The 288,358-nt window shown below is 36.1% G+C and overlaps 8 protein-coding genes across 10 annotated transcripts in view; 5 read left to right on the top strand and 3 right to left on the bottom strand.

The window, feature by feature from the left end:
- The first annotated feature begins 20,559 nt into the window (after nucleotides 1-20,559).
- Nucleotides 20,560-32,241, top strand: LOC128986729 (uncharacterized). Its single transcript, XM_054407235.1, has 2 exons — nucleotides 20,560-20,789; nucleotides 28,705-32,241. The coding sequence occupies exon 2, from the start codon at nucleotides 29,465-29,467 to the stop codon at nucleotides 30,266-30,268; it is 804 nt and encodes a 267-aa protein (XP_054263210.1). The 5' UTR covers nucleotides 20,560-20,789; nucleotides 28,705-29,464; the 3' UTR covers nucleotides 30,269-32,241.
- A 6,258-nt stretch (nucleotides 32,242-38,499) lies between these two features.
- On the bottom strand, nucleotides 38,500-53,489 carry LOC128982968 (iron-sulfur cluster assembly 2 homolog, mitochondrial). Its single transcript, XM_054402078.1, has 3 exons — nucleotides 53,180-53,489; nucleotides 43,716-43,904; nucleotides 38,500-38,761 (listed from the first exon to the last, which is right to left on the bottom strand). The coding sequence occupies exons 1-3, from the start codon at nucleotides 53,230-53,232 to the stop codon at nucleotides 38,584-38,586; spliced, it is 420 nt and encodes a 139-aa protein (XP_054258053.1). The 5' UTR covers nucleotides 53,233-53,489; the 3' UTR covers nucleotides 38,500-38,583.
- A 5,505-nt stretch (nucleotides 53,490-58,994) lies between these two features.
- LOC128986716 (calcium-independent protein kinase C) lies at nucleotides 58,995-92,696 on the top strand. Of its 2 annotated transcripts, XM_054407214.1 has the most exons (14): nucleotides 58,995-59,487; nucleotides 64,849-64,909; nucleotides 67,071-67,230; nucleotides 68,406-68,437; nucleotides 69,747-69,817; nucleotides 70,673-70,811; nucleotides 71,361-71,479; nucleotides 74,011-74,152; nucleotides 78,290-78,417; nucleotides 81,912-82,192; nucleotides 82,788-82,926; nucleotides 83,366-83,554; nucleotides 84,388-84,534; nucleotides 86,240-92,696. In XM_054407214.1, exons 1-14 carry the CDS (start codon nucleotides 59,146-59,148, stop codon nucleotides 86,423-86,425), a joined length of 2,136 nt encoding a protein of 711 aa, XP_054263189.1. In that variant the 5' UTR covers nucleotides 58,995-59,145; the 3' UTR covers nucleotides 86,426-92,696. The 2 variants fall into 2 exon arrangements, with proteins under 2 accessions (XP_054263189.1, XP_054263197.1); XM_054407222.1 differs by lacking the exon at nucleotides 64,849-64,909 and having other exon boundaries at nucleotides 59,385-59,487.
- An 8,547-nt stretch (nucleotides 92,697-101,243) lies between these two features.
- LOC128986707 (copine-8-like) lies at nucleotides 101,244-145,602 on the top strand. Its single transcript, XM_054407203.1, has 16 exons — nucleotides 101,244-101,659; nucleotides 105,878-106,019; nucleotides 106,675-106,800; nucleotides 108,672-108,823; nucleotides 109,712-109,917; nucleotides 110,449-110,531; nucleotides 113,849-113,978; nucleotides 116,649-116,749; nucleotides 117,816-117,942; nucleotides 119,270-119,448; nucleotides 120,114-120,218; nucleotides 137,317-137,418; nucleotides 138,815-138,951; nucleotides 140,180-140,268; nucleotides 142,029-142,133; nucleotides 145,345-145,602. The coding sequence occupies exons 1-16, from the start codon at nucleotides 101,589-101,591 to the stop codon at nucleotides 145,578-145,580; spliced, it is 2,091 nt and encodes a 696-aa protein (XP_054263178.1). The 5' UTR covers nucleotides 101,244-101,588; the 3' UTR covers nucleotides 145,581-145,602.
- Nucleotides 145,603-147,399: 1,797 nt separating this feature from the next.
- Nucleotides 147,400-159,764, top strand: LOC129001334 (uncharacterized). Its single transcript, XM_054428608.1, has 7 exons — nucleotides 147,400-147,540; nucleotides 153,756-153,812; nucleotides 154,227-154,337; nucleotides 156,375-156,511; nucleotides 158,134-158,234; nucleotides 158,686-158,790; nucleotides 159,295-159,764. The coding sequence occupies exons 1-7, from the start codon at nucleotides 147,400-147,402 to the stop codon at nucleotides 159,705-159,707; spliced, it is 1,065 nt and encodes a 354-aa protein (XP_054284583.1). The 3' UTR covers nucleotides 159,708-159,764.
- Nucleotides 159,765-163,264: 3,500 nt separating this feature from the next.
- Nucleotides 163,265-174,009, bottom strand: LOC128983233 (apolipoprotein D-like). 2 transcript variants are annotated; one of them, XM_054402461.1, is made up of 6 exons: nucleotides 173,918-174,009; nucleotides 171,482-171,603; nucleotides 169,887-170,017; nucleotides 167,569-167,657; nucleotides 164,082-164,174; nucleotides 163,265-163,482 (listed from the first exon to the last, which is right to left on the bottom strand). In XM_054402461.1, exons 2-6 carry the CDS (start codon nucleotides 171,593-171,595, stop codon nucleotides 163,328-163,330), a joined length of 582 nt encoding a protein of 193 aa, XP_054258436.1. In that variant the 5' UTR covers nucleotides 171,596-171,603; nucleotides 173,918-174,009; the 3' UTR covers nucleotides 163,265-163,327. The 2 variants fall into 2 exon arrangements, with proteins under 2 accessions (XP_054258436.1, XP_054258437.1); XM_054402462.1 differs by having other exon boundaries at nucleotides 171,482-171,596; nucleotides 173,918-174,004.
- A 19,654-nt stretch (nucleotides 174,010-193,663) lies between these two features.
- On the bottom strand, nucleotides 193,664-218,512 carry LOC128986699 (calphotin-like). Its single transcript, XM_054407193.1, has 5 exons — nucleotides 218,419-218,512; nucleotides 199,003-199,332; nucleotides 196,167-196,301; nucleotides 195,052-195,918; nucleotides 193,664-194,389 (listed from the first exon to the last, which is right to left on the bottom strand). Exons 1-5 carry the CDS (start codon nucleotides 218,428-218,430, stop codon nucleotides 194,222-194,224), a joined length of 1,512 nt encoding a protein of 503 aa, XP_054263168.1. The 5' UTR covers nucleotides 218,431-218,512; the 3' UTR covers nucleotides 193,664-194,221.
- A 66,689-nt stretch (nucleotides 218,513-285,201) lies between these two features.
- The window catches only part of LOC128986689 (uncharacterized), a 5,840-nt gene continuing 2,683 nt past the window's right edge, over nucleotides 285,202-288,358 (top strand). Inside the window, exon 1 of the mRNA XM_054407181.1 lies at nucleotides 285,202-285,312. Coding sequence (XP_054263156.1) covers nucleotides 285,301-285,312 — 12 coding nt within the window. The 5' untranslated portion in view covers nucleotides 285,202-285,300. The remainder of the gene's footprint in view (nucleotides 285,313-288,358) is intronic.

The following is a 288,358-nucleotide window of genomic DNA, read 5'->3' as shown; positions in this document are numbered from 1 at the left end:
ATGAGGCCAGGGAACAATCAGCTCGGCTGCAGGAGGAAGTTACATTAGTATCTTGGTTAACTGTTGAATGTCACTGTTGTGTTGACAGACTGCTGCATTGGTACGCAGACTAGAGGCCAGTGTGTCCAGTGGCTTCAGGTAGAGGTGCTCTATATGAGGTCCGGAAACAATCAGCTCGGCTGCAGGAGGAAGTTACCTTAGTATCTTGGTTAACTGTTGAATGTCACTGTTGTGTTGACAGACTGCTGCATTGGTACGCAGACTAGAGGCCAGTGTGTCCAGTGGCTTCAGGTAGAGGTGCTCTATATGAGGTCAGGAAACAATCAGCTCGGCTGCAGGAGGAAGTTACCTTAGTATCTTGGTTAACTGTTGAATGTCACTGTTGTGTTGACAGACTGCTGCATTGGTAAGCAGACTAGAGGCCAGTGTGTCCAGTGGCCTCAGGTTAGAGCCTGCTCTATATGAGGCCAGGGAACAATCAGCTCGGCTGCAGGAGGAAGTTACATTAGTATCTTGGTTAACTGTTGAATGTCACTGTTGTGTTGACAGACTGCTGCATTGGTACGCAGACTAGAGGCCAATGTGTCCAGTGGCTTCAGGTAGAGGTGCTCTATATGAGGTCAGGAAACAATCAGCTCGGCTGCAGGAGGAAGTTACATTAGTATATTGGTTAACTGTTGAATGTCACTGTTGTGTTGACAGACTGCTGCATTGGTACGCAGACTAGAGGCCAGTGTGTCCAGTGGCTTCAGGTTAGAGGCTGCTCTATATGAGGCCAGGGAACAATCAGCTCGGCTGCAGGAGGAAGTTACCTTAGTATCTTGGTTAACTGTTGAATGTCACTGTTGTGTTGACAGACTGCTGCATTGGTACGCAGACTAGAGGCCAGTGTGTCCAGTGGCCTCAGGTTAGAGGCTGCTCTATATGAGGCCAGGGAACAATCAGCTCGGCTGCAGGAGGAAGTTACCTTAGTTTTTTTGTTAACTGTTGAATGTCACTGTTGTGTTGACAGACTGCTGCATTGGTACGCAGACTAGAGGCCAGTGTGTCCAGTGGCCTCAGGTTAGAGGCTGCTCTATATGAGGCCACGGAACAATCAGCTCGGCTGCAGGAGGAAGTTACATTAGTATCTTGGTTAACTGTTGAATGTCACTGTTGTGTTGACAGACTGCTGCATTGGTACGCAGACTAGAGGCCAGTGTGTCCAGTGGCTTCAGGTAGAGGTGCTCTATATGAGGTCAGGAAACAAAAAGCTCGGCTGCAGGAGGAAGTTACCTTAGTATCTTGGTTAACTGTTGAATGTCACTGTTGTGTTGACAGACTACTGCATTGGTACGCAGACTAGAGGCCAGTGTGTCCAGTGGCCTCAGGTTAGAGGCTGCTCAATATGAGGCCAGGAAACAATCAGCTCGGCTGCAGGAGGAAGTTACCTTAGTATCTTGGTTAACTGTTGAATGTCACTGTTGTGTTGACAGACTGCTGCATTGGTATGCAGACTAGAGGCCAGTGTGTCCAGTGGCCTCAGGTTAGAGGCTGCTCTATATGAGGCCAGGGAACAATCAGCTCGGCCGCAGGAGGAAGTTACATTAGTATCTTGGTTAACTGTTGAATGTCACTGTTGTGTTGACAGACTGCTGTATTGGTACGCAGACTAGAGGCCAGTGTGTCCAGTGGCTTCAGGTAGAGGTGCTCTATATGAGGTCAGGAAACAATCAGCTCGGCTGCAGGAGGAAGTTACCTTAGTATCTTGGTTAACTGTTGAATGTCACTGTTGTGTTGACAGACTGCTGCATTGGTACGCAGACTAGAGGCCAGTGTGTCCAGTGGCTTCAGGTAGAGGTGCTCTATATGAGGTCAGGAAACAATCAGCTCGGCTGCAGGAGGAAGTTACCTTAGTATCTTGGTTACCTGTTGAATGTCACTGTTGTGTTGACAGACTGCTGCATTGGTACGCAGACTAGAGGCCAGTGTGTCCAGTGGCCTCAGGTTAGAGGCTGCTCTATATGAGGTCAGGAAACAATCAGCTCGGCTGCAGGAGGAAGTTACCTTAGTATCTTGGTTAACTGTTGAATGTCACTGTTGTGTTGACAGACTGCTGCATTGGTACACAGACTAGAGGCCAGTGTGTCCAGTGGCTTCAGGTAGAGGTGCTCTATATGAGGTCAGGAAACAATCAGCTCGGCTGCAGGAGGAAGTTACCTTAGTATCTTGGTTAACTGTTGAATGTCACTGTTGTGTTGACAGACTGCTGCATTGGTACGCAGACTAGAGGCCAGTGTGTCCAGTGGCCTCTGGTTAGAGGCTGCTCTATATGAGGTCAGGAAACAATCAGCTCGGCTGCAGGAGGAAGTTACCTTAGTATCTTGGTTAACTGTTGAATGTCACTGTTGTGTTGACAGACTGCTGCATTGGTACGCAGACTAGAGGCCAGTGTGTCCAGTGGCCTCAGGTTAGAGGCTGCTCTATATGAGGCCAGGGAACAATCAGCTCAGCTCCAGGAGGAAGTTACCTTAGTATCTTGGCTAACTGTTGAATGTCACTGTTGTGTTGACAGACTGCTGCATTGGTACGCAGACTAGAGGCCAGTGTGTCCAGTGGCTTCAGGTAGAGGTGCTCTATATGAGGTCAGGAAACAATCAGCTCGGCTGCAGGAGGAAGTTACCTTAGTATCTTGGTTAACTGTTGAATGTCACTGTTGTGTTGACAGACTGCTGCATTGGTACGCAGACTAGAGGCCAGTGTGTCCAGTAGCTTCAGGTTAGAGGCTGCTCTATATGAGGCCAGGAAACAATCAGCTCGGCTGCAGGAGGAAGTTACCTTAGTATCTTGGTTAACTGTTGAATGTCACTAATGTGTTGACAGACTGCTGCATTGGTACGCAGACTAGAGGCCAGTGTGTCCAGTGGCCTCAGGTTAGAGGCTGCTCTATATGAGGCCAGGGAACAATCAGCTCGGCTGCAGGAGGAAGTTACCTTAGTTTTTTTGTTAACTGTTTAATGTCACTGTTGTGTTGACAGACTGCATTGGTACGCAGACTAGAGGCCAGTGTGTCCAGTGGCCTCAGGTTAGAGGCTGCTCTATATGAGGCCACGGAACAATCAGCTCGGCTGCAGGAGGAAGTTACATTAGTATCTTGGTTAACTGTTGAATGTCACTGTTGTGTTGACAGACTGCTGCATTGGTACGCAGACTAGAGGCCAGGGTGTCCAGTGGCTTCAGGTAGAGGTGCTCTATATGAGGTCAGGAAACAAAAAGCTCGGCTGCAGGAGGAAGTTACCTTAGTATCTTGGTTAACTGTTGAATGTCACTGTTGTGTTGACAGACTACTGCATTGGTACGCAGACTAGAGGCCAGTGTGTCCAGTGGCCTCAGGTTAGAGGCTGCTCTATATGAGGCCAGGGAACAATCAGCTCAGCTGCAGGAGGAAGTTACCTTAGTATCTTGGCTAACTGTTGAATGTCACTGTTGTGTTGACAGACTGCTGCATTGGTACGCAAACTAGAGGCCAGTGTGTCCAGTGGCTTCAGGTAGAGGTGCTCTATATGAGGCCAGGAAACAATCAGCTCGGCTGCAGGAGGAAGTTACCTTAGTATCTTGGTTAACTGTTGAATGTCACTAATGTGTTGACAGACTGCTGCATTGGTACGCAGACTAGAGGCCAGTGTGTCCAGTGGCTTCAGGTAGAGGTGCTCTATATGAGGTCAGGAAACAATCAGCTCGGCTGCAGGAGGAAGTTACCTTAGTATCTTGGTTAACTGTTGAATGTCACTGTTGTGTTGACAGACTGCTGCATTGGTAAGCAGACTAGAGGCCAGTGTGTCCAGTGGCCTCAGGTTAGAGCCTGCTCTATATGAGGCCAGGGAACAATCAGCTCGGCTGCAGGAGGAAGTTACATTAGTATCTTGGTTAACTGTTGAATGTCACTGTTGTGTTGACAGACTGCTGCATTGGTACGCAGACTAGAGGCCAATGTGTCCAGTGGCTTCAGGTAGAGGTGCTCTATATGAGGTCAGGAAACAATCAGCTCGGCTGCAGGAGGAAGTTACATTAGTATATTGGTTAACTGTTGAATGTCACTGTTGTGTTGACAGACTGCTGCATTGGTACGCAGACTAGAGGCCAGTGTGTCCAGTGGCTTCAGGTTAGAGGCTGCTCTATATGAGGCCAGGGAACAATCAGCTCGGCTGCAGGAGGAAGTTACCTTAGTATCTTGGTTAACTGTTGAATGTCACTGTTGTGTTGACAGACTGCTGCATTGGTACGCAGACTAGAGGCCAGTGTGTCCAGTGGCCTCAGGTTAGAGGCTGCTCTATATGAGGCCAGGGAACAATCAGCTCGGCTGCAGGAGGAAGTTACCTTAGTTTTTTTGTTAACTGTTGAATGTCACTGTTGTGTTGACAGACTGCTGCATTGGTACGCAGACTAGAGGCCAGTGTGTCCAGTGGCCTCAGGTTAGAGGCTGCTCTATATGAGGCCACGGAACAATCAGCTCGGCTGCAGGAGGAAGTTACATTAGTATCTTGGTTAACTGTTGAATGTCACTGTTGTGTTGACAGACTGCTGCATTGGTACGCAGACTAGAGGCCAGTGTGTCCAGTGGCTTCAGGTAGAGGTGCTCTATATGAGGTCAGGAAACAAAAAGCTCGGCTGCAGGAGGAAGTTACCTTAGTATCTTGGTTAACTGTTGAATGTCACTGTTGTGTTGACAGACTACTGCATTGGTACGCAGACTAGAGGCCAGTGTGTCCAGTGGCCTCAGGTTAGAGGCTGCTCTATATGAGGCCAGGGAACAATCAGCTCAGCTGCAGGAGGAAGTTACCTTAGTATCTTGGCTAACTGTTGAATGTCACTGTTGTGTTGACAGACTGCTGCATTGGTACGCAGACTAGAGGCCAGTGTGTCCAGTGGCTTCAGGTAGAGGTGCTCTATATGAGGTCAGGAAACAATCAGCTCGGCTGCAGGAGGAAGTTACCTTAGTATCTTGGTTAACTGTTGAATGTCACTGTTGTGTTGACAGACTGCTGCATTGGTACGCAGACTAGAGGCCAGTGTGTCCAGTGGCTTCAGGTTAGAGGCTGCTCTATATGAGGCCAGGAAACAATCAGCTCGGCTGCAGGAGGAAGTTACCTTAGTATCTTGGTTAACTGTTGAATGTCACTGTTGTGTTGACAGACTGCTGCATTGGTATGCAGACTAGAGGCCAGTGTGTCCAGTGGCCTCAGGTTAGAGGCTGCTCTATATGAGGCCAGGGAACAATCAGCTCGGCCGCAGGAGGAAGTTACATTAGTATCTTGGTTAACTGTTGAATGTCACTGTTGTGTTGACAGACTGCTGTATTGGTACGCAGACTAGAGGCCAGTGTGTCCAGTGGCTTCAGGTAGAGGTAGCTCGGCTGCAGGAGGAAGTTACCTTAGTATCTTGGTTAACTGTTGAATGTCACTGTTGTGTTGACAGACTGCTGCATTGGTACGCAGACTAGAGGCCAGTGTGTCCAGTGGCCTCAGGTTAGAGGCTGCTCTATATGAGGCCACGGAACAATCAGCTCGGCTGCAGGAGGAAGTTACATTAGTATCTTGGTTAACTGTTGAATGTCACTGTTGTGTTGACAGACTGCTGCATTGGTACGCAGACTAGAGGCCAGGGTGTCCAGTGGCTTCAGGTAGAGGTGCTCTATATGAGGTCAGGAAACAAAAAGCTCGGCTGCAGGAGGAAGTTACCTTAGTATCTTGGTTAACTGTTGAATGTCACTGTTGTGTTGACAGACTACTGCATTGGTACGCAGACTAGAGGCCAGTGTGTCCAGTGGCCTCAGGTTAGAGGCTGCTCTATATGAGGCCAGGGAACAATCAGCTCGGCTGCAGGAGGAAGTTACCTTAGTATCTTGGTTAACTGTTGAATGTCACTGTTGTGTTGACAGACTGCTGCATTGGTACACAGACTAGAGGCCAGTGTGTCCAGTGGCTTCAGGTAGAGGTGCTCTATATGAGGTCAGGAAACAATCAGCTCGGCTGCAGGAGGAAGTTACCTTAGTATCTTGGTTAACTGTTGAATGTCACTGTTGTGTTGACAGACTGCTGCATTGGTACGCAGACTAGAGGCCAGTGTGTCCAGTGGCCTCTGGTTAGAGGCTGCTCTATATGAGGTCAGGAAACAATCAGCTCGGCTGCAGGAGGAAGTTACCTTAGTATCTTGGTTAACTGTTGAATGTCACTGTTGTGTTGACAGACTGCTGCATTGGTACGCAGACTAGAGGCCAGTGTGTCCAGTGGCCTCAGGTTAGAGGCTGCTCTATATGAGGCCAGGGAACAATCAGCTCAGCTCCAGGAGGAAGTTACCTTAGTATCTTGGCTAACTGTTGAATGTCACTGTTGTGTTGACAGACTGCTGCATTGGTACGCAGACTAGAGGCCAGTGTGTCCAGTGGCTTCAGGTAGAGGTGCTCTATATGAGGTCAGGAAACAATCAGCTCGGCTGCAGGAGGAAGTTACCTTAGTATCTTGGTTAACTGTTGAATGTCACTGTTGTGTTGACAGACTGCTGCATTGGTACGCAGACTAGAGGCCAGTGTGTCCAGTAGCTTCAGGTTAGAGGCTGCTCTATATGAGGCCAGGAAACAATCAGCTCGGCTGCAGGAGGAAGTTACCTTAGTATCTTGGTTAACTGTTGAATGTCACTAATGTGTTGACAGACTGCTGCATTGGTACGCAGACTAGAGGCCAGTGTGTCCAGTGGCCTCAGGTTAGAGGCTGCTCTATATGAGGCCAGGGAACAATCAGCTCGGCTGCAGGAGGAAGTTACCTTAGTTTTTTTGTTAACTGTTTAATGTCACTGTTGTGTTGACAGACTGCATTGGTACGCAGACTAGAGGCCAGTGTGTCCAGTGGCCTCAGGTTAGAGGCTGCTCTATATGAGGCCACGGAACAATCAGCTCGGCTGCAGGAGGAAGTTACATTAGTATCTTGGTTAACTGTTGAATGTCACTGTTGTGTTGACAGACTGCTGCATTGGTACGCAGACTAGAGGCCAGGGTGTCCAGTGGCTTCAGGTAGAGGTGCTCTATATGAGGTCAGGAAACAAAAAGCTCGGCTGCAGGAGGAAGTTACCTTAGTATCTTGGTTAACTGTTGAATGTCACTGTTGTGTTGACAGACTACTGCATTGGTACGCAGACTAGAGGCCAGTGTGTCCAGTGGCCTCAGGTTAGAGGCTGCTCTATATGAGGCCAGGGAACAATCAGCTCAGCTGCAGGAGGAAGTTACCTTAGTATCTTGGCTAACTGTTGAATGTCACTGTTGTGTTGACAGACTGCTGCATTGGTACGCAAACTAGAGGCCAGTGTGTCCAGTGGCTTCAGGTAGAGGTGCTCTATATGAGGCCAGGAAACAATCAGCTCGGCTGCAGGAGGAAGTTACCTTAGTATCTTGGTTAACTGTTGAATGTCACTAATGTGTTGACAGACTGCTGCATTGGTACGCAGACTAGAGGCTAGTGTGTCCAGTGGCTTCAGGTTAGAGGCTGCTCTATATGAGGCCAGGAAACAATCAGCTCAGCTGCAGGAGGAAGTAACCTTAGTATCTTGGTTAACTGTTGAATGTCACTGTTGTGTTGACAGACTGCTGCATTGGTACGCAGACTAGAGGCCAGTGTGTCCAGTGGCTTCAGGTAGAGGTGCTCTATATGAGGCCAGGAAACAATCAGCTCGGCTGCAGGAGGAAGTTACCTTAGTATCTTGGTTAACTGTTGAATGTCACTAATGTGTTGACAGACTGCTGCATTGGTACGCAGACTAGAGGCTAGTGTGTCCAGTGGCTTCAGGTTAGAGGCTGCTCTATATGAGGCCAGGAAACAATCAGCTCAGCTGCAGGAGGAAGTAACCTTAGTATCTTGGTTAACTGTTGAATGTCACTGTTGTGTTGACAGACTGCTGCATTGGTATGCAGACTAGAGGCCAGTGTGTCCAGTGGCCTCAGGTTAGAGGCTGCTCTATATGAGGCCAGGGAACAATCAGCTCGGCCGCAGGAGGAAGTTACATTAGTATCTTGGTTAACTGTTGAATGTCACTGTTGTGTTGACAGACTGCTGTATTGGTACGCAGACTAGAGGCCAGTGTGTCCAGTGGCTTCAGGTAGAGGTGCTCTATATGAGGTCAGGAAACAATCAGCTCGGCTGCAGGAGGAAGTTACCTTAGTATCTTAGTTAACTGTTGAATGTCACTGTTGTGTTGACAGACTGCTGCATTGGTACGCAGACTAGAGGCCAGTGTGTCCAGTGGCCTCAGGTTAGAGGCTGCTCTATATGAGGCCAGGGAACAATCAGCTCGGCTGCAGGAGGAAGTTACATTAGTATCTTGGTTAACTGTTGAATGTCACTGTTGTGTTGACAGACTGCTGCATTGGTACGCAGACTAGAGGCCAGTGTGTCCAGTGGCTTCAGGTAGAGGTGCTCTATATGAGGTCCGGAAACAATCAGCTCGGCTGCAGGAGGAAGTTACCTTAGTATCTTGGTTAACTGTTGAATGTCACTGTTGTGTTGACAGACTGCTGCATTGGTACGCAGACTAGAGGCCAGTGTGTCCAGTGGCTTCAGGTAGAGGTGCTCTATATGAGGTCAGGAAACAATCAGCTCGGCTGCAGGAGGAAGTTACCTTAGTATCTTGGTTAACTGTTGAATGTCACTGTTGTGTTGACAGACTGCTGCATTGGTAAGCAGACTAGAGGCCAGTGTGTCCAGTGGCCTCAGGTTAGAGCCTGCTCTATATGAGGCCAGGGAACAATCAGCTCGGCTGCAGGAGGAAGTTACATTAGTATCTTGGTTAACTGTTGAATGTCACTGTTGTGTTGACAGACTGCTGCATTGGTACGCAGACTAGAGGCCAATGTGTCCAGTGGCTTCAGGTAGAGGTGCTCTATATGAGGTCAGGAAACAATCAGCTTGGCTGCAGGAGGAAGTTACATTAGTATATTGGTTAACTGTTGAATGTCACTGTTGTGTTGACAGACTGCTGCATTGGTACGCAGACTAGAGGCCAGTGTGTCCAGTGGCTTCAGGTTAGAGGCTGCTCTATATGAGGCCAGGGAACAATCAGCTCGGCTGCAGGAGGAAGTTACCTTAGTATCTTGGTTAACTGTTGAATGTCACTGTTGTGTTGACAGACTGCTGCATTGGTACGCAGACTAGAGGCCAGTGTGTCCAGTGGCCTCAGGTTAGAGGCTGCTCTATATGAGGCCAGGGAACAATCAGCTCGGCTGCAGGAGGAAGTTACCTTAGTTTTTTTGTTAACTGTTGAATGTCACTGTTGTGTTGACAGACTGCTGCATTGGTACGCAGACTAGAGGCCAGTGTGTCCAGTGGCCTCAGGTTAGAGGCTGCTCTATATGAGGCCACGGAACAATCAGCTCGGCTGCAGGAGGAAGTTACATTAGTATCTTGGTTAACTGTTGAATGTCACTGTTGTGTTGACAGACTGCTGCATTGGTACGCAGACTAGAGGCCAGTGTGTCCAGTGGCTTCAGGTAGAGGTGCTCTATATGAGGTCAGGAAACAAAAAGCTCGGCTGCAGGAGGAAGTTACCTTAGTATCTTGGTTAACTGTTGAATGTCACTGTTGTGTTGACAGACTACTGCATTGGTACGCAGACTAGAGGCCAGTGTGTCCAGTGGCCTCAGGTTAGAGGCTGCTCTATATGAGGCCAGGGAACAATCAGCTCAGCTGCAGGAGGAAGTTACCTTAGTATCTTGGCTAACTGTTGAATTTCACTGTTGTGTTGACAGACTGCTGCATTGGTACGCAGACTAGAGGCCAGTGTGTCCAGTGGCTTCAGGTAGAGGTGCTCTATATGAGGTCAGGAAACAATCAGCTCGGCTGCAGGAGGAAGTTACCTTAGTATCTTGGTTAACTGTTGAATGTCACTGTTGTGTTGACAGACTGCTGCATTGGTACGCAGACTAGAGGCCAGTGTGTCCAGTGGCTTCAGGTTAGAGGCTGCTCTATATGAGGCCAGGAAACAATCAGCTCGGCTGCAGGAGGAAGTTACCTTAGTATCTTGGTTAACTGTTGAATGTCACTGTTGTGTTGACAGACTGCTGCATTGGTACGCAGACTAGAGGCCAGTGTGTCCAGTGGCCTCAGGTTAGAGGCTGCTCTATATGAGGCCAGGGAACAATCAGCTCGGCCGCAGGAGGAAGTTACATTAGTATCTTGGTTAACTGTTGAATGTCACTGTTGTGTTGACAGACTGCTGTATTGGTACGCAGACTAGAGGCCAGTGTGTCCAGTGGCTTCAGGTAGAGGTGCTCTATATGAGGTCAGGAAACAATCAGCTCGGCTGCAGGAGGAAGTTACCTTAGTATCTTGGTTAACTGTTGAATGTCACTGTTGTGTTGACAGACTGCTGCATTGGTACGCAGACTAGAGGCCAGTGTGTCCAGTGGCCTCAGGTTAGAGGCTGCTCTATATGAGGCCAGGGAACAATCAGCTCGGCTGCAGGAGGAAGTTACATTAGTATCTTGGTTAACTGTTGAATGTCACTGTTGTGTTGACAGACTGCTGCATTGGTACGCAGACTAGAGGCCAGTGTGTCCAGTGGCTTCAGGTAGAGGTGCTCTATATGAGGTCAGGAAACAATCAGCTCGGCTGCAGGAGGAAGTTACCTTAGTATCTTGGTTACCTGTTGAATGTCACTGTTGTGTTGACAGACTGCTGCATTGGTACGCAGACTAGAGGCCAGTGTGTCCAGTGGCCTCAGGTTAGAGGCTGCTCTATATGAGGTCAGGAAACAATCAGCTCGGCTGCAGGAGGAAGTTACCTTAGTATCTTGGTTAACTGTTGAATGTCACTGTTGTGTTGACAGACTGCTGCATTGGTACACAGACTAGAGGCCAGTGTGTCCAGTGGCTTCAGGTAGAGGTGCTCTATATGAGGTCAGGAAACAATCAGCTCGGCTGCAGGAGGAAGTTACCTTAGTATCTTGGTTAACTGTTGAATGTCACTGTTGTGTTGACAGACTGCTGCATTGGTACGCAGACTAGAGGCCAGTGTGTCCAGTGGCCTCTGGTTAGAGGCTGCTCTATATGAGGTCAGGAAACAATCAGCTCGGCTGCAGGAGGAAGTTACCTTAGTATCTTGGTTAACTGTTGAATGTCACTGTTGTGTTGACAGACTGCTGCATTGGTACGCAGACTAGAGGCCAGTGTGTCCAGTGGCCTCAGGTTAGAGGCTGCTCTATATGAGGCCAGGGAACAATCAGCTCAGCTCCAGGAGGAAGTTACCTTAGTATCTTGGCTAACTGTTGAATGTCACTGTTGTGTTGACAGACTGCTGCATTGGTACGCAGACTAGAGGCCAGTGTGTCCAGTGGCTTCAGGTAGAGGTGCTCTATATGAGGTCAGGAAACAATCAGCTCGGCTGCAGGAGGAAGTTACCTTAGTATCTTGGTTAACTGTTGAATGTCACTGTTGTGTTGACAGACTGCTGCATTGGTACGCAGACTAGAGGCCAGTGTGTCCAGTAGCTTCAGGTTAGAGGCTGCTCTATATGAGGCCAGGAAACAATCAGCTCGGCTGCAGGAGGAAGTTACCTTAGTATCTTGGTTAACTGTTGAATGTCACTAATGTGTTGACAGACTGCTGCATTGGTACGCAGACTAGAGGCCAGTGTGTCCAGTGGCCTCAGGTTAGAGGCTGCTCTATATGAGGCCAGGGAACAATCAGCTCGGCTGCAGGAGGAAGTTACCTTAGTTTTTTTGTTAACTGTTTAATGTCACTGTTGTGTTGACAGACTGCTGCATTGGTACGCAGACTAGAGGCCAGTGTGTCCAGTGGCCTCAGGTTAGAGGCTGCTCTATATGAGGCCACGGAACAATCAGCTCGGCTGCAGGAGGAAGTTACATTAGTATCTTGGTTAACTGTTGAATGTCACTGTTGTGTTGACAGACTGCTGCATTGGTACGCAGACTAGAGGCCAGGGTGTCCAGTGGCTTCAGGTAGAGGTGCTCTATATGAGGTCAGGAAACAAAAAGCTCGGCTGCAGGAGGAAGTTACCTTAGTATCTTGGTTAACTGTTGAATGTCACTGTTGTGTTGACAGACTACTGCATTGGTACGCAGACTAGAGGCCAGTGTGTCCAGTGGCCTCAGGTTAGAGGCTGCTCTATATGAGGCCAGGGAACAATCAGCTCAGCTGCAGGAGGAAGTTACCTTAGTATCTTGGCTAACTGTTGAATGTCACTGTTGTGTTGACAGACTGCTGCATTGGTACGCAGACTAGAGGCCAGTGTGTCCAGTGGCTTCAGGTAGAGGTGCTCTATATGAGGCCAGGAAACAATCAGCTCGGCTGCAGGAGGAAGTTACCTTAGTATCTTGGTTAACTGTTGAATGTCACTAATGTGTTGACAGACTGCTGCATTGGTACGCAGACTAGAGGCTAGTGTGTCCAGTGGCTTCAGGTTAGAGGCTGCTCTATATGAGGCCAGGAAACAATCAGCTCAGCTGCAGGAGGAAGTAACCTTAGTATCTTGGTTAACTGTTGAATGTCACTGTTGTGTTGACAGACTGCTGCATTGGTATGCAGACTAGAGGCCAGTGTGTCCAGTGGCCTCAGGTTAGAGGCTGCTCTATATGAGGCCAGGGAACAATCAGCTCGGCCGCAGGAGGAAGTTACATTAGTATCTTGGTTAACTGTTGAATGTCACTGTTGTGTTGACAGACTGCTGTATTGGTACGCAGACTAGAGGCCAGTGTGTCCAGTGGCTTCAGGTAGAGGTGCTCTATATGAGGTCAGGAAACAATCAGCTCGGCTGCAGGAGGAAGTTACCTTAGTATCTTGGTTAACTGTTGAATGTCACTGTTGTGTTGACAGACTGCTGCATTGGTACGCAGACTAGAGGCCAGTGTGTCCAGTGGCCTCAGGTTAGAGGCTGCTCTATATAAGGCCAGGGAACAATCAGCTCGGCTGCAGGAGGAAGTTACATTAGTATCTTGGTTAACTGTTGAATGTCACTGTTGTGTTGACAGACTGCTGCATTGGTACGCAGACTAGAGGCCAGTGTGTCCAGTGGCCTCAGGTTAGAGGCTGCTCTATATGAGGCCAGGGAACAATCAGCTCGGCTGCAGGAGGAAGTTACCTTAGTTTTTTTGTTAACTGTTGAATGTCACTGTTGTGTTGACAGACTGCTGCATTGGTACGCAGACTAGAGGCCAGTGTGTCCAGTGGCTTCAGGTTAGAGGCTGCTCTATATGAGGCCAGGAAACAATCAGCTCGGCTGCAGGAGGAAGTTACCATAGTATCTTGGTTAACTGTTGAATGTCACTGTTGTGTTGACAGACTGCTGCATTGGTATGCAGACTAGAGGCCAGTGTGTCCAGTGGCCTCAGGTTAGAGGCTGCTCTATATGAGGCCAGGGAACAATCAGCTCGGCCGCAGGAGGAAGTTACATTAGTATCTTGGTTAACTGTTGAATGTCACTGTTGTGTTGACAGACTGCTGTATTGGTACGCAGACTAGAGGCCAGTGTGTCCAGTGGCTTCAGGTAGAGGTGCTCTATATGAGGTCAGGAAACAATTAGCCCGGCTGCAGGAGGAAGTTACCTTAGTATCTTGGTTAACTGTTGAATGTCACTGTTGTGTTGACAGACTGCTGCATTGGTACGCAGACTAGAGGCCAGTGTGTCCAGTGGCCTCAGGTTAGAGGCTGCTCTATATGAGGCCAGGGAACAATCAGCTCGGCTGCAGGAGGAAGTTACATTAGTATCTTGGTTAACTGTTGAATGTCACTGTTGTGTTGACAGACTGCTGCATTGGTACGCAGACTAGAGGCCAGTGTGTCCAGTGGCTTCAGGTAGAGGTGCTCTATATGAGGTCAGGAAACAATCAGCTCGGCTGCAGGAGGAAGTTACCTTAGTATCTTGGTTACCTGTTGAATGTCACTGTTGTGTTGACAGACTGCTGCATTGGTACGCAGACTAGAGGCCAGTGTGTCCAGTGGCCTCAGGTTAGAGGCTGCTCTATATGAGGTCAGGAAACAATCAGCTCGGCTGCAGGAGGAAGTTACCTTAGTATCTTGGTTAACTGTTGAATGTCACTGTTGTGTTGACAGACTGCTGCATTGGTACACAGACTAGAGGCCAGTGTGTCCAGTGGCTTCAGGTAGAGGTGCTCTATATGAGGTCAGGAAACAATCAGCTCGGCTGCAGGAGGAAGTTACCTTAGTATCTTGGTTAACTGTTGAATGTCACTGTTGTGTTGACAGACTGCTGCATTGGTACGCAGACTAGAGGCCAGTGTGTCCAGTGGCCTCTGGTTAGAGGCTGCTCTATATGAGGTCAGGAAACAATCAGCTCGGCTGCAGGAGGAAGTTACCTTAGTATCTTGGTTAATTGTTGAATGTCACTGTTGTGTTGACAGACTGCTGCATTGGTACGCAGACTAGAGGCCAGTGTGTCCAGTGGCCTCAGGTTAGAGGCTGCTCTATATGAGGCCAGGGAACAATCAGCTCAGCTCCAGGAGGAAGTTACCTTAGTATCTTGGCTAACTGTTGAATGTCACTGTTGTGTTGACAGACTGCTGCATTGGTACGCAGACTAGAGGCCAGTGTGTCCAGTGGCTTCAGGTAGAGGTGCTCTATATGAGGTCAGGAAACAATCAGCTCGGCTGCAGGAGGAAGTTACCTTAGTATCTTGGTTAACTGTTGAATGTCACTGTTGTGTTGACAGACTGCTGCATTGGTACGCAGAATAGAGGCCAGTGTGTCCAGTAGCTTCAGGTTAGAGGCTGCTCTATATGAGGCCAGGAAACAATCAGCTCGGCTGCAGGAGGAAGTTACCTTAGTATCTTGGTTAACTGTTGAATGTCACTAATGTGTTGACAGACTGCTGCATTGGTACGCAGACTAGAGGCCAGTGTGTCCAGTGGCCTCAGGTTAGAGGCTGCTCTATATGAGGCCAGGGAACAATCAGCTCGGCTGCAGGAGGAAGTTACCTTAGTTTTTTTGTTAACTGTTTAATGTCACTGTTGTGTTGACAGACTGCTGCATTGGTACGCAGACTAGAGGCCAGTGTGTCCAGTGGCCTCAGGTTAGAGGCTGCTCTATATGAGGCCACGGAACAATCAGCTCGGCTGCAGGAGGAAGTTACATTAGTATCTTGGTTAACTGTTGAATGTCACTGTTGTGTTGACAGACTGCTGCATTGGTACGCAGACTAGAGGCCAGGGTGTCCAGTGGCTTCAGGTAGAGGTGCTCTATATGAGGTCAGGAAACAAAAAGCTCGGCTGCAGGAGGAAGTTACCTTAGTATCTTGGTTAACTGTTGAATGTCACTGTTGTGTTGACAGACTACTGCATTGGTACGCAGACTAGAGGCCAGTGTGTCCAGTGGCCTCAGGTTAGAGGCTGCTCTATATGAGGCCAGGGAACAATCAGCTCAGCTGCAGGAGGAAGTTACCTTAGTATCTTGGCTAACTGTTGAATGTCACTGTTGTGTTGACAGACTGCTGCATTGGTACGCAGACTAGAGGCCAGTGTGTCCAGTGGCTTCAGGTAGAGGTGCTCTATATGAGGCCAGGAAACAATCAGCTCGGCTGCAGGAGGAAGTTACCTTAGTATCTTGGTTAACTGTTGAATGTCACTAATGTGTTGACAGACTGCTGCATTGGTACGCAGACTAGAGGCTAGTGTGTCCAGTGGCTTCAGGTTAGAGGCTGCTCTATATGAGGCCAGGAAACAATCAGCTCAGCTGCAGGAGGAAGTAACCTTAGTATCTTGGTTAACTGTTGAATGTCACTGTTGTGTTGACAGACTGCTGCATTGGTATGCAGACTAGAGGCCAGTGTGTCCAGTGGCCTCAGGTTAGAGGCTGCTCTATATGAGGCCAGGGAACAATCAGCTCGGCCGCAGGAGGAAGTTACATTAGTATCTTGGTTAACTGTTGAATGTCACTGTTGTGTTGACAGACTGCTGTATTGGTACGCAGACTAGAGGCCAGTGTGTCCAGTGGCTTCAGGTAGAGGTGCTCTATATGAGGTCAGGAAACAATCAGCTCGGCTGCAGGAGGAAGTTACCTTAGTATCTTGGTTAACTGTTGAATGTCACTGTTGTGTTGACAGACTGCTGCATTGGTACGCAGACTAGAGGCCAGTGTGTCCAGTGGCCTCAGGTTAGAGGCTGCTCTATATGAGGCCAGGGAACAATCAGCTCGGCTGCAGGAGGAAGTTACATTAGTATCTTGGTTAACTGTTGAATGTCACTGTTGTGTTGACAGACTGCTGCATTGGTACGCAGACTAGAGGCCAGTGTGTCCAGTGGCTTCAGGTAGAGGTGCTCTATATGAGGTCAGGAAACAATCAGCTCGGCTGCAGGAGGAAGTTACCTTAGTATCTTGGTTAACTGTTGAATGTCACTGTTGTGTTGACAGACTGCTGCATTGGTACGCAGACTAGAGGCCAGTGTGTCCAGTGGCTTCAGGTAGAGGTGCTCTATATGAGGTCAGGAAACAATCAGCTCGGCTGCAGGAGGAAGTTACCTTAGTATCTTGGTTAACTGTTGAATGTCACTGTTGTGTTGACAGACTGCTGCATTGGTACGCAGACTAGAGGCCAGTGTGTCCAGTGGCCTCAGGTTAGAGCCTGCTCTATATGAGGCCAGGGAACAATCAGCTCGGCTGCAGGAGGAAGTTACATTAGTATCTTGGTTAACTGTTGAATGTCACTGTTGTGTTGACAGACTGCTGCATTGGTACGCAGACTAGAGGCCAATGTGTCCAGTGGCTTCAGGTAGAGGTGCTCTATATGAGGTCAGGAAACAATCAGCTCGGCTGCAGGAGGAAGTTACATTAGTATATTGGTTAACTGTTGAATGTCACTGTTGTGTTGACAGACTGCTGCATTGGTACGCAGACTAGAGGCCAGTGTGTCCAGTGGCTTCAGGTTAGAGGCTGCTCTATATGAGGCCAGGGAACAATCAGCTCGGCTGCAGGAGGAAGTTACCTTAGTATCTTGGTTAACTGTTGAATGTCACTGTTGTGTTGACAGACTGCTGCATTGGTACGCAGACTAGAGGCCAGTGTGTCCAGTGGCCTCAGGTTAGAGGCTGCTCTATATGAGGCCAGGGAACAATCAGCTCGGCTGCAGGAGGAAGTTACCTTAGTATCTTTGTTAACTGTTGAATGTCACTGTTGTGTTGACAGACTGCTGCATTGGTACGCAGACTAGAGGCCAGTGTGTCCAGTGGCCTCAGGTTAGAGGCTGGTCCATATGAGGCCACGGAACAATCAGCTCGGCTGCAGGAGGAAGTTACATTAGTATCTTGGTTAACTGTTGAATGTCACTGTTGTGTTGACAGACTGCTGCATTGGTACGCAGACTAGAGGCCAGTGTGTCCAGTGGCTTCAGGTAGAGGTGTTCTATATGAGGTCAGGAAACAATCAGCTCGGCTGCAGGAGGAAGTTACCTTAGTATTTTGGTTAACTGTTGAATGTCACTGTTGTGTTGACAGACTACTGCATTGGTACGCAGACTAGAGGCCAGTGTGTCCAGTGGCCTCAGGTTAGAGGCTGCTCTATATGAGGCCAGGGAACAATCAGCTCAGCTGCAGGAGGAAGTTACCTTAGTATCTTGGCTAACTGTTGACAGGGTGTCTAGTAGTCGGGAAAATCGGGAAAGTCGGGAATTAGTATTGAATTTTAAAATGGTCTTGAAAAGTCGGGATTTAGTCTTAAATTTGATTTCAAAGTCGGGAATTTTCATGATTTTGCCGCAATCGTCGTCTTGCGTTTACGTAACCGCAAAAGCCAATGATGATGTCTACAGGGCTTCGGGAAACGTTCACGATTTTGCCGCGATAGTGGACGACGACGATGACGTTTCCGAAACCACGAGAGACGACGATGACGTTTCTGTGACAGGGGGAGATTACGATAACCTTTCCGTGACCGCGGGAGACGACGATGATGCCTACACGGCCGCGGGAAAGGTTCACGATTTTGCCGTGATTGCGGACGACGACGATAACGTTTCCGTGACCGCGGGAGATGACGGTGATGTCTAAACAGCCGAGGGAAATGTTCATGATTTTGCCGCGATCGCGGACGACGACGATGACGTTTCCGTGACCGCGGGAGATGACGATGGCGTTTCTGTGACCGCGGGAGACGACGATGGTGTCTACACGGCCGCGGGAAATGTCCATGATTTTGCCGCGATCGCGGACGACGACGATAACGTTTCCGTGACCGCGGGAGATGACGGTGTTGTCTAAACAGCCGCGGGAAATGTTCATGATTTTGCCGCGATCGCGGACGACGACGATGACGTTTCCGTGACCGCGGGAGACGACGATGAAATCTGCTCGGCCGCGGGAAATGTTTATGATTTTGTAACGATCGCGGACGACGACGATGACGTTTCCGTGACCGCGGGAGATGACGATCACGTTTCTGTGACCGCGGGAGACGACGATGATGTCTACACGGCCGCGGGAAATGTCCATGATTTTGCCGCGATCGCGGACGACGACGATAACGTTTCCGTGACCGCGGGAAATGACGGTGATGTCTAAACAGCCGCGGGAAATGTTCATGATTTTGCCGCGATCGCGGACGACGACGATGACGTTTCCGTGACCGCGGGAGACGACGATGATATCTGCTCGGCCGCGGGAAATGTTCATGATTTTGCCGAGATCGAGGGAGATGACGATGACGTTGACGTGACCGCAGGAGACGACGATGATGTCTGCTCGGCCGCAGGAAATGTTCCTGATTTTGCCGCGATCGCGGACGACGACGATGACGTTTCCGTGACCGCGGGAGATGACGATGACGTTTCCGTGACCGCGGGAGACGACGATGACGTTTCCGTGACCGCGGGAGACGACGATGACGTTTCCGTGACCGCGGGAGACGACGATGACGTTTCCGTGACCGCGGGAGACGACGATGATGTCTACAAGGCCGCGGGAAATGTTCATGATTTTGTCGCGATCGCGGACGATGGCGATGACGTTTCTGAGACATCGGGAGACGACGATGATGTCTACAAGGCCGCGGGAAATGTTCATGATTTTGCTGTGATCGCGGACGACGACGATAGCGTTTCTGTAACCGCTGCAGTCAATGATGATGTCTAAACGTACGGTACGTGGAAGATTTCATGATAAAAAAAAAACCAAATCTGCTAGTTAGAACTTTTTATTGCTGCATTATTTCTTTACTTTAAAACACCACATTGTTATAATACTACTTTATGACAAAGACAGGGGTTGGTGTAGTATTATTCAGAAAATTGGGTATAAATAATTTGCTATAAAAATTGGTATCGGTATCAAGAATTGAGAATTGATACAGTTTGGTATCAACACCCACTAATTGTTGAAAAAACTAGTCTTGAAAAATCTGGAATTAGTCTTGAAAAGTCTGGAATTAGTCTTGAATTTTATAATGGAAATAAACTAGACACCCTGTGTTGAATGTCACTGTTGTGTTGACAGACTGCTGCATTGGTACGCAGACTAGAGGCCAGTGTGTCCAGTGGCTTCAGGTAGAGGTGCTCTATATGAGGTCAGGAAACAATTAGCTCGGCTGCAGGAGGAAGTTACCTTAGTATCTTGGTTAACTGTTGAATGTCACTGTTGTGTTGACAGACTGCTGCATTGGTACGCAGACTAGAGGCCAGTGTGTCCAGTGGCTTCAGGTTAGAGGCTGCTCTATATGAGGCCAGGAAACAATCAGCTCGGCTGCAGGAGGAAGATACCTTAGTATCTTGGTTAACTGTTGAATGTCACTGTTGTGTTGACAGACTGCTGCATTGGTACGCAGACTAGAGGCCAGTGTGTCCAGTGGCCTCAGGTTAGAGGCTGCTCTATATGAGGCCAGGGAACAATCAGCTCGGCTGCAGGAGGAAGTTACATTAGTATCTTGGTTAACTGTTGAATGTCACTGTTGTGTTGACAGACTGCTGCATTGGTACGCAGACTAGAGGCCAGTGTGTCCAGTGGCCTCAGGTTAGAGGTGCTCTATATGAGGTCAGGAAACAATCAGCTCGGCTGCAGGAGGAAGTTACCTTAGTATCTTGGTTAACTGTTGAATGTCACTGTTGTGTTGACAGACTGCTGCATTGGTACGCAGACTAGAGGCCAGTGTGTCCAGTGGCTTCAGGTAGAGGTGCTCTATATGAGGTCAGGAAACAATCAGCTCGGCTGCAGGAGGAAGATACCTTAGTATCTTGGTTAACTGTTGAATGTCACTGTTGTGGATTGGCATTGGACGCTGCATTGGTACGCAGACTAGAGGCCAGTGTGTCCAGTGGCCTCAGGTTAGAGGCTGCTCTATATGAGGCCAGGAAACAATCAGCTCGGCTGCAGGAGGAAGTTACATTAGTATCTTGGTTAACTGTTGAATGGCACTGTTGTGTTGACAGACTGTTGCATTGGTACGCAGACTAGAGGCCAGTGTGTCCAGTGGCTTCAGGTAGAGGTGCTCTATATGAGGCCAGGAAACAATCAGCTCGGCTGCAGGAGGAAGTTACCTTAGTATCTTGGTTAACTGTTGAATGTCACTGTTGTGTTGACAGACTGCTGCATTGGTACGCAGACTAGAGGCCAGTGTGTCCAGTGGCCTCAGGTTAGAGGCTGCTCTATATGAGGCCAGGGAACAATCAGCTCAGCTGCAGGAGGAAGTTACTACTACTGCTAGTAACTATGAGGCCCAGCTCAGCACAATGTCTGAACATTTAGCCAACATGAATGAAAAATTGGCACAGCAAAAAGAAGTCATTGATCAGCTGGAATATCAGATCTCCAACAAGGTGATTTTGAAAATGCAATTTCTTGCTACATAAAACTAGAGAAACTTAGGAAGCCTATTTAATAACAAGCGTACTCAATCTGTTTACAGATAATCAATTTGGCTTTGGATTAGAAAAAACACAATATCAGCTGTCTCTGATTTCATAAAACAAGTGTTGGCTTGGATGGATCTCAGAGTACTGCAGCAGTGTTCTGTGATCTGTCCAAGGCATTCGATTGTGTGAATCATGATGTATTAAGTAATAATCTTAAATATTATAACTTCTCTGATCTGGCACTGTCTTGGATACAATCTTATAAAAAAAAAAAACAGGCAACAGAGAACTGTCATTATGACAAATGGTAAACATTTCATTTCAAAATGGCAAACCACCAATTGTGGTGTACCCCAAGGATAAATTTTAGGTCCCTTGTTATTTTTAATATTCATTAATGATGTTCCTAACAATGTATCATCAAAACGATGACACCACAGCCATAGTAAAAGCAAATGATGTACTTTTAGATTAGAGCTTGATCGTTCAATTGTGGACTTAACTAACTGGTTTGCGGCAAATGGTTTAAAACTTAATAATTCTAAAACACACATTATGCAATTCCAAACACTACAAAATAAGCAAAACTTAAACATAATTTTTGAATTACCGTATGAAAATGATATTTTAGCTTTTGTCGAACAAACAACATTTTTAGGCTTAAATATTGATAAAAATTTGACATGGAAACGTCACATTGAAATATTAGCTAAAAAATTACGTACAGCTTGTTTCCAGATGTATGTTTTAAGAAACATAATTGATTCTAAAACAAAGGTCATAGTTTATTATGCCATATTTTTTTCCATTATGCAATATGGTATTGAGTTATGGGGCTCAACATCATATGCCTCAACTATTTTTAAGATACGAAAGAAGTTTTTAAGAATCTTATCATTTACACACAAAAAAGTCACGCCTTTTGAAACATATGGAATTTTAAGAATGCCTTAACTTTACATTTTTATGAAATTTTGGTATACTTCAAGAGTAATGCACAATTATTTTTAAACAATCTGTTATTTCATCAATACCCAACACGTTCAAAAAATAATTTGCAGTATCCAAGACATTAGGTATGCCTTTAGGAAAGATCGCCGTACTATACTGTTAATACTGTTATACTGTTAATACTGTTGAATGAAATGGCGACCATACAAAGTAGGTATTTTAAGCCAAGTATAAATGGAGATGAGTGGCGCGATCTTGTAGTCTTGTTAGTGACTAAGGCCAACATTCCTCAGACACAGCTGTTAATTAATAGCCCATACAGCTGATGGCAACTAAGGGACCTACAGTTTATAGTGGAATCCGAACCATATTTTTGCCTTGGTATATACGAATTGGTCTAATTATCAGGAGTATTATAGTACCTAATTATTATTATAGCACCACGGATAGTTGTATTACTCACTAGTGCGGACGTTAATCCACACCAGGGAGTATCACATCCTCAGTACATGCTTATAAATATCCACAATTCGTGACCTCCTAGTAGCTGGATAACAGGACGACGCCACCCGTTTATATGAGTCTGAGGCTTTACAACGGTCTACCTGCTCATTTTAAAAATATCAATAATATTGTAAGGTTTAAGAAAGACTTAAAAACATTCCTTATAAAAAATTAATCCTACTATACAATAGAAGAGTATTTAAATGATTTTTAAAAAGTGACTAGTTTAATTTTAATTCTTAGTTATAATTTTTATTTTTGTTACACAAGAAATGACAATGTCATCTGTTTCATCAGCTTTGCTGGAACTTGCCAATTACAACACTTAATAAAACTAGTAGTACGCTTATTCTGCGCGTAACGGGATGAGTGAACGTGAGCGCAACAATGGAAGAGTCCACCCACACCTAGCCTACTTACCGGTGTCACTGGTGAACACAATCAACCAAATCTCAGTCAACAACAATCCTAACTTCTCGTCCAAAGTCTTAACCAAAGTCATTGGTAATATACGTAATGGATTTCCGACAGTTATCGATAGGAGGTAAATCCGTCGTTCCTGTACAAAACGTCTTTTGATTAAATGAGGCCTATTTCCTTATTTGTTATGAGGCCTATCATAAACAAAACTAAGCCAAACTGACCTAATCTAACTTAACCTAATTGCCACAGCTCGGTGTAAAGGAGTCTTCTTCAAAATATCGTATGGCTTATAATGATGTTATATAACACATACGAACGATAGCACTATTATTACCTAAACATGATTAAAAATCCAATATATTTTTATCTCTAACCAATGAATCTAAATGCCTTAAACTGTTCCCACACTCCGCACTGCTTGCCTTTACAACTTCTATCGCTACTACCTACGTCGTGGACGTGTTTACCTCTCATTCCTCGGCATTTTAGTATTGCGTGTACATTACTCTAACTGCCACAAACAGTTCCCACACTCAAAACTTCTCGCCTTTAACACTTCCTTCCCCACTTCCTACGGGGTAGCGGATTTCTACCCCCGGATATTTACCCCCATGAAAAAACACCTACGTCATTTTGACGTCACGAGGGGCGGGGCCTATACACGGTCGAGAAACAGCCCGCGACTGGAAATTTACCCCCAATATATTATTAAATAATCAACATGTAATTGTTTGATTATAAAGTGATTTGCCATAGCACGGAAATCTACCCCCGGACATCTACCCCCGGATATCTATCCCCGGAAATCTACCCCCGGACATCTACCCCCAGATATCTACCCCCAGACATCTACCCCCGGACATCTACCCCCGGACATCTACCCCCGGAAATCAACGGCTCTTCGGTTAAGCATTGTCTTGTAATATCCAGTATTAAGCATGTGATATGTCATTGTCTTGTTTAACATTATCTATCTTCCTAATTCAATAAGCTGTAACAGTCCTTTTTTCACCCGACCTACTTCGCCGATTGTTACGATTGAGGTGTCATTTTAAAGCTTAAGATCTTGCGCAGAGCAAAATGGTAATTAAAAAGGATATTTAGATTAGGGCTTCAAAAGGTTGACCAACTTTCACACTATACAGTAACAGTTATAAAGGTGAAATGTGAGCACATTACTAATTAGTTCCATTTTTAAGTCAGGTTGAAAACCAGAATAGATCGTCTGCAACTGTAAACAAGAGATGAAACACTACCCCAAAACGACTTTTCGTTCTCAATTGGCCCTCTATCAATAACCTGTGTTGCCTGTACAGCGAGGCATTTTGAGAAGGAGAAAACCGGCCAGATGAATGCTTTAGGTTTATCAATAACGAAGATAAACATGGTTTTAGTTACACACCGAGAATCTTTGAGTTGACTCATTTAAACTCATTGTAAATATTCATTGTTATTCATTTTGAAATAACTCCCTTAATACTTTGCAATTGCTCGAATTCGAGCAACATGTACACTAGTTACATATTATTGCACTTACGATTTATTTGATCCGTTTATTTACGTGAGTCACAACGTTTTTAATCTTACTTGGTTTTGGATTTTATTACAAACTAGCTGGCCCGACAGACGTCGTCCTGTCCTATTGTGGTTTTATGTCACATGCTCGTTCATTTTCAAGATGAGCTCGTTCGCATGGCTCAATCACGTCCTGGTTGAAGTTCGTTCGCTACGCTCACTCACCTTTATTTTGGAGCTCGTTCGCTACGCTCACTTGCCTTCAGGTTAGCTCGTTCGCTACGCTAACTCGCCTCCAGGTTGAAGTTCGTTCGCTACGCTCACTCACCTTTTGGTTGCAAATTAGCTGTTCTCATAAATTAAAAAAAAATATAGTGCTGCACCCTGTTGGTAAACCTATTAACTTTTTAATGCTATTGAACATCACAGTATCAAATTGTTTAGCTGCACCAGCTGTTAAGATTCTTTAATTCCATTTAAATATGAGTACTCATAAGGTTAACATGGGAAACTCCAGAGCCACTGGGGCGGAGCCCTATTGACGGATCTGCACCAAACTTCACACAAACCATCCTTGAATAATGCTTAATAATACCTAAAAGTTTCATTACAATCTGTCTAGCGGTTTCGGAGTCCATAAAGGACAAACATACAAATATACAAACATACAAATATACAAACGTACATTGGATTTTATATATATAGATCATGATCGGAAATGGTTGCAGTATTTGTAAACTAAATGTAATAACAAATTTCCAGTGACAGCTAGAAAAAATCATCTTTATCCAGCTTTTCATCGTTCACAGCTGTTCGTTATTTCATTGATGTCGTATCCTCCAAACAAATTGTTAGTATTTCATTAGGAGTAGCCTAAACTTGACAAAAATGCAAAAAATTGGGGGTTTGAACCAAATTTATTTTAATTCAAAAGTAGTGAGGTCATATTTTAATGGCTTAAGTTACTCATGTCAATCCACCGAATCCAAAAAGACTATTTAAATCGAATCACAATGGATGCTCTAGTTTTTGAGAAGAAGGCCACGTAAAATGCCTTCTGGGCCTTGACAGACAAGACAGAAATTGAGATAAAGACTTGTTTTGGCTTCTTTAATGTATGAAACGTAAAAATTACCAAAAAATATATAATTTTAAGCAATGTTCATACTAAACTCTAATTTCATTAAAATAAATTCGTAAAACCAAAAGAACCATGAGGTAAAAATACCTTCCCTATCCCGAAATATCCAATTTTATTCTTTTACATTATTCTCCGTTATTTCACAACCAGCATTGACAACCAGAAACAATCAAAAAATATGTTTATGTTTTATTTTTTACGATTAATTATTTGTGTAAACAACTAGACTTTTTAGCCAATTTAAAACTCCGGATAGTGTCTAAGACATAGGGATTATGCTATTTCGTATTACTAGAAGGTAATTGATAGTGAAAAATTATTAATTCATTAATCAACCAGTGGCAGGCTTTTTATCAGCATTTAATTGCATTTTTACCACTAGTAATCAGAAAATAACCTCCTTCAGTGATATGTTTTAAATTTCACGATCTGCGCTCGTGCATGTGCCGTTAGCTATGAGTGTATGTGAAAATTGGTTAACAATTTAAATCACTGTCTGAAAATAAATCAAATGCTTATGGGTTAAACTTTTGGAGCCCTTTATCAAAATATCCTTTTTAATTACCATTTGCGTTGCACTGAATCTTAAGCTTAAAAATGACACCTAAATCAGTAACAGCTTAATGAATTGGGAAGATAGATGATATTAAACAAGACAACGACATATCACATGCTTAATACTAGATATTAGTGAGTAATTATCAAACGAAGGGCCATTGCTTATTTTAATAAACCAATTACTATAATCAACTACAACAATGGATATTGACCGATACGTAGTGTAGCACGGGGGGTAGATTTCCGGGGGTCGGAAATAAATAATTCCGGGGTCGTACATTTATGATTTGACCACTGGGGGTACATTTCTGGGGGTAGATTTCCGGGGGTAGATATCCGGGGGTAAATGTCTGGGGGTAAATGCCCGGGGGTAGATGTCCGGGGGTAGATGTCTGGGGGTAGATTTCCGGGGGTAGATGTCTGGGGGTAAATGTCCGGGGGTAGATGTCCGGGGGTGGATGTCTGGGGGTAGATTTCCGGGGGTAAAGTTCCGGTATCAGGTTTATTAGCATTTTGATTAATTACAACTGTTAAGTAAACCGTGAAATGCGAGTTAATTGAATATACAATAATTTATCCATCCTAAAAGTTCGCGGCCGGAAATCTACCCCCATACATGTGGACGTAGACGTTTTTTCATGGGGGTAAATATCCGGGGGTAGAAATCCGGCGACCCCTTCCTACGACGTGCACCTGTTTTCCTCCCTTACCATAGCCTTTTAGTATTGCTGATTATTGCATTAATCTAACTGCCACCAATGGTTCCCACACTCCGCACTGCTCGCCTTGACTACTTCCTTCACCACTTCATACGTCGTGAACAGGGCTAGAGATATACAATACAATATGTATATCTCTAGCCCTGCGTCGTGAACCTGTTTTCATCCCTTCCCATAGCATTTTTAGAATTGAAGATACGTTATTCTAACTGTAACAAAGGCTTCCCACTCTCCGGACTGCTAGCCTTGACTACTTCCTTCACCACTTCTTACGTCGCGGACCTGTTTTCATCCCTTCCCATAGCCTTTTAGTATTGCAGATGCATTAATCTAACTGCCACTAATGGTTCCAACACTCTGCACTGCTTGCCTTGACTACTTTCTTCACTACTTTTTACGTCGTGAACCTGTTTTCACCCCTTCCCATAGCATTTTAGTATTGCAGATAAATTAGTCTAACTGTAACAAAGGGTTCCCACACTCCGAACTGCTCGATTTGACTACTTCCTTCACCACTTCCTACGTTGTAGACCTGTTTCCCTCCCTTTCCATCGCATTTTAGTATTGGAAATACATTAATCTAACTGCCACCAACGGTTCTCACACTCAGACATGTTCACGTTTAACACTTCCTTAGTCATAGACCTGTTTCCCTCCCTTCCCATAGCATTTTAGTATCGCAGGTATAATATTCTAACTGTCAAAAAGGCTTCCCACACTCCGGACCCCTCGCCTTGACTACTTCCTTTATCACTCCCTTCGTCGTGGCCCTGTTTCCCTCCCTTCCCATGGCATTTTAGTTTTGCAGGTACATTCATCCAACTGTCACAAATGCTTCCCACACTCCGGACCGCTCACCTCTTGACTACTTCCTTCTCTACTTCCTACATCGTAGACCTGTTTCCCTCTCTTCCCATCGTATTTAATTATTACAGATACATTATTTTAACTGTCAAAAAGGGTTTCCACACTCCGCACTGCTCACCTTTACCACTTCCTTTATCACTCCCTACGTCGTGGGCCTGTTTCCCTCCTTTCGCATAGCGTTTAGTATAAAAATAGACGAATATCATAGCTGAAGCATAGTATAGATTTCCCATCCTTATGGAACAGCTAAACATAATTGTATTATTAGTTCCCTCCGGTTTTCTATAGATGTCGTTTTTTGTTTTAATTAGTTTCTTGTTATTCCAGTATTTTAAAACCTCGTTTGAACAAATAAAACTATCTAATTATAAACAATAACTCGTCCAAAACACCAAACAGTGATATAACCAAACAGTGAGACACAAATAATGAGAAACTAACCCTAAAAAATATAAACAAATTGTAAACAAAACACGACATCTACAGACAACCGGACAGAACTAACAATAAAATAGGCTTCAGCTGTTCTATAAGGATGGGAAATCTAATGCTAATATCTTTGACTATTTAATAGTCAATGCCACCATTAAATTGAATAATGTAAAAAGCTGCTTTTTTCTAAATATATACATATAGATTTTTAATGTTAAGGCGAATTTTAATACTGAACATAAACTGTATATAACTGCCGACTAATATTGTAAAGTTCAATTTATTATTCTGAAAGTTGTGAAATTCTAATGATATATATTCATAGGCGCCATAACTGTTTACTCCATGAATGAAAGAGCTAAGAGTAAAAGTAGTTCTCTCTGTCTTAAGGAGACAACAAAATTGTTTTTCGTAAAACGTAAACAAATAAAAAGAAGAAGAAGGTAGCTCCTAATGTTATTCTTATGGGACAAATTTAAAAATAGTTTTTAAGTATTTTATAATTACTACTGAGCGGAATCGTCTAGAATTTTAATGAGGTCTTCCCACTGGTGTCATAATTATTTGTGCAAAATTTGAACGCTATAAGTGCGACGGTTCTTGAGTTTTTGGTGCGAACACACAGACACACATGGACAAGCGGACAACTTTTCTCCGACTCCGCTATACACGATACATAGATTCGTTCACTCATCTATAAAAGGTTATCTTTAGTGTGTCGAAGGGCTGCAGAATGGAAATTTAATGATATTGGATTTTATTTTTTCAGAAAAAGGGGAAGAAATGATGAAGTTCATAGTTAAGGTCTGGATCACCTTCAGGTAACTGACATAGGCATTTCAGCTCCCAATTTATTTTGCAACCATCATAGACAAGTTATTATTCTGTTGTTTTAAGGTCTTGTTATTTTTTTATTGCGCTATATCTGTATAGTATAATTATTTAGTTATCACCATTGTACAAAGCTCTTTAAGGGATATTGCATACAAAAATGTATGTTTTGCAGTGTTATGTCAATATTGTTAATCAATTAATTGTGATATTTATTTGTGAAATGTAGATAACTATATATTTTTATAGTGTATAGGTACTGTAATAGGAAATTCATTCATACTAGTTAATTACTGTATTTTTATTTATATCCTAAACTATAAGACTTAAAGTCAACTTATACGTACTGTATATCATATTTTTAAATACTTTGTAACTTTACCCGCAAATATTGTACAACCAATAGAGATGAAACACTGTTTTATTCTATTCAATATTGATAGCAAAATCTGTTCTGGATGTATTGGGTCAAAGATTTGTCATTTAGAAAATACTAAAGGTTGATTAATAAGTTTATTTTAATGGTAAACTATAGCATTACATTGTATTGCCATAATTTTAAAGTGATGTGATGTGGTTTTGCATATTTTACAATCCAACTAACACCAGAAAAGAGTGTTAGTCCAGTCTTCAGACTGCAACTAGCCACGAGGAGAAGTCACTCGATAAACACTTCCCACAGTTGTGGGTGCCACAGTATGCGTAGGGATGTGGCGACCCCATCGCTCAGTCTTCAGACTGCAACTAGCCACGAGGAGAAGTCACTCGATAAACACTTCCCACAGTTGTGGGTGCCACAGTGGCAGCGTAGGGATGTGGCGACCCCATCGCTCAGTCTTCAGACTGCAACTAGCCATGAGGAGAAGTCACTCGATAAACACTTCCCACAGTTGTGGGTGCCACAGTGGCAGCGTAGGGATGTGGCGACCCCATCGCTCAGTCTTCAGACTGCAACTAGCCACGAGGAGAAGTCACTCGATAAACACTTCCCACAGTTGTGGGTGCCACAGTGGCAGCGTAGGGATGTGGCGACCCCATCGCTCAGTCTTCAGACTGCAACTAGCCACGAGGAGAAGTCACTCGATAAACACTTCCCACAGTTGTGGGTGCCGCAGTGGCAGCGTAGGGATGTGGCGACCCCATCGCTCAGTCTTCAGACTGCAACTAGCCATGAGGAGAAGACACTCGATAAACACTTCCCACAGTTGTGGGTACCGCAGTGGCAGCGTAGGGATGTGGCGACCCCATCGCTCAGTCTTCAGACTGCAACTAGCCACGAGGAGAAGTCACTCGATAAACACTTCCCACAGGTGTGGGTGCCACAGTGGCAGCGTAGGGATGTGGCAACCCCATCGCTCAGTCTTCAGACTGCAACTAGCCACGAGGAGAAGTCACTCGATAAACACTTCCCACAGTTGTGGGTGCCCAGTGTGATGAACCTAAGAGATTGTTTAAATTTACCGATGATTTTGTTGTCAAAAATTATTAATCTAGACAGTTAAATTAAATAAGTTATCTACGTCTATTGTTGGAAAATATTTTTTACTACAAACATATTGATAATCACAGCTTTTTTTACACCAATGAAATCACGGGTGACAACTGCTAAGATGTCATGATCACAAGGATATTATTGAAATGTTACTGGTAATGCAGTGGAAGATTGATCTTGGATCTTGCCACAATCTTAGGACATTCTGAATGTCCGATATTATCAAATTCAAATTTACGAAGTACCTAACTTCCTTCGAATCGACGGTTCCTGGATACAGCTATTAAGAATAGCTGGAAACTGGTATTAAGAATCTGAATCAGCTCTCCACAAATGTTTTATTTTGGCTTAGGTTTATCACATTGGAGGGTGTTAATACTGATTTTAAAATGCATTAAAAAGTTTTAATCACCTTAAAATATGACGATGATGATGAAATGATGATGATGATGAACTAGGTGTTATCAGACTGGTTTTTGCTTAGAAAGATTTTTACCAAAACTCTGCTTTCAATATATTTTTTATCTTTAAATTAAAATTGGTAATAAAAAACTTTTAGAAGAAAGTGATTTAAATTACTTGTATGTAAAATGCTAATGGAATCACATATCATCTAAGCTACACAGTCTGAAAATACTCAGGATGGAATTCTCAGTGTTCAGTGTTATCAAAATGAAGTGAATCCACCTATGTGTATTCATTGGACTGTGCCAACATTGCATGAACCTTGAGGAGGATCCTGATTAACTAACCCACCACAAGGTGGAGGGTTACTCTTTGTTTTCAACACCGGAAAAAATATGATTATTTCTAAATTCATGAAGAAAACTTCTTTAAGTCCTGTCTTACTGACAAAGTACCTTATGTCCACTTTTAGGCGCAAAGTAATTGATTTTTAATATATTACATCATCCAATCTGGCATAAGAACTGTAATTTTTTTTTTTTTTTGTAAACTGGTTTGCGTTTTTTTTATTTATTTCATAAATAGCTTTTGCAAACAGCTCTATGACTAAGGTGTAAGTAATTGTGTAGAAAAAAAGGAGTAACCTTATCCTGAGCATTATTAGCACTCAGCTTTTATCTCAGAGAGAAGAGGAAGAAGAAAGAGAAAAGAAGAAGAAATTTAACACGTTAAGCACCTGCTTGCAGGTGTAGCAGCGTGTTCGTGAACTTGGAACTACCAAGTTAGTGGTCTGACATGGTAATTCTATCTTCACAGGCCAGTCCTTGGCTTAACTGTACAGAGGTTGAACTGGACAGCATCTTCTGTTAAATACATGAAAATCCTTGATGGAAAAAGGAGTTCTTGTATTTCTATGTCCATATTATAGATTTATATAAATGTATAACCCACTCTTTTATAGTCCTCGCCACCCTAAGTTGAGGCAGCCCAATGGCTGCCTCAACTTAGGGTGGCGAGGACTATAGTGTAAATGTAACGAATGCTTTTAAGTCTTCATAGTTAAATTATGTTAAAGCCCCTTTTGAAATAAAAATCCAGCATCTTAAAAATACCTCACAATAATAACAATTCGTCATTTAAAATGCTTCAGTTGGATTTAACAACCTTTTTAGGGAACTGGTAAATATTACAAAAATATTAAATATTGACAACTTTTGCTCAATACATCCATCCATTCCAGTTATGTAACTTATTAAACAAAATTACTTTTGGGAACAGATTTGAATTTGTAACAATACACTTATTATTAGGATTTAAGTAGTTTAGAAAATAAATACTCAGAGAGTTGCAGCTTAAGTTTAACCAGAAATTCCTAAACTGTCTAGTTAATTATTCAATCATATTCCTTTAGCATAAGAAGTGTTTTAGGCTACTGTAAAATTTTAAGTATAAAGAATAATATCACTCATTGAATTATTTAGCTTCCTCTAGTTACTTTAACGATTTTGTCCTCCTTTTGAGTTAAATTTGTTTGGTATGTAGCCTATTGTATCAATAAAAAAATATTGATTAAATAAATGAGTTTTTTTTCATCCTCTTGAACATTGATGATAACCTGTCAAAGATTTATATTGTTTACAACTGACGATTTTATGTTAGGCATATAATTAATTAATCCTTGATTTTTAGGATTGTGTTGAATGATCAGTCAACAATTTAATCTTCTAACTGGTATATTTATCTCTTGGCCTAAATAATTATACGCATAGACCTATATAACCCAGTCATGTTTAAACGTTTTGATACAAGGTTTTTAGTGCTCTAAAACTCATAATGGCTTTTGTACCATATTGAAATGAAATAACAAATTCTTTATTCATTCAGGCAAAGTTATGGCCCTTTCTTACACTTAACCTGAATTATAATATTCAGTGATTAGAAAACAACTTTCGTTATTTTTAAAGAACTAAGCCAAATTGCAATCATAGAATAAATTTTTTATTAAAAACAACTAGAAGACCCATGATGCTCCGCAGCGTTAAAATAAATATAATATCCAAGAAATAATAACATTTCTGAATTTTTATTGAGTAATAAAGTATCTTAATCGCTTAAATAAAAGCCGATATTTCACTGAAAGTTCTTAGACCAAAATATATAGGATTATATGATTATAACTGGTGAAATACATCTCTAGTCGGGACCACATAAGTTTGCAGTTGAGGGAGGAGCCTATTTACCATATGGTTTTAAATGAACCAATGAGAACAGTGCGGTGTTGCCAAATCTAATAACACCAGCTGATTTGAACTATTGCTTTGTATATTTCAATTACTGTTGTCAATGAGCGATATGGCAACGTCGCACTAGCCTTGTCTTGTGATTGGCTGCCACCAACTGCAAACTTACGTGGTCCCGACGTTAGAGGACCCATGCTGCTCGACAGCTCTAAAATAAATATAATATCCGAGAAATAATCAAATTTCAGATTTTTTATTGAGTAATACAGTATCTTAATCGCTTAAATAAAATATAAAATATTTCACTGAAAGTTCTTAGACCAAAATACATAGGATAATATAATTATAACTGGTGAAATACATCTCTAGAGGACCCATGCTGCTCCGCAGCGATAAAATAAATATAATATCCAAGAAATAATCAAATTTCTGATTTTTTATTGAGTAATACAGTATCTTAATCGCTTAAATAAAAGCCGATATTTCACTGAAAGTGCTTAGACCAGAATATACAGGATAATATAATTATAAGTGGTGAAATACGTCTTAAATTGATGTAAGAATTCCAAAATTATTCAAATTATGTTTTTTAGGCGAGTAATACAGTAGGTAAGTATATGTCGATGCTTGATGGGAAATCTTTGCGTGCATGACTTCAATTTGAGACTTTAATAATGAAAATCGGTCGGGTAGAAGCATAGATTAAATGAGTAGGTAGAAGAGCCAAACGAAATCGTAAAAGAAAAAACAAATTTAACTCCCATAAGAAATGCATGGGGAGCAAATTTCGTTTACATATCAGCCGACTGGGATTATATATAAATATAGGCCGATGCTTGATGTGAAATATCTGTGTGCATACCTTCAATTTGAGACCTAAATCATGAAAAACGGTCAGGTAGAACCAATCGAACTCGGAAAACAGAATCCAAATTAACTCCCATAAGAAATACATGGGGAGCGATTTTGTTTACGTATTTGCCAAGTGGGATTACAGATAAATATATGCCGATGCTTGATGGCAAATCTGTGTGTGCATACCTTCAATTTGAAAATCGGTCGGGTAGAAGAGCCAAATGAACTTGGCAAAGAAAAACCAAATTTAACTCTCATAAGAAATACATGGGGTGCAAATTTCGTTTACGTATAAGCAGAGTGGGATTATAGATAAATATACGCCGATGCTTGATGGCAAATCTGTGCGTCCATACCTTCAATTTGAGACCTCAATCATGAAAATGGGTCGGGTAGAAGAGCCAAACAAAATCGGAAAATAAAAACGAAATTTTTTTAATATAAAAGATTACTTATAAATAAATTATGGAGAAGGGTTAAGAATGTTTTTACACATTTAATTTCGCTAGACATCCTAACTAACTGCATGGTAATTTTCTGTCGGTTATGTCGATATATGTTTAGTATTGAATTTAAACTTAAGTGTGAATGTAGCGCAATAGAAAATCCATTAAAGAATATTTTTTTATTACTGTGACGTTGCGGAACTGATGTGTGTGAATCAACAACCATTATTTTATTGAGGTTAAATATATAAACTTCGACTTACATTAGGTACTTTTAACATTGTGATTTATGGAGATTTCTAGGGGATTATAAAAATAAACGGTATCAGCATTCTGACACATACTTTCTCTCATAAGCTTGTCAACAACCTATATCATGGGTAAGCAGTGAGAGTAAATATGATATTTTGTAGTTAAAAATCACAAAAGTTACAATTACTTTTGAACCGTAATTTTTACGGAAATGGGAGTACCATTTTGTTTAGAATTTAAAGGACTAAAACATACTAAATTCTTAAGAAAATCGTTCAGGCCATTTTCGAGAAAATCCTATTTTTCTTTTATTTTATGGGAAAATCCCCATTAAAAATTAAACAAAAAAAATGAATGAACCTTAAAAATTTAAAGGACCATAACATACTTAGTTAAATCAAAATCGGTTTTTTTCTAAAATCCTATTTTTGTTTTTTATGGGGGAAAAAACATAATTTAATTAACAATAACTTTTGAACCGTAATTTTTACAGAAATGTGAGTCATGCCATTTTGTTCAGAATTCAAGGGCTAGGCCTACAACATACAAAAATTTTTATCAAAATCGTTAAGGCCATTTTTGAGAAAATCAGATTTTTCCGTTATTTTATGGGAAAACTAGCTGTAACCCGCGGGCTTTGCCCCGTTTAACTTCTTAATTTTCAAGATGATCTCGCTCGCATGGCTCAATCACGTCCTGACGTCCTGGTTGAAGTTCGTTCGCTACGCTCACTCACTTTTGGGTTAGAGCTCGATCGCTGCGCTCACTTGCCTTCAGGTTAGCTCATTCGCTACGCTAACTCGCCTCCAGGTTGAAGTACCCCCAGAGGTCGGAGGGTTAAATCCTTTCTTAGTGAGCGTCTACTACCCAAAAGGAAGATGCCTGCCAAGTTTCAGGTTCCTAGGTCTTATGGTTTCTAAGATTTCGTGATGTGGGAGTCAGTGGTATTTGAGCTTTATATATATAGATTAACATTCAAAATCATAATGATAAAAACGCCTGGAGATACCATGGATTAGAACCTACACACCAAATTTCATCGAAATCGGATCACAAGTGTTAGTCCCTAGATCTGTACACATCCAGACACACACCTACACGGATTCACTTCGAAAACCACTTTTTTGGGTCCGGGGTACCCAAAACGGATTTATCCACTCAAAACTCACACTCGACAATTTTGACGAAAACAATACTTTTTCCATACACTATGTAGGGGGAGAAAGAAAAATTGAGATACGTATCAAGAAATTCAAGAGATCAAGGTTCAAGTTATTAAGGTCCTGCTATATAACATTTAAACGCTTTTACAAATTTAACTTAAGTTAAATCATTACAAGTAATTGAAGAAGTAGACACAGTTATGAAAATTATAATATTCTTTATCAAGTGTACAATATTTTTTTGAAGTGTCTGATAAAAAAAATATTAGGTAAGACCGTAGATGGCACGGTAAGACTTAGGCCCGGGACCGATTTCTTTTTCATTTTGATGTCCCCAGAGGCCAAAAACACAATTCGTTCAAATTTGTATATATATATATCTATACTAATATATAAAAATGAGATGGTGTGTGTTTGTGTGTGTCTGTCTGTCTGTCTGTTACCTAATAACGCAAGAACCACCAAACCGATTGAAAGAAAATTTTGAATGAAGGTAGCTTATATACCTGTTTAACATATAGGCCTATTCCTGTTATTATATTCACGTAAACTTCATAACATAGCTTATCCGATCCAGGCCGATTAATTTGGCATGATTCGCCCTGGCACAACGTTAGGTTCTTGATTACTTTTGAAAAAAAATCTTTAATGCATATTGTTACTCAATTCTTAGTACAAAATCAAGGTATGGTAAGCGGCTATTAATAAGCAAAAAGCACAGAGTAAGTTTATTGTATTTTCATTTGCAAAGTTAATATCGACACATAGCAATCATTAGTTGTTTATCTTAGGCTCAATTACATTTTCTTAGTATATTTTACAGCTCTTTCAAGAATCAAAATACCCAGGCCTAAACCTAATTATTTAGGAGGGCCTATATAAACTGAGTAACAAACAATGAGGTTATAATAGCAGCAAAGTTACTATCATCATTCTAGTTCATAAGATTTTGATTGCTTAAAGCATACAACTCAATAAATAAATATATGGGAAACAAAAAACATTGAAACCTGAATAGCCAACAATATAAGGCAAAGATACAGAAAATGCAATGACATAATTTGAAACCAAGCAGGCCTACATAGTGATAAAACATTAATGCAAACAACAATGCTTGTGGTTTTGTCAATTGACAGATAAAATGTCCATAAAAAAGGGGTTAACTTACAAAATAAGACTGTAGATTATTTACATGTTTAATATGAAACCATAAACAGTTTTATGGCACTAGGCACTGGCCAGCGGCACAAGTAAGAAGTGAAATTTAACAGCCATTATAAAGCTATTATTTTCACGATAAAATAGGTTTGGGATCTAATAAATAATAATTACCCTAGTAATAAAAAAAGAAGTTGTAAAGGAATAAAAGTGATACAACTTTTATGAGCTAGCTGCTGAGTCAACAGTTCTTGGAAGTACTTCACTTGACACTTGATTGTCATGATAAAATATTAATGGGTTTGAGATTGTTAATGGGATTTTTATTGCATAATTACTCTAGTAATAAATTATGAAAATGTAAACAAACATCTGATAAACCTTTTATGTGCTCCTAACCAACTACCGATCAATAAAATTATGGCCCATTAACACATTCACTGCTAATGATATGTAATACTTTTATAAATGGCTAAAAAACATAAACATTAACATGATCATGTTAATTGAGTGACAATATATCTTTAATTAAATAAATTTTATACTATAAATTGTGGATTAAAATATATTATGTAATTATATACATCATGAATTATATATCTGCTAATATACTTATGACGCACAAGTGCGTCATTAGCAGTGAACGTGTTAAAAATTTAAGGACATAATCTGGCATCTAAGGACAATTCCCGTACATTTCATGGCCAGTAAAAATTTAAGTACAATTCCCGGATTTCCGGTTGGTAGACACCCTGCAACATCATGTCTAGCCATCATAACGATAACGTGTCATGCAGAATATCCAGATTGTGGTGGCTGCCCTGATTTGAGAGTGTGCACGCAACTTTGGACTCTGCCCCAAATCGCTCATTCTGAAGCATTGGAATGACGTCACAGCACCCTCAGCACTGTTCGGTTGTTTTGCCATATACTACGTACGTATTGGGATTGGGATGGTCTGGCCGCCGTCAGCGCCAGACTTTGGACTCTGCCCCAAATCGCTCTTTCTAAAGCATTGGAATGACGTCACAGCACCCTCAGCACTGTTCAGTTGTTCTGCCATAGACTACGTACGTATTGGGATTGGGATGGTCTGGCCGCCGTCAGCGCCGTCCTTACTAAGCAAGCGACAATCAAAAATAAGTCATTACTGAAGAAAGTAATTTTAATTTAACTAAAGAATATTAAATTGTAATTTATTTATATATTGTTGGGAGGGCGGCGTCAGAGAGTCCTTATGGACTATCCTCCACTGCCCTAACTTGAACCTTCCGACAGTGTTTTCTTTCTTGCTTACAGGTAATGATGTATTTTCTTGATAGACCTATCTAAGTAAAACTATTTATTTATATTTCGAGTGTATAAGTGTAATTAAACCATCAACTAAGCCAATCAAACATTCAAGTGGATTTAATGTATCTCCTGACCTGATGTGTTTGACGGCTACATTGCCCCATTATATGTAACACATGATATTTACCATTTTGAAACTGCTTCGGAGAGATGTTATTTTAAACTCATAATAAATATAACCAATACTGCAGTTCTGGGGCTATTGTAATTAATTCTACTACTTTTTCCAGGATTCATAATCATTATTTTTAAATTAAATAACTATTCATAATCCGATAATATCTTTTTTTACAGTCTTTCCTCAAATTATGCCTTTTCACCCTTATCACAGGTACAACTAGGTAATAAATGGTATATCATGAGTTTTTTTTAACTATTAATATTTACATTTTATTCATCATAGGACCTAATCATAGTATCACAAACATTTTCACTACCAGTTCTCAGCAGAAATTATTCAAGTTTAACAGAGAAGGAGGCGCCGCAGGAACACCCCTGCTCAGCCAAGGGGTTGTTGACCACCCTAAAGGAAGCTTTGATGAGCTCCTGTTGGTAGTCTATGGTTGATCCTTTTATATACTGCAGGGATGTCTCATCCACTATCACACGGGCTCCATCTTTCTCAAAAATCCTTAAAAATGTGATATAATTTATTATAGTTTTTTAGTTTATGGTACGGTATCTTATTCTGAAAGTAAGCTTTATTATGGACTTAAAAGAGTGTTAGTGCTCATCCTATGGTTAAATCTGAGGCATGTTTTATATGGAAACGGTTGTGTGTGCCATTCATTGTCGATTGAATTAAATACCGGTAGTTAAATGTTTTTATTAGCAAAATAACAATATTATTCTTATACAGTAGAGTCCCGCTAATCCGAATTTTTGTCTTAGGGCGCTAGGCACGAGCCCGGGATTGTTTTTCACATTACTTAAGGCTAGACCTAGTGCAGCCACTAAAATCCATTTGTGGTTTGGCGGGATTGGATGAAAATGAACCCGGGACAAAAATGAAAAATGTTAATAACAAAAATGGTGAAATATTTACTAAAATACTCAACAAGAAAAGTCTATCTCGCTCGGCTGCTACAGAATAATTTGACAAGGTACAGCTAAGCTAACTGTGTTAAAAATTATATAAAAAATTTTAAAATTTAAACTTTTTTATTATAAAATTAATTTTGTTATTATAAAATTAATTTTTTTATTTTCAACTCACTCGTATTCAAATTAAACAACTAAATGCTCACTTAAATGAAATTCATAAAAGAAAAGAAGAATTCAACAACAATCTGCAACGGGTTAATAATACTAATTTTTTTAATATCTTTTGGTTTTGGATTAAGCGGACTTTCGGATTACCGAAGTTCGGATTATCGGGACTCCCCTGTATTATTGGGGGTTGAAACAACCCAAACAATTTTTCACCTAAATGCACTCTAGTTTTAGGGTAATTTTTACCCTAAAACTATTAGTACAGGTAAAATAGGGTTTTATAAACAACAAAATTTGTACATTCATGAAATTTCACCTGTGAGTTACTAATAATATGAGAAATGAAGATCCGATGAGTCCCCAAAATTTTGGGTGTCCTAAGGCCCTTTTTGGGGCCCTTTATGGTCCGAAGGGCCCTTGTTCCTGAATAATTTTGTTTTTACGTTTAAGGTCGAGTGAGGTGTGGTTTTCGATGGTTTTAGTTATTTTAAATCGATTGGGACTAGTTTTAAGTGTATTAAACCACTCCATACAGGGTGTTTAGAAATGTTATTACTTTTTACGATATTTAAACATTTATTCATAGAGTAATAAAATTAGTTACCTCCATGCTCTACATAAAAGGGGATTATTGAAAATAATTGTAATTTTTTACTACGTAAGGGGAAAGGATCACAAGGAGTAAGAGAAAATATGAAATACCCCCGTCACAGCAAACCTGCAGACTAAGCGAAATTCGGTTTTACTTACTTGATTTTCAATTAAATCTAAAATAGCATTGCGTTTAACGATTACCTAGGTTTGCTGCTACAAGGAGGCTATTAAAGTGTGTCTATATTAAAATATTAATAGCCTAGTATAAAAGAAATAAATTTGACAAGTAAGTTTGATCAAGGAAACAAAATCATTTTACACTATTCTACATAAGAATAACATGGGAATTTTAAATTTACAAATTGAGTATTTTATCCGTAACTAATAGCCATACAAAAACACGTTAATATACTAAATTATTTGTTTTTAAGCTATTTAAAATGTTCTAGAGAAAAATTGGGGAACTTTGTGTTTTGAGGGTGAAGTAAATGAGAAAACCCAATTTTTACCCTATAAACCTCGTTCCCATTGTTCAGGACAAAAATGCTTGTACCGACAATGCTCTGATGTCTTAGTGCTGTCCTGGTCATCATAACCACGAAAGACAACCGTACTTGTATTGATTGAAAATAATTGTGAGGAAATTAAGATACAAGCTGCAAACGTCATTATGTATGAAAGGTGTTTTTGTACCAAATCACATTGTTCGTGCTTTAAGATTGGTGTTGCCTGTTCTGCAATATGCAAGGTTTGTAAAGGGGAATCCTGCTTGAGCACCAACTTGGACAAAATCAGTAAAGATGGACAAGTTGCTAAGAATAATAAAATTGTTAATGAGTCGTCTGAGAATAATTATTGTGATGATGAAATTGTAAAGAGAGATACTACTGAAATTGTAGAAAAATAGCTTTAGTTTAAGTACTTCATTTTAATATGTAATGTAAGGTTTTATACAAATACAATTGTTTTAATTTTTAATAAATGCAAAAAAAAAAAAAAAAAAAAAAAAAAAAAAAAAAAAAAAAAACTTAAATAACTACCTAAGAAACATACATATCAATTTGAAATTAGTCATAATAGATTTGCATGAAAAACACATTAAAAGATTATTCACATCACCTTATAATCAAGTTGAAATTTTTGCGTAGTAACCTATGTTATTATGTTATAGTGTAAAACTTAATCCATCCCCTTTTAGCGAACTTCCCATATAGGAAATAAGCTATTACCGAAGGTCTTATGGTAAAACAAAGACCCGAAACCGATTTACGTTTTCATTTTGATGCCCCCAGAAGCCTAAAGCACCCTTAGAGGACTGCTGTTTAGAAGGTTGCGAGATAACTCAAAATATTACATAAAGGGTTTATAAACATATATATATATAATATAATTAAGAAAACTGTAGTGATTAGGGCTACTATTTTGATATATAAAAACATTATTAAAAACTAAGTACCCTTTTTTAATTCATTTTATTAAAATGAATTAAAAAAAGGGTACTTAGTTTTTAATAATGTTTTTATATATAATATAATATATCCATGTTATATACGTGTCCGTAAACATGATAACTCGAGTAATTTTGGTTCAATTTTAACGAAACCGGCAAAATCGGTCCTTGGAACAGGGTTTTATGTGGTATAAATTTGTAATCTTTGACCCTCAAAACACAAAGTTTCCCAATTTTTCTCTAGAGCATTTAAAGAGCTTAAAGAAAACAAATAATTTAGTATATTAACGCGTTTTGTAAGTGTATTAGTTACGAATAAAATTCAAAAATTGTAAATTGAAAATTCCATGTTATTCTTAAGGAGAATAGTGTAAAATGATTTTGTTTGTTTGTTTATAGATATGTCTTAATAAAACTTGTCAAATTTATTTGTTTTACACTAGGCTATTAATATTTTACTATAAACACACTTTATTAGCCTCCTTGTAGCAGCAAACCTAAGTATTCATTAAACTCAATGCTATTTTAGTTAATTGAAAATCGGGCAAATGGAAATTCGCTTAGTCTGCAGGTTTGCTGTGACGGGGGTATTTAATATTTTCTCTTACTCCTTGTGATCCTTCCCTCTTATATAGTAAAGAATTACAGCTATTTTCAATAATCCCCTTTTATATAGAGCATGGAGGTAACTAATTTTATTACTTTATGAATAAATGTTTAAATATCGTAAAAGGTAATAACATTTCAAAAAACCCTGTATAGAGTGGTTTAATACACTTAAAACTAGTCCCAATTAGTGATGTAAAATACCCGGGTATTTAAAACTCGGGGTAAATACCCTGGGTATTTACCCGGGTAAATACCCAAAATCCATAAATACCCGGGTATTTTGGGTATTTATGAAATCGATTGAAATTCATTTATATTTACCCCTAAATATGTTATAGTTATCATTACATGATAAATTAGGATAGACTTTAACACCTTTTACAGTAACTTGAAGCTTTGATAGTACCTTTTAATGATTTAGCACTTTTTTTTAATAATACATAAAGTTTTTAATTGAGAATGGGGTTTTGTGTCTTAAATCGAGTAACATCAGTTATTTAACTTACTAAAAAATAGTATATTAAAAAAGGCTTTCAATTTTTATAATTTTATATATTTATAACCAATTAAATAACATAAACAAAATTATTTGAATTTATAAATATCCAGGAATTGTTGAAAGATTTATTGTGCTATAGATTCAAATGTTTTGTATCACAAGTTTATGAAATTAGTTTTGTTTTTATTTTGACACCATTGATACCAACAAAAGATCTAGAACAAAATAAAAAAAATAGAAAATATTATTAAATCCTGCCATCCTACAGATTGAATTTTAATTATTTTCTTAAGTTGTTTACACATAGGCCACTACAAGGTTAAATTTTCCTTTTTTTCTAAATAATAATTATTACTTTACAAATTCTTTTTCTTCACTTTCAATAAAATGAATTCATCTATCTATCATAGAAATTAAAAAATCATAAGTAGTCAGGACCAGTGCAACCATGCGACCAGGATATTTATGCCGATTAAGCTTCATGCTCAGACCTGGGTATTTATGGCGATTATACCCAGAAGTAAAATGCTAGTAGTGACCATATGAAATTTTGTTTGGCACATTTTATCATCATTTTACTATCCTTACAGGGTAATAATTGCAAAAAAAACATCTCAATCTTCTCTAACTTTAATAAAAATTATAAATACCCAGTTTTTGGGTATTTACCCGGGCCTGGGGTAAATACCCAGGTAAATACCCAATTTATATTTACCTACCCACTGGGTATTTACCCGGCCCACATCACTAGTCCCAATCGATTTAAAATAACTAAAGCCATCGAAAACCACACCTCACTCGACCTTAAACGTAAAAACAAAATTATTCACGAACAAGGGCCCTTCGGATCAAAAAGGGTCCCAAAAAGGGCCTTAGGACGCCCAAAATTTTGGGGACTCATCGGATCTTCATTTCTCATATTATTAGTAACTCACGGGTGAAATTTCATGAATGTACAAATTTTGTTGTTTATATGGAGTGTTTTTGTATTATTTTCCTACTATATGATTAGTGCTCTATGTACTAAACATATTACAGTATCAGAAGTCATGTAATAGTTTTGTTGAACCCTAAGGATTATAAAATAACTTTATTCTACAGAATAAATAAGAAGTATGATTCGGGTGTATGTTAATAATCTTTTTTTGCTCCGCTCAATTTGCAGACCAGAAACCATATACCTAGTTATTTATTGTTCCGTAGCAAGGCAACTGCACTTACCTATCTTCATCGGTGATGTTTTGGTCAAGCTCAAATTTATATTGGAATCCAGAACAACCACCTCCTTCAACAACCACTCTTAGTGCACTCCCATCACTCACTATTTTGTTGAGCCTTTTGGCACAAGATTCAGAAATGGACAATTCTCCTAATTTTTCTCCAATTACAGGTTTAGCGGAACAATAAAATCTGTAAAAGAATATCACATAAGTATTGTTGAAGACTTTTTTCCCTTGTTCAAAGGTTTATTGCGGACATTTTCCATCACGATTGTAAAAAACAAATTGCTTTTTACAATCGTGATGGAAAATGTCCGCAATCAACCTTTGAACAACATTAACTCACCGTCACCAGCAATGAACTTCAAACAATAGTATATTTCATTACTAGGACCGAAAGTGGCATTTTCCGTCGCGCGCTCAAGTTTTTGTGTGAGGCGAAGCCGAACACAGGGAACATCAATTTCACGTGCGAGGCGAAGCCGAGTATGTGAGAGTTATTTTCACGTACGAGGCGAAGCCGAGAACGGGAATAATGGAGCAAGTGCCGGATAATAACTTTCGGTACGAGTTATGAACGATACTTTTCATCACGACGCAAAAATACACAAACACAGAATAGCAGACCTCTGATATTACAAATATTTTATTTCTCAATTAATTTGATTGAACATTAAAATAAAATAAAATAAAATTTTCTAAAAGGAAACCTACGTATATTTCTCAATACATTTTAATTAAATATCAAAATCTATATAAATAAAATTACAGTTTTGTCTGTACATTGCTTAGAATCATGCAGTTTTTGGTTATTTTAACGTTTCATAGCCTAAGAAAGCCGAAACGAGTCTTATCTCAATTTCTGTCTGTATGTCTGTCTGTCCATTCTGTGACTCGGTCTGTAACGCCAAAATGCCATTTTACGCGGCCTACTCCTAGAAAACTAGAGTACCGATCAAGTTTCTAATCATTTTTCTGTATTTACTGAATTGGTGAGAGTGTCTTTGGCTAGAAAAACATGGCCTTGCTTCTTTGAAAAAAAAATAACAAACCACCAAAAACCCAATTTTGTTCGATTTTTGTCAAATTTTCTCCCAATGTTTACTATTACATTTTATGAAATAACGATCAGCTGTTTGGATTAGTTCTCACTTCTAGCTCTCACTGACTGATATGTTTACATTCAAAGTTGTTTACAAATACCGCAACCATTTCCGATCAAGTTTTGTTAGCACATCCAAACCAAGTGAGATTAAAAACGTTGTGCCTTACTTTACCGGTTTAATTAATCGCAAATGCAACGATTGTTCTTGAGTTTTGATAACCGGGGAAAATACCGTGAAGCAGTGTTGTATTAGTGCAAGGAAACTTACATTTTTTTCATCATAGTCACCAATAGCTTACAAAAAAGGTTTCCACTCATTGACGGCGCCTTAAGGACAGTTGTGTTAAGTGCAAAGTAAAAAATCACAACTGCAGTGGGTGATCGTGGATGTTGCTGCAATCTTGGAAGATCTTTCTGATTTCGCTGTGATCGTACCGTAACAGAGGTTTAACTTAACAGATGTAGCTAAACTCGCTTATCCAATGTGTCACTTTTGGTTTCTACTTACTTACATTTCGACAACGATATCGGTACTTTTCCTACTTAGGAAATACAACTACAAACGTACAAAACCCCAGATTTGTGCATTTTTGTCACATTTCCTCCGAATGTTTGCTAGATATATGTACCGATTATCGTTTAGAGATTACGTAATATTTTAAATAAGAAACCTTTGTTTGGATAAAGGTGGTTTCTTCAAACTGTCATTAATATGTTAACATCTTTTCTTAAATGTAAACGTTGGTTTTTGATACTGCTACTTTTCTTTAGAACCGGTGGTAGCAGTAAGAATCATTTTTACATACAAACACATCACCATTTTCAATATTTATTTATAAACACTGCACCTTATTGCTTATTAAATTTAATTGATGTCTTACTGTATAATTTTTAGCGTTTTCTGTCTGGACTCCAAAATGTTGTGTGGACTCAATTCTGTATTTGTGTGTGTGTGTCTGTTGGTAACGCATTAATGTCCTTATTTTTCGTTGAAAAGACAAGAGAAACATTGTTAATAAAAATGTCAACCCGAATAAAGTGTGCAGTAGTGAGGTTGAGGTAGTGTTTTAACTACTTTTAACCAGTGTGAAAAGCAACTTTCAATTACAGGCCTACCTTAGGGCTATGCCTCATATATCTATACTGTAAAGCAATTCCTTTTATCGTTAGATATAAAATATGGACTAACACGATCGGGTGACATTTAATTGCGAAGCATTCGTTTTGGATTTGAAACTGTCAGATATTGTATTTGAGAAGGTGTATATGTATTCCTAAACAATTATAGTTTTGCCATCATATCTGGAAAAATGCACACTAAATATGCAAACCAACTCCTGTTCTGAATATAAGGTTTTAACTTACTACAAGATTCCCGTACGTAGAACGGGCAAACAGCTAGTAAAAGAATAAAACAACTTTGAACAATACATACAGCTGATTCAAATCATTAAATTAAACCATAACAAAACACTAGCGCGCGTAGTGAATAAATGGAGAACTAATTGAGAGCGAGGGAAAGTAAATTTAGAGCGAGGGAAAATCAGCTGATCGATTTTCCCTCGCCCTAAATTAGAGCTTGGGAAACGACTACTTTCATTGATGTCAGCTGTTATCGAAAATAGTTACTTTCGTTACGGAGTGATGAAAAGAATTTTTCCCCTTGATCTGCATTTAACATATGTGTATATTTATCATGTTATTATTTCATTCTGTTTATTTTTTATTACATTATTTTTATTGCTCATAACATGGTTAACATGGTTTCTTTTTTTAAACGTTTTTATTAGCTCGCTTTCTTGTCCGGTACAAATTTTGCAATCAATTTTATACTAACTTCCCGATGAGCTAGAGACTTGAAACATAGCTCACAAATGGATGACAATGCAATATTATAACATTTAATTTTCATATTTCCCTTGGGCTACGCCCCATTGGGCTTCCAAATTTTCCATGTTTACATTTTGAACGAATGTAAACATCAATTAATTTGAGTTAGCTGTAAAATACTTAAATTTACAGTTCGAAGAGCAAAGGTAAAGAGGTCAGGTTATGCTCCCAAGAGATTCTTTATACAAACAAACATTTCAAAATAAAGATAAACAATCTGATTGCAGATATAAAGGTGTTTGTTAATAATGTCAACTGTTATTTAGTATTCTATAAAGTAAACAATAAATTAAATAGATTGATATATTTATAGTAAGTAGGTAGGCCATACATTCAATCTAATAATTATATGAAAAGAAACTCAAATAAACCTTAGATTTTCTACATGCCTCTGTCTTAATCTGATATAGAGATGCTTGAAATATATTTAACCCTCCCAGTGTTACTTGACGAAAATTCGACAAGCAGCACACTTTGTGTAGTGTTACTTGTCGATTTTTCGACATGCAGACATCGTTTACGGCGAAGGCTCTATGACTGACTGAATCGGATTGAACTGGATCGAGTTAGGTATCGTTCTTTCCGTAATATTCTAAGCTTTCTCCAGAGGTCTGTCTCTAAGCGCTATTCATTTTAGTTCCGAAAATATTGTAGCAGACAGCTGACGTGCGTGTATTTGTAAACAGCTAGGTTCCCCCGGACCGATGACTGATGTGTTTTATTACGTTTATCATTGTTTTAGTGTTAAAAATCAAAAGTAGTGATATACGTGGTGCATTATAAGAAGATTTAAGTGGTTTTGAAGTGCTGGTTGATGATCCTCAAGAAGTAGGTAGTGATATTGATGTAAATTATCAGCCAGATTCCTAGCTATGGTTAGGCTATGCATTCTTAGCTAAACGCTATGTACTGAAATCAGTTTTTTGCCCATAACTTATTTATTTGCAAATATACTTCCTTATATTATTATATAGTTGTAATCCTCATAAAATTTAGAACAAAGTGGCTATTTTCAAATATTTATAGGCCTATAATTTATACAATTTCATTGAGCGCGAACTTATTTTTATTTTGAAAATTTTCGAAATTATATTTTTTTTTTACCTAAAAATTTTTTTTTTGAAAAAATGTTCCTTATGTTTTATATATAATATTGAAGCCCATGATTTTCCAAACAAAATGGTATATAGAACGTTAGAATTAACATTGTTTTAAGCTTCTCAGATCCGTTTTAATAAAACCTTGCAAATGCGCCAAAAATAGGTGGACATTAAGGCCTAAACTATGGACACTTGGAGGGTTAACATCCACACACATTAAAACTAAAAAGTAGAAAATAATTTTAAAATAAAATCTTTCATAATTCATAATAAATCAAAACGTTTTTAAACACACTAAAAAGTAGAAAATAACTTATAAATGTGTGAAGTATAAATACTTGTAAGATTTAAAACGAAAAACTTGGGGTGCATGCAATTGATAATACTGTAATACATTAGTTCAATAGGTGAAGGTAATTGTAAATTATCTATTGCATGCGCCCCACGTTTTTCATTTTAAATATTACAAGTATTAATACTCTCCACATATTTATAAATTATTTTCTACTTTTTAGTTTTTAATTTATAATTTTAATATTTTTCCATTTCCTAATACAACATTTGGTCCAAATTCGCAGTGAGATGAAAACCTGGTAATTATATTCATTACTTGTTAACATTACCCCATTTTTTATCTAAATGTTCTACTCAGTTCCCTTACAGTTCACTACTAACTGTTTGGTTTTGGAGTTTACCTGATTATAATCTTTTTGGACACAGATCACGGTATGGAATGAACTCTTTGCTTACTTAAAATAATATTATTTTTGGTGTCAATAAAAACAAGTTCAAGTTAAATTTATTATTAACTTTTTGGTTAAAGACTTTATTGAAAGAAACTTATCATTATCTACATCTTTGATGCACAATTCTTCTTTTTGACTTCATACTGAGATTTTGTGTGTGCTCAAGACCTTTTTATATTGTGCGTGCTGCTGGTAAATTTTGTGTTCAACTACTCCAATGGCTCCTAAAACTTCCGATTTTAAGTCATCAATCTACACTCGCTCAACATATCTCATTAAAACTCGTTTTAATAAACTTAAAGATACTGTTGATGAATACTCTACCTCAAAGGAACAACACACTCGTATTCAAATTAAACAACTAAATGCTCACTTAAATGAAATTCATAAAAGAAAAGAAGAATTCAACAACAATCTGCAACGGGTTTTAGCCTTAGAAGAGGATCCTATCTCTGGCGAGACATTGTCTCAAGACCTGGATGAAATTGAAAGTTTATTTTCTCATATTGAGACTACTATTGAGTTTTAATGTCCCCTCCTGAACCTTCAAATTCTGCTATCTTAAGCGACTCTTCTTCCATTACTGTTCACCAAACTTCTATTTCGCAAGCAGTACGACTTCCAAAATTAGATTTACAAAAATTCTCCAGTGACCCGCTATCTTGGACAAGTTTTATAAATTTGTTTGATACTGCAATAGGTACACCACAACACGTCGCTTTCCAGTGTTATGAAATTTCAGTATCTCTTAAGTATATGTAACGGGGAACCCCTCGACTTAGTCAAAAGTTTGAATCTCACTGAAGCTATTTATTTGGTTGCATATAATCTCCTCCGTGATAGATATCACAATGAACGCCGCTGATAGATATAACAAGGAAAATGTAAGAATTTGTTGACGGAAAGCAAGTATACAGATCAGGCGGCTGTCAGAATGTCAATGGTTGTTCTGCGTTATCGTTTATTAACTTATCAGCAGGTAAAAATCAGTTTAAGTAGGTAGGTTTGGTTAGGTTAGGTTGGATTGCCTTGTTAGGTTAGGTTGGTGTTTGTATTTTAAAAAAATTGTTTTCCAACAAAATCAAATAACTGAATAAACTAACCTAGCCTTTGTATAAGTTTACTTGCTTTCCGGCAAAAAAACTCTTGCATTTTCATGTTACTAATAAAAAAAAAGAACAATCAACTGTAATACTTATGAGAAAAATTGAACCCATACCATTGACTATTGGATACAGAAGAAGACATCCCATCTATATGGATCAGCTGTCGACAATTTTTTACTGAAAAAGAATGTAGTTGTGTGAGCCAGTCACAGATTGCGCTAGTGTCTAAAACTCTATTTTGTACCTTATTTTTGTTACTGACATAGTTGCTGGGTCACAACAGTTGCTATAGCTCATAATAAGTCATTCCATTAGTTTGAATTGGTAAAAACCATTGTGTAATCGGCAGAACCCATAAGTTACTTAGCTCAGAATTACCTACCTAGCGTAAAATGTACAGGGGAATATTTCATCACTAAGTTAACTTGGAGTCTAAAGAGACTCTTTTTGACCTGACCTCATTGAGAACAATCAATTTGTGTTTAAATATTTCTCAAAAGTAGGCTATTGGATTAATGTGCTTGCTCTGTTTAATAGGCTATACCAAAACAGACAACTTTATTGAAGGCCGAAGGCCTAGACTTAAGTTACTAACAACAACAACAGTTACTTACAAGTAAGGTTAGAGAAAACAAAGTAGTCATGCTAGAGATGATCATCGATAGTCAATGTTTTCGAAACATCGATGTTTAATGTTTTTACATCAATGGTAGGTTACTTACCATACATATGTTTTTTGCCAAGTATTAAGATATCGATGTTTTCTATTACTGGAGAGTACATAGAGCAGACAAAAAACTGAAAAAAACATCGAAAACGTTGACATTTTAGTAGGGTTGCCTTTGATGATTACCGGATTTTGACGCTCAAAATTTAACTCCGAGGGATTTCTGCGAAAAGTGAGGATCCCTCCTCTTTTTAGGCCTACTCTCTACTAAAATACATGATATAATGGCACTTTTGGAAAAAAATAAATGTTTGCATTTCGCAAACATCTTTATGCAATATCTGAAAAATTAACTCTCGTACCGTAGGCCTACTCTCTACTAACGTTTTTTTATTCCTTGGTTTCACTTTGGCCAGCCAGCAACGTCCTTAGTTTATCTTTATCGTCTGTTTCATTAGTCCCAGTCCTTCAATTCGCGTTTGCCAGCCAGTCCTAACTCGGAAGGTATCCGTGTTCACTACCAAAGCCTAGCAGATAGAAAGTGTTTTGTAGACTTTATTTGTTTAGGACTATTCATTATTTTTTGTGAGATGTGACAAGCGAAGCAACATATTATATTTTCAAGTACCCTTTATCGACAATTAGCACAAATATTGAACAGGAATGGTATCGACTAATAAATATAAACACAATCACTGGCCAATGTCTATAGACTAAGAGCGGTAACAACTATTAGTATGAACCTGGCAATAACTAGTGCGCGCGCCACAAAAAATCTATTGCTGGCCGTTTTGCGGCAAAATACGTCCGCGATCCATATTACCGATGCTGGCTGTTTTGCATTTCAGTAACTTAAGTGCAGCCTTGCTATGTACTAGGTATACAATTTTGCTAGACCGTTAAATTTAATCCACTATTATAGTGGGGGCCGCCAGCTAAACCTTATGTCAACTAAAGACAACCTATTAAATTTCCCTACAAGAAGTACCGTACATGCACATCAAACCAGGCGTAACAATGAAATAGACATCCCTTTCTGCAGACTCTCAAAAACAAAAAATTCATATCCGACCATGGCACTCAGGATCTACAATAGTCTACCCCAAACACTGAAGAGCCTGGAACCTCCTAAATTTAGCACTGCCCTGAAGACATGGCTAAAAGATAGGCCATATTATAGCCTGAAAGATTTTTTTGAAAGTATGGGTGTATCCACCGCCATGACATGAAAGTTTTATCTTTGAAAGAGAAAAGTTTTGTTTTTCGCAGAGGATACACGTCCGGTAACCAGACGTGGATTAGGCGTCCGGCAGTTACTGTCATAACCTAACCTAACCAACCAAACTTGCTGATAATGAAAAAAATCAAATGAAGGTTCAATTCTCTTCATAACATAAAATTATAAATGCCAAAAATTCTAACAAAAGACGTACAATTAAGAAGAAATTACATTCAAAGCAAAATCTGTGACAAAAAGTTAAAGAAACCGATGGGTTTCGAACCAGGGACCTCTTGGATATCAGCCGAGCACTCTATCCACTACACCACGAACAACGCTGGCCATACATCGTATCGTTGCTGTAATGGCGTTCCGGGACCCCACAACCCGGTGACGTCACTACCGGACGCCTAATCCACGTCTGGTTACCGGACGCGTATCCTCAGTGTTTGTTTTTTAGAAATAAGTTATGTAAATAGTATTGACACAACCTATCCGGCATCGCTGGTCTTGGTGACGAAGGAGGTAATTAAGGTAATGTTTTAGTCCCAAAAACATCAATGCTTTCCCAACGATGTTATCAGTACATTGATGGTTGACCTATCGATGCTCATCCCTAGTGTTGTAGGCCTTAGGGTATAACTTAAGGTACCGGTAGCCTACCATAAATGGCTGCACTTTACTTTAGGTCCTACACTCATTCGAATGAAAATATCGATCGATATATCGATTAATCGATTGTTTCATTCGATATATCGTTGGTTAGTTAGGTAATTAGTGATGTGCGATACGTATCGTATCGTATCGGAATATCGCGATACGCGAGGGACGATACGATATTTCGATACGATATTTGAAAAACGATACGTATCGTATCGCCTAAAACGATATTTGTATTTATATTGGCACATAGAGCGATACGATTCATGTCAAAACGATATTTTTTTGCGCAGGCCGAGCAAACTGCAAAATCTATACTCTGTGGATGTGTAGTTTGAAATAGGAATTTTTGACGTCTGTATTTTTGGTTTTTACTTTATAATGTACCAGTCCCATCCCAGTCCAGTCCATTTCCACTAGCGTTCTATCTAGCACTAGCAGTGCAGAGTGTGGGAACTGTCTGTGGCAATTACATTAATGTGTCTGCAATGCTAAAATGCTATGGGAAGGATAGGGAAACAGGTCCAAGACGTAGGGAGTTGTGAAGGAAGGAAGTAGTAAAGGCGAGCAGTGTTGGAGTGTGGGAATGGATTAATGTATCTGCAATACTTGTAAGACTGTTTTCAGAGTAAACTAATGATTTTCCCTGAGCAAAGCTCGGTCCCCAGGTACTTATATAAATTTGCCGTTTCTAGGTTAGGTAGGGGAGGGGGAAAACGATACGATACGTATCGTTTTTCGATATTTTTGACGATACGATTCGCGTATCGCGATACAGACGTCCGATTCGATACGGCGATACGATATTTTTTTCCGATACGTATCGTATCGCTGTATCGCGATACGCGTCCGTATCGCCCATCACTAGGTAAGGTTAACCTAACCTAACTAATCAAACTCAATCAATATTTTCATTCAAATGAGTGTAGGACATAAAGTAAAGTGCAGCCCCATAAATTTGACATAACTTACCTGAGATTATGTTTAGGTAAACTAAAATATTTCATTCTCTGCAACAAAGCCATTGCTCCTTAGAAACCCCCTAACCTGAGTAGGTTTAGGGATTTATCAAATTTGATGACAGGTCTAATCAGAAAATGCCATTATTTTCAACTAGTAACATCTTAATCTCAAAAACTAGATTTATTTTATGGTTAATTTTTCAAATTTCTCGAGCGAAAAAACAGTAAAGCAAATTAATTTAAAATTGCACAATTTTTAGTTTTACAGTCAATGTCAATGTCAGAAGGACTGTACAACAACAACATTCAGATCATCTCTAGACATCTCTCATCTCCCACCCTCACCACACCTCACAACAACACAGCACAACCACAACACAAAAACAAAAAACAAACAAAAACATTCAAGCAAGAGACAGAAAGAAGAAGCGACTGCCGAGCATTGAGATATAGATTATAACTGGAGTCACTACTCTCTGGTTAAACGTTGGAGAAAAACGTGCCACGGTTTTGGCTGGTTTGTTTTTGGTGTTTCGTTTTGTTAGGTTGGCCGTGTGATCGGTTGGTGGGATGCTGTCAAATAATTCCAATTCATTCTAACCTAACCATACTATCTATTTGGGGTTATGTTATTTCAAGCACTTGTGTCAACAACTTATTTAAATTATTGCACGTTAAACCTCTGTATTTAAAGTTATTTGAAACATTATATTGTTTTTCTTTGCTAGTAAATAAATACTAACTTATTTACCTCTTTTCAAGCTATGTGGTGAAAATAGGCTAGTCAAATTTCCTGGTTTTGAGATATTGGTTTAGGCCAATAGCCCTATGGCATTTGATTAAATAATAACGACTATCGGTTTATGATCTTGTTAAAATGTGTTGCTCTTGCTCGTAAAATAAATAAATAAACTTATATTTCAATCATAATGTTGAGTTGGCAGAGTTTTGTTTACTACTGTATCAACAAAACAGGATGACGCCATCTTGATCTTGCCTGCTTGCCTCTAATAATTTGACAAGTCCCACCAACCCGATCACCCGGCCAACCTAACAACACGAAACTCTGAAACCAAACCAGCAAAAACAGCGGTACGTTTTTTGAACACAGAGTGGTTACTCCAGTTATATTGTTTTATATTGATTAACAATAATTGTTATAGCTCAGTGCTGCCGAGTGCCGACGACTGTAAATGATTCAGTACTGCCAACGGCAGAAACTACAAGCTTAACATAGATAAAACATACTCCCTTGTGTTGGTTAGCTTATGCTATTAATTCACCCGGACAGAAATCCCACTGTCATTATTTGCCGATATTTAAGTTTCATCATTGCAAATGTAGTATACATAAATGGGAAAAAACTAGTAGTTTTTTTAGTGGGGCCTTGATGGGATGGAAAGTCTACTTGTGTTGGTTAGTCTATGGTTGGTCTATATATGTAACAACTTTGATATAGGGGATGGGTTGTCTGCTTCTATGAATAGTAAAAATATATATATATATATATATATATATATACACAAGATAATTTATCTTACAACACAGAATTTTTTGCTGTACCTCGGATATCATTATTAAGCTTATTTAGATTCAATCCTAAGTCCTTGGCCTAAGTCCAAGCGAAGTCCAGTCATCTCTCCAAAAGGCCTAGTTTCTAAAGCCTAGTGAGCCTAAAATTGTAAATAGTTTCAGTCCATATAGATCCGCAATAAAAACTTCATACTAGGCGGTGATTTTAACATTGCATTAAATTGTGATGAACCCAACACCAGGACGTTCTCAAACCTACTTCGAGCTCACGGCCTCTTCATCACCAGTGTCGCCCCCACAAGAGGAGATCGTTCCCTGGTCAGCATCCACTGAGCTAAAACCTAAAACTATAGCTCAGTGACAGCATCGCATTGTGATCACTAGCCAGGACTCCTAGACCTATGAGGTGGAGGTGACGAAGCCTCTGGTAGGGGACCATGGAGCTGCGGTTATGAGCTCAACACTCTGTAATCCGGTGAGTAATGCTTCAATTTCCTAGCGTGGTACTTAGACTACACTAGAAAGTGTTAGGAATATGAAAGAGTATCTCCTGTCTTATTTTAGAAATAGTTTACAGGTTGACTGGAGTTTTGCATTCCCAGACAGCACGTGAGCTTGGACTAAACTTGAATTTCATATATTTCTGAATTGGTATGACAAACTCGGAGTTTGGAACCCACTACAAATTTAAAACAGCTTTTTGGCTAAGTGAACTTGTGCGAATGCGCCAAAACTAAACTGGTTTTATTTACAACCTGGGGCCCATTTCATAATAAACTAAAAGTTACAAGTTACAACTTGTAACTTGTAATTTCCATTAGATTTGCATTGGGCGATCATCTGATTTACTAATAATATTAGTTTGTACTTTATTATGAAATGGGCCCCTGGTTGGTCAAGTCCACAATTGTAAGCACCCAACCAGACCTATGACATGCTTGTTTAAGTCAGTCTAAAGAATTCAATTAGATCGCCAATTCAATCGAATTCAGAAAAGAAGTTGAAGGTGAAGTGGAAGATGTATGCATATTTATTATATTAATAAATTGTCTTGAAATGTGAATGTCTTGTTTTCTAAACCTAACAGATAATATAATCAATATTTTTTAAGATCACTTTAAGACTCATACATAAAGGCTTCATTTTATATTATCATCTTTCACGGTTACAGGATTTATTATTTTTATGTTTAAGAAAAAAGGTGGGCTAGAATATGAATGGTGTGAAACAGTTTATATGTTAAATATAAATTATATTACTATTATAGCCTATTATTATATTCTTTGATAACGACAGTTATTATGATGTATATAAAACTTCGTACCAAGTTCTGAGTGAGTCTATAGGTGTGAGCACTCCTGTGGGGTCTCTCCCCGCATGCTCAGAAAGTACTGCTTCATAAAAAGAAAGGCTATCCAAGTAATATGTCAGGTTCACTATCTGGAGCATTGTCGGCATTTGTTCGCTGCACTTCGCATTATGACTGTTGTAAATGTCCATGTTTATCAATCTTTGTTAGCTATTAAGGACATGGAAGAAGATCTGGTTTGTAACAAGGATGTACACTCATATTTCACAAGAATGTATTTATTACTTAATGGTACAATAAATCTCTTGAATCTCTTGAAGCTTGTTTGCCCAAGTCTAACATGTGCTAAAACCAATTCCAATATGATCTAAGTCACGTCCAATATGAGCCTATACTAAAATTGGGCTTGGCTCCCCAAGTCATCCTGAACGAGTGCATAATGAGTCTGTTTAATTGATCTGTATGAGCTTGTTTGCCCAAGTCCAGCATGTGCTAAAACCAATTCCAATATGAGTCCAAGCCAAGTACAATGTGAATCTACTAAAATTGGGCTTGGGTCCCGAAATCCCGAACAATTCCATAATTATAATAGCCTGCTTAATCTACTACACCCAATTTGTATCCATCATTCCAAGCTTAGAGTGGGTTTGTGTTCATGAGTTACTTGATACTTACTTGATACTTGATGATGTCCCACTAGCATCCGCGCTCCTGCGACGTGGTCGTCAAATGGATAGAAAAACAATAATATGCCTAATTGAACAGATCTTCTACTTTAAAATAGGCCGCTTCACATAAATATTCCTTTAACATCTTCTTAAATTTATTGAAATTTTGCTCTTGGATAATGTTCCTTGGTAGTGAGTTGTAGATCTTGACACTACTAAAATATGGGCTCTTGCTGGCCAAAGTTGAGTTAACTTGGGGTACATGTACTTGATTAGCTCTTCTCGTGTTGTACTGATGGACCAGATTGTTTGTGAAAAAGATGTCCAGATTATTTCTCACCAAGATGGCAGATTCTAAAATAAATAGTGATGGGAGGGTTAAAATTCCAAGGTCCTTGAACAGGGGCCTACTGTGAGCAAGACGTTGAGCACCACACATTCTCCTAATAATTCATTTCTGGAGGAGAAAGATCCTATTGGCCATGGTACTACCTCCCCAGAATACTATTCCATAAGATATTATACTGTGAAAAGCTATTGTGCTGTTGGGGTCTTAAGTTGCCTACATCCTAGTCATAAGGACATGCGGTAAAATTCAGGCTTTTATTGCTAGTCTAATAGTAATCTATCACGTCCTGTTTATTTTGATACAAACTCCAAAATCCGCGGGGGTAAAATTTCGCCCACGAACAAAGTATAGAGCGGGCTCAGATTACTATACGTTTAGTGCAGTAACGTCAGCAGTAGTATGTTTTCTGGGCGTCAGCTGGTCAGCTCTGCTAAAGCAAGGCCCCACTAGAAAATCGAAACGGCACACGGAAGATTTCTCAGGTGCCGTTTGACGTCACTAACTGCTGACGTCACTTTGAGGGAACACCAATACCGCAACGATACGGATAGAGCCATCGGCTTCGGTGGTGCAGTGGATAGCGTTTCGGGCTGATAATCCGGATGTTTCGGGTTCGAATCCCGCCGACGGCCCTAACTTTTTATCAACATTTTTTTTCATATCAGCAAGTTTGGTTGGTTTGGTTAGGTTATGACAGTTTAATTTTATAATTAAAAAATTAAAAAATTGAATTCTAGGCAATTATAATTTTATTTTATGAACAAAACTATTTTTTTAGATTAGTAAACCTTTATTCGATTTTTCCATTATCAGCACGTTTGGTTAGTTTGGTTAGGTTATGACAGTTTAATTTAATAATAGAAAATTATAAAATTGTCTATTTCTTCAGACGCAACAGTTAGTGACGTCAGCAGTTAGTCAAACGGCACCTGAGAAATCTTCCGTGTGCCCCACCGCTAGAAAATAACCCACTAGTTTTTCTAGTGAGGCCTTGGCTGAGGGGATAAAATCCCGGCAACCGGCAACTGAGACTAACCTAAACCTTACCAATACATGCAAACTTCTCATCCCATTGTCAATTTTGAAGCTCGTTTTCGTTTACTATTTCATATCCGGGAACACTGATTGCTGGTGTTGACAACATTTTGTTTCTATTATTTTAGGATTAATTTAACAGATAGTTTTGTTCGGTAAACGAGGTTTTAAACGACCGAAATTATAAGAAACAAATTGTAAACCAAACACGTACATAATCTACAGTGCAACTTACAAAACTAATAATAAGATACAGCTGTTCCATAAAGGATGAGAAATCTACAATCCACTAAAGGGAGTATGTTTTATCGGTTTCATAGTTTATTTATGCCAGTATGTAATGTGTTAAGATTATACATTTAGAGTGTAGGAGTTTTGCCAACGGGTATCAGGTAGAAAGGGTCCCCATCCATGAATTCCACATACTGCGGAGTTTTGCCAACGGTTGTGGGTTGAGCGAGAGCGATTACACGTGACCGCGAGAGTGGCTTCCGCTAGGGGTGGACAAACCAGGCAGGATGCTGACTGTATTCAAAGTAATGGAGTTATGCACCTCTGACTGTGAAAGGAAATGTATTGAATTTTTAACCTAACCTAACCTAACCTAACCTAACCTAACCTAACCTAACCTAACCTAACCTAACCTAACCTAACCTAACCCACTGCGACAAGCGCATAACTGCCAAGCGTAGACAACCCTGACAATCGCTCTCCCTCCCTCCGTCACACTCTTTCTCCCACCACCACCGTTGGCAAATCTCCGCACCAAGAGGTGGCCGAAGGCATCCCCCCCATCTACCTGACACCCGTTGGCAAAACTCCGGTTCCCATACATTTATATGTATTCATATTGTATATGAACTGTTTCCTCTTTGCTAGCAGACGGATCGAAAGGCATTGTGGGACTACTAATTACGGTGCAGTGAAGTTTTATCATAATCTTCGTTCATGGCCGTCAAAAAATCTCCACTCTTTAGAAAATTTATCATAGTTTTCTTATGTGAGCGTTCGCAGTTTAGTTGCGTAAGTGTCTGTGCGTTCTGCTGATTAGTTTGTTTTGAATTGTATTGAAGACCAAGCCAATGTTTAGCGGAACCGTGCGGTTGAAAATATGCGAGGCTTGCGGGTTGAGACCTACAGATTTTCAAAAACGACACAACATGATGACGTTTGGAAAGCCAGAAGACCAACCCATAGACCCTTATGTATCAATAGATGTAGATGAAAACCATTTAGATAGATCCTCTACCAAACCAAAGACGTTTGACCCAGTTTGGAATGAAAATTTTTCTCACGAAGTTCAGAATGCTGAAAGCTTGCAGCTGACAGTATTCCATGATGCCGCCATCCCACCAGACGACTTCGTAGCCAACTGCAGCATTACTTTCGAAGAGTTGCTCCAGAGGGACTCAAATGATTTTTGGGTAAGTGGTGGACCATTAGTAATACACATGTCTACTTGTTAGTGAGTTGTATTCCCTATCTCTTAACTTAATACCTGTGGAAGGAGGCTTATTTCAAACTGATGTACCCTAGGCCTAGGCTTGCTGTCAACCATTTAGCCAGTCCAGTTAGCCTAGATACATCGCTTTTAAAATTGTAGGTCTAAACATAGAAGTGATTTATTGTTATGTTCTGAAATGCCATGGCTCTACACTTGGACATGTATTATTAAAGGATTAACATTCTTTTTTTTAAACCATAAGTTAGGGTTTTGCCGTCCGGTTAAAAACTGTAAAATAAGATAGGCTACAGGTATTTTTTTTAGTAGTTTAACCCTAGCAGTGGCCAACCGTCGTCTGGTGACGGTTTGACGTTGATGCTTCAAATGGCCAGCCGTCGTCTGGTGACGGTATGGGCCGAAATTATTTTAACGGTAAAAAAAACACAGCCTATAATCAACTCAGATGAGAACAATATATTAACTTACCATTCGAAAGATCACATTCTGAACTTTTGTTTTGTTACATAAACAAACCCTGTAGCAGGTATAAGCTAAACAATGTCACGACGATTAGAAATCAAATGAATTCTTGGCACGGCACGACTTAGCAGTCGACCCTTGGGAACTGGCAAAACACGTCTTGTTTGGCATTACCCTGCTCGGATAATTTTCGTCTTGGGATGTTGTACTACTTTCAAGATCTCATACACAAAGTGCCTTGTATTCGCCATTGCGTGTTGTTGCCGGTGAGTTTTCGCTCTCGTTTTATCCGCGATTGATTACTAAGCTTGTTATTATTTTGTATTTTTTGAGAAATGTGTACCGTACCTAGGGCCTATGTGTATATAACAGTAATCTTCATGTATTTTATTATGCATGAATATTTACTGAATAGTGTCAAATTGTGTTTATAAAAGGTTTTATTTTTCTTTTGGTTGTATTTTGAGGTTTTCCGTTTATTTATATTATTATGCCCCTAGCACGTAAAAACAAAAATTTTTACCAAACATGTTATATACATTTTTATGTATGTAGTCTAGGTAGTTAAATACACTACAAGATGCTTATGTTGGTTTGAAGTAAAAAAATATGGTACAAAAGTTTTAGGCTATACTAAATACAGTAGGTACTATGATTTTTTCTCTCACAAAATCGCTAAAATACAAAAAAATAATTTTATTTATAAATAGGTAAAAAATATTTTTACCATAAACTTTGTGACTTTTTTTGATTCCTTACTTCATTAGCTTTACAAACATGTATACATCATTATTAGTATACACATATATTAGGCTATATAACTTTTTAAACACAAACTAACACTGTATAGGCCTACGGTTTTCAATTTGTTTGGTTCTCCGTTGGTTAATATATTTCGCCCCAAAAACTTAAAAAAAAAATTTTCCTAATATGTTATATTTTTCTATGTAGGGAATTGTCTACTAAATGTATATAATGAATTTCCCATAAAAAATCCGTAGAAAAAAAAAATACCGAGGCCGCTTTTGAAATTAAAAAAAAGCCAATTTTTTTTTACTTTTTACTGAAAAAATACATTTTAAAAATAGGCCTAAGTTAGTTGTTTAGCCTCCGGATTACTGTATTATACTTAAAATGGTTTACAATACCTGCATATAGTAGGCTAATCCTTTGTTGCTGATTTAGGCAACTAGTTTCGGTTCTTGTTTTGAACCATCTTCAGGCCTCAAGGTGTCAAGTGATCACTTCATTCGAAGGTCGTTAACAGAGTTCAATAAATAAAACATATACAAAACACGATACACGGAACGGACACACATTACAAAAAACACGAAGGGACATTGACAAACGATCCGGCTGAGCAGCCCGGTCACGATCGTTTGTCAATGTCCCTTCGTGTTTTTTGTAATGTGTGTCCGTTCCGTGTATCGTGTTTTGTATATGTTTTATTTATTGAACTCTGTTAACGACCTTCGAATGAAGTGATCACTTGACACCTTGAGGCCTGAAGATGGTTCTAAACAAGAACCTAAACTAGTTGCCTAAATCAGCAACAAAGGATTACTATATGCAGGTATTGTAAACCATTTTAAGGAAAAATACACTATCTAAATCATTATTCTATTTCTATTTATAGATTCTCCTGTTCTTCCCGAACAAAATGAATATGAGGTTGGCTAGGTTTACTTGTACGGTTGAATTTTTACGAATTTTCAAAAAAAGGTCTGCAAAATCGCCCAAATGGGTTGGCCATTCCCCACTTCTAACATTGGCCACTGCTAGGGTTAAAGAAGATCCGACCACCAAACAAGGCAGCACGAGTTACTGGATGTGCCTAGGGTTAGGCTTGCAAGATCTCAAAAGAGCTTAGTTTTATAAGTTAATACAGTGGCAATACAAATTTTTAATTTAAGCTAGGGACCTAACTCTATCAAGTGTCTTGAGCATAAACTTTTCACGAAGAAGATTGTGGACGATTCCATGGTTACAGGTGCTACATTCACACATTAACTTATAAATTAGTAGGCAGGCCTACAAGATAAAAGTAATATCGAGTTTGAAGAACGTCAGCGCCTTGCAATTTCTAAAACCCAGGCCTATGATCATCAGACAAAACAACAAGACACGGAAAAATGGCAGTAGCAGAACACAGCTGGACAACAAGACATGCAATTGATTTTGAAAGTAGCCTAAAGTAAATTTTAAAGAACTAAACTAGGCTATATTTCTACTCCAGAATCCAACAACTTCCTTAAATGCAGGGTTGTCAATTCTCGCGCCAGTCCTGAAACAGTGCAACAAGCAAACTAATAAACTAATAACTAGAGAACCCGTGCGGCTCAATGAAACATAACGTCGAGGAAAACGTTATGCTTAAATTTTAGTAATTCTAGTTACATCTTAGAGTTGTTTGAAAACTTGTTTTAAAACTAATTTTAAATATCTCTATTTGCGTCGTCAAGGTTCACCTAAATTTTTTCTGTTGACAGTTTTAACTGATAACTTCTAATTAATGCTAAACGCTCTGCTTCAATTCGAGTTAACATGTTTCAACAACGTTTTTCAAGCATTGAGAATATAAGAAAACTGTTACAGTACCTTGCTGATAACCTAGTGTTAAGTAATTTAAGTTGGGCAATTTTTTCTATGATGTCTCAAACATCCCCCTAAACCAAAGAATTTTCTCTGTAGAGAATCCTGAAAATTGGGGTGATATCAACCATTTCATGTGCTCCATTTTTTACCCACTAACTATGGGCTACCATCTGGACAGCCATAATCTGCTTTGAAAATGCTAAGCAACACCATTGAAAGTTGGTTAACATATTTAAATGTGTTGTCTGTCAGTCACAGTATATGCCCTGCATCAGAACATTGTCACGTTGTTCAGTGGAGTTTATCTTTATACCTGTCCCAAAGTTTTGAAAGTATGGATTCATTTGCCGAAATAGGTTGGATAACTCTTGTAGCTATAAGATTTGGATAGCAATTTTCATTTTTTCTTTTTGAACAGGGTATACAATTATTTGCCTCTCCTGAATCATAAAAATGAACTTTACCGTGACTACTCGATCGTTGACTACACAAACACTAATTCCTTCACTTATGTTTGGTCTAATATTGCCACTAAAACTTTCAATAGCAAATGAGTTTTTTAAACTTCTTATTTTTTACTTGAAATGTCTTAATTGTGTTGGTGAATTCAGTCAAAAAACTTGGTATAAGTTTATCCAAGGAAATGGCAACATAACCTAGAAGTAGACAATCCATTTGCGGTTTTTCTCAATTGAAGTAGAGCGAGTAATACAAACAATTACAATAAAAACATAAGGTCCGCCAAGATTTGGTATAATCTTACTACTTGAACCTATTATAGCCAAGGCATAATTATAGTTTCTAGCAAATGTTTTGAAATATCTTGATCTGTCAGTGCCAGAAGTAAATATTTTTTGAATGCATTAATTTGATCTGACATTAGGCAAGTTTACTTAACCACTGTGACAACACTATGTCCTTTGTATATTTTTTTCAGTTCCAAAGTAAGTTGCATAGCAGAACTGGCAAATTCATCTCACCAAGTGAATGGGTATCTGTTAGACCAGGCCTCTCTTATTCTACTCTCCACATACGCATAAGATATCTTATTATTAATTGTCTCCTCCTCCCGTTTTCAATATTTCTTCTTTGAACTTGAGGCATTTTCTGTTCTTCCAACAAAACTGATTAACTGTTTAACTTGGTCTTAACCTACTGAATATTACTACCGGTACATTAATATCTACTCCCAAAAAGCTAGTGAGTTTTTTTTTCATATTGTTATGTACGTCACAAGGTTATTAATCTCACTTGGTTTTGGATTTGTTTACAAAATGTGATCGGAAATGGCTGCTGGTTTGTAAACAACATTTAATGTAAACATATTATATGTTTGCGAGTATTCGGCAATGACCCATATATGCGTGTGGGTGTATGTGTGGATCAGTAAAGGGCTACAGACCACATCTGTAGTCCCAATTTCGATGAAATTTGGTATTTGGGTACTAATCCATTCTAAGTAAAGTATCTTCAGGCGTTTTCCATTTTTCAGAAGTTTTTTTTTGGTGATTTTTATATATCTTAAATAAGATTTTCCCAAAAACGGCCCAAATGATTTAAGATTTTATATGTTATATTCCTTTGAACTCTAAAATAAAAGGTACCCTACAACCCCCCTGTAAAAATACGGTTGAAGTGTTTGTTATTGCAGCTTATAATGATTTTCCCATAAAAATAAATAAAATTGAACATAAAACAATTGGATTTTCAAAAAACTGCTTGAACATTTTTTATTACAATCTGGTATGTTATGGACTATGGTCCTTGGAACTCTTAAACATAATGGTAGGCCTACAACTACCATTGCTGTAACAATTGTGGTTCAAAAGCTATTCCAACTTTAGTTATTTCCCCCATAAAATATCATAGCTACTCCCACTGCTTAACCATCCAAGTTAAAAATCAGAAAGTATGTGTCAGATCGCTGATAGGCCTACCGTTTATTTTTCATGTCGGTTGATAACAAAGAAATTGACACTGTTCTATTTTTTTACCGATAAGGATGAGAGTGGAAGTCCGTTGATTCCTTTAAAAGATGGGTTTAACCAACCAATTTTGAAATTCATCGGTGATAAACCAAAATCACTATCTCTATTTTCGCGTAGACAGGTTGATCCAGTGTTGTTCAAGTGAGAGTCTACTGTAAATATTTTGAATAGGTACTAACAATAACAATGTGCTGTAACTGTTGCTTACTGGGATTGTGTGGTGGTGAGCCGTCCACAGAGATGCACCTTACTTGTGTTGACAGTCACTTGTATTGCAGGTGGATCTCGAGCCGCAGGGTAAACTGCATGTTCGCATTGAACTAAAATGGGCTACCCAAGGCAAGTGTTTCCATCAGTGTTGCATGCCAGTGTTTGTCTTACTCATAACTCACACTTCTTACATTTAACATCTTTCAATACAGCTATGAGGTTTATGTTTTGAATGGGCTTTCTTTTTCTGCAATATTACTTCAATTTTTTACCTCTCTAGGATGGTGTCAGCAGTCTTTGGTGTTTGATTTGAAGATGGAAAGTGGTGTTTTACTGGGTCTAACAAAATACCCATAGATAAAAACTGACACAAACCTTCTCTGATTCTCAACGACTAACTAACCATAACAAATTATATTTATATGGAAAGAATCTGTTAACATGGGTGGCATGCTGTGTACGCTTATTAAAGTTTGTTAGTTGTATGCAAACTATGTGTTTATCATCTACCTTCATTACCACCACTAACATTTTGTTTTTCTTAAAAAACAAAAACATGGTTATGAACTTATAAAATGTTTTGACTTATTAATTTGCATGTTTTAAATATAAAATAGGTCTAATATTGTCCTTAATAAAGTGAGTCAACAGATAATCTCTGAAAAACTTTCTATTAAGCTTTCTTTGTGGCTGTAATTGATCATTTATGCATAAAACACCATCATTTTATTGATATATCTTTAATCTGTTCTTGTTTCTGTTAATAGTGAGGCAACTCTAACCTTGCGGCTGTTAAAGTTGAACAAAGCTGCTGTTCACGCGTTGATAAAAATGAATTTTTTAATTCTTTTTTGAACTGAATGGAATAAGTTTACTTTGAAAGCCTACATCAGACATTAAAGTGTAATAGCAACTAAATTTAAACCAACAACAACCCCAAATTATAAAAAATTTATATTTGGGTAATCAAAATGTCTTTTTGGGCCTTGTCACTTATATAGAAGTTATTCAATTGTATTGACATTTTGTTGAAGCGTAGAAGCGTTATTTTATTATATTTTGAAACTTGAAAAAATCATTTTTTTGTTACAATATTCTTATCCTTTCCATTTTCAGCAAATTAATCCTCAAGGGAAGAAGCTTTAAGGGGCATGTCAAAGAGACCTAGACCTGGAACTGTTTTACTTTTTTGTATAGTGTCTTATAATATGATGCCTCAGAGACTATAGTCCTCGCCACTCTAAGTTGAGGCAGCCAAAGGCCGCACTAGATATACGCCGTGCGGCCTTGGGTTGCCTCAACTTAGGGTGGCGAGGACTATAAAAATACTTAACTAAATGCTCAAATTTTAGATTTTCTAAATTTTATAGAATTTTTTTTTATAGATATACCGTAACAGTCTGTGGTGTAGTCTTTGAAATTGGAAAAAGTAGGAGTGCGAACGGCGTTCCCATGTGTTCCCGCCCCACTAATCCACTGTTTATAGCCCCCCATTGCTCACCTTAAAAGCCAACCAATTAGAATCTGCATTGAGATAGACACAATGGTTACTCTTTGTTATGATTATTCACAACGAATTGAATCCAACATATTTCTTTTTGAAAAGAAATTTACCGTTGCTGTTTGCCTTTAACATAAAAAATGACTATTTTAGGATACTCACTCTTTCTCAATAAGTATTTTGAATGAATTTCACTTTAGAAAGGTACCCACTTTGGCTTTTACCTTGGTCTTTCGTGGTCAGACCTAGGTCTGGGACCACTCTCCTGTTTAGTGTTTCATTGTTAGGATTACAGATGTCAAAAACTAGGCTATTTTTTTTTTAATTAAAGTTCTGTAAGACCATGCTTTGAGTTTGATTTAGTAACCTAATGACCTTAGTTAGTATCAACAAGGGGGCGGGGGCTTAGTAGACTTTTAGCTTGGATTTCCAATAATAAAAAAATAATTTTTACAGTTATTTGAATTAAAAAAAAAATACTATTTTAGTTTATAACATTTTAATTCAATCCCTATTGATAATGGGTACTAAAAGCTATAGATAATCTAATGTGTTCTATCCTATGGACAATACTTATGCATTATTGTACATAGACACATCTATAAAAATTGGTAATTAAAAAAATGCAATATTGTTAGCATTTGGGATTAAATAAACAAATTAATTTTTATAACGTATTTCCCTATATTATCATGTAGTTTTGACTTTAAATGATCTAATAAACTAGGAATTGCTTGCTTTTCAGGTATACCGCTACGAGGGTTTTCTCATACTGGTTTTTTGTTGCAGATGCACACAACCAGAAGCCGCGGGAGTTCAAGGAGCGGCAGGGCTTCAACAGACGTCGCGGTGCCATGAGGCGGCGCGTGCATCAGGTCAATGGTCACAAGTTCATGGCCACTTTCCTACGCCAGCCCACCTTCTGCTCACACTGTCGAGAATTTATATGGTAGGGTATATCTTAGAAAAATAGCTTATATCCCTATAGGATTTCAACAAACTAGCAAAACTATTAAGCTACAAGTTGGTTTTACACCATGTTAAGTGTGATGTTAAAAGCAGAAACCTCTTTGTAAATTAGAGGCTATGTAAATAATACATCCCACATAAATAATAAGTAGTAATAATGAGAGCAACCCTCATGGAATAATTTCATGTAAAAGTTTAAAAGGCTCATTAATTTTTCAAGCTAAGTTCACATGTGAGTGTTCTGTAGTTTTGTTTATTAATTAGCTGAACAACAATGTAATTAATTCAAGAGTTGTCTTCTCCCTCTTATCATTCCTCCAAGGGGGGGGGGGGGGTGATTGGGTTTTGAATGTAATGGACATATTTGATACAAAACCTTTGTCATGTGGTTGTCTGCCATGTCAGAAGTGTTCAAGTCACTAGGAAGTCTACATTGGCCCTAAATTTAACTAGGTCTGGTAGAACTTTTCTCCTGTAAACCTTCACTTTCAGTCATCTTTTTATAATCAGTAAAATTCCTCGTCATATCAACAGAAAGTTTTTTCCCACATAAGTTGACAAATAGGAGGGGAAAATAACGTCCATGAGGACATAACAATGAAATACATAATGAGACTCAACACCGACACATTGGCATATGATTTTGTTTTGCATAGGCATAAGAATCTTTATATTTTTCAATTCCCTGTCACGCGCGGACGAGCTACCCCACCTACCTAAAGTTATCAAGGACCAGGTTTGTGAGACTCTTCTGTTTATGAAAATGGCAAACAACAAAACGAACTTTTAGGAAATAACACTATTGCACTCACGAAAGATGACTGAATAGTGTAATACAGTTATAAAACATTGTAATCTCTTAAGGAGAATAGATATTTGTTTTTTTAAATGTGCCTCTTTGAATTTCTACCCAGAAATATTTTTTTTACTTTTCTTTCAGAGAAGTTCAAAATCATAATGAAGATTGTAGAGAATGATGTGTATATCGTAAATGTATTAAAGAGGCTTCTAGGTTATAGAGTTTAAGACAGTCCAAAAAAAGTTTGAAAATGTTTTGAATGTGGATTAAATGTAGAATATCAATTAAAAATAATTTTGAACATATCACAATAAACCTTTGGGGGATGTGTATGTAACAATTTCCTTTTGTTTCAGGGGTCTTGGAAAGCAAGGATATCAATGTCAAGGTGAGGATGTGATTCAAGATTGTAATATTTAACTTTAACCCGATGACCAATCAGGCCTAACTTCTCGGATTATAATAGTGAATATTTACCATTGACATTGTAAAAATTTGCTCCAACATTAGAAATTAGTAATGGGGCTAAATCCTACAGCTGTTGTTACATGGCAGACTTATGCTACCCATATAATTGTACTGGGATATGTGCTAGGATGTGTGTCAGACAAATGCACAAATCTCATGAAGGATTAGTATAAATGTAAACAGAACTTATCCAACATATTACGTACTGTATTAACACGTTCGCTGTAGGATACTAAAATTGTAATATCTTAGCACTGGCACTCCATGTGGCCTAATATAAATGTAGCACTGAGCTCCCCTCACTAACACCGCCTCTGGGTGTGAGACCAGCATTTGGTGAGGAACATTGTTAGTGTCGCCGCATGTAGTGCCTGCTTTGTACGTCATTTTATGTGCAATTCGTTTTTGAATCGGCCATATTTTATCTTGCTGTGTCAGTGCTGTTTAAACAGTGTAGTGTAGGGTTTTGGCTTAGACTTAGTGACATGGAAGAGGATTTCATTGAAAAGTATAAAAGTATAAATATAACGATTATGACTGTATGTGCTGTGTTGTAGCATTGTGGAAGGAACCTAACCTCAAAATTGTGCTTGACACCTTTTTTGCGTTTCTTTTTTATGGTGTATCCGGGTACTTCGCCCTGCTTTTTCTCCCATTTGGTAATACTGAGGGCCTGTTAGTAGTTAAATTTAGTTCTACTATCGGTTGGTTTCTTGTAAAACTACGCCCACAATTACTGGAACACAGTACATGCTATAATACGTCCCTCCTATTGGATGAAACTAAATTTAAACATTTTCACCCACTCTTCCACACAGCGCATGAGCTGTTCCCGCACCTGGCAGCGGCCAGCCATCACGCAACCGCAGTGAACGTGTTAAAAGTTTCTCCATGTTTTAAACCATCAGTAATTTTCATTTAAGTTAGGCTTTGTAAACAGACATATAAGGGCCATTATCCCTGTAAAACCATAACCTTTATCATTTCATAGTTCTTCCTCAAGAGAGGCAAGACCTTGATTATTAAATGATTTGATTAAAATAAAATAGTATTTGTCTTATAACGTATCTTATCAGCTGTAGAAAACTTACCAAAATACAATCCAGCTACCCTAAATTGACGTTAAGTTAAATAAATTGAACATCTATTTACAAATTAGACTGACAAAAAAGAAAGAACCTCAACTTTTCAGTCCTGAAATAAAAACTAAAATTAATTTTATTTTGCAGTTTGCACTTGTGTTGTTCACAAGAGGTGCCATCTGTCCGTGGTCACAAAATGTCCTGGGATGAAAGATGATGTAAGTATTGAAAATTTCCATCCAAGACTTAAATATTATTAAGATATCAATCATTGCAATTTATTGAGTTGTAAAAAAAGGAGGTGCCAGTATTGTCCCAAAACCCTGTTTTAACGTTTTGTCAAAGTTAAAAAAAAAAACACATTAGGCCTAGTTAACAGATTTTTACAAAAATAATCAAACAATTTTTATGACAGTAAACAGTCTACTGTAAAGTTAAAATGACCAATTAATACAGAGTCTGTGGTACAGAAAATTGAGTTCCATGAAATCATGTTCTAGTTCCGTGATCTTGGTATGACTGTAGTACACGGTAGTGGGTGCCCCTTTTGCCACTCATGTCTTTACTTAGAAGACATGTAGCAGGCTTTCTGATTATTTTCAAGCTCTGTACACCTCACATATTGTCAACTCCTCATACCTGCATAGTACATACCCTTTTACTACCCCTCAAATCTTAGTGACGATCTGAACAAAGACATTTTGCTAAATGTACCAGTATAATATTTCTTACATTTTACAGATGTTACAATAGTTGCTTTTTATGTTATTTGTAACAATGGTTTCAATGAAATACAAACTTCAAACCTTGAAAATGAGAAGTTTTATTGATTTGAAACTTGTTAACATGTTTAAAATAGTTTTTAATTGATTTTTTGTGTTGTCGATCTTTTTGCTCATCCATCCTTGCCGTGGCCTGTTCAGGTCAGATAATTGAGACTATATTGTTACACAGTTTAAATTTAATTCAAGGTTTAGCTATTAAAACATCAACTGTACCGAGTCTTAGTTTCTGCGTTTAATATTTTAATTAAGAAACTCAGAAGTGTAACCTAATGAACTAATATTTGTCAGAGTCAGACGAGCCAAGCCCAGAGGTTCAATGTGAATGTGCCACATCGCTTTGTCGTCCACAACTACAAGAGGTTCACCTTTTGTGACCACTGTGGCTCCCTGCTGTATGGCCTTATTCGGCAGGGTCTGCAGTGTGAAGGTTAGTTTAATTGCAATATTTCATACAGATCCAGTTTCCATGTTTAATAAACAGGATGTGCAATCAACTGGGAACCCAGGAAAACTGAGAATTAAATATGGATTCCATCAGTTCCATTAGTTCTGTTTTAACACTCTTGTGTTTAGTAAGAAAATTATGATAGCAAGTGTTACTTTCCCTGGGACATAGTCAAGTCCAAACATTTTATTGATAAGCTGCACTTGTTTTGTAAAAGTAGAGATGGCTGGTCTTAGAACAAAAACCCTATGAGTAATTTACTAAATAAATTACTAACAAGCATTACTACAATTTAGTGGACATAGAAAAAAGTCTTTTAGCCTGTCTCAGGTGAAGTTGGATTAGCTTGTATTTTGCTTTGTAATAAAATAACCTATTTTTGTTTTTTATTTGATAACAAAAATGGACAGGCCACAGATATTTTTGGTTACTTACTTCAGATTGGTAACTGGTCTGAAATGCTTTATACATTATGATAATTAGTTTTACAATGATGCCGATATACAACTAATATTTAATTTGTTATTTCAGTATGCAGTATGAATGTTCATAAAAGGTGCCAAAAGAATGTCGCCAACAATTGTGGTATCAATACCAAACAGATGGCGGAGATCCTTTCAACTATGGGTATATCACCCAGCAGACCTAAGGTAAGTCAACAAACACTTTGTATAGTAATGGTTGAAGAATTAAAAATTTGCCACTACCCTAAAACCTTTAAGATTTTTATCTGAGACAGGTTCAGTTCATGTAAGAGGAGTGCGAGCTGCTCATAATTTGAGCTGAGCCAAGCAGAGCCTAGAACCTCAAGTGAACAAGTGTCTTTCAAAAAACTTTTAAAGTAATGAAGTTTAAGTTTTATTTCAATCAAAAGGTTTTGATACATAATTTACTATTATTAGTATATTCATCTGTATTCTATGGCTGTACTAAACTTGTGCATTTAGAAAAAAATGAGGTGACATTTAAAACTCAATTCCTTGTTTTATTGTGTAGTCCCGATAAAAATTATTCTTAACTTCACACCGAAACATTAAACTGATTTAAAAAAAAGAAAAGTGTGATAATTTAAATTGTGTCACATTCATATAACACAGGAGTTTGGCTAAAAAAAGCTCAACTCAATAGAAAATCTCAGGCTACATCTCGAGTTTGTGGAAAAAACTTGTGATCAACCTGGATGCTTGATAAGCAGTTTAACCAAATAAAGCTCGGTTTTAATAGTTTATCCATTAACCCTTCAAGGCAGAATCTTTTAATGACCGTTGGACCATGTTACAGACGGTAGTTTTTTTTTTTTCACAAATTGCCCCTAACCATTACTTGTTTTTCCCTTTGCTGTTTGGCTTAATTGTTGGTGCTAGTCATGATCAAGTTCATAATCTCATCTAACTAGAATTCAAAAATACCTAAGAGAGTAACAGCAGTTATTTTATGCCCATACTAGCTGTACCCGCGGGCTTTGCCCCGCTTAACTTCATAAGTATTCGCATTGCTCTATCACGTCCCGGTTAAAGTTCGTTCGCTACGCTCACTCACCTTCAGGTTGTAAATCGTTCGCTGCGCTCACTTGTTTTCAGGTTAGCTCGTTCGCTACGCTTACTCGCCTCAAGGTTGATGTTCGTTCGCTACGCTCACTCACCTTTTGGTTGCAAATTAGCTGTTGCCATAAATAAAAAAAAGTCATCCCTTTTACGTTTATAATACTTTGATAAAGGTTTTTTTTTATGTTTTAATATTTAACATTGGAGAATTTAAACGTTGAGTGCACAGGTGTGCTGCGATTGGGGTTTAATACATTTGGACTTATTAAAAAGTAAAATAGTTTTCTGTGCTGCACTCTGTAGAAACACTGTGGCACTATTTCAAATCATGACTAATGCTAATACAGAATGTTGTGATTATTCAAACCTACAAAACAGTTGGTGAAAGTAAACATCTGCTTTTAAATTATATTTATTTGTAAACATTGTAGATCAAAAAGTCTGACATTGGCCCACTTAAAACCCTCTGGGGCAGAGCCCTTTTGACGGATCTGCACCAAACTTTACTCGAACCATCCTTGAAAGATGCTTAACAATCCCTGAAAGTTTCATTACAATCTGTCGAGCGGTTTTGGAGTCCATAACGTATATACATATATACACACATACATACATAGTTCCTCTTTTATAGATATAGATTCATAACTAAATGATTCTCTGAAGAGTTCCAACCTTATGAAAACTTGTCACACTCACTACAAGGAAACAGCTGTAAAATATTGAGCAACTAATGGAAAATATTTTGCTGCACCACCTACTGCATTGCATCATGACAAAAAAATCTCATCAAACTGTAGTAGTGTCATTTTGCGTTTGGCGAGAAACGTTCGTTAAAAGGCCTTGAAGGGTTAACCACCATATGCATGTAGTATAAGTTTGTTTTATTGTTCCAACACAAAAATCAATTGAATATCTATTAATTGGTATAAAATCAATCCAAAACTGTCGTAGATGTAGTTACAAGTAAATTACTAATTAATTAAATATGTACAAGGATAGGGATCAGCTAGCTTACCTGGTAGATAGAGTCCAGATTAGCCTTGATTACACATAAAAAACACATGACACAACACAGAAAAACTTAATATTTCGTCCCAGTTAGGGACTTCATCAGAAGGGAGAAGAGAAGAAAGAAAACTCAGTTTTCTTTCTTCTCTTCTCCCTTCTGATGAAGTCCCTAACTGGGACGAAATATTAAGTTTTTCTGTGTTGTGTCATGTGTTTTTTTATGTGTAATCAAGGCTAATCTGGACTCTATCTACCAGGTAAGCTAGCTGATCCCTATCCTTGTACATAATAATCCAATCAGCCAATTGGCCTTTCCTTAACTCCTAATTAATTAAATAATAATGCATTAGTAGGCATTTTAAATCTGATAGCATCAAAATGTTTGATTAGATGTTGATGGGGGAGATAGAAAGGGATGGTAACAGAAATGTTATTTACTTAAACTCTTTTTTTTATTTTAATTTAAGATAATAATGTTTAATTTTTAAAATTACAAATAACAATGTAGTTGAGAAAAATGTATCAACTAAATTATACAAAGGGCTTTTGACTGTTCAAATTAAGTAGAAAATAAAAATATTAGAACTTGAGTGATCTTGATTAATTAATATTTCTATGGTGTGTGCCAGCTAACCACACAGTCGGGGAGTTCACCTAGTGGCAGTAGTATGAACCCTGTGGACAGAGATAAGCTAGGCGGCAGTTCACCAGTGCCACCAGACGATGAGATGGGCAAAAAGTCTGACGATGACAAGAAAAGTGATTATGACAGTAAGTGTATTTTTGTAGAAAACAAATTATAGTTATAAGTTTGATCTTGAAACATAAAACATCTTCAAGATAACCACAAGCCATATGGTTTTATTCCTGGTTTTTAATATTTTAAAATAATAAATATTTAAATATTTTAATTGGTCTATTGTATAGACCAGATATTGTTTAACCCATTGGGGTAGACACACGAGTCTGACTCGATGCGGCCGATCGGGACTGAATGCCGACACACGAGTCTGACTCGATGTGCAGATTGCACAATAGTTTGACGACGTAGTTCGTTATTTTTCCGATAGATCGCTCTGGCATGTTCTTTGACTGTCTTTTAGCTGTATTAGGATATTTAGTTTTGCCCGGTTGGTAATTCTGTGTCTTGGAAAATATTTATTTTTAGTGACCCATCACCGCGTCAGCTGACTGTAATCGACGAGTAATCTGTTGCGCCGGTTTCGAGTGTTTTGTTTGTGTTTATGGTTATGTTTATTGTGTAAAATGGATCATAAAAGTTTACGTACTTCTGAATTAGATAGGTTATTAGACAGTGACAATGATCTAAGTTCAGATAATGTTAGTGATGATGGATTCGATGATGAAATTATCCAGCACGGACATAATTATGAAACACCAGTGGATTATCTTGTGGATACATCTCACGGAAGGAAATCTCCCATGTTATTTTACGACTTTGACGACGATAATTTTCCTAATTCAGGTAATGAATTAGAATTAGGTAATCTTCATAATGAACAAGGTATAGAATGCAACAGGCCCGAGAATGAAAATGAGCTAGAGCTAGGCCTAAACCTAGAGACTGACAATGAAAACAAAGCAGATGACTCTGCCTCCCAAAATGTTTTTGATGAAGGCCAATCTATTGAACCTGTCCCTAATACTAGTTTTTATGACCAATCCATTGATCCTGTCCCGAGTACTAGTTTTTATGCACAACAACCCAAATCAACCCTAGGAAAGAGAAAGTTTTCTGAAATTTCAAGTTCTAAGCCTAAGGAATGTAGTCAAACTCTTACAAGTAAAGTTTGCAAATCCAAACCAACTAGGCCTAAGCCCAAGGTTACTAAAAAATCTAATCCAGCCCAAAAAACTAAGCCTCTAACTAGGCCTATGTCTAAGGTTTGTAAAGTAGGTAGACCTAGGCCTAACAAATCTATTACCGGTACAGTAACTAAACCACCAAAGGCTAAGAAACGAAAGTTTGAAGATAGCGACTGGCCTTGGGTTGATGAAATAAACATACCCAAAAATATTGATTTCCGTGGGATACCCGGTATAAATGTGCATTCTTTGCGGGCCCTGGGGGAAAATCCAACAGAACTGCAAACCTTTATGCAGTTTGCGGGGGATGAGTTTTGGAACATGATATGTGTTGAAACTAATGATTATGCGCGTAAGCTTTTAGCAACCCCAGACAGGAAAAAATTCAAGTCTGATGACAAATTGTACAATGTAACTGTGGATGAATTGAAGGTTTATTTTGCATTATATGTGAATATGGGGCAAGTCAGAAAACCTGATATAAAACAGTATTGGTCGCATAGGAAAATCATTGAAACCCCTATCTTTTCAAACACTATGTCATATGAGAGATTTTCAAGTATATCGAGGTTCTTACATTTTTACGACGATTCAGATGAGACCGAAGTCAATCGAGACAAGCTGAAAAAAATCAGGCCTGTAATAAATTACTTAGAAACCAAATTTTTACATATGGTTGAGCCGGAAAGAGATATTGCTCTCGACGAGACCCTTTTGAAAATGAGGGCAAGAATCGGCATAATTCAGTACAACCCCAAAAAAAGGGCTAGATTTGGTGTGAAAATTTACAAGGTGTGTGAATCTTCTTCGGGGTATTGTTGCTGTTTTAAAATTTATGTTGGCGAAGATAAAGAAAAGGATGTTTTGGCAAGCGAGGCTGTTGTTCTTGATTTGATGCAACCTTTTATGCATACGGGTTACACTGTATATCTTGACAACTGGTATTCTTCCCCTCTCTTATACACCAAATTAGCCCAAAAAGACACACATGCTGTAGGAACAGTATTGAATAACAGGAGGTGTATGCCTCAGGCACTCAAGGAGGCTAAACTGGAGAAAGGAGAAGCAATCAAACGGTCTGGTAGAGGGGTTTTAGCTGTCAAATGGAGTGATAGGAAGGATGTCTATATGTTGTCAACTAAGCACGAGGACATTGAAATGACAGTTTCGAAGAAAGTGAAACAAGGAAATGTGGAAGTTGACATTGTAAAACCAAAATGTGTCATTGAATATAATTGAGGTATGTTGGGGGTTGACCGCTGTCTAGTTTTCCCATAATGCGGCGTACCGTCAAAGCATATAAGAAGATTTTTTTTTATTTGATGGATATGACTCTATTTAATGCATTCTGCGTCTACAAGAAAATCAACAAAATCAAAAACATGCATTACACAGATTTTCGTTTGAATTTTGTGGAACAGATATTGACAACCGTGCCAATTCCAGCTCGAACATCACCAGGGCGCGCTCCTATCGCCGCATCGCCGTTGAGACTACAATCCAAACAGTGGACCCATTTCCCTGTGAAGGTACCCCCTACAGCAAATAAAAGTCACCCAACAAGAGCATGCAAAGTGTGCACATCCCACAAAAAGAGATCAGAAACACCATGGATGTGTGAGAAGTGCCAAGTTCCGTTGCACCTCGAAAAGTGCTTCAAGGACTTTCACACAAAAGTTAACTTTTAAGCCCCAGTTCAACATGTATATAGTGTAAATAACATTTTTAGTGCTAATTAAACTAATTTGAGTGCAAAAAACTTTCAAGATACTGTATGGAGATTGCAATATGTGGAGATCACCGTGGAAACCAAAATGGAACCAAAATTGAGAAAGGTATGTTTTCTTTTGATGTTGCATATTTTATTTATTTATGTACCCAGGCAAATAAAATTTCATTTTTATGTAGAGTTTCATGTATACTTTCATAAAATATATTGATTTGTGTTTTCATCCAATGAAAAATTTGAAAAAAATACCTTTGCTTTCAAAAAACAAAAAAATATAATTTTTTTTTATATATATACTTGTAAAAAATATTTATTAATAAAAAAACCTTAATAATTTTATATTTTATGATAGATAATACTATTACCTACAATTTAAAAAAAAACTATTGATTTATCTCTTAAAATAATTATTTTACACATTTTTTACCAAAAGCCTGCAAAAAACTGGAAATTAATTGCTGCCAAGGGTCCTGCGCATGCTAAAATAACTACTACCTCAATGGGTTAAAGTAGACCTACCAATCTAACTTAAATTTGTCAGGGGGAAAATATTCATTTATCAGTCAGTCTTCAACAAATTTAAAACTTGCTAAATATTAGAGGTGTGCGGATACTGAAATTTCAGTTTGGATAGTTAAGGCTCGGTTCCGATCGGATCGGACTTCGAATTCAGATATTTTCGGACTCGACAGTTTCGGACTCAGATAGTTTGACGTTCAAATTCTTAATAAATATTAAGGTTAGGCTAGGAAGTTATAATTTGCATTTTTATATACAAAAACTACAATATGAATAATGCACAATAGTGATATTGTAAGTAATTAATCTTGGTTTAGTTATGAAAACTGAAGTTTAAATTCACAGCTTACTCAAACAACAAAAAGGTATACTGTACCTTATATATCTTGATGCAAACCATTTATATGGCAAAACAATGTCTCAGTGCAGACCTTGTATTATGACGCTTCCAATCAATTTATATGGCAAAGCAATGCCTCAGTGCAGACCTTTTATTATGACGCAATCAATTTATATGGAAAGGCAATGCCTCAGTGCAGACCTTTTATTATGACGCAATCGATTTATACGGTAAGGGTCTCAGTGTAGACCTTGTATTACTGCAATCAATTTATATGTTTCAGTGAATGCCTTATAATCGTCATTTAAGTCCCAAATGTCAAAATACCTAGTCTAGAAAAAGTCAGATATTTAATGGATAGTGTCGGATATCAAATTATATCGACCCGATTTTTTGGATATCCGCACAACTCTACTAAATATCCTTATTCTCTTATACCTGGTAAAGTACATTCCTGAATACAAGTACTTACATAATTTTTTTCTTACTTTAGGAAGAGTAGAAGGTGCTCGCAGAATGAGTGTGGACGATTTTCACTTCATCAAAGTTTTAGGAAAAGGAAGTTTTGGCAAAGTAATGTTAGCTGAAAGGAAAGGAAGCGATGAAGTGTATGCAGTGAAAGTAAGTATTAAATATTGTTTACTGCTTAATGCCCTTTGCAAACTTAATAGTTTTACAGTAATTGCAATTTGACTAATTGTAAAATACTCTTGGCACCAAACTGACAATCTTGTTAAGTTTGTTGGTCCTCCCAACAAAATTGGGGAAACTTTGATATGTTGGCTATCTTTATTTGTATAAACAACCCCCTCCCCCACACAATACACTGAACACTGCAAGAAGAGCCATCTTGTGTCCTAATTTCAGCTTTTCAGGCTTTTTATGCTCGTTATCTTTTTAAAAAAGTCTAAAAATAAGGACTAGAGACAAATTTTGTTGTAAAGATGGACGGTCGAAACCCAAATCAAATTGTCATACCTCTATCATAAAGCCTAAAATTGTTCCTAATTGTGTGCCTTTTCACAATCATCAAGTAAGTGTCATACCTCAGTGTCAAAATCATTGAACGTGATTTGTACTTTTCACTGAATGTATAGTCCAATGTATGGAGTTTTAAATTAAAAATTAAGCTTTATTTCATAATTTTCTCTAATGTTTTACTTATTTAGTGAAATTTAGTCAATGAGGGATTAACAATCTTTTGTAGTTGATTGTATCTACTTTCTGAAGAAATCCTACACTAAAACAAAACAACAGTGTCTTGCAATGTGATTATATCTCTTAGTTGGATTCAAATTTTTCATGTAAGCTAAGCTGGCTTAACTCTATACTTGTATGATAAACTTCTTTATCAGCTCCTGCACTTGAGCCTTAAGAACTTGTTGTGTATTGTACAAATCAATATGAATGCTTATTGAGACAAAGTACAGGGTGTTTATAAAACAAGGCCGGGATTTTAAACGTTTGTTGCTCTGGGACTATTGAAGATAATTGAAAGGACTACTAACTATTTTGATACAATTCGGAATAACTTAATAAAATTCAGATTTTCATCAATGTTATATGAGCTTAAAACTGGCAAAGTCTGTACACTTAGGGCGATCAGTGCCCTCTGGCGCGAGATCTGATGCCTTAACTGAATCTTTTTAAGCACAAAGACTCTTATCTTTTACAGATACGTCATAAGTGTCAATTTAGGTATGATAAACTGAAGACTTCGTCAGGAAATCAATTCTTTCAGGCTTCTGAAGCAGAATTGTCGAATTTCTTCGTCTATGTCATCGCTTGTTTTAGCCGGCCAGGTGAATGTCTTTTTCAAAAACTAGGGATGGACGGGATTGAATTTTTAGTTCGGGACGGGACGGGACGGGATTTTTATTTCCTTCCCAATTTTCGGGACGGGACGGGACGGGATTTTTTTCTGTGCATAAAAAGAAAGTACTGTATTGCAGTTACCAAAAAAGACATACGAAATCAATTTTTATTTTTTTCATGATGGTTGGCCACTGGATCGTTAAAATTAGCACTAATAGTATTAAGTGTATTAATATTAATATTAATAATATTAAAAGCCAATTTTTACCATTTGTGGCACTAATCTATAAAAACCAAAAAATGGGTAACAATTTACAGGTACCCATAGAAACTTGTGACTCGCGGGTCACGGGGTGATCGTCTGTATGACTCACGGTCACGGCGCGATCGTCGTCATGACTCGCGGGTCACGGCGCGATCGTCGGTATGACTCGCGGTCACGGCGCGATCGTCGGTATGACTCCGCGGTCACGGGGTTATCGTCGGTATGACTCGCGGTCACGGCATGATCGTCGGTATGACTCGCGATCACGGCTCGATCGTTAGCATGACTCCGCGGTCACGGCTCGATCGTCAGCATGACTCCGCGGTCACGGCGCGATCGTCGGTATGACTCGCGGTCACGGCGCGATCGTCGGTATGACTCCGCGGTCACCGCGCAATCGTCGGTATGACTCCGCGGTCACGGGGTTATCGTCGGTATGACTCGCGGTCACGGCAAGATCGTCGGTATGACTCCGCGGTCACAGGGTTATCGTCGGTATGACTCGCGGTCACGGCGTGATCGTCGGTATGATTTCGCGGTCACGGGGTTATCATCGGTCCGGTATGACTCGCGGTCACGGCATGATCGTCAGTATGACTCCGCGGTAACGGCGCGATCGTCGGTAGGACTCCGCGGTCACGGCGCGATCGTCGGTATGACTCGCGGTCACGGCGTGATCGTCGGTATGACTCGCGGTCACGACGTGATCGTCAGTATTACTCGTGGTCACAGCGCGATCGTCGGTAGGACTTCGCGGTCACGGCGCGATCGTCGGTATGACTCGCGGTCACGGCGCGATCGTCGGTATGACTCCGCGGTCACCGCGCAATCGTCGGTATGACTCCGCGGTCACGGGGTTATCGTCGGTATGACTCGCGGTCACGGCGTGATCGTCGGTATGACTCGCGGTCACGGCGTGATCGTCGGTATGACTCGCGGTCACGACGTGATCGTCAGTATTACTCGTGGTCACAGCGCGATCGTCGGTAGGACTTCGCGGTCACGGCGCGATCGTCGGTATGACTCGCGGTCACGGCGTGATCGTCGGTATGACTCCGCGGTCACAGCCCGATCGTCGTTATGACTCGCGGTCACGGTGCGATCGTCGGTCCAATAATCGCGGCCACGGCGCGATCGTCGTTATGACTCCGCGGTCACGACGTAATCGTCGAAATGACTTCCGTCTCCTGCGTCCGCGGACCTATCGCTCGCAATAACGGCGTTATCGGCACTCGCGAAGCGGAAAAATCGCCGACGATTGGACCAAATCCCGTCCCGAAAAATTCCCGAGTCAAATGTAATCCCGTCCCGATAATCGGGAATATTTTTTTCCCGAAAAATTCCCGAAATTTCGGGACCCGTCCATCCCTATCAAAAACCATGCGCCACGAAACTCTTCAAACCAGCGTCAAATTTCTTTATCATCAAGTAGATTTTAATTTAGAAATCGATATAAACTCTGCGAACCTCAGATTACACTCTGTGCTTTCTGTTGCGCCGTAAACATCGTACTGGTGACTGGCGTCAGGGATGTGAGTCACAATAGCGGCATATCACCGCGCAACTGTTTTTCAAATGCCAAGATCAAAGATTCCTCCCCTGCTACACGGGAGGGAAAAAAACAACAAACTAAAACTAAAACTACAAACCCTAGTTATTTTAACTTCAGTTTAAAGTATAAAACGTTTAGTTACCTTGAATATTACCCAAGCCACTACCTTACCATTTAAAATCCCGTCATTCTTTCATAAACACCCTGTATTAGCAAAATTCAAGAACTAACTTGCATCATACAAAGACTAAAAACAAAATCTAAAACTCCTTGAACGTAAGTAATGTTTAATAACTTAAATAGTAAACAACTTTATAAATTATATCATACTTTTCATGCAAATCTTTAAATAAAAATACATGCAGTCTACATTGCTGACACGACGGGTCTTCTGACAGAAGTATCTATCCATCTGTATTTAGTCTATGTTATTACCTCATGTTCCAGTTCATTCCAGTAAACAAAACACTTTAAATATTTCAGGTGTTGAAGAAAGATGTAATTATACAAGATGATGATGTAGATTGCACAATGACTGAAAAAAGAATTTTGGCTTTAGCGGCCAAACATCCATTTTTGACAGCCCTCCATTCCTGCTTTCAAACAAATGATAGGTTGTTCTTTGTCATGGAATATGTAAATGGAGGAGATCTAATGTTCCAAATACAAAGAGCTCGCAAGTTTGATGAACCGAGAGCAAGGTTCTATGCTGCTGAAGTAACTCTAGCCCTCCAGTTTCTCCATAAGCATGGAGTAGTGTACAGGTTAGTCCTCCAAGTGTAATGTTTATTTTGATTTCAAACTTTACATGTCCTTGTATAAAAGTAATATTGCAATTTACTTAAGTCATTACAGTAGAGCGTCGATTAACCGAAGCCCGGTCATCAGAAACGTCGGTTAACTGAAAGGCTGATCACCGTTGTAGCCAAGGCTGCAATGTATGTTCACAGATGTTGCTACAATTGCTGGAGACAGTCAAAACCTGTAAAAAATACATGTAAAAATGTATTTAAATGTCATTGATAAAAATTTTAATCATGTTTTAACTGTCAATGGCCGACTATCCGAAAAAATCAGTCATCCAAACCCCCTTAATTCCAAATGGTTTTGTATAATCGACTCCCTACTGTAATGCTTGTGTTAACATAATTGAAAGAGAAAAGTTCAAGAAAAACAAATTTCAGAAGAGGTTAATTCAGTCAAGTATTCAGAACTGAATTGTTTTTTTTTTTTTTAGAAATACTAATTAGATAGTAATTCATTTACTGTGTTACTGCAGATTACTTAGTTGAATTTTATTCATATAGTTGATTGAGCCAGGTACATGAAAATGAATGAATAACCAAAATTCTATTTCAGAGATCTGAAGTTGGACAACATTCTGCTAGACAATGAAGGCCATTGCAAGTTGGCTGACTTTGGCATGTGTAAGGAGAACATCTTTGATGGTGTCACCACTACCACGTTTTGTGGCACTCCAGACTACATTGCACCTGAGGTAACCCTTGATACACTTAGATTGATTGAGTCACAGACAGAATTTACTGCTGTAAAATACCATTCTTACAATATAGTTACTGTACAGGTCAGATGTTATTTAGTCATCTTACTTAATTCAGAACTTTTATCTTAAGCTTGTTGTTTTACAATTAGAAATGTCCACATTCACTACATATTTTCACTCTGCTGAAGTAATTTCACGTAGCTTTTTATATAAATTGTTAGATCAGCTGTTTAACCCTTTGAGTGCCGCAGCATCTACATAGTAGACGATATGAAATATGCATAAAGTGCTTGCAATTTTGTAGGCTTTTGCCCGGAATTTTATGCATATTACATGGTGAAATGGCGGTGGCACTCAAAGGGTTAAATTGATTGAAATTTCCAAACTTGTGTTGGCAATATAATATACTAAGGTGAGCGTGTGCTGCACACAGATTCTGCAAGAGCTGGACTACGGACCCAGTGTGGACTGGTGGGCTCTCGGAGTGCTAATGTACGAGATGATGGCAGGACAACCTCCTTTTGAAGCTGACAACGAAGACGATCTCTTTGAGTCAATACTCCATGATGATGTTCTCTATCCTGTCTGGTTGTCCAAAGATGCTGTTTCCATTCTGAAAGGGGTTTGTATTTCAAATTGTCTGATTAGATTGAAGATTGATTTTCCCATTATAGTAGGATTTTCCCTACTGTAGTTCGATCCTGAGAAAAGTCAGTAAATTTTTGATAGTGCGAAACTGGGCTCAGATGTCCTTGATCACTGGGCTTTTATCCTGAATATACATAAACAGCTGGTCTTAGTCAGCTACAACAAAGATGATTGTACATTCTGCACTCACCTTGCTTTCATATTCAGCTTAAATAAACACCCTAGTGTGCATCACTGTCAAAAAGAATTAACTTATAATTGATAAATTATAAGTATACTGTACCGTAGTTATAGTCAGGCATAATACCAAGTAGGGGTCTGCTGGTCCCAGTTATTATTATGAAAACAGTTGGCCCAAAAGGTCAGTTTCGGCCAAGTTCGGGTCGTGCCAGGCCAACGTGGAAGATGATCATGACCTTAGAGAATGTTCTCTATTTTTCTGTGACCGTTAATGATGCTCACGATCTTGCCCTAACCACAGAAGGTGCAATTTTGCTGTAACCACAGGAGATAGATCATATTGTGTCATAGATTGATAATGTAAAAAAATATTGCATATCATGATAGTAGAACAGTATGACAATTTCAAACGCAATCTAGTTTAGGTCTGAAACCTGAAGGTCAAAACTTTTGACCCAACCTGACCCAAAGTAAAAAAGTCAGGCCCGCAGACCCCTAGTACCAAATGAAGCAAGGTCACAATATTAGACCACTAACAATTAGTATGCTACAAAGTACAAATAAAATAAGCATCTCAATGAAAATTATTTAATTGAATATTTCACATGTTTTAAATTTGATTTTCAGTTTATGACAAAGAACCCTGTAAAACGGCTTGGATGTGTGGGCTCTAGCAACCCAGAAGCCGCCATCAGAGCTCACGCTTTCTTCAAAGATATAGATTGGGATGCTCTTGAAGCCCGTAAAGTCAAACCTCCATTCAAACCTAAAATCGTAAGTTATTTTGAAATTACAAATTCTAATATTGGCTCAAGCTTTTTTATAATTTGATGCTGGTAAACATTTGAAATAATGTTGACCACTCAATTTTTTTTAGGGATGGACGGGATTGAATTTTTAGTTGGGACGGGATTCTTATTTCCTTCCCGATTTTCGGGACGGGATTTTTTTCTGTGCATAAAAAAAAGTACTGTATTGCAGTTACCAAAAAAGACATACGAAATCAATTTTTACCATTTGTGGCACTGATCTATAAAAACCAAAAAATGGGTAACAATTTACAGGTACCTATAGAAACTTGTGACTCGCGGGTCACGGGGTGATCGTCTGTATGACTCACGGTCAACGGTCATGGCGCGATCGTCGTCATGACTCGCGGTCACGGCGCGATCGTCGGTATGACTTCGCGGTCACGGGGTTATCGTCGGTATGACTCCACGGTCACGGCGCGATCGTCGTCATGACTCGCGGTCACGGCACGATCGTCGGTATGACTCGCGGTCACGGCGCGATCGTCAGCATTACTCGCGGTCACGGCGCGATCGTCGTCATGACTCGCGGTCACGGCGCGATCGTCGTCATGACTCGTGGTCACGGCGCGATCGTCGTCATGACTCGTGGTCACGGGGTTATCGTCGGTATGACTCGTGGTCACGGGGTTATCGTCGGTATGACTCCACGGTCACGGCGCGATCGTCGTCATGACTGGCGGTCACGGCGCAATCGTTGGTATGACTCGCGATCACGGCTCGATCGTCAGCATGACTCCGCTATCACAGCATGATCGTCAGTATGACTCCGCGGTCACGGCGCGATCGTCGGTAGGACTCCGCGGTCACGGCGCGATTGTCAGTAGGACTCCGCGGTCACGGCGCGATCATCGGTATGACTCGCGGTCACGGCGCGATCGACGGTAGGACTCTGCGGTCACGGCGCGATCGTCGGTAGGACTCCGCGGTCACGGCGCGATCGTCGGTAGGACTCCGCGGTCACGGCGCAATCGTCGGTATGACTCGCGGTCACGGCGCGGTCGTCGGTAGGACTCCGCGGTCACGGCGTAATCGTCGAAATGACTTCGTCTCCTGCGTTCACGGACCTATCGCTCGCAATAACGGCGTTATCGGCACTCGCGAAGCGGAAAAATCGCCGACGATCAGACCAAATCCCGTCCCGAAAAATTCCCGAGTCAAATGTAATCCCGTCCCGATAATCGGGAATATTTTTTTCCCGAAAAATTCCCGAAATCTCGGGACCCGTCCATCCCTAATTTTTTTTAATGTTTGTGAGAAATCTTGATAAAACTGGCTTGAATATTATTAACAACAATATAACCTCAATAATCCAGTATAAACATTTGGCCAGTAGACTGGATTTTCTGAAAAAGCATGACGATCAAAGTAGCAAACTAGAGTGACTTTTAAAGAATTTGAGAAAGCTGAAGTTCATGCAAAACTGATTCACTTAACTCGATGGGGTGGCACTTTAATTGTAGGATTTCAATTGTATTAAATTAAAACCCTTTGCGGTTGAATGGCGAATATAGGTCGCCGCCTGCCATTTTCCCGACTGCTCAAAAATGGCGACCTATACTCAAAGGGTTAACTTAAACCAATTACCATCCCCTGAATAAAAAAAATTATTACTTGTATGGATTGCCTCTTGTTGAAGTCAGATTCCCTAAACAGTTTTATACTTTCAGAAAAGCAAAAAGGACGCACTAAATTTTGATGCGGAATTCACAAAGGAAGAGCCTGTCCTCACCCCTGTGAACGCAGATGTTGTTCGTTCAATCAACCAAGAAGAATTCCGAGGCTTCTCATTTGTCAACCCCGACTTCAACCCAGGTCGCTTCCATCACTCTGGTTCAGGGGACAAAAACAACTAAGTCACGTAAAGTCCTAATCTAAAAAACTTACTAAGGTAACATTAGAAAAGGCAGATTTCAAAGAACAAATTAGGTTTATCTGTACACATAAAATTGAGAATCTGTACAAAAGCCGACATTTCTTCTAGTACTTGTTATACAATGTTATGGTCATATTACGGAAGCTGTTGTTTTTTCATATTATAATCAAAAGAAGAGAGGTTAAATCAATGAGCATGTCTACGCATAGTGCTTATTTTCTGCAAATATTGTCGAATAAACTAAAAATATGCTTCGCATAAAATTGTTAGTTTAGGTATCGAGCGAACAAATTGTATACATAGTTTTAATGTAATGGATGGATTAAACTAAGAAGTGAAGATGATATGTATCGTATACAGATAGCTTCTAGTCAGTCATCTCTGTAGGAATTATGACGAGTGCACTTAGGGTGCACTATCGAACGCACATGTTAGTTTCAATCATTATCGTAGTGTGCAAGAGGCCTACGTGTACAAACTCGGCACGCATAACCTCTGTGACTGTGTTTATTTTGGTTAGGTTTGAAACACTCTTATAAATAGTGTATAGTGTTATACAAGTTTTTATTTCTAAGGACAGTGCGTGTGTGGTGCTATGTTTTGAGAGTCCGTTATCTAGTCATATTGAACCTAGTTATTTTCTACTACAACTTGGCCTACTCGAAGTAGCTTTAAGTTGGATGGTTGATCGGATACGATTGTCTGTCCTGTTATAAGTTGGCCTAGGTGTAGAAAGCATCACAGCTCCACTTTAAATCGATAATCTCGAGTGTAACCTAATTGTAATGTTGTTCATCATTGTTGTACGTTAGAGATGATAAACGACTCTAAATGTTTTCCATTTTACTGCATATTTGTTGTGCATTCTGAATAGCTTACAGAAGTATCGGTTTTAGTATTTAGCCCTTTTTTGATTGTTTTAAAATCGCATTAGGATTCGCCTTCATATCTAATATTACAAACCAATAAATCTCACTCGTTAGCTGTGATGGTTTTTGTTTATGTGTTTATGATATGGATTTTTACTCTGTAGGTAGTATCCCTCGCTTATATACGGTACTAGGTGTGTCTGTGTCGTATTCTAACTAATTGTTCATAGACTATACGGGCTGAGTATAAAACCAGCTGTGCAATTCATCATCTTCTGTACAGAATTTACTATTTTAATTTGTATACTTTTAATCGAGGGAATTCTCCAATTGCATTTAGATAATTATAAGTTGATAATTTACTTTTATGTTTCGTTTGTCGTGTATTTATTTATTTATTTTGTTTTACTAGAGATGTGTGCAACAAACATTATCATTTTGATAACAATTGATTGTATCTAAACATCACTTTGAATCATCACTTCTTTAACTTTTTAACAACAGCTGTTCTGAAACCATTAACTGTTGAAAGCTTTTATTAGATAATTGTAAAGAATTTGTTGTGTATTTTCTTAGATCTGTTGAAATATTTCTACTCTATAGAAGTACAAATACATATGGTATTTCTCTGCAAGAAGTGTTGTGTAGTGCATGTTCCAGGTAGCATTGGAATTTATATGAGAAACCCAATTTAAATGTACTCAGTTATATTTCAAACGAGTAAAATATTGGTCAGGATTTGGTTTTTATTCCATTTATTAAAATATAAATATATTTTGATCCATTTCTGTAGATGGAAAAAATACGAGTTCCTTTTTCTGGTTTACCACCACAACATTATTACTAATTTATACAGTTAAAGTTTTAGGGATTTGTCACCTTGGATTGTTGTACTCTGTAATTTCCAATGTTAACTAGTGATTTGGCTAGTACAAATGTAGCAGATATCATTGAGTGCTTATCTCTCATTTTTAATAAGTTCAAAATCAGTAGTCATTTATTTACCTTTTCATATGTGAATCCTTACAGAGTCCTCTTGTATCACAGTTACACCACAGTAGTCAAATAAACACATTTTAACATGTTTTTGTGATATCTCTATCTTTTCAGTTATTTGTAAAAAAGTGACATTTTGTGACGAGATTTTTATAATTTATCATTTTTCTTTGCAAGAAGCAGAACTAGTAATTTCCATACAAGGCAGCATAGCATCCAGAGTTTTTGTGGTGTCTTGTGAGTAGATATCGAGAGTGTCCTCAAACATGGGGTGAGGTTTTAATCACTCAAGCACAATTGTTACATTTCTTCTTATTGTCTTTGATTCAAAATAAACTTAACAACCATAATAATTATTAGTTAATTACTTTGACGTAAATTACGAGTACAAACTATAAATGACTATTTTCACAAACAAATTTCTAAACCATAACTTTAAGGAAGGTGTTAGTTTGATAAATATATACTTCCGTTTTACAAACAAATATGTATAAGCACACGCACACACAAACACATACATTATATTAGTTTATTTTATTTTCTCTATGTTTGTCATGTAAAAGGTGATGAAGTGACCTTATGTGTCAGTGAATAAGATTTTTTAGTTAATTTCAAGTTTTACTACAGTTCCATAACTATATCAATATGAGAGATATGTGCTCACTTATTTTTCTATAATATTTATTACTATACTGTGATTTTTTGTTAATCTAGGTGTGGTTGGTTGTTATCTTTTCATTCAATGAAAAGAAATTTATTTGGATTTAGTTAATAAGAACACATTATATAACCGCTGAGAGCATTATTTGATTGTTGGAAGATAAAAAAGTTTATTTATGAATTTGTGGTTTGGCAAAACATCTGGTCCTCCCATATTTCCCATAGTACATGGCTTTGTTTATTCATGATCTGTATAGTTATTTAAGTAAAATTCAATTTATGATGACACGGTCGTCCCTAGTCTTTCAGTGTTCTGTAGTTTGTTTGTTTTGTAAGAGCAGTAATGAGTTACTTGTTGTATATTGCATGATCACCTACATGTACTACTTTGTCAAGCACACATTATTAAACTCGTATCACTTGGAATACCCAGAAGTTTCTATTGACATCACATTTAAAGAATAATATGATTATTGTGAGATCCAGCTACAATAATGTCAACAACTTTTTAATAAAACCAATTTTTTTTTGTGAAAAAGCCTCAATTTATCTAAACCAACATATTTTTATGAGATTGGAAAATTAGCCAATTAATGTGATAAGTAAAAGATGTATATTTTATGTTATATTATAAAAAAAAGTATATCTGTTCAGTTCCGTTGCATGATGATGGCAGTAATGTAAACTATTGCAATATTAGTGTATTGGACTGACTTTACCAGTTTTTATCAGTGAAATTGACTTGTCCGTTTTGCTGTTTCCGCTAAACTTAAACAGCATTACTTTGTCCATTCTATTATTAGATCGAGTATAAAAACATGAACCATAACAGTTCAAGCCATAGGCGTAACTAGGATGGCCCTAGGGGGGGGGGGGGGTTACACCGTATGGTCTGGTAGCCATCCCCCTTTATTAAAAAAAAAATTAGACCTGTAAACTGTTTTGGGCTAAGTAGAGACATATAAAAGAGATTTTTTAATTGTAGAGAAAAAATTTTAATCGTAAACAAATCACATTTTAAGTTCAAGAAGGGTGTTTCAAACCCCTAAAACCCTTCCTGGATACGCCACTGGTTCAAGCCAATTTGGTTTTTAAGTTGGCCACTAAAGTTTTATTGTTTCAAAAAATCAATGAGGTATATACGCAGTTAGAATTTCGAGACTAGCCAAACCTAGCCTTGAAGCTTGTGTGGTTGACCATTTAGTCAGAAAATTTAGCCAAGGCGATTGTAAGACTGTAAACAGTCCTGTACTACTCGAGAGATTTTATACCCTAAGCCTACATGTGAATAACATTTTATGATTTAAAGTTATGATTGGTGCTAAACCTACTGAACTCTTAACCTTGTGAAGTAAGATTTAGGATTACTCTTAACCATTTGGGTAGGCCTACTCATCAAATACCAGTTATCTGAATTAAGTGTTCACTTTCCAGAGAATGACCTTTTTAATATCTAAATTAATTTAATCTAGTAAATGGAGTTGTCATTCTTGTTAAAACAATTACTCTTAGGTAATATTTGTCATCAATAGTTAGCCAAAGTCTTGTTAAAATTTTGCTGAATAGGCCTAATAATATACTTTCCTTTTACAATATTATTTTAATCATGTTTAAGAAAGAAAAATAACCCTCCTAAAAGCATAAGTTAGCAGAATCTATAAAAGTGGAAATTAAATGTTTTTGGATAGAAATTTCTGGGATTTTTCTTTTACCTAAATAGTACAACTTGTATCTTCAAATAACACATGATGGTCCCAAAGAGTATTAACATGTTGTGTAATAATAGTGGTCTTATAATATCTATTGAGAAACTAATAGTTGATATCCTAAATATTAAAAATTGCAAAGTGTTAACACCTAAGTGTAGTGTACAAGGTTTTTACAGCTGCCAACAGGAAAAAACAAATGAGAGAAAAAATAAAAACACATAAATCATAATTTCTGAATTATTTTTGATTTAAGCTCCATAAAACCATGTATTTGATACTTATGAGAGGTTTGTTTTTAAAAAGAAATATGAATGAGGAGCTGTAAAGATCTAAACGAACAAAGTTTTGAAGCACAAAACAACCAAATAAAAAAAATGTTTGTTGTGGATTTTTTTGGGATCTGCAGCCAATAAAAATCATAGCTGCCAATAACCGGTTTTCACTCTGAAGAAAAAATGGTACAGAGAATGAAGTGAAAGCAACTTGTACAACTACCCTTTTAGTTGTTAACAAAAACTACACTTCAGAAATTGGACATTATCAACTATTTACCAGCTTACAAAAATGGATTAAAATCAATTTTCTTTAATCAGTTACATGAATGAGTCATTCACTTCACTTCACATAGAATGAATTTCGTCTGATGAAGCATTTGCCTCTAGAATACTTTTGGGTGCAGCTTAACGGTCAGTCAACGGTTTATTCGTATGAAGCGGTTTAGTCAATTTTCAAGTGAAAAAATCTACTTAATTTCCAACACTCAATATTATTTGTCATCTCTTTTAAGTTCTAATAATATTTTCCAGTAATAGTTATACTAGTCTAAAGATTAAAAAAATATTAACTAGCTCACCAAACATAACCTGTATGGTCACTAAACTTTTCTATTTAATTAATTTTAATTTAGTGATCTAATTGATTTGACAGGTTGGATTGTGTAACTAGCCCAATGACTGCCCATTATCCCCATTGCCTTTACCATTACAAGCTGAGAGTATGCTAGATTTTTGCTGTGCATACTATATGGTTTTTTGTACGGGAGTCTCACGGGTCAGTACCTATCAACTAACTCAAAAACGTCTAGTGACTGCTATAATATTGTTAAACAATTCCAATACATTAAAAACTTGGGTTTCTAAAACATTGAAAACTGTTATGTTGGTTTTTTGTTGTCATATTGAATTCTTGTGGACTGAAAAAACAACTTATTGGTAGAGTAAAATTAAAAACACATTCTGGTGCTTAGATTAAGGCGAGATTAGTTAAAACAGCTGATTGTTTAAGCCAGGATCAATTTGGGACATTGTGCTTTATGTGAAGATATCATGCCTGGTCAATTAATTAGGTATGTTCCCGATTAAATGTCACAATAGAAATTATAAAATGTGTATTAGTATTTTTTAAGTAAGTAAAATGTTGTATCATATAATTTTAAGTGATAGTAATAGTGTTTTGATTCGAATGCAACAGATATTTTTAAATCACTCGTGTTTATTAAAACAATGTGATTTTCTTGCAATTGAATGATTATATCCTACCAATATATCTGAAAAATCCGTTCGGTGCACATGAATGTTAGTTTGTATGTAAAGATTTTTCCAACAAATCATATTGATAAAATTTAGTAATTTGCTTTAAACCGTGTACCAAACTGCCTGCTGCTATGATAAATGCTTTTATTGTATGTGAAATATTATAAGTATTTTACACCGTTGTAACTTATGTTTTAAACCTATATTGTGTTCAGTTTATTTAATGTGTTGATTAAGCGGGGACATTGTATTTTCTTGCCAGGTGTTAATTTTAATATTTACAGTTACCCTTGTTGTGCAATATTTATTTGTTACCAAAGTTGTTTGTGCCAAATATGTTTTACCAACACTTTTATCAAACCCATAAACCCAATGTCCTCTGCTTAGTACTAAACTAATTTTAATATATTTTTTTTACCGAACATTTTAGCTGTTTATTACACTAATTTGTTTCTCTTATTGTGAAATAAATATAAATTGATTGATTTGTGTTTTATTTCTGACAACATTTAATTTGACCATACTCATCTTTAGAAAAAGAGTGATTGGTGTATCTAGTTTGCAAAGAGACACTGTGTTCAAAATAAACATTTACTAAAAAAATCAATTAGGGTCTATATAGTATTTATTTACATGAAATAGCAATAAAAAATACAATCATGTATTACAAAAAATTGTGTTATCAAACAAAATTGACATTGGTCCACCGCTTACTTTGTAGTTTGTATCGAGGTCTTTACCCATTAGTAGAATATCAATCTTTATCCATTATATGAAACACAAAAAGAGGTTATAATAAACACACCTTCTCATTTGAAAAGGATTGGGTCAACTAACCCATTAAGACCTGTGGAATTTGTGTGTAAGAAAAAAATACTGCCATTAAAAAAAAAAAAATCACCCACATGTGAAAACCACACCCCAGCATATTTAGGGGTAATTCCTTTAGACCTACAACTAACAATCAAGTCAATAAAATAAACCATACATTTGTGTATGCATGTTGGCGTGTATGCATGTTGGCGTCAACAATAATTTACGTCTGTCCAGTGAGTTGATGCTGGTCTGTTGCAAAAATCCTACTGGTCTGTGGTGAAGGAATTTTGTTAACATTTCAGAAGTGAACGTTTTAATTTCTTATTTGTCAAGAAGAAACAGTTTAAACTATGGAGTGTTAGTGTCATATTTTTGTCCAAAATCAAGATATTCATTCATAAAATTGAATATTTTTGGTCATTTGGTTCACATCACATTTTACAGTTACAACATTTGCAGAGGACACAGCTTTTAGCGAATTTACCTACAGGAAAGTAGTTATTACTGTAGGTGGCACGGTAAGACTTAGAGCCGGAACCGATATACTTTTTCAATTTGATGTCCCTAGAGGCTACAAACACTATTCGTTCACACTTTTTATTTATTTATTTATTTATTTTATATATCAACGGACATCTCCAATTTTATAAACTAGACACAACAAAATTTCTCTTAAGTGACTGTAGAATTAAAATACATTTTTGTACAACATTTCAACCCAGAAAAAATGTACATATGTAACAATAACAATAAATATATGTATATGTATAACAACAATAAATATACAGTAGATAACAACAACAACATTATAAATATATAAATAAAGCAAATCTGAACATTTAATGGATGCCTGCAACAAATATAACAAGTTTTTACAGAGAAAAAAGGAAATGGTCAATAAATATTCATTTTTTTTTTTGCATCCGTGAAAACGATAACTTTGAGTAATTTTGGTCCGACCAGGATGAAAGTTGGCTTGAAGATGTAAGGCAGGATAACTTAAATGAGTTTGCAAGCCGGCATAAATGGGAAAGGTGTTTTAATGGTAAAATTGGGGTTTCTCACTTTTTACCACCAAAATCATAAAGTTTTCCAATTTCTCTTTCACATTCACTACCAATACCAAGTGTCAGTGAACTGAAAAAAAGAGGAGTGTGGCGGCAGGTAGTGAACCTGTTAAACCATTTTAAAGAGCTTAAAAAAATTAATAAAGTGCTTTTTTAAACTATTATTGGTTGTGGAGAAAATTTAAAATTCCCATTTTATTATGGAAAATGAGTAAACTGTTGTAATTTGCTTGTTTATGGATATATTTCTATCAAACTTGGCAAATTTATTAATTTTATACTAAGTTATTGACATTTTACTAAAAAAACACTTTTCACCCTCCCTGTAAAACATAATGTTGTTTTAAATAGATTTAATTGAAATTTCAATCAGGCAAATGGAAATTCGCTTGGTCTACAGGATTGCTGCGGCAGGGGTATTTTATCATGTAATGAGGATTCTGGTGTAAGTAAAATACAGTTCGTTGTATGAGTGAAAACCCAGCTTGCACATGATGGTATACAGAAGTATGTTTACAAACACTTCACAAACTGAAAAGTGAGTACTTCCTATTGCCACACCGGGAGGCACAATTTTTATTTCAGCTGCAGTTTTTTTAATACGGACAAAATGCAAGTTTGAAAATTAGATATAAAAAAAATATTATAAAACTAAAAAAATATAAAATAAATTTTGAATTATAAAATTAAACTGTCATAACCTAACCTAACTAACCAAACTTGCTGATACCGTAATGAAAAGAAAATGAATGAAGGTTTTCTAATAAAAAAAATAGTTCTATTCATAAAATAAAACTATTCAATTGCCTCAAATTCAATTTTATAATTTTTTAATTATAAAATTAAACTGTCATATTCTAACCAAACTAACAAAACTTGCTGATAATGCAAAAATCTTAGACAAAAAGCTAGTGCCACCGATAGGATTCGAACCTAATGGTATTTTCAGCTTCTCAGCCCAGCACGTTATCCATTAAACCACCAAGGCCGATGGCTTCAACCCGTATCGATACGGTAATGGTGTTCCCTCAGCCAATAGAATGCTCTCATTTTGACCGTATTAAAAAGACTGCAGCTGAAATAAAAATTGTGCCACCGGCACGATAATGATTTTTTGATCTACCTTCAGGGCTAGGAAAATACTCAACAGATTGAGCCCAATAGCTGTTCTGCCTGTGCATGCACAGTGGCTTCTTTTGCTACTGTGCATCTTTATGTTTAGTTTTTCACTCTCACAATAAATTGTACCTTGGTATGACAAGACAGCTCACATGGCATTCTCACATTTTGTGATATCAGAGGTACCATATATTTAAGCTTGAAAACAAACTTTCAATACTGTATTCACTGACAATCTCGGCACAAACCTGCTGATTAGGCAAATTTCCATTTGCCTGACTGAAATTTCATTACAATATAAAAAAAAAAAAAAAACACAGCAACCCACTGAGCTAAAATTATAACTGGAGGTAGCACTGCCATGGCAGAAGTCTGTCAAAAGCGTGTCGCTGATTTTGTTAGGTTGGTATAGCAGCAGGTTTTTTCATCCAATAACATGGCTTCTACAGGGGTGCCCATCCCCCCCTAGACTCATGACGCACCCCCCCCCCCAATTGAGAAACAGCCCCCCCCCACCATAAATGATGTACACAACAAATGAGAAACATTATTTCCCCGCCCAGCACTATTTGTAAAACTATAAAAGAAGTTTTATAAATTTTATTAGATATTTAAAATTCAAACCAATCTATATAAATAAAGTTATAGTTTTGTCTGTACATTGCTCAGAATTATACATATTTTGGGTTATTTTTACGTTTTATACATTGAAGAAGTTGAAACATGTCTTATCTCAAATTGTGTCCGTCTGTCACGGCCCAGAAGGCATTTTACGCAGCCTACAAAGAAAACTAGAGTACCGATTATGATTATAATGGTTTAATTGTATCCACAGGATTGGCGAGAGTGTCCTTATAGCCATTAAAATATGGCCTCATCATTTTTTAAATAAAATAACGGACGTTCAAAAACCCAATTTTGTGTGATTTTTCTAGTTTATTTTCTCCATGTTTACTACATACGTCATTTATGAAATACTAATAATCTGTTAAAAGAAGACGTCATATATGAAATTACGAACAGCTGTTTTGATAAAGATTCCTTTTTCTAGCTGTCACTGATATGTTTACATCAATGTTGTTTACGAATACTGTATAGGCCCTAACCATTTCCGATCACGTTTGTAAGCAAAACCAAAACCAAGTGAGATTAATAACCGTGTGGCTTTGGCTTACATAACGGGTTTGATTTGTCACGGGTTGGGTACTAATATGTAACTGTAAATTAAATTAAATATAACTAGCCATCATCCAGGTCGGGAACCGGAGATTCGTGTGTATCAAGTTGTACTTGTATTTTGATTACCAGGAAAAGACCGTGAATCAGTGTTGTACAGGACTGGAAAACTTATCTTTCTATATAAATAAAATTAGAGTTTTATAAGTCACCTCAATTTAAAGATTTTTTTATTGCCAGAATATCCATATAGCGTTCGTAACCTCTGCTTAACGAATTGTCAGCGTCTTCCTCTTGATATAACGATCCCCTCTCCCTCCCTTTAGAAACATCACAGCTCCTTTGATGAAAATGAAATGGAAACAACGCTTGCGCCAACAATCGTCTGCTCCGTTTTACGCTTCTGTCTGCTGTGCGCTACAACGTGTTATATAGTTCGATGGTCACAACAGATTTCAGATACTGTACAACAGCTGTGGAATGATGACAATATAATGCTTAGTAAACTGTGATTGAGTGATCAGTAACCATGGTAACTTTAGTAAGGCTGTGATTGGCCAATGAGTTAGTAGGCCTAAATATACAGAAGAACAAAGAAAAAGAATAACAAGATTGTTCTCGTTACATTCTTTTTTAAGAGTGTTTTAGCATAGATAAAACATACTCCCTTAGTAGATTTCCCATCCTTATGGAACAGCTGAAGCCAATTTTATTGTTAGTTCTGTCCGTTTTTCTGTAGAGGTCGTGTTTTGTTTACAATTTGTTTCCCGTTATTACAGCCATTTAAAACCTCGTTTAACCAAATAATACGATCTAATCATAAACAATAACTTGTCCCCTAGTTATATAACCAAACAGTAAAGCACAAATCAAGAAATTAACCCCAAAATAATAGAAACAAAATTTCGTCGACACTAGCGCCCAGTGTGGCGTACATGAACTAGACATGAAAAACGTGCTTCAAAATTTACAATGGGATGAGAAGTCTACTTGTGTTGGTTAGTCTATGGTTTTAGTTATCTCGAAATATAATTTTACACTTTTTTTATCAGACCTACTTATCTATCAATTCTTATGCTGTGATACAGCACCTTGGTAGCCTATATGTCCATCATGAGCAGTACCTTATAACACTTTTTAAAGGTTCCTTTAATATTTACGTTATTTATAGCAATGCAGTGTTTGGCTAGATATTAGCATAGATAAAACATACTCCCTTAGTAGATTTCTCATCCTTATGGAACAGCTGAAGACAATTTTATTGTTAGTTCATGTACGGTTTATGTAGAGGTCGTGTTTTGTTTACAATTTGTTTCCCGTTATTACAGCCTGTTAAAACCTCGTTTAACCAAATAATACGATCTAATCATAAACAATAACTTGTCCCCTAGCTATATAACCAAACAGTAAAGCACAAATCAAGAAATTAACCCTAAAATAATGGAAACAAAGTGTCATCGACACTAGTGCCTTTGTGTCACGTACATGAACTAGACACGAAAAACGTGCTTCAAAATTTACAATGGGATGAGATGTCTACTTGTGCTGGTTAGTCTATGATATTAGTTGAGTTTGAGTTAGCTATAATTTTAAACGTTGCCGTTTGTACAACTGAACCAAGATAAATGATTTGAAAAATTTTAAAATAATAATGTTATTGCACAATAATAATGATTGTGCAATATTGAATTTCGTTTATAAGAATGCAAATCGTAACGTTAATGGCTGTTTACAGCGTTTTAATGGGTTTGTCATCATTCTGTTTTTATACTATAGGCTATTGGATTAACCGTATTTTTCATTACTCCCCCTCCCTATTAACTCAGGTAATCGAGTATCTACACAATAGTGCAAAGTATTATAGCCTATGCTACTTGATTGTATTTGAACTAGCTTTATGTCAACAAATAAGCGTTCTGGGCTAAGTCGCGGTGTAGCTGGACGACTGAGGGACGTGTCTGTAGAGGTCGTGCGGAACGAGGTGAAGCTTGGAGGGGAATAGTGGTGTGGCGGGGGAAGTGTCGCTATGCGAGGCGACGATCGGCTCGTCTCCTACCCCCACCATGGATTTCCCCGCTTTAGACCGTTCCCGCCGAAAATCTCAGGCTTCACCTCGTTCCGCACGACCTCTACATGCGTTATCTTTTATCTATCACATCAGGGGCCCTATTTTTGAAATGGTTGACTGTTGAGTCAATCGTCAGCACACAACTCAACCAACAACATGATTTGGTATTTTTGAAACCCAACCGTTGGGAAGCGAGTTGGGAATCACTAGTTGAGAGACTCGTGGTGGAAATGTAGAACATACGACCGTCAAAAATTCAGATGACGTCATTTTGAACCAATCACAATGCAGAGTTCTTGTGGACTTCAATTTAACCTCTTCTTACTCTAAAATCTGGCAGCTAATCTCAATCTGCCATATTTCGAGACACTGAGGTAAACTGTCAACTCCGTTCTTGAGAGATTGAGGTTATGTCTTGCTTAATCTTAGTGATTGCAAAGTACCTTAACTTAATTAATAAACTAAAGTAAACTAAATATAAAGTAATAAACTTAAGTATAAAAAATAAAATTTACTATGGATGTTTGTTTTAGGGTGTAGCTAATTATAAGTTTAGGCATAGGCTGCACTTTACTTTAGGTCCTACACTCATCCTAAATACATTATTATTTGCTTTCTTCGTCTCTATTTCGGAACACATCACCTTATTTTAGTTTCCTTCATCGGTTTGTTTTATGTTATTTTTAATTGTTTTTTATTTAGGTTAAAGCGGCTATTTGCCATTGCACTGAAAGCATATCGTAACTTAAATTAATTTGATCCCTTTATTAGGTGAATGGTATTGAAACAAACTATGATATTGTTTCTCTCTACCACAATCTTTAATACCTTAAATCACAGGTCTAATAACAATAATTATCTTATAATAAGTTCAATTAGTATGCCTAGTCTATTTCAAACATTCCAACAAGAATAAAACCCTTGATTAAATAGTCTAGTATTGACACAGTAAATAAAATTAAAATGCGATTATTCTACAGAAAACAATCGCATAATTGGGTGCTAATACATTGACAACAAATACATAACCTCTAAATCGCAATTAGTAAATTAAAGCAATAACAAAACAATATGGCGTCGTCTCAAAAAGAGTAATTTTTTGCCGAAAGAGAGGAAGAAGAAAGTGCACTCAACCTTCATTCAACAGCTCGATAGGTGTTGAGTAGTTTTGGTTGTATAAGTCCACCGTCAACCGTTTCAAAAATACGAAACGATTGGAAATAGAATGACTCGACACTCAACTCAACAGTCAACCATTTCAAAAATAGGGCCCCAGTTGAGCCATCCCGTGCGCTCCCTCTTAGATCTCACGTCTTGCTAATCTTGAATAATAACTTTCTACACGAATCCTAAACTATCCTAAAATCCTATTTTAACTAATTGAATTCAATAATATAGCTATTGTCATTAATTAATCCACTTTCTATATGGCGACTTCGTAATATATTTTGGATTGTCGTCACGTTGAACACTGTTGCAATTAGCTTTAGCCACCCCCCCCCCTTTGGAATTTTTGAACCCCCCCCAAGAATTTCAATGACGCAGTCTGCGTCACAGCCCCCCCTTGTGGGCACCCCTGGCTTCTATAACTAGGTTTGCATAGCAGTGAGTTTTTTCATCCAATAAAATGGCTTATTTATCACTCACACCTCACGCAAACATGGCGGCTGGCGACACGCATCGTTGACATTCGAGTGCTACCTCCAGTTAGAATTATAGCTCAGGGACAGCAACCACATAAACACAAACATTTTCCCGTTGGCAGTTCCAAGGGGGATAACAAACTAAAACATACATTTTGTCCTAACAGATGTTTTCTTATGTTTAACAGATGTTTTTGTCAATAATAGCTTTAGAAAACCACCAAACGGCTTTATAAATACCAAATTTTGCAGGGGAGGACCACTGTACCCCACCCTTTCTTTCTTTCTTTGCAAGAACGGGAAACCCTCGTTGTGGCAACAGGCAACCTTTTGATTCCTAAGTGAGCACTTTAACCACTGAGCTAACCAGCTATAGGAAGTTAAACAGTGTTTTTTCTAATGAAATGCAATAGCTTAGTTAAAAAAAAAAATTATCTAAATTTGATGAAAATGGATCCATTAACTAGCGAATCATAACAACAGTTTACTTATTCTCTATAAGAATAACACAAGAGTTTTAAATCAAAAGTTTTTTTTTTACTTTCTCCACAAGCATCAAGCATACGAAATACCTCAAGGTACAAAATTATTTGCTTTTTAAGCTCGAAAAAATTGGAAAAGTGAAAAATGTTATCTTATAAATGCCTAACATGAAAACCCTCAATTTTACCCCATCTAAAACCTCGTTAACGATCATCATGGTGGGTTGTGAACTTACTTGTTCTAATCCATCAAAATTGGATGATTGTTACTTGAGTTATTGACGTTAAGTGGACGGACACACACATATATATATTTTACCCTGTAAATCAGTCCCGGGTTTAGGGCTGATGCAAATGACACATCAATCTTAAAAATCGGTACCACTGTATTTTAAAACTTCCACCATGATTTTAAAATTTAAATTTTGTTAAATAGTTGTACAGTTACACTATTCAAAGTCAGATAATTGTATTGGAGTACAGGATAGCTAAAGGTAATGAAATCAGCAAATAAACTTGACCAAGACAGTTGTCAGTTACTTAGCACACAATAGTACCGGCCTCCATAACTCACACTGATAAAAAAGAGGTGCTTCAAAACAAAACATAGCATAACCTTAAACTTTCAATCTTATCTTTGCTTTGGCTTTGATGTTGTTATTGTTGTTAACTTGTCAGGCTATGTTACATCGATTGCTTATCTGTGGTAATCAAAATACAAACAACACAACTACAGTATTACAGTCAACAGCATCGTTATCGTGTTCTAGCTCATGGTGCTGACTCATATTTACTTTTGACTCACTCTTCGTTGTATATATAAAAACTGTAATTCCTCTTAAATTGTTATGCAAAGTTTAAAAGTTGTTGCATAAGTTAGGTCTAGGCTATGGTCTATGTTATCTGCTTGGACATTTAGGTTCTTTTGATAGCCTAGCTATAGACCATGCCTTGGCTGACAAGAACAGTTTTGCTATAGGCCTAAACATTTTTAAACGTCTTAATCATGGTATCAGTCTTCAAACCAGGTTCTGCTGCTGAGCCTACACTACTAGTTGATCTAACAATTTCATGCAGGTAAGTCTGTGGTAGATGCCTTGGTGTATAACTTTGGTATAGCCTAAAACTCCCATCGTATAAACAAAATATTCTGAGCTAAAAAAGCTAACATTAGGCCTATTTTGAAATAGCCATACTAGGCTAAGTTAAGCTTACTTCACTGTGACAAAAAATTAAAATTATCAACTTATCATTCAAATTGCAGTATTATTTAACAACACGTTCGCTCCGACGTGGCCACCGGTGGCGCACAAATGATATTTCAGTCCAAAGTAAATTTGTGTAGGACACAAATCAGGCTAAGTACCATAGGCAAAAAAAAAAAAAAAAAAACCAAAGTGTGTTCATAAGAATATTTAATTAAGTTAGGCTAGATATAATTCATTAATCAGGCTATCAAATGTAGGTACACGACTTGTACCGTTTCAGGCTACAAAATAAGATAATAATTCCCATTCTAATTAAATTCATGATGCAGGTGGACGCATCAGTAGGTGGGAGGGCGGAGTTGACGTCGATGTCGGCGGCAATCCCAAACCGGGGATCCCCCGAGCTAACCTAACCGTAGCAGTATCACCGCACGCGGCAGCTCATTTCACATAATATTTTCCAGTTGCGCAGGGTTTAAGCTGCGGTAGCATTTTTAGCATTTTGCAATACCTACCTAATACACAACTTAAAAATGCTAACTTAGGCTAGCCTACCTTGTTTTTGCAGGCTATAATTTATTTGTTTTTTTGCAGGCTATAAAGACTTTATTTGTAGCGAATTCACTACAAATAAAATCGTAAGATGTAGGAATATTCAAACATGTAATATTAGCCTACTGGCAAGTTGTTTAAAAATGCTTTTAAAGAATAATATTTTTGCTACAGTCGTCTTAAAGTTTGTGTCATTTTTGCAAAAACAAAATAGATCCCAGCCTAAACCCTGGTTTGTTAAAGTTGGTCCAACACAGTGCGGTGTGATTCAATCATAAATGTAGCATTAAATTTGTTTTCATTTGTTGTACTACATTTTGTGTCGTCAAGTGAAAAGTATTTTTATTTAAACTATAAAAATAATCGGCCAGCTAGTAATTTAGTAATGTGTTTGACATACAGGGTGGCTGAAAAGTATCCTACACCCCCCCTTAACTTTTCAACCATTTGAGATGTTTGAAATCTGTTTGCGGCAACCTTTCTTAGATATGAGGGGCTACAATAACTAGGTGGCGTTCGCAGAGGCATCCACAAAATTGAGCGGAGTCATCAAGGGTTCATATTATATTGCTTTTGTCATACTGCAGTAAAACAGTCGTTTTTTTTTAATGCATGCGTTGCGAGTATCTAAGTAGTTATTTTTAATAATAAGGGAGTAAAAATTGTTTTTAGCATCTATGGAGTAAAAATCAGCTGTTGTCAACTCAGTTGTAAATTTCGATTGTAAACGATTGCATGTATGGAAAATATGTTTCGATTCGTGCTTCGTAATCATTTTAACAAATAGTCTACAGTCTCTTCCTGTAGCATTTTAGCATTGCAGATACATTAATCCATTCCCACACTCAACACTGCTCACCTTTACTACTTCCTTCACCACCCCCTATGCCGTGGACCTGATTCCCTCTCTTCCCATGGCATTTTAGGATTGCAGATACTTTAATGTAATTGCCAAAGACAGTTCCCACACTCTGCACTGCTAGCCTTACTACTTTCTTCGCCATTTCCTACGTCATAGACCCTTTTCCTTCCTTTCTCATAGCATTTAAGTATTACAGATACATTTATCCAACTTCCCAAACGGTTCCCCCACTCTGCACTGCCAGCCTTACTTCCTTCACCACTTCCTACGTCGTGGGGCCTGTTTCCTTCCCTTCTCAAAGCATTTTAGGATTGAAGATACCTTAATCTAATCGTCATAAACAGTTTCCACACTCCGGACAGCTCACCTTGACTACTTCCTTCACCACTTCCTACGTCACGGACCTGTTTCCCTCCCTTCCCATAGCATTTTAGGATTCTAGATACCTTAATCTAATCGTCATTTAAACAGTTTCCACACTCTGGACAGCTCGCCTTGCCTACTTCCTTCACCACTTCCTACGTCGTGGACCTGTTTTCCTCCCTTCCCATAGCATTATAAGATTGTAGATACCTTAATATAATCGTCATAAACAGTTCCCACCCTCCAGACAGCTCACCTTGACTACTTCCTCCACCACTTCCTACATCGTGGACCTGTTTTCCTCCCTTCCCATAGCATTTTAGGATTGTAGATACCTTAATCTAATCGTCATAAACAGTTTCCACACTCCGGACAGCTCGCCTTGACTACTTCCTTCACCACTTCCTACGTCGCGGACCTGTTTCCCTCCCTTCCCATTGCATTTTGAGATTGCAGATACCTTAATCTAATCGTCATAAACAGTTCCCACAGTCCGGACTGCTTGCCTTTACTACTTCCTACGTCACAGACCTGTTTCCCTCCCTTCCCATGGCATCATAGGATTGCAAATACCTTAATTTAATCGTCACAAACAGTTCCCACAGTCATGGACTGCTTGCCTTTACTACTTCCTTCACCACTTCCTACGTCACGGACCTGTTTCCCTCCCTTCCCATAGCACCATAGGATTGCAAATACCTTAATCTAATGGTCACAAACAGATCCCACACCCCGAACAGCTAGCCTTTACTACTTCCTTCACCACTTCCTACGTCGCGGACCTGTTTCCTTCTCTTCCAATAGCATAATATGATTGCAGGTACCTTAATCTAATCGTCATAAACAGTTCCCACACTCCGGACAGTTCACCTTGACTACTTCCTTCACCACTTCCTACGCCGCGGACCTGTTTTCCTCCCTTCCCATAAAAATGTAGGAATGCAGATACAGTAACTTAATCTAATCGCCATAAACAGTTTCCACACTCCAGACTGCTAGCCTTTACTACTTCTTTCACCACTTGATTCGTCACGGACCACCTCGACCTGAAGCTAGTGTCGTCATTTGATTATTTTATGATCCATACCGTTTCTGTTCTAATATCTGTGGAATAATGCTATCAACTATTTCTTTATCTACTGCATTCAAAAGTCAACAGCTGATCTAATGTCTTTATGTGTCAAATACTGCTTCCATAAGGATTCTATTGAAACTTTGAGACCCAGTGGGGCGGATTCCTGAGAGACTTTTTTAACGCCATATAGATGTTGGCACTCACCAAAATGGTCTTTACCACCATGTAAAATTTGAAAACGATTGATTCAGCCGTCTAGGAGGAGTTTGCGTATTACGAAATGCATAAGAGTCGACGTATAAGAGCTTCGCTCAATTATGGTAAATTTTGAAAATTTAAATTTTGGTGTTAGGGGTTGGCCTAGCGGTGGTAGGGAGTACTTAGCTCAAAATTTTTAAATGACAAGTATAGTTGAGTTTGGTATAATTTTACAGGTCTTGACGAAACATAACAATTAACATAAAGAAAATAGAAATCGGACCACTAAAATCAAAATGGCAGTTCAAAATTACTTTTAATAAACATTGACTCAGTCATTTTTAGCTGCTATTTTGTTATTAATAGTCCGATTTCTATTTTATTTATGTTAATTGTTATGTTTTGTCAAGACTTGTAAAAATGATACCAAATTCGACTATAGGGTCCTTGCTATTTGAAAATTTTAAACTACCCCCTATCCCCGCTACCCCTAATGGCAACATTTTCAAAACTGACCATAATTATTGTAGGCCTAGCCTCTCATATCCAAACAAGTTGCTGCAAACCAATTTCAAATATCTCAAATAGTAAAAAAGTTAAAGGGGGTGCAAGTTAATTTTGAGCTACCCTCATGGTTATTTGGATTTGAAACGTTTTAGGGCGCCATTTTGTTATTAGTTGGCCGAATTTGGTCTTCTTTATGTCAATTGTTATGTTTCGTCAAGACCTGTAAAATGATACCAAACTCGATTTTACTTGTCATTTGAAAATTTTGAGCTACCCCCTACCCCCGATAACTTAAGTAGGCTAGTTCTTTTTTAAGCTACAGTATTTTGTACGCTAGAATTGAAGGATAAAATATGTTATTTTCAATGAGCGAAGCAGTAAGTCTTAGTCAATAATAAGCCTATAGAAAGTATAAATCTCGTTTTTTTCTTTCTCCTCATGTTAAATAAATAAATTTACCTCAAAACATGCCACAAGTTAGTGTGTATCAATGGTGAAAATGGAAAATTGAAAGATGAATTCTTTTTAAGGAACCTTCCAGACTGTGATGTTTTCTCAAAATCAGATCCAATGTGTGTGATCTATCTTAAAACTCAAGAGAAAGAAAAATGGCATGAAATTTGTAGAACAGAGGCTATTAAAAACAACTTGAATCCAGATTTCACAACTAAGGTTAGTATAATCTAATTAGCTTTTTGTAATGTTTGTATTCATTGATGCTACCTACTTAGAATGCACAATGTGATGAAAAAAGGCTAGGCTATTTCAAAGGGGAAAAAATCAAGATTTTTTACACATTACATTAAACTTGCAGTTATAAAATTATAAGTCATAATTAAAGTGAAAGAGTTGTTTAAACAGTTTTGTCTCAATGCTTACAAAGGTTCAGTGTACAAATTGTTGTTGAAACAGCCGTTTCAATCCTACAGTATTTTCAAATTTTCAAACCTTGGAGGCTAGGGAGATTGGAGGCTTATGCAAATTATTCTTAATGAACACTTAAGAAACCACAGTGACGACAGATTCGGTGATTGTGGAAGCCATGATAAACAAGCTTTTATAAGGTGGTGTACGATAATATTTAACCACTGGATGGTGTCAAAGACAAAACTTTATGTGTAGAAAAAGTATTCCTTCACACAGCATTTATAGCACTGAATCAATTCACTTTGGGGTCAAGGCTTGCAAACTACCGGTGGCTGAAGTAGTCCTCTTGGTAAAAAGTTAGCCTACTTTAAAACTTGTTTAGTACTACTCAAGTAAAAAGTGATATACCGTATACCGGTATCAGTTTACACTTTGGAGTTTTAAACTTGATTTTTTACAGGTTAGACTTGAGTACAGATTCGAAATCCAACAAAATCTAAGATTTGAAGTGTACGACATTGATTCAACATCACTTTCCCTTGTAGATCATGATTTTCTGGGATACTGTGAGTCAACACTGGGCCATGTAAGTTGTTTCCCTTTTCGGGAAAATTTAAATCATCGGCTAAGTTGAGACAATCAATTTTGGATGTTGTATGGGTACCGTCTCACCATTCTTAAAAGGAGAATAACTTTTTGTAAATTTAGTCTGTTACTCAAGTATTTATTTAAAGAAATATCCTAAAGAAATATACTTTTGAAAAGTTCTATATAGGCATCTGTTGCAGTCTGTTTTTGGTAGTCAAAGGCAGGGTGCACACTGGAGAAACCCGTTTCAGGAAACTGGTTTCATCAAATTGGTTTCAAGGAAACCATTTCTTTAACAAATGCACACAGAAGAAACGGGATTCTATCAGTTTCATGATATGAGTTCGGATTATGATTATGTGACTATATTGGTGGTGGCTTAAGAAAACGAAAAGAAGGAAATATTGCGTTAACATGTTGATTATGGATGGTCAAACACAGTACTTACATTGTAGCTCGTTAATTATTCAGTGATCCTGTAACATTTTTAGATTTTTTAGAATGCCAAAGCCTCTTTTTGAATGTTTGGTGAAATTACTTGACTCACTAATAAAAAAGAAGGACACCAAACGGAGGCTATCTCTGAGTGCTGAGGGAAAATAACAATACACTGAGGTAAGTCAATAAAACCGATAGAAACGTGAAACTGAAGCCTATACGAAATCTGTTTTTTGGATTTCATGTAAACCAGTTGCAAGAAACAAATGAAATTACAGTTTCATGCAACGCAGTGTGCACTGCCCTGTGTTAAGCTAATCCATCTGTTGCGAGCAACTATAGTTTCACGTTTCATGAAATTGGTTTCCTGAAACAGATTTCTCCAGTGTGCACCCTGCCTAACATTTTTTTTAAATTCAATCAGGCAAATGTAAATTCAACAGTTGTTATCGAGAGGCTGAGTGAGGATGGGTTTTGATGAAAACCCGAAATATACCACTTTTTTTGTAGTTGTGTATTATTTAGTAATGGTTAACCGTCAAACAATGAATAATAGTCTAACATTGATATTACATTGAAACACAATCACCATGCTGTGTGTTTTACCTGGTTTACTTACCTGAACATGAGGGAAGGATGGGTATTAGACTGGAGTGAAACGCCTTTACAATTTACAATAATTAGACCAGCTCTGCAACAGAAAATTTGTTAAAAACCCATTGATCAATGACTGAGTTCAGTATCAAGTAGTCAAAACAACTGGCTTTGCTCAGGACCAAACTGGCGACCTTTTGTATATGAAGCAACCACAATCTGTTGCAAATTGAATCTGTTTGTTACTGCTACAGTGGAACCTTGATAAGAATACCGTCGATAACAAGTCGCCCTTGATAACAAGTGTCATTTTCAAATCCCCTTAAAATTATTTTACCCCTAGTCACATGTTATTACAAACCTCAATAAGAAGTCAACCTTGATAACAAGTCTTATTTGACAATCCCCATGAGAGTCTTGTTATCAAGGTTCTACTGTAGGCTATAACAAATTGCAAATTAAATCACCAGTAGCCTATATGGCTACTGGTGATTGAATTTGCAAAAAAAAAAAAAATACATTTGAAATATTAATTTGAAAATATTTGATAAATACATTTACTCTTTATAAAGAGTAAATGTATATTTAGCAGTCTGCTCTTGAGACTTGTTCAGATTTCGTTTACTGATTTTAACAGTCATACAGGTTTTAGCAAAGTTTATGTTTGTAGTAAGCAAACAACTACCTAATGTAGCCTAGGTCTAACTACATTAACTTAAGTAGTACAGTAAATGTGAACTAACTGCAGGGGTCACTAATTGAATATGCAAACCAACGTTATTCTCGAATCCATTTGACTGGCTTTGCTCTATCACTATTAAAAAAAAACTTTTTTAGTTGGTGTCCAACGTCAATGCAAAATTGCCTCTGAAGAATCAATACAACAAGGGTTTGGTTTTGGTTACGTCTGAAGAATGTGGCATCAATAAAGATGAAGTTACCTTGAAGTTTCATGGAAGAAATCTAGACAGGAAGGATTGGTTTGGCAGGTAACTTGACAACTACTTTTAAACTGTACATAATTCAAAGTTGTGTGGTTTTGTTCTATGTTCACTCATAGTTTGATCATTCTTTTACAGCCAGGTATAGGCCTATTTTATTGGCTTAAGCTAAAAATACTTAAGTTTATATGTTGGATTTTAACACAATGGAATCTCAATTCTACGTAACTGAAGAAGTAGGCAGCAGATAATCTATCGTTGAAAATCCACAGATAAATCTTTGAACATAATTCATATAGGCCTAGCCTAAGCTTTCAACCTTTTTTGACATAGGAGTCTCAATCTTATCAAATTGAGACATAAACTGTAATAGTTATTATTGCAATTTTAACATCAGAACAACATGCAGAATATATTGTAATGTAATGCTTGTTTAGCAGACCTACATGTTTTGTGTCATTAGTATACTGTTTCAATTTTCATATTGTTAATATTCTGTATTCTGACTGTGCAAGAACAATGAGGTATTTGCTGCTTGTACTATTTTTGTAATAAATAAATTGTATATCATATAAAAAGTCTCATTTTCTTTCAATAACAATAATTGAGGTTCTCAGTTATCCTTGGTAACTCTCTCGATATAAACAAATAACCTCTTATATTGACTCAACTGAGTGTAAAGTACTATATCTGGTAAGCTAATGTCAGTTTTGCACTTAAAAACTTCATTAAACAATTTAATTTACAGTCCTTTTTTGAACCCAATATTGCATTTGTCTTAAAAACAAAAAGAAATATTAATCAGAGGAATTTATTCCCCTCATATCAAAGTGAAACTTTGATGTCGAATCAGGCTTTCTTATTGCAGGAATTAGTTTATTGATATCCACAGTAAAAGTATTGAAAACTAATATTTATTGTTTTAATTTTGTTTAGCTCAGATCCATTCTTAGAGTTTTGGAAAGTCTTTGAAAATGGAGAATATAAAATAGTTCATCGCTCCGAGGTGGTTAAGTGGAATTTGAACCCCCATTGGAAAACATTCACGTTGCCAGTTTATACATTGTGTGGCAATGACAATGACCGAGACATACTTGTGAAGTGTTATGATTGGAACAGAAGTGGAAATCACAGCTTCATCGGTATGCTTTTAGTGTTGTATTTTATAAATCTACTTAACTAAAATGTGTTAAACTTGTAGTGCTGAACACAATCAACTTAAAATTAGTCTTTACCTATAATAGTTGACTATTTAAAGACTATTTAATGTTTATTGTGTTCAGCACTATTGTGTGTTTAAAATACCGACCCTCAATTCCTCAAAACCTAATACCAGTTGTATCAAGCTATAGTCAATTCTTGATACCTCGAGGGGGTAAATATTAAGGCTGATAAATTAGATCTTAACTTAAAGTAGGGCACTAGTTTAACTAAAATGGATACTTAAACTGTTAAAATGGAAAAGCGGCTTTATATATTTGTATACTAGAACACATCACTCTGAAATTCCCTGTAGGTCCCAGCAAAGCTTAATATAATTTAGTCTAATATTGGCTTTACATAAATGTTTTACATACCATACTTAAATCTACCCTATACTTTATGGTGGTTTTTATTTTGACCTGTTAACCAACACAAGTGACTTATCACATGTTTGTTCCCTGATTACCCAGGCGAGTGTCATGTGACGATGGCAATGTTGAGCAAAGGTCCAGGTCCAGCCACTGTCTTCCATCTCATCAACTCTCACAAAAAGGTAAACTTTTGTGGGGGTATTTTATTTTAATCCAAATGTTTTAAAAATAATTTTGACATGTTATGATGTGGGATTTCCCCTGAACTGGTTAGCACTAATAAAATGGTTTTGAATACCTTCAGTCACCAATTCAAATTAAGTCGGCTGTTGCGACCTAGGTTTCGGCACGAAGTTGTACCATCATCAGGTGGGCCAGTTTTGAAATCTTCAGTCCAATGGTCATCGTTTGGTTAAAACTACTAACAATAGACAATAGACATGATACATGATACATGATCTCTACGTCCGTACAGGTCAGGGTTAATACAAAGAATAACCAACTTAATACTACCTAATTTTTGTCATCGTCAAGGTAACTGTCTATGTCCTGTAAACTTAACTCCACTAGATATTTTTTTAATTCTGATTTGAATTTTGTTAAGCTCTGAATTTCAAGTAATTTTTTTCGGTAGGGCCTGGTACAATTTCATTCCCATGTAATCTGGTTTGTGTTCAAATTTTGGGAGTTTCCATTCCTTTATTTCAATTCCTTTATTCCTTTCATTTCCAATTTCCAATTTTCCTCATTCCCTTTCAATTCTTTTATTACAATTTCATCAAGAAATGTTACAGCATCAAATTTAAATGTATAAATAACAGTTTACAACATATGACACAAATACACACACAAACACATATACATTTAACGAATAATACCGGTATCAGAAAGACAACATTATTGTAGGTTCACCGGACGCAACGGGTGACATCCAAGCCGCAACTAACTAGATTGTTCAATTAGTCTATCTGACCTTTGTCCTCGGTATTTGTATATGTTTTGATCATTGTCCAATAGGATGCGTCAGTGTTGCTTGAGTTTCAATTACTTACTTACTTACTTACTTACTTACTTACTGATGGGGCGTCACAAATCTCAGTCGATTTTTTGCCTCGTAGATTAGCCGCCTCCACTCTTCTCTATCCTCCAAGATAGATTTTTGTTGGGTGAAACAAGGGTTTGGTTTGTATGCTTACATCTTCAATCGGGTTGCAAAGGACCGACCTGTTTGGCCGATATAATATAGTTCACAATAACCACATTTTAACTTGTACACCCCATTTTATCGCTCTCATTGGAAGGTTTTTTCACAGTTAGAAGGCATTCTAATTTATTTGAGGTTCTAAGAGCGGTTAGTAAATTGTATGGTTTTAATTCCTTATTTAATAGGCTGTGTAATCGATGGCCATATTCGATCGGAATGTACTTAAGGGGCTGTTGGTTCGAGTTTCGATGTTTGTTTATGTTTTAATTTCGATGTTTTTTAATCATCCTATCAACCATCTTACTTTCATACCCATTGGAGGTCGCAATATATTTAAATAGTGCTTAATTCTTTCTCGTAGGTTGTAGGTGACAATGGCGCTGTTAGTAGGCGATGAACCATGCTATTATAAGCAGCTGTTTTATGGCTTTGGGGATGGTATGAGGAAGCGTGTATCATCTGGGAGGTTGTAGTAGACATCTAAAGATGTCTGTAGCGTATGAGATGTTAATTTTTGTATGAAAATATTTTTGAATATTCATAGGCGAAGGACCAGTCCCTGGTGTCATAGGACAAATGAGAAAAACATAAATGAAGGACGTGAGACAAATACCTGCAGAACTTTCCAGAAAGGGTATAATGGTGGTGTGTGTTTTAAAACCTCATCGGACAATTCATCTCGGCACTTGGCTGGAGCTTGAATCCCTTTTCTTCCTTGGTTATTCCTCTTGTTCTTTCTTGAGGTTGGAACGAACGCAACGCAAAGTTTATTTAAGTTTGTAGCCACTAAAAATTATGCGTAAGTCGCGATTTGCGAACCCGCACTGGAAAACTGGTTTCACAGCAAAGTTCAGTTTACAGGAGATACACATGAATTAGTGAATTAGAGCAATTAATAAGTCACTTTTAAAGAGAATAAACACTTGAGATACTTTAAATGTAAGATACAGTACAAGGACAATATAATATGAAACAAATGAGAAATGATATAACACATTTTAGAAATAGAAATAAGAGCGGTGGCTGGTACTATTGCCCAAGTTCAAGACGGCCGTGTTTACACATTGAAAGCAGATCGAAGACAGTCAGGTCAGGAATGTTGCAGGTGAACGTCCAGTGATAAGGAAATGTTAACAATGGGAGAAGGAAACAATGATATCTGGCGATACGAGGGGTATGGCTTATGGGGCTGTAACATGTTTGGCATAAATGTTTAAACTGTAAAGTAAAATAAAATCCTCTCATACATTAAAAAATTAACTAAATTGAATGTCCACTCTTATTTTAATTAAATACAAAACAATGTCAAATTCGTCAAACAAACATCTAAACTCGAACCAACAGCCCCTTTAGTACACTCCGATCGAACATGGCCACCGATTACACAACCTATTAAATAAAGAATTAAAACCGTACAATTTACTACCTGCTCTTAGAACCTCTAATAAATTAAAACCCTTTCTAGCTGTGAAAAAACCTATTGATGAAAGCGAGAATTTTGAAAAAACTGGTTTGTACAAGTTAAAATGTGGTTATTGTGAACGATATTATATCGGCTAAACAGGTTGGTCCTTTGCAACCTGATTGAAGATGTAAGCATACAAACCAAACCCTAGTTTCACCCAACAAAACTCTACATTCGCCCATCATATAATTGAGAAAGACTATAGAATAAGAAAATTAGACGAAAATGTTTCCATTCTCAGCTATTGTAAGAAAGGATTTTTATTGGACACGTTAGAAGAATTTCACATCTACAAATCTTTAAAAGAAGATGCCGACAACCAAATCCACCACAGCTCCAATTTCATTTTTAACAAAATAATTGAAACCCAAGCAACACATCCACTAATAGCATCCTATTGTTAAGAAAGACCACTTAAACGATATAGTTAGTTGTGGCTTGGATATCACCCGTCGTGGCTGGGGAACCTACAAAAATGTCGTCTTTCTGTAAATACCGGTATAAATCGTTAAATGTATATGTATTTGTCTGTCTGTGTTTGTGTCGTATGTTGTGAACTGATAGTAGTTTTAACCAAACGATGTCCATTGGACTGAAGATTTCAAAACTGGTCCACCTGATGATGATACAACTTCGTGCTGAAACCTAGGTCACAACAACCGACTTTAATTTGAACTGGTGACTGAAGGTCATTCTACCATTCTATTCAATGTTTTTTTTTAAGTTATAGTTTCCATTTAAGGATCTTTTGGGTTTGCATTTCACATCCTTGACTCAACCTCAAGATATCTTGGTGGTACAAAACATTGAATACTCTGATGTTTTCTCAGCACAAACCACACTACAGACACTCGGGGGAGTTGGTGTTGACACAATTCAGTGTGAGAACTGTCTACTCCTTCCTGGACTACATAATGAGCGGGACACAAATTAACTGCTCTGTCGCTATAGACTTCACAGGTAACAGCTTTCTTTGACTAATTCTTTTTTGATAAGACTTGATAGAAGTCATATTATTAGCAAACTGAAATTATTGCATTAAAACATTGACTATATTAAAACCAATTTTTACACGCAAAACTTTTTAGGATGGATGGGGACCAAAATTTTTGGAAATTGTTGAGAAATGCATAATCTTTACCTACAGGCAGGATTACGTTTAGTTCAGGGTTTTTTCAGTATGGGTTTCCACTCATCGGCAATCTCGCAGCGACCAGGATGACAACATGATCGTCACCGGTATGGTAGGTGATGATTATTTTGTCATTATGATTGCTGGAAATCATAACGATTACAGGTAATAGGCATGACAACATTGTGATTGATAAAAATTATGATTATTTAAGCTAATTTTATATTGCTTTTCTACTGGCAGCTATATCAGACATGCCTTTAATCTCTACGAATTTTTTTAAAGATTGCTGTGATAGTCATTATAAGTATCTACTGTTTGTGATTAGCTATCGCTGTGTGTATAATAAGACTGATCCACAGACAAACTTTACCAAATCAATGTAATCTATTTTTGGTAACAGTTGTTGTTGCCAATGTATTTTTACCAATTTTGTTGGTTAAAAAAAAAATAGCACAGTAAAGACTAGAAATTGATTGTACAGTGGAACTTCTATAACTAGTTTTTCGTTGGGATTATCCAGTAACACTTGTATCAAGAGTATTTGAATTTGATGTCAAATGTCTTGTCGTTGAGATTCCACTGTATTTTTTATCATTACCATTTGCAAGAATTATTACTCAAGGTTTTTAAAAATTATTAGAGTTTGTCTCGTTTCATTGGAAAAAAAATAATATATCTCTTTCTCGTCCTGAAAATATGCCAGAAAATAAAAATCTTGTCTCTAACTAAAAGTACAATCGCGTCTAGCTGTACTTCTTTTTAATTGAAGAAATCTGAGGATTTTTTAAATACACCTGTTTTTATAACCATTGAACAGTATTAGGTTCAATTTTAATTTATAAGCATGCTTAAGTTTGGTGTTTTCAGAATTTTGATCATGTTCTGTCAGTATTTTTAGATGTGCTAAAATAACCTCATACACTGTTGGTTTCAGTTGTAGCCTAAATCTACAATAGTGTAACTATAGTAAAATAATACAAAAACACTGCTGTATCTATATTACTAAAAGAATTTGTTGGATTTTTATGTGCGGAAAATCGACACCTAAATATTTATTTTCATAGGCATATTGGGTATCGATTTAAAGCTCTTATCCTCTAGCATCCTTTTCACATCCTTTTTGGGTTCGGATGATATCTCATAAAAGCCCTTCGTCCTACAGGCTTTTAAAATTTCAGAGTTTGTGCTGAATTCTGTTGTCAATCATCTGAACTATTTCAAATTTACAATTGTTTACATCAAACAGATAGTCATAATACAATTTTGTTTACATCCATACGAAAATGGTGTTATCTGTAGTTGGTGATGTTTTTGTAAATTCAAGTAAAATATTGTAATGCTACTTGTATAAAATGTAAAGAAGAAAATTACTTACGTTGGATTTTGTGTTGTGATAGGATTTTGTATTTACATAGTATGTTTTATTAATGTGTTGGGGAATTCAAGTAAAATATTGTAAAGTTATTCGTTCAAAATGTAAAATAGGGATTTTGTGTTTTCATAGTATGTTTCATTAGCATTTTTGTAATTTTACTAAGATGCCTTGAAGAAATCGTGCACACAATGAAAATAATAGGGCACACAATGCAAATATTAGGGATATGATGAGAAATAATCGTTTTCACCCTGTGACGGAAGCGCCACAGCTTCATGGCGTTAGGCGCTAGCATGCCGTTCAACCAGTTTTTTTTTTTTGGACCAATCTTTTTCTAAACTCAGCCGGCTTGCCTGTTCTCTCGCCCCTGTCTGCCCGCTGCCGTGAATTGACAAGCTTCGAGTTTTCAAACTTCGTGCAGAATGAATAATCATCAAAGCTAAGTTAACTTATTAGTCTTAAGTAAAATATAAAAATATGTTAGGCTAGAAGTAAATTTCAGGGGGGGGGGGAAGCCACTGGCTTTGCAGGTACGCTGGAAAATGTAGTAAGTAATCAACTATAAAGTTTGATTCCGCCTAACGGAATCAAACAATCCTTTTCATGTTTCGAAGTCACATGTTCCAAGAGATTAAGCTGCCGGTAAAGGGATTGCTTAGTTCATCTACCAGTTACAATTCAACCAATTCTTGCTTCAATCAGGTTTTTCATATATATATTTATATATTAGTTTGGAAGGTGTCAATCAAAATTTGTGTATTTAAGTGTGTTAGTTAAATAACTGTAATCAAAGCTGGCTTGGGCGGTCTTCCTGGTCTGGGTAAAACGTCCAATTCTCTGGGCCCCATCACACATTTCCAATAATCCAAAGAAATACTGACAACCAGAATAGCTAAAAATCATATCGCAACATTACCTAACACCGCAACCCTTATCAACTAAATATAAAATATATTATGGATTTTGAAGTCACAAAGACGCAGGCTGCTAGTGAAAACATAAAAATTATTTTGCTGTTATTTTATACAAAACTTACTATATGCAAATTATAGTCCTTAATATAAGATTATTATGAGGGCCGTTTAAGCTTGCATTCTATCATATGATTATGTTCTGACAGCTTCCAACGGAGACCCTGCGATCCCAAACTCCTTACATTTCATCAGCAACAGGCCTAACTCTTATGAGTTGGCTCTTAGTGCAGTTGTTGAAATAATACAGGTACAGTATTTTATTTGCTTAACTTAAAAATAATATTTTAAACTTATTTCCATCAAACCATTTTATTCCTGTACATCTATTTTGTGGCAAGTCCATTTATAAGTAATATTTTGTTTGAACCTCAAAGTTTTTGAGTGGCCGACTTGCCTTTAATTTTACACAAGTCTAGAGACTTTTTATTTATTCATTTAATCAATATCAAAAGAAAGCAAACGGTGTAACTTTCTTTTGTTCTTGGGTTTTAAAGAGTCAACCATTAATTTGAATTTGATTCCGTTGTAGCTCTAATCACATCATCAAAGTGTGTGTTTTAAGGTGAAGCTGAGTGAACAATGAGTATTGAGTAAATTAGATTACAGCTTTATTGCTGACAGAGATCAGAAGGTAAATAAATAAAGTAAACCAAGAAGTTTTGATAATACAGTAGAACCCCTCATATTCGACCATGCATGATGCATACCGAGCCAAGATCGGAACGACCAAAAGGTCGGATATATGGAGGAGCATAGCGTGTAGTCTCCCTGACATCGGTAATCGTCTCCCGCAACCGTGGCAACACCCATCACCCATGAGCATGTCTTGTGTTCTCCGCGACACTGGTAATCGTCTCCCGCAACCCCGGCAACACCTAACACCCATGAGCATCTCTTGTGGTCTCCGCAACACTGGTAATCGTCTCATGCAACACCGGCAACACCCATGCACATGTCTTGCAGTCTTGACCACACCGGTAATTGTCTCATGGGAACGCGGCAACACCTGTCTGCACATCTTACGGTCCCGGTCAAAGTGGTGATTGTCTTCTGCAATTATGGCAACATCCGAGCGACGGTTAACCAAACCCTTTCGGCGTTATTGCCTCAAACAAGAAACAAGTAGCTGTACAGGGTTGGACACTAGGTTGGATATCCTGAGGAGTTGGCTATGCAGAGGTTGATTAGGTCAGATATGAGGGGTTATACTGTACCAACAAATATTTGATAGTCCTGCTGTATTAAATTAACTAAATTTATTTTTGTGTAATTTAAGGAAACAATAGTAAAATAGATCAATTATATTTTTGCAGGACTACCACTCCACCAAGCAATTTCCAGTCTTAGGTTTTGGTGCAAGACTTCCACCTGATGGTAGAACTTCACATGAGTTCTATGTAAATTTGCATCCTACAGATCCTTACTGCCAAGGAGTTCAAGGTAAATCAAAGCAAAAACATGAAATATCAAGAGTTTTGCAACATTTTTATGGTAGTTGTAGGGATGGACGAGATTGGATTTTGAGTTCGAGACGAGATGAGACGAGATTTTTTATTTCTCATAAAATTTCGAGACGAGATCGAGACGGGATTTCCCTTCTCATACACAACGGGAAATGCACGTTCGGAATTTTTACCTGATTTTGTAACATTGTTAGATGACTGTTTAAATAGAAAAATAATGATAATAGGCAAGAATATTTACAATCTTTTATTAAAAAACATCAGCATAACACTTTTTTATTAATCACGCCTAAATTATTAAAAATGCCTACGATGAGGAAACATAGTGATATCAGTTAGGATAGAACTGAAGACTAGACCTTATCCTAAAATAAAATAAATCATAAAATAAAATATTAATTTTTATAAAATAGTTACTTGTTTTGACTTTTTTTATAGTAATAAAACATTCCTCACACTGCTAACACTTAACAAAACTTCTGAAATGTTATTAAAATAATTAAAGTAATATTTACATTTGAAGAATTAATTAAATAAGAACGCCTTCACAAAGGAAACGCAACTACAACACGCTCCTGTATTGCGGGTATTGCATTGACTTTCTGCAGGCGTTTTTAATTATTATTTTTTTTTTTTAATTCTCGTCTCGATAAAAATCTCGGCCAAAAAAAAAATCTCGTCTCGTGTAACGAGATTTAGAATTTCCCGAAATTTCGAGACTTGACCATCCCTAGGTAGTTGTTATTATTGTTCCTAGTTTATGCTAGTGAAGAAATACTAAAAAATGATCATTTAAAATATATATAAAATTATCTTCCAGTGGGTATTTGGGGCTTATGCAATGTTCAAGAAGTATAATAGTGCTAAACATCAAACATGATTATTTTTCGTATTGAAGATTTATAAGTTAAGGCAAATCATGTCAAAATTAAATTTTAGTTGTAGTTTGGGCATTCACCTTCAAAGTTGAAGACTACTAGTTATTTCCTGAGAATGATCGATTCTAGATGCAGCTAACTGTAGGTTAACAAGATAGTAACAAAACCACGGTTTGAACTGCCCTCATAAAAAAAAAAAAAAAAAAAAAAAACATTATAGGCTATAATGTCTATGGCCCTGAAACATACAAAACAAAAATATACTTCTGTTATGACCTTCTGCCTCAGATTAATGATAGGTATTTCAAAAATGAATCTATTCATGTCACCAATCTCTTATGACAGTCTATTAACTCATGGTATTAAAATCTGAGACTAAGACAGTACAAAGTACGTAATCCAGGGTAATACATTCGAGCTTTTCAGGTGTACTGGAGGCGTACCAGAAGTGTATTCGTCAAGTACAGTTGTATGGACCTACCAACTTCAGCCCTGTCATCAACCATGTGGCTAGGTTTGCTGCCACGTACACAGATGGGTCTCAGTACTTTATCTTGCTCATCGTAACTGATGGAGTCATCACAGATATGGAGCATACCAAGGCTGTAAGTAGCAACAAAGGTTTGGGGAATTAACCTCTCAAGAAACACCAAGAGTGCTGAATAACTACAACCTCTCTACTAATGTATTTAGAGGGAACGAGCAACAGTCTCAAATGACTCCTTTCAAAGACTTTTGCCTGTAGGGACGGACAAACATGTTCCTTTGGTAACACATTTTTACAAACATCATGCACAAATCATCCCTTTTAACTGAATAGAACAAGGGACAACTTGTGTCTGTAGCGTTGAGTGTAATGCCGGCCTTTAGTGAAGTACTCATGGAAGCCTTGCAACACACGTTGTGTATCGCAAACACTAACACTTGTTCTTGAAACACATCTAAATGTATGATTTGACATTGTCATGGTCAATTTTGCTCTTCAAAAATAAAACCCTTTATTTAGTTGAAGATACTGTGCTCACCATTGTAGCATAATTAACAGTATTTTGTTATCTGTTCAGGAGTTGGAATATAATATTTAGTAGTTACTCACTTTAGAACAGAGGATATTTTTTTTCTGATAAAATAGCTTACAATGGTTTTTAAAAGCAGCATAAATTTGTTGGACGTTATATTTACATTTTTAATATAATAACTGTAAAAGCTAGTCAAATCACCCAGAAACAGTAGGTTTAATTCTTGTGTCTAAGTGTGGTCTACCTTGCAGGCTATAGTGGCTGCGTCGTATCTACCGATGAGCATCATCATTGTGGGAGTGGGGGAGGCAGACTTCTCCGCCATGGAGGAGCTAGACGCAGACAGCGTGCCACTAGTAAGTGGGGGCCGCCGCGCCGCTCGAGACATCGTACAGTTCGTAGAGTTCTCTCGTTTTAATCGCCCCGGACACAGCACCAAGGCAGAGCTTGCCAAGGAGGTATTGGCTGAAATACCTGACCAACTTACTGGGTACATGAAGAGCCGCAACATCACTCCCCTCAGTCCTAGAGCTCCTCCTGACTCAGCTCTCTCGTAAAACAGACATGGTTACGCCGTAGTCAGTTTTACAATCAAAGATACGGTAATTTAGTTGAATCAAGCGACTGACAGAGTGTGCTTATACTGAATACTATCCTGTACACAAACTTTTTAACAAAGCCAAACTCAAGGAAAAACTTAAGTATCTTTAGTGTCATAAGAGTGAAAATATAATATAGACTACAGTACACTATGTGAATGGTTGATTCAACTTTTTTTTATTTTAGAAAAAAAAATAGGAAAAAAACTGACTAAAGCTAATTAATACAGATCAGATGGGATCTCTACTTCAGTATCCTAAAGCTTTGACTATCATCCAATAGTCAATACCTAAAGCCAATACTTGAACTTTTAGCACAATCTGATATTTGAAATATTTTGTACTTTTCTATGTATATATGTATTCCTACACTTTTTGATATTTTACAATTTTTACTTGTTAATATTTACCTATTATAAACTTGTTTTCCTATCAATCAAAGTTTACTATCCAGTGTTAAGCTTTAATTATATTTGTTGCCAAATCACGCTAAATACACTGTGAATTCTTCATGCCATGAGCTAAAAAAATTTCTTTGAATTTAAGAACATAGGGTAGGTCTCTTTAAATGGCAATACAGTCCAACCTCGGTATAACAAATCTGAAGGGACCGAACTAAATATTCGTTATATCAAGGATTTCGTTAAAACAAGGTTCGTTATATTGAGGTTAGGTTTGCAGGAATTTCGCTAAGTCGAGGTTCAGAACCAGCATCAGTCAATATAGGTCGGGATTGGACCTCAATGGCCTCATTAAAACACAATTAAAGTAGCATAGGCTACAATACTTTACAGTATACAGTGTTTACATTGTAAAGTAGAACCTCGATTATCTGGGGTACTAAAGGGAAGGGATCTTTAATATTGCGCAATCATGGCATTTCTAGTCATTGACCTTGGTACAGGTTACAAACTGTAAGTTTAAAATCACAGCTTACTCTAACCCACCTAAAACCTAGCCAAATACTGTATTTTATAGCAATAAACCACGTAAAGAACAAAACAAAACAGTAGAGAGTTTTGTAAGCTACTGCTCGCGATAGGCCGGTAGGCTACAGTAATGCTTTAAATCACAACAGAGGAATGTCAATACTGTAATAATCATCAACTATAGCATTGGTGTTGCCTTAGTTTAAACAAATCGTATTGAAAATAATAAAAATATTAGATAAGTGGTTATAAAAGTGTATAATCATAGCCAACTTAAAGAGAATAAAAACACTCGTAAAAGGAATGTTAAGATAACGATGTTGCTATTCTTTCTCTTTGCTTTGTTCTTCTATTCTTTTTCTTTCTTAGGTTTCTCTTCATCCAAAAATTGTACAATTCACCATATTTACTTATCACCCAATCACAGCTTACTACACATTACGTCGTCATCAGTCCTCAGTGAATGAAATCAGTCCTCAGTTCTCAGTATGTCACATAGCGCGCATGCAGCGACGACAGCAGACAGGGATGTGTAAAACGGAGCAGACGAATGTTAGCGCAAGCGTTGACGTCACCTTTCCATTTCATTTGATGAAGAAACTGATTTTTCAAAAACAATAATGGGGGTGGGGGGTTTGTTGTATCGAGGGAGAGACGCAGACGATTCATTAAGTAGAGGTTAAATTCGCTATGTAGAGGTTCTGACAATGATAAATTCGTTATATTGAGGTGTCTTATTTTTATCCGGGATCATGAAAAATTCGTTAAGTCAAGGTCGTTGATATGGTTTGTTCGTTATGTAGAGGTAAAATATACATTGTGTCTTATGGAGAGTTCTAGGGGATTTAAAAAAAATCTTTATATCAAGGAACTTATTATATCGAGGTTCGTTATATCAAGGTTAGACTGTATTTTAAGAAGTTATTAATCGCCAATCGGTAAACCCTAAGTTATTGTTGAGTTCTACTTTTACTACTGGGGATAATTTAGTAAAATATAGAAATAGTGGAACACTATCTCATATCTTTGTCTTTATCCTATCTCTATCTTTAAATTTATTCTACAGACACACATAATAATTAAACTGAAAATGATTTTTTTTAAATTAAGCATAAATGATTCAATCAAAAAACATACCTAATTCAACAAAGTAATTTGTAAATTTTGTAGAAATGCTATTTGAGAAAAAAAAACAAGTTTTATATTGCCTTTGTCAAATAGTCCAACAATTATCTAGTCCAATCTGTAGGGATGGACGAGATTGGATTTTTAGTTCGAGACGAGACGAGACGAGATTTTTTATTTCTCATAAAATTTCGAGACGAGATCGAGACAGGATTTCCCTTCTCATACACAACGGGAAATGCACGTTCGGAATTTTTACCTGATTTTGTAACATTGTTAGATGACTGTTTAAATACAAAAATAATGATAACAGGCAAGAATATTTACAATCTTTTATTAAAAAACATCAGCATAACATTTTTTTATTAATCATGCCTAAATTATTAAAAATGCCTACGATTAGGAAACATAGTGATATCAGTTAGGATAGAGTTCAACTTATCCTAAAATAAAATAAATCATAAAATAAAATATTAATTTTGATAAAATAGTTACTTTTTTGCCTTTTTTTATAGTAATAAAACATTCCTAACACTGCTAACACTTAACAAAACTTCTCAAATGTTATTAAATAATTAAAGTAATATTTACATTTGAAGAACTAATTAAATAAGAACGCCTTCGCAAAGGAAACGCAACTACAACACGCTCCTGTATTGCGGGTATTGCATTGACTTCTGCAGGCGTTTTTAATTTTTTTTTTTTTTTTCTCGTCTCGATAAAAATCTCGGCCAAAAAGAAATCTCGTCTCGTGTAACGAGATTTCAAATTTCCCGAAAATTTCCCGAAATTTCGAGACTTGACCATCCCTACTAATCAGCTTATATGTTTTGTTGTGAAGACATCATTTTTTAAGCTTGCAACTTCGTCTAACACAAAAATAAAAACGCAAAACTGTGAAAACACAAGCATAATAATGGATCTTATTTACAAACATTTTCACTGCCCTATATTATCATGTTCATGCTATCTAAAAGTTTCTATATACAAGGGTCTTTGTTAAATAAGGGCCGTTTTTGCTTATAGTCTTAGCTCGCAGAGGTGTGTATGGTGTCATTCTGTTCACAAATGATGCCAGTAAGTGGCGAGAGCCTCGTTTGTGTGCACACAAACTACGTAGCTATAAACAAAAATAGCCTTTGTAAAAAACAACCCTTGTATGTTACGATTTCATGTTTGTGTTTTCACTGTTTTGGGTGATTTTATTTTGTATTTGACAAAGCTGCAAGATTTGAAAATGTTTGCACGACAAAAAATGACTATATGAAAGAGGTAATATTAACCAGTTTGTCTCTTAACAAAATAGTCAAGGGGCCAGAAATATGAATTTTGACAAGGTTTTGAATAGAATATTCAATATTTAACTCTTTTGAATGTACCTATTTGCACAATACGATTAAGAAACTCAGTAGAAAATCAATCAATTTACACACAAATCTCAATCATTCTATTATTTGATATGTATTGAACTGTTTTTATTCTAGTCAAAATTAGTTGTACAATATTATTTTGAGTGTAATAGACATTTCTTAGATTAGACTAGCATGACTCATTGCAATTTATTGGGTATTATTAGGTTTAGTAACAGAAACAATAAATTCTCAGTACAGTAGTCCCTGTATTGTAAAGAACTAGAGGTTTGCAGATAGTCCTAGTGTGTCTGAAAAAATCTGGTGAATTCGGTTTGGTTCAAAACTTCAAATATTAGTATGAGACCAGACTCCAGAGCCCAAATTGGATATAGAACTGTATCCGTTAAATATCCTAATTTTTCAGACAGACCATATATTTTAACTTTTTGGGCTAAAAATAAAATGTTTATTATCATCATTAGTTTTGTAGGACGTAATTCCAACTAACGGACGTAACTAACTAGGACGTGTTCCCAATTAATAATCTGATCAGGTTCTGAAGGTTGTGATCAGCAATCAGCGGGTAATCATCTATAACAAATAAAAAACAAATTGTAGCTCTAACATGTCTCGTTAATTTCCGACAGCGTCGTCGTCTTGAAAAATAATAGATTCAACAATTAAATACTGTAATAGCAATCAATAGACTGCTTAATGTGGACAGAATTTTGATGATATGGAAACAATTCAGTCATTTAAACATTTTCGCCACATTAGACACATGAAAAGAGTGCAGTTAAGCTAAAAAACAAAGCCATACACTAACATTGTTATAATCTAAGCTAAGGCTTACCTTACGATCCAATTGATTTATTGTGGAGACCTAGGTTTCTACGCCGGAGCGTTATCGTCAGTCCTAGCCTAAGCTAAACTTTTTGTTTTTCATTTATAGGGATAAAAAACAAAAAGTTTAGTACATTCATCCCGAGGGATGAAAAACAAAAAGTTTGGCTTAGCCTAGGACTGACGATAACGCTCCGGCGTAGAAACCTAGGTCTCCACAATAAGTCAATTGGATTGAAAGGTAAGCCTTAGATTATAACAATGCTTAATAACGATTCAGAGACTATTTCTCCAAATGCCATACACTAAATTTTAAACTTGTACTTATAACTTTTTTCTCCAGATATACCTTGTCCTAGCCTATAATATTCGTAGCTCGAAGATGAAGATGTATGCTGCTATATCGAGTTCTCGTTTATTCGTTTTTTGGATGTTTGCTTGCTTTTACTTTACGATTGAATGAGCTGAACTGAGTGAGCTTTTAAATTTCCTGTCTGATGACCAACAAACAATTTTAAAATGATTAACCATATTAAAAAATATTAACTTTTTTGTTCCTTTCTTTATGTCCTAAGACTTTGAAGTTTTTTACTTCAGGCTAGACCCAGGGGTTGGGCTATTACCACTTTGATAAAATCCATTGGTTATATTGCGGAATTTGTAACCTGGGACTTTAGGATCCAAAGTCCTGCGCTTTACCACTAGACCAGCTCACTGCCCCATTGAAAAATATTACTGCAATTACAAATCATGCAGATCCGTTTTTAAATAAATAATATGCTATTTCCTTACTAACTATTGTTAGTAAAGGTAAAAAGTTGTAGCAACATTTTGTCTAGTAATATAATTAAGAGATGATTTAAGTTGAACATATAAAATTTAGTAGTTTTAGACTCTTCAGAAATGTTGGATGGAGGGAGTGAGCTGGTCTAGTGGTTAGAGCGTGGGACTTAGGTCCTGGGATCAAATCCTGCCAAATCCCCAAATGGATTTTATTTAAGTGATAATGCCGCAAGGCGCAAACCCTAGGTCTAGCCTGAAGTAATGAGAAAAACAATCCCAGGCTCGTACATAACGTCCTAGGACAAAAAACGTCCAAAAAGAGACTTAACAATCCGATTAGAACTGAAATTTCACTATCCGCACACCTCTATAAAGAACTACTCTCAAAATACTGTAAAATTTTAAAAACAATGACACCTCTGTTTAGATATGTAAAACTACTTGATGTAGTTATAGATCTGTGTTAGTTATGTGTGAGTTCGTCCAAGGATTAAAATACTCTAGGTTTTCATTAGTGTAATGCTCAAGTTTTGTGATGGTACAAATTTTAAGTTTTGGAATTACTACGCTTCATACTTAAATTTATTTAGAAGTATTTGGTTCCCTGATTACTCTTTCCTAGCAAGGATACAACCCAAATCTTTCCGTAATAAAATTACCAATGTCTTCATTATCAAGGGTTTTGTAATACTGTACATAAAATAAAAGTAGGTAGATAAAAAATAGTTTACAAAAATTGATAACTTGTTGTTCAAGTGCAAATGATAGGTCATAATGGTACAAGGTATTTTAAGACTTGTTTAAACTTAGGCAAGTATAATAAGGAGCTATCCTGCTGAGTAGGCTTAAGCACAGGTCACATTAGGCTGGCATCAGCGGGGAATTGAAAGAAGCTGCTACTGTCAGCTTAATGTGAACACAAAATTCACAGCTGACACCGCCAGCCGGCGAGCATTTGTCAGCGGCTGGCGAAGATAAACATTTTCAACTTTTGGTAGCGAGGCAGCGGCGACTAGAGGTCACGTGATCACTCGCACTCGCTGGCGTCAGCCACCAGCGTGGTCTGACCACCAAATACTCTATAAGCGTGCCAGCGGCGGCCAAAGATAATTTCAACTAAGTTTCAAACAAAAGCGCATGTCTCTTTCTTTTTAAGAGAGGTTTAACAAATTCTAGCAATTCTTGGAATGTATGAGGTTACATTCGTAAAACAGTTTTGTATGTTTCTGAGTAAATTTTTGCAACCGAATTGAAAAAGGTCCTAACCGTTCTTTTTTTGTATTCATAGCCTGGCTCACGAACGCCTCTTCTTGCAGTTAAGCATTTTAAAATAAAGTTCTTTCTCTTTTACATACGTCCTTAATAATCGATTAAGTACTGGTTTATGAGGACCCAAGGACGACTTGGTGGCAAGAACTGAGCTTTAAACTAAGTGATTAAAATTTATAATTTGTAGCGTAAAAATGACTGAGCTTAAGTGGTCGTGGAAGCAGGTTATATATTACTTGCATTTATTCCAAAACTATGTCTACTTGTAGGTTGTTTCTTCAAAGTAGTGGGAACGTCAATTTTAAGAACGCCCAGTTCATTGGGAACGTCAGAGAAGCAGCTTACAGTGAGTTGTTGCAAAACCACACAGCTGCTGTTCTTTCTCACACATCCTCAATAATCGCTTAAGTATTCGTTACGAGGTCCCTCGGACGCTTATCACCAGCGGCTGACAAGCAGCCTAATGTGACCCGTGCTTTACTGTGTCAAAGATTTGTACTCTTAACTGCTCCGTCTGAATGTTTTCCAATCTCAACTAAAACTATTGTGGACCAGTAATTTTTTTTTAATTTCACATAAACAGCCGATTGCAGTTTCATTTTAGGCAGTATATTTTCTAATATTGGTAGATTGATAAACATGTATATTTATATTCTGTACACATTAGTAGAAACATACACTTACAAACACAAGAAGACTTCTCATACCATTGTAAAACCAGAAGCTAGTTTTTCATGTCTAGTTAATGTTGGTGACACTGGGTGCTAGTGTTGACAAAATTTTGTTTCTAGTATTTTAGGGTCATTTCTTTTCTGTTTGGCTATATAACCAGGGGACGAGCTATTGCTTATGATTGGATCATTTTATTTGGTTAAACAAGGTTTTAAATAATTACTGAAATACAAGTTACAAATTGTAAACATAAACACGATCCTAGTGGCACTGAAGAAGGTAACTAATAATAAAGCTGTTCCGTAAAGATGACAAATTTACTAAGGGAGTGTTTTAATCTATGGTAGGGATTATAATTTTTTAACATATACTAAATGTATTGTATGATACCTCAGGCAATACTTCCAAGTGGACAGTTTAAATTTAGAAACACTATAGGAAATTGTACATACTTTGTAAAATGTAGGGCTACCAATTGTGATTTCCCCACTGAATCGTATGTTAATTTGGTAAAAAAACTATATACATCGTAAAAGAAATATTACAAATTGAAATTGCCAATTCTGTTTACAGAGTTGCACTATCAGAGATTCAAATGCACACCCTAGCATGTTGCCTAATTTTTTATTTCCACCCCTAGAGAAGCAATCACATGGCACAGTAAACTTAGGAGTCAATTCACTCCTGATTGATCTTTCATGATTTCGTTTTTTTATCATCTGTTGTACATAGCTTTAACTTGTAACCCTCCATAACGCCATTAAGTTTCATTTTTTGTAAATATTTTAGCTATATACTCTTATTTTTTGTATTCATCGATTTAGACTTTGTGGTTAGTTTATTGAATCTGTTCAGTCGTTATGACAAGGTTGTCATCAACGGTGCTATTACTTACATTTTATATTCTAGTCTCTGTGAACCTCACAGAAATAACCTGATTGCTATTCACTAGTTCTTGCTATATTGTTTGTAAAGACTAAAGAGAAATATTTTTAGGAAACAATATTACAGTTTAGTTTGACCAACTATGGATGGTGCATCCTGCGTGCCATAACTATTTACGGATTCTATAATCTTTATTTCGGGTTGTTATCTATATTGCAAAATATTATATTATATCTATAAAATCTCAATAAGGGTAATTTCATTGTAATAACTAGAAATTTTAATATAAAATCAGTTACCCTAGGTATAATTTATTACGTTGTACCAAAAAGTATAACATAACAAACTATACACACAAAATTAAAGCACAATTAGTTAAGTTGTTTTAGAACATTGGTGTTACATAGTTTTAAAAAATAACTGTCCGCCATCGCTAGGTCATGCTGCAAACAAATAAAATCAAGCCTTTAAATAACCTGCATGTTTCTATACAAGACAAGGAGCTATTATTGCAATAGGCAGAAATGTATTTATTTACATAACAATAATTTCAATAAAAATCAACAACCACAATAACGTTGGAAAAGAATGTCCCTTAAAATGGACAAATACCTCATAGGAGTGTGGGAGACCAGACACACTAGCTAGCTCTAATAACCAATAACAATGTGCAGTAGATCTATGTCATGCGCTCTGGGCAGTCTAGCCAGTAGTGTGGTCGTAAAGTGTAGAAACCTACACGCTCGTCTAAAAACTGACTTAACATATAGGACTATGTATTGGAAAAATCACAGTTCCCATGCATTCCCGCTCCACTACACCACTGAGCCTAGCAGTAGGTCTACCGCACTTGCATTGAATGTGTCCTACTGTTTTTGGTATGTATTGCATTGCAGAACTCAATGACGACAGGCCTACTTAACTTGAACCTGTTTTGTTTATTCTTAATAGCCTATTTAGCATACTAGTGACTAGCCACCACTGTGCAGGATGCTTAAGCTCAATCTTGAATTGATCTTGATGGCCACTGTTTTGTTCAATAAATACAATAAATGTTCAATTTTAAACTGTGAGCTTACCTATTGTGATCTGTTTGTGGAAAAATACCTAACTAGTTCAATTTACAATGAATAACTTAGCAATGGGTAAAAATATGTTTTGATACATATATGACCATTATCTTTTTTGGTGTGTTATAGCCTACATAGTTATTTTTTCTGCTTGATGATTTAAGTTAGTGGTACACAATGACCATAAAAACAAATACAAATTGTAACTTTTGTCAAAATATGAGTTATAATTAAAAAATTATGTGTATTTTTATTTTCTTTGTATGTGCGCATGTATTTCAAACAAATTGTTCTAGGTGATATTTTGGTTACCACTTCATATTTCAAGCTCAGGCTGTGTTTAAGTATATTTAATATAATCATAAAATGTATTACCAGTCTACACAATACCTTTTTTGAATCTATACTGTAGCTGTATAAATACTAAACAAGTATTTTATTGTATATTAACAATAAAAATTATAATTTATATTAATACGTTTTTTATTTAAGCTCCTTTTATACCCTATATAAATATTAACTTTTGCTACAAATTTGTTATTTATTAATTTTTTTAAATATTCGAGTTTGTAGGAAGGACTTTTAATAACCAGAGGCCAGAGACGAGATTATTCTAAAAATCAAGTCAACACAATACTACATCAACTCTGTATTATGAAGTAATCTAATAATGTAAATAAATACCAGAAGTTTAAGGGTTCTCTGGTTCATACTTCTTAGTTAAAAAAAACCTTAAGAATTTTTAAATGTAGTGTTTAGTAACACTACCCAAAAATAGTAGCTAAACTAGTTTTTACTATCCATCTAAATTTTCAAGTATGTTTATTTATTTATAAATAACTTCTTGATCAGCATCATACGTGTTATTATATCCACATTCGCCTATTGGGTCTGATTGATTGGAGCATCCAATTGAAATCGATCATTACTTACCATTTTAATATGTACTAGCTGAACCCGGCAGACGTTGTCTTGCCTTTGACTATTTATAATTTAAGTACCGTAACGTTTAATTGTCTTATTGTATATGAAGTGCTTATAACTAAATTAAAATACGTACGACAACTAATGAAACACATATAGTACAAAGGATAACCGATTCTTTATTATTGATCTTATATTAATGCTAGTGGGTAGACAATATTTTTGGTCTTTCTATTCCGCTCAATAACGTCCTGGTTGAAGTTCGTTCGCTACGCTCACTCACCTTTAGGTTGGAGCTCGTTCGCTGCGCTCACTTGCCTTCAGGTTAGCTCGCTCGCTACGCTCACTTGCCTTCAGGTTGGCTCGTTCACTACGGTAACTCGCCTCCAGGTTGAAGTTCGTTTGCTATGCTCACTCACCTTTTGGTTGCAAATTAGCTGTTGTCATAAATGTAAAAGAAATAATAGTGCTGCACCCTGTTGGTAATCCTTGTAACTTTAATGCTATTGAACATCATAGAACAGAACCAACTTGTTTAATTGAAACAGCTGTTAAGATTCATTAATTCCATTTCTCATAAGGTTAACATGGGAAACTCCAGAGCCACTGGGGCGGAGCCGATTGGACGGATCATGAAATTGATGGTGTATAAACCTATTCCATGAAATTCTACACGTATGTACCAAGTTTCGTGGCAATCGGTTCAGTGGTGTCTGAGTTTATCACTGCCAAATATATATATATATATATATACAGGGTGTCCCACGAGAGGTGTCTCAAATTGATTACGGGATAACGGCTTAACGTACAAGGATGAAATAAAATTATTTCCTTCTAAATCAACCCCAAGGAAAAACATAAAAATATTTTTAACTTTTTTCAAATACAGGGTGTGCCAAAAACTGAGGGTCACTAGTTCGAATCTCGGAATTTTCAAATGTAAACATATATCATGTTATACATAATTTTAAAGGTATTAAATAGACAAACATTTTGGTGAAAACAGAAATTAATTATCTTTTTCTGTTTCAAAATGGCGGCAGTTTTTTTGAAAGAAATCTATATTTTTTTAATACTCTGTATTTCCTATACCAATGCATTTAGCACTTCTCCGGTTGCATTTTCTTACTCGTTATGAAATTAGCTTTACTGTGATATGCAACAAGTAACGGTTTTTTGAAATAATAAAAATTCCAAAAAAATTTATTTTTGAAAATTTGCAAATGCTCATTGTTCAAAATTTTCAAATAGCAACATATGTCAAGTGGCACACCATTTTATAGGTTTTTCAATTCCTAACAACTTTGTAATTTACACTTACTTCGTATCTCTTTTAGTTTTTGTGTAAATAACAAAAAACCTAATTTTCCTATATCAAATGCATGTTATTTGGGTTTGACATGGTTCAACACTAAATGAAATGAAGCCTTTAGTGTCAAACCCAAATAACATGCATTTGATATAGGAAAATTAGGGTTTTTGTTATTTACACAAAAACTAAAAGAGATACGAAGTAAGTGTAAATTACAAAGTTGTTAGGAATTGAAAAACCTATAAAATGATGTGCCACTTGACATATGTTGCTATTTGAAAATTTTGAACAATGAGCATTTGTAAATTTTCAAAAATAAATTTTTTTGGAATTTTTATTATTTCAAAAAAACGTTACTTGTTGCATATCACAGTAAAGCTAATTTCATAACGAGTAAGAAAATGCAACCTGAGAAGTGCTAAATGCATTGGTATAGGAAATACAGAGTATTAAAAAAATATAGATTTCTTTAAAAAAAACTGCCGCCATTTTGAAACGGAAAAAGATAACTAATTTTGGTTTTCGCCAAAATGTTTGTCTATCAAATACCTTTAAAATGATGTATAACATGACATATGTTTACATTTGAAAATTCCGAGATTCGAACTAGTGACCCTCAGTTTTTGGCACACCCTGTATTTGAAAAAAGTTAAAAATATTTTTACGTTATTCCTTGGGGTCGATTTAGTTGGAAATAATTTTATTTCATCCTTGTACGTTAAGCCGTTTTCCAGTAATCGATTTGAGACACCTCTCGAGGGACACCCTGTATATACGAACATCCTCTTTTATACTTATAGATTTACCAAGTGTAAATATATTATTAAAAGTGTTATTTGACATATTTTTGTACTTTCAGATATCGATTTACTTAAACATTCAGTTTTATAGGAGTACCGATATATACATCATAAAAAACAAGGTTTTTATGATCCACCAACATATTTGTTTCTGTTTCTGTTTATTTTTCAAAATAACTTTACAGTAGAAGTTGTGGCAAATGGGTTATTTCTGTTGAAAATGCCTGCCTTTTCTATTTATTTGTAATAGTCATACAGATGATATGAATGTTGTTTTTACTATCAGCTGTCTGTTTTGTTGTCCAATATTGTTCCTTGTCATGAAAACATTAATGAGAAATACATTTGATTATTTTATAGTTTAAATTCGTTTTTCGTTGTAGTTTTGCTTAGATTATCCCTAAACACCTCCACTTGGGAGAATAATTCAAGAGGTTATGGTCGCCAGCATCGTTTTATGTACATAACAGTGTTGGGAAATCTAGTCTACTACGTACACAGTAAGAACAATTTATACTGACGTATTTTTCTGTCTCAAGGGTATTATTTCTTTGGTATATCTTTCGATCGAGTTCGTCCAGCTCTACAAATGGAATACGTGAAAGGTATAAAACCATTGAAAGGAGCAGAAGATTGGCCGACGTGGAAAGATCGAGTGTTGGACGTTCTAGAGTTGTTCGACGCGGTTGATATCGTCGAGGGAAAGAGAGAAAAGCCTACCCTCTCTGAGCCTCCGACTAAAGCCGAAAAGGAAGAACTTCAGAAATTCAACAAATCCACGACTCAGGCAAAAATAGTTATTTCTCAGTGCGTTAGTGATGATCTACATCAACGTATTTCCAGAAGATTATCAGCTAAGGAAGCGTGGGACATTTTGATCGAGCAGTTTGATAACAAGGCAGAAGATCAGTTGTTTCGTCAGTGTTTGAATTTCTTCAGTATGGAATGGGATGATACCGAGGATGCCCCAACCGTGCTTTCAAGATTGAAGAATCAAAACCGCGAATTTGCAGCTGGCCTCAAAACGCGTAACATCCAAACAGTCGAAGATTTTCTTGAGCTCCTGTTTGTGTCAAAAGTGTTACACATTTTGCCGAAGCGTTTTGAATCGTTCAAGTCTAGCTACTTACTTATGAAGGCAAACGAGAGCAAGAAACTTGAAGATGTTTCATCTGCATTGATCCTTCATGAGCGTAATGTTGCTCCTACGTCAAAAGCTGGTGACATTCTTAGTGCCACAAACAGCGGTGGTCAGAAGAATAGGAAACCAAAAGGTGGCACTTTGTGCAAATACTGTTCGGGGAAAGGTCATTGGATTCGCCAGTGTTCTAAATGGAAAGCTGACGGCAAGCCTGCGTATCCAGCTCGAGCTAACGGCATTAGCACTAGTTCAAAAACGAGTGACACTGATAAGAAGAGAACGAAAGGCTCGCAAGTTAACGTGACCGACAACCGAAGTGCGCTGATTTCCATCAGCAGTGACATGAATATCATGACCACGAACGACCAGTGGTGGATCGACAATGGCGCTACGCGGCACATTACATCAAATCTGAGTTGGTTCACGGAGTACAAACCTTTTCCTGCAAACTCAAACGCAACAGTAAAGGTGGCGGGAAAGGAAGTTATAAAAGCTCTTGGCAGTGGAGTCGTTGAAGTAGCGAACTATGAAAATGGAAAACTGGAAACGTTCACACTCAACGATGTATGGTATGTTCCTGACGTTTCTCGGAACTTAGTGTCCATTCTCGCAGCTCATGATCGAAACCCTAATAGCAGGTTTGAATCGACTAATACCGAGTGTCGGTTCACTATTAACGAACAAACTGTATTCAAAGGTACTCGAAACTGTGGTGGAACTTTGTATCGTGCCTCATTTCACACAGTTCAACCATCTGAGGTTTGCGCTAATGCAGCAGAAGACAATCGCATTCTGCAGTTATATCATGAGCGCTGGGGTCACATGGATAAACGCTACGTCCGATCGAAGCTCGAATCTGAAATGGGTATCAAAGTGCCAGCCAACTACGAGATCTGCGAACCGTGTCAGTTCGGAAAGGCACACCGTCTACCATTTGGAACACGAGAACGCCCCTAGCCCCCGGTGAGTTGTTATCCGGTGATGTTTGCGGCCCGTTTGACCCATCCTTCGGAGGTCGCCGATACTTGATCGTCATAAAAGACCACTTTTCAAGGTACCGATACTGTTTTGTCGCAAGGGAAAAATCTGCTGTGAAGGAAGCGTTGCGTGAAGTGTTGTCTAAAGCACGCACAATTGGTCATCACGTCAAAGAGTTTCTTAGCGACAACGGTGGTGAGTTTGACAACGCTGAAGTTCGTCAAATCCTCAGAGAATATGGTGTTAACCAACGTCTGACAGCGCCGTATACACCCGAGCAAAATGGTGCTGTAGAGAGAGAGAACAGAACAATCGTCGAAATGGCCCGTATCTTCAAGTATGCCAATCCAAATGTGACATTTCCTGCAGCGATCTGGGCTGAACTTGTCATCACTGCTGGCTACGTTTTGAATCGTGTGGGAAAGTCAGCAGTTGCCAACAAATCACCTTTTGAGCTCTGGTTTGGTCAAAAGCCGAGGATCAAACATCTGCGAGTGGTCAGCTCAAAGTGCTACGTCCATGTTGCTGTGCAGAAGAGGCGAAAAATGTACAAGAAAGCTGTGGTTGGTTACCTGGTTGGATACGATGGCGAAGAACAATATCGAATCTACGTCCCAGAGAGAAGAGATATCGTAGTTTCTCGTGACGTCGTTTTTCAAGAAATCGTTGGAGACTGTGACAAGAAAGTTGAGTGGCCCATCAAGATTGAGAAAACCAATGACGTCGAAGAAGATTGGCAAGAAGTTGAAGAGACTATTAACGAGCCTAGTTCTCCAGTGAAGGGTAATAATGCGCCTATACCGACTGAAAACCCGTCAAGTAGCAGTGATAGTGAAGATGGAGAGTTATCCAACGATCCTGCAACTCGGCACTCGACTCGGGAAAGAAGGCAACCCGAGTGGCTAAACGATTACGTCTCGTCTAACTTTGCCGAAGTTCTTCTTGTTGACGATGAACCTAAGTCGTACACTGAAGCCATCAGTTCAGAAGATAGTGCTGAATGGAAAACAGCAATGGACAAAGAAATGGGGTCCATGCATAAACACGGTGCATGGGAATTAACCGAATAATGGGAGAATAATTCAAGAATTTCCAGGTATAGGTATTTTAGAAGAAGGTAACATGATATAAGGATACGGTAAGCCACAACAATGAACATGAATGCTTATAATTTAACAATCTAGTTTAATTTCTTTCAAACAAACACAAAACGGTAAAGAGGGAATTTGATCAAACAGTACCACAGCTGTCCTGTCAGTTGTACATGTCATCAAACACATCAAACTTGTCAATGTCAACCTTTATCAAGGTTTACTATTTCTTTTCACAATTTTCAATGTCATTGAGATTTGGATAAGGTAAGACTAGGTGGTAAAACTATCTGGTAAAATATAGCAATTGAAATAGATTTGGAGTAATGTTAAAAGTACAAACAATTTTTGCGTGCTTAAAAAAATCTTTCCCGATGAAGTTAACTTCCACTTACTTATGTTTCATCACAGTATTGCATTGTTCTTTTACATTTTTGTGATAAAAAACAGCTATTCTAATATTAAAAACTCCCTAGAGCTATAAGTGCAGTTGTACAAATCATAAGCTTAGAAGGCGGCAGACCTTAAAAGGATCAATTTCCAGAAAGTTGGATGCAATCAAACCTCTTTTAGAAAATAGCCACTCAATTGAGGGAATAGCAGGCACTTTTTATAATGATGCCATGTGCTTCTTGTCATTTTATTATAATATCTAATATCTTTTCTGATATTGATATGAGTGCCCAATCCAATAGTCAAATCAAAATTAAAAACAATTTGACACTTTAAATGCATTTACTGTGTTGTGTATGAATACAGTACAATTAAATATACCTTTCTCAAGTTATAATCAGACATTCATATATTAAAACGTGACAGGATTTTTTTTATTTCACGATTATGAATCAACCACTTGACAGATTTTCATGGTTTTTGTGTTGAATTAAAGATAATTTTGAGAACTAGGGAATGTCGAAGCCATCATTTTATTTTAGGGTTTCAGTTTTTTATAAATAAAGATTTAATTTTTTATACTTTGTGTAATGCTATTATCATTCATACGTTCATTTATTCGGTAAGTAGACGACAGATTATTCAAATATACAGGGGAATTATTAAATTATTATTCAGGGAATTATTCAGGGGGGGGGGGATTACTCAAATATATGGGAAATTCGCTAATAACAAACAAATAAGTAGGCCTACAGCAGCTGAGGTATTTTTAACATTAGATATATGGAAAGTTTCCTTTAGAAAGGAATTACGACCTTAAAGGGCAATTTATGAAATAATGGATGGTTTTGCGCAAGGTTTCTCGTCATGACGAACATTTTAAGAATATGGTTTAAGGGGGTGTGACTCGTAGTTTTCTCAAAAGTTCATAGGTACTTTGGGATTTATACATGGATAAAACTGTGTTTTGAAAGATATTTCTCAAAGCTTCATAAGTTGAAAGAAATGGAGGAAATGTTTAATTTATAATATAATGCATAACAATACAAGGGATAGTATTATTACCGTACTTTTATTCTTGTGTTTACGCCAGTACGGCATTTTTCCAATATTGTCTTAATCTGTAGGATATTTTTTAAGAAACCTTTTACAACAATCCAACCTTATCCTGTCCAATCCTTATCCTTTCACAAGTTAACATTTTTGTTGTTTTTAAATTTTGAGTCAATCCATACTAACAGACAATTTATGTTATTTATTAACATAATGTTTGAGTGTGTTTTGCCAGATGCTCGCAGCCTCTCTGGTCTTGGTCATAACATGGACCACTTCCCAGGTGTATGCAGGGTGTGAAACAACCACACCCATAGACACCCTGAACATCAAACAAGTGAGCTAATATTATGTAAATTATACTACACACTGTACTTGTTTGTAAAGTGTTGGTGCACATTTGCTCAGGACCATTGTTTAATTATAATTTTTCCTCAAATCTATATTCTATTTATTTTAAAAATCAAATTTGTTGGGACTTACTTAAATTAATTTGTCTGCATTATTGATGGTAAACATATCTTTCCTATCTGATGATGTAGTTCCAATAATGGTGGTGAGTGATTAGGTACCATTCTAGTAAATGCATGAAATAATGTTTCAATTTATGACATCATGATATTTTGGTTTATTACCTACTTTCAAATTTTAAGAATATTAAAGTAGTTATTACCTTTTTAGCGAATTTCCCTTTAGGGAAGTAGCTATTTATTGTTGCCTGCGTTCTTGAGTAGTTTAGTTTACTTTAAATATTATGCTTTGTACATTTTGCCAGCTTGTGTGGCATCTTCAGGGGTTCTTCTTATGTTATCACACTAAAACTAATAATATTATCTAATATATTTAACACACGTGTATTAGAGTTGGAACGATTGAGTAACGCCACTACGGACATACGGCAAAGTTATGTTGGCAGAAAAGGTCTTTCTTCCTCTGTTTCATTTTTTGAATGTTGGAATTTTGTGGTGTTCAACAGCTGCGGGTACGGGATTTCCAGTGTTATGGTCGGGCGGATGCTTTTATCGTTGTGGTATTGCCAGTTTGTTGCTGTTCTTCCAGTTATAAATCTTAAGGGTTGGGATTGGTAATATTTTCAAACTATTATATTTTTTGTATACTATGAAATAGCTGATTACAAAAATATCATGAGGACTCAAAAGTATTGCAACTTAAATAGATTGGTTTTAAACAGGTGGAATAAACTTACATACAACATACTTTCTTTACACTTCTCAATGGTGTAAATCGAATGTGTGTGGATTGAAATGATTGTGAGAGCTAAGGTTGGTTCATTTGAGAAAGATATTTGTAAAGCACGGATCGAGTAGTAAGGTACAGAGAAAATATTCAATGGTACATTTAAGTAGTTTTTACACTAGTTCTGGTGTCTAGGGTAATCTCTAGTCCCGATGTCCATAACCGCCCTCCTCGCCCTCATGTACTAAAACGCTCACGGTGGAGGAAGACTCTGTGTCCTGTGGGGTAGGAATTTCTGCTCAGTGCTCGTCACTTGGGCTCTTCCTTGCTCATCACAAGTATATTTGTTATTGGTAAAACATACTAGTTAAAAGCGCACAGTAGTTCCATAAGCGTGTTTCCTCTGTACCTTACTTCTCTGAGGTTAAAGTCATGTCAAAGCTGACAAAGTTGGATACGAACATGAACCTTTATTAATCATGTTTTTACATTATCCTATTAATTGAGCAGTAAGCACAGTATTGTTCTGTGTTCAGCTGGAAGGCAAGTGGTACCGTCTGCTCAGTTTTGGGACTTTCACAATGCACAGGCTGAGCCGCTGTCATGAGACCAAGATCACAGCCAACAGTGATGGCAAGGGATTCACCATGGACAATGATCGTATAGCTAGGCTGTAGGTATCACATTATTGCTCAGAGTATTTACCTTGAAAAAAAAGAAAACACAAAGTTCTTACAGACACAGCAAGTATTATATACTTTTCTACTTTCCCATTTCTAGCAACTTTGCAATAAATCAAGTAAATTTAAAATATCTTAAATTATAAGGAAAATAGGCTAACGTTTTTACATCCACATTTACACGAGGCCAGTGGGTAGGCTGGATACCTCAGAGAATGTCTCAGGTAACTTGAAAATGTGAAAATGTGAGGTTGGCCTCTTGTAAATGTGGCTTACCCACCAAAAATGTACTCTGTACTCTGTAAACGTGGCTTTAAAAAAAAAAAAAATATATATATGTTGGCGGCCTCTTTTAACCTTGCATTTGCCCGTCCACATAGACTACAGATCTGTGCGTGGAACGTATCCAGCAAAGCAAGGGGTGAGCCGGTACAGTACAAAGGTGAACTGTACTGATAAAAGTTAGTCAGGATCCGAACCCACGACACTTCTGCCTTGGGCCCGAAGTCCGCGTGGCTACCGACTGAGCCACCGACTCACCTACTCACCAATTAAGCTTATTGCTTGGCTTTATTGCTGTGTTGGCTGGTTCTGTCCCTTCTTTTAAACTGCACTATATGAGGCCAGTGGGTAGGCAGGTTACCTGCCTCAGGTAACTTGAAATACTAAAGATAACATAGCCGTAGCACTATAAATAAAAAAATTCCAATGTGTTTGTAAACACAAAATTTTGAACATTTCAAGGCCCATACTATAGGATGCTAAATGCGCCGTGTAAAATACACTGCACTATTTTTCGTTTTGGATGACAATGCAAGTCAATTGTAGCGACTACACGAGCAAACTCTACGCAGCGCGACGCAGATAGCGCAGCGCAATGCTAGTGGCCGGACTGTACGGACGCTATATACTTTGCGCGCAGACTTGAGCAGTGAGTGAGTAATAATCTGAACCAATTATGCGCCGAACTTTAGCATTAACGCAACGCAATAACGCGACTTTTAGCGTCTGTATAGTATGGGCCTAAGACATTTCAAATTTGGCCATTATAATATGTCAACAGTTTTTGTTAACATTTATTCCAGTGGTGTCATCGGAATACTGAACGACAGTGACAAGCACAATAAAGCTCAAGTGATTAATGACATTTTAAATATTGCACTTCATGGTTGTAGAGGGTTTATCACAGTATCATAGCTATAACCAGACAATATTTTGTAGGATAAACACTCACTATACGTCCACCTGGAGTGTGAAGACCAAGAGTGACAAACCTAGTGGAGACCTCACCTTCAAGTCCTCAATGCCAAGTAAGACTAACAGCTTATGAGGTTTTTACTACTTGTAAAATGTCAACATTCTAACCAAGTATACAGTATATAACTTTTAGAACACAAGATTAGAAGAAGCTTTTTGGTTAAAAGATTTTTTTTATTGATACTTACTTCTGCGGCTCTACAGACCTTGGTGGCATGTGGCTTACACTACAATTCACCTCCAATCGCCTCGATTTTGCGCCATCTCTCTCAAATTGCTCACTCTCAACGTCCTCAGGTCATCATCCACTTCATTAAGCCATCTTCTTCTCGGCCTACCCTTCTCCTAGTCCCCGTTTGATGTTCTGGCACAATAGTTCTTTGGACTGTCTTCCTTGAGGCATTCTCTCCACATGGCTTAACCAACCGATCCTTCTTACTTTGATGAAGAGCACAATATCCCCCCCCTTGCAAAATGTGATTTACGTACTTCTATATTCTTCAATACTCTCAATCTATCCTCTTCCTTCACCGCTCTATGTGTTCTTCTTATTATTTTCCTTTCTAACACTCTCAATGCCTTTGTGTTCACTGCGGATTGGGACCAGGTTTCTGCACCGTACGTAACAACAGGCATAATGAGAGTCTTGTACAGCTTTATCTTTGTCTTGCGGGTCATTAGCTGGGATTTGAAGATACCAAGGTTAGCAGAATATTCTCTGTTACCAGCCATGATTCGGTTTGTGATTTCATGCGCAACAGTGTTTTGCTATTCAGAGCTGCCCCAAGGTAAACAAACCTATCCACAACTTTAAAACAATAGTTGCCTACATCCAAGGATTCTCCTTCTGGCTTCCGCTCAGACATTTTTATGTAGTGTGTATTTTGATAATTTATTTCCAGACCCATGATTAGCCTCCTCTTCAATTTAGTCTGAAACATTTCTTTTAGGTCTTCAGATCGTCTAGCAACAAGCCCTATGTCATCAGCATAGGCATGCGCTTGTATCATCCTACGAGTGATGTTCCTTCTCAGGTCTAGTCTAAGCATAGCACTATGCGAGGCCAAATTGAAAAGCAGAGCTGATAGCGCATCACCATGCCTGATACCTCTTGAAATCCTGAACGTTTTACTTTGTTTACCACACACAGCTACTAATAACCTATAAGTGTGTTCTAGTGTAACTTTTGTGAGCCGCGCCAGCTTCCACTCAAGGGCATCAAGTAGTTTTCTCTTGTCTAAACTGTCAAACGTCTGTTTAAAGTCAATGATAGCAACATGTGCAAACAATTGCTTATTCATAAGTCTTTTCCATAGTCTGGCGCATGTTAAATATTTGATCAATAGTTCCTCTTCCTGGCCGGAACATACATTGGTACTCCCCGAGTCTTTATCTGGGAAGGGGCCAAGTCGCATGACCAAAATAGCAGAGAATATCTTGTACAACGAAGTGATACCATGAAAGTTACTGCATACTAGTGTGTCATTTTTTTGTATACAGGAGTAATTACTCCATTGTCCCAGTTGCTGGAAAGAGATTCCTGCCTCCATATAATTAATATAAGTCTGCGTAAACAGCACGCCACTTCATAACCTCCATGCCTCCAAAGCTCAGCACTAATCTCATCTTCTCCTGGTGTTCTGTGGTTCTTCTGCTTCATAATACATAACTTGACCTCTTCTAAAGGGGGCTCTTCAATCTAAGAGTAAGTATTTTTTATTGTTCTTTGTCAAATCAGTTCTTTTGTTCATGGTCAAATATTATTTTTATGTATGTATAATCATTTATTGATTTCATTCATGTATGTTTACAGTTATCGGATCCTTTGTGACAATGCCCCTAAAAGTTCTGGGTACGGACTACAAAAACTATTTAATACTGCACGTCTGCCGAGAGTTTGCATACTTCTTTAGATACAGTACGTAAATCAACCTTGTTTACATATGATTAGATAAGAGGAAATTATGAATTTTGAAGAAGGTTGAATAAATTTGCATTCACAACTGCAGGGCCGGTTTTAGACATTTTTCTAGCGTAAGAAAACAACATACTAGCTCCCCCTAAAAACTTATAGGTATGGTAGTAAGGATTATCTCTGAATAAATAAAAAAAATACGAGTAAATATAAATGCTTAAAAACGTCTGAAACGTGTGAACGTCTGCCGAACGAGTGCAAATAAATAATAAATAAAGTAGTATTATGGTATTCGCAAGAGTATCTTTTCCCTATTATCCGATTTACCTAACTCCTTACTACTAGAGTCCTACAATGTGGCGATGTAAACCAACTTAAACCTCTAGCATTGAATATATAACTCTATATATGAAGCGAAACCTTATGGACATATAGGGAATACGTGAAAGAGATTAATCTAGGTGCCCTACCAATACTTTTGCTGGCTCGTGTCGTGAGGGTTGGAGATAGGGATGAGTCTGATATTCTTGATTCCGATTCTCAATACCACCGATACTTGGACATCGAAAAAGTCGATGCTGATACCGGTACTCGGTACACCTGCAAAAATTGTGCAATCGGAATGCCACGGTCGAGCATGACAACGTTAACGTTTTCGTGACGGAGATGCCACAACATGACTGTGGGAGTTGTTCATGGGTTTTCTGTGATCTGGGAACATGATGATAATGTTTTCGTTACCACGAAAAATTATCATAATTTTTCTGTGATCGCAGCAGCAGATCATGATTTCTAGATGACCAGTATTTTGTCGCAATCGCGAGAGACAATGATGATACGGCCGTAGGAGATGTTCATAGTATCATATATTCAATACCTCTATAGTCTTCTTATTTAATACTGAAGATTGGAGAGCGCTTAGACACCCATTTTGCTTGGCACCCTTCGTGAGCGTATGCTTTGCTTACCCCTTAAACCGGCCCTGCACAACTGACCTTGTTTTCCAAATTATAAAAAAAAAAACTACGACTGTTATACCAGCTAATCATTGATAGATTAACATTGATCAGCTGATTATTATTTTATTATTATTGTTTTTGTTTTTATTTTACAGTTTAGTTTTTTCTATTTACATATTCAATAAAATGATTTCTTTAAATCGGTTAGAATCTGTTCTTTTACTAAAACTCAACAATAACAATATAAGGTAAATGCACCAGTAGCTGACAGTGCTCCAGAAGCTGACAGTTTGAGTTTCTTAACATTATAATGTGGCCTCTTAAAAATATTTACACATGATTGCATTGTTAGAAGAACATATGTTTATTCTTGATTTGTTTACAAAAAAAATCATTTAAATTTAGCCCATACTTGCGGAATGGTGGTGGTTTGAAAGCGACCCTGTCCGTACACATCACATTTAGTCGATTCCCTTAATGAAATTGTTAAGAAAGTTAGTTTGGTTTTTTGTCATTTCGCTAAATTTCTTAAATAGTATTAATGATTAGGCTCATTATTTTTATCAATTATACCTTTGTTGACAATTTCATGAAAAAATTGGGGCGTTAGGGCTTTTGGATTTAAAATTATATCAATGTCAGGCTTTGGTACACAAAAGCCATACAAGTTCCACTAGCTGACAGGGGATATTTGCTACTTGCACAATATTAAATTGGTTTCACCCATCGAAATTTACATGCTATTTATAATTTATGTGATCTCACATTTTTATAAAATGATTTTAATTTTTTAATTTATAAGCCAAATTATCTTAAAAAATGTATATTTTTTAAAAATATATATATAATATATACAGGGTGACAAACAAGTCTGGAAACGGTTTAATATCTTTTTAAATAAATCCGTTAGAAAATTCAAACCTTTCACATCAACTTACATGTATGAAAACTACTTTTTCCAAGCATTATCATTTTTTTACCTCTACCAGGGGACGGCCCACGAGGAGTAGGTACATAATCTTTAATGTAAGCATATGTTGATATGCACATCATTTTAAAGGTCTGGTCAAGTGGAGTTCATTGCCGGAAACTGCGTCAAAAAAGGTTCATCCGTTACAAAATGGCGGCTGTCCAAAGTTCTTGTGGAATATACCCGCACAGGCCTTAGTATTGGTAAATACTCGTATTAAACATTAGCTTGAGAGCTGAAACTGTATTTTAAAGTCAACTAGCTCATAGATTAATATTATAAAATCTTCAAAACAAATTTAACCGAGTTTCAGATTTCCCGGCTAATGTTGAATATGAGTATTTACCAATACTAAGGCCTCTGCAGGTATATTCCGCAAGAACTTTGGACAGCCGCCATTTTGTAACGGATGAACCTTTTTTGACGCGGTTTCCGGCAATGAACTCCACTGGACCAGACCTTTAAAATGGTGTGCATATCAACCTATGCTTACATTAAAGATTATGTACCTACTCCTCATGGGTCATCCCCTGGTAGAGGTCAAAAAATGGTAATGCTTGCAAAAAGTAGTTATCATACATATAAGTTGATGTGAAAAAGTTTGAATTTTCAAACGAATTTAGTTAAAAAGATATCAAGCCGTTTCCAGACTTTTTTGTCACCCTGTATATATTTTAATGTAAATATCATTTATTTTAAAATATGTAAAATAAATTTTCTTAATAACGTTTTATGTGATTTTATAATTTAATTATTAAGTTAGATTTTATTCGTCTTATAAATTATAAAACCTTTAGGTTTAGCAGCTAGTACACTTAAGTTCCAGTGTCAGCTACTGGGACAACTGACAGTCAGCTACTGGTACAAGCACTTTTTTCACTGTCAGCCACTGGAACACGTACAAAGGTTGAATTAAGTTTAAAAATGTTATAAAATATATTTAAAAAACCCTTTTTGTATGACAAATTTGAAAACTACACTAAATTTAGAATCACATAAAATCCGTAATATCTCTTTAGTTCCTATTTATTCAAAACCACGGATTATTAAGTGCGTATAGTTTCTTATACTGTCAGCTACTGGTGCGTTTACCTTAGACTGTGAAAGTCATAAACTTAAAAGTTGGCTACAGCTGGTCTATGAAAATTAGACCTCTAGGACTACATCCGTAGCAAACGTCAATGACAGTGTATATAAACGTAATAATATGATCTGTCAGATATCACAATTACATGTTGTAATATTCTGTAACTCTTTATCTTCATTGTACAGTTTTGTGTTGCAGGTGCCGGTTATGTTCTTACAAGAAAGAGGAATTATGAAGCAAAAGAGCTTGAAAGCATTTATTCCTCTATTGATGAAATTCTGAAGAAAAATGGCCTTAATCGTAGTCAATTCACGTTGACAAATCAAACTGACTGTGAAGCAAAATCATTGACTGATTTAAGTCTAACACAGACCAGCAGCGCTGCAGAGGGGACAAAAATATCGGACACTTCAGGAACTGTCGTTAATTTTTAATAAATTATGTTTGAAAAATGAATTAGCTTAATGGCTAAAATAGATAAGAAAAAATCTATCCATCCATCCATCTATATATATATCTATACTATTATAAATAAAGAAGAGGTGGTGTCTGTGTGTTTGTATGAGCTAATCTCAAAAACTACTGAACCTACTGGGCTCAAATTGTACACAAATGAAGCTACAGCTCCGAGGATACATATAGAACTATTCCCGCTTCGATATTGTCCTAGGGCTCTGCCCCGTGGGCTTTCAAAAATTTGAGGTGAGAGATTTAAAAGTAAATATTAATTTATGGTATCCATGGTAACAAAAAACAAACCTGCAAAGTTTAAAAATGTAAACAAGCAGAACTAACTGTCAAATGAATTTTGATTTCACAATTCCACACAGCTGCTTCAAACATATTAAATACTGCACGAATATTAGAACAGAGAGGGTAAGGATAATAAATTTTAAATAATGATGTCACTAGCCTGAATGTAAACATTATTTAACATTACTTAAATGGAGCTGTCAAACCATATGTTAATGTAATTTCTTTAGTTTATGATTCTTTCAGTTACTTCATTTGTTTATGTTTATGATCTATTATTCTGAGTTTGTACTAATATTTGTGAAATGCTGTAATAATATTTTACAGGGAACAATTCGTTGTAAAATAAATCATTCATGGATATAAGAAATAATTAAGATTCTATAATAATTGCCAGGCCATTATCCTGAGTTTTATGAGGTTTATTTTTTTTATTTATTTCTGTGTAAACAGCAATATAATCCCCCTGCCGCAGCAAGTCTATGGACTGAGTGAATTTCCATTTTCCTGATTATAATTTCACTAAAATATTGTTGTATAAAATTACCCTATTTTCCATATTTATTTATATTTTCAATTTTTTTCTATTTTTCGGTTTGTAACTGTTGTGTTGGTTTTTTTGTTTAGAGTGCAAACCATTAAACACGTTCCTTTACTGTACCTTAAAATCTATCATTGGTTTTGTATCGTAGGTAGCCTAAATAAGTATGAACGGTATTAGTTAACCAAAACGTACTATTATCGAGTTAAGTTATACAGTTATATTTTGTTTCTGAATTAAATGGTAGGAGTGATACCATTTGGTATTTTCAAAGAACCAAAATTATCTCTTTTGCATGTGACAAATACACTTAAATAAATACTAAACCGATAAGGTTGAAATTTGGTGTGATGATAGCTGACATTCCCGATTAATATATAGACATATTCTTACCTCAAAAACACTTTTAGGATCGGCCCCAGTAGCTCTGGCTCTGGATTTTCTCATGTTAGCCTTATGAGTATTCATATTAAGGGAATAAAAGAATTTTGTCAGCCGTTTCAACTGTACAAGTTGGTTCTATGATATTAAATAGCATTAAAAGTAAGGCTTACCAACAAGGTGCAGCACTATTATGTTTTTTGCATTTATTACAACAGCTAATTTGAACCAACTAACAACAAAAAGTTGTGGTACACAATGAAAGCTTTAATTTTTCTATGGTTTAGGTGCAGTTGTAGAAAATTAGGGCTATGGTAGATGTGTGCTACACCATAGGATTCCGTATAAATTTAAAGACCAAATTTCCTTAAACCGTGTCCTCTCCCGTAACTGCAATAAGCATTTTATACTTCTATGCCAACCCCGTACGAAGGACGGGTACTCTGCTAGTAATTTAAATAAAGTAAACTTTTGTATTAGTCAAGCTCGTGTATTTCAAGTCGGCGCGGCTCTATAACTGCTTATATATAACTGCAAGGGGATGATGAAACCGCCCCGATATTTTGGGTAAGTTTTAAATGCTGAAACTGCCCCGCTCATTACAGAGCATCAAGAAGGGTCACCTCGCCATACCAGAAATGCTGAAATTGACCCGAGCGCCCGGCCAGGTAGCCGCTACGGGTCTGGGGGAAAGGGAATTGTTGTTGTCCCTGCGTTCTGTCAGTGGCTGCAGTCTTCTAATAACTACCACAAAATATCAGGACTTACTAGCTTATTTTAGGTTAGGTATTGGTACAGAAACAAAAAGAGGGAATTATTGTTGTTTATGTGTTCTGTCAGTGACTGAAGTCTTCTAATAACTACCACCAATATCAGGAATTTCTAGCTTTTTTAAGGTTAGGTTAGGTTGGGTTAGGTTAGGTTAGGTTAGGTATTGGTACAGAAACAATTGTGGCTTGGTAGGAAAAACAGTCGACGGCAGCTTTAGAAGACTGCAGTCACAGATAGGGCACAGGAACAAAATAATTCCCTTTTGTCCCCAGTCCTGTAGCGACTACCTGGCCGGGCGCTCGCGGCAATTTCAGCATTTCTAGTCTTGCGAGGCGACCCTTGCTAATCCTTTTTAATGAGCGGGGCAGTTTCATCGTTTCAAAAGTACCCAAAACGTCGGGGCAGTTTCAGTACGCCCAACTGCAAATATGATTAAAGTAAAATATGGTGTGTGTATTTTTAAAATCAATAAATTGTAGCTGGCTAACATATATATATATATATAAATAACAGACTGAATTGTTTTGTTTGTATATCAAAGGAAGTATTTTCTTGTATATTATGTTTACTTCAGAATGAATGCATTATGAAAATAACACACACAAATGTTCTATATGAATAGGAAAATAATTTATTTTAAAAATGTTAGGGAAAAGAAGCTAGTTTAATATTAAAACGTTACTTTTCCAAGTTAGAAACATTTAAATGCATTATAATATTTTTAAAGATACTCGTTAATACCACTCTAATGCCGATCTTTGGTTACGGTAATAAAATAACACCCAAGGCATAACTATGAAAAAGACATGCAGATTAACACCTTTAGTTATAGATAGTCACCTGCAATATGGACATCCTCTTTCAATTTTGTATCAAAAATCATCATAGAGCCGCTCCTACTTAAAATACGTGAGCTTGACTAATACAAAAGTTTTACTTTATTGAAATTATTTCATTCTTTTTAGAGCGTTTGAAGTAGCTTGTATTTTTTTACAAAAATAAATTATTTATTTTCACAGTCACAGTTGTTGTTTTCAAATCATTGAATTGGGAAAGAATTATTTTAGAGTTAATTAACTGCATGCATGACAGTGTTGCCAATCTTAACAGTGAAATGTTATTTAGGTTATAAATGTGATATAATAGAATTTGATTTAATAACATGTTTTTAATATTGAAAATTAATTGTAATTTATAATAATAATAATAAATTGTAAACATAATCATTGGTAATGAATTTTGACTGACTTGTTTGGAATAATTGTAATAAGATTGAAATAATGAAAAATACCCCCGCCGCAGCAAACCTGCCGTCTAAGCGAATTTCCATTTGGCTGAATTGATTTTCAATTGATTTATTTAAATAACATTAGGTTTAACGAGTACCTAGGTTTGCTGCTACAAGGAAACTAATAAAGTACGTGTTTTAAGTAAAATAAGTATTGCTTAGTATAAAATGAATATATTTGCCAAGTTTTATCAAAATATATCCATAAACAAGCAAACTACAACATTTTACAATATTCTCCATAAGAATAACATGGGAATTTTAAATTTACCATTTTTTTTAGTTTTCTCCGTAACCAATAACTGTACAAAAACACTTTGATATACTGAATTGTTTGTTTTTTAAAGCTCTTTAAGAAGGTTTAGAGAAAAATTGTTAAATTTTGTGTATTGAGGGTCAAAAGTGAGAAAAACCAATTTTTACCCCATAAAACCCCCCATAAAACCCTGTTCCCATGATCCGATCATGCTGGATCGCGAACTCATTCAAGTTTATCCCGCCTTACACCTTCAAACCAAATTTCATCAAAATCGGATAAAAATTACTCAAGTTATCGTGTTCACGGACACATATATATATAAATCTATATATATATATATATATATATATATACATATATAAACATTTGAACGAATGGTGTTTTTAGCCTCTGGGGACACCAAAATGAAAAAGTAAATCGGTCCCGGGCCTAAGTCTTACCATGAGACCTACGGTAATAGCTACTTCCCTATAGGGAAATTCGCTAATAATAAATACTTAACAAATACTTAAAATATCTTTAACTGCTGCAGAATAGAAGAAACAACCGACACTTAAAACTTAGTGTCTCACTTGAAATAATAGCACTCTACAGCAACATGAGTAAAACACTTCAATCTAGTTAATCAATTAATTGTAAGTCCCAGTGTCCCAGATTCGGAAATGATCAGTATGTCATCTTGGAATGAACCTTAGACCAGACGTGGTCAAGTTCGCTTCTATTCATCAAGCTCAGTATTCTCATTGAAGTTTTGTATTAAATTCTTATTGTATTTTCCTTGCAGTATAATTCGTTTTATCACAGAAAAAATAGTGATTTTCAAATAACATGGTGAAGATTCTTTCTTCATATTATTTTATGAAATATCATTAGAAAACACTGAATTATTTTTAAAAAATTACTTAAAGTTGGATAATGGGTTAGTTGAGAAAATAACAAAAATAACAACAACAAAAATAACAAAGAATAAGAATTTCATGTGTAATTCTCCAAGGTGACTAAGTGGTACGCAAATAGCTATTGTCTTGTTGGGTGGTATACATAAATAAAAAATATTGGGAAACACTGCATTAGAGGACAACAACATGTAAAATGTATCATTAAAAGAGTATATTCACCAGGGTAGTTTTTGAGTATCATCTTCTCTTTCATGATTTTATCTTAAATCATAACTGTTTATTTAAGTCAATAAAAAATATACAATTAGTAATGGCTAGTTTATTGAATCCCTAATCACCCTTCCTGTAACTGAGAGCTAAACCCTAAAGAGATTATACCTACATATTTACAAACACTTATGAACCAGGGCCATCAATGGTTCATAGTGAGAGCTATTTCCAACTATTTATAAAGTTGTAAATACAGTCAAAAAATTATGTTAATGTTTTTACGCCACACTACATTATTTTGACGAACTTCCCACGCAAGGATTTAGTCCAGAAAACAGCTGTTTGCCGCCAGTTTAATCAAATGGGGTTTCATTGCGTACTACTGTACTGCAATGAGTTTTGCCGGACACCAATCAGCTGATTATACTGTATTTAGGTGGCAGTGAGAGGTTATAAACAAAAACATAGAGGTTATCACTAGTGATTTTTAGTCCTTTAGTTGGTGGAAAAATATAAGGATTTGTACGGATTTAGTAGTATGGCGTAAACTATCGTACGTAACTCGTCCAAAATGTGTGTACCGGACTCGTATGGTAATCCCGTACTCGACTTCGTCTCGCACGGGAACGACCATACTCGTCCGGTAAACACCTATTTTCAGGACTAGTAACGTAATATACTAATTACCTACGACCGTTTTTTTAAGTAGCCATTTCAGTTCAGTTCTTAGAATTGAAAAGTTTCACTTAACCGCAGCTGTTTACTTTCATAACAGCATAGTTTTTCACATAACAACACGGGTAACGGACCAATGAGGTTCAAGGATTGAGAGAAAAGAAGTAAAATTTTAATGCTTCGAACGTCAACTAATCAGCTGATCAGTCAAAAATTTTAATTGTTGATCCGACTTGTTCTGGTTGATACTCGCGTATTCTTAACCTATTGGTGGATGTTAAAGGAATGTAGATTAAGCTGATTTAAAAATGTCAGTTAGTGAAAGTGACGAATGACTGAAGTTGACGAGATGGAAATGAGAGCACAAACTGTTTGTGCTAATCTTATGCCACCAAAATCGAAACAAAATAAGGTTAAATTGATAAATGAAAATGTACTTCTGGTTTGTTTTGAGAACCTCTTAACCACCTTTTCACCCAACTCGTTGTGGACCACATATTCGATGCTGAGATCTGACTGTAAATTAACTGTTTCACTACATTGTTCAGTTGTAAAAAATGCAATATTTCCCTAATTGTGCCTGATACAGTATTTATGGTAAGAATGCTGCTAGTAGAACCTATTCCCTGAAAAATAACGCATTATTTAACGAAGTTTTACAAACACGTAATTACATGAAATCATCTGATAATACAAAAAGTCGATGCATCACTTTCAGTGGCAATGACAATAAACGAAAACGTAACCTCTCTAAGAAGTTATGAGTAGTGATTGTTAGTTATTAAAAACCAGATTGTTAGTAATAAAAAAAAAAAACTTGTAGGTAAAGTAGTGTACGCAACTCGCGTTAATAGTCTTTACGACACTCGTAGAAGTTTTTAAGGCACTCGCCAAGGCTCGTGTCTTAAATTTTCTACTCGTGTCGTGAAGACTAACTTAACGCAACCGTTGCGAAAACTACTAGTACAGAACTCTAATTCTTCATAAATTTAATTTATTATCATTCTGCTTTAGTGGTACGGTAACACATAGTTTTGAATAAAATATTTTTATGTTCCAAAACAGCTAATACCGCTAACTATAGTCTAATTCAGCCTTTAAGTGCATTTGCAAAATTATTTAAATTCACTCTTTTTAGTAAGAAATACTTTACAGTAACTATAATATTAAGCCATTATCTTGTGATAAGGGTTGATTTTATTCCTATTATTGACGATAATTGTTTTTAATTTATTATAATTGAAACTTTAGCCTTATAGGGCTGTTTTCCATTGTTGTCAATCTTAGCTGTTTCTTTGCAATATACAGTAAGTTTAATTTTGAAGGATGACAGAAGATTTCATTAGTTTTATAATTTCACAACTTATTCATTCATCAACTTATTCACAACAAATAGTCATTGGAATATTTTTCAAAAGTTCTTATTTCAAATCAGTTAGGTCAGGAATAATATTTGAACTCTTTTGTTGTCTCCTAATAAAGCGTTTTATAATATTAGAGAACAAAAAAACGATTTATAGGAGTTATTACAAAGCTACTGTTATATGATGAAAAAATAACTCTATACATACAAGTATTTTTCTGTTGGAGACAAAACTCAATTTCACGATAATTGTCAAGCCCCGAGATAAAATCCCTTCAAAACAGAACGACTTTCAACTACTATCATTGAATATTAGAGATAATACACTCGTACTTACTACGTCAATGCTACTATACTATTTTTGGCCACTGTCACAATAACCCTTAGTACTAAGCAAGCAAATGTGATATTGATGGAGGAAAATTCTACATGAAAAAGTTCTATGAACACATTTTTATATAATACATTCAATAATACCTTATTGTGTAATTTAGCAGACAATTTAGAGGTCCCCCGTCCAAAATACTTTTGGGAACCCTATATAAGTGTATAAATATAGCTTAGAACTTTTCATTGTAGACTTTTTAATATCAAAACTAAATCTCATTTTCTGACTATAACATTGAAGTTTATGATGTCATAAAAATTGAACTTGAAGGCAAGTATGTTTACACCTACGACCAATAGGAATTTTTATTACCAATGGTGTCTGAGCATCTTACACAAAGCTGTTTTTCAAGATGCTTTACTGTTTTTAAGAGGCTTGTTTTTCGGGTAGCCAGTGACGGTCATTCGTTTATTAGGAAGACAACAACAAATACACCATCTATAATGTTTAGAAACTTCCACCTTTTACAAACCAAAACTGTCATTTTTACAAACCAAAACTTAATTTTTTACAAACTGTTCACATAGACTTACTTTTCGAAGCTAAAGACTTTCGACCAAGAAGTCTACCACACTTGTCCCTGCCACTGTTTTAACTCACAGTGTTTCTTTCACAGAGTTTTCGTTTTACATACAAACGCAGGATTCCTAATTGTTATGAATCTTCAATACCACAGAAAAAACTAACAAAACCTGTATCACTGTAACTTTAATGGCTGGGGAGCTGCCAAAGTTGCCGTTTGCTTAAAATATTTGATATATGTCTGTAAGCATAATAACTCTTAAAAACCATCAACAACAACTTTGTACAAACTAAATAAGAAAAAAAGTTTGCTAAACTGCACAAATTGGCTTTGCAAAAGGGGCGCAAGTTATCTACCCAAAATTCATGTTTTGAATGTTGACATTCATTTGTGTAAAAAAGAAGCAATGCTACATTTAAATTCTATGCCTTTCAGTGAAATAGTGGTATTATTGAGTCGATTTTGCACTCGTCAACCTCATGTTGTTTGTGTCAGCTTGTTGTCATTGTACCATGTGTGCTATCATGCCAGCATGTTTGATGTGTTTTTGGTTGACAGGGTTTCTTCAAGGGTATAAAACATATTCAACTTTTCATTGTGACATATTTGATAAAGGTAAGAGGATACATCATGTTGTCCCTGTAGATATTAATTTTATTTAACTGATTCTCAGACACTCTAATGGTTCACTTATGATTTTACTTTAAATTTACACTGAATCAAACCACTCGTAACTTTATAGGCCTACTTTAGACTTTGAAATAAGATTGATTTACAATATTATCTTACTGTCAATACCGTAATGAGTATAAGCATACCTAGGTATTACTTTTCTTAGTACAGTATACTTATATAGATTATTTTTTGGTTCATAATTGTATTAAGAAAAAGAAAACGAATCCTGAATGAGAAAGGCTTTTCTCAAATTATTCTGTTATGTCGTTATAATGTCAAGCTAACCATTCTTCTAGTTTATTAGTTTACTATTATTGTTACATCGTTGTTGCTGTACCATCATATTTTACTCAGATGATTGGTGTCGTGGCAGTGCTAGTTGCTTCCCTATGTGGTTCCAATGCTTTGAAACTTTCTGGAGACTGCTTGGCTACAACTGCTGTAGAAACTCTAGAACTGAATTCTGTAAGTGTAATAGTAACACATTATTTAAAAATATTGAGCAAGCTTTTGGTACTTTGGCATTATACCAACCACAACTAATATATAACCTATCCTAACCTAAGGGTGGTTAGGTTAGTTTAGGAAGATTTTGTCATTTAAACTATCTAGCTGGCCTGACAGATGTCGTCTTGTCCTAATGTGGTTTTATGTCAATGCTCGTTCATTTTTAAGATGAGCTCGTTCGCATGGCTCAATCACGTCCTGGTTGAAGTTCGTTCGCTACGCTCACTCACCTTTAGGTTGGAGCTCGTTCGCTGCGCTCACTTGCCTTCAGGTTAGCTCGTTCGCTACACTAACTCACCTCCAGGCTGATGATGTTCATTCGCTACGCTCACACACCTTTTGGTTGCAAATTAGTTGTTGTCATAAATTGGAAAAAAATAATAGTATTGCACCCTGTTGGTAAACCTATTAACTTTTTAATGCTATTGAACATCACAGAATCAAATTGTTTAGTTGAACCAGCTGTTAAGAATCTTTAATTCCATTTAAATATGAGTACTCATAAGGTTAACATGGGAAACTCCAGAGCCACTCGGGCGAAGCCCTTTTGACGGATCTGCACCAAACTTCACACAAACCAACTTTGAGTAATGCTTAATAATACCTGAAAGTTTCATTACAATCTGTCGAGCGGTTTCGGAGTCCATAAAGGACAAACAAACATACATACATACAAACAAACATACATTGGATATAAGATTAAAATCTTATTTGAAAATAAAATGTATCTGTGTGGTCTGTATAGTACCAAAGTATCCAAGCTTTACTCAACACAGAAAAAAAGTGTTCAAAATGTAGAACATATGTGATGTTTGTTAGAATGTCATTCCATCATTCTGTTTCATTGTTTTGTACTTGCTGTTACCCGTCACAGCTTTCTGTAATTTCTCTTAGTACTTAATAGGTTATAAAACTATTATTTGTATGCTTTGATTACGTACGCTCTCTTCGAAGTCACAAAGGAAAACATTATCAGCATGACTCTACAAACTTTCTGTATTTCAAATTTGGCATAATTTATTTATATCTTTTTTAGTTCAAAGTATCTATATATTAATAGGCAAGCATGTTTCTTTAAAACCTTTTTTCTCAGCTCGTGTGTATCGTAGGGAAAATCTACGCATACCGTTAGAAAGCTATTTTCCTGTAGGTGTGCAGAATCCCTTTATAAATTAAAATAGGCTCAAAAATAAGCACAAAAAATGAATTTGAAATTTTAAAAAATTAACATGGGTCATATGGGTTGCTATGGTGATGACAAAATAACAACAAAATATAAACAGAAAATCAAAACAAATGGAAGACATTTCAATCACATGTTTTATTTACAGTGTGGGGTGAAAATAGAGAAGTTTGCACAAAACATACTTTTGGTCGATTTTTCGACCACGGGGCGTACTCTCGTAATAATAAAATTAAAGTTATTATAAAGATCACGCTTGTGTCTTTTCAGTAGCCTCTACTGAGTGGTTATTCAAACAACGTTTTGCCAGGGACCTCGTTGACGTGTTGGTGACTCAGCTGGTTGTGTCTCACAGTTCAGGCCCAAGGCTTCCAATAATGTCTTGGGCTCGGATTCTGGTACCTGCCACTACTTATCAGTAAAGTTCACCTTGTACTGTACCGGCTAACCCCTTCTTTGCTAGATACATTCCACACACACGTCCATATGTGGACGGGCAAATGCAAGGTCAAAAGAGGACCCCAATCTCTTTTAAAGAGATTCTAGTGCTCCAGTAGCTCTTAAACAATTTATTTGGTTATTTAGATACTCAAACAAATATTTAAAGTACGTTTTTCCAAAGTTTCATTTGCACTATAATCTGTAACCGATTGAAAATTGAGTAAAGTATACAATCGTCATTGCATGCGTTTTCTTGTTTGGTTATGTGGCCACTTATGATACCATTTACAAGAATTTAATCAATAGGATTTAAATAATTAACAATAACAGTAGTACAACTACATGAATAACTTTTATATTATGTTTGTCAGCTCGCAGGTACATGGTATGAGTTGGCCAGTTATGGGATGCCGTTCACCCATCGCATGGAGCGCTGCCACTCTACCACCATCACCCCCAACACTGATGGCAAGGGCTTTGTCATGACCAATGATCGAATAGTGAAAATGCAAGTAAAAGATGACCCATGAAAATGTCAAAACGTTTTGAAAATAAGTTTTACTAATTTGTTTTGGTTTTTTTTTTTGTAATTTAAAACTTTTATTACATTAAAATGTTTGCAAGCTCAAACCATTTAAGATATACACTATTTACTAAACATAGTTGTAGCTACACTTGTCACAGATACCCTTTACTTATGAAAAACAATTAGTCAGGTGGAGTCCACTTTCATTCATGCAGATTTCAAAAATTTTCTTAAATTCTTCCATTTCACGGACACCAATAATTTTGTCACCTCTACTTGGTTGATTGCGTCCTTAAGATCCGTCAGAGCTCGGGGTTTGTGAGTCTAGACGTAAAATTTGAGAACGCCCTGAAGAAAAATAGCAAATGTTTAAATCTTGGGACCCTGATAACCCTTTCTAGATACATAATACACATTACGGCCTGGTAGTGATAAATAATATTGAATATTGAAATAATATTGAAATATTAAATCCTGAGCAGTGTGCAGGATCTTGGTGAAAATAAACACAGGTCCTGCTAATAAAACGTGTCTGTCTCACTTGTGACGTTAAAAAAAGTAATTGAGCATACAGTATCAAGAATTACAAATCAAAGCTCGCCAAACCGTTTCAACATCTACAGCCTAGCAGTAATTTTTGGGCCAAGCTGCTTCTTTTTCGGATAGATCCCGTCTTCCTCTAATTGTTTATCCACCTGAAAATTGTATCACGCTGCACTGCCATGATAGGCCCGCTATTTCGCACATCTCATCCTAGGCAAACACACGGAGTTTATTGTGTAATGCTTCATGGCTAATAAAATGGCATAATATACAGAAATGAATGACACTCCTCCCCACTCGTGAATAAATGTCGTACGTATACTATCCCTTAAAAAAAGTGCATTAAGTGATTTGTCATTCTTATGGATCAGCCGAAGACAACTTTATTGTTAGTTCCATCCGGTGCCACTAGGATAAAGTTTTTGTTAACAATATGTTTATTTTTATATCAGTTAGATTCGTTTACAATAAAACGATCTAATCATAAACAATAACTCTTCCCCTAGCTATATTACCAAACAGTAAGCACAATTCGTGACATTAACCTTAAAATAACAGAAACGAGATTTTGTCTACACCACCCAATGTCACTAACATGAACTAGACATGAAAAACGAGCTTTAAATTTTCTATTGGGATGAGAAGTATACTTGTGTTAGATATTATTCGCACACACTTATTTCATTGATACAATATTAATCAGGTTTTCAACTATTTTATACCATTTTCAACTAACAGGTTTTATTCCACCTCCTTTAAAAAAGTTGGATAGCATGAACAACTTATATTTATGAAAAAATATTATTAATTATGGAAACATTAAACAGAAAAATAATCTCTCTAACCCATGAACTAGCTGTACTGTCACAAAACAAAATGTTAGCGGTTATTATGAACCAGTTAATAGTAGGATTTTACTGTAATTTGAAAAAAAAAATAGTCTCTCACAGTGTGATTGTAAAAGCTTTGTTGATGTGGATTGGTCCATTATATTATTTATGATTTTTTTAAATGTATCTATACAATGGAAAAGTTGTTTGAAATATTAATATCTGTTAAAGAATCAACAAACACATCACAACTAAGTGGAATGTGGAGGGAACCGAAGCAGCAACGGGAGAAAAACTAACTGGAGAGCTCACACTTAAGCTTAAATTGCCATGTAAGGACAAGTAATATTTGGTATTATATTCTATAAAAAAACTATTTTGTCCAGCTATTTATTGTTAAAGAACAGATAGATATCCGTTTTACACTAAACCGCACACATTGTAAAAATAATATCCCTGTTTTAGGTCAAAAATAATGAATTTTTTGAAGAGTTATTGATAACAATTTTTTGGTTTTATGTGTTCAAGATAAAGCTTGCTACCTCAACATTTGTATCATTACTATTTGTTGCAATAATAGCTATAAAAAATTATTTTCATGTAACAAATAACACAAATAAATAAATAATATTCAATTTCAGGTATGGCAAATAATAAAAACTGCCAATATTGTTGTGTATATTTTCCAGACTTATAAATATGCGCCATCGATTATATTTGATTTATAATAGAATGGCAAGTAGTAGGTCTATTATAATAATATGAGAAATGATTTACTTTTAGTTATTGGATCAGTGGATGTACCCTTCAAAGTGTTGGGATCAGACAACTACAAGAATTACATTATCTTCCATTCCTGCTATTCCTTTGGAGCTCTTTTTAAAGCAAGTAAGTAATTAAGAAGACAGAACAAATCAACAAACTACCACAATAATACACAACAATATTTAGTATCACAATAAATAGGTACAGTATTTCCACCAAATGAAATATAAGATCCACAATAATTTTATTTTAAATATGCTGCTGAAATAAATTGAATACCATTTATTCTAGACTAGCTAAAGACAAAATTGCTGTAGGAGTAATGTTGATTTAAAAGAATGGCTAACAACTAATCTCAGTATGCATACAGCAAACACTGCAAAATATATTTTGAGTGAGTTTTATTTAATCCTTTATCTAACTTTTATACATATATTTGAATAGTACAAAATTTAAAGCTTATTTTTTCTAGTTTTTAATATATTTTTAGCATGGAATAAAAAGTTAACACCTGTAGCAACTGCAACAAGATCTAAAAGTGTCATTCAGATATAAAAGATTTTTAAGACACCTCAAAATCAACATATCATAGTATACTTACACTATCTAAACTCTTTAATTTTGCAGATCTTGCTTTTGTCTTGACCAAGAAGAGGCACTATGAAGCCAAGGAGCTAGAAAGTCTGTATGCATCAATTGATGAAACGTTGACAAAGAATAGTCTTACCCGTAGTAAGTTCACTTTGGCAAATCAAATCGATTGCGAAGAGAAAAAAACCACTTCACCAACTGGTACTGATTCATCTGTGTCAACTCAAAATAACCCTACTACTGCTGAGGCATCTTCTACTTTAGTAGAGGAGGCAAAGACAACTGAGCAGACTGAAGATAAAACTGCCTCCAGTGATCAGCTTATCCCTTCTGAAACTGAGAAGTCAGAGACCTCAACACCTCAAGTTACGGAAGCATCAGAACCACAGCAAATCGAGAATCTTGCTGCACCAGCAACTGAAGACACGACTGTGCCAAAAACTAAATAAGCATATAGTATTGAAAAGAAAAAATAAAGTAGGATAAATTGATTTATTTATACAAAATCCAATGTGTCTTTTTGAACTGTCCTGAATGCTGTGAAACTTTGGGATATTGCACGATATATGCCTGGGACGGTTCTGTCTTTTCCAAACTTAAAATCCTTTAGGACAGCCCTGTGGGCTGTGGGCTAAATTAACTTATTCAGTGTTAACCATATAGCCGAATTAAAAAATACCCCCGCCACAGCAAATCTGCAGACTAAGTGAGTTTCCATGTATCCAAGTGGCTCTTTACTATTTTGCTTAACTTGTTGGAATTATTCCAGATTAAATAACATTAGATTTAACGAGCACTTTGGTTTGCAGCTCTGGGGTGTTTTTTTATAGTGTGTTAAGAGTCCTTGGAGCCTAGACGTTCTAACTTATTAAACAATTTAAAATCTACAAAGCATATTTCTAATCTCAAAGTATACTAGATATTTAAATTACAATCACTTTGGTATACGAACAAATATTTTGGGGTAGTAAAGAACTCTTCAGCGGCTGTTTGAAAATGACAAAATTAACATTGCTCTTATGGCGGCTAAATCAAAGATGGCCATTGGCTTCCATGGACTCCCTTGGAATACATACAAAACAACAAACAACATTAATCTCATCAGTATACTAGATATACATTATAATCACTTTGGTGTTTGAAAAACTATTTTTGTATGATAATTAACACTTCAGCTGCTGTTTGAAATTACCCAAGATGGCCGCTAGCCTCCAAGGACTCTTAATAGTAAAGGATGAATTAAATAAATTTGTCAAATTTAATCAAAATACATCCATAGACAAGCAAACTACAACAGTTTTATTTTTCTCCATAAGAATAATATGGGGCTATTTAAAATGTAGGCCTACTGTTATGGTTTATTTTCTCCCTAAACTTTAATTTTACAACAACGTTTCAATGTACAAGATAGGGGTTTTAAGCTCTACACTCTACACGATGGTTGTAACGAAAATTATTGGGTTACTAAGTATCAATTGATATTGATGTCACATCAAATAATATACTTTGTCTATTTTTCCCACGTTGAGCCCAATCTTATTTGTTTTTACACACATTAGACATGAACTGGGAAGGAAAAAATATTTAATGGCATTACAAAAGCTTATAACACATTTAAGACATAAGACATTTTATTGACCGTTAAGTAATTACAAAATACAATAGTCTTGTCAATTTTAAAATACATAGCTACATAAAAAAAGAAATTATATGGCAAGTCAGGTACGCTGTGATATTGGCTTATGGACTATTAAACATGAATCATAAATAATTTAAGAAAAAAACAATTAATAAACATTTCAGAACAAAATAACAAAACAAGCTTAAAATATCACAATTTATCGCTCAAAGTATTCCTCTACCGAGTACGTGGGATTTTCCTATAGCCATTTATAAAGTTTAGATAGAAACATTTTATCAGACTTTAAATTTACTGCGCAAGTTGGTAATTTATTGTAAAATATCACAGCCAAATAATCATGGTATTTTTGTGCCTTAGCTAACCTACATCTAGTAATATCTATTTTGTCCCTAAAAATAGTATTGTAATCATGAACATCACATGTAAATCTTTAATTATCAATATCTTTTCTTAAATTTCTAATGTCTTAAAAAATATAAAGATTTATCACAGTTAAAATACCAGTTTGTAAAAACAAAGGTCTGCAGTGTTCTGACTTTGATTCGTTTGTCAATATTCTAATAATTCTTTTCTGCTAAATTAAAACTCTATTAATGCCTATACCGTTTCCCCAAACGATAAGACTATATCTCAAAATACTCTCAAAATAAGCAAAGTATGCCATTTAGGATAAAGCTCTTAAACACGAATGACTTATTTTAGAATGGATACGTTTTACTACAAACCTGTGCTTAATAGTGATAACATAGTGTAATATTATGGTACAATACCTCGTCAAGTAATCTAATTGTTGATTGAGGTTAACAACCTACATGTTTCGCCGTAAATACGGCATCGTCAGGGTTACAAAAACGAAGACATCGATGTCACACGCACACGATAAATACACGGATACGAACATTTAATTACGGAAAGTAAACATTTAACTGACATTGATAGGCCTATCACACGCACACGACACGGACGGTCCCGGCGCAGGTAGTAGTCTATCTATTGGCCATCTTCAAACTTTTAACAACTGAGACTGGTATGTAGTTATTTCATGATTGAAGTAGTCCATATGAATTAGGTACACATATTACACAAACCCTGTTACTTAATTAATAGGTAACTTTAATCTATAAATAAAAACAAGGTACAGTAGCTAGAGGCTAGAAGGTCGTATTGGATCCAATATAATCTGTCACAGAGTCGATACAATTGGGAAAAAATGTATAATATGTTTTTGTTATGTGTTTATCGAGGGAGTCAGGATTTAGCCTGCGTAATTATTGACATCATAACTTTATCTTTACTGTATGCTTGTAACTACTTAGAGAAGAAAAAAAAATATCTGAAGATCTAAGTTCTTGCAAATACAGTATTTCCAAACTACTTTAATTTTAATAATTAATTTTGAAAGCCCCAGGATTGCATTTAATGACCCATAATAGCCAAAATATACCTCGCCAGATAATCCATAATATAGGTTGACAGTTAAGGTTGTCTGACAAGGTATATTCTAGTTGTTTTTATTTTTTGAAAATATTTTGGTAATTGTTTAACCTCTCCTGCGTATCTAAGCTGTCAATTTTACCAGTACAATACGAATCATCTATATACTAAATAACACAAGAGTTTTCACTGTAACATCTTTTTTCCAGACGTCCTAACAAATATCACTATTGAGGTGTCATTGAGTGTCATCATTACTATTGCGCTAGATCACAAGTAAAACTTATGATCTAGCGCACCTGCGAATGGCAATCAAAATGTTTATTACCTGTAAGGCTTCGCCCGTCATGTTTAATTAATTTCTAAGGCCCATTTTCAAAGATCCAGTTATGCTGAAGAACTCTGAGGGATAGTTAAGTTATTCATTTGATTATTGAACGTTTATTACCTTATAGCCTTTGTTCTTGTAGAAAGATGTTAAATCCTCCAATATATTTCCAATATATTCCAATAGGTATATATTTTTTTTAAATGTGTAAATAGATCTTCTCGTCTCCCTGATGATGCCACACACTGTGGCGAAATATATTGGAGGATTTAACATCTTTCTACAAGAACAAAGGCTATAAGGTAACAAACGTTCAATAATCAAATATTCTAGTTCTTGTCACTGGGAAATACATCAAATAAGTTACTCATGTTTTTTTTTATCATGACTGCAAATAAAACCTGCTGCTGGATAAATCCACAAGTCTAGCTAGTCAGGAGAAAATTTAAATTTTAGTAATTCATGTTTTAATGTAAAATACGCTAAGGTTCAATTATGATTCTTTTACTAACAAACAAACAAAAAATCATCTGTGGACGCTCAGTATAAATTAATTAATTCTTTTCATCCAGAACTAGGCCACAGTAATAAATATCCTTCACTACTAGGTAGTGCAAATCTTTATTTGTTCAGTTATAGGTGAATACAGTGAGACAGTCGCTGTTTTAACAGTTGTTTTGAGAAGTGACAGAGAAGGCAGACCTCTTCGGCGTGTCTTTGTTCTGGTTGATATGATCAAACGCAGCATCAATCTTCTTGTCAACGTCAGTCTTGTCATCGCCTTCCAACTTCTGTTTACGAGTCAAAATCCAACACGACTCTGTGGGAAACATTAGGCCTAATGTCATCGGTTTTACAATTACGCATATGACTACTGTTGATGAAAACAATATTATTGTGAACTCAAATTTATCAGGTGGAACTTAAGTATGAAATAATCATCAGACTTTTAAAAACAATGAAGGCAGTTTAACAATTTTTAACTTCACTGTTATTGCGAAACATCTAAAAACATTACTCTTTTAGAATAATTCACTAACAGACATTTGTTGTTTTAAGATAATTTTTTAAATCTGTTTCAACACAATCAGATAGACCACCACAGAGATATTTGAAGTTCGAACCTGAGTGTAGGGGATCGTTTCCAATTACAGTGGTAGTTTTATACAGTAGCAGTGAAAAAAACAGTAAATCATTTAGGTTGCCATTTAAAATTGCAATTAACCATATACATTATTTGAGTTATTATTCAAACAATCACAAAAACATTCAACATTCAATCAAAACATTAATTTAAATATTACTTTTTAGGGAGCAATTTTAAAGTTATCACGTATTATAAGAAGAACCTGTACATAGGTCCTGTTAATCTTGGTTGGATGTATGATCAATTTCTAAACATGTTTTAATAGTACTTACTGAATGGTATAATTACGGTTTTGCATGAGCACAGAATGGCAAAGTTGTTGTAGTCTGTGGCGAGCACTGATAGATCAGCAGTTTGTTGCCCCACTACAACAAATCAAAGGTAAAACCACAACAGTACAAACAATTACACCGTTGTTCTGTCGATACAATATCCTATTTGTATCGTTATTTAAGTCAAATCTACACAAGTAAATCTGTACATTAAAGTTCTGGTGCTATGTTTTCTTACAGCAGGAATTAAAGTACAATCTACGGTTGGAGAGGTCCATCTTAGGTGAGATTATAATAATAAAATAATTATTTAAATACAGTTTATTTTACCCTCCATAAAACAAGATGAGAATTTTAAACTTACAGTTAGAATTTTCTCCGAAATACTTCTGCGTACAAATAACGCTTCAATATAAAAAATTATTTGTTTTTGAAGCCCTACAATCTATATATATAATTCTGTAAGACCAAATTTTTACCAGAAAATTGAGGACGTCTGGTAAGTCGCAGAAACGTGGGAGGGGCCTTAAATTAAAGGTCTTGACCCCAGGGACTCGGGAAAAATAGCAGAATTCCCATAAAGTTACCAGAAAATGAGATATAACGTAAAATATCCACCATAAGAAATGCATGGGGACTGAAAAACGTCTGCATTCTATCAGCTGTTACTTATTTATTTGCAATGTTTACATTTATTCCGAAAGTCCATGTTGGTAAATAATTTTTCAAAATCTATCTATCTATATATTAATAGGCAAGCATGTTTCTTTAAAACCTTTTTTCTCAGCTCGTGTGCATCGTAGGGAAAATCTACGCATACCGTTGGAAAGCTATTTTCCTGTAGGTGTGCAGAATCCCTTTATAAATTTAAATAGGCTCAAAGATAAGCACAAAAAATAAGTTTAAAAGTTGTAAAAAATTAACATGGATCTTATGCGTTGCTATGCTGGTTACGAAATAACAACGAAATATAAACAGAAAATCAAAACAAATGGAGGAAACTCCAATCACATGTTTTATTTACAGTGTGGGGTGAAAATAGTTAAGTGAGTACATTACATATTTTTGGTCGAGTTTCGACCACTGGACGACCTCTCGTATATCTAATTCCGTAAGCCCAAAATTTTACAATGAAATTGTGAGCGAACGGGAGGACGTAGAAAGCTGGGAGAGGTCTCATTTTAAAGGTCTCTGCATGAAATTTTGGGGAAAATTATTCATTTTTCTTAATTTCTTACCAAAAGGTCGTTAGGTAGTAAAATAATTCACCTTTAAATAGCATGGGAATTTAGGTCATGTCTGCTTTGTTTACTTTACAACATGTGGTTTAACTTTATTTAAAACATATGGTAATGTATAGGCTACTATTAAAAAGCTGAAATAGACTTTTTCCCAATTTTAAGGGTCTGGATTAGTTAATGAAGTACGATTGGTTGTGTTCGGTATGTCTGAAAAAATGTAATGTTAAAAGTAATTACTGGAGTAGGCAAAGGGAACATATTTTTTATGCCAAAAATAAAACTAATATCTACAGATCCTAATATTACGTTTAAGTTTACAAGGATTCAATATCCATCAAAATTAGCTTTCGCTATTACTTATTATTAAAGAGCCAGGTCAAACCTTCACAAAAGTTGGCATTTATTTGAAAAAAGGGAAAAACTGTGTTTACCCATGATCAACTTTATGTTGCTTTTAGCCAGGTAAAACGGCCAGATGACGTTAAAATAGTACTGGAACCAAATAAAGACCAAGGAATCAACCAAAATGGTATACAACAAATGCTGTTTCCAGAGAGATTTTGTTATAGAATTTCTTTTATTTTTTGTTAGATTTTGTTATAGTTTTACAATATGGAGGATGACATTATATCTGTGTTTTATCTAAGTGAATTTGTCTATATTCAAAGAAATTTATATATATTTAATTAATAGTCATGAAGATTATTGTAGTTGTTCCTTAGTTGTATTATGATTAGAAAGTTTATATTATAAACACACGCATGATCAGTCTTTTGGAATTTTTATTTTAAACAGAGCGGACATCAAAAAGCATTATGCATGTACGTAATAACTATTTATAATTACAATATACAAAAATGTTAAACGACAATTCAAGGTAGGGTACGAAAACCCATTAGACTAATAATTTGTACAAAATAATTACTAGAATATTTATATACATATAAAGGGGCAATTGCCCCTACAAGCCGCTAGTCAATTGTATTTGTTTAATTTTTTTGTTTTCCATTTTTATAATGAGTGAAGTAACTATACAGGGTAGGGACCTGCAAGACGTGGAAGAGTGTCCAGGAATTCAAAAGATTTAAGAAATGCTGAAAGAGAATGTCATGTTGGGCCTAACTGTGAAAGAAATCCAGAAGCTGTTTTACAACCTGCCTTCAGAAGAACGCTGGAAAATGAGTTGAGTGTTGTTTCTCACAATCTAGGTCCTCTTAACAGCACTTGCATGTATTGTGGCGCACTTCACTTCGCAGAGGAGGCCACAAATGGACATTTCAACGCATGTTGCTACAATGGACATGCCACAACCACAAGTAAATGACGAACTAAAAGAACCGTTTTTACATGATTCGAACTTCATAAGAAACATAAGGCAATACAACAGTGCAAAGGCTTTTGCGTTGCTTTCCGCTTCAGGGACAAATTCATAGATATATATTTATGACTTACTACCGCGAAATGGGGGGCCTTCATAATAATTAGTAATAATTTTAACCTTTGGTTCTTAACAGTTGGTTCTAAAAATGGAAACTATAACAGAATTCGTAAGATTACAAAATAAATCTTCAATTTTAAACTAGAAAAGATGTGCAATGTTTGGCTGTATGATTTCAGCTCTGATTCGTCGTTCTCCGGGCTCAGGCAAAACCGTGTGCACGTTTCTATTTGTTAATATGTTGTGTTATTGATTTAATAATTACGGTATTTTACAATTATTGTATTTCATTGACACATCAGAAGCAACTAATATACGACTCCAGCGGAAGGAAAACCAAGATATACAACAAGAAACACTGTTAATTTTAAGTAACATAAAATTTATGATTTTAAAAACATATTTAGAATATTTGTCTTTTTATATGCATGTTTTTTTATTGTAGTCTAAATTAGGGGCTATGGCCCCTACAGGCCACTAGTAGTACAATATTTTGGAAATGAATTGAAAGATTTTATGTTTTTGGGGCCAAAAACGAGGAAAACAAAATTTTTGACCCGTAAAACTTCGTTCCAATAGATCGACCATAACGGTGCCGTTATATATATATACGACCTTACCTTGATACCATACATAGTAGCATACTTACTTAATACAATAATTTAATTCCAATTCCATGACCATGGTGAAGGGTTCACGTTACAAAATACAGATAAGTGTTAAATGTATTTTTAAATATGTTACATGACCATTTTTGTTGCGTTGCCTTAAAGCTAGTTCTGCTTAAGTAAAACATGGTAAAACTTACCAGGTGTATGTAGTGTTACTTTTAAAGTTCCCTCTCCCGATTTAGGATCTGATAACACCGCAGTTCCTTCAACATTTTGTTCTCCAAATCTAAATGAAACAACGACATAAAGCACTGTTCACACGAAACGATAATGGATTATTACTATGTATATAGAGTATATATATACAGGGTGAGTTTTAATTGTCCCCCCCCCTAACTTTTTTCTACATTTTTTCAAATATCAATCCCAGACGACTTCCAAACATTGTTGGGTAGTAAGTACTTCATTTTGACAAGGTGGTCATTTCCGGCCGCCATCTTGGATCCGCCATATTGGATGCAAAATTTTTTTTTCAAATGTAAAGGTGGGGTTGTGACCCATTATTCCGAACTACATTTTTACCCTGATTACAATGCCGCAAACCGTTTAAAAAAATCTTTATTCATTATAAAGTTATGAGGCCTTTTTAAAACTTTATTTTTAGCCCATTTTAACATTGTGCTTGTACAAACTAAGACCATAATCTCAAAATAGTGCTAGATAAAGATAAGTATACACTACCAGTAATTGTCGACCTATTTTCACTTGGTTATGACTGATGTATTTTTTTCGGCCGCCATCTTGGATCCACCATTTTGAAATGTGATAAACTATTTTAAATATGAAGAGGGTGTTGTGACCTATCATTTTGAACTACTTTTTTAAGCTAAACTCAATGCCGCAATCTATTTTTTGTTATCAAGTTTTATTTATGAAATAAAGCAATTTTGTTGTTAAAAATGTCAATATTTCAAAATAAAAAAATGATAATGAAAAACAGATAATGGAATTAAGTTCAGCTTAAAAAAGTAGTTCGAAATGATGGGTCACAACACCCCCTTCATATTTAAAATAAATTATCACATATCAAAAAGGCGGATCCAAGATGGCGGCCGAAAAAAATACATCAGTCATAACCAAGTGAAAATAGGTCGACAATTACTGGTAGTGTATACTTATCTTTATCTAGCACTATTTTGAGATTATGGTCTTAGTTTGTACAAGCACAATGTTAAAATGGGCTAAAAATAAAGTTTTAAAAAGGCCTCATAACTTTATAATGAATAACGATTTTTAAAAACGGTTTGCGGCATTGTAATCAGGGTAAAAATGTAGTTCGGAATAATGGGTCACAACCCCACCTTTACATTTGAAAAAAAAAATTTGCATCCAATATGGCGGATCCAAGATGGCGGCCGGAAATGACCACCTTGTCAAAATGAAGTACTTACTACCCAACAATGTTTGGAAGTGGTCTGGGATTGATATTTGAAAAAATGTAGAAAAAAGTTAGGGGGGGGGACAATTAAAACTCACCCTGTATATATATTATACTGCCGAAGTGTTAGTAGTCTAAAATGCAATATTAATAAATTTTTCAAATTTGGAAAATAAATCCAAACTACAACAGTTAGCTCCATAAGAATAAATTGGGGTAACTAAACGTACAGTTTTTTTCTGGAATTTTCTTCATGGCCTTAAATCACACAACTACACTTCAATGTACGAAATTGTTTTTTTAAGCTCTATGCAGTGTCAGTAGTGGCAATGGGATTTTTTAATGTTTTAAGGGTAAATACTAGAAAAGAAAAACCATTTTTGAAAAAAAAAACATCACACCCCTTTCTCATGAACCAATCATGCTGCTTTACGAACTCAATTCAAGTTCATCCAGCTTACAGAATTAGGCAAACTTTCATGAAAATTGGACCAAAATTACTCGTGTTGTAGTCTTTATGAAGCCATTATATCCATCCAAAATTTAACGATTGGTGTTTTTTGTTCTCTTGGGACATAAAAACCAAACAAAGTAAATCGGCCCTGTGTCCTGGTTCTTACCGTACCTCATACATTGAAAACCTGCTAAAATAATGTAGTTCTTTAAATCAACAACAAACGGTATACCTATGCATGTAAATAAACCAATTAGAGAAGGTCATAGAAGCACGGGTTAATGCAACTACAGTAGTATAAAAAAATAATCTTAACTATATAAACACCTCTGTCCTCCGGTACTAAACTACTACAGGTTTCGTTTATTTATAGGCTTAAATACATCTAATTGCACCCCTTCAAGCAAAAGTGATTTATTGCTACTGTAAGAATATTTTATGCTTTAGAAACTAGCATATCGGATAGGTTGTGCTGAAAATAGTTATAACTTTAAAAATATTAGAGATAAACCATATCAGACTGACTCCATTAGGAGTTAGTGTCACGCGCACTGGTCTACTAACAACATTGACCTTGAAGTAATTACCATTACACCTCTAGATAGTAATTAGTAATGACTTACAAGCCTTTCTGGCTGTTGTGGACGCTGACTGAGCCAGTGTCGACCAGGGCGTACTCTGCCTTCGCGCAGGAGCCCGGGCCTTGGAACCAGAACGTTCCCTTGCTGGCCTGCTGGTACCACGTACCCATAAACTGTTGCAACAAGTTACAGAAATTCAGTAATTCAAATAAACAAAATTTTGCACTTTAACAATCCATACGATCAAAAATTTTTGGTTCTTTGTATCTTTTTTATTGGTTAGTCCTTTCTCTGCTACTTTGGCCACATTTTTAATTTTGGAATTGCAACTCGTCCAATGTGTGCATTGTTAGAGATGGACTGGCTAAAATAAAACCATATAATTGGTTGAGCAATTTTCTTAGTCAAATAACCTTTTTACCGTTAGCACACCCCCTACACTAAAAATGTTACCGCACCCCGGTGCCCGGCGGTCAGATTTCTGCATCTCTAAAACTTTTATTAGCTAATAAAAAAATACTAGCCTAATAATCTTTTATTAATTGAAATAAACCTCTTAAGTGTTTGTTTCAATTATTGCCTAGGCATAATCTTGTTCGAATATCACTTGTTCGATTTCAAGCGATATTGATACTGGGCGCAGATGTCATTTGTCATTGGACTACGTATCAACCAATGATGCTAACGTAACAAGACCGGAGTTTGGACAACTCCCATAAAAAACTGCCAGAGTCGTAAATGAATAGGATAAAATAAAACAAATCCGCTACAATATTAAAGTATCGTAATCATAGATAACGACTAACACCTACCCCCATTTTCAACATCTAGCTGACAGCCCAAATTAACAATTGTAAGCTGTTTACTTTCAGTGAACCACAATGTCAATAGTACTATATTGGGGGTACATAAAATATGTTTTGTTCCTCACTTTTGATACGCCTTCTACACATCTTAAGAATGGTTTTATTTTATCCAACGGTGTCATTATTTTCCAATCGGTTAAACCTGCAGAAGAACATTCAGTCCAGAAAATATAGAGTAAGTAATGTAACAAAAATAGTTATTTGTGTAACTAACTAGGCACTTTGCGCTCGTGTAACACATTATATTTGTCCTACAGTTACTATAAAACATTGAAATCGTCAATCTTTCAAACACTAAACAACACGCTTTAGGTTAGGTTAAGTCCAAGCGTTGAACGAAATGGAAAACACTGCACCAGCTTATCGTAGTCGTAGTATTGCCAACTTATTTTCAAGCGAATAAGTATTACGTGCCTAATGAAAGCACAATGTTTTGTGTTATCGGTTGGAATACTGGAGTGCGGCAAAAAAGTAGTGTGGCAAAAGTAAAACCAGTGCAGCAAAAGTAAGTAAATGCAGCAATTAGCTATTTTGCGTGCTATAATCACTACAAGAAAGCCCGCTTTGTCAGGTAAATGTAGGAAAAAGAAAATATTTACCAGTCCTGATTTCACAGCGATAAACTACAAATTAACTGCGACATGAAATAGCCAGGCGGTTAAAGTTATAACTACATCGATGGCCACTACAATAGCACCATTAGCGAATCCTGATTAGCTTTAATGGCTAATGAGGTAAGGTAAATAGTAATTATTTTATCCAAAATATTACCGCATTCACGTTGAAATCTTTGACCACGGGCAGATGAGGACAGCCGAAACCATAAGCTGACTGGAGGCCGATCACTGATATCAAAGAAACAAACAGCAACGTGCGGTACTGCATTCTGTAAACTAACATGCGGATATAACTTGAATACACTTGAAGTAATATAAGCAATAGCATATGTGTATATTTGTATTGCTCATCAGGGACACAAGCTAACAATTAATATTTTCCTACAGTCACCCTACAAAGTTGGCTTCCTTGTACTGTTTATAGCACAGAAAGCTGCTAATTGCTGCATATTTATACTTTGCCGTACGGTTTATACTTTGTCGTACGGTTTATACTTTGCCGCACATCAGGATTCCAACGAAACAACACAAAACAGCGTGGTTCTATTAAGCACGTAATCCGTGTACGCTTGGAATTAGGTTGGCAACACTTAAAGATAATAATACTATGAGCAGCTGATTGACTATTATAACTACGATTTAACCTGTCATTTCGTGTTTATAGTTTCGGTATTTCTGAACTTTCTGGACTTTTCTTTTAAACGTTTTTAAAACATTCCTACGATCTAAATAAACAAGAAAATTCCCTTAAAGCATTTTTTTAGGCGCGGAAACTACTTCAAATTACAAAAGCATACGGAACTATATTCTCAAAACGTGGAGCACATTTCTTGCCGAGGAAAAATAGCGGAGTGATACGGACTGCGGGTACTACTTTCTCTAGGGCACCATTTGTGTTGCCAGCTGAACCTAAAAACGTGTTGTATAGTGTTTGAAAGACTAATTATTTATATGCTTTATAGTGACTGTAGGAAAAATGTAATGTGTAACACGAGTGAAAAAGGTCTTTGCTGCACTCGAGATCATTCCGCACTCGCCTGCGGCTCGTGCGTAAACATTGCTCTCGTGTGCAGCAAAGTGCCACTTTCACAACTAGTTACACAAATAACTATATAAATCAGTTTACTAAAACAGTTTTGATTGGAAAGACATTAAATAATATTTCTAATTAATCAATCATATTTAACCTCAGGCATATCTAAAAACAATTAAGTACCAATTTCCACCATTCTTTTATTTTATATGCTAGCAGTTTCCGCAGCTAAATGATCCTGTTGTAAAATGTTAATCTAAATTTACCACTTTACAAGTTAAGTTTAATATTTACATGCTAATGACGTAATTCAATTTTGTTACAACGATCCTGCTTAGCAATTTATTGTTGAGTAATTCAGTAATTCAGTGTTCTTGCAAACTTGTTTATAAAAGGAAAGTCACTAAAACATGTTCATGAGTAGTTAGGGTTTCTACAAGGAACACAACGATGGTCGTCGCGGTTTACTTGTAAGACAGGAATTACGCAATAATTTTATTAACAACTTAATTTATAGAAATTGTTGGGATTTAAATTGAATTATAGTGGAAGTAAGCTAAAACGTAGTTTTCATTAGCTAGACCCAGACAAGAGTTACATGTGCATCAACTGGACTGACGTAGAAACAAGAAAATCGAGGACGGAAATTGACTTTTGATCAAAGGAGACAAATTAAAATGTCTCCGCATGAAGCAACTGATAAGTCAAAACTACATTGCCAGAGCTTGTCCTCTGGCCAGTGTTATACTATGTATGCTTATGTTTGTGTATGTATTTTTATGCAAATGTTATCTGACAACTTGATTTATTATTCTCTATTTTGCCAAATAAATACAGAAATGGCTTAGTTAAATTATTATCTGATAAATACTGTTTTACTGTCCTAGTTTACATTGTTTTTTACGATCTAACTAGCTAATAAAAATCTATAATTTAATATACTACAATATCAGGGAATTTATGCGTAAGTTAAAGGAAGTTATGAATAAGGTAGCTTCTGCTGTACCAGATTGTTAAAGTTTCAATTATTGAAACACTATGTATGATATGTTGTCCGTAGAAAGATTATTTATCGCAAAGCAAATTCAATTACTGTATGTACAGTAAGAGTAAAAATGTTACTAAATATCTAGCGGAATACGTTAGCAAAGTATTACGTGCGATTGCACTTCATATGGGGTAAATATTGTCCATTGTATATTGCTGTGTCAGCAACAATCTAAATAATGTTTGTTTACTCGGTTGCAAACATTCCAATATTTTACAACCCAGTGAATCATTAAAATATAAGATAAAAATTGAAGATGACGAAAAATATTCACTAATATGTTTCTTTAGGAACTTTGAAAAGTAACATAGTATTCCCATCATTTTTGAATATATGATGGGTCTTCTTTTTTAACATTTCATAGGTAAAACTTCAAACTCCGTTCAAAAGACACGAAAGCAAAATAAATAGATCAAATAACGCAGGGGGATAGGGGTTCTAGTAAAAAAATAAAAAAAATGGAATAGGAATATTTAAACTTTAGTCAAATGTTAAACATGTAGGCTTACCCTATCTGCCTGAAGACTAGTTGGACTAAATCACGGTAGGGAGTACAACACTAATCAAGCTAGTTTCGAAAGAGCTTATTGCCTTTTCTTCTGAAGATAGCATGTGTCATAACAATGTTGGTAACGATTCGTACCAGTTGATTAAACATTTGCCGAAGGCTACGTAATAGGGTACATTCGGAGACATGGTAGAAGCCAAACAAACGTATATAAACTGTATCAGCAAACTCACGCACATGTTCTCTTTGGGAGTAACAATGATATTTTATTGGAAATATCACAAAAAAATAAATAGCTTTTGAACCGCATTTTTTGCAGCATCGGGGGTTGTATTATTTTGTTCTGAGCACAGAAGACAATTAAATATAAAATTCTAATAACAATTAATTGTAGGAGCGGTTTTCATGAAATTCCGATCTTTCTATTTTTAAGAGGAAATCATGAATAAAAACAAATAGTTCGTCTGGTAGCCACAGAAAAAAATTCATCCAAACACACATAAACACAATCATCAATTTCAAACCACCACTTTTGGGTTCAGGGGGGCCAAATCGATGAATATTTCCACCCAAAAGTCAAACACGAAGATTTTGACGAAAACAATAGGCCTAATTTGTCCATATACTTTGTATAGGAGAAGAAAATGACAATATAAATAATAATAATAAATCCTAAAATAAATATGTAGGTAATATCATAGATTAAAAAATATGTTTTATACCTGGTAATATCTCTTATAACTGGACCTGCCTTCATGGATTGGAATACAATGAAAAGTAATGATCAGGTAAGTGACTTGGATTCTTGTTATGTTGGGTGGGAACCTTGAGGCTGTATAAAAATCGAAAGGTTAAGGGCAAATCAGTTTGTTATGAAAACTACTGGCTCCAACTACACACCTGTTCTACGTTTTAACTGCGAAGATTGCTTTATCTCGTAAATAAGTAATCAGAGATGTTACTAAAATTTCAGATTCCTAAAATACTCTTAATCCCTGAATGGTAGTAATCCCTGGTTTTGATTTGCGAATTTAAATTTCCTTTTTTCACTGGTATCTTGTTCCTTTTATATGTCACTCAACTGGATTAGTATCCTGTAATTATTACCTGTAAATCTTTTAGCAAATGTTTAATTTTTGTTGTAAAATGTTAGTTGTGAACTTAAATAACAATGTAAGCTACAAACTTATTTCAAGAATGTAGTGTAGGCGTAGGAAAAAATCTTAGGAGTAAAGAGCCAACATAGGTCCGACACTAAATACTGTAGGTGTAAGTCGTACATTGTGTTTAGTGTGGGCGGAAGAAGCAGACTTGATAGCCAACACAGTAAACTAGAAAAGTCTTAGGTGTATGAGGATGTTTCTACACACATGGTAAGGAAGCATTGAGGCAGTAGATTAATCATAAATAATTTTATGCCTGCCCCAAGCAATTTTAATTGCGTTAATATATTTCAAATTTTAGCATTGATGTACTAAGAATACAATGGCAGGGTTTATAGTCTAGGCAACGAAAAGTTAAAGAGGGAAGTGTTTGGAACACAATAAGTTTGTATTTCGTAACTTTGTTTGAACTAGTTAGGAGGTGGACATATCAAAGTTCCCCTCGTATAATTTGAGCCAGGGGGGGAGGGGCTTGAATCTACCATTTCGGGTTCTTATGCGGAAAATTATGCGTCTTAGCGAAATTAACACCCTTAAGAAACGAAAGATTATTAGATGTATACTAAGTGTTTTATGTAACATTTTTTTATATAGTGTAGCCTATAGTGTTCACGTTTTCTGCAACTAAAAATCTGTATATCTACAAAAACACATATCTTCTTCACACTTATGTTCCTTTTGACCCAATAACTCTCCGAATATGCACCAATGAAATTAGTTCTAGGAGGAGGGTTGTAGAGCATCAAAATCCCTTCAATAAAATATATACATTTACCTTTTTGGAAAATTGTACCTTTGACCTCCCCCTGGCTCAAACCCTACACGAGCGGGGACCTTTGATATGTTCACCTCCTAACTAGTCTAAACATAATTACGAAGTAAAACATTGTGCTTCAAACATTGCCCTCTATATCAGTTTTTAAGCTACGTTGCCTGAACCATTAAATAGGTAGGTTAAAGAAATTTTGCTCTTAAAAAAAATTATTCCTCTAAAATATCTGCGACTGAGTCCCAGAGTTAAACAAGTCATGCAAATTATGAGGTAAGTTACTGACTCCACTCGTTATATGTGTGGGAGAGATGCAGCCAAATTCAGCTAATGAACTTCCCATATAGACTACCTCTACCGTGCGTGGGTTTGGCAGACTGAGCCCTGTGGGTAAGCAGACCCAGACCGAGATGTTTACTCGGTGCATTACTATGTAGTTACTATTAATAATTCCCTTTAGCAAAACATGACTTACAGTGGGATATTTCCCGTGTGTGAAATTCACACACTTATTATTACTTATTTAGTAGAGTGTTTCTCATATTCAAAAAATGTACTAAGGCTTATAAAAGTTGTAAAAAATATGTAATTTTTAATCAAGTTTGAAATGTTGCAAGCCATTATCGATTTTAAGTCAGTATTACCTACTGCCAAATACTATAATACAAAAATATCTATATTTAAAGTATACAAATATAAACTACATAAATGAAATATATAAATTAATAATACATTTTGAAAGTGATTTTTTAAATCAACGTTATCTTTGTTTGTACCAAAATCTTTACTTATTGCTTAAAACTGTAACCTATTAACTGTAATCTATTATTTTGATTATTCATATACAAATTTTGCAGCAAAAGCAATTGCTTAGTTAATTTAAAAGTAGTTTCTATCATAAACCAAAATTTAAATTGTTTAATTTGTATATTTTCGTTTCTACTTCAAATACTGTAAAAGGGTCCAGTCCTCTTTTTTATATTTTACAATATTAAAAATACCCATTTCAGCAAACCTGCATTGAAGTGAATTTCAAGCAGAAAAAATGCTAAATACCTCACCTAAAATGCTAAGAGATATTTAATAAAATGACACTATACATTGCTCACATGTAGAGAAGTTCTCTTTCAATTTAGCATACTTTACATTCATTGTATACATCTAAAATTAATCAAAAACCAAGATTTTCGATGCTAGGTTCGAATTGCTACGTTCCCATTAGCAACAAACCTAAGTACAGTCATTGACTCAATATGATTACTGGTTGTTCCCAAGTCTATGTAAATAAAAGCTATACAAAACGATTAAAAATCCGCTTAGTCTGCAGGGGTTCTCCGAAAGAGAAAAATCATACAACCCTAAGTATATGTAACTTTATAATATCATTAAAACGATTATGAAAATCAAGGTTTACAAAAATGATCACGACAATATTACGATTTTGAATAGAGAGTAAATTACATCTTGTTGCAAAAAATAGATATATCTATGTATTCTTTCGTGTTATCTGTTCATAACCACCACCCACTATACATTGTTTTCATGAATGTCACGAAATTTACCATGGGTGTTTACTACTTATCGGTTGAAAATTATGATATTTCATATTACATACAGCAGCTTTGTAATGTAAATAATTGTTAAAAAGTACGTCCACGCTATAAAAACTCCCGGTAAAGGAAATAAATCAGTTTGTTAAATGTTTTACGAATGAGGTGTCAAATGTAAATTTATATCACATAAATGCAATTATCTTATATTGCTCCACCACACAGTGCATATTATATGGAACCCTTCAAGAGGCCTGTAAATTACGAAAAGTTCTTACTCAAACTTTACATTTCAATTTCTCGTCCAATCAGTAATTTCAAACTTAGTAAATGTTTCTTCGAAAACAAGCATTTTAAACATTTCAACAGAAATTGTTTGGCCTATGATACGCCTTTTTTTACCTATAGAGAATGTAAAACAACCATTGGTGCAATAACTGCTGAATTAAGGCAAAAACCAATGGCCCAGCCATATAAAACAAATAAATAAAGGTAGAATTCGTTTTCTAGGGGGTTTCTCGTTTATTAGTAGCGTGTGTTTTTAGCATTTATAGGTTATTGGGAATCCATTCATAAAAAAATCTGAAATTTAATTTGATACAATTTAAATATCTTATACGTAATGAGGCTAAAGAAAAATTAACTTTTTCAAGTTAGACAATTGATTCCTGAAACCTAAATAAAAAAAATTGTATTACGTAAAATGTAAAAATGTATATACTCAACTTATAATACAGCTAGCTGCCAACAATTTCATTCTTAAGACTATTATGAATATAAAAGTATTTTGGAAGATGCATTACTTGTGTTGAATACATAAGCCATTTTTGTTCTTACTGATGTAAAAAAGTAGGTAAGGTGTCCATAGTGTTAAAGAAACATACCGATAACCTAGGTATGATGGACTCTATTATTTAGAATAGGCTGAAGCTTTCAGAAACTTAATAATATTTATTTGAACATGTTTATAAATCAAATGTAGGTTAAACATGTCTTTTATTCGTAAGTCACTTCTTCGAATAAATAATGCAAGCCACATATATAAGCCACTATAGTATTTTATATTAAATTAATAAAATACGTAACGACATTCTCTAAACTAAACCTTATTTATCCAGGATATGAAAGAGGAATTTGGACACTTGGGTGACAGCTGTTTAATTAAACAGTCACAGCTGGGACAATAGTGACGACATAACACTGGAACCGTTTGTTATTAATTGTAGAGTACAGTAGACGCGAACACAACAAACTAAAATAAAATTAATGGTGGAATGGGTAGCGTTGAAATATAGGTAGTGGTTAAAATGATCTCTAGATAATGATGGTGAAGATAGTAAACCACTTTTAGACCACGTTAAAGACTTAACTTTTACCATCTTTATAACAAATTGTATTTTATCTAGCTTGTAATGATTTTTGGGGCTATTATTAGTTATACTTATTTGTTTGGATTGTTTTCAAATGTTATTGTGAACCTGGTAGTTTTTGATCTAACACAAAATTTATTTTGGAAAGTAAAGATAAAGTTAAAGTTTTATTTGAAGTTGTGAATCTTACATCTTACAGCCACTTATCCATCCACACATCCGATGGCATTCAGTTACGAATCGGTATGTTACTAGTACTGAAGCATGTTGGAAAATGTATAAATCACAGGTTAATTGATTGATTCGTGAAGTAGAATATATTATATAAAATTATTGAGAAGAAAGTCATTCAATATTTACAGGATGTTGACCAATATTACGTTGTAGACGACGGCCGTTTCCGTACGTCGCTGAGACAATTCTTTATGTGACGTCACTTTGTATTCAAATGCTGCCACAAACTTCCGCGGATAAAACTTGTGGAAAAGCAGCTTTATTTTCCTGCCAATCTTGAAAACTTTGCATACTTGTTCAAACTGAATTAAAGTTTGTTCTCAGCCTTGAGGAATACAAAATTTTCTGAACCGCTTAGATCTGTGTAGCTCGTATTTGGGAAGGATAATTACCCCCTTCCTATTATATTACAATTTTCATTGAGTCAGATGACATTTTATGTCGTTGGCCATTTATCGACACATATTGTTTGATAAATAATTAGCCTCCTAAAACTCAATATCTAATGTCATATGTCACAAATACATCATAAAGTAAATAAGTGATTTGATAACCAACATACAAACTGAAATATATTAAATGCATAAGAGGTATTTAAAATGAAAATAGGTAGGTGATATGATCATAACAGTTAGGTTATGCAAATTTTTTATTCAACATTAAAATCTAAAAAACCTAGTTTTTATTCAAAGAAGTACCAAAGAAAGGAAATTATATTGTAACTGGGTTGAGTTTAATTCGTTAGACATTACTAAATTTGTTAGGCCTTACAAATATATTGACAATAATAAGCGTTAACAATATTTAATTTAGTCCATCAATATATTTTTGAATTCAAAATCACGGCAAAACAAATGTGAATGAAATAAAATAATTAAATCAAACTTATTGGTCGTATTGTAATTCATTCAGCTTTCAGTGAAAACAAATCAGCTTGGTAATTGATGCTACAAAAGCCAATGGAGTTTTATGAGTATAAGATGAAAAAAGAATCCTAAATATACCTGACATAATGATAGTAAAGCCAGCCTAGTGGTCAATACAAACCGATTGTGTTGCTGTCTGCCATCAATATTGAGTGTTTTGGTAATGCAAAGTGACGTTTTTAGCAAGTTACACTCTATATACATCTAGCCTATTGGTCAATACAAACCTATTGTGTTGCTGTCTGCCATCAATATTGAATGTTTTGGTAATGCAAAGTGACGTTTTTAGCAAGTTACACTCTATATACATCTAGCCTATTGGTCAATACAAACCTATTGTGTTGCTGTCTGCCATCAATATTGAATGTTTTGGTAATGCAGTGTGACGTGTTTAGCAAGTTACACTCTATATACAGCCAGCCTATTGGTCAATTGAGCCGACCCCTCGCACCGCCCCCAGACGAACAACTATTGGAAGCATGCCCCCCATAGTGACAGTGCGAGTGGCCGCCCCACATCCCTAACAAAGTGAAAGGCCGTGGGTGAATATTAAAAACAAACAAACAGTTGTCAACAAAGCCTATAATTTTTCAATGAAATCAACAAAATAACAATCAACAATCAAACAGAGTAACCATCCAAAGAATTTTTCTTTTTTTTTACTCTTTTAAGGCTTTCTCAAAAAAATAAATGAATTAGAATTTTAAGTTTACCCTTCTAAACTTACAACTGGTACCAGTAGCAAAATTAGGCCTAACAAAGAAAATAATTTAAAAAGATGGTAACTGTAATATATAAACTTTAAATAAATTAACAATAAATACTTCACAATAACTATAAAATAAATAACGGATCATGACTAGTAGGCTAAGCTAAACCATAATTATTGTGGCTCCTTTTCAAAATTTCAAATTCAGTCCAAAATTCTCAACAAATTTAAAATATGGTAACTTGCGGAACGTGGTCATTAGTCACATCACACTAATGGTGGGCGGCGGTGATCCATCCGGAAGATGGTGTAGGGCGGCATAGCAGTAGAAAGCAGATGAAGGCTTACTGGTCCCAGGAGCAGGGTAATGAACAGCCCGAAGACGGAGAAGGAGTAGTGTCTCCCTGGGCGAACCTCTCCGGAAGCAGCGACCAGTAAGAGCCTCCCATCTGGGACCTCATCTGACGACTGGCAAAACACTTAAATCATGACTTGAATTGACGACGAACAGAAGAACAAAATTAACAGTGACATTGAAGGATGAACACTGATATTCATCGAAGATAACCAAGTCTTGACAAATCGACAATCGCCGGCCTTCTGGTGAAAATGTGACAGAAGGCGGACATTGACTCTGGGTTGCAGGATTGCTGCCCGACCCAAACCGACTGAGTTCCGGCGCAAAGCCAGTACTCGCACTATAAAAAAAACTGAGGCGTGACATTGGTGGGACGCTTGGTGGGCAAGTCACGGCTCAACCTCCCCCCCCAAAGGAGGACTTCCTCTCCAAAAAAAAAGAAAAACAACCTCTCCCAATTCTAGAAGATCTCAACACCACAGATCAACTCAAGTGTCTGAAGTGGGGAACGCCAAAAGTCTTTCAACTGGAGGGACTACTCACCCCCAGGGTTTGCACTGGCCAGTGCTGGAAAATTTACTAGGGAAAAATCTTCAGCAGCGCACAAGGGACAGAAGAGGTGATCAAGCTCTCTGGCCCAGTGCACTTCCCACTCAGACACAAGAGTAATGAAAGAAGACCTACGGAATTGTTCCCCGGAAAGGCTTCAGATGAGAAATGTGAGCCCTCCGGAAAACTTCTCCAGTCTGCGGATTTCCTAGCCGCACGGAGACAGGAGTCAAGAACTTCAAGATGCGGTGGGGACCTGACCACCGATGAGACAACTTAGCGGCTCTCTTGTCCACGGCCGAACTGACCGGATGAGCCTTGCAGAAAACCAAATCCCCCACCTGGAAAGGATTGTCCAACCGACCTCGATTGTGCTTCCTCCGTACCAATTCCCTAGCTCGGATCAAGTTCCTCCTAGCCGCCTGCCAAGTTGCCTTGACATTGGCTGCACCAGGGGGTGGCAGAAGGTCGCCAATTTTCCACACATTTGCCAAAGGATTATTGGGTGGATAGCCCAACAACAGCTCGAAAGGGACCGCCTTGTGACTCTCATGGTGTGCAGTATTGAAAGCAAATTGAATCCAAGGAAGTTCCTGATCCCAGGTGGTCTGCTTGTCAGCATGAAAAGCTATGAGAGCGGATCGAAGATTTCTGTTGAACCTCTCAGCATGGGAAGGCTGTGGATAGTAGGGAGAAGTGGTCACATGGCGGATACCGTGCCCAAAGCACATTCTTTTGAAAAGGTGAGAAACGAACTGAGTTCCGTTGTCGGAAACAATGGTGGCGGGTATCCCAAAGTGTTGGAACAAATGGGTACGAAGTGCCTGCACGGTGAGCTGTGCAGTGGCGTTCCTCAAAGGAAAAAGCCAACAAAACTTGGAGAAGGCATCCACACAAACAAGCAAGAATTTGTTTCCTGACTTGCTACGTGGGAGTGGCCCTACATAGTCTATGAAAACCTTCTCCAAAGGTCTCTCCGCCACCTCAGATGACAACAACCCATACTTGGTATTCTGAGCAGGCTTGCTTAGCGAGCATGTTTGACAAGAACGTACTCGTGCCGCAATGTCCCTGTCCATACCCTTCCAGATGAACATGTCCCTAACCTTCGCAATGGTCTTGTGAATCCCTAAGTGCCCACCCACAGGGGAAGAGTGAAAGTACGCAAAGACCATGGGTACAAGAAGACTAGGCAGCACAACCTTGGGTTTACCCCGCTGTCGGTCTCGACAACAAAGGGCACCCTGGGACAGAAAATATGGGGGGTGGGCTCCCCCATTTTGAAGCTCACCAATGATCTTAGCCAGCTCGGGATCTTTTAACTGATGTGGGATAAACTCAGAAAAGGCAAGGGGAAACTCCAGGAGCACGGCACACCCAGTGTGCTCCTCCTGATCAGAAGGTTGGTCGTCAGGTGAGTGATACATCCTTGATAAAGTGTCAGCAATCACATTCTGCGTGCCTCGAACATGTTGCACTTGGAATTTGAGGGAAGATATTTGGACCACCCAACGACCAATTTTCCCAAGCTGGCGAGGATGTGCAAGGAGCCACGAGAGTGCTTGGTTGTCGGTTTCCAGCAAAAACTCCTTGTGTTCCAAAAAACGTCTGAACTTATTCACTCCAAACACGACAGCCAAACACTCTAACTCATACACAGAAGAGCTTTTCTTTTCGCATGGGTTCAAAGTGCGTGAGGCATACGCAATTGGCTGCCTAACACCATCTACCTCTTGAGATAACACAGCCGCAATGGCGACGGAGGAAGCATCGGTTTGCAAAACAAACTTTCGACTGAAATCTGGCATCGCCAAAACCGGGGGTTGCATGATAGCTTCTTTCAGAAGATCAAAAGACATCTGTTGTGCTTCACCCCAAACAAACTTGGCGCCCTTCTTCCGAAGCTCATTGAGAGGAGCCGCCAACTCAGCCACATTGGGGATGAAACGCCGGTAAAAACCCACCATTCCAATGAAACGGGCAATGCCTTTGACATCTCTGGGAGGAGGAAACTCCCTGATAGCCTGGGTTCTAGCCGGATCGATACAGACACCTCGTGAAGATACTAGATGACCTAGGAAAGAAATCTCAGCCTGAGCAAAACTAACTTTCTCGGGATTTACGGTAAGGCCAGCCCTAAGCAACCTATTCATGACTTCCTCAAGATGAACCAGATGGTCTTCAAAGCTCTCACTGTACACCAAAAGATCGTCAAGATAGTTGAACACAAATTTGAACTTGACGTCATGAAAGATGGAGTCCAGAAGTCTGGTGAGGGTCTGGGCCCCCACAGCTAGGCCCATGGGAACACGTGTGAACTGGTACAAGTTCCACGGAACGCAGAAGGCAGTGAGAGGTCGAGATTCAGGTGTCAAAGGAATCTGATGGTAAGCCTGGTTCAAATCAAAGACGGAAAAATACTTGGCCTTACCGAACCAATCGAACGCAGAGTGCAAATCAGGGAGAGGGACAGAGTCAATTTCAATCTGAGCATTCAACTTGCGATAATCTAGAACCATTCGAGACTTGCCATTTGGCTTTGGAACTAGAAAAGCTGGACTTGCGTAACTTGAGCGAGAAGGCTCAATTACCCCATTTTCAAGAAGCTCATTGATGATTCCACGGAGTGTCTCCATTTTGGGTGGAGCAAGTTTGTAAGGATGAGAACGAACTGGACGGGTGTCAGTCAAACGGATTTCGTACTCCAAAAGATTGGTGACTCCAAGCTTTGGCGTTAGCACCTCAGGAAAACGAGAACACAATGTTCTGATAGCTTCAGCCTCACCAGGAGTCAGATGCCCTAATGGATCAACCTTTGGTTTGCTGGGTGTCTCAGGCTCGACCACAGCTGCACCATCCACAATTTCATCCGCAAAAGGAATGAGCACCCGTCTTGCGAAACGAAAGAAGCACTGGCCTCTGCCTAAATCCAAAATCAGGCCACAATGCTTGATGAAATCCGCTCCCAAAATGACAGGTATGCAAAGGTCCTTGGCTACCCAAAAACTCCACACCCAAGAAAAATGTTCAATCTTGAATTTCAAACGGGCTTCATAGATGATAGGAAGTGGGGATTTCGATGCAGTCCAGCAGATGTGGGTACTTCGCTCAACTTGCTTGATTAGCCCAGAAGATTTTAGATTTTCAAACAGGGAAAGGGAAATGAGACAACGGGCTGACCCAGAATCCACAAGGGCCTTCTGCACCGTTTTACCTAAGAAGATGTTGAGTCGTGGGCAAGTTGAGCGCGCCGCTTTCACTCCCATGCATGCAAGCTCCCTCATACCCCGCGACAGAGGCTCCCCAAAACCAGCACTCCCTGAAGGGGCAGTACTCAGAGAAACCAAATTCTTGCTGACTTTCTCCAAAACAGCTTTCTCACAGGGCGGGTTAGGCAAACTTTCCCTTTGTGAGCTACTCAGGTTTTTGGACAAAGTCGCAAGATTAACCCACTGACGACACACTCGTCTCATGTGACCTGTTTGACCACAGCCAAAGCAAACAATAGGATGCCTCTGTCTCTGCGGTGTTTCGGGACCTCGACACACGGATGCTACAGCGGGATGGGGACCAGTCCGGGGAAGATGCCCCGCAACGTGCTCCCTCTGACAATCAGCGTCTTGAACGCTCCGTGAAAGGATGACCAACCTATCCAGGTCTGCAAAAGAAGAAGGCTTTGGAGCAAAAATCAGTCTGGACCGCTCCTCAGGCTTCAACCCCTGCAAGACAATGTCCACCAGTTGGTTTTCAGGGATGCCCAGCCGTAGGACACGCCACACGCCACAAATGTCACCCACATACTGACTGAGAGTTTCATCAAATTTTTGAGGTCGAAACACTCTCTCAACCTTCAATCTCTCCATGACCCTGAAGGGGACAAAGAGCTCAAGCACTTCACTGTGAAAATTGTCAAAATTTACTCCCCGTTTCAAACAGTCTAACAATTTGTCACCAAGAGGTCTCAGGCAGAGTGGAACCAGCAGTTCCAACACTACTGAGTCCTCCATGCCTGGGAACTCCTTCAGGTGCAACACCTTTCCCAAAAACTCTAACAAAGGTTCCACCTCTAAACCATCAACCGGGCGAATGTCGCTCAAAACCCCAGCAATGGGATTGGGCAGTGGAGCAAACAAACCCATTTTGTTCTCAGTCAGTCGGTCTACCTTCAAAACACACACAAAAAAAATTTTTTTTTACAACGAACAATTCACAAACTTAACTAACTAAAGACTCTGGACTGAAATGCCTACAGTCAGATGAGGTCCCAAACAGAAGAACCTGCCCATACACACCGCCTTAGCCACCAAATCAAAACACGGACCTTACACTCACGACATACACACAACATACATACACTAAACAACAACACCTAACATTTGTGTGATGAGGTAAACACACACACACACACAGTTTCAATTTTGGGTTTGGCCATGCTTTTGACACTCTTGCTCCCAAAGGATACAAGTCATTAACCAGATTCCACCCGGTGACTCGGCCAAGGGCGAGCTCCTAATAAAAAAACTACAACAGTGTGCTTACCCCACCACGACAACATTTCTTCAAAAATTCCTAAGACTGCCAGACCAGCATCACCCAAAAATCAAATCCAACCACGGCCCTTCGTGGATAGAGCACAAAAAACCACGCTCTGCTACCATCTGAGCCGACCCCTCGCACCGCCCCCAGACGAACAACTATTGGAAGCATGCCCCCCATAGTGACAGTGCGAGTGGCCGCCCCACATCCCTAACAAAGTGAAAGGCCGTGGGTGAATATTAAAAACAAACAAACAGTTGTCAACAAAGCCTATAATTTTTCAATGAAATCAACAAAATAACAATCAACAATCAAACAGAGTAACCATCCAAAGAATTTTTCTTTTTTTTTACTCTTTTAAGGCTTTCTCAAAAAAATAAATGAATTAGAATTTTAAGTTTACCCTTCTAAACTTACAACTGGTACCAGTAGCAAAATTAGGCCTAACAAAGAAAATAATTTAAAAAGATGGTAACTGTAATATATAAACTTTAAATAAATTAACAATAAATACTTCACAATAACTATAAAATAAATAACGGATCATGACTAGTAGGCTAAGCTAAACCATAATTATTGTGGCTCCTTTTCAAAATTTCAAATTCAGTCCAAAATTCTCAACAAATTTAAAATATGGTAACTTGCGGAACGTGGTCATTAGTCACATCACACTAATGGTGGGCGGCGGTGATCCATCCGGAAGATGGTGTAGGGCGGCATAGCAGTAGAAAGCAGATGAAGGCTTACTGGTCCCAGGAGCAGGGTAATGAACAGCCCGAAGACGGAGAAGGAGTAGTGTCTCCCTGGGCGAACCTCTCCGGAAGCAGCGACCAGTAAGAGCCTCCCATCTGGGACCTCATCTGACGACTGGCAAAACACTTAAATCATGACTTGAATTGACGACGAACAGAAGAACAAAATTAACAGTGACATTGAAGGATGAACACTGATATTCATCGAAGATAACCAAGTCTTGACAAATCGACAATCGCCGGCCTTCTGGTGAAAATGTGACAGAAGGCGGACATTGACTCTGGGTTGCAGGATTGCTGCCCGACCCAAACCGACTGAGTTCCGGCGCAAAGCCAGTACTCGCACTATAAAAAAAACTGAGGCGTGACATTGGTGGGACGCTTGGTGGGCAAGTCACGGCTCACAATACAAACCTATTGTGTTGCTGTCTGCCATCAATATTGAATGTTTTGGTAATGCAGTGTGACGTGTTTAGCAAGTTACACTCTATATACAGCCAGCCTATTGGTCAATACAAACCTATCGTGTTGCTGTCTGCCATCAATATTGAATGTTTTGGTAATGCAGTGTGACGTGTTTAGCAAGTTACACTCTATATACAGCCAGTCTAGTGGTCAATACAAACCTATTGTGTTGCTGTCTGCCATCAATATTGAATGTTTTGGTAATGCAGAGTGACGTGTTTAACAAGTTACACTCTATATACAGCCAGCCTAGTGGTCAATACAAACCTATTGTGTTGCTGTCTGCCATCAATATTGAATGTTTTGGTAATGCAGTGTGACGTGTTTAGCAAGTTACACTCTATATACAGCCAGCCTAGTGGTCAATACAAACCTATTGTGTTGCTGTCTGCCATCAATATTGAATGTTTTGGTAATGCAGAGTCACGTGTTTAACAAGTTACACTCTATATACAGCCAGCCTAGTGGTCAATACAAACCTATTGTGTTGCTGTCTGCCATCAATATTGAATGTTTTGGTAATGCAGTGTGACGTGTTTAGCAAGTTACACTCTATATACAGCCAGCCTAGTGGTCAATACAAACCTACTAGTTAACCGCCCGTGCTCTGCCACGGGAATATTGTCAGCAATAAAAGAAATAATAATTAACAAATACTGTTTATCTTTGTATTTTATTTAGGGGTTGTTTAATTTTTTAGGCCTACATGAAATAGAACTGATAGTTTCCATGTATAAACTATTTTATGTTAATCAATATCAAACCGATATATTATTTTAACCAAATGAATGTTTTATATTAATTCGAGTTTTATTTGAAAAATAAATAGTATACAAACTGGGCAATGCTGATAACCTAATAAGCAGCTATTTATGCTATTTAGATAATTTTCTCAAGTATATTCCTATATTCGTCGTTTTTTTCATTACATTTGTTGTATGGAATAAAGATAGTAGTCACTTAGCCTACATGTAAATCACGCATCAGCAGTTGGTCGCATTTCACGAATCTTTGACCCATACTGTGAGTAAAAGCTGTGTTTACGTCGTATATATAAAGTTGTGCATACTTTGTTCAATGTTAGAGGGTATTAACGGTCCAATTTGATGGAAAAGGAGTCGTGGATTTTAAAACTATGTAGACTACCACTACCAGAAAGATGTTGATTCAAGCGAGACTTAGAACTGGCCATTACAAATGCAGATTTGTATTATATTTTACTCAAATAGTTTTTTGTCTCTTTTGACCCTTAATACTTTTTTTATAGTCGCTGTCGATAAGATTTTCCATAGACTCAAAATGTTTATAAGGAGTTCATTTTACCCTCCCCCTTGTGACAACATAAGGAAAATGATTTGTGTCCCAGTTAGTCTGTTCTGATTAAAAATTCATAGATTTGCAGTACTGACAAATCCAATCCAACGACCCCAATTTAAAAAATTGGTACTTTTTAGAAGGGACTTCCAGAGCACATTTAACACCATCACTGCCCTTTACCTTTTTAGTTCGATGGTTCTCTACATGTTTTTTTTTTCGTTCTGCATGTCTCTTTACACCCGGTTAATGATTACCTTTTCTTTTTCTTTTTGTACTTTTCACATCCTGGGGTTAATGATAAAGTTTTATAACGCTATAATGACCCGAGTCAACATCGCCATTAAACATCAAGTCAGATACTTCTTCGCCAGAACCGAAATCGTAAGTCACAGTTTCTCAAGCAACTTCCCTGTGTAGGCCTACTCGATAAAATATAGTTAGGGTATAGTTCACTGATAGATTGTAGTTCCAAATATCAAAGCGTACTCGCCATCTCGAGAAGGTAAAATTTGGACGTCGAACACTGATCTTGAGTAAGATTAATCACTTACGATTTAAAATGTTTGTATGTTTACCAATCATTAGCAATTATCTGTAGGCCTACAACTTGCAAGCGGATTTCCCTATGATTGTTCTGGTGGCTATAGAGAATAAATTATATTGATCAAAACAATAAGTTTCCGTCCCCTACTATGGGTATTATTTCACATTCCATACTCAAACTTAAACTCAATTACCACTTTCCTTCAGATCACTTTGCAGGAAAACTAAAACATTTTTGTGTCCCAGTTAGTCTGTTCTGACTCGAAATTCATAGATTTGAAGTAGTGACAAATCCAATCTAACGACCCCAATTCAAAAGAGTTGGTATTTTTTTAGGGACTTCCAGAGCACATTTAACACCAACACTGCTCTTTACCTTTTTAGTTCGATGGTTCTCTACATTTTTTTCCGTTCGGTATGTCTCTTTACGCCCGGTAAATGATTACCTTTTCTTTTTCTTTTTGTACTTTTCACACCCTGGGGCTAATGATAAAGTTTTATAACGCTATAATGACCCGAGTCAACATTGCCATTAAACATCAAGTCACATACTTCTTCGCCAGAACCGAATGGTAAGTCACAGTTTCTCAAGCAACTTCCCTGTGTACTTGAAAAAAAAAAATCACTGATATATTGTAGTTCCACGTATCCCAGCGTACTCGCCATCTCGAGAAGGTAAAGTTTGGTACCACTGAACGTCTAACACTGATCTTGAGTAAGATTCGTCACCTACTATAAAATGTTTGTATGTTTCCCACTCATAAGCAATTATATGTACAACTTGCAAGCGGATTTCCCCATGATTATTCTGGTGGCCGTAGAGAATAAATTATATTGATCAAAACAATAACTTTCCGTTCCCTACTATGGGTATTATTTCACATTCCATACTCAAACTTAAACTCAATTACCACTTTCCTTCAGATCACTTTGCAGAAAAACTAAAACATTAAAAAAAAAGTTAACAAAAACACGTTCCTTGATCAAAATCGTGTGTTTATAAACAGAAACTCCAAGTTTAATAATTGCATACTGAAAGTGAGGTTATAAAAATAATAACAAATGTCTGACAAACATTAAACAGCTGACGAATAATTTATAAACTTTGTATAATATTCTTCAATAAGAATTATATTGACTCGACCTTTAAAGGGCTGTAGGTCGTAGCCCTTAGAAAAAACGTAAATTCTAAGGAAGTTCGGCAAATCTACACACTATCCCCTTTAATTTGAGATATAAATCTTGTAGATCGGTCCAGTAATTACTGAGAAAACAGTGTTACAACTGTGTATTAAATATATAGATTGTGTTGCTGTCTGCCATCAATATTGAATGTTTTGGTAATGCAGTGTGACGTGTTTAGCAAGTTACACTCTATATACAGCCAGTCTAGTGGTCAATACAAACCTATTGTGTTGCTGTCTGCCATCAATATTGAATGTTTTGGTAATGCAGTGTGACGTGTTTAGCAAGTTACACTCTATATACAGCCAGCCTATTGGTCAATACAAACCTATTGTGTTGCTGTCTGCCATCAATATTGAATGTTTTGGTAATGCAGTGTGACGTGTTTAGCAAGTTACACTCTATATACAGCCAGCCTATTGGTCAATACAAACCTATTGTGTTGCTGTCTGCCATCAATATTGAATGTTTTGGTAATGCAGTGTGACGTGTTTAGCAAGTTACACTCTATATACAGCCAGCCTATTGGTCAATACAAACCTATTGTGTTGCTGTCTGCCATCAATATTGAATGTTTTGGTAATGCAGTGTGACGTGTTTAGCAAGTTACACTCTATATACAGCCAGCCTATTGGTCAATACAAACCTATTGTGTTGCTGTCTGCCATCAATATTGAATGTTTTGGTAATGCAGTGTGACGTGTTTAGCAAGTTACACTCTATATACAGCCAGTCTAGTGGTCAATACAAACCTATTGTGTTGCTGTCTGCTATCAATATTGAATGTTTTGGTAATGCAGAGTGATGTGTTTAGCAAGTTACACTCTGTATACTCCAGACTGGTGACACATACAAAACTGGGTTAATGTAGAGTATGACCAATAATACGGTCCACATGACTCACGATTACGGCACGGTGTGCAGTCCAGAATTATACCCCGTACCCAATTTATGCTATGACCGAGTACCTCATGCAACGAGACCTATACGTCATGCAACACCGATATCATATGCCACCTTAATGTAACTTTTATTGTTTTATGCCAACTGTATGAATTGTCGATTTGTCATTAATTTTCAGTAGGCCTATATATTTACTTAGAAACTGAATACCAAGCCATACGTGTCTAAACACTGAATACTTCACCACTTCTACCACCCCAGGCTACCTTTCCACAGATCTGCCTGTTTAATTTTACACTCAGTGTTTGAGTTCCTGAGCAACTTTGAAATTGGGTCGTTGTTTTATACAAAGGATAGCATAGGCGGTTATATAAATCAGCCAAGCCTTTAGTTTGAGAGTTAAGTGATATTTTAGCTCTGTTGACTGATTTACTGACCAGTACACAGTCGGTTGTGGCAGTTTGACTGTTGCTAGCGGAAGTGGTACGATCGATGCAGCGTCTTCGCTTGTTGCATTCGCATCCAGCCCGGGGCTTGACTGTCCTGTCTGTGCCGCTGCTATTCAGTATTGCCGATGAAATAAAAAAATCAATTGCCTTACCCAACACTAATTCCGTTTTATTTTATGATATACAATAAAATAATTTTAATAAATTGCCTCCAATAAATCAGTAATGCATTACACTTAACTTGTCGACTACTAAAACATGGCAAAGTGAACACTGGAATATAACATTGATTAATTTGTTCACATAAGTAATATTTAACATGTAAGTATGAGAGGAACTATGAAAACAAATCTTGAGGTTCTAAAGCAGTCATAGCATTTGTCCTACTAGCTTATTTAACAGTTATAATACTCAATGAATACTATAATAATGGTAAAATCAATCGAAACGTAGTTGGAAATGTTTCTATATTTCAATAAGTCAGTGTCTTTAAACAAACTCATTTAAACCCTTACATAGAGTTGCAAGCGACTTGGTTTTATTAAAAACGTAGATCTGAAATATTCAATACATAATGTAATATTTTGTCACTTTCTAAAGTAAACCTAGTTTTTGTTACTTTTAATTGAAAGTAATGATGATTCTTTGGGCTCCACATGTAGTCACAATTTGCGATATATCTTCGTCGTTGGATATTGGTTTCCATCATTAACACAGCCTATTAATAATATAACCTCAGGTTTGGCTGTAGGCCTACAGTGTACGTGCTCGGCGCGAGTATAGACGAGACGACTCTGTTCCATCTTAGAACATAATTGTGTATTGTGTACCTCCTACCAAGGTGTCGTGCTCCACATCACAACTGTGAAGATTGTGTCAAGAATTGCCGAAATTGATCATAATTAAATTTTTTCTAAGTATTACATTTTAATACTTTAACCAGGTATGCAAAAACAATATTCTTTTTTTATATAGTAAATAAATAAATAAATAAATAAATAAATAAATAAATAAATAAATAAATAAATAAATAAATAAATAAATAAAAAATAAATAAATAAATGTTTAATAATATAAATTTTAGAAAGGAGCGAGCCCGAATGTAAAAACCTCAAGAGTCAATATGAATTAGCGTTGACAGTTGATTTTGTAGTAATGTTAAACAATACATGCCTAGAAAGCTTTGCCTATACGAAGTTAGCAACAAAAAATAATTGGATACCAAATGTTGATAGTAATTACTGTAGAGTGATTAGAACAATATTACGAATTCAATATGCTCTAAAAATAAACCAAATTTGTTAAATAATAATACACATATCTTATGTAAAATACGCTGAGCTAAGATTTGGTTTTAAACCTCTGCTAAAATTTTTTAAATGATATAGAAAACCTGTGGTAGTCAATTTCCATAAAAACCTAATCTTTAAAAACCAACATACACTTGCAAAACCTTTACATAGGCTAGTGTAAAATATGAAACTAGTATTTCGTATTTCTAAAGCATTGAATGCCACAATGAGAACGGATTTTATCCCTCAGGTCTATTGATCTTTAAGGTGTAAAAAATGTAAATGTTGCTCAACAGTTTCCTTGGCCTTTCATAACCGGCCTTTCAGTGCGCGACACCTAGTCGATGTGTATGCATATTTGATGGCTCAATGATGGAACGTCAAGTGGAGAGTGTAACTACTCGCCATCGCCACTGTCACAGGCAGGCCACTTAACACTGCTATGTAGCCTTACTGTACGTGGGTGGGCACTGGTCATCCTAGCTCTGTTGAGAATATTCTATACTATATGTAAGGTTTGCTTCCTCTCTTTCCTTATATGTATACATATATTGTATATTGTTGAATAAGGAGAAACGCGTACCCGGTCTCACATTTGATAGGCTAATAATATTAACACCATTATAGATTAATATACAATGTTTGGAAGATTGTTTAGGTATAATAAAAATACTGACTTGCATTAATATTTTATTAAAATACTACTCAAGACATAAATTATTATCACATTTGCTTAAATTACTTAACATAAGTACAAAATACAATTACTTACTACAAGCTTAGGTCGTATTGAGTTGCGAAGGACTTAAAGTTAATAAATGCAGAACAAAGCTGAGTGATTGATTACATATTCAATTGACAAGATTCGATAATTTCCAGTGTATTTTGAACAGTGTACTGTCGTATATAATGTGGCTATCAAAAGTAATGCTTGCACTACACAAGACAACAATTTTGCCACCACTCAACTACTGGAACATTGTATTGCGGTAAATTTTACTTTGCAAGCAGCAATTTATATTTATAGTTATTTTAACATGAGTGATATCCATATAGCTCGAATTGAACGCGTGTTCGTACAAATAATAAACGAACGGTGGATCAGTCATAATGATTTGTCCTACATTTAATAACGAAAAATGATGGCATCTTAAATGGCTCGATATAATTTATCTTTGCTATTCTAGAAGGATTGTGCTGTGTGGTCTACAGCTGAAGTGTCTACTGTCTACTGTCTAGTACTCGTGAGCGTGTGGATCAGGGGCCGCCTCCGCAGCTGCCTTAGCTCTGGCCAACTCGCTGAAGAACACCTGCTTGGCTGCAGCCACGTCGTGGCTGTCAGGGATGTCCACGGGCACCGCGGCCGTCGGCAAGTTGGAGGCTGCCACTCGGAACCCGTTGTGCTTTAAAATAGGTAATCAATTCAATTTTTTTTTCTTTCAAAAGCGCAACTGCTACTTTTCTATATACAGTACTTAATTACGATTTTGTATATAAGTACTGAGTGAAGAAAGAATGGATTGGCCCTAATTAATTTCACCTTTTACTTGCGAATATTGAAGCCAATCTTTATATCTGTATAATTAAAAAATGACCTCTACCTTTTACTTTCAATGTAAAAAACTGTCATTTTTGAGGATTTGCTCAAAGCTTGAATAAACGGATATTATTAAAACTCCCCATTAACCTCGAAGCAAAAACAAAAATTATGTATCTGGTCAATACCAGATTCGTTTGTTGAATTAAAGTGTGTTCAGAGCCTTTTAAGTTTTCAGCTAAGGTAGTAAACTTGGAATATGTTAAGATTTGCAAAGCTGTAGGTCATAAATATAAAACTTAATAATTAGAGGATGAAGACAATGAAATAAACCCCTCCCCCGCTGTTTTAGAGCAAAATTGATAAAACCATTAAAACACCTTTTAAACTATTTTTAAACTAGAGGGCAGCGAAAACCATTACTAATGGTAAAAAAATTAAATTAGGTATTGTTAATATGCTTCTTATTATAACTAATTATTGAAAGGAATAGTCGGTGTGTGCTCGTGTATACTTAGCAGTACTTACGTCATCAGAGACGTAGTTGACACTCTGGACGAGGCCGTGGGAGTCGAGGTAGGAGTAACCTCCTCTAGTGATGCCGTCAACTGTCTTGGTCTCCACCTTGGAGGAGAGAGGGTTGCTGTAGCTGTAGCTGTACTGACCGAGCTCATCCTGGGCGTGGGACTGGCTGGAGACTACGGCAACGGGGGCGGCGACCACAGCAGCGGGGGCGGCGTGAACAGCGGGGGCGGCGTGAACTACGGGGGTGGCGTGAACAGCGGGGGCAGCGTGAACAGTGGGGGCAGCGTGAACAGCGGGGGCAGCGTGAACTACGGGGGTGGCGTGAAAAGCGGGGGCAGCGTGTGCCAGAGGAAGAGCTGGGCCCGGGGTGACATGAACCTCAGGCGAAACGTAAGACACTGGAGAGGGTGAGGGTGAGGCGACAATCACTGGAGTTGGAGAAGGTTCTGCAGGAACAACAGGGACGACGGTAGGTTGTGGCGAAGGAGCGGCATCGTGTGGAACAGCCACGGAGGAGGGGTGGAAGTAGACTTGTGGTGAAGGTGGAGGGAAGTCAGAGGAGTCGAGTTCCACCGTGGCATATGAGTGAGCGTGCTCAGCGGGAGCAGCGTATGAGGATGGAGTGACATGGGCTACGTAGGGTGCAGGGGTAGGAGCGTGATAGGGAGCTGGAGTTACAGAGACCACGGGAGCAGCAGAAGGAGATACATAGGTGATGGGTGCGGGAGTTACGTGTACCTCTGGTGGGGCCGGAGTAGAAGGGGCAGCGGGAGCAGCAGGTACAAAAACAGTGGGCGCAGGACCGTGGGCTACGGGGGCCTCCACGAACACTGGTGATGGGCCATGGGACACTTCGTTCTCGTGGGCAATCTGAAATATAATATTTAAACTGTCATATTAGGGCTACACGTATTGAACGAAAAAAAACACACATTAATGTTACATATGTGTCAACTTTTCAACACATACTGGCTAAAGTCTTTACGAATCTTTGACTGTGTCTTACTAATAGATTTAATTATCTAATTTGATAAACAATAGCCCCCCCCCCCTATTGGGAAGTATAATTTATTGTAGTTGGTACGGTAAGATCCAGTATCCAGGACCGATTTACTCACCGCGGCGTCATGGGCGGCGGCCTCGTGCAGGGCAGCGACTGCCTTGGCCTTCTCAGCAGCTACCAGGGGCTCGTCATGCTGCGGCGTCACCGGTCCTAGGGGCAAGTTGGAGGCGGCCACACGGAAACCGTTCACCTATACACACAGGGTACCATACATATTCAAAACAAAATAATAGCTGAAATGCCTTCCTGTCAACACAGATATAGCTCTAGTTAGCACTTATTTACACGGTTCCTTGAGACGACCTCCTCTAGCTTTCGAACACTGGTAAATTATTGAAACATTTTCAGGAGTTAGTCCCACAATTTTACGGCTGATCCGGGACTTTTTCCCACTTACATTGCAAGGCATTTTCGCCTACAAGCCATTGTGTGGTTGTAGGTTGGTTGCTGTATCTCTGAGCGAATAATAATGACACTAAAGAGATTTCTTCGAAAGGAAATATTCAAACCCCTTTTCCCTATAGGAAAGTTGCTATTACCGTAGTTAGCACGGTAAGACCTGCGCCCGGGGCCGATATCCTTTTTCATTTTGGTAGCCCTAGAAGCCAATACCTATATTCGTTCAAATATATATGTATATTCATTCAAATGAATATAATATATTATTCATTTCATCGGGGGTATTAAATTTTGAAGCTGGTATGTGGAAACTTCACGCTAGCCGGTCTTTTGCCATGGTAATGAAAAAATGTACATTAAAAAGGTACATAAGCGGTTTCGGAAGGCCGGGAGTGCAGCGTGAGAGGAGGCAAAGCTAGCCAAAAAAAGCTAGTAAATGTTTATTTTATTTTACCTTCCAATGGTCAAAAACCAGCTTAAAATAAAAAATATAAAGATTAATTATTTTAACTTAATGTTAAGGATACTCCGATAACTTTTTATTTAAAGTCAGTGTTGTAGAGATCAAGACATGTACTACTGGAGTGATTGCTTCTACCTCACGTATTTCTATAGTGTACAACAATAGACAATATAGCGCAACAATGGTCAGCATACAGACTCATGTGGGATTGTGGGGTCACAACATAAGTACATGGCCAATAATCAAGTCTGGAACCCTAAAACTTCACCCATTTTTTGTTAGTTTAAACAATGTCAGAACTTAAACTTTTGATATAATCATACAGCGATAACCGCATCAACAAAATTTTCTTGCCGAACAACTATTTCACTTTGATTTGTGCATTTGAAAATGTTAAGCCTAGGTACCTATATAATACCATGATAATACACTTGCCTTCGAATTTACATGCTTAGTAATTATTAATTAACATGTAAGCATTTTAAATTTATGTATACGTTTTATGTATATAAACCTTATTATGTTTTTATTTCATGAACGGAAATTTACATTTAATTTTCATTTCATTGTTAATCTTTAGTATATTTCAGAAAAGGGTGCAAAGGAATGACAACATTGAGAAAGAAATGTAATTAAAGATGTAAAAACGCTGAGTAGGAAATTAAAGTCGCTGACTTTGAAAATCCAAACATCAAGAAACTAATGAACTGCAATCAGATTTGCTCTGAAAGTTGGTAATCAGGACAACCGTAATCAAGATCAGTTGGGTCTGGGACTTTTATAACTTCGTTACCCAGGCCGGCCGACTCAAGCCAACCCCCCCCCACCCAGGCCAATGGCACGCAATCAATTTATTGCTGGCTTAAATGGGACTTAACACTTTGAAGGTGTGTTTAAGCAGTTTAAGTGCGCCTTCAGTTACGGTTTTATTTCAACAAGACTTTCTAAAACGGTTATTGTACTTCTTGAAGTTCTTTTCGACTAACAAGTGCTGCTTATTTATGGCCATCGTTTAGGACCCCAGAGTTTTTCTCAGGATTTAAAACTCCTAGTATTATATGATAACGAGGCAACTGTTTAAAATTACTGCACAATGTGAAACCTAATTACAGCTAATTAATAAAAACAGGTAAAACGTCGTTTCAACTAACACCTCAGTAATTTGTCAAGGTTTCACACTTTATTGTTGTGACTCCAAACGAGTCTGTATACTGACTGTACTTCTCTACTTTTGTAGACCACAGAAACACGTGAGGTAGAAGCAATCACTGCAGCAGTACATGTCTCTAAAGCACTGACTTTAATGTACAAGTTAATGGGGCATCCTTTAACATGAACCTGCTTAATATTGGTTTATGCTCATAGAATGGGGAAGTAATCTACTCTACGTCTACGTCACTAAACGATGATAAACAAAATAGAAGTATGATTCCACCTCTGATCAAAGATAAATATACAAGTGATATCATTGTTTTCGATTGAAGACATTTTGGAGTACCACGATACTCCTTTCAAAAAGGCATCAATCCACTTCTAACCATACTATACCACTCGGTTGATAAACCGTAATTCCTTGTAATCTTAAGAGGGAATAGTCCCGGGTCGAACATCTTATCACCATTTTCTGTGCGAGATAAACTGTCATGGAAGCTGGTCAATTCGTCTATTGGTAATTACTTTGTCCTGTTAAGGAAAATGACAAGTTTTCGCAGATTTTACATTGTAAATACAGAACAATTTGATATTAAAAAGCTTTAGCATACAAAAACATAGAGTTTTTTGTTTTATTTGTTGGGCATATCAAGTTCAGAGTCAATGTTCATTACATATTTTACCCTGCATGTTTCTTGTTGCAAATGTAGCTTTTTAATGTATTGCAAATCCATGTAATACATACAGATTATATATGTATGTAATTTATTTAGTTTTAGAACCGATAGAACTTTGTTAGATAATATTGTAGTCTGCACGTGATCCTGTGATAAACTGTTCCAACACACAAGTAATGACATACAAGCAAAGTACTTACGTCATCAGAGACGTAGTTGACACTCTGGACGAGGCCGTGGGAGTCGAGGTAGGAGTAACCTCCTCTAGTGATACCGTCAACTGTCTTGGTCTCCACCTTGGAGGAGAGAGGGTTGCTGTAGCTGTAGCTGTACTGACCGAGCTCATCCTGGGCGTGGGACTGGCTGGAGACTACGGCTACGGGGGCGGCGACCACAGCAGCGGGGGCGGCGTGAACAGCGGGGGCGGCGTGAACTATGGGGGTGGCGTGAACAGCGTGAGGCAGCTCCGGCACCACTATAGGTCTCGACGGCGCGGCCAAAGTCGCACAAACAAATGCGGACAAAGCCAACTACAAAAATAATAATGAACATCAGAAACTATAACATCCCTGTGACATATGAACTAAAACAATTACAAACGAATCAAAATTGTAGTATGGAGGATATTCTACTCATTTGCTGCCAAGTTAAGTTCACCACCGATTCTAAAACATCTTGGTAAAATACACCGCCGAACTAATGTTTTGTTAGGGGCTACAGCGTTTGATATTACCATAGACAAAACATACTGTGTTGCTTATTAGTCTATGATATTACGCAACAACAGAAAATATTATGTTGGATTGTAAATTTCAGTTCTAATTCAATCAGTATTTCAATATCAACTTCAGTATAATATACTACCGGTACCATGTTATCACCTAGGAGGATAGCCCTAATAATACATATAAATTAATCGTATTAATTACCATTAATTGATTAATTACTATTAATGAACTTATATCACTAATATAAATCCTCATAGGTTCTCACTGACTTAAGAACTTCACAATCACTATTAAAAACTTTTCTGCGGTCGTTAGTAACCACTCAGTGAAATTACAACATTAGACTACTTATTACACAACTTTGGTTGTGATTTCATCTTCAGAATTAAGCTATGTGTAAATAATTACAATTAATGACTTTGGAAAACTGTTTAAATGTGGTTTAAACGTTTAGTTAAAGCGTTGAATATATTTAAGTCATGTAAACGAGTGCGTATTTTTATTACAGAATAGAATTGTTTCTTTTTAAGCATATTTTGACACAATTATACAGATCAGTTTGACAAAAACTTAATAAAGACTAGTGGCTTGTAGGGACATAAGTCCCTAAAAAGCTCAAATGTAAAACAACTTTTTGCAATACCGGTATTTAAACAAACTCAGAATAACGTTATCTATGTGTCAGAATAGGCATCCCTACACCATATCTTTTGTGTAAAAACCAGTTTGTTGTTCTTCTTTGTTTGCTTTTGTTGATGTCATTTTCAATAAATAATTTGAATCACTCCAGTGGTTTAACATGAAAAGGCAGCAAACATATCATTGTTTGTGAATAAATACTGGTTTACTAAGGTAGCTTTGGTCTTGTGGTTAATGAGGATAAATAAAAGCTTCCCTGTGTGAAATTTTAAAAATTCATTGGAGGTTCGCCTTCAGATGAATTGAAGACGCCTGCAATTTCATCTGCAGTAGGCTTATTATACCTACGACGATCCATATTTATCCTGTCTACAAACCTAAGTTCTAATTCACTGTCACCTTGTACAACCATTTCTTCCGAAGCTCTTTTGTAAATTTGTGCAAATGGATTTTCTAATAGAATTTCAGCTAGTTTTGACAATATTTCAGGTTTTAAGTCCCTATTTTCTCGACGCCTTTGACGAATTTCTGTTGCCGTTGATGTGTCAATAATGTACAATTGGCCATACACGGGGTCTTCATCATGTTGAGGCAGCAAATCTGAGATTGAACGATAAATCTGTCCTTGAATTTTGAAACAGTATGGTCCTTTTCCTGGAATATCTTTCTTACTGGCTGAAAAATAAGCAAAAGCCATCGCACTGTTGCATTGTCGAATGAATTTATACAGTTGTGGGCTCTCTTCAAACAAACTTTTAAGTTCTACATTAGTTTTTGACTGAGGAAGGTCCGTTATGGCAACATGTCATAAAATGATTATTCGTTAGTTCTTCTCTAAAATGAAGAGCACTACATTTAATGCACTCTTGGTCCAGTAATCCTGCATCATGGATCTTTACATTTCTCTCGTCTACCATGGGTCTCCTAAAAAGGGGTTGTAACATATCTTGATTAATAAGTTCGTCATTATCTACTCTTGCTCTCCTACGCGCACTGTCATTCCTATGAACAGTTCCCCGCCTTTGTGGTATTCCCCTGGCGTTCATATTAATTACAGTACTTATAATGAAAAGAATATATATCCAGCAGCCTACATACCAAAACATCTTGAATCCCTGGTGATTTTATAAAAGTATGATCGAATATGATTACTCTACGTTGTATATTCACTGCACTAAAAAAATTTACTTACGAAGGAATGCAAATACACCATTTTAGAACCGATAACATTTATAGGTTATTTTAGTTGTATATATTTACACAACCTTAACCTTAAAATGTGTAGAAATATAAAGAAAACAACATCATTTAAAATAAACTTGAACATATGATTTAAAAATAAAAACAAAACAGAAGTTAGATTTAATTTCGACTCTTTGATTATTTATACAGAATATTTATTCTATGTCGTTTATTCCTTTAACACGACAATAACGTAAAAGCATGAAAAAATGAAACTTGAGTATATAATTTAAATATAAACAAAGAATTTTCCGACTAATCTTCAATATTTCAGTTTTATTATAGTATACATTTCATAGTTGACTGGCCAAAAGTAAACCAAATGCGTGTATTGATCACTGTTTTCAAATCTGTGGCACAGCTGTTTTAATTTCAAAAGATGTAAACAAATTAAACCCCATGTTGTTTTAATGGGAAAAGTTTTATTCTGTTGCGAATTTATGGTAAAAAATAAGAAAAATGAATAGTTTTCCCTCAAAATTCACGTCAAGACCTTTAAAATAAGACCCCTCCCATCCTTCTACGGCCATCCAGTCACTCACAATTTCTTTACAAAAATTTGACTTACGGAATTATATATAGGCCTATAGATTGGTAAATTTTGTTACGTCGATAATTTATCTATGCTAATGAAGTAACCGAAGTATTTAGTAACTAAAAGTTACTAAACCTAAAGTAAAGGGGTTTAGTAATGTACCTAATAATACTTAATATTACCTAATAATAATTAGCTGGTGTCCAAAATCTATTGTTGGTGACAAAACTCGTAAACTAAAGGAGGATTGAAAGAGAGGGAGAAATGATGTAATATAGAAGACCCGATTATTTACAAAACCCTTCGCCAGGCGGCGCGGCGAGCAATCACGGCAGATGTGCCACTTTGATCCACGTGGCCAATATTTTATAACCGCGTCTTTTTAGTAAAAGTGTCTCCTTTTCCAGCGATTCCTTATTTTAGGCCGTTTCTCTTTTCCAAGAACATATTCAACTTTTTTAAGATGAACAGTTTTTTTGAGTTCTGCTTTATTTAACTGAACATTTTTATGTAAATACAATATAAAAACTTTTATTCTAGCATAAACTATACATTGTATACATTGGTTCTAGTGTTTTTTTTTTACCAATGAAATATTTTTCTCGTCCCTCTGATTAAAATCTGTTCATATAATTTATTTTTAGTTTTTGGATTAAAACTTAAGCCTTAATACTTATAATTAACGAATTTTTGGTGTAAATTTAAATCAAGAAACACCTATTTACTTTGTAAGTTATCTAACAACTGTGTACAAATCAAACTTTAAAACACACCGGTGATGACAATCCTCTGTCTGAGCGTGTATACGAGTATACATTGTGAACGCTACGCGATGGCCATCATTAATCTTATGTTTCGTTTGAAAATTAAAACCAACGCCCAGCTATCTCAGTGTAGGATACAGTTTGTTTCCGAGTATCTTGATTATCCTACTTTGTCTGTATAGTAAAGTGTATAGTTTTATACAGTCTTTGAACCTTATCTTGGTATAGTTTGGTAAATGAACCTGTTTCTCCAGAATTTATATAGTTGATACAAAAATGTGAGCAGAGTTTACTTTAATTATGTTTTCAAACTCAGTTTTAGGAATTCACAGGTAAACTGTATATTAGTTTTTCATTTTGAGATTATTATGAAGCTATAGTATGTATAAAAGTCTCAGATTTAACGTAAATACACAAACAAATTTACATTTAAATAATTGTTATTAATATTTACGTCTATTGTCAACACGTGACAGTGAATTGACCTGTGATTGATATAAGTTTAATTAAAATGCTCTACACATTTCTCTCGACTTATCTTGTCCATACGTTATATATTAATGTTAATCCATGTTAATGTATCACACCTAGTTTATGTTAACATCAGTGTATATTTGGTGTATGCTTATATCTAGCTAATAGTTTATCTTGACTAATCTGCTTTTAGTGTGTATTTCCTTTACAATGGTTTTTGGCGTAGCTGATATTGTTCATGCTAATATAATTGTATATTTATACTACGCCGGTGCCAGACTCAGCTTTCTTGATGCTAACAAGGTTTTAGAGTATACTTGCTCCTCTCCGGGATCTGTCTTTGCTTATCTTGTTGATGACGATATCAGTTTATCTTGCGTAGAGTATCTACGTTGGTCACTGGTATAGTTATTTTTGTTGATGCTGAATAAGTGAATTACGTAGGTCCCTGGCTTAGCTTATCTTGTTGATACTGATACAAGTGAATATTTGTTCTACGTGGGTCCCTGGCTTAGCTTATCTTGTTGATACTGATACAAGTGAATATTTGTTCTACATGGGTCCCTGGCTTAGCTTATCTTGTTGATACTGATACAAGTGAATATTTGTTCTACGTGGGTCCCTGGCTTAGCTTATCTTGTTGATACTGATACAAGTGAATATTTAATCTACGTGGGTTCCTGGCTTAGCTTATCTTGTCTCTTGTCGATGCTAACATCAGTGAATATTTTGTTCTACGTGGGTCCTTGGCTTAGCTTATCTTGTTGATGCCAACATCAGCGTATTTGTTCTAAGTGGGTCCCTACATGGGGTATCTTGTTGATACTAATATCCCTATCAGTGCACTGTGAATAGTTAGTGCACCTGGTGAGGAGCCGCTGCGATCGATCCAGGTGGCTTTGTGCCGACTATCTGCCCGGGTTAGATCGACTGAATGTGTTATTGTTTCATTGTCACACCACAAAATCTGTGTCGTGTTTCATTGAAATACATTAACAAAGTAAAATATATATTGTAACCTTTTTTAATTAGCTTAATTTTGTGTTTTTAATTTTTTTTTATCCCAGTGTTTGATAGATTGCCAGAACTACTGGAGCGTTTTAATACATTTTAAGTTTAGTTGTAATCGTGTGAACTAAATGAATATTACAAGTATTCGCTCAAATTAGATTAAAACGGAATATTTTGTGGATGAATTACGATGACCGAATTATTTACAGCATAATGGATGTTTTTATATTCCCCGATCAATTCAACATTGAATTATGTTAGTATTGAACACACCATAAAAATATTTAAGTAACTTCATCTTATTATTCGTTCTTGAGACTTTTAAGTCCCTTAGTATAAAAAAACATAGTTTTTATTTTGTTGGTTTATATTAATTGTTCATTACTCTAGCATTATTGCAGGGTAGCCAAACAATTGGCAAGTGTTAACTGTGAGAGGAGATTGAATAAGTAATTCGTGGTGATGCACTGATCTCATCTAAACCACTTTAGCCTGTACAAAGCGTTGAGCTTTCAACAAGTTGGATGAAAGTACTTTGGTTTCATCTGCTTTTATTTTGAAGACTGATTCTAACTTCATTTTAGATGGTGTTACTTTTTGCTAATATAAGTATAGTAATTAAATAAAAGTTTACTTTGTAGTATATGTGTTTTAGTATTGTTCAACACACGTATGTGTCTTTTAAAATTGTCTTGTTGATATATAGAAGATTGTACGTTAACATTATGCTTGCTTTGAACAGTATATTAATTTATAGAAAATATTCAGGGTGTCCAAACGCGTAAAAACTTTGGGACATGATTCCTCATACAAAAAGAAGAAATAAAGTTCATATGAAGGTTTGTCCGAAAATGCTTATAGATGCTCTACCCACATATTCGCCATTTTGTTTTTTATTCATAAAAATGTTTATATTAAAATTCCCAACCGATCTTTATGAAACTTGGTGTCTTTTTGAAAGTGAACAGACGTATGGTAGAAAACACCTATGTTCCAAAAGACTTAAGCTAGTCAGGGTACATTTTGCCTTAATGTATCAAAAATCTGATATTTTAGTTATTTCTTTTTAAACTTTTGGAGCTAGGTGTCGTTTAATAGTAAACTTTAAATGCTAAACAAAATTATTTTAACCTTTTTTTCATAAAATTAGGAATTTTTAGTAATATAACGAACTTACAAACTGAAGCAATTTTAAAATTGCAGGTTGGACCAACTTATTTTTTTAAACGTATATATTATTAAAAATACATACTAGGTATACAACTTAAATGGTATTATTCAAAGAAAAAATGTCTATATATAAAATCAAAATTATGCAACACAATGTATTACTACTGTCTCACTAAACAACAGCCCTGGAAACAGTTTTGGCAAATTATAATTAAAATAGTGTACAGAAAATTGTCAAACATTAAAAATACTACAGAAAATAATAAATCTTCACAAAACTATTTGACTTATTTTGACGGAATTTTGCAAATTGTCAACTTATCTTGTCCCATCAGACCGTTTAACTCACCACTACCGAGCCACATGGCGAGCAGAGTGACAAATAGATCGGTAGCCCTCGATACGCAATGAACTTTTTCCATCTCATCGGAGATGTCGAAGTGCACCATTTGTTATCTTCTCAACTCAATCCCATCTCATTCCTCCCTCCGCCAATATCCGATCATATTTTAAACAATCTAGAGCTAGAGTTTAGATCCTCATGAGTCTAAGGTCCCGATATCATCTTAGGTTTCGTTACAATCAAAATTCAACCTTGATGTTATTTTAACTCGTTAAGTAGATCATGCTATTTTAATCTACTTTAATTCAGATGTATGATAACACGAATTGTGGATATTTTATAGGCATACACTGTGGATACGATGCTCCCTGGTGTGGATTAACGTCCGCACGAGTGAGTACTCGACTATCCGCAGTACTATCCTGATAATTAGACTAATTCGTTAAATACCAAGGGAAAAATGTGGTTCGGATTCCACTCTAAACTGTAGGTCCCTTAGTTGCCATTAGCTATATGGGCTATCAATTAACAGCTGTGTCTAAGGAACATGTCGCCCTTAGTCACTGACAAGACTACAAAATCGCGCAACTCATCATACACTCATTAACAATACTTCCTAACAATACTTCCTTGAGTAGATGGTTTAGATTAATATTTTTTTATGATACCGGTATAGATATTAAATATGTTTAATGTAGGAGCCAATATGTACCTTAGTTTCTAACCAAGAACTCTTAATAGTCTAGGCATATTAGGAAAGTTAGCAGAAAGTTTAGGTACAGTCCTAATCATCACTTTTCTTTATGTTTTTTGGGTCGCTGAACACGAATATTAGGTTTGCTGACAGATATTTTACCCGGAACATTGGTTATTTTGTGAAAAACCTTAAAATTTGGGCACTTTTTTGGTTTTTCGGGCAAATCTCGGTAAGTATGGGTTTTTGAGAAAATCCTGCTTTGTAAAATTAAAGATGGCAAAATTTACTACAAGTTTCTTATAAAATGTTTGTTTCTACGACGAACCGTTTCGCCACTAGAGCACACTAAAAAAGGCCAGAAGTACAAAAAATTAAAAACATTGCTAAATGCTGCCGTTTCACATTACGTTTCCTTGGAAACAACCCATGTTACGATAATTTTAACTATTTATTCATGATAAGAAACTGAAACTGACTTAAAAATACCCCCGCCGCAGCAAACCTACAGACTAAGCGAATTTCCATTTCCCTGATTGGATTTACACTAAAATGTCTCCTTAGAAGTATCACATTTATTCCCTATTTAAATAAAAGTTTAACGGAGTACTTAGGTTTGCTGCAACAGGGAGGGTAAAAAGGTGTTTTTTTGTAAAATGTAATAATTTAGTATGAAATTAATGCATTTTCCAAATTTGATCAAAACATGTTCATAAACAAGCAAACTACAACAGTTTACTTAGTCTCCATAAGAATAACATGGGCATTTTAAAGAATAGTTATAGTTATAGTGAATAGGGTTACAGCTATTTATCCTATCCCATTCTATATTCTAATACGAGCTATGCATGTTTGTCTGTATTTAATATATATCTTGAAGTCCAGCGAAAGGATTTTGACAAAATGTTGGAATTGGGGACTTATAGCCCAAGAAACGTGATCAGCGACAGGCACTACCTCAGGAAAACTCTTATTTCACTACACAACTCATTTGAAAATTAAAAAATTAACCATTGGTCTTATGGGATGCTAAATAAATATGACAAGGAAAAAGTAAGCAAAAGACTTGTATTGTAATGTAACATGTGTTTACAAAAATACATCCACAGTAGGCCTACTAGCTAACTACATTATACAGTACAAAGGGGAAAATATCAGTTGTAACTTTTGAGCAAAGATGGAAATGGAGCAAGTATTGATGAGTGTTTCGTATTGGTGACGTTTGAGTACACGGGCGTCAACTCAAAATGTTACACTCATATTTTCAATTTGTATGCACTCATTTTGGATAGTTTAAATAATTTGGACAGCTGTATTCAGGATCATTTCCATCGTAATAAATTGAAATTCTACTGAAACTCAAATAATAAAAGCCAAAATTGAAAATTAGTGGTACATAAAACGTGAGTTTCCCTTAAATTGTTTTTACAATCGAAACAAACTATACCGAGCCATGGCTCGGTCCCCTGGTACTTTTTCTGATAATTTCCTCATTTAGCATACTCAATGTATTATTGACTACTAACTGTGGCAGTGTGTAGTAATGAGATCATATTTTACTGTACGGAATTCAGAACGTTCTTACATATTCAGTCCTTATTTCTTTATCCTTATGTGTGGCCTTAACATTGCCTGATTAAATTAATCATGTTCATTAATTTCATTCGTTTCATTCGTTTCATTCGTTTCATTAGTTTCATTCGTTTCATTCGTTTCATTCGTATCATTCGTTTCATTCGTTTCATTCGTTTTATTCGTTTCATTAGTTTCATTAGTTTCATTCGTTTCATTCGTTTCATTCGTTTCATTGTTGGTGGCGATGGGTTCTAAATTACAACCCATCACAACTGACTGTGATACAAGCTGTGTTGCTTACTGTGGAGTATGCTGGGGTCTGGTTAATTACGTGATTGGTATTCTTGGTTATGATGTTGTTTTTACTATTGGTGATTATTTAATAGGTACTCTTAATAACTATGTTGTTTGTACGGTTGGTAAATATGTGATTAATACTCTTGGTTAATGATGCGGTTGGAACTTTTAAGTGGCAATCTCTTTGGTATTGGGGGTAATGATGTGGTTGGTACTGTTGGTAGTGATTTGATTGGTACTGGTCGTAATGATGTGGCTGGTACTGTTGGTAGTTATTTGATTGGTCCTGATACTAATTGTGTGGTTGGTACTGTTGGTAGTTATTTGATTGGTCCTGATACTAATTGTGTTGTTGGTACTGTTGGTAGTTATTTGATTGGCCCTGGTGGTAATGATGTGGTTGGTACTATTGGTAGATATTTGATTGGCCCTGGTGGTAATGATGTGGTTGGTACTGTTGGTAGTTATTTGATTGGCCCTGGTGGTAATTATGTGGTTGGTACTGTTGGTAATACTGTGGTTAGTACTGTTGGTAGATATTTGATTGGCCCTGGTGGTAATGATGTGGTTGGTACTGTTGGTAGTTATTTGATTAGTCCTGGTGGTAATTATGTGGTTGGTACTGTTGGTAATACTGTGGTTAGTATTGTAAGTAGTTATTTGATTGGTCCTGGTGGTAATGATGTGATTGGTACTGTTGGTAGATATTTGATTGGCCCTGGTGGTAATTATGTGGTTGGTACTGTTGGTAATACTGTGGTTAGTATTGTAAGTAGTTATTTGATTGGTGTTGGTGGTAATAATGTGGTTGGTACTGTTGGTAGTTATTTGATTGGTCCTGGTGGTAATAATGTGGTTGGTACTGTTGGTAATACTGTGGTTAGTATTGTAAGTAGTTATTTGATTGGTTCAGGTGGTAATGATGTGATTGGTACTGTTGGTAGATATTTGATTGGCCCTGGTGGTAATTATGTGGTTGGTACTGTTGGTAATACTGTGGTTAGTATTGTAAGTAGTTATTTCATTTGCTCTGTCTGTAGCTGTGTGCTTAGTACTATTAGTAATGATACGCTTGGTACTTGTGTTACTGTTCACTGTTGGTTCTGTTGGTAGTGATACAGTTATGCAAGCACGCGGAACAACCGGTTCGCCCTCAAGGTCGGGTGGGCGTCGGCAAGGTCGTTGTATCGTGCTGATACTGATACCTCAACCTCAACCTTAACCGGAGTCTCGCCTGATCATCAGTTATTGGATAATCTCTTCTAACTAAAATATCACTTGTATACATGAAACATAACTATTACCACACGTGCGCTTGCTATTTGAAGCGATGCCTACAGTATAACCACAGATAACTCTGCCTAGCAACACTCTTGCATAATTAACAGTTCCTCCTATCTTGTTTTACCGTCTGTTCCGTGTGTTTCTCAAAAAAATTTTTACATTTCGAATCGAGTCTAAATAAACATATATTGGCCGTTTCATCCATACAAACCTATATGAGAAAAAATGTTTTTTTCTTCGAAATCGCCGTTCCTTTCATTACACAATATCCAACATCCAAAAAAATAATTATTATGTTAATAATAATATTTTAAACTATAAAAACTATACAAAATATTATTGAAGACACTGTATACATTTGGATCCCTATATGTTTTAAAAAAATTTTAAAGCTGAAGACAGCTTATTGAATTTCTAATAAAAGTTTATATTTATAAAATGCATTTTGTAAACCATTTTTTATAATGCACCCTAAATAAATGTAATGTAAAAAATTCAGTATATTTAAAAAGAAACCTCCAAAATCATAATAGACTGTATACGTAAATAAAAGTCGCAGTACACATAAAAAATGCGAATCACTTTGCGTGGCTCACCAAACAAAATAATCTGTATCAATTGTTTGCCTTTGTTGTTTGGCACCGAGGAGTCTGAGACATAAACGATGACCTCTCTTCTCTCAACTCTCCACTCACATAAACACATCCATCGCCACACAACGATCGCTCTTGTCTGAGGACCAGCTTTATCACGGGCTCTGATCTTTACTGCGGCGGAGTTTGGTAATTGATTGTTACACGAGGCTTGATGAAACGGTCGAATCGAGTGGCTCTCTAAACTTTGGGGATGTACGCGCAAACTCTGAGTTAGTTTTATGTCCACAGAAATGATGTAAACATGTAGTAAAAGCTGTATAAATTGAATATTCCACTATCCGAGTGAATGTTTTGAACTGAATTTACATTGTTAACCCAGCCTTTTTAGTGTTTAGCAAGAACCGTAGACCAAGCTGACTCAGCAGTTGTATGTATATGTCTCAGCAGGAGCCCAGTGTAGTGTGGGCTGAAATGGTGCTCTGTATCTCCATGTAACTAACGCCCGCGCTTCCGTTCTGCCAAACATATGCTACACAATCAAGCGATTTCTCGCATGGATGGGGACATTTCCAATATTTGTCAATTCGAACTAATTGAAATGTATGAAAAAGCATCAAAACGTAGCAGTCAACCTTATTGTTTAGGAAACTAATTTTTTTTTGTAATGTAAAGTTGAATGGCACATTAAAATTTAAACTAAGAAGTAGCACGGCCAATATAATATGCATCAAATTGATTGTAAATATTTTCTTTCTACAAGATTGAGTTTGGGTCTGACAGGATTGTGTAGTACATTTCCTCATAGATAAATCAATAAGTATATTACGACAATTTAACGAGTTGCAGTCAAAACAAAACAAATCGGAACAACGCGACAGAAATCGATGGAGGGAAGGTTAAGGTCACAATCCCGGAGCTCTATCGTGGCCTGGAGCGGAAATGACATTAAACACATTAACACTACTGCAGTACCTTTGGAACGAATTTGGCGGCTTTGTACAGCTGAGAAATAATGCACCGTAAAACGTTATGATTGTAAAATATTTCAATACCAGTTAAATGGGTAGCTCGTAGCACAGTGGGTCTGGGTCTTAATAAACAAATATAGTGAAAGTATACACCCACGGAATACCAAATTAGGGTATCGCGAAAAGTTTATTAAATTAACAAAACCATAAGTGTACTTAACAGGTACGTTACACAGCAGAGTATTGATTAACAAGTGCAGTTCAGCCATACACTCACAGAGCTGTAGCGATTCCTGGAGCTACAGTTAATATCAACATAACATTAGTGCAAGTATACTTGATAACTGTGTTACGCAGCAGAGTATTGATTAACAAGTGCAGTTCAGCTATAAACTCACAGAGCTGTAGCGATTCCTGGAGCTGCAGTTAATATCAACATAACATTACTGCTAGTATACTTGATAACTGTGTTATGTAGCAGAGTATTGATTAACAAGTGCAGTCCATCCATACACTCACAGAGCTGTAGCGATTCCTGGAGCTGCAGTTAATATCAACATAACATTACTGCAAGTATACTTGATAACTGTGTTACGCAGCAGAGTATTGATTAACAAGTGCAGTTCAGCTATAAACTCACAGAGCTGTAGCGATTCCTGGAGCTACAGTTAATATCAACATAACATTACTGCGAGTATACTTAATAACTGTGTTACGCAGCAGAGTATTGATTAACAAGTGCAGTTCAGCCGTACACTCACAGAGCTGTGACGGTTCCTGGAGCTGCAGTTAATATCAACATAACATTACTGCAAGTATACTTGATAACTGTGTTACACAGCAGAGTATTGATTAACAAGTGCAGTTCAGCTATAAACTCACAGAGCTGTAGCGATTCCTGGAGCTGCAGTTAATATCAACATAACATTACTGCTAGTATACTTGATAACTGAGTTATGTAGCAGAGTATTGATTAACAAGGGCAGTCCATCCATACACTCACAGAGCTGTAGCGATTCCAGGAGCAGCAGTTAATATCAACATAACATTAATGCAAGTATACTTGATAACTGTGTTACGCAGCAGAGTATTGATTAACAAGTGCAGTTCAGCTATAAACTCACAGAGCTGTAGCGATTCCTGGAGCTGCAGTTAATATCAACATAACATTACTGCTAGTATACTTGATAACTGAGTTATGTAGCAGAGTATTGATTAACAAGGGCAGTCCATCCATACACTCACAGAGCTGTAGCGATTCCAGGAGCTGCAGTTAATATCAACATAACATTACTGCGAGTATACTTAATAACTGTGTTACGCAGCAGAGTATTGATTAACAAGTGCAGTTCAGCTATAAACTCACAGAGCTGTAGCGATTCCTGGAGCTGCAGTTAATATCAACATAACATTACTGCTAGTATACTTGATAACTGTGTTATGTAGCAGAGTATTGATTAACAAGTGCAGTCCATCCATACACTCACAGAGCTGTAGCGATTCCTGGAGCTGCAGTTAATATCAACATAACATTACTGCAAGTATACTTGATAACTGTGTTACGCAGCAGAGTATTGATTAACAAGTGCAGTTCAGCTATAAACTCACAGAGCTGTAGCGATTCCTGGAGCTGCAGTTAATATCAACATAACATTACTGCTAGTATACTTGATAACTGTGTTATGTAGCAGAGTATTGATTAACAAGTGCAGTCCATCCATACACTCACAGAGCTGTAGCGATTCCTGGAGCTGCAGTTAATATCAACATAACATTACTGCAAGTATACTTGATAACTGTGTTACGCAGCAGAGTATTGATTAACAAGTGCAGTTCAGCTATAAACTCACAGAGCTGTAGCGATTCCTGGAGCTGCAGTTAATATCAACATAACATTACTGCTAGTATACTTGATAACTGTGTTACGCAGCAGAGTATTGATTAACAAGTGCAGTTCAGCTATAAACTCACAGAGCTGTAGCGATTCCTGGAGCTGCAGTTAATATCAACATAACATTACTGCTAGTATACTTGATAACTGTGTTACGCAGCAGAGTATTGATTAACAAGTGCAGTTCAGCTATAAACTCACATAGCTGTAGCGATTCCTGGAGCTGCAGTTAATATCAACATAACATTACTGCTAGTATACTTGATAACTGTGTTACGCAGCAGAGTATTGATTAACAAGTGCAGTTCAGCTATAAACTCACAGAGCTGTAGCGATTCCTGGAGCTGCAGTTAATATCAACATAACATTACTGCTAGTATACTTGATAACTGTGTTACGCAGCAGAGTATTGATTAACAAGTGCAGTTCAGCTATAAACTCACAGAGCTGTAGCGATTCCTGGAGCTGCAGTTAATATCAACATAACATTACTGCTAAGTATACTTGATAACTGTGTTACGCAGCAGAGTATTGATTAACAAGTGCAGTTCAGCTATAAACTCACAGAGCTGTAGCGATTCCTGGAGCTGCAGTTAATATCAACATAACATTACTGCAAGTATACTTGATAACTGTGTTACGCAGCAGAGTATTGATTAACAAGTGCAGTTCAGCTATAAACTCACAGAGCTGTAGCGATTCCTGGAGCTGCAGTTAATATCAACATAACATTACTGCAAGTATACTTGATAACTGTGTTACGCAGCAGAGTATTGATTAACAAGTGCAGTTCAGCTATAAACTCACAGAGCTGTGACGGTTCCTGGAGCTGCAGTTAATATCAACATAACATTACTGCAAGTATACTTGATAGTTGTGTTACGCAGCAGAATATTGATTAACAAGTGCAGTTCAGCTATAAACTCACAGAGCTGTAGCGATTCCTGGAGCTGCAGTTAATATCAACATTAACATTACTGCAAGTGAACTTGTTAACTGTGTTATGCCAGAACGTAAATATGTTTACTTAAAAAATTAATGGTTGTTTATTTTTGCAATTATTTATTTGGGGATTAAAATTATTTAGCAACAGATTTTCACCCATTCCCTTTTGAGAATAAGGTATTAATGCGGTTCACAGTAATATTGTCAGCTATGATTCCTGAAGTAATTTCTTAAAATAATTTCACTTGACGTATTCTTGTAATCGTAAGTTTACTTGAGTTGATCACAACTGGTAAATACTAACAAAGGATTGATTATTTTATGTTTTGTCCATTACAGTTGCTGAGTTCTAACGTAACTTGTACAAATGAACTGTTGTCCGATAGCTTGGTAGAGCACATTCCTTGACATTGTTACGGTACCTATCAACAATTTTCCAAGAATTTTATAAAATAGGACTCCAATGTGCATAGTACATTTTGGCTTATAGCTCCAAAAGCAATTAAATGTTTATAGTATTGAATATCTTCCAAACGAGGCTGTTTTATCCCTGAGATATAGAGAATATCTCCATCTAAGCAACAAACAACTAAACAAACTCCTCTGCGGCTAGCTACTGTATGACTTGTGAAGTGGCTGTGGAGTTTCGGTGTAGTATTACTGTTTAGTGATGCTTGAAGTTTTGTTACAAAACTAAATTGATGCAAGTCATTGATGTCAAGTTAATATATTCTTGTTTGATTGTTTAACTATGAGTTACTAATGTAGGGTATGTGATGAATTGAATGGAAAAGGATAGGATTTATGTGGATTCATTTTGTTGTAAAATGTCTTAACTAACAATGAAAGAAAATTGATGTTTAATTTTTTCCATTAAATTAAAGTAGTTTATATGCCTGAGATTAATTACAGCTCTAGAGCGACTCACGGAGATGGATAGTTTATATTCTTGTGGAACAAAGCTGAATCGTTCAAGTTGTTGAATTGACCAAAAATCCTAGAGTAAAAGGGAAATTACCTATTGAGTATGAGACCATAGCCACTGTCATAAACCTGGGTAGAGGAATGATGTTGCTTACATTAACATACTACGATCGGGTTTTCGCTTTAAAAGTCAAACAAACTTAACATAAAATATAGTTTAGATGTTTTCTCAAATGTGTACTAATCATCGTGAGTGATATGAGTAGTATGTATATTTTACTGAGCAAGGTCAACTTTAAACATAATAAGGTAAATAGTTAATATTGACAAAGGACAAAAAATAAAAACTACCAAATGGAAAATGGAAAAATGCCATTCATCTTTATTATATCAGTAGCTTAGGGGATTTAAGTTGTACTTTTTTAACGGGGACTTTAACCCTTTGCCGTAACCGCCCTTATTATTATCCTATATTCTATTTGCTTTACTATTCATTAGTTGTTTTACAAGTTTTACATCAAAATATTACTATAAATAAGGCAACACAACTCCAACCATTCTCTAAAAAGCATTTAAAAAAAGTGTTTGCTTGAAATCTAATTTAGGTGGAGCTGTCTGTAAACAAACTGATTGCATGTAAATCTGTTGGTTTGGGAAATTGAAAATGCGTTCCCGTTTACGAAAACCTGTCTTCTTTTCAACCGATTAACATTATTTTTTTAAACTGTATACGAATTTGTTATAACATACAACAATACAAGTGTACTGTATACACATACTGTATATGTTGTTATTTGTTTCAACTTATCAAATTAGAAACATTATCTCTGAAACGTAATGATTGTTCAAAGTAATTAATGATTAAGAATTATTAAAATTACAACATTATTTAATCGTGTGCTCAAAGTTATCATTTTGTGCATTTCATTTGATTACAACTAGTAACATTGTTTCTTGCCTTACCACTGCAACAAACTAATTAGAATGTAATCCAAAATATAAATAGTATAAAATAGAGAGTAGATTTTATGTACACAAATTTTAATATTGAAGAAAGAAGTAGGCATATTTAACCCGTGACACTTACCGCTACATCAGTTCGGATTACTAAACATTTCTTTAAAACAATTTAATGTAAATCTCAGGCTTTATTTAATAATCCTGTAAGCCACGGCATGAAACTAGGTTTCAGAAAACTTTTAATATTTGTTCTTGTAATGTATACGTTTATAAAATCTTTGCTTATACTGTACACTTTTTATTATGGAGTGGGCGATACAATATAAAGCTTATATAAAGTAAGAAGTTGTTAAGTCGGGCGGATAAAGCCTGTTCAAAGTTAGTGGGCGGATACCAAAATATCGTTCATTTTCAAACTACATTTAGACGGACAGTTTAATTCACTCTAGTGCCATTTAAATAAGGGATTTCATTGCTGACACACGTATATTTTGATTAAATGACAAAATTGTAAATACCCATGTGATGAAATTCTAATAAACTACCAAACATAACGAATAATTAGCTAATTAACTAAGAGTAATTGGCAAAACTCCATATTCTATATTCACTGTAAATGCAAACTGTTCTAGTAACTATGCAAGTGTATCTAAAAGAAACATTTAATCACTAACGATTACCAAATATGTGAGGTAAATCCATAAAAAAATTATTATCGGAATGCTCAACTCGGAAAACGACGACAGTTACTTACTTACCATAAATTATGCTTGTACAACCCTTTTCGAAATAATATTTCTTTTGTAATATTTTAGGTATGTTGGTGTGGACTGTAGATATGGGTTGATTTTGTTAATTAAAGGGGGTTTTGGAAAGGGGGTATTTGTAAATCAATGATAACTCATTGGTGGTGATATTATAATAATGTAGACATGTAGTCAATTGTTTGACCACAACTAGCAGGGATTATTATTATCAGAGAGGTAAGTTGGTGTTATGACGTCAGGGAGGGGGTATCTATAACGTCAGCTGATATATCAGTTGTGGTGAGATTCTAGGTAGATAGTTAAGCAGTGATAAGCAAGGTATATTATTATCAGAGAGATAAGTTTGTATTATTACGTCTGTGGTAAGGGGAGGGTTTTGGCTGATACCTCAGTTGTTTCTAGATAGATAGTTAATCAGTTTAGCATGATATGCATGGATTATTATTATCAGAAAGATAAGTATGTATTATGACGTCGGGGGAGGGGGTATCTGTGGCGTCAGCTGATATCTTAGTATTGGCGATATTAGTCATTATCACCTGACATCTCAGTTGTGGTGGTATTTTAGGTATATAGTTAATCAGTTTAGCATGATAAGCAAGGATTATTATTATAAGAAAGGTAAGTTCGTGTTATGACGTCGGGTGAGGGGGTATCTGTGGCGTCAGCTGATATCTTAGTATAGGCGATATTAGCCATTATCAGATTAGCATGATAAGCATGGACTATTATTATTATCAGAAAGGTAAGTTGGTATTATGACGTCGTGGGAGGGGGAGGGGGTATCTGTGACGTCAGCGGATATCTCAGTCAGGGTGGCGCGGCGCTGGCTGGCGCCTCAATTTATTGCCTTGATAACACTTATTCACGTCGCTGATTTATCGGAAACGACTACCTCGCTTTATTCGCCCTGGACGCGTTTACACCAGATAATGTGCCGTACTTTATCCTTTATCTAAAAGCTTAGTGCTATTAAACCACTTTCAATGTAAATACAAATTCGCTCTGAATTCAAATTTGTAGTTTAATTCATTTCGTGTATATTGACTTTAATGGGATGGAACTATAAATAACTGATTAGTGATTACCATAAGTTCATAAGTATAATTCTATTAACAGCTTGAATAGTCTAACTAGTATTTAAATTATTTACTGTGGTTCATAAGTATCGGTAATCCCCACGTTAACGAGTCATCACACAACAATATGTAAATCAGGTTGACCGTCGAATAAAGAATTAATAAATATTCACACTTTTCGGTTTATTGTGCTGTACTGTAATGGTAAATAAAAGTTTGTAAATGATCTTTAAGCTTGAAAATACCTAATATTTTGTTGGTCTCAAATTCAAACAAATTAAATTAAAAGTGCAAAGTCAAAATAAAACACATTGCAGATATATGTTTATTGAAAGTAACCTTAAATACCGGAAAATTTCAGTTAGAAACTATAAGTAGTAATAAAACACGAAAAATAATATACACATTTTTAGTGAGCCATATTTGGTGTTTATATATTGTATATTTTCCGGTATTTAAGGTTACTTTCAATAAACATACATCTGCAATATATAAAATCTACATGTTAAAATCATCAAATCGGTTTGATTATCTAATTAACTTTCGGCATGAAACGTAGTACTGTAATGATTTGTGGGAAGCTTTTAATTAATTACATGTTGACACTGGAATTAACAGTAATGTTTAATTGACGAACATACATAATTAGTAAGTGGCACAGGTTTTATATGTCTTGGACTATTGTTAAAAACTTGTTAGTAAACGAAGTAATTAATTGATAAATACTTACGATCAGTTTCATTGTGGACGGTCGCGCTTCAGGTAGAACTCGCGAGTAGACGCTGGACAAGCAACAGGGACCTTTATAGGCTCTGACAAGGTCGTGGTCGAACAGCTCGACCGACGGCGTACAACTAGCAACGTTAAACATTATAACGTGTAACTGGTAACAATTAATATATAACGTGTGGCTTTAACATACAATGTGAAGTAAGTACGTTGAACATAACGTGTGGCTTCTAACATACAACGTGGAGAAAGTGCCGTTGAACATATAACGAGTGGCTTGCAACATTCAACGTGTTGAAAGTGACGTTGGACATATAACGTGTGGTTTGCAAAATACAACTTTCAACTAGCAACGTTAATCGACTTGTAACGTGCAGGTTATATCATACAACTTGGAGCTAGTGTTGATAAACATGTAACGTAGCAGATTGTATCATACAACGTGCAGCTAGCGTTGGTCAATATGTAACGTTGCAGATTTTATCATACATCTTGCAGCTAGTGTTTATCAACATGTAACGTGCAGATTGTATCATACAACTTGCACCTAGTAATGATCAATATGTAACGTTGCAGATTGTATCATACAACGTGCAGCTAGCGTTGATCAACATGTAACGTTGCAGATTGTATTATACAACGTGCAGCTAGCGTTGATCAACATGTAACGTTGCAGATTGTATCATACAACGTGCAGCTAGCGTTGGTCAACATGTAACGTTGCAGATTGTATCATACAACGTGCAACTAGCGTTTATCAACATGTAACGTTGCAGATTGCATCATACAACGTGCAGCTAGCGTTGATCAACATGTAACGTTGCAGATTGTATTATACAACGTGCAGCTAGCGTTGATCAACATGTAACGTTGCAGATTGTATCATACAACGTGCAGCTAGCGTTGGTCAACATGTAACGTTGCAGATTGTATCATACAACGTGCAACTAGCGTTTATCAACATGTAACGTTGCAGATTGCATCATACAACGTGCAGCTAGCGTTGATCAACATGTAACGTGCAGATTGTATCATTTTTTTTTGTCCTAAGGACGCTAGGCACGAGCCTGGGATTTTTTTTCACATTACTTCAGGCTAGACCTAATGGTTGCGGCATTATCACTTGGATAAAATCCATTGGTGACTTGATGGGGATCGAACCCGGGACCTCAGGGACTGAAGTCCCGCGCTCTAACCACTACGCCAGCTCGCAGCTAGCGTTAATCAACACGAAACGTGCAGTTTGTATTATACAACGTGCAGCTCGTGTTGATCAACATGTAACGTGCAAATTATATCATACAACGTGCAGCTAGCGTTGATCAACATGTAACGTGCAGATTGTATCCTACGACGTGCAGCTAGAGTTGACCAACATGTTACAATGATCTAATGTTACGTGACCAAAGGGTAAGTTTGCAATGATAATAATTTTATTCTAGGCATGAACGTTAATTCCACAGACAGAAAACCCAACAAAATGGCTAGTCTGGTAATTAAAATTGTCTGGGTAGACAAGTCAAATCGATTATCGCTACCAGGCCCAGATGCCATTTGTCATTAGAATATTAAACAATTCTTTCTAACAAAAGGTTGAAGTTAGATAGTAACAAGTCAAGTGTTTGGACTGTTCTTTGATAAAAAAAAAAACTTCGATAAATACTGGTGTAATAGTAACAATAAACAGGTCTAAATACAATTCCTAATATATTAAAACAACCCCGTTTATACCAACATAACGATATATATCTGCATAATAACAGTGAGATAAATGTTTAGCGAAAAGAAAACCCAACCATGGGTCACTCTGTTACTTTGCAGAATTGTTTTATGTCTAAATGCTGGGGAGGAACATGAGAGGTTGTTAAAACAAAGTACTGTAGACTTGAGGAGACTGGGCTCTTAACACCCAACCTTTGTCTGAGGGAAGCCTTTCTGCGACCCACACATGTTGATGCTCTCTTACATCCACAAATTTGCTCATCTCCTATTTGAATAATTATTGTATTGATGAATTATGTTGCATTTTAAAACGAATTTAACTACAATATTATCTTACTGGTATTATAAATGTGAACGTTTGCATGTTTGCGAAAACTACTGGAACAATGTATTTACATTTTGCAGAAATATACTAAATCCTTTTCTAGCTAGAGTAGAATATCAAAAATAGCTGTTGTTGTTTTTCGTGCTCTTGAAAGGCAGGCATTGGACAGGTTGATGAAGTTTTTTAAAGTGTGCATGTGTGCGCATAGAATAGCGAGAAATCAAGTTTGAACTACTAAACCAACCACCCACCTAAACTGAGAGTTTGAATTGTTCTCAAAATTTAATTCAAGTTCATGAGCTTACATTAACAAATAATAACTTTTTCTCTAATGCAATAACTCTTTTTCCAAATGGAAAAATTTTTCTCTTCTTTAAATAAATCCAATTAGGCTATTTTCTTTTTGAAAAAAAATAAGAACATATTTTGTAGAAATCTTCAAGTACTTGAAACAAAGAAAAATCTCTTCTTGAAAACAAAACTCTTGGTAGACTTACTCTTTTGGAAGTGCAAATAATTGAACCACTGGTCGTGTTAATTTTCCTGATGAAGTTTGTAATGTTACAACTCGAACACCATTTTTTCCTGGATGTACAGCAATAATTCATCCAGCAGGCCAGTAAAGAGGAGGTAGGTTTGTTTTGGATCCTTTATGAGGAATGTCCTTTTTGTAGGTAAGGTCTCCTACTTGAAGGTTTTGAATGTGTTGAGTCCACTTTCCGCGCTGTTGGAAATGATGTAAATATTCCGAGTTCTATCTCCCAAAAATGTTGAGTTGCTTGTTGGACAAGATATAGTCACTCTTTTATGTTTAATATAACTAAGTTAAGTTAATAAAAAAAAATTAAGTTTAATATATCTGTCCCATTTTTTTATTTGGATCAGGCGATAATGGGGAAAGAGGTGATATTTTGCCGGCTGCACCACGGCCTCCCAAATTCCTACAAAGTGTGGAGCCAAAGGAGAATTTATGTACCATTTTATTCCTTTCCTTTTGTGTGCCATCAGATGGACTCTTTTTACAACCTCTGAAAAAGGTGATTGAGATAGAAGCTTGTGCATTTCGGTAAGGTTCTTAGCGGCTGCAACAAAATTAGTACCCAAGTCACTGTAAAAAAAATCCATTGCAGAAAGACTGGAAACTGCCCCTAAATGCACAGCTTTGGTTGACATACAACATTGTATGCATGCATTTATTATTAATGCATAAATATGATTTTGTAAACAAATATTTTCTTAGAGTATTTGATTTGGTCTGAAAGGGACTTGAAAAATCCATTCAACATTGCAGAAAGGGACTGCTACATTGTAGGCGAACAGCTGGAAAGTCGGAGATAAAAAGGTCGAGGAAGCGAGGCTCAAAATCTTGAACACTTGACACATCTTGACTATCGTTTCCTAATAGTATTTAGGGTAGAACAAATCCAAAAACCCTTTGTAAAGATGTATTGCAAGAGCCCTGCATGTAAATAAACTTATATAACTGTAGTTTATAAGAGCGGTGAGATGTCCTTCTTTTGGAAGAAGTGACGGGTGCTGGTTCTGAACAGCGAAAGTTAAGTGCCGTAATCTACCGTCCACCCCGATAGCTCAATGTTCATCAAGAAACGGATCCAGACAAATAATTCCTTGTGATTTGGACAATCCCTTGGTCTGTACGGATATTAAGTCAGAGGGGAAATACTTCCGTTGGATTTTCGTATATTAAACTGTCGTAGTTTGTTTATGGATGTATTTTAATCGAATTTAGCGAATTTGTTTATTTTGCATACTTGACTATTACCATTTCAATAACATTACTCCTTACCAACTTCCCTGCAGCAGCAAACCTAATGTGACAATTTCAAGGTAATATTTCAGTCAAAATCTATCCAGGTCAATTAAAATTTGCTAATTCCGCAGGTTTGCTGAAGCTAGGGTATACAATATATATCCTGGCTTCAGCAAACCTGGACAGCTGAAATTTGGAAACTGGGTTTTTTTCATTCTGGCAGTGCTAGGTGCTATGTGAGTCCAAATCTGTATTTTTAACTCATTGAATTCCTTTATTCCTTTAGCACCTAGCACTGCCAGAATAAAAAATTCCAGTTTCCAAATTTCAAGTCCTTATGACGCAGCTTAAGGTTGTTAGTAGTTAGGGGCGATACCTTGGGTGTAACATAGGCTCTTATGGAGAGTAGTCAGGGCAGCGCTTGGGCCAAAATTTGACCTTGAGATGATCTAGGTGTACTCTTTAGCTGACCACGTGCAGTAGGTGTTTTGTGGATAAAAAGTGTTGGCCTGACCGGGTTTCGAACCCCGGTCTTTTTGTTGGTAGTTGTATGCGTTAGCTGGTTGAGCTACAGCAATGTTATGGGTATGGTGGTAAATGACACCTTATACCTATACCTTTGTACCTATATACAGGGTGTGTATTGGAGATTTGATTTTAACATGCAGGTTCATGGGTTCGAATCTAACCTATGTTAGAGGTTCACGGGTTCGAATCTAACTAATGGTAACTGAGGTTTACTGGTTCAATCCTAACCTATGCTAGAGGTTTATGGGTTTGAATCTAACCTATCATTTCTGGTTATTTAATCCTAACCCTATGCTAGAGGTTCACGGGTTCGAATCTAACCTATGTTAGAGGTTTCGAATCTAAACTGAGGTCTATGGGTTTAATGCTAACCTATCATTGGAGGTTCACGGGTTCGAATCTAACTAATGGTAACTGAGGTTTACTGGTTCAATCCTAACCTATGCTAGAGGTTTATGGGTTTGAATCTAACCTATCATTTCTGGTTATTTAATCCTAACCCTATGCTAGAGGTTCATGGGTTCGAATCTAACTAATGGTAACTGCGGTTTACTGGTTCAATCCTATCCTAGTAGGTCTGGAAAAAAACACATTATATAGTGTATAATGCTTAAACCTTACTGTTGATCATGATTGGTAAATGTTGGAGGTTATTTTATAGTGTATAATAAATATAAATCAGCTGAAAGAGGGCTTAAGTGGAATTTTACCGTTAATCATAAAAGAATGTTAAATGTGTAGTAGTATTGGAGGTTATGTTGATATTATAATTTGTATATGTGTATCTCTGTAACTTACATATACAGGGTGTGTAAATATTGGTTGGAGGTTCACGGGTTCGAATCTAACCAACCACTAATGGTATTATAGTGAGAGGTTCATGGGTTTGAATCTAACCTAATATAAAATATATCATTTCCGGTTATTTAATCATAAACTATCATTTGAAGGTCTATGGGATCAATCCTAACCTATCACTTTTGGTAAGGTTTATGGGTTTGACTTTAACCAACCACTAATGGTATTGTATTATAATGGGAGGTTTATAGGTTTAATCCTAACCCTATGCTAGAGGTTCATAGGTTCAATCCTTTGTAAAAAAACATTTTATTTTATATTATATATATATATGCTATAGTGTATAATAAACGTGAAACAAATGATAATTCATGTATCCAGTGTTAAAAATAGCTGAAAGAGGGCTTAAGTGGAACTTTACCATAGAGTATAAAAAATGGCCTTTGTAAAGGCCACCAAATGTTGGATGTAAAATTTATATTTTATAGATGATATGTACTCTTGGGATGATGGGAGGTTTGATTTTTTCTAATGGTTGGTTGTGTATGAAGCTATGTATGAGTTAGAGGTTCATGGGTTCGATCCTTACCAATCACCAAACTTGCCATTTCCGGTTGGGGTGTTTTTTTTTTGTTGGTATGGTGTTGTATTATAGTTTACAGTTTGTATATGAACTTATGGTCCCACAGGTTCATGGGTTTGATCCTTACTAATCACCAAACTTATCATTTCTGGTTGGGGTGTTTTCTTTTGTTGGTATGGTGTTGTATTATAGTTAACTGCTTATATATGAACCTATCACCCTAGAGGTTCATGGGTTCATTTCTTACCAATCACCAAACGTTTTATTTTTGGTTTGGGTGTTTTTTGTATGGTGTTGTGTTGTAGCGGGAGTAGTGTGAGTTCTTGATTTTAGAGGTTTGCGGGTATAATTCTTACCAATCACTGACTGTTGTGTTAGAGTAATATTTTCAGTTTTAGAATTTTGTTGTTCTGTAGTTAAATGTGTGACTATAAAACCCTGAGGTTATAGGTTTGAATCCCAACAGCTGCTAATGGTTTTATATTTGTAACTCTGAGTTTTAGTATGTGGGTTTGAATGTGACCCCAGATGTTTGCGGGTTTGAAACCATTGAGCATTAAATTTGCTGGTTGGGGTTAGCACTGTAGGTTTATGGGTTTAATTTTACCTGATCGAGCTCAATTCTAACACTTTTGAGTTAAATTTTAACCCAATTGAGTTCAATTTTAACACATTTGAGTTTAATTCTAACCCAATTGAGTGTAATTCTAACACGTTTGAGTTTAATTCTTACATGTTTGAGTTCAATTATAACCCATTTCAGTTTAATTCTAACACAATTGAGTTTAATTTTAACATGTTTGAGTTCAATTCTAACACGTTTGAGTTTAATTCTAACATGATTAAGTTTAATTCTAACACATTTGAGTTAAATTCTGTTCAACCCAACTGTTTTATACCCGGTATTTTCTGTGTAGTATGTTCCGCTAAATTGTGATATAACCTTAACTTTGGACCTTAGTTATGTATATAGTCCAAAACAAGTTTTTTGGAGTTAACTTAGTGTTGATGAAGTTTCATTTAGTGCTTATTTTTATTGATGTGTTGAATAACAAGAAATAAATTGGGTAGTTTATCAAGTTTATAGTAATGAATGTAACTGATTTCAATGACTTACCTGTATCTTTGATGCTTGAAACCGGTATAGTATTACACATCTACCGCATTGTATTAAGCTTGTACTATACTGTACCTATTACATATGTACTACACTTGTACTGTACTGTATTATACTTGTACTATACTGTATTATACTTGTACTGCATTGTATTATACTTGAACTGTTCTAATATGTCAGAACTTTTAGAGTTGTATATTTGACAGCTAATATTGATATGGGTTGACTTTATCACCACCGATTGTGGTTTCCGGTGTGAATTTCTGTTGACAACTACTTTTTATGGACCAACAAACACATCTATACAACACTTCAAGTGTTTATTGTATACCTTGTTGCTACCTACATTAAAACCTGTTCTAACCACTGTGTATTAACAGTTTTTTGTTTAGTTAACCACATTATATCCAGGTTTTGTTAATTGTTTAAATTTACTGTCTATGTCTTTTTGTTGTAACTGTGAACATGCCACTGTAACTACCTGATGACTGTTATCTGTGTATTTCTATTTACTATGTTTCTTCATCTTGTCATATCCTAACAATGGAGAGCTTAGAATGTATGTTGACTTAAGTTTCTGCTAATGTACTGATAATAGATCTATGTTTAGATTTTTCAGCATACAACCTCTAATGTATCCTTTTTATACTGATGTGTATTATTTCTGGTTAATAGTGTATACATATAGTCATTTCTGTATGGTGCTAATGATTATTTTCTATGGATACAGTCTACAGTCCTGATTACCTATTGTTAATGTCTATGCTTAATTGTCTAGATGAATGCTATAGTCAAAGGATAGAGTATAGATGAGAATTAGTTAATATGGTTGTTTAAATTTATAGTAAAAAGGTTATATATCTACCAGGGATTATAGAGGAACAATTGAATTGCATTGTTTATTTTAATGAATTTATCTTTTATTGTAATTAGTTTTATAACAATGAAAACTAATAACTTTATTGACAACATTGAACACCTATGATAAGGATAAATAAATATCAGAGGAGAAAATCCAAAACAGTTGTTGCATACTTAATAACTAAACATGTATTTAAATATACTTTACTTGAAGGAGCAGAGGAGAAGGAGGATGAAAAAGAGGAGGAGCAGGAGGAGAAAGAAGACGTTGAGAGGAAGAAGGAAGGAGGAGGAGGAGGAGGAGGGGTATGTTACCTAAACATATAATCAAACTATAGCTGCAACTTTTAAAATTTAATTTCAACTGTATGTAACTGTCTAATCTTAAAAGAGCTTAGATAACCCAAATTTCCACACCACGGTAAGCTTTTAGGCTTGGCCGTATGGGTTTTGGCGCGTTTTTGATTTAAGTGAGTTTCCCCTGGAGGCCTATTCTCACTATTATGGTAGTAGTTATTCTATAACAGATTTACTACCACCCATATTTTATGTTAACCTGTTTATCTTTAAAATGATATTTATTAGGTGTCCTGTTTTATTTTAGTACATTTCATTCTTGTTGTGTTTATTTTAAAATTCATGAAGCTGATTATATGGTGTATTGTTTATTTTAGTTTATGATTTATTAGGAATGAAGGAATATCGTTATCAGATTAAGGTCCTGAAGGAAAGGGGTTAGGGTTGGTTGATATGGAGGGTAACACAGCATGGTTTTATGGTTTTTTAGGCCAACCCCCAGTCTTTGGACCAAAAGCCTGATGGCAAACATACTCATGGAGGGTAACACAACATGGTTTTATGGTTTTTTAGGCCAACCCCCAGCATGTTGAGTACACACACACACATTCACACAAGTACAAGGAGTAGCACAGGTTCTTTCCAATCTGAACGCCTCAATGTACAAACACATTCACACAAGTACAAGGAGTAGCACAGGTTCTTTCCAATCTGAACGCCTCAATGTACAAACACATTCACACAAGTACAAGGAGTAGCACAGGTTCTTTTCAATCTGAACGCCTCAATGTACACACACACACACACACATACACACACACACACACACACACACACAAACATAGGGGAATGGACTCATAATCTGGTTATGTATTATTATATATTTTTTGTCCTAATTTACTTTACTTTAATATATATTTCAACATTTTAATTGGTAGCTATTTTCTGGAGAAAAAGTTAGAGGAATGTTTTATCTTTATAGATGGATTATACCCATCTTTAGGTTAAACGAATTAGGGTTTTATGTATCAACGATACCTGCTTGGTATGGAAATGGTTGTCACTTCAATTTTTAAAACATCAGTCATTGATTCTATTTTGGCAAATATACTGTCAAAGTAATTAGAGAATGATGTAGGTGTAAGTGTTGTGATAGGAATAAATGGTATATTACCAGATGTGTCTTTATATGTTAATAACAACCCAATAGAAGAACATGAGGGAAGTATGTCTTCTGTAATTGTTTCTATAATGTACTCTGAAAAAGCTGTAGGCCAGTCCAGCACATCTATTGAATCAGTAAGAAAAAACTGAAACTCTGAAGTTTTAATACCAAACCTCTTGTTTTCAATTATATCTTTTTTAGACAGAAATCTGAGAAATACAGCCATTGCAAGTGAGGAGAGCACCAGCGATATGTCTGTTCTCGTTGACTGTTAACGGTAAAGTGATTAAAAACATACCATGACATCCACCTATATAAGGGTTAATGCTTCTGTCTTTTGTATCCATAGGGTAGAGTGTCATGATCTCCTTCGTACTTTCTCTTTGGACCAGTTACTTTAAACTGTTTAACCTCCTCTGTTGTTACAATATCTCTATATTTTGTTCGTCTAATTCTGTGCTCATCAATTTCAATGATTTTAGAAGCTTCACCTAAAACCATTTCTTTTAGTTTCTCGAAATTCAAAATTTTTGATGTTTTAATATTGAGAGTAAGCCCCTTGATTTTACAAACCGGGATAAATTTCTGTTGATTTGTCGACCAGACAAGGTATGCGTATGTTTTAGGCCCCCCAGAGACAAGCTCAGTAATGTATGAGCCGGGTCCATACTCTACCAATTCATTGGTCATTTCGCCGAGGTAATCTCCTGTAGGCACCCTATACAACCCTTCGTGGTAGTAATATATAATACTATCTGTATCCCAATATAGTACTTGATCTCCTAAGGCATCAAGGTGTTCATACAACTTTAGTCTAGCGTGAGCAGTAGTGAAGGCTGCCATAACTACATTTACAGTTCTTAAAGACTCGCTAGCCTCTTCAATATTTTGCCAATTTACTAGTACAACATCCTGGTTAATAGCCTGAAAGTATTTTAACTTACCCTCAGGATTGGTTAACAGTCGAAAGAACTCTTTAGAATCTCGGATGATTGATGTTTTCATTATATTTTCCCTTTGCCCAAATTTACCCCAAAAACTGTTTAGCATCAATTTTGCTACTGATCTTAAGCCCCCATTTTTAACAATATGCTCCTTTGTCATTTCTATACCTTCACGCTCAAGAAATTTTGCAATATACTGTTTCTTATCCTCCTCTGTTTTACACCACCCAGGGTATCCAGATGCCTCTTGTTTTAGTTTTAGAAATTTATTAATAAACTCAGTGAATAGCCCTCCTTTCTCATATGTGGCTACCTCATACTCCCACAGCTCAAACATATCTAATACAATGTACCCTTTCTCTACAGCCTTCCTAATTTCATCCATTGTCCACGTTCCAACCAACGCTCTATCTTCACTTTCATGAAAACAATCCCCCTGGTACATCATTTCCCCACATGTTCTGCACAGAACAAACATCAATTTATTATGAACACGTGTTGGTAAAACTGGATGATACAAGTTGAAAGGAGGTAAGATCTTGCATTTTAACAGTCCATCTACATCCATACCTCTCTTTCTACATTCCTTATTACCAACATATATAGTTGGATGACCTATAGGATATTTACAGTATTTATTTACAAAAGGATATAGCGAGCATACATCGATGTATTGAATGGTTTCTCCTTGACCACATTTGTAGTAGGTTTTAGCGTTTCCTGTTCTACCTCCAAAGAATGCATCTCTAGGATTTAATGGAAGTGTACTTAAAATTGGTAATTTGTCCAGATGGTTGAGTTTTTGGTCCTTTTTTAGCTTATGGAAATCACATTCCCACATCTGTACTATGTCTCCAAGCTTTTCAATTTTAGCTTTAGTGCGCTCATAGCGAAGATGTAGGCTATCAGAGGGATCCTCTTTTAGTGGGGTATCACGATTATAAGGGAAGCATTTAGGGCACCCGTGCCAGTAACATCCGTGGAACTCGTATATGTTTTCACCATCGAAACCGTCTACTTTCATTCCTTTTATAACAACCTCTTTACTACGTCCAGCATGATTGATTGTCACCCCACATCTTTCCTCCTCCCAGGTAAGCCACTGTAGAGCAACAGCTGACTGGGTAGAAGATCGGTAACCGTTTTTAGGGATAAGTCCAATTGTGTTTGGTTTCAGGAAGTTACGACGGAAAGCTAGATTGCAGGCGCTAGCAATTGTTACGGACTCAAGAAATGGATCTACATTACACTGTTCAAGTAGCAATGATCTAAATTTGATACATGCCTGAGCTAAAATGTCAACGTCTGACATGCAATATTCTAATAATTCTTTTTTAAAATTAAATTCATACTTTTTAGCAACCTGTTCACTGTACCATTTGTCAAAGTCATTATGGGATTTCTCAAACATAGATTCGGGACAGTAGTACTTTTTATCAGGCATAGGGCCTACGTAATTTTGATTTGCTATTGTATTGAACAAGTGTGGAAAATAACCTTTCTTCTTTTCAGGTGGTAAGTCAAAAGCTTTCGGTAAGGCAGATAAGGACATGGGAAAGTAGCTAAGGGAGTCAATAAATCTAACGTTAGCAACCTCCATTAAAATAATTTTAGTTCCTCTAGGAATGATGTTTGGTGTGAATTTAGTTTCTTCGAGGATATACCTAAGTATAAATTGAAAGTCAAACCCTTGTCCGTTGTGTGCAATTACACAGACATTTTTGAATTGTTTGCGGGTCTCCATTACATAGTTCATGAACTGCTTAACAGGATTGCTATCAAATATTTTATAACGTTCTGAACAAGATTCACACTCACTCCCATTAATGCATTTGAAACAGAACTGTTGGGAAACACATAAATTCACTTTATGTAACTTAGTCTCAGAATCTGAGGGTAGGGACTCATCTTGACGGGTTTCCAGATCAAAGAAAATAAATAGGTAGTCACGATCTTTTGGTTTTTTCTTGTCTATCTGAATGTAACATTTATGATTAGGATCTTTAAATGTACCACAAGGGTGACAATATGCCTCTCCACACACATGAGCTGATTTACGTTTAGTTGGGAATATCATTTTTTCACACCCTCGGCAGAACTTAATTGTTTTACAAATTTGTCTTTGGTGAGCAATATAACACCGTTCATTTTTGAAAAATCGGTTACAATAGCGGCAAGATATACCACCATTTTCCTCTATACAAGGAGGGGAGAATGTGTGACAAGACGAACAGATGTTTGAACATCTGTGGTGACCTTTGTGCTCATAAGGTATGTGACATGCGTCACAATAGTAACCACAGGCAAAAGCAGCTGTTAAGTTTGTAATGACATTATAGTGGTTATTGTGGTACAATAAGTTGATTTTAAATTTTGCATCACTATTCCCACCAGAGAAATATACATCCCGACCCTTGCTATCATAATTATACACAGTTATTTTATATTTCTTTAAGTGTGCCTGGAACTTTTCAAGTTCAGGGATACCTGCTCCCTCCTCAGGTATTTCAACTCTTGCTTTAGCTATAAGTTTCTTTGCCCTAAGTGTCTGACGCAAGCACTCGTCTTTACGAATTCCAACAATCTGAGGATCCATTTTTGCATAAGCTTTACCTACTACTATTGCTCTAGCTAGACATAAGTTGTCAGTGTTATTTATAACTACTATCCCCTTTCTTGCTTTACATTCTTCATTAAATGAATTGTACATCCCCGAACGCACTCTACCTCTGCCTACAGGAACATTAACTCTAGAAACACTTACTGTAAACGTATCACTACTAGTAATTGACTCGGAGTTACTTTGAATGATACCCCCAAAAATATCCCACAATGAATCAGCTGTAACCTCGGAGGCTAGTTGTGGAACAACATACCCAGGTTCTTTAGATTTCAAATTAATAGAGGTAAGAGTAAACCCTAAATAGTCAGTTGGTGAACAGTCGTGTTTAGATTGTTCTACTAATTGCTTAAGGCCCTTGCGTATCCACTCTAATTCAGATACACCTTCCGGAGGTTCAGTAAATTTAAAGGTAGTTTTCCATCCATAAAGCCTAAACTTTGGCACAAACGTTCTGTTTTCGTCGATAAAAGTAATGGGGCCGGTAGATTTATGAGAACCTTTTTGGCAAACTCCGTCACAGGACTCCATAACATAAATGTCTAAGGATAAGTTAAGAGCTCAAAACACGTCTAACCCCAGCAAAGGCAGGTGATAGTCTAAAGTAGCTGGTCTATCCACGCTATATATACTGTAAGCGACGGTGCTGCCTCCAGTGGCAAAACATCAAACTACAACGCAACTCAAACTAGCGACTCTAGTGGTAAAACATGGAACTATGGTGACAACACCAGCTGATAACAAACTAAAATAATAAAATCAAACAATGATGGTGTAGTTAGGGGCGATACGTTGGGTCTAACAAGGGCTCTTATGGGGGATAGATTTAATGCCTTATTTTTTTACCATTAAGTTAAAAACATCAACATTAACAGTTTAATGATAGCTAAAAAGAAATACATATCATAATGGTAAAAAAAATAAGGCATTAAATCTATCCCCCATAAGAGCCCTTGTTAGACCCAACGTATCGCCCCTAACTACACCATCATTGTTTGATTTTATTATTTTAGTTTGTTATCAGCTGGTGTTGTCACCATAGTTCCATGTTTTACCACTAGAGTCGCTAGTTTGAGTTGCGTTGTAGTTTGATGTTTTGCCACTGGAGGCAGCACCGTCGCTTACAGTATATATAGCGTGGATAGACCAGCTACTTTAGACTATCACCTGCCTTTGCTGGGGTTAGACGTGTTTTGAGCTCTTAACTTATCCTTAGACATTTATGTTATGGAGTCCTGTGACGGAGTTTGCCAAAAAGGTTCTCATAAATCTACCGGCCCCATTACTTTTATCGACGAAAACAGAACGTTTGTGCCAAAGTTTAGGCTTTATGGATGGAAAACTACCTTTAAATTTACTGAACCTCCGGAAGGTGTATCTGAATTAGAGTGGATACGCAAGGGCCTTAAGCAATTAGTAGAACAATCTAAACACGACTGTTCACCAACTGACTATTTAGGGTTTACTCTTACCTCTATTAATTTGAAATCTAAAGAACCTGGGTATGTTGTTCCACAACTAGCCTCCGAGGTTACAGCTGATTCATTGTGGGATATTTTTGGGGGTATCATTCAAAGTAACTCAGAGTCAATTACTAGTAGTGATACGTTTACAGTAAGTGTTTCTAGAGTTAATGTTCCTGTAGGCAGAGGTAGAGTGCGTTCGGGGATGTACAATTCATTTAATGAAGAATGTAAAGCAAGAAAGGGGATAGTAGTTATAAATAACACTGACAACTTATGTCTAGCTAGAGCAATAGTAGTAGGTAAAGCTTATGCAAAAATGGATCCTCAGATTGTTGGAATTCGTAAAGACGAGTGCTTGCGTCAGACACTTAGGGCAAAGAAACTTATAGCTAAAGCAAGAGTTGAAATACCTGAGGAGGGAGCAGGTATCCCTGAACTTGAAAAGTTCCAGGCACACTTAAAGAAATATAAAATAACTGTGTATAATTATGATAGCAAGGGTCGGGATGTATATTTCTCTGGTGGGAATAGTGATGCAAAATTTAAAATCAACTTATTGTACCACAATAACCACTATAATGTCATTACAAACTTAACAGCTGCTTTTGCCTGTGGTTACTTTTGTGACGCATTTCACATACCTTATGAGCACAAAGGTCACCACAGATGTTCAAACATCTGTTCGTCTTGTCACACATTCTCCCCTCCTTGTATAGAGGAAAATGGTGGTATATCTTGCCGCTATTGTAACCGATTTTTCAAAAATGAACGGTGTTATATTGCTCACCAAAGACAAATTTGTAAAACAATTAAGTTCTGCCGAGGGTGTGAAAAAATGATATTCCCAACTAAACGTAAATCAGCTCATGTGTGTGGAGAGGCATATTGTCACCCTTGTGGTACATTTAAAGATCCTAATCATAAATGTTACATTCAGATAGACAAGAAAAAACCAAAAGATCGTGACTACCTATTTATTTTCTTTGATCTGGAAACCCGTCAAGATGAGTCCCTACCCTCAGATTCTGAGACTAAGTTACATAAAGTGAATTTATGTGTTTCCCAACAGTAAGGTGAAAACATATACGAGTTCCACGGATGTTACTGGCACGGGTGCCCTAAATGCTTCCCTTATAATCGTGATACCCCACTAAAAGAGGATCCCTCTGATAGCCTACATCTTCGCTATGAGCGCACTAAAGCTAAAATTGAAAAGCTTGGAGACATAGTACAGATGTGGGAATGTGATTTCCATAAGCTAAAAAAGGACCAAAAACTCAACCATCTGGACAAATTGCCAATTTTAAGTACACTTCCATTAAATCCTAGAGATGCATTCTTTGGAGGTAGAACAGGAAACGCTAAAACCTACTACAAATGTGGTCAAGGAGAAACCATTCAATACATCGATGTATGCTCGCTATATCCTTTTGTAAATAAATACTGTAAATATCCTATAGGTCATCCAACTATATATGTTGGTAATAAGGAATGTAGAAAGAGAGGTATGGATGTAGATGGACTGTTAAAATGCAAGATCTTACCTCCTTTCAACTTGTATCATCCAGTTTTACCAACACGTGTTCATAATAAATTGATGTTTGTTATGTGCAGAACATGTGGGGAAATGATGTACCAGGGGGATTGTTTTCATGAAAGTGAAGATAGAGCGTTGGTTGGAACGTGGACAATGGATGAAATTAGGAAGGCTGTAGAGAAAGGGTACATTGTATTAGATATGTTTGAGCTGTGGGAGTATGAGGTAGCCACATATGAGAAAGGAGGGCTATTCACTGAGTTTATTAATAAATTTCTAAAACTAAAACAAGAGGCATCTGGATACCCTGGGTGGTGTAAAACAGAGGAGGATAAGAAACAGTATATTGCAAAATTTCTTGAGCGTGAAGGTATAGAAATGACAAAGGAGCATATTGTTAAAAATGGGGGCTTAAGATCAGTAGCAAAATTGATGCTAAACAGTTTTTGGGGTAAATTTGGGCAAAGGGAAAATATAATGAAAACATCAATCATCCGAGATTCTAAAGAGTTCTTTCGACTGTTAACCAATCCTGAGGGTAAGTTAAAATACTTTCAGGCTATTAACCAGGATGTTGTACTAGTAAATTGGCAAAATATTGAAGAGGCTAGCGAGTCTTTAAGAACTGTAAATGTAGTTATGGCAGCCTTCACTACTGCTCACGCTAGACTAAAGTTGTATGAACACCTTGATGCCTTAGGAGATCAAGTACTATATTGGGATACAGATAGTATTATATATTACTACCACGAAGGGTTGTATAGGGTGCCTACAAGTGATTACCTCGGCGAAATGACCAATGAATTGGTAGAGTATGGACCCGGCTCATACATTACTGAGCTTGTCTCTGGGGGGCCTAAAACATACGCATACCTTGTCTGGTCGACAAATCAACAGAAATTTATCCCGGTTTGTAAAATCAAGGGGCTTACTCTCAATATTAAAACATCAAAAATTTTGAATTTCGAGAAACTAAAAGAAATGGTTTTAGGTGAAGCTTCTAAAATCATTGAAATTGATGAGCACAGAATTAGACGAACAAAATATAGAGATATTGTAAAAACAGAGGAGGTTAAACAGTTTAAAGTAACTGGTCCAAAGAGAAAGTACGAAGGAGATCATGACACTCTACCCTATGGATACAAAAGACAGAAGCATTAACCCTTATATAGGTGGATGTCATGGTATGTTTTTAATCACTTTACCGTTAACAGTCAACGAGAACAGACATATCGCTGGTGCTCTCCTCACTTGCAATGGCTGTATTTCTCAGATTTCTGTCTAAAAAAGATATAATTGAAAACAAGAGGTTTGGTATTAAAACTTCAGAGTTTCAGTTTTTTCTTACTGATTCAATAGATGTGCTGGACTGGCCTACAGCTTTTTCAGAGTACATTATAGAAACAATTACAGAAGACATACTTCCCTCATGTTCTTCTATTGGGTTGTTATTAACATATAAAGACACATCTGGTAATATACCATTTATTCCTATCACAACACTTACACCTACATCATTCTCTAATTACTTTGACAGTATATTTGCCAAAATAGAATCAATGACTGATGTTTTAAAAATTGAAGTGACAACCATTTCCATACCAAGCAGGTATCGTTGATACATAAAACCCTAATTCGTTTAACCTAAAGATGGGTATAATCCATCTATAAAGATAAAACATTCCTCTAACTTTTTCTCCAGAAAATAGCTACCAATTAAAATGTTGAAATATATATTAAAGTAAAGTAAATTAGGACAAAAAATATATAATAATACATAACCAGATTATGAGTCCATTCCCCTATGTTTGTGTGTGTGTGTGTGTGTGTGTGTGTGTGTGTGTGTGTGTGTGTGTATATGTGTGTGTGTGTGTGTACATTGAGGCGTTCAGATTGAAAAGAACCTGTGCTACTCCTTGTACTTGTGTGAATGTGTTTGTACATTGAGGCGTTCAGATTGGAAAGAACCTGTGCTACTCCTTGTACTTGTGTGAATGTGTTTGTACATTGAGGCGTTCAGATTGGAAAGAACCTGTGCTACTCCTTGTACTTGTGTGAATGTGTGTGTGTGTACTCAACATGCTGGGGGTTGGCCTAAAAAACCATAAAACCATGTTGTGTTACCCTCCATGAGTATGTTTGCCATCAGGCTTTTGGTCCAAAGACTGGGGGTTGGCCTAAAAAACCATAAAACCATGCTGTGTTACCCTCCATATCAACCAACCCTAACCCCTTTCCTTCAGGACCTTAATCTGATAACGATATTCCTTCATTCCTAATAAATCATAAACTAAAATAAACAATACACCATATAATCAGCTTCATGAATTTTAAAATAAACACAACAAGAATGAAATGTACTAAAATAAAACAGGACACCTAATAAATATCATTTTAAAGATAAACAGGTTAACATAAAATATGGGTGGTAGTAAATCTGTTATAGAATAACTACTACCATAATTGAGCGGAGCGAGCGAAGCGAGCGAAGCTCTTATACGTCGACTTTTATGCATTTCGTAATACGCAAACTCCTCCTAGACGGCTGAATCAATCGTTTTCAAATTTTGCATGGTGATAAAGACCATATCGGTGAGTGCCAACATCTATAAAAGTTAAAAAAGTCTCTCAGGAATCCGTAGAAAAATGAAACTGAAAATCACATTTTTTTAACATTAGTCTTATGGGTTGCTAGGTAACCATGTTGGCTGAATTAAATAACAAGTAAAAAGTAAACAAAAGATTTGAAGTTTTAGCATGTGTTCATAATAAGCCAACTACCCACAGTATACTAGGAAATTACAAATACAGTACAAAAGGAAAAACATCACTTGTTAATATTGAGCAAAGATTATACTTAAGATTACTCGATACATTGTAGTCAAGGGTAGCAGTGCGAAGTCTAGGATCTGTTTATGACGAATACATTAAGGTATCTGCAATCCTAAAATGCTATGGGAAGGGAAGGAAACAGGTCCGTGACGTAGGAAGTAGTGAAGGAAGTAGTAAAGGCAATCATAAAATGCTATGGGAATAGAGGGAAACAGGTCCGTGACGTAGGAAGTGATATGAAGGAAGTAGTAAATGCGAGCAGTCCGGAGTGTGGGGACTGTTTATGACGATAAGATTAGGGTATCTGCAATCCTAAAATGCTATGGGAAGGGAGGAAAACAGGTCCGCGACGTAGGAAGTGGTGAAGGAAGTAGTAAATGCGAGCAGTCCGGAGTGTGGGGACTGTTTATGACGATAAGATTAGGGTATCTGCAATCCTAAAATGCTATGGGAAGGGAGGAAAACAGGTCCGCGACGTAGGAAGTGGTGAAGGAAGTAGTAAATGCGAGCAGTCCGGAGTGTGGGGACTGTTTATGACGATAAGATTAGGGTATCTGCAATCCTAAAATGCTATGGGAAGGGAGGGAAACAGGTCCGCGACGTAGGAAGTGGTGAAGGAAGTAGTCAAGGCGAGCTGTCCGGAGTGTTGGAACTATTATGACGATTAGATAAGGGTATGGGCAATCAAAAATGCTATGGGAAAGGGAGGGAAACAGGCCCGTGACGTAGGAAGTGGTGAAGGAAGTAGTCAAAGCGAGCTGTCCGGAGTGTGGGAACTGTTTATGACGATAAGATAAGGGTATGGGCAATCCTAAAATGCTATGGGAAGGGAGGGAAAGAGGTCCGCGACGTAAGAAGTGGTGAAGGAAGTAGTCAAGGCGAGCTGTCAGGAGTGAGGGAACTGTTTATGGCGATTAGATAAGGGTATGGGCAATCCTAAAATGCTATGGGAAGGGAGGGAAACAGGTCCGTGACGTAAGAAGTGGTGAAGGAAGTAGTCAAGGCGAGCTGTCTGGAGCGTGGGAACTGTTTATGATGATTAGATTAAGGTATTTGCAATCCTAAAATGCTATGGAAAGGGAGGAAAATAGGTCCGCGACGTAGGAAGTGGTGAAGGAAGTAGTCTAGGCGAGTTGTCCGGAGTGTTGGAAATGTTTATGACAATTGGATTAAGGTATCAGCAAACCTAAAATGCTACGGGAAGGGAGGAAAACAGGTCCGCGACGTAGGAAGTGATGAAGGAAGTAGTCAAGGTGAGCTGTCCGGAGTGTGGGAACTGTTTATGACGATTAGATAAAGGTATTTGCAATCCTAAAATGCTATGGGAAGGGAGGGAAACAGGTCCGCGACGTAGGAAGTGGTGAAGGAAGTAGTCAAGGCGAGTAGTCCGGAGTGTGGGAACTGTTTATGACGATTAGATTAAGGTATCTGCAATCTTTAAATGCAATGGAATGGAGGGAAACAGGTCCATGACGTAGGAAATTGTGTAGGATGTAGATGTGTGGATTTATGTATCTCCAATACTACGGTGCTTTCAGAGTGAACTAATGATTTTCCCCGAGCAAAGCTCGGTCCCCAGGTACTATAATCAAATGACGACACTAGCTTGAGGTTCGTGACGTATGAAGAGGTCAAGGAAGTAGTAAAGGTGAACAGTCTGGAGTGTGGAAACTGTTTATGACGATTAGATTAGGGTATCTGCAATCCTAAAATGCTATGGGAAGGGAGGAAAACAGGTCCGCGACGTAGGAAGTGGTGAAGGAAGTAGTCAAGGCGAGTAGTCCGGAGTGCGGGAACTGTTTATGATGATTAGATTAAGGTATCTGCAATCTTTAAGTGCAATGGGAAGGGAGGGAAACAGGTCCGCGACGTAGGAAGTGGTGAAGGAAGTAGTCAAGGCGAGCTGTCCGGAGTGTTGGAACTATTATGACGATTAGATAAGGGTATGGGCAATCAAAAATGCTATGGGAAAGGGATGGAAACAGGTCCGCGACGTAGGAAGTGGTGAAGGAAGTAGTCAAGGCGAGTAGTCCGGAGTGTGGGAACTGTTTATGACGATTAGATTAAGGTATCTGCAATCTTTAAATGCAATGGAATGGAGGGAAACAGGTCCATGACGTAGGAAATTGTGTAGGATGTAGATGTGTGGATTTATGTATCTCCAATACTACGGTGCTTTCAGAGTGAACTAATGATTTTCCCCGAGCAAAGCTCGGTCCCCAGGTACTATAATCAAATGACGACACTAGCTTGAGGTTCGTGACGTATGAAGAGGTCAAGGAAGTAGTAAAGGTGAACAGTCTGGAGTGTGGAAACTGTTTATGACGATTAGATTAGGGTATCTGCAATCCTAAAATGCTATGGGAAGGGAGGAAAACAGGTCCGCGACGTAGGAAGTGGTGAAGGAAGTAGTCAAGGCGAGTAGTCCGGAGTGCGGGAACTGTTTATGATGATTAGATTAAGGTATCTGCAATCTTTAAGTGCAATGGGAAGGGAGGGAAACAGGTCCGCGACGTAGGAAGTGGTGAAGGAAGTAGTCAAGGCGAGCTGTCCGGAGTGTTGGAACTATTATGACGATTAGATAAGGGTATGGGCAATCAAAAATGCTATGGGAAAGGGATGGAAACAGGTCCGCGACGTAGGAAGTGGTGAAGGAAGTAGTCAAGGCGAGTAGTCCGGAGTGTGGGAACTGTTTATGACGATTAGATTAAGTTATCTGCAATCTTTAAATGCAATGGAATGGAGGGAAACAGGTCCATGACGTAGGAAATTGTGTAGAATGTAGATGTGTGGATTTATGTATCTCCAATACTACGGTGCTTTCAGAGTGAACTAATGATTTTCCCCGAGCAAAGCTCGGTCCCCAGGTACTATAATCAAATGACGACACTAGCTTGAGGTTCGTGACGTATGAAGAGGTCAAGGAAGTAGTAAAGGTGAACAGTCTGGAGTGTGGAAACTGTTTATGACGATTAGATTAGGGTATCTGCAATCCTAAAATGCTATGGGAAGGGAGGAAAACAGGTCCGCGACGTAGAAAGTGGTGAAGGAAGTAGTCAAGGCGAGTAGTCCGGAGTGCGGGAACTGTTTATGACGATTAGATTAAGGTATCTGCAATCTGTAAGTGCAATGGGAAGGGAGGGAAACAGGTCCGCGACGTAGGAAGTGGTGAAGGAAGTAGTCAAGGCGAGCTGTCCGGAGTGTTGGAACTATTATGACGATTAGATAAGGGTATGGGCAATCAAAAATGCTATGGGAAAGGGAGGGAAACAGGCCCGTGACGTAGGAAGTGGTGAAGGAAGTAGTCAAAGCGAGCTGTCCGGAGTGTGGGAACTGTTTATGATGATAAGATAAGGGTATCTGCATACCTAAAATGCTATGGGAAGGGAGGAAAAATGGTCCGCGATGTGGGAAGTGGCGAAGGAAGTAGTAAAGGCGAGCTGTTCGGAGTGTGGGATCTGTTTATGACGATTAGATTCAGGTATCTGCAATCTTAAAATGCTATGGGAAGAGAGGGAAACAGATCCGCGACGTAGGAACAGGTGAAAGAAGTAGTAAGGTGAGCAGTGTGGAGTGTGGGAACTGGAAACCGTTTGTAGCAGTTCGATTAATGTAACTGCAATGCTGAAATGCTATGAGAAGGGATGGAAGCATGCCCAAGACATAGGAAATTGTGAAAGAAGTAGTAAAGTCTAGCAGTACGGACAGTGGGGATGTTTGTTGCAATTAGATTAACGTATCTAAAATACTAAAATGCTATGGAAAGCGATGAATACAGGTCCACGACGTAAGTGGTGAAGGAAGTAGTAAAGGCTGGCAGTGCAGAGTGGGGGAACCGTTTGAGCAGATGGATAAGTGAATTTGTAATACTTAAATGCTATGAGAAAGGAAGGAAACAGGCCAATGACGTAGTAAATGGTGAAGGAAGTAGTAAGGTTAACAGCGCAGAGTGTGGGAACTGTCTTTGGCAATTACATTAATGTATCTGCAATCCTAAAATGCTATGGGAAGAGAGGGAAACAGGTCCACGACGTAGGGTGTGGTGAAGGAAGTAGTAAATGTGAGCAGTGTTGAGTTTGAGAATGGATTAATGTATCTGCAATGCTAAAATGCTACGGGAAGAGACTGTAGACTGTAATATGTTAAAAATGATTACGAAGCACAAATCGATACATATTTTCGATACATGCAATCGTTTACAATCGAAATTTACAACTGAGTTGACAACAGCTGATTTTTACTCCATAGAGGCTTAAAACGATTTTTACTCCCTAAATATTAAAAATGCTACTTTAGACCCGCAGCGCATTCATGAAAAAATACTGTTTTTACTGCAGTAAGACAAAAACAATATAATATGAAACCTTGATGACTCCGCTCAATTTTGTGGATGCCTCTGCGAACGCCACTTAGTAGTGAGAATAGGCCTCCAGGGGAAACTCACTTAAATCAAAAACGCGCCAAAACCCATACGGCCAAGCCTAAAAGCTTACCGTGGTGTGGAAATTTGGGTTATCTAAGCTCTTTTAAGATTAGACAGTTACATACAGTTGAAATTAAATTTTAAAAGTTGCAGCTATAGTTTGATTATATGTTTAGGTAACATACTCCTCCTCCTCCTCCTCCTCCTTCCTTCTTCCTCTCAACGTCTTCTTTCTCCTCCTGCTCCTCCTCTTTTTCATCCTCCTTCTCCTCTGCTCCTTCAAGTAAAGTATATTTAAATACATGTTTAGTTATTAAGTATGCAACAACTGTTTTGGATTTTCTCCTCTGATATTTATTTATCCTTATCATAGGTGTTCAATGTTGTCAATAAAGTTATTAGTTTTCATTGTTATAAAACTAATTACAATAAAAGATAAATTCATTAAAATAAACAATGCAATTCAATTGTTCCTCTATAATCCCTGGTAGATATATAACCTTTTTACTATAAATTTAAACAACCATATTAACTAATTCTCATCTATACTCTATCCTTTGACTATAGCATTCATCTAGACAATTAAGCATAGACATTAACAATAGGTAATCAGGACTGTAGACTGTATCCATAGAAAATAATCATTAGCACCATACAGAAATGACTATATGTATACACTATTAACCAGAAATAATACACATCAGTATAAAAAGGATACATTAGAGGTTGTATGCTGAAAAATCTAAACATAGATCTATTATCAGTACATTAGCAGAAACTTAAGTCAACATACATTCTAAGCTCTCCATTGTTAGGATATGACAAGATGAAGAAACATAGTAAATAGAAATACACAGATAACAGTCATCAGGTAGTTACAGTGGCATGTTCACAGTTACAACAAAAAGACATAGACAGTAAATTTAAACAATTAACAAAACCTGGATATAATGTGGTTAACTAAACAAAAAACTGTTAATACACAGTGGTTAGAACAGGTTTTAATGTAGGTAGCAACAAGGTATACAATAAACACTTGAAGTGTTGTATAGATGTGTTTGTTGGTCCATAAAAAGTAGTTGTCAACAGAAATTCACACCGGAAACCACAATCGGTGGTGATAAAGTCAACCCATATCAATATTAGCTGTCAAATATACAACTCTAAAAGTTCTGACATATTAGAACAGTTCAAGTATAATACAATGCAGTACAAGTATAATACAGTATAGTACAAGTATAATACAGTACAGTACAAGTGTAGTACATATGTAATAGGTACAGTATAGTACAAGCTTAATACAATGCGGTAGATGTGTAATACTATACCGGTTTCAAGCATCAAAGATACAGGTAAGTCATTGAAATCAGTTACATTCATTACTATAAACTTGATAAACTACCCAATTTATTTCTTGTTATTCAACACATCAATAAAAATAAGCACTAAATGAAACTTCATCAACACTAAGTTAACTCCAAAAAACTTGTTTTGGACTATATACATAACTAAGGTCCAAAGTTAAGGTTATATCACAATTTAGCGGAACATACTACACAGAAAATACCGGGTATAAAACAGTTGGGTTGAACAGAATTTAACTCAAATGTGTTAGAATTAAACTTAATCATGTTAGAATTAAACTCAAACGTGTTAGAATTGAACTCAAACATGTTAAAATTAAACTCAATTGTGTTAGAATTAAACTGAAATGGGTTATAATTGAACTCAAACATGTAAGAATTAAACTCAAACGTGTTAGAATTACACTCAATTGGGTTAGAATTAAACTCAAATGTGTTAAAATTGAACTCAATTGGGTTAAAATTTAACTCAAAAGTGTTAGAATTGAGCTCGATCAGGTAAAATTAAACCCATAAACCTACAGTGCTAACCCCAACCAGCAAATTTAATGCTCAATGGTTTCAAACCCGCAAACATCTGGGGTCACATTCAAACCCACATACTAAAACTCAGAGTTACAAATATAAAACCATTAGCAGCTGTTGGGATTCAAACCTATAACCTCAGGGTTTTATAGTCACACATTTAACTACAGAACAACAAAATTCTAAAACTGAAAATATTACTCTAACACAACAGTCAGTGATTGGTAAGAATTATACCCGCAAACCTCTAAAATCAAGAACTCACACTACTCCCGCTACAACACAACACCATAGAAAAAACACCCAAACCAAAAATAAAACGTTTGGTGATTGGTAAGAAATGAACCCATGAACCTCTAGGGTGATAGGTTCATATATAAGCAGTTAACTATAATACAACAACATACCAAAAAAAGAAAACACCCCAACCAGAAATGATAAGTTTGGTGATTAGTAAGGATCAAACCCATGAACCTGTGGGACCATAAGTTCATATACAAACTGTAAACTATAATACAACACCATACCAACAAAAAAAAAACACCCCAACCGGAAATGGCAAGTTTGGTGATTGGTAAGGATCGAACCCATGAACCTCTAACTCATACATAGCTTCATACACAACCAACCATTAGAAAAAATCAAACCTCCCATCATCCCAAGAGTACATATCATCTATAAAATATAAATTTTACATCCAACATTTGGTGGCCTTTACAAAGGCCATTTTTTATACTCTATGGTAAAGTTCCACTTAAGCCCTCTTTCAGCTATTTTTAACACTGGATACATGAATTATCATTTGTTTCACGTTTATTATACACTATAGCATATATATATATATATAATATAAAATAAAATGTTTTTTTACAAAGGATTGAACCTATGAACCTCTAGCATAGGGTTAGGATTAAACCTATAAACCTCCCATTATAATACAATACCATTAGTGGTTGGTTAAAGTCAAACCCATAAACCTTACCAAAAGTGATAGGTTAGGATTGATCCCATAGACCTTCAAATGATAGTTTATGATTAAATAACCGGAAATGATATATTTTATATTAGGTTAGATTCAAACCCATGAACCTCTCACTATAATACCATTAGTGGTTGGTTAGATTCGAACCCGTGAACCTCCAACCAATATTTACACACCCTGTATATGTAAGTTACAGAGATACACATATACAAATTATAATATCAACATAACCTCCAATACTACTACACATTTAACATTCTTTTATGATTAACGGTAAAATTCCACTTAAGCCCTCTTTCAGCTGATTTATATTTATTATACACTATAAAATAACCTCCAACATTTACCAATCATGATCAACAGTAAGGTTTAAGCATTATACACTATATAATGTGTTTTTTTCCAGACCTACTAGGATAGGATTGAACCAGTAAACCGCAGTTACCATTAGTTAGATTCGAACCCATGAACCTCTAGCATAGGGTTAGGATTAAATAACCAGAAATGATAGGTTAGATTCAAACCCATAAACCTCTAGCATAGGTTAGGATTGAACCAGTAAACCTCAGTTACCATTAGTTAGATTCGAACCCGTGAACCTCCAATGATAGGTTAGCATTAAACCCATAGACCTCAGTTTAGATTCGAAACCTCTAACATAGGTTAGATTCGAACCCGTGAACCTCTAGCATAGGGTTAGGATTAAATAACCAGAAATGATAGGTTAGATTCAAACCCATAAACCTCTAGCATAGGTTAGGATTGAACCAGTAAACCTCAGTTACCATTAGTTAGATTCGAACCCGTGAACCTCTAACATAGGTTAGATTCGAACCCATGAACCTGCATGTTAAAATCAAATCTCCAATACACACCCTGTATATAGGTACAAAGGTATAGGTATAAGGTGTCATTTACCACCATACCCATAACATTGCTGTAGCTCAACCAGCTAACGCATACAACTACCAACAAAAAGACCGGGGTTCGAAACCCGGTCAGGCCAACACTTTTTATCCACAAAACACCTACTGCACGTGGTCAGCTAAAGAGTACACCTAGATCATCTCAAGGTCAAATTTTGGCCCAAGCGCTGCCCTGACTACTCTCCATAAGAGCCTATGTTACACCCAAGGTATCGCCCCTAACTACTGTTGTTGACCAATGTGATCCATCCTGCCTGTCCAATGCATTCTCTAGGTGTTACGTAACCAGGACTGTTTTACATGGGAGGGAGGTTAGCCCATCACCTTAACCCCCAATATGAATGGAGGACCGCACCTACTTGTGGTCAGCGGGTCCATCGGACCTAGCCGGGAGGACTGACAAGCAGATCCACCGACCTTCCCCCTATCCGCCACCCAGGGGACGCTCCGTATACGCTGAAGTAGGAAAGCGCACGGATACTTTATTACAAGATACATGAAAATACTAACACTAGGTAAAAACAAATACTTAATTCTAAATCATGGCATACTTAACACTAACAAGTTTGTTTTAGCATATCCTGCCGTTTCATATTCTTCAGGCCTTGTCCTTATGTTGTCTACACTTTTCTTCAACCAGTGTTGTTTGCAGAACTCGTTTTTTCCTCTTCAAGTTTATCAGAAATTCTATCTTCTCATCTATAGTTGCATTCATCCACTACATTTTCATCACGTTTCTCAAAAACCTTTTCCGTGGTAATTCCTCTGGCACTTTTCTCTAAGCAACCCTTTCAACTATGTAGATACTTTTTGATTAACTGGAGCAATACAACATCAGGTCTCCGTTTGGTTCTGTGACCTTCCACTTTCTTGGTTACTTACTATAGTGATTCTCTGCATACTCTTATGTAGCATTAGAGACCAGAACGGAAGGATTCTGTTTCACTGATGATTTAACTTCCAGACCTGCTCTGCTTTGTACCCTCTGAAATGGAGCTTTGGTTGGCTCATCCTCAAAATAAATTTGACAGTAGGAAAAATTTAATCTTGCATTAATTTATTGTGTCAGTGAATTGTTTAAATAAATGGTTTCTAAGGAAACATAACTATATACTGTCAACATGCCGACGTTCAAGGGCCTTAAACCTTTTATAATGGATAAATCTAACAAAAACCCCTAAGTGGTAACACTTTCCCCGCCAAGTCAGCAATCCAAAAAAGATAATAAATCATTACTTTTTTCGCCAAGAAAAACAATGTAATGTATGTAAGTTTGGCAACTCGGCGGCAGACTTTTGCTTGGGTTTTTTCATTAAAGTTACGTTCGTGGACAATTTCACAAATCAACTTCTCTAATTAATTAGTCCAACTAAGTATAATAATTTCGAGGTAATCAGTAAATATAAAACCATCACTATTATGATTTTATGAAATGTGGCACAAATAGGGTCAAATTTTGTAAAATAAGCTCTCATCTAGCAATGTACTAATGGGAGAGATACTTGCTCAATGAAACTAGTTTTATGGTATTTTTTAAAGTGATCGAGCAAAAGTTTGCCGCCAAGTTGCCAAACTTACATACATTACATTGTTTTTCTTGGCGGAAAAAGTAATGATTTATTATCTTTTTTGGTTTGCTGACTTGGCGGGGAAAGTGTTACCACTTAGTGGTTTTTTGTTAGATCTTATTTATTTTTGTAGAAAACTACCAGTTAAAATAAAAATCCTCTTTTCTCTGATGTTTAGACCACGGCACAACTGCATCTAATTTAATTTCAATAATATTGTTTGTGTAGAACTAAATTCTATATTTTTGGTCTTATCTGCTTTAAACCGATTAAAAACTTTTTGACACACGTACCAAAATTACTATTTAACAAACCCCCTGGTCTTAAACTCAGTTTCAAATTTCATCAATTGTCATCTTGAACAACATAAAATGCGTTGGTGTTACATAAGTGTTCTGATAATTAAACCCGTATATCTAAAGACCAGTGTAAATTGAGCCCTTATTAGAGAAGTAAAAATGTAATCAAACAGATTAGGTTTATTAGAAATAGCATAAGGCAAAACAAATACTGAAAAACTCATTTATCCTAAATTTACATATCACTTTTTAATTGCTTGTTTAACATACGTAAAGTGATTTTACCGATTGTTTTATTTGTTTTAGTGTATCAAAACATAAAACAAACCTTAGTACAGTTGGATTTTTTTAGCTAGAAGCAGTTAAGGTGTGGTGGAATATCTTTGAAGATGCGTGAGCATATATTTTCAAATAAAATCATTATTTTATTAAATATAGTAATAACTGTCTTCTGCATACTCTATTACCCAAATTTTGTAAAAATATATTGAACAAGAAGCCTCAACTACATTTAAATAAAAATAAATTAATCAAAAGTGAAAAGATACTCTTAGAGGGTCTTACCTTAATAAGCATCCTCTGGTTAAAATTAAATTAGGGAAATTCTGCCACTAAATGTTCTTCGCGTTACTTAGTATTCTGAAGTAAATAAGCAAGCTCGAGAGGGCAGAACTCATTAAACAAACTGTACAGTCTCTCCACATTTCACCATTTTACCGTTTACATCTTCTTCATAATATTGGCTAATAATACAGTAATGACAATATTTGCGGTGATCATACAAGAGATAAAAGGTACACTATAGTGATTGATTAAGTAAGAACGTTCATATATATAACAATGTGAACGTTCTATTCCAGTAAATATATGTATCATTAGTATTCATCCATTAAACCTATACAAAAATGTAGTAATTATAGCTTAATCAGCCACGTTTGTAGCAAACTAGCGTCATCAAAATAGATTGTCTCACCTAGTTTTTATGAGATAAACTTATAATTCCACACTCACCTTTTTTTTAAAGATGTTTTTTGGGATGGTTTAGAATTTAAAAATATGTCCACCATTTTCCAATATGGCTGTCAACTTTGTTATTTCTTATGGAGCACCCTGTATTTTATGATATTTATATGAAAATACGATTAAAAACCGATTTTGTTCTTAATATTCCTTCTCTAAACCTACTCGTTTAGGAGTTACATCATGTTAAACCTAAGAAAAAACAGCTTGTGGTGTATATTTTGCATCATGTAGCTCATACAAATTTTGAGAGAAAATGCAAAGAATAAGTCTAAAAACCGCATCTACTTTCTAAAAATACCATAAAATACAGAGTGTTCCAAAATTAAAGTTAGCTGCTATTTTGGAAAATTATGGCAGTTTTTTGAAACAATGGAAACAATATTTTTAACGTATTTTATGATTTTATAAGAATGTAAATGCAATTTAAAGACTTATTTATTCCTTGCATTTTCTCTCTAAACTTAGTCGTAGCAGAGTGTACACCATAAGCTTTTTTTTCTTAGGTGTAACACGATGTAACTCCTAAACGAGTAGCTTCAGAGAAAACAATTTTAAATCACAAGAACAAAAACTTTTATAAATTGTGTAACAATCATAAAATACAGGGTGTTCAATCGGAAATAATGAATTGGTCAGCCACATTGTAAAATGGTGGACATATTTTTAAAACTTGAAACCATACAAAAAAAAAAAAATCAAAAAATGATGGTGAATGCCTCATAAGAAGTTAACTCTATGTCTAATAATAAAACAAGTTTGCTATTGGTTCACTTAAGGTGAGAAACCCTGTATAAGGACAGTTAGGTATTTTTATATACAATTATTTTACGTTTTATCTATGATTTTACATAGAAAACGAATGATCAAATAAAAGTAGGCCACGCGTTGCTATAGGGTTCATCAATTTGTGTACCAATTTGTCGATCAAAGTAATTTTGAAAAATATTGTTGATTGGGAAATTTACAAATTTCTGTGACATTCCCACTAACAATTTCAGTTGTTGTAAAAGTTGTACTATGTGTAAGGTTTAAAGCGTTGTTGGCTTTGTGATAAAAACGGGTGATATTTACTTAGATGTAGAAAAAATATGGTTAAATAAAGTTGTCGATGTACACGAGTTTAGAATTTAGGGAATTATGAAACTAGAACTAGAGCACCGACAACTTTTTGCTGTGTCTCGTCCTTGGTTGCAAAACTAATGTTTATGATTCTAACCTAACATCATTTTACACACGTCCTTAATAATAAAAGTCCTGAAGTAGTTAAGCAATAATTTTTTTCTAAGTGAAGTCTATTTATTCTCGTTTAGAGTCACAGAAATTAAAATAACATTAAGTGTTGACCAGCTACATAAAAAATTGAAAATTATGGAATAAACATGTAAAATATGTAAAAACCTGGACTTGAATTGGATAGGAGTAGGCCTCACTGCAAATAAAGTCCCTCATTGGCTACTTACACCGTTTTTATGGTTCTTTAACCATGTTAACCAAACATTATTAAAAAATGTAACGCAATTACAGTTTATAAAAATTACGTTGCCACTTTAGAAGAATCTTAAACAGAAAATGATTATTCTTGATATTTGATAATAATCTACAATATAAGGAGGTAAGATTTAGAGTGAAGGTTATTGGACGAGAAATTGAGTGGAGAACCTGTTTCGCCGTAAAACTGTTTGAGAGAATTATATCAAAACAAGAAACAGATTAATATAAAATAAATCATGGCCGGGTGTGCCGAACGACCATCGCAACATATCGAGCCAGGGCACAGATGTGCGGCATTGCCTGTACTCTGAAACTGTTCCGGGACACCAAGCTGAGCGATAGAACCAAGATTGCTGAAACCATTGAGGATGAAGACTAGTTTTTTAGATAAAAATAAATCAAATTTGTTGTTTTACATTGTACAGGGCGTATAAAAGTTCACTGGGAAGCTTTTGTATTTTGTTCCATAGATCAACGGAATCCTTAGATGCAGAAAATCTTAAATTGGTGCCATTTTAAGCTTCTAGATATTAGAAATCTAATACTTTGAGAAAATGTTTGTACTACCTGTCATTATTTGTGTCCTAAGTTTGAAGTCAATCGCTTAAAAGATTGGAATGTTATGGATACATTTGTGAAAATCACATACAATAAGACAGACAGACAGAAAACCAGGTATTTTATACCGAAGTATATATAATAGGGTTTTCGTTGTTTTTGACCTAAGAAACAAAATTAAAAAAAAATAGTTCGAGAGTGTTTGTTTGCACCCTGTACATAATAGTGTTCCCCCAGGTAAAAGGGTATTATAAAAGTAAAAAGTGTTGGGTGAATATCATTTGTCAATAAAGAACGGAACGTACATTTCAACAAGGCTAAGTTTAAAATACGTTTATTTTTGTATACAATAAAACAACTCATCATACATTTATAATACCGATTTATTAGCAGAAGTGCGAAAGCTTGGTAAAATCATTTTACTAGAAAAGAAGAAAAAATATACTGTACTCTTTGATTATGAGCTGATTACATACTATACGAAACTGGTGAACTGCCAATACGTGGTTCAACCAGTTGTCATAAGAAAAATCAAATGTTTAGTTTTTAAATCCATTTTAATTGTATTATTGAGTAATTATTTACCTCTCTTGTCCATATGACGTAGTAGAATCAGTCCCAATTATCATATTTCTGTGCCAGGCATTGCCGTGTCGGGACGGAAGTATTTGAGTGTGAGTGCGGCAGTTTTCCAGCGCTCAGCAGACAAAACGTTTCCTGGAGACAATTGCCTTTGTTTCTCGGCACTGGAGTGAGTTAACCGGTCCCGCCTTTTCTGTCGTTTGCCACTATCAGTCGGATCGCCTGTGAGTTATCATTTATGGAATTGGATGATAAAAGTACAACACTTATCACATGCTATCAGATAAAGATGTAGATTTAATCTTCTAAATTATTTTACTAAGATTTTTAATGGATATTACTTTATAATAAAGAAAAACAAGTGGTCACCTGAAATGGGTCGCCGGATTTCTACCCCCGGATATTTACCCCCATGAAAAAACGCCTACGTCACTTTGACGTCACATGTATGGGGGTAGATTTCCGGCCGCGAACTTTTAGGATGGATAAATTATTGTATATTCAATCAACTCGCATTTCACGGTTTACTTAACAGTTGTAATTAATCAAAATGCTAATAAACCTGACACCGGAACTTTACCCCCGGAAATCTACCCCCAGACATCCACCCCCGGACATCTACCCCCGGACATTTACCCCCAGACATCTACCCCCGGAAATCTACCCCCAGACATCTACCCCCGGACATCTACCCCCGGACATCTACCCCCGGACATTTACCCCCAGACATCTACCCCCGGATATCTACCCCCGGAAATCTACCCCCAGAAATGTACCCCCAGTGGTCAAATCATAAATGTCTGACCCCGGAATTATTTATTTCCGACCCCCAGAAATCTACCCCCGTGCAACACTACGTATCGGTCAATATTCATTGTTGTAGTTGATTTTAGTAATTGGTTTATAAAAATAATCAATGGCTCTTCGTTTAATAATTACTCTCTAATATCTAGTATTAAGCATGTGATATGTCGTTGTCTTGTTTAATGTCATCTATCTTCCCAATTCATTAAGCTGTTACTGATTTAGGTGTAATTTTTAAGCTTAGGAGTTTCAGTGCAACGCAAATGGTAATTTAAAAGGATATTTTGATAAAGGGCTCCAAAAGTGTAACCCATAAGCATTTGATTTATTTTCAGACAGTGATTTAAATTGTTAACCAATTTTCACATACATTCATAGCTAACGGCAACGGCACATGCACGAGCGCAGATCGTGAAATTTAAAACATATCACTGAAGGAGGTTATTTTCTGATTACTAGTGGTAAAAATGCAATTAAATGTTGATAAAAAGCCTGCCACAGGTTGATTAATGAATTAATAATTTTTTCACTATCAATTACCTCCTAGTAATAAGTAGTAATTACCTCCTATGTCGTAGACACTATCCGGAGTTTTACATTGGTTAAAAAGTCTAGTTGTTTACACATATAATAAATCGTAAGAAATAAAACATAAACATATTTTATGATTGGTTCTGGTTGTCAATGCTGGTTGTGAAATAACGGAGAATAATGTAAAAGAATAAAATTGGATATTTCGGGATAGGGAAGGTATTTTTACCTCATGGTTCTTTTGGTTTTACGAATTTATTTTAATGAAATTAAAGTTTAGTATGAACATTGCTTAAAATTATTTATTTTTATCATTTTTACGTTTCATACATTAAAGAAGCCAAAACAAGTCTGTATCTCAATTTCTGTCTTGTCTGTCAAGGCCCAGAAGGCATTTTACGTGGCCTTCTTCTCAAAAACTAGAGCATCGATCGTGATTCGATTTAAATAGTCTTTTTGGATTCGGTGGATTGACACGAGTAACTCAAGCCATTAAAATATGGCCTCACTACTTTTGAATTAAAATAAATTTGGTTCAAACCCCCAATTTTTTGCATTTTTGTCAAGTTTAGGCTACTCCTAATGTTTACCAGTATTTAATGAAATACTAATAATTTGTTTGGAGAATACGACATCAATGAAATAACGAACAGCTGTTAAAGATGAAAAGCTGGATAAAAATTATTTTTTCTAGCTGTCACTGGAAATTTGTTATTACATTTAGTTTACAAATACTGCAACCATTTCCGATCAAGTTTTGTAATAAAATCCAAAACCAAGTAAGATTAAAAACGTTGTGACTCACGTAAATAAACGGATCAAATAAATCGTAAGTGCAATAATATGTATTTAGTGTACATGTTGCTCGAATTCGAGCAATTGCAAAGTGTTAAAGGAGTTATTTCAAAATGAATAACAATGAATATTTACAATGAGTTTAAATGAGTCAACTCAAAGATTACCGGTGTGTAACTAAAACCATGTTTATTTTCGTTATTGATAAACCTAAAGCATTCATCCGGCGGGTTTTCTCCTTCTCAAAATGCCTTGCTGTACAGGCAACACAGGTTATTGATAGAGGGCCAATTGAGAACGAAAAGTCGTTTTGGGGTAGTGTTCCATCTCTTGTTCACAGTTGCAGACGATCTATTCTAGTTTTCAACCTGACTTAAAAATGGAACTGATTAGTAATCTGCGCACATTTCACCTTTATAACTGTTACTGTATAGTGTGAAAGTTGGTCAACCATTGGAAGCACCTTCTAGGAATAAATCAAAGGCTTAGAGGTCAACCTTTTGAAGCCCTAATCGAAATATGCTTTTAGCGAATTTCCCTATAGGGAAGTAGCTATTACCGTAGGTGGCATGGTAAGACCTAGGCCCGGGACCGATTTACTTTTTCATTTTGATGTCCCCAGAGGCCAAAAACACTATTCGTTCAAATTTTTATATATATATATATATATATATATATAGATTTATATATATATATATGTGTCCGTGAACGCGATAACTTGAGTAATTTTTGTCCGATTTTGATGAAATTTGGTTTAAAGGTGTAAGGCGGGATAAACTTGAATGAGTTCGCGAACCAGCATGATCGGACCATGGGAACAGGGTCTTACGGGGGGTTTTATGGGGTAAAAATTGGTTTTTCTCATTTTTGACCCTCAAAACGCAAAATTTCCCAATTTATTTCTAGACCTTTTTAAAGAGCTTAAAAAAACAAATAATTTAGTATATCAAAGTGTTTTTGTACGGTTTTTGGTAACGGAGAAAATTTAAAAAATTGAAAATTGAAAATTCCTATGTTATTCTTATGGAGAATATTGTAAAATGTTATAATTTGCTTGTTTATGGATATATTTTGATCAAACTTGGCAATTTTATTTATTTTATACTAAGCTATTAATATTTTACTAAAAAACACATTTTATAAACCCCCTAGCAGCAAACCTTGGTACTTGTTAAACCTAATGTAATTTAAATAGATTTAATTGAAAATCATTTCAGACAAATGGAAATTCGCTTAGTCGGCAGGTTTGCTGCGGCGGGGGTATTTAATTACCATTTTGCTCTGCGCAAGATCTTAAGCTTTAAAATGACACCTCAATCGTAACAATCGGCGAAGAAGGTCGGGTGAAAAAAGGACTGTTGCAGCTTATTGAATTAGGAAGATAGATAATGTTAAACAAGACAATGACATATCGCATGCTTAATACTGGATATTACAAGACAATGCTTAACCGAAGAGCCGTTGATTTCCGGGGGTAGATGTCCGGGGGTAGATGTCCGGGGGTAGATGTCTGGGGGCAGATGTCCGGGGGTAGATATCTGGGGGTAGATGTCCGGGGGTAGATTTCCGGGGGTAGATGTCCGGGGGTAGATATCCGGGGGTAAATGTCTGGGGGTAGATATCCGGGGGTAGATTTCCGTGCTATGGCAAATAACTTTATAATCAAACAATTACATGTTGATTATTTAATAATATATTGGGGGTAAATTTCCAGTCGCGGGCTGTTTCTCGACCGTGTATAGGCCCCGCCCCTCGTGACGTCAAAATGACGTAGGCGTTTTTTCATGGGGGTAAATATCCGGGGGTAGAAATCCGCTACCCCCCTGAAATCGTATAGAATTTTAGCTCATAGACTGATTTCGCTTTGGCGGAACGTTTTAGCACATAGTGTTAACACATAGTTCTTTAAAAAAATAAAGCATTAAATATTGAATGATTAAAATAAATAAAATATCATTGAATATGAAAGCAATAAATATAGAATGTTGACTTCTATTATTTTTTTTTTATCAAAATAGGACGAATTGGACTTAGTGTCAGCTAATACACCACTAAGCATGATGCAATTTAACTTGACAGTAAATTTAGAGACAACATTTGGGAAAGTAATTTAAAAGCTAAATGTTTTCTCCCACAGATAATAAAAAGACACATTACAGATACAATCTAAAAATGTGAAAGCTTTAAAAAATCCAGAACTAAATCCAGTTATAAGTACAGTACTGCATCACTAAAATTCAACACTTGTGAAACTGAATTCAAATTCAGGGGAAACTGCTTTACATACATTACTTCAAAACATTTCTAAATAATATACTCTTTTAAGTTTTGTTATAATATAACTCTTTTTCATAATATCAAAGATAGTATATTTTTATTATTACCGCCATTACAAACTGGTCAAAATTGGAAAACCGATATTTTGTGTGTAGACAGGTTTTATGTGCCACAGTCTACGTAGGCTAACTTAGTTGGAAGTCAATTAGGCATATTTCAAAAGGAAAATATGTTGAGTGAGTATACATTGTTTAAAAGACATCCAGACCAATGGACAGAAAACCAGGAAATTTAGGCACACGGTTATGACTTTAACATTTTCTCGACCTAAGAACAAATATACAATACTTTTTCCTAAGGGATGTGTATACACACTGTTTTTACTTTAGTGACGTCTTGAAGCTGGTTATTTTGTTATTCAACGGGTAAAGAAAGAGTTCTTTGACGTGAAAAGATTTGTGTCAAAAGACTGGCTGTGGTTCATGTCAGTCGTCTAGGTATTGATTTATATTAGTGTTTAAATATTAACTGTCTCATTGTTGGCGGAGAATGGTTACGTAAACACTGACAAGCTAACGATAAAAATAATCATCCTTTCTGTATTTAGTAGTGCTACCATTATATTGTTAAAGTTTACCGTTTTACTGTCAGTTAATGTTTATTCTGTACCCTTAGCAATATTTGAGTGTCCCTGAACATAATTATAGCAAATATAACTGATGAAAATATAAAGATTTATTTAAATGTATTACTCGCACAATTAATGAAACGAGTATTTTACGTATGCAGTTTAATAAGTTGTATTGCTTGAGGCCCACAGAGATGATTTATCAGTCTTCATCTTAAAAACGTCCTTTCTACCAATCGTAAATAATTATCATTAAAGCTGGATAGTACACAAGTAGAATTTTTGTGTTTTTGTAAGTTAGAAATTTGAAAAAAATACATGATTTTAGCACCGAAGAAAAAATGCCTTAATTCATGGTTAAAGAGTATATTTCTCGGATATTTTACACCAGTCAAAGTGTTTCACTGAAATTGGTTCAAAACTAAAATCGTCCGGTAATACATGGACAGCGAATGAATGAAACGATGTAACGCCAGCAAATCGATTGTACAAGTTATGTGATCTTAGAGTGGCCAATCATTTTTCAAAGTTAGAAGAATTTGTATGACCTTGGATCTTACATTTAGGAGAATAAATTATGACCTAAATAAACAAAAACAATTTTCAAAGATTAACAATTAAAATATGTTTAAATAAGGGTGTTATATTAATTGTGTATAGCATATTACGTTTTCCAAACAAGAAACTAACAGCCGAACATGAAGTAGTGGGCAATATTTCCTGAATATGGTTCATCTCGTAATGGGTGCTTAAAATTCACTCAAGAATCTCGCCCCCAACAAGCCACACCAAAGTTATCCGAGCGTGCGAGAGTATTTACCAATTTTCACAACTCGAGTTGTTACGACAAGTTCTTGTTAGCTAAACTACTTTGTAATTTGGGTAATTCAGTTCGTCGCTCCAGGTGTAAAGTAGGTAATTATGTAAGCTAACTTTATACCGAATAGCTCCTGTACGAAATTGCATACATGGTGTTTTTTTTTAACATGTATATTAGATAAAACTGTTGATGAATGAAAACGTTTAAATTAAACGTTATATACATACACGGAATTTTATGTAACTAGAAAACTGAAATGAGAAGGAGGATCTATTTTATCTTTAAACTCATCGGTACAACATTTTCAGAGACAGTACTGATACCGGTTCCTGACCTAAACAGAATGTCTCTCCTTAGCATCGCGTACTGTTTTATGTGGAACTGTAGACATATGAAACAATATTTATGTAGCAAAAATGTTAGTTGCGTACAACGGTCTGCTTAATATTTGCACCATTTCTAATATTTGAATTTGTAAATGCAATTTATAAATTTATTAAGAAAAGGTAATTAAATACCCCCACCGAAGCAAACCTGCTGACTAAGCGAATTTCCATTTGTCTGAATTGATTTTCAATTAAATATATTTAAATAACATTAGGTTTAATGAGTACCTAGGTTTGCTGCTACAAGGAAACTAATAAAGTGTGTTATTTTGGTAAAATATTAATAGCTTAGTATAAAATAAATAAATTTGCCAAGTTTGAGATAAAATATATCTCATAAACAAGCAAACTACAACATTTTACAATATTCTTCATAAGAATAACATGGGAATTTTAAATTTACTATTTTTTTATTTTCTCCGTTACCAATAACCGTACAAAAACACTTTGATAGGCCTATACTAAATTATTTGTTTTTAAGATCTTTAAAAAGGTCTAGAAAGAAATTGGGAAATTTTCTGTTTTGAATTAAAAAAACATGCTGGTTAGAGAACTCATTCATTTTATCCCGCCTTCCTGACGACTACAGTCGTATCAGTCGCCGCATAGAAATTGGACCTTTACGGATGCTATCATGATCGTGACAATAAATTCATATTTTTGTTATCACAAAAGTTTCTAATAGACGTTACTGAAATCACGTCTCCGATGTTTTGGTTTGGCCTCATCACTATTGTAAGTTAACGTCAATAAAAGTAACTTAGCACCCAGGGACGGATTCATGATCACCGCGCCCACAATTTGCCCGATACTGTCTCACGTAATCATTGACAGACCGTACTCCGACCGGCACTCTGACGTTACCGACAGTAAATTTTAATTTAATAATTTAATAATAATTTTTAACAATAATTTAATAATTTATGGTTAAAGACAACGTCGGTGCACGGTACAGGTACTCTTCCACTTATTATTGGCACAGGTAGCCTAGTACCATACTATCACTAGGCCTTACAAAATTATAACAAAGATAGACCTGATAAGGGTCCTGATAAGGGGGGGGGGGGTAAGATGGACCTGATAGACCTATTTATACTAAATTTTATGGACGAATTCGCCGGAATGTATTACAGAAGTTCCAAAGGACATCTAAAGTAGCTAACAGTCTTCTCAGTAATGGTTTTATGGACATAAATGAATAAACATAAAAGAAGGTAAGAAGTATAATTAAACTACAATAGCAATTAAAATGTACAGATCAGGTAGCGTTTTTTAAATACTATATCTTACCTCCACGTAATTTGGTTCGGGCTTGTTTAATTACATCTAAAATATAAGCATAGTTTTTATACTAACTAGCTCGAAACTATATTAATAAAGAGCTAATTAGCCTACAGATTGTATCAGAAGGGCAATCAGCTAACAAAGCTAACAGTAACACTCTCAAGTGCGCTTTGTTAGGCTAATTGACGTGGAAACAGATTGAGTTAGTGCGAGTGCCACAACCCCACTTGTGTGTCATTGCTGCCTGCATTGGATCCATTTTTTCTTTTTTAATAGTCTCAAATATTTTATTAAATTTATAGTTAAGTTAAAAAAACCCTTAAACCTTTCTACATTTTTTAATCTGCTCAGATATGCTCTTTTACTTGAATTGCTAAGTGACAATAGTGCTTGCTTAGTAAACAAAATGTTTCCATTTCGATCCAATTCGAAGATATATCTCTGTAGTAAAGTTGCCACATACAACAATATCCACAAATTCAATACTTTTATCTTACCAATCATTAGAATTTTAAATAAATAGCTCTGACTTAAGAACCATCTAATCTAAGTTCATAATAAAGCGATCGCATGGTTAAACTAACACTTTTTTATTATACCTAATCTTTTTTAATATATATACTGGTAAGTTGGAGTCGTTGAAAACTTTTTCAATTTATATCAAATGTAAAAAAATATTTGCAATGTTCCTTTTTCTGAATATGGAATTGAATTCTTATACAAAAGTATTGTAAAATAGTATTTAAGGTTTTTCGGTTGTTTGACTGTGAGCAGGATACTAGAAGAGTAGCATGTTCACATCGATACCGGAGTACCCTGCACCAGTATGGAATGCATCGTCACATGCAAAAAAAGTTGACATTGCAGTCAATGACATGGCTCGGATTGTAACTGGGTGTTTAAAACCAACCCCAGTACACAAACTCTATCCTATCATAGGGATCGCCCTTTCCATCAATCCGACGTGATGTCGCTGCCGACGCAGAAAGGACTTGCAAGAGACAGACCCTCGTCACCCATTGCACGGCCACCAACCTGTAGAGCGACGGCTTCGGTCCAGAAAGAGCTTTTTATCACGGACACGAGTCCTGGGTGGATCACTCTCAAGCAATCGGGTGGCAAGGTGGGAGGCCACGTTGATTAACCCTCCCATACCAGCCAGGGAGGAACTGGCTCCTGGTGGAGGCCTGCATTACATGGTGTGGAAGACCCTAAATCGAATCAGGGTCAAGGTTCCAAAATGCAAGTCAAACATGCGGAAATTGGGTCTCTTACCAGACGAAGAAAACATCTTGTGCGCGTGTGGTGCTGTTCAGGATCCTTGGCTATCTGCTGATCTGTCCACGCCTAAACTCTTGCACATTAGATGATCTTTTACAAGCGGAAGACAAAGCCATATCGGTAGCTAATTTTTTGAAAAGCGAAGTCTGATTTCCGGACACAGAAAGTAAGTAAGTTCACACCGATTAAAACAAAAATAAACTACCGGCAAAATTAGCAAAACAACAAATATATCTCATGCTCGGAAACCGAGCGGAGCGACCAAAGAATTGATGTAAACAAAATAATCTTCTTTCAAAATACAATTTTTATTAACAAATATAAATTATCACTACATAACAACTGAAGATAACTTTTAATGATCAATGCGGTCAATAAATACGAGTATGTAATTAATTTTAAACGCGCCGGAACAAGCAATCTTCTTGAGTTTTTCCGTCCCCATTTTGTTTTCTGTTATTGTTTATGCTTGTCACCATTCCTATCGAAAATGCCTGCAAAGTTCAAAGACTAGCCAATGTTAAGTCGAAGTTTTTATTTTGGATCGAAAATGTATTATATATATATATATATATATATATTTATTTATATCCCCCCAATAACTCCCATTAGACTCGTCTTTTCCTATAATTTATAGTAATTAAATTTTCTACATTAGGCAAATTAAAATTTTAAGTTGGTTTTAAATTGTATAGAAATTACAAAATTGAAATTTGTTTCTTTAAAAACATTTTCAGTGTTTGCGGAAATAACCTTTGGTAAGTTTGGCTAAAATATGTTCAGCGGTTTTTGCGTGAATGAATTTACAAAGTCTGCATAAAATCCGATTTTAATGAACATTTCGATAAAAAAATTGTTTTTCAAGGATAACATTTATAATAATTACTCAAAGAAAAAGCTAAGAAAAAAGAGCAATTTAATTTTAAGACTGTACAAATTACATTAATATATACAGAATATTAAATATGTATGTATACTTATTTATTAGTATTACTAGAAATTATTTAATAAATTTATTTTTAAGTCAATATCAATCGACTAAGCAATGATTTTATGGGAACATAAACAACACATTTAAAAATTGTTATACTTCCATCAATGTAAATACAAGTTCTTCATGCGTGTTATACATTTTAATTTAAAACTATTGTTAATGAAGAAATCATAACTAAATAAAATAAACAGAAAAACTTGAACAACATTCATATTACTAATTTACTGTCATAGTAACATATATCGAAAAATGACATTTAGTAAATCTTTTCAGAAATTATACGTGGATTAGGAAACTACCCCATTCATAAATTTTCGTGAATTCATTCTTTGAGTTCACGAATGTAGGATCCAACAAAAATAAATACATTTCCTACATGGAAAGGTAACTGAAAGAAACTCCAGTGAATTGAATTATGTTGAGTGCTTGAGCCTTGTGCATCGTTACACAGAGTCCAGTGGTTTGGGTGAGGAACTACATCACTCTCGTGTGCTTCGTGATTATGTATGACTATGCAAGATGTGCTTTTGATATTTTCATATTTTACGCATTATTTATTAATTTTATTCGTAAACAAATTAAACAAATTTTTTATCAATATACAATTTGATTTTTATAAATTTGTCAATATCAATATATTGAATTGAATACTTTTTATCAATAATCGAATGAATTTTAAAAGTCAAATCAAGTATGATTCCTAAGTATAAATTTACACAGTTTTTGATATTTGAGACTGTTACCTAGTATCTATAACATTACCGAGTTTATGATATTGAGTTTAATTACTTAACAGTAAATTAATGTGATGTGATTTAAAACTGTAAAAAGATTAATATTTGTGAAACCTAAAACCATTTTGATCTATACAGAGATTTTTTAATGTTTTGCGACTTATTTACATAATTTGTTTCGATCCGTGTTAACGTACGTATCCAGTAAATTTTACAGCATGAATGTTAGTATTAGCCTAATTAAATTAATGTATATATATTGTTCTTAAATTTAGAAATATCCGTACCGACTTATCTGAGCAATTCAATTCCAGTATCACATAATATGCAACCTAAATTAAATTATACTCATCCTAAAACACATAAAAATAAATAAATAATTCATCTCACAATGCTTATAAGATGTTGTCTAAATAAACTTATAAATAAATGAAGTGATGGTCAAAGCCACCCTTTCAAACAGCGACTGCACCATCTCTCTACTTACCGACCTGCTAACTATGTAAAGCCTATTAGTGAAACGAAGAGATAATAATGGTTACATTTAATACAAATGAATTCAACAAAAAGTAGTTACAGAATTATTTTGTTTGAATTTATTCTTTCGCGCAAGTGAATGTAGTTTTTATTGTTTCCCTTCTAAGATACTTTGAATTGTCATTGTGATGTCAAAGTTTAACATCGCCCATACACAGCATTATAAACTAATAGTGATATTCATAAGACTTTCCGATTAACTCAACTGAGGTCCAATAATTTTTGAATTTGTCTTAGTTCTAGCCCAGGATTGTTTTTCGCTCTACTTCAGACCAATCGTAGAGGATTGTAGCATTATCACTTGGATAAAAATCTATTGGAGATTGGCAGGATTTGAACCCGAGACCCCGGGGACCTAGTGTGATTTTTCTAATTATATTGAATACTCTGTTAGAACGAAGCGCTCATTTCTTTCCATAATTAGTTACCTGTCAAAGAATAGTTACGGTCGGTAATAAAACCTCGACCACGATGAATAAATGAAATGTAAGTTCATATAAGAGCCATTATCTAACAAAGCTAACAGCAATACACTCAAGTGCGCTTTGTTAGGCTAATTGACGTGGAAACAGATTGAGTTAGTGCGAGTGCCACAACCCCACTGTGTGTCATTGCTGCCTGCATTACCTTGATAAAATATTTTACTTTTGTGTAAAATAAGTAATGAAGAAAAACTGTATATGAGATTGAAAAAGTTCTGTATACACATTAAAAATAGTATGCACAATGTTAAACTTACCTATATTTATGACAAGCTGAACTACTAGATCTTCCAATGGAATCTAATCCGAGAAAACTCAAAATAGAAAAAAAAATATTTTATATTTTTAGGTTATTACTCTTTAAATTATTATTAGTGTGTCTGGATAGCCGAGTGATACAAGTATCGCCTCCAAGTCTTAGGTTTTCGGTTCGATTTTATGTGTGTCTAAAATGGGCCCAGTTTCCATTTTTGTTGCTATCAGGCAATGATGTTATTTGACAATATATTGAGGTTAGATGGTAACTAAAACAAAATTAGGGTGTTCCCTTAAAAAAAGAAAACAAAACCTAAGTCAGTCCTTTTCCCCTATGCTACGAATATCGGGGTTCTTATTAATAGAGCAATGTTATATTTTGCCATTAAAGATGCTTACAAGGTATATTTGTCTAGCAACAAAATAAAAAATATGTTAAACCAGATCTAGTTAATGTATAAACACTTTAACAGAATGCTGGATTTAATAAAATATAAGTAGTTTCTAAACTCCCAATAACTTGCATGTGACCTTTACACCCACAGCCAAGTAAGTATTTTATTGTAATTCCTCTCAGACGATAAAACTAGAAATGTAAGAGCCTTAACATTCAGACGAAGACAGGTAACTTACCTTTACTGTCACAATCAGACTTGGCTCATTTTTGCGATAACATTTATCTTACCATCAGATTAAAACCACATAAAATCGTTTGTATTTAGCAGTGCAATATAAATGTTCATTGATAATTACATGGCGAGAGTTATGGTAGCCAAATAAAAATAAACTGTTGAAGCTTTAGAACTTTAGAAGTAAGCATGAAGCTTTAGAAGTAAAGCTGAATGATTACTTCCTCAGTGGTACTCTCGTTCTTAACCTTTACTCAAATTTTTTTTAAACTTTTTAATCCTCTTTTTGTATACATACGCCATATTATTTTTATAAGTTTGCGAAAACAGATGCTAAAATGATACCATCATCAAATTTCAACCTTTACATGTCTTTATTTTGGTGAAACCTGGTTATTTGTTGATCTAAAATACACAAAAAATAAAACACGTTGATATATAATAATTCTATGTCAAACAAACCAAAAATAAATACAGGAATCATCAAGAAGATTTTCATAAGATCAGTTTTACGGTTACCTAAGCAAGTTTTTGTTCACACATTCGTATTAGTATATTGGTCCTAAATACTTCAGCCGAATGCCGGAAGATATAAGATTTTGTTTGACCTTAGGTAAATTTTCTTAACAATTTAAAGATTGGCTATATAGTAATCTGGACGTATATTCTTTTAATAATATTCCGAGCTAACTGTTTGTACCAATTACTCTATGAAGAAATCTCTTTGAGCAAATCTTTTAATAAATCCACTAAAAAATGATTTTTGTAATTTTTTGTTAATCAACAAATTTTTGTTTTAACCAAATTTTTGTAAAATTTAGATACTTAATATTTTTTAAAGTTGTACTTTAAACATATATATATATATTTAGGGCGCCACAAAGAGTGGCAACACGTATTTTTCAAGTGAAGAGACTGGACTCACTAAGTTGTAAATATAATTCTTTTATTTTTTATTTTACGTTTGCCACAACTACTGGAAAATGTGGCAAAAAAGTTTTAAGAAAATGTAATGTTTAATATTTGTTTTGGAGGAACAAACACATTATTTCTTATTTCAATCTCAGTACGCGCAACATAAAGCGAAGCTAGAAAGCATCTATCTGTCCAATTCATTAGTTATATGAGATTAGTTAGTCTTGTAAGCAGGTTTAAATACCAGTCTCCAAAGGAACAACACTTGTTTAACGTCAGTTTAATTAAATTGCCCAAAACATGTCTGGGATGCTCCCCGGAGCAATATACTCCAGTCTCCCCGCCCCTTCACACAACTACCACGTTTATTTATGTTACATGACTCGTTTTTGCCCCGTCTTAATTCCGTCAGCATCACCTAGTGTATGGATTGAGTAAAATATTTTAACCCGTCAATATGAACGCGTCTGATATGATTAATTTCAAGAATATATTTCAAAACAAGAAAAAGCATAGTAACTAACGTTTTCTTTAAAATCAGTGTTTTAAACTAATATTGGATGTTATGGTGAAACTGGTTCTGTTTAGTTTGATTTTCATACCTCGATAAATGTTTATAAAATAAAATTGGGAAAGTATATCACATAAGCTTAGAAAATTTACTTCCATAGTGTGTGTTTAGTGGAAGACACCGGAATATTATGTTATAAAATTTGTTTGGACTACACCGTAATGACACAGGTCAAATGCTCAGAGAAAAATATTAATTTGTAATTACATCTCCATGAATTGCTGGGTTTTCACAGGAAAATTTGGTTTTTGAGAAATCCATACGAGAATAAATTGTAAAATTACAATATGAAACAGAATTATGTTAAAACAATCTACTTTGGTTTATCTTAACACTTTAATACTCACTTAACAACTCACCAATTCCCCAACTAACAATTAATTTTGTTTCAGAGTCAAATACAGGGTAAATAACTAACAAAAGAGGGGGAAAATTCATCATAAATGAATGTTATTGCAGTAGTAGCCAAAATTATTTCTACACACCATGGACAAGTTGTAAGTTTTTATCAATACCTTTTTTATTTTGAAGCATCTTGAAATTAATTTAACATTGTAAAAATAATTTTTACAATGTTAAATTAATTTCAAGAATTATTCTAAAACAAAGTTTTAATGAATGTTTTAAATTTAGAACATAGCACAATTTAAGGAAAACACAAGTAATCCCTTGAATAAATGAGACTGTTGATCTCTGGAGGGATCAAGCTTCTGACAAGGTTTAATTAAACAAGATGTAACATTTCTAGTGGATGACTCCAGTTCTCTCGGCGCTGCACAGTGCACACCCGCGCACCCCTACACGGTGTTTGTCTTTAGCTTCTCTTTGTAACATGAAGTGTTGAGCTCACCCTGAAACATGATGGTCGGATAAGAGAATAATATGTTCTACAAATACCTAACATTTAGCTGTTGAATAAAATACTTCTAGTTTAAACATTTTTTGTCTTAGCCATTACTAAATATGTTTAGACAATTAACTAAAGGAAAGGATGGTGATGGTACTATACATAGCTTTTACTGTACGTTACAACTAAATGATTGTTGTAATCACAATGTGGTTACGAGCTTGACAAAGTATAGTAAATTATAAATAAAACAGAAGTTAGTTTGTAGAATCATAGAATTGCTGAAGCTAAAATACCATAAAACATTCGTTGATGAAGCAGAGCTAAAATCAAGTCTGATGGTAATAGTGTTTCATAAAAGGGCGAAAATGAGCTACGATTATCTTTTGGAATGTGTTTAGGATAAACCGTAGATTCATACACAAAAATCCCTTATTCCAGGTAATCCCCTTTTTTAGTTCAGGGTTTAGGCTATTCATTTTTCAGTGGCTAAAAATACTAATACTAATAATATGATTTTATACCACCCTCTCAATATAGTTTTACAGATAGTTTTAAAAATCGGCTGTGGCTAAACAAGTTTTCATGACACTATGATATTTTACGTTATTGCGTGATTATTATATTACTGTTTCCTAAGCCGGTTGGCTTGGCTTGCGTAAAGCCATAAATATCCCTAATAAAATGAAATCCTGCCTCCTCCTGGAGTATTTCAACACAATAACGATTAAATATACAACTAAACAAATCGTTACTTTCAACTTTCTTTTAAAATTTAAAATGCTATCTGTTCCCCGAAGATTGAAAAAGTCGTGTTCCAGGTTTTTTGGATTCTAAGTATGTATGGTATAATTATTTTGTCGTCATACTGCAGTTCAAAAGCCGTTTTTAATACAGTTTTTAATGCGTTGCAGGTCTAAAGTAGCTCTTTTACTACCTATGGAATACAGATCCTTTTTAGTACCTAGGGAGTTTCAGCTGTTGTAAACTTCTATTGTAAGCATGTATTGAAATGATGTATCGATTGAATTATTTGGTTGTATCAATGTTGCGTTCTTGGCAATAGCTAGAAATATCGATTGTATAAGAAACACTAATTCAATCGCAAAATAAGAAATGATTAAATCACTTACTACATAGCTGGTTGTTTGTATTAGAAAAATTTAAAGCAAGTTAAAAGTAGTTTTGAGGAGCAATTTTTAGATGAACGTAATTTTCTTTCAGTTACTTAGTTTGTTAAAAGTACCTGGGGACCGAGCTTTGCTCGGGGAAAATCGTTCCCCCATTCTGCGATGCCAGCTTTTACTACTTCCTTCACCATTTCCTACGTCATGGACCTGTTTCCTTCCCTTCTCATAGCATTTAAGTATTACAGATACATTAATCTAACTGCCACAAACGGTTCCCACACTCTGTGATGCTAATTTTTACTACTTCCTACGTCGTGGACCTGTTTTCATCTCTTTCCATAGCACTTTAGTATTTTAAATACATCAATCTAATTGCCATAAACATTTCCCACACTACGCACTGCTAGCACTTACTACTTCTTTCACCATTTCCTATGTCTTGGATATGTTTCCATCCCTTTTCATAGCATTCCAGTATTTCAATTTCAGATACATAAATCTAACTGTTACAATTGGTTTCCAGTTCCCACACTCCACACTGCTCGCCTTTACTACTTCCTTCACCACTTCCTACGTCTCAGACCTGTTTTCCTCCCTTCCCATAGCATTTTAGGATTGCAGATACCTTAATCAAATCGTCATAAACAGTTCGCACACTCCGGACTGCTCGCCTTTAATTACTACTTCCTTCACCCCTTCCTACGTCGCGGACCTGTTTCCCTCCCTTCCCATAGCATTTTAGGATTGCAGATACCTTAATCTAATCGTCATAAACAGTTCCCACACTCCGGACAGCTCGCCTTGATACCTCCTTCACCACTTTCTACGTCGCGGACCTCTGTTTCCCTCCCTTCCCATAGCATTTAGGATTTTATATACCTTAATCTAATCGTCATAAACAGTTCCCACACTCCGGACTGCTCGCCTTTAATTACTACTTCCTTCACCACTTCCTACGTCACGGACCTGTTTCCTCCCCTTCCCATAGCATTTTAGAATTGCAGATACTTTAATCTAATCGTCATAAACAGTTCCCGCACTCAGGGTAGCTTGCATTGCCTACTTCCTTCACCACTTCCTACGTCGCGGACCTGTTTCCTTTCCTTCCTATAGCATTTTAGGATTGCAGATACCTTACCATCCTTATGGAAGAGCTGAAGCCACTTTTATTGTTAGTTCTGTCTGGTTTTCTGTAGATGTCGTGTTTTGTTTACAATTTGTTTCTATTATTTTAGGGTTAGATTCTCATTATTTTTGTGTCTCACTGTTTGGTTATATAGCCAACGATAGTAATATAGTAACATTAGTACGGTCATATAGTGAACGAGTTATTGTTTATGATTAAATAGTACTATTTGGTTAAACGAGGTTAGAAATTACTGAAATAACAAGAAACAAATTCTAAACAAAGCACGACATCTACAGAAAACCGGACAGAACTAACAATAAAGTTGGCTTCAGCTGTTCCATAAGGATGGGAAATCTACCTTAATCTAATCGTCATAAAAGATCCCACACTCCGCACTGCTAAGTTAGCCTTTACTACAATGCTACAATGTATCGAGTAAGCTTCAGTATAATCATTGCTCAAAAGTAATAAGTGATGTTTTTGCTTTTGTACTGTATTTTGTAATTTCTAGTATACTGTGGGTAGATGCCTTTATGAACACACGTGTTACAACCTACAAGTCTTTTGTTTACTTTTTCCTTGTTATTTGATTCAACCAAAATGGTTACTTAGCAACCCTTTAGACTAATGTTAAAAAAATGTGACTTTCAGTTTTATTTTTCTACGTAATTAGATTTTTGTTGGCAGTTCTAACTGCAGTAAACTCCTTTTTAGGCCAAAAATAAACTATTTACAACATTTGAAGAAAATCGTCGGAGCCGTTTTCAAGATATTTCTGCAAGCAAGCATACATACAAGCAAACATTGCTCGTATTAGAGTATAGGATTTGTGAAAATGAAAAACAATGAAGTACATTACACGGGCAAAAATGTTTTTTCCAGCCTAGCTCATTTTCCGAAACTTGAGCTTGGGTCGAAAAGAGTCACTTTACGACCAAGTGATGAAATATACTAGTAGGGCCTATTCATAAAGAATTTTGCAAAGAATGCAAAGAAACTTTGTGACCGAATGGAGTGACCCGATTACTAAAAGAACCGAAATGAGCATTATTTGATAGTTTTACTGTTTTACTTGATTGGATTGGCTAATACCGAGCTTAACTCAGATCCAGATGCACAGTTTAAAACACATCCTGGGGCTATTATCACCAGTTGGCACATTGCCAGTCCCCAGACATTTTCTTCGACGAACCAGCTTCACTTATTTGTTAAGTATTATTTGGCTTTATTAAAAAAAGTTAAGAATTCACAAATTCGTTTATGTGTGCATTTTAGTTATAATTAGTTTATAATAAATGTTCTGGTGTTTATTGAAAATCTTTTAATAAAATAATAATAATAGATATAAAAAATAAAATAGATATAGATATATAAAAGACTTCTATATATTTATTATAGTCAAGGAATTTTTAACGGAGAGGTTGGTGGTTCTGATTTATTCTAATAGTTCAAATTAAAAATCACAAGTGTTTCCTACGGAACTATATTCCCTTGCTGAAGAGGACAAAGTCCTAAAACAGCCTCAGTTCAGTATGGTTTCAGCTCACTGGACTGGAACATCACGAAAAACCACAGAACTATGTAGATGAATCAAAGGTGAAAAAATACAAAAAGTGATTTAAACATACACAAGTTTATTGTTAAGTTAATTATTTTGTGAACTAAATATCAATCCAAGTATACAACGCATGTATAGGAAATAAACTTGTATATCTTAAACAGTGTTGTTTGTAATTAGATTTTCCAGGCCCCAGTTTACTACAAAAGTAAAAATTCTGGAAGTAAAGGCAATATAATAATATATATAATAATCCAAAGACAATTAATTATTGGTAGCTTAAAATTTAAGTCGCGAAACCTGGTGTCGAAATAATCACAGAGATAATGTAATTCTTCTTCTCTGTGGAAACACTTAGTTAACTTTACTTTATGGTTGTTTTGGTGAGAACAAAATGACTATTTGACAATATAGAGGCCTTAGAGGCTTCCATCTAATGGTCTCGAGTAACTTGTGATCAAATGATTTAAAAATAGTATAAAACAAACAGATAAGTAAATAGTTGGAGTTTAATAGATAATGAAAAAATTTGATCCACACTGCATGTAGCCTGAAAGACAAAATAAATGGGCTATTTAGTTTAGAGTTTATTATAAACCCCAAATTAAAATAATAAAATTATAAAGAAGAATGCCATGGTTGAAAATTGTATACTAATGGCTTATATTTTACGCATGTTAAATAAACACCTTCAAATCCCTTTCATAGTTTTAAAGATGCATTATATCTTAGTGAATAATTTTAATACGATTAAATCTATAAATAACTACAATATACTGTAAAGCTCACGATAGGACTGTGCGCAAATTGCACATTTTTATATGTTTAAAAACTCCCCTCCGAAGCATAACAATTACTACAATACCCTTTTACATTTCAAAGATAACTTTATAGTTGAAAACAAAAAAAATTGATATAAGAGAAAACCAATAACCTAATTAATATACTGAAAGTATTATAACAAAAACGTCACGTATCAACCTTATCTATTATGTAATAACACAGTTTTTGTGGTCCTGTTCAATTGTAATACCCCAGTATTAAAATGGCATCCATTGTTTTAAGGATACAAGATAAAACGAAATGTCTCCAATTTTAATACAATTAATTGTATTTGATAAACCAGACGTTTCTTTAAATAATTTTTTTTTATAGTTAAACCCTAAAAAAGAAATCTTTTTAACAGTTTTTTTTAGATTTAACGTCTAACATATGTTTAATTCCTGTACATGACAATTATTATCAGAGATTTGATTCAATGCGTTTCCACGAGAAACAGCTAAACCTAAACCTAATTGATAAAAAAAACTCGTGCCGGGCATATAAAATCTTCTAATAATGGTCGTACACATGACAAATTGTCAATAAATACTCTCGTATTTGGTAAAATCTATAGATATACTGTATCGTGGTGGAACTGACAGTACCTGGAATATAAACATTGATAGTGGATTGGTCAAACCACAAAGGGTAGACTTATATACGAGGCAAGGTGTCACATTCACCACCACTGTCCACAACACTGTGCGTGTATCAGTGAATCGATAGGCCTTTGTATAGCCTACAGTAAAACCAAATAATTTACTACTCAATACAGAATAGTGGGTAGAAAAGAGAGCACGTAATATAAATAGGAGATATATTATTTTTAATATTACGGCTTACATTATGAACAATGGTTTCAGATAGATATATAAGTAAAAATGTATCCTAAAAATATCCTAAACATTGTTTTGTTATGCATCTATGTATAAAGCTAATTAGGGATCACGAACTTTTTAGAAACCCGTAAGCCACACAGCTATCAAACACATACTTGCTTGTAAGGCCTTGATGTGAATCTTCCCCGAAAATATCAGCTTTTTCATAAACTCTCTCTTAAGGGTAGCTACCTTGAGGTAGCTACCTTTAATTGATTAAAGGGATGTATTTAATCACATTAAAAATATTGAAGAAGCATAAGCTATTTTAATATGGTAGTAATGGGATTACTGGTATGCATCACATGATCACATGGAACACGTTTCAGTTCTCAGAATTGAAAAGATTCACTTAACATCATTGTTTACTTCCTTAACAGCATTGTTGTTTTACTTAACAATATGAGTAACGGACAAATGAGGTTCAACGATTGAGAGAAAAGAAATAAAACTGTAATGCTTTGAACTTAACTAATCAGCTGTTCGGGCCAATTTAATTGTTGAGGGGTGCAATTAGTGGTTGGTACAATGAGTCGTTGCATCATTCAGTGGCAATGAGAGGCTATAAACGAAAAGATAACCTCTCTTGGAAGTTATGAGTAGTGATTTTTAATAATAAAAAAATGGTCGTGTCGTTAACACTATCTTTACGCGATCGTTGCGTAAACTACTATAACACCTGATTTTTCTATTGATATTACCTCGACTATTCTTTGCTTACATTTTGTTAATAAAGTACATTTTATGCACTACTTTTCTCAAGCCCGTTAAATCTAATCATAACATCTGTTTCTAAACGTAAATAAATCACTGCGGCCTTAACAGCTGATCTAAGTACACCAGAAGGAGTTTAGGGTTGATTTGCAATGAATATAGATCATGTTTATGGTTTGTTGCTCTATCGGTCACTATTGGACGTTGTTTGAATAAGTGACGTGAACACCATAGAGGTTGAGTTTCCATGCATGAGACGACTCATGAATAATGCCGCATGTTCATGCAAACACCACAGTTTCCTCTGAACTATGGTTGTAACCATCTAACACGCCTTCATTACCTCAAGTTACATAGGGCAATTTCCTTTTAAACTAAACTCACTGATTTGTGTTAGTTAAGCAGGGATGGAAATTGTAAATTACAGATAATACGATTAAAAAAAATTGAATAGTGTTGCTATATTCAAAGATAATACGAGTATTCATTTATAAAATAACCATTGTTTTCATAGTTAAAATTTTAATAGTCTTATCTCAATTTCGGGCAATTTAATTTTAACCTAAGCTCATTGATTTGTGTCAGTTAAGCAGGGATGGAAATTGTAAATTACAGATAATACGATTTTTAAAAATCGGATAATGTTGCTATATTCAAAGATAATAAGAGTACCTATTCATTTATTAAAAAAACATTGGTTTCATAGTTAAAATTTAAATGGCTTGATTTTATTTATTATTTATTAGTGGCGTTGCATTTCTTTATTGCTAAAAATGATAAGTAGGCCTATATCAGTTTCAAAAGCAGAAATGTTGATCCCAAGAAGAAAATTATACTGTGGATATTTTTTGGTTTTTGTGCAGTGGAACGGTCCAAAACCCTTATCTCATTACTAAGAAATGCATATTGCAGTTTACTGTTAACGGAATCGTAAAATCTAATAAAATATAATAATCAACAGGATAAAACATTGTTAATAAGAAGTATTCAATTATTTAATTGTATTAGATTACCTTAATTTATATTTTCTATTGGAAAGAAAATGAAAATTGCTGGACTGGGCACCAATATTTTTGTAATCTCGTCTATTGCATCAATATTCTGTGTAGTATACTAGTAATAATTTCGTAGATTTTTATATGAAAACAATAAACAGAATTTAATCAAGAAAATTTACAAAAGAGGTAAAAAAAACAAAAAAATAGATCAACCGAATCTAATTTTTTTACTACCAAAACTGAAACTAATTGGTAGTTAAAAAAAATTTAATAAGTAAATTTAAATGTTTATAAATGTAACCTATGACGGAGTAAAAAACTAATTTGTTTCTATTAAGTAATTTCTCTTAAATTCAAATGGTAAATTGTATGTTTGAATTGTGGTTGACTTATGCTGTGTTTGAAAAATGAAATGGATTTACTGAAACTACTATGTGTTTAACTACAGTTGTTTATAAACGTCGGTAGTCGAAAGAAATTATTATTATTGCCTCTTAACTTCAATAAAATAGCCATACAATTATGACAATGGGCATGTCAGTTATGAACTCTGCATGCCAAGATGGTTACATTTTGTGATCTTGATGATACATGTAATGTACAACACTGGTGAGAAAAGTATCAAATTTGTAATTAATATTTTTTTTAAATATTATAGTGACAGTAAACAACACCTTTATTAAATCCACCTTTGTTGAAAGCATGATCTATGTAAGCGGATCTCCTGTACTAAACCGCCCCAGGTTTACAGTGCCAAGGTACCCTCAAGATCCTGGTAATAAAGAGTTATAGGCGAGCCATTCAATACAGTTACGCTTCCTTGATAGTTACTCTTTATGAGCAATCAGTTTTAACTCGTAATTAGAGTTTAAATGTTAGCTATACATTTTCACAGGTTCAGGTTTACAAATGGTTACACGGCTTTAAAGGTTAAAGTTTGTAAGATGCTTTTGAGTCCCATTCAGCCAGTACAAATTTAAATATAAGGATCGGCATTTTAGCTTTACCTTTTTTTAGGTAAACTATTGTCTATGAATACAAACGTTAACGAATTGGTGAAGATTTTTTTTTTTGGGGGGGGGGGGGGTTAGTAAACGGCTCATTTTTATTCTAATAACTAAGCTGACTGTCGTTGTAAAACTAATCCATGATCTATGTATGTTATTTGTTACTATCCATGGTATTTAACCTATACCAATTAATGTACTTATAATCAATTAACAATTTTAGAGTTGTACTGGTTGTACTGGCAATAATTATCTGCGTAGTATTTTTTATGGAGTGAGTTTTCACCGATACCAATTGAAATAGGGATGCCACATGTGTGTATTTAAACCCAAATGTGAGTGAAGGATTAGTATAGAATTAAGTGAGATGCCTTGTGTAGCTTTGTTACTGACTAAGTCCAAACATTTATTGGCCAGGGCAATTTATTAAAATCCCAATCACCAAGAAACGCTAGGACCATTTTCAAAACATCAGAAAGCTCGTCAGTTTCTCTGGATCCGTAAGTTTTCCTTGCCTTAGGGACCTATCTTTGTTTTGCAGAAAAGTGAATGTATATCTTAAGTTTTCGTGGACTGCAATCTACCTGGCCAAAAAGCAAGTAATTTTCAGGTCTTAAGTTTCTAACAAGTAGTAAACTATTTTAAGTCTTCAACGTTTAGAAGATTTATAACCCTCATTCAACTTACAGTTTGTTGCTTATACTATACAAATTAACAACATAATTTTAAAATTCTATTCCAACCTAAGAATATTATAACATATAGGTCTAAGGGTAACCTATTGTGCATCGACGAGCCAGTAGACTATATCCCGCCCTTGTGTTATTGTATGGTTGTATGCGTCACACAAGGGTAGTGACGTAGTAACATGGAGGTCACGAGGAAGTAGGCTTGTAGACAGACTATGACGTAACTCACGGTGAAAGCTAGAGGTCAAGATCACACTCGCATTGATTGTAGTTCCCACAGACAGGTTATTATTTTCGGTGGCCAGGTGCCTTGTCTGAAGTAAAGTGGTCTTACCATTCTTACCATTCACCATACTCCATAACTTAGGTGACTGAGCGTTCACGTGCCTTGGAGTTGTTATCGCTAGCTGCATAAATTAAATAGTTTTTAGTACTCAGATATCAAGTACACTGTTATGTGGGTGTCCAGCTAAGAAAATATGGTGTACAGGCAATTACAACGATAGTTGTAAATACCCATGCCACATCAAACCTACAGACTAAGCATTCAATTCTTCTTATTGGATTTTTACTGAAATATTTTCATGAACGAAAACCTATTTATTGCCCATAACATAACATTTAATGAATACTTAGGTTTGCTGCTATTGGAAAGGTAAAACGCGTTTTTTTTTACCAAATGTTTATAGTATATGATGAAATAAATAAATTTGCCTAATTTGCTCAACATGTCCAAGAACAAGGAAAAATACAGTATAACAGTTTTCTTTTAGCGAATTTCCCTATAGGGAAGTAGCTATTACCGTAGGTCTCATGGTAAGACCTAAGCCCGGGACCGATTTACTTTTTCATTTTGATGTCCCCAGAGGCCAAAAACACCATTCGTTCAAATTTTTATATATCTATATATATATATATATATACTAGCTGACCCGGCGAACTTCGTATCGCCTAAGTTATAGGTTTCCCCTAAGACAGACCGATGGAAAGAAAGTACCGTTACGTTTAATTTTCAAGATGATCTCGTTCGCATCGCTCAATCACGTCCTGGTTGAAGTTCGTTCGCTACGCTCACTCACCTTTGGGTTGGAGCTCGTTCGCTACGCTCACTCACCTTTAGGTTGGAGCTCGTTCGCTGCGCTCACTTGCCTTCAGGTTAGCTCGTTCGCTACGCTCACTCGCCTCCAGGTTGAAGTTCGTTCGCTACGCTCACTTACCTTTTGGTTGCAAATTAGCTGTTGTCATAAATGTAAAAGAAATAATAGTGCTGCACCCTGTTGGTAATCCTTGTAACTTTAATGCTATTGAACATCATAGAATAGAACCAACTTCTTTAATTGAAACAGCTGTTAAGATTCATTAATTCCATTTCTCATCCTGGTTAACATGGGAAACTCCAGAGCCACTGGGGCGGAGCCCTTTTAAGAATTTCGAAACGGGAAATAGTTTACGTCCGATTCGCATACCTACAGAATTTACACACCAAATTTCATAACGATCGGTGAAGTCGTTCCGGAGGAGTTTGCAGACAAACACTGTGACTGTTATATATTATAGTATATATTATATATATTATATATTATATATATATATATGTGTCCATCCGCACGATAACTTGAGTAATTTTTGTCCGATTTTGATAAAATTTGGTTTGAAGGTGTAAGGCGGGATAAACTTGAATGAGTTCGCGAATCAGCATGATCGGACTATGGGAACGGGGGTTTATGGGGGGTTTTATGGGGTAAAAATAGGTTTTTCCCATTTTTGACCCTAACATCACAAAATTTCGCAATATCTTTTTACACCATTTTGTAGAGCTTAAAAAAACAAATAATTTAGTATATTGAAGCGTTATTATGCGCCTAATTGTTAGAGAGAAAATTCAAAAAAATTGTAATTTTAAAATTCCCATGTTATTCTTATGGAGAATAAGTCAACTGTTGTAGTTTGCTTGTTTATGAACATATTTTGATCGATTTTGGAAAATACTTTTATTTCTTACTAAACTATTATCATTTTATAAAAAAATCTTTTTTACCCTCCCTGTTGCAGCAAACCTAAGTACTCGTAAAACTAATTCTATTTAAATAGGAAATAAATGTGCTATTTTTATGGAGGCATTTTAGTGTAAATCCAATCAGGTTAATGGAAATTCGCTTAGTCTGCAGGTTTGCTGCGGCGGGGGTATTTCTCTATTAGGATAGCATAGGAATTTTAAATGGACTTTTTTATTTTCTCTGTAATCTTAGATTGTACAGCAACGCGTTAGTATACCAAATTATATATTTTTTTAGATCCACACGATGCCTGCAAAATTATGCTAGCTAGCTAGGTTAAGTTAGATAAGGTTATGCTATATTAGGTTTTTTATGCGACCCTTTCAACTGGCCACATTTTATCACAATAATTTAGTGGATCCGGCTATTCAACTACCAATAAAAAAAAAACCATACAGAGTGATGGCTCGGTCCCCAGGTACTAAAGAGTATAAAACAAAACCGAAAGGGTTTTCTTATTAGTTTTTCTCTGCTGTGATTCCTTCAATTTCCCTGTTGTAATTCTTGAACAATTTGATTAAGTACAACAGACAAATACTAATAAGGAAACACTTTCGATTTCACTCTATGCTCTTTCGGGACCGAGCCATGGCTATGTATAGTTTTTTTTCATTGTACCCCTATATCGAGTAATCTTCAGTTTATCTTTGCTCAATAGTAAGAGATTATGTTTTCCCTTTGTACTGTATTTTGTAATTTGCTAGTAAACTGTGAATGGTTTGTTGTAAACACATGTTACCAGTCTTTTGTTTTACTTTTTCCTTGTTATTTTCTCAATTAAGATGGTTACTTGGCTACCCATACAAGGCTAATGTTATAAGGGCTACCAGTCAAAAGATAAAAATAATTAATTAATAAATTGTATAACCTGATAGGACACCAATAAAGAAATTAACCTGATGTGTGGGATAAAGGGTAAAAATATAGATCTTTTCAAAAAGCAACTCTCCCTCTATAGCTTTAAGCTTTGACAAGCCATTTTAGGCCAGTTTCGCTTATATTATAAGTAGTGAAGGCACTAACGATACTAATTGATTTAAAGCCCACAAACATAAATTGCACAAAGATCCTCTTTTCATTTTATATTTTCACACTAGTCGTATCAATTTTGTTTCACTCTAATATTATCGAATCAAAATGTGAAATACTAGTACTTGGGTTGTTTTGTGTGTGTTACTAGTGTTGTCAACTAATTGATTACGCAATTAATGTTTCCTCTGCATACAATCACAGACAACTGTGCCCATTGGACACTAGCAGCCACGTGCATTTATCATTAGTGTCACTGTACACGAACACACCAACACAGAACAGAACGACTGCTTACTGAGGTTTATTGTTCTTTTCCTGCATGGAACAATGAAACTCCACGTCATCCTGAAACCATTAAACGAGTTATTTACTGGTTATTGTCTTTAAACGTGTTGCTCTGCTTGTATTAACCACTATTTATGGCATAGAAAAATTTGGAGAACGGTTAAATTTCATAACAATTAATTACTATACAACACGTAATCCTCTTCTCAACCAATTTAATCCTAAGAATTTTTTTGGGCATTCATTGACCTATCCTTTGAATATACACGACTCAGAACTTGTCAGATGATATTTACATGCAAGTATAAGTTAATATTGAAAATATGGCAATTACTGGAAGAGAATCAACTCGGTTTAAAAAAAGTTAAAAGTATCTGCTATAATTATCTTATGTAAGACTGCAATCAATAGTTACAGTTCTTAATATAATACTGTTAAGATTGATACAGTTTACTTTACTATAAATATACAGGTGTCCTTAAAACACGTTTAAGAAAATATCAAGTGGCTTAGTTATAAAATTATTTTACACAAAAAACGTGCTATTTACGTTATCTGTTATTAGATTTTTTGACTATGGTGTCATTTTAATAGAGAATTTTAAATACTAAATAAAAGTGTGGTTTATTTTTTTCAGGTATCTTTAACTTTAAAATACCGTACATACAAAGTTTCGTAAAGATCAGTTGAAAGACTTCAAAGACAAAAATGTCCATGTATAAAACAACGGTGAATATCTGCGTAAGTAAGTATGTATTTTCAGACATACCTTAATTGAACTTTTTTCTCCCTTTAAGTATAAAGATCCCAAAGTCTTGAAACTTTTTTTATGGACACCCTTTATATGGTTAAGCTAAGTGCGGGTAAATATAAATTTAGCATATTCTAACCATTAGCATTCTTGAGTGATTTTGCACACTATAACTGTCAAATCAGAGATTATTTTATCTGAACATTATGTAATCTTTCAAACTTACATCACCTTCCCAAACCCAGTATCAGGAATGCCTAATCAAACATCATCTCGTCTCCATCGATGTCAATAATGTCTTTAATAAAGATTGATTACTAAACATTACATTACAGACAAACATTTCCTATAAAATATAAGTTAGTATTTGATAGGATATTAGACAGGTATTTTTGTAGATAAAATAGACAATAGTAATTTTGTTTATGGGATAAATTTTATTTGTTAAAATATTTGGCTGAATATTTAAATTCAATTCTCAATAAATAATTCTGGTAGATGTTTTCGGCAATTGCAATTGCTATAAATCACTATAAACTGATCAGTAGATTAACTTATATTTTAATAAAGATGTTCTCATGCAATTGTTTTTAACCTGTTCTCTATTTTCTTGGTACACTATAAATAGGCTAAGTGCACAAAAATGACCGTCAGTAATAAAATCTACATAGTTTTCTCTTTACACAATTATAAATGTTAAAATATTCAAAAGTTGATAGATTGATGGCTCCCTTGTTTGACTAATGAATCTCCCTAGTGATTTAAATATTCCTTGATACAAGGCGCCTTAACCTTTGAATATAAGTAGATTATGTAGCAAATCGTATTATACGTTTAAGTACGAGTAAGACAGCTTTAGCTTACCTAAATCATTAACAAGCTGGTGGTTTGAAGTGATGGATGATTTCTCATATACTGAATAAACTATTACAGTAAATATAAGGAGGAAATAGTTTAGCTTAGTGATACACAAGAAAGTAATAACTTTCTCACAGTTATAAGATACTAAACACAACTTAGACCTCGTTTATCTAATGAATAAAGTTTAAAAGTCTTAATGTCACGCTTGTAATATCTCTTTACCCTAGAGAATGGTTATTTAAACGCAGATACATACCTACTTTTCCAGTTTTTAAAGTAAATAACTCTAACTAGGACAACTAGAATATACAACTAAAACTTTACTACTGACTACAATATCACATTTCAATGCATATGCGGTTGAATGAGGTTTGTGGTAGTATCACAACATTTACCTTCGACGAAAAAACTCTTGCAATATTTAAATATTGTGAAATATAATCTCATAAATATTGACAAGCACTACATTCTCCATCCATCATCATTTAACACGATACATTGATAGATTAATGTCAGATTGAATTCCGTTAGATCTCTTTCTAGAGTAGTTATGTTCGAAAGGTGTTTATCCAATTTTATATTAACCTCTTTTTCTCTTTAGAAAGCTTATTAGACACCGCTTGCTTATACAGACGTTTATACGAGTCAACGTAAGTTAAAACTCATTGTTGGAAACCATAATAAAATGATGCTAGTAGTAGAAGAAGATTATTTTCCATAATATTAATCTAATCAGAGTTGTAAAAAGGACAATTTTAATGGATATTCAATATTCACAGTAGATTTTAACTTACCAGTACCTCGGTGAATTTAGAACTGTAACAGTTTCTATATTTTTACGTTATGACTATGAAAATAAACGATAAAAAGTTTAGAGATATATATATTTATTTATTAAGGCGACTTTGCTACCTTACTAGATATTTAATTCCACTATGTTTAATAATTAGCTGAAAACCTTTATTTGACAAGTAAATTGAAACTAGACTACAACAACGTTTGGTTATGTATTGCATTTATAGGAATCAATCAGGAATACACTAGGTTCTGGTCTGGAACTATGTTAAAACTATGTTAAACTTACTTCAGGATAGTCCTAGAGGGTCGTGGCATTATTACATAGATTAAATAAAATCCATCGGTGATTGCCTGGATTTGAACCCGGGACCTCGGGCTCTAAAGGCCCGAGCTCTACCACTAGATCAGCTCGAACCCTAATACTGTACAGAGTCTGTAAACATGTGACATCACGTTCATAACTTTGTATCGAATTAATTAAATCATCTAGGAAAAATAATTTACGAGTATTCAAAACAGTTCATTTAAACATTTCGTTTCTTGCTCGGCTGGTAAAAATTATTGAATGACTTATATGGTTAATTTCACTCCAGGATGTCAATAGGATATACAAGATTATTCTTAGACTGGTAGAACCAGAGGGCAGTCTTCGGCGGATACCTTGGGTGGTGGGTGGGAAGGTCGGGTCCAAGGACGAACACGCCTACCGCACACACGCATACGTGCATATACACACGCACACACACATACGGGCCTGGTCTGAGACCTGGTGGCTGCTGTAGTGTCAACATGTCATTAATAATTCTGCACTTCGATGGCTGCCTCAATTATAAATTCATATAGTACAACAGAGGCTACTTATCGTCAAATATTAACATCAAGATACATGCGATTTGGTGTTCACGAATAAGTAGTGACTTATTCAAACAATACAAGTGATAGTAATTCCTGGAGAAACTCGCAAAACTAAAAGTAGCATTACAACATTATCACGTATTTAAAATTGTTATTGATGTATAATTACTGCACAAAGAGAAACGTTCGCAGCTCATAAACGTGACAACCCCAAAAACGGCTCTAAGCTATATACTATTTTTAGCTTACGAAATTTGAGAAATTGTTTAGGTATTTGCTTATTGAAGCTCGTAACTCAAATGTTGAACCCAAAATACATAGAATTTCTGAAAGTGGCAAAGTATATTTTTTAACCAGAACTTGAACCTTTAATACAAAAATACTGTGTCACAAGTTTAGGTTGATAGACCATTTATTATTTTTACTCAGAACTTCAAAACCACTATACAATCTTACGCGATTGAACACCATACAATTAAGTACGCGTTTTAGACCATTGTATAAAAACATTACGTACAACTAGTAACAAGTAACACAGAATAAGTATTTTTGCTGTGATGTTTTGTTACATTTAGTTTTGACCAACACAAATATCTACGTTTTCACTTTTACAAAATAATCTAACTTTATACAGGCGTGGTTTTATATCTGAGCTCTGTTGTACGAATGAATGAGTCCACATCTACAATGGCGCCATGAATTTATCATTTCATTAGGGATATTTTATGGAGCTCATTATTCCAGAAGCGGCCGCATTTTCAGGAATATTATATGACGGTGGCTAACGCGGAACACCTCCGTGCAGTTCACAGTTTACAGTGGTTTCATCCTAGCCGAGCTCCGAAATATGTCTACTTTGTCGACCAGTTTATTTGACTAATTAATATACTAAGAGTAAACTAATGGTTTTATGTTTATTTCACTTTTCAGTGTTATGTAAGGTATCGGCCAATATGGTGCCAATTTAGAAAGAACATTTTTACAAAAAGTTTGCACAAAATAATAGCAGTTATTAGTTAGTTTATAATTTGAAGCCCACAATTTAATTTATGGTCTGTTGTTTTAATGAACAATTTTATGCACTTTCCTCAATGGTGGAAGATGGTTTACACCAGAACTTATTACCTAATGACATCAGTAACAATTATTCATAATAATATACTTTCAATTTAAGTATATGATTAACCTTGTTTATAATTAACTATGATATACACTGCTTGAACTCTAAGACACTGGTTAATACAGTCTACATGTATTTTTATGGAAATTGAAGTTTGAATGTCATCTGATAGCACAACCAAATAGTATATTTCATCACTAGGGCCTAAAGTGACTCTTTTTGACACGAAGTCAAGTTTTTTAGACAAATTAGCAAGGGTTAAAAAGACCCTTTTTGCCCATGTGGTGAACTATATTTTTCGTCATATTGCATAATTAATTAACAAACTAAGCTAGAAAATGAAATAATTTATATATAAAGATAACCTCTCAAAACAACTTTTAGCTTGTTTTCAATTCTATGTATACAAATAAGCAGCTGTTTAGTAAGTGATTACATTATTTAGTCTATTACGATTGTGTTCCAGTACATTATACAATCAATATGTCGAGCTATCGACAACAATGAGCTAAAACCTTACCTAATAAATCAATCGATAAATAATTTCGATCGATACGATTGCTGCAATCGAAATTTACTACTGTTTACAACAGCTGATTTTTACTCCCTAGAGACTAAACATGATTTTAACTCATCGATCTTTATTAAGATATCGATGTTTTTACTATGCCACTTTAGACCCCAGACCCATGCATTAAAAACTGCTGTTTTCTTTGCAGTATGACGAAAATATGTTTTTGCATACACACACAAGTATTTTATATATCATTTTCATGACCGCTGTTAAGACAGCTGTTACCGCAAATGATTGCCATGAAAACACGCTTTAGCTTTTTTTATATCCATCTATTTACCAATGGTAAAAACAGTTGATCCCTAATTTTTAGAGGAAAAGAGTTAAAATTTAATTATAGTTTGATACTAAGAGGTATCCTAGAAATCTGAAATATAGCATTCCACTAAAAAAATTGGTTATAAAACTATATTTTTTAATTTTAACCAGAAATAGACAGCAAACCTTAAATATAACATGCACCAACTTTATTGCAGCCTGGATGAAATATTAATTACGTTTATAAACATGTGCACTTTTTGTGTACTCGTCGAGGAAACCGCCCCGCGGCGCTATGCTGGAGCCCACGTACGTGTAATTTTAATCTTCTCCCTTCATACACCTTTTATTATTATTTCAACATCAGGTATAAAAAATGCGTATGGTAAAATTACTTATTCATGTACACGACACGCACTGTACGGATTTCACGATTTCAATATATTCTTTTACATATAGATTACTTTAATCTAATGTAATTTTTTAAGAAACTAGAGTTCAATTTTCAATCGATGTGCATGGTAAGCATAAAATTTTGTGGTAGGCATAAAATAGTAGGCATGACTGTTTGTTTTTGCCATGGTATAGATTTTTTTTCATAGAATAGCTCAAGCCTACTTTACGTCTCAACAGATTATTGGAAAATGTGAGTCTGTCACGCAATGTTTTGTACAACAAAATACCTCACAGAAATTCAAATAAATTTAATAAGCATAACATAAAACAGTTTGCAGATATGTAGTTTTTTTTGCATTATTTAGCTAAAAAATTCATGTCGTTTCATTGTGATATCTAACAATTTTACCAGCCTTAGTTTTCTTCGTAATAGTAAAAATTTAAAAAGGTTTATAGCAAAGTTAATCGAATAAAACATAAGAGTGCGTATCAAATTGAATCATACACCCATTTTTCACTTGAATACCCTAATGTCCCAACCATTCATTGTACACACTTCGGTGAAGCTGCGCTGGTTTTTATACATTTTAACCACAGTGGCACATTTATACATCCCTGGTAGATATAAAGCACTATGACATACTTATAATTTATGTAAACCGGGGGTAAGTAATCAATGCCACTAATTCTTTTCAAACACCATATAATAAGTCATCAACTTTATAGTAGGTGTTGAAGCAAACCCCCTTCCCTTGACAAATATGTTGGATAGGTTATGGTACCTAACTCCATACAATCCTTTTATAACACGTTGTATAAAAACAAACCTGTCAGGGCGTTTTCTAGTTTAATCATCTCAACTACTGTCCTTTGCCACCCCTTGGAGGACCTAATCCTAATTAATTACCAGAGAGAAATAACAAATGCTAATATAGTTCTGAAATTTATATTGCCATTGGTTTTTATTTGTGTCAATTTAATTATTTAAAAATAAAAACATATTTCAGCTATATTTTAGCTTATAAATATACTGTTACCTGTTTAATATCATTTAACTTTTTCAGATGACGACCGATTTCGTGACGACGCGACGGTCACATCATCAGGTCGACCTAGTAGAACGATTCTACCCAATGGCAAAATTATATTTTTAATAAGAAAAATAATGTTCTTCACACTAAAAAAACTTAAACATCTACATAGGGACAATTATTTTGTAGTCGGGTATAGTTTCTCATCAGATTTTCGTTCAGTTCGGGAAAATAATTGTAAATACTATATTTTGTAAATATTATGTGTCCTGTGTTCGGATTAAACTTTAAGAGCATTTAACGAATCATTCTACGAGGATCGACCTGATGATTTGACCGTCGTCTAGAAACCAGTAGGCCTAGTCTTCTGACAAAGTCAAAGGATATTGAACAGGCAACAGTTTATTTTATAATTTAAGTCTTCAATATCCAGTAGTAGAAAAATGAACTCTGAAATATTTTAGATATTATGGTTATATCTAATATAAGCAATATATCTCTTATTTTTTTTAGGCCTTAAGAATTATATTTCAATCAAGTCATATGGATGAATTCACTTAACCGAGCCGAATCAAATTTCTTCTATGCATCAATCATTTAGCACGCTAATGATTTTTATATCTTTTCCCACGTCAAATCGGCTTTGGCACACCAAACTTTCATATTTCTGGAAATAATTGGCCAACCTAATTTTAATCCTCCAACCTGCTACAGAAAAACAAAAAGGGGCTCGCCAAGCTGAAGCCGGGCTCTGTCAAGGGCGGCCGCGCCCGCGGGTCAACGGTTCCTGCCCAGTATATATACAATGAGACGCCCTCGGTGGGCATAACAGTCCTAGCGTCGCTCAGGAGGTTACCTACAAGATGAAGTGTTTGGTGAGTACATCACACGGTTGAATCTTAACAGAGAATTGTTAGAAATAGTTTTTTCTATGACAAAATTCTTTGATTTTAGTGTAAAAAATTGAATATTTTATTCATTATTACGTATATGTGAAAAGTATCGAGTGAAAATCCCAACCATCTAGATGCAACCTATTTCGTTTAGAGCAAAATGCGTGCCTTTTCCTCTGTGGCTGTCAAATTGCTTACGTTTAGGTTCTCTTTTAGTTTTTGCATTTCATTGAGTTATATAATTAGATAAATCACAAATTAAATAGATCTGAATGGATAAAAAATAAAAAGTTTAAAACAATCAAAGTTTATGTATAAAAATACTGTTTCAATCTTAGTTGTATTTCTTTTAATCGAACGCATCCCACTCAGTGCTGAGGAATAGTCCTGGTTAGTTCAAATTACAATTTTTTTTAAATCATAAAACATTTAAAATTTAAAATTAACAGCCAATATTTGATTTAACCCTGGGTTTTTCGACAAGAACAAAATACAAATATACAATACTGAAATGGAATTTTGGGGAACTTTACTTAATCGCAGTAAAATATATTATTAGATGCTTCTAATACCGCGATTACTTTACCATTAAGTATGAAACTGACAAAAAAATTCCAACTTGAACTCAAGTATTGATTGATTTAAAATATATGTCACAGAGCTAAGCGATACAAACATACACTTTTCATATGATTACAAACTTTTTGAAAGCTTTTTTTTATTTTCACGCTTAGACATTAATGTACTCACCATGAACAAAACACAAAAGTAAAATAACAATAACAATCTTCCAAATGCAACAACATACAAAGAAACACGTATTTTTTAAAGATTGAATAGAGTCCTTAACCCGATGAGTTTGTCCTAAAATACATTCAACCGTATATACAACTACTTTATTTATGTTCTAATAATAATGTTAATATTGGTTTAAAATAGATTTTCATCCACAAAACGAAATAAATGTATAAATCACAATAAATACTGCATAGAATTACTTTAAATATAAGTTCTTTGTGATTTGAGGTAGTACATTATACTTTGTAACAAAATGTGCCTTGCGAGGATAAAATGTAAAAAATATGAGCGGACTTAAAGAAGTTGATAAAAACAACAAGAAAACAGCAACGACGAGGTCCTAGAGATACTGTTAAAGTTTCACGGTAATGCTTGCAAAGTATCATCGTATAAAATAAAACTTTTGTTATTAACCTTAAGCAGTTGACATATTACTTTCTTAAAGTGAAGTAGCCAACTTGAAAGGTTAATAATATTACTTCTCATTTTTATCGCAGATGAAGTTTTCACAGACTGGATATTTCATGACTTTGATAGAAAATTGAGCACTTAATTATTATTAAATTCTTGACCTGTCAATAGATTTCGAGATAATTAACAACGTATAATCCCTATGTATACATTTGAGATTGTGAAGTGTGGAGAACATTATTTTTCTCATTAAATATATAATTTCGCCTTTGGGCATTTCAAGTATCAGCCAAACAAAATATTTTACAATCAATTAGTCAATAGAATGTTTAGGGTTTAATCAGGTTAGATACGACTTTAGAATGACTATCGTGATTCTTGTCTTCAAAGGCTCTGTAATTCATTCAAACATAATATATTTCTATAAAGCAGCAAAAAAAAACGTACATTATAACTTTGTTATTGTATAAAACATTAAAATAGATTGTGAAAAATATAACCAAATGAACCTAAATGCACAGTACAAATTTGAGAGTTTCTTAAACAAATTGTAAAAACTAATTTAGAAAATCTACTAATTTAATAAATTTGTGTCGATTATGAAAATCATTTTTTTATTCTTAGCCTAAAATCTTTAGATATTTACTAACCAAACTAAGTTTTATTAAACCTGGTATAAAAAAGAAACCTCCATTTAACAATTTGAATCTGAAATAATATTTAGTTTCTTGTCACTTAACTAGATTTTCATGTACTAACCTTTTTTCATGATTTGCTATTAAGTACGAGTAAAGTGTAGGTTCTTAACTTTCCAAGTTAAGGAGTTTTCTTGTCTATACGATAAATTACCCTAAAGGATCGGACTTGAGAATTACTTGAACTTGTTTCTGAGCTGGAACGAGTATTTCGTGCACATAAGGTTAATGCATGTATCGTATTATTACACATATGAGTAGTGTATGTATAATATTATCTATACATCTGCATTAACAACATGAGGAATAGCTGTAGAGCTTCAACTTTCCAAACATGTTTCGCGGAACATCATGCCTTGGAATACATCACTGAGAACTAAATAGGTACATAACTTTATATTAAAACTAAATTTTTCTTACGCCTAACGTTAACACTGTGTACTCATTAAATATAATGTTATTTAAACAGGGAGACATATTTGAGGAAATCGTTTGGTAAAATTCAATTTAGGTAGATTGAAATACGATTTGTCTGCAGGTTTGCTGCGACAGAGGTATTTGTTTGAACTCTTAAAGGATGGATGCATTGACAATTGAACATAAGTTTTACAGCTGGAAATGTGCAAATGTTTTAAAAAAAATGTATAAACCCCCTAAAACCTAGTTCTCATTACCTAATCTAATTTGTTTACGAACTTATTCAAGTTCATCCAGTCCTACACATTTATGCCAACTTTAATCAAAATTGAACCACTATTGCCCGAGCTACCACGTGAACGGACCCACACACACTCATACAAATTTGAACGGATATTATTTTTGGAATATAGGGAAATAAAAATGAAATAAGTAAAGTGGACTCGGGTCTAAGAATCAATATGTCACCTAGAGTAATAGCTTCTTATTTATAATGAAAGCTATCTAAGAAGGTTATAAAAACAACCTTTTTTACTTAGTGTAGGATTGTTAAATGAGGAGGAGCAATTTCAGGGGTTGAAAATGTCTCGTTCAGTTTGTAACCAAATAATTTTCTATTATGATGTGATTAAATTTATAAAAAGTAAAATACTCCCACTTATAGAAGTTACAAATCTCCTAAAGGTGCCATCGGTCTCCAACAAGAG

The sequence above is a fragment of the Macrosteles quadrilineatus genome, unplaced genomic scaffold, assembly GCF_028750875.1.
Source record: "Macrosteles quadrilineatus isolate MER2022 unplaced genomic scaffold, UCM_ALF_1.0 Scaffold_1__1_contigs__length_201487025, whole genome shotgun sequence".
Taxonomy (NCBI): Eukaryota; Metazoa; Arthropoda; class Insecta; order Hemiptera; family Cicadellidae; genus Macrosteles; species Macrosteles quadrilineatus.
Note: the sequence above shows the minus strand (reverse complement) of the source record. Positions and strands in the feature narration are given on the sequence as shown.

What these genes read in the sequence shown, in the direction of transcription:
- LOC128986716 (XM_054407214.1), top strand. Translation starts at nt 59,146, where the DNA reads ATGTTTAGCGGAACCGTGCGGTTGAAAATATGCGAGGCTTGCGGGTTG. An exon ending in GGGACTCAAATGATTTTTGG is followed by an intron (nt 59,488 to 64,848) that starts GTAAGTGGTGGA and finishes CTTGTATTGCAG; the next exon opens with GTGGATCTCGAGCCGCAGGG. An exon ending in CAGACTACATTGCACCTGAG is followed by an intron (nt 82,927 to 83,365) that starts GTAACCCTTGAT and finishes TGCTGCACACAG; the next exon opens with ATTCTGCAAGAGCTGGACTA.
- LOC128986707 (XM_054407203.1), top strand. Translation starts at nt 101,589, where the DNA reads ATGGTATCAGTCTTCAAACCAGGTTCTGCTGCTGAGCCTACACTACTA. An exon ending in TGGAAATCACAGCTTCATCG is followed by an intron (nt 109,918 to 110,448) that starts GTATGCTTTTAG and finishes CTGATTACCCAG; the next exon opens with GCGAGTGTCATGTGACGATG. An exon ending in ATATGGAGCATACCAAGGCT is followed by an intron (nt 119,449 to 120,113) that starts GTAAGTAGCAAC and finishes TCTACCTTGCAG; the next exon opens with GCTATAGTGGCTGCGTCGTA.
- LOC129001334 (XM_054428608.1), top strand. Translation starts at nt 147,400, where the DNA reads ATGCTGAAACTGCCCCGCTCATTACAGAGCATCAAGAAGGGTCACCTC. An exon ending in TGTTGTTGTCCCTGCGTTCT is followed by an intron (nt 147,541 to 153,755) that starts GTCAGTGGCTGC and finishes TTTGGTTGACAG; the next exon opens with GGTTTCTTCAAGGGTATAAA. An exon ending in TTGTGACATATTTGATAAAG is followed by an intron (nt 153,813 to 154,226) that starts GTAAGAGGATAC and finishes TATTTTACTCAG; the next exon opens with ATGATTGGTGTCGTGGCAGT.
- LOC128986699 (XM_054407193.1), bottom strand. An exon ending in TCAACTACGTCTCTGATGAC is followed by an intron (nt 196,302 to 199,002) that starts GTAAGTACTTTG and finishes CTGTGTGTATAG; the next exon opens with GTGAACGGTTTCCGTGTGGC. An exon ending in TCAACTACGTCTCTGATGAC is followed by an intron (nt 194,390 to 195,051) that starts GTAAGTACTGCT and finishes CCTATTTTAAAG; the next exon opens with CACAACGGGTTCCGAGTGGC.
- LOC128983233 (XM_054402461.1), bottom strand. Translation starts at nt 171,595, where the DNA reads ATGCAGTACCGCACGTTGCTGTTTGTTTCTTTGATATCAGTGATCGGC. An exon ending in AAGATTTCAACGTGAATGCG is followed by an intron (nt 170,018 to 171,481) that starts GTAATATTTTGG and finishes TTGTTGCAACAG; the next exon opens with TTTATGGGTACGTGGTACCA. An exon ending in AGTAACACTACATACACCTG is followed by an intron (nt 164,175 to 167,568) that starts GTAAGTTTTACC and finishes GATTTGTTGTAG; the next exon opens with TGGGGCAACAAACTGCTGAT.
- LOC128986729 (XM_054407235.1), top strand. Translation starts at nt 29,465, where the DNA reads ATGCGTAGGGATGTGGCGACCCCATCGCTCAGTCTTCAGACTGCAACT.
- LOC128982968 (XM_054402078.1), bottom strand. Translation starts at nt 53,232, where the DNA reads ATGGCTTTGTTGCAGAGAATGAAATATTTTAGTTTACCTAAACATAAT. An exon ending in TTACCTAAACATAATCTCAG is followed by an intron (nt 43,905 to 53,179) that starts GTAAGTTATGTC and finishes ATTCTTTTACAG; the next exon opens with ATTTTATTGTTCCGCTAAAC. An exon ending in AACATCACCGATGAAGATAG is followed by an intron (nt 38,762 to 43,715) that starts GTAAGTGCAGTT and finishes CACATTTTTAAG; the next exon opens with GATTTTTGAGAAAGATGGAG.